At 52.1% G+C, this 203255-nt stretch overlaps 4 protein-coding genes across 11 annotated transcripts; all 4 read right to left on the reverse strand.

Annotated features, from left to right (window-relative positions):
- Positions 1-25411: 25411 nt before the first annotated feature.
- CCDC42 (coiled-coil domain containing 42) lies at positions 25412-36858 on the reverse strand. Of its 2 annotated transcripts, none has more exons than XM_078437765.2 (7): positions 36456-36854; positions 36069-36174; positions 35693-35797; positions 34012-34209; positions 29047-29268; positions 28803-28961; positions 25412-25695 (listed from the first exon to the last, which is right to left on the reverse strand). In XM_078437765.2, the coding sequence occupies exons 1-7, from the start codon at positions 36536-36538 to the stop codon at positions 25618-25620; spliced, it is 951 nt and encodes a 316-aa protein (XP_078293891.1). In that variant the 5' UTR covers positions 36539-36854; the 3' UTR covers positions 25412-25617. The 2 variants fall into 2 exon arrangements, with proteins under 2 accessions (XP_078293891.1, XP_078293892.2); XM_078437766.2 differs by lacking the exon at positions 25412-25695 and adding an exon at positions 25702-26225 and having other exon boundaries at positions 36456-36858.
- Positions 36859-59507: 22649 nt separating this feature from the next.
- On the reverse strand, positions 59508-61638 carry MFSD6L (major facilitator superfamily domain containing 6 like). The gene has a single exon (XM_060647297.3). It carries the CDS (start codon positions 61338-61340, stop codon positions 59577-59579), a length of 1764 nt encoding a protein of 587 aa, XP_060503280.3. The 5' UTR covers positions 61341-61638; the 3' UTR covers positions 59508-59576.
- A 524-nt stretch (positions 61639-62162) lies between these two features.
- Positions 62163-120996, reverse strand: PIK3R6 (phosphoinositide-3-kinase regulatory subunit 6). Of its 3 annotated transcripts, XM_060647293.3 has the most exons (21): positions 119530-120996; positions 118748-118893; positions 102455-102562; positions 93240-93323; positions 92725-92816; positions 92041-92109; positions 91047-91179; positions 90241-90310; positions 88853-89036; positions 86099-86264; positions 85721-85807; positions 83988-84411; positions 83613-83691; positions 82793-82915; positions 79829-79939; positions 77921-78008; positions 77572-77642; positions 76994-77084; positions 75276-75391; positions 64815-64927; positions 62163-64239 (listed from the first exon to the last, which is right to left on the reverse strand). In XM_060647293.3, exons 3-21 carry the CDS (start codon positions 102465-102467, stop codon positions 64086-64088), a joined length of 2268 nt encoding a protein of 755 aa, XP_060503276.3. In that variant the 5' UTR covers positions 102468-102562; positions 118748-118893; positions 119530-120996; the 3' UTR covers positions 62163-64085. The 3 variants fall into 3 exon arrangements, with proteins under 3 accessions (XP_060503276.3, XP_078293890.2, XP_060503279.3); XM_078437764.2 differs by lacking the exon at positions 119530-120996 and having other exon boundaries at positions 118748-118939; XM_060647296.3 differs by lacking the exons at positions 93240-93323; positions 102455-102562; positions 118748-118893; positions 119530-120996 and having other exon boundaries at positions 91047-91213; positions 92725-92815.
- A 4108-nt stretch (positions 120997-125104) lies between these two features.
- On the reverse strand, positions 125105-198630 carry PIK3R5 (phosphoinositide-3-kinase regulatory subunit 5). Of its 5 annotated transcripts, none has more exons than XM_078437762.2 (19): positions 198474-198630; positions 151714-151829; positions 149911-150011; positions 147857-147925; positions 146867-147005; positions 138874-138943; positions 136261-136435; positions 135690-135843; positions 135045-135128; positions 134061-134775; positions 133795-133945; positions 133414-133521; positions 133068-133196; positions 132819-132912; positions 132639-132715; positions 130375-130468; positions 130218-130300; positions 129682-129794; positions 125105-129566 (listed from the first exon to the last, which is right to left on the reverse strand). In XM_078437762.2, exons 2-19 carry the CDS (start codon positions 151814-151816, stop codon positions 129419-129421), a joined length of 2607 nt encoding a protein of 868 aa, XP_078293888.1. In that variant the 5' UTR covers positions 151817-151829; positions 198474-198630; the 3' UTR covers positions 125105-129418. The 5 variants fall into 5 exon arrangements, with proteins under 5 accessions (XP_078293888.1, XP_078293889.1, XP_078293885.1 ...); XM_078437763.2 differs by lacking the exon at positions 198474-198630 and adding an exon at positions 197577-197964 and having other exon boundaries at positions 133068-133193; XM_078437759.2 differs by lacking the exon at positions 198474-198630 and adding an exon at positions 197577-197963.
- Between the last annotated feature and the right edge of the window lie 4625 nt (positions 198631-203255).

Here is a 203255-nt window from a genome sequence, read left to right on the forward strand (position 1 = left end):
GAAACAGAACACAGATTATTTTATCTGAAGGAATTACGGTTGGTTTTGTTGGATGTGATGATGGTATGATGGTTGTGTTAAAAACAAAACAAAACAAAACAAAGTCCTTATCTGCTAGAGATAAAAACTGACGTATTAATGGGTGAAATAATATATCTGAAATTCCCTTTAAATATTCCAGGAAAAAAAACCAAAACAAACAACCCGCATGTGAGGGGGTCATCAGGCAAGAGCTCGAGTGTTGCTAAGTGTTGAAACAGGGTGGTTGGTATGAGGGGGTTCTCTGTACTGTCTTCTCTGCTTTTGTCCATGTTTGAAAATTCCAAAGGGGCACCTGGGTGGCTCGGCCGGTGAAGCATCTGACTCTCCTTCTCTGCTCGGGTCACGATCTCGCGGCTCGAGGGTTCACCACAGGGAAGAAAGGCAAGAACCCTGGGAGGTCTGGCCTCCATGAAACGGGAACAGGTTTGTTGTTGTTGTTGTTGTTGTTGTTTTAAAGTTTGTTTTTATTTATTTTGAGAAAGATACAGAGAGCCAGTGGGGCAGGGGCAGAAAAGAGAGAGAGAGAGAGAGAGAGAGAGAGAGAGAGAGAATCGCAAGCAGGCTCCACGCTGTCAGCCCAGAGCCCGAGGTGGGGCTCGAACCCACGAACCGTGAGACCGTGACCTGAGCTGAAATCGAGTCAGATGCTTAACCGACAGAGCCCCCCGGGCGCCCCAAAACTTGGTTTTCTTGATTTTTAACGTAAGTGTTGTTGTGTGTGTGTGCATGCCTCATAGAGACGATGAGAGGGGAGGGTGCTGGTTTCACAGCCGGACCGTTCGAACACCCTGACGAAGGTCCCGCTGTGGCGGCTCACCCCACGTTCCGGCCAAGCCCTTCAGCGACCATCATCGGCCTCTTGAACTCCTGTCTGTCACGTCTAAGTCCACTCAGTCAAGACCATTCCTCCGACCTCCCTCCCTGGGCCCCTTGGCTTTTCCTGGAATAGCCCGTTCTAGTTACCACCCCCCAGACTGCCGCTACCTTCACCCCCTCCTGACATGAAGCTCACCGCCAACCCTCCCCCAACCTAAATTCCTCCTCCTTCCGATTTTGCTCAAAAGAAGGTAGAGGGGCACCTGGGGTGGGGGGGGCTCGGTCAGTGGAGTGTCTGACTCTTGATCTCCGCGCAGGTCATGCTCTCGCGGTTTGTGGGTTCGAGCCCCGCCTCGGGCTCTGGGCTCACAGCGTGGAGCCTGCTTGGGATTCTGTCTTTCCCTCTCTCTCTGCCCCTAACCCACTCACATTCTGTCTCTGTCTCTCTCAAAAATAAATAAACATTAAAAAAAAACACAACAACTCAGAGGCAGGCTTTGAGACCCACTTGTCTCGGAGGGCATCTCTCTGCACGGCCTCATCAAGCACTCTCCCAGAACTGGTCTTGCCTGGGTTGGCCTTGACATCCCCCCAAAGACGGCCAGGAATAAGTCTGGTGGGTGCCCACCAATCGTGGTTTATAGGCACGCATGCTCTGGAATTGTATTCCAGTTCCCGCATGCGGTTAGTGACCTTGGCCAAGGGACTTAGCTTCTCTGGGCCCCAATTCTCTCATCTTTAAAGTGGGCAGGGTAGCAGAAGCAAGTGAAATAACACGTCTTCAGCACCCAGCATCGTCGTTGTCCAGTTATGTCCCTACTGCGTAAATGATCTCACTGGTCTTTGTAAAACTCCTCCCATCCCTCTTCCTGTCCCTCTTCCCCTCTTGTGTCCCCTCCCACCCCCTCTCCTCCTTCCTCCCCTCCCACCTCCTCTCCACCTTCTCTCTCCTCCTCTCCTTCCTCTCCTCCCTCCTCCTCTCCCTGCTCTCTCTCCTCCTCTGGGATAATCAGCAGCCTTTTTTGAGAAAAACCCAACTATGGGGTCAGTGGTGGAAGAGACTGGGGTTTTAAGAAACTGGGAGGGTCGAGAAATGGGCTCTGGTGATTTAGGGAAGAGACGGGCGGGAGTCAGGATTCTTACTCCCAGGCTGGGGCTCGTCCTTCCTGACCAGCTAGGTCCCGTCTGCCTCCTGGTCAGTGGCTTTGCTTGGGGGACCTAAGGCTGGCCCGGCCCGCGATCAGGAGCTGGGGGTGGGGGGGCTCGTGCCCCAGGAAGTGCCAGCTTGCTTTGTGGCACGCACACATCAGGTCACCAGGACAGCTTGGGGAAACAGATATATATCAGATCACACGCCAGAGACCTACCCCAGACCATTACGTCACAAGGCATCGGGCCTGGACACCCACGGTTTATAAAAGTTGCCTCCGGTTTCTCACATGCAGAAGGCAGTGCATATATCCTGGAACAACACGTCCCTGGGATTTAGAGCGAATTTAAAGACGGGGGTCACCAAAGCCACACTTCACCCAGAGTGCATGTGCTCTGAAGCTGGTCTCTTCACACTGGGGGCTCGGCCACTCCTGCGAACACCCTCAAACGTGCACCCACCACTCAAGAGCTGGTCTAACCTTGATCTGTCTGTCTTTGCTTTAGGCTTTTAGGCTTGGGTCCCCACCTGTGACGCGAGCCTGGTGCCCCGGAGGAGATCCGGGCTGGAGGTGCGAACCTCAGAAATCCAGAGACCTCAGGCTGGATGGAGAAAGTGAAGTCCTGACACTGGCTTTGGGGGAATCCCAGTATTTATTTATTTGGGTCTCTTGGAATTTCGGGGATTGGCTTCCTGTGCTGGCCTTAAAGCGACCTTCAGGTCCCTAGGAGGGCTGGAGTGCCACTTCCTGCTTGGTCAGACAGTCTGGGGGGGGGGGGGGACCAGCCTCCAACATCTGGCAAGGGCAGGCTCTGGCAGCTGGGGGGGGTTGTGTCCACACTTTGAAGCCTGCCCAGCCTTGGGTTCCTCTACACCTGGCCAGCCTCACCTGGGTTGGAGGGGTGGGGAGTGGCAGGGGTGGGGGGTGAACGAGGAGAGTCAGCAGAGGGGGGCCCCTCTGCGGTGGCGGTGGCTGCGTGAGAAAGACTTCAGGGGGCTAGGAGGGAAGAAGGCGAGAGGAGGCGGGGAGGGTCACAGGATCAAGGAAGGGAAATGGCCCGCGGCTCTCTTCCCCCCACATTCCTGCCGGGATTTTTTTTCAGTTCCCTTGGTTATAGAATAGCAATTAGCAAATTCAGTAAAAAGAGCCAGAAATGGAGATTGTTTGCGCATTTGGGGGCCAACATGCATTAGTGAAGGAATGTGACCAGAACTATATATAACCCCTCTCTTGGCCCACCCACCTGTCCGGCCCAGTGAGCGATGGTCTGTTTGTTCTGAGCTGCTATGTAGCTCATTTCGCTCTGGGAGCCCACCATCTGGGCCCGAGCCTCGCTGCCAGTAGCGTTTGGTGACCATATATGGCAAAATGATATATGTGATAAAAAGAAGCCAAATTCTCCAGTTGCGTCAGCCCCCAGAGCATGCGGCCTGCCTGGCTCGAACCCCTCGCAGCCGGGCTCCGGGACTCCTGCCCCCACCCCTTGCTCCGGAAACCCCAGGGGCCCAGCGATTGGCTGGGGGAGCGGGGCGGGGGCTCGGGAGGCCCCGCCCCGCTCGCCCAGGCCGGGGTTGGGGGGGGGGGGGGCCGACTTCCCCCGGGAGTTTGGGGTGGGATTGAGGACGGTTAGGGGAGGCTCCGAGCTGCAGTGCGTTTGATCCTGGCCCCAAACCAGCAAGTTTTGAATTTAGGAGTGATAAACCCACGTTCTTTCGAAAGCAGCCGGGGGGAGGGGGGGGGGAGGGAGGGGGGGGAGGGAGAGGGTGCCGGTGTGTATGTGGGTAGCGGGGTGGGGGGCACAGTCCCCCTGCATCTCCAAGGATATAATGAACCCTCATTCCTCAGACATCCCTACGGTGGCCTTGACCTTAACACACCAGGAGAAAGTTTAGGCTAGACTGTTTAGTGGGGGGAAAGAAAAGAAAAGAAAAAAAAATTATATATATATATTTATATATATATTATATATATTTATAAACATTATAAATTTATAAATATTATAAATATTAATTATAAAATATAAATATTTATAGATATATATTATATATTTATATATTATATATAATATATATATAATGTATATATAAATTTTTTTTTTACCCTCTCCAATTCTTTCTAATCCCAGTGCCCTGTCCCCAGCAGCCAAACCCCACAGCTACGTTCACCCCCTGTGCCCTGAGTTCCCACTCTGGGCCAGGTGCTGTTCTGGATGTTGGGGGGGGGGGGACGGTCACCAGCACAGGCGATAGCCTGGCCCTCCAGCAGCGCGCCCCCCCGCCCCCCCACCCACCCCCCCCCCCGGACCTAGCCATTGCTGTAGGGGACACCCAGCCCAGACTCAGGGGCTCAAGGAGGGTCCTGGAGGAGGTGACACACAGCAGAGCCTTAAAGGACAAGCAGTAATTTGCCTAATAGTGGCTGGGGATTGGGAACAGAAATTCCAGGCTTAGGGGCAAGAGCTGGGGGAGTGTGGGGTGATGTGAGGCAGGGGGTGGGCAGGGGCCAGAGCAGGGAGGCCCCTTCCGGCCCCAGCCTCCTGTGGCATCTGAGCCCATCTCCCCCGCAACACGGGCACATACCCGCACACCGGCTTCCGGCACGCGCACGCACACAGGCATACGCGCAGAGACGCGCGCGCCTGCCCTCCCACTGCCCGTGACACAAATAAGGAAATTTAGCAGAAGGGAAGAAGAGGACATTGGAGTCCAAATGAGGACGGGAGAGAAGGCAGGCCTGGGGGAGGCGCTCTGCCAGGAAACGGGGCGTGTGGGCGGGAAGGCCAGGAGTCGTTGGAAGGGGGTGGACGTTCCAGCAGGCTCTGGGCTCCCCCTTTGGAGAAGGCACAGACAGGGAGGGAGACAGCTGGTCAGCAGAGGTGGGGTGGGGGACCCGAGCGGAGGCCAGTAGCTCGATCTCCTGACACTGACGGTTCAGCTCAGGACGTGTGTGTCTGTGTGTGGGCACCTGCTTTGGGACGGCCACCGCTCCTGGCCCTGAGGACTGTGGCCCCTCCTTCAGCTCCACTTCTCTGAGCTACCGCAGAGGCAGGGGGTCCCCGAGGAGCTGCTCTGGTGTGGCCCTGCAGGAAAATTGGGGCTGGGGGCCTTGGCTGGCACCCTCGGGGGTGCATACATTGACGAGAAGTGTCCCTGGGCATCCTAGAAAGCACGAGAGCCCGTCCTGAGGGGTGAGTCTCATCACCGAACATGCCTTCAGAGACCTGTGTCCACTGAGCATTCGGAGAGGAGAATAAGACTTTAGGGTATGGTTCGATCGGTGCTTCCTCCAGGAAGCCGCCCAGGGCTGTGCAGTGGGAAACGCCCAGCAGGAACAAGGGGCAAAGCGCGATGCCTCTTACGACCCCGACTGGAAGTCGCACGTGATCACTTCCACTGTATTCTGTTGGCCTCAGCAAGTCACCTTGATAGGATATGGGAGGGGACTGCACCAGGGGCATGGTTACCAGCCAGTGAGGATCTTTAAGGGCCATCTTAGAGGCTGGTCACTAAGTCTGGGATAACTCGTTATGCAGCCATAGATAAGCAAACGGGATGCCCTTGAAAGGGTACTTGGGCCCAGGGTGACAGGCAGATAAGGTTGGGTGGGACGAAACTCTGGGTCTCTATAATTAGGCAGGATTCTTTCCATCACCAGAGGAAGAAAATTCACTTCGAAATGAAGTTTCGAGAGAACTCTATGGACTCACGTTGCAGAAGAGCCCAGAGACGTAGTCGTGGTTTCAGGAATAGCTGAAACTGAGATTTTGTGACAAGACGCACGATGGACTGCCGTCGGGGGGGTGGGGTGGGGGGGGGTTGGGCGCGCACAGACAGAGGTATGCGGTGGAAGGAGGGGTCAGTCCTAGAGAGGATGACGGGTTCTCAGAAGTTCGCGGCGCTACTCTCTCCGTCGTCATCCGCGTGTTCAAGCGTCTATCATGAAAGTGAAAAGGGGCAGCAAGAAATCAGAGAGGGCACGCTTCCTACAAGGGCGTCACTTTCTCGATCCGTCTCTCTTGCTTGGCACGCATATGATCGACCGCACTCAGCTGCACGTCACAGCCCTCAAAGCCCAGAGAGGTTCTCTGCATCGAGCTGCCCCCCAGAGACGTATCTGGACGCACACGCCCCCTTTCCCCAAAGTCCCCAAGACGTTCCCGGTGACAAACCCTACCCAACAGCCCTCTTCCTGATATGGGAAGTCCGTTCCCCCCTGGCCCCCATATCTGTCACGTCTATCGGTCCAAACCGAGGGCACCTGCCTCGCCAAAGAGGTTGGGACAGAGTCTGAGGACGGGGATGACATCTGTCTTCTTGACTCTTCTGCCTGCAATGCTCAGGACCAGGCTTGGCCCATGGCACATACTCCATAAATATCTGTTGGACGGATGCATGAAATATTTTCAAGAAAAAGGGGGTTGTGAGGCTCCAGAGGGTCCGGAACTGGAAGTCAGAATGGAACTGGAAGGGCTTCCAGAACTGGAAGCCACCCCAGGGACCACCAAGACTCCGCTGCAGACTTTCCCCCTCCCGCCGCTGCCCTGCTCTGTTCCCTCCTTTCCACTGCCTCTCCCCTGCTTCCTCTGCTGGCTTGTCTCCATCGCACGGCGCCTCCCTCCTCGTTCTGCCACCCCCCGTTTCCAGGTCCCGCCTTCTAGGAACCTCGCGTTGTCCCTGACCGCCTTCTCTTGTGCATTTCAGCCCTTGCCGTCAACATCTGACCGTTCTCTAGCTTCTCCCACCGAAAGAGCACACGAGTTGTCTCTACACACACATCGTTCCCCTCTAGGTAGACGCCTTCTTCCCCTCCCCGCCAGCGTCTTCAAAGGGTGTCCGAACATATTCCGCGCTCCTGTCTCCGCCTCACGCTCAGTTCTTACCCCTTCCACTCTGGCTGCCTCCTCTGTCGCTCCACTGACATACTGGTGACGTCTGGTGACATCCTCATTGTTCTCACCCTCGTCTTACGTGACCCCTGGGTCACATCGGACGCAGTTGGCCCATCTCATCACGAACACATCCGGTCCCAACCCCACCCCTGGTTACCCCATCTCGGCCTCTGTCACGGGCTCATCCCCTCTCTCAGGGTGGTGGCATTTCTTAAGGCCAGGTCCCAGGGTCCCCGTGTTGTCCACTCTGTCCTCTCTCACTGGGCGAGTCACTCGCATTGGGTTATTTAGGCTCTTCTGTCACTATGTATAGGGCTGTGGCTCCTAAGAGAGTCACTGTCCCTTCTCCCTGGCTGAGCACATGTGAGGACTTCCCCATCTCCTTGGGACATGGTCATGAACATGAGCACAAGTGAAATAGGTCATTTCAGGGCAGAAGCTTTACGAATCGGTATGCAATTCAGCATGTCTCCTTTCTCTGCCATGATCCTAGTGAAAGCAGGCATCAAGATGGGTGTTTCATCAACCTGATCCTTGAGTGTCTATGACAAGCACAGCCTTCCTGATGACCTATTTCTGGATAGGTAGCATAGGAAGAAATAAATCTTATTGAACTGAGATATGGAGACCTGGATTCTGTCCATCCATCCATCCATCCATCCATCCATCCATCCATCCATCTATCCATCCATCTATCCATCCATCCTTCCATCCATCCATCCATCCATCCATCCATCCATCTATCTACTTATAATCTCTTTGTTGTTTTGGTGTCAGGGTATTGCTGGCCTCATAAAATAAATTCAGAAGGGGTGCTTGGGTGGCTCAGTCGGTTGAGCGTCCGACTTTGGCTCAGGTCAGGATCTCACAGTTCACCGGTTCGAGCCCCGCATTAGACTCACTGCTATCTCCCTCTCTCTGCTCCTGCCCCCCCCCCAAAATAAATAAACATGAAAGGAAATAAAAATAAATCAGGAAGTGTTCCCTCCTATTCCTTTTTTTTTTTTTTTCTTGACAGATTGTGTAAGTTTGGTGTTATTTCTTCCTTAAATATTTGAGAGAATTCACCAGTAAAACTATCCGGGCTTGAAGTTGTTCTTTGTTTCTGTTTGTTTGTGGGAAGGGTTTTGATCATGAATTCAATTTCTTCGATAGATAAAACTATATGGATTTTCAATTTCATCTTGTATCAGTTTTGAGGGATTGTAAATTGTTGTTTTTTAAATTTTTTTTTAATGTTTATTTATTTTGAGGGAGAGAGAGAGAGCATGAACAGAGGAGGTTCAGAGTGAGAGGTAGACACAGAATGCGGAGCAGGCTCCAGGCTCTGAGCTGTCGGCACAGAGCCCGACGTGGGGCTCAAACCCACAAACCGCGAGATCTCCTCCTATCTCTCTCCTTGATCCATCTAGTTAGGAATTTACCAATTTTCTTGATATTTTCAATGGATCAACTTTTGGCTTTGTTAATTTTCTTTTCATCTGTTTTCTTTTTTTTAATTCTTTTTTTAATGTTTATTTTTGAGAGAGAGACAGAGAGAGAGCAAGAGAGAGCAGGGGAGGGACAGAGAGAGGAGACACAGAATCCGAAGCAGGCTCCAGGCTCTGAGCTGTCAGCCCAGAGCCCGACGCGGGGCTCGAACCCATGGACCACGACATCATGACCCGAGTTGAAGTTGGACACTTAACCAACCGAGCCGCCCAGGCGCCCCTGTTCATCTGTTTCCTATGTCACAAATATTTGCTCTTATCATTATTTGCTTCCTTCCTTCTACTTACTGTGGGTTGACTTTGCTTTTCATCAAATCCTCTAGCTTTTTGAAGTAGAATCTCAGACTACTGATTTTATATCTTTCTTCTTCTTTTTTTAATAAAGCCAAGTGTGTTCCCTTAAGCACCCCTTGAGCTCTCTACTACAAATTTTGATGGACTATCTTTCCATGTATCACTCAGCTCAAAATATTTATTTTCTTATGTTCCTTGTCTTAAACACAAGACAACAGGCTCCATCCAAACTGAGCCGTTTATGCTAAGCCCCGCGTCCCCGAACCAAGATTCAACTTTTTTAAAGAATTTTTTTAAAGTTTCCTTATTTATTTTGAGAGAGGGACAGAGTGCAAGTGGGGAAGGGGCAGAGAGAGAGAGAGAGAGAGAGAAAGAGAGAGAATCCCAAGCAGGCTCCACACTGTCAGCACAGAGCCCGACGCGGGGCTCGAACTCATGAACCGTGGGATCGTGACCCGAGCCGACGTCAGACGCTTAACCGACGGAGCCACACCCAGGTGCCCCCCAAGATTCAACTTAATTCCAGTCTCGGCTCTCCCAGAAATGGAATCTTGGGCCAGTCAGCCAAGAACCACCTAATCAGCACCGATGGTCATCTGCCTGGTAGATCCCAGCCATCCATTAAACGAAAGTGACCTGGTAATAACCAACCCACTTTTTATTTATTTACTTTTTGCCAGTACAGAACTTCCTTTTGCCTGCGCTCCTCTGCGTATAAAAGTCTTTCATTTTGTACAGCAACTCAGAGCTCCTTTCTCTCTGCTAGATGGGACGCTGCTGGATTCATGAACTGTTGACTGCAGCCAACGAGACCTTCCAGATTTACTCCGTTGAATTCTGTTGTTCACCAAGAGGCAGATCCCCAAGTGATGTGAAGGGGGCAGGGAGGGGTGGGGAGCCTCTAAGTGGGGAGAGGGAAGGATGAGCTTCAGATTACACTACAGCCTTGAGAGCGTCCCCGCCGGCAGGTGGCCCTGCCACGGTGTCCCCCCCTGTGCTCCCTCCTTGGTTAGCAGCTGCCTGGGGAGGGAGCACTCGGTATGAACACTGAGGCTGAAGGTGTGGCAGCTGGGGGCCACCAGCCAAGTACGTCCCTCGCAAGAGGGCCTCTGGAAGGGACAGGCGAGTGGTTCCCCTCCGTGGCCACACGGCTCCCTACGCTAGATCATGTTCCTCTGAAACGTACCGTCACAGAACCCTGTCCTTTCCCTTCAGAGGACTTACTTTGGCTGCAACGACACCACTCGGGAGCATTATTTTTAAGGCGTGTCTCTCCCAGAGAACAATAGATTCTTTTGCCACCGTGTCTCCCAGGCAGGGCGTTGTGTTCCCTCAGTGAACGAGGGGCTGGTGATCCAGACTTTCCGAATGCCCTAGGAGCATTCTGGCCACCCGGGGGTGATGCTGGGGAGGGCAGTGGAGCGGTACGCATCTGGGTGCACGGTGGATGTTTCTAGAATGGGCATCTTTGAACCTCCACAAGTCTTTGTGTGTCTTTCTCCTTTGTGACCTCCACCTGACCGGCCCCAGAGACTGGTTCCGGTCGTGAGGAGCAGCGGAGATGTCTGTGAGTCCCCGTCCCCGTCACAGCTGTGAACCTTTACACCTGACTCTACATATGCCTAACGTGTCCCCTTACTCTCTCCTCTCCTTCCCGCCAGACCCGCCCTTTGTTCTGTTTCCTCTGAGATGTTTCAGCCGGGACAAAGGCAGCCTCTCAGGGCCCGTAACTTCTTTCTGGAACGTACTAACATGGGGAGAAAAATAGAGCGTCGTGTTAGGCACGTGGCCTCTAGATTCAGATCCCAACTCCTTCACGTGCGAGTCTCTCTGAGATGCCTTTTCTCATCTGTAGAATGGAAATAGCACAATGGCAAAACCACAGTGCTATGAAGGGTAAGCAAAATGTCTGTGACTCTGTACTCAAGGCACCTTAGCCTTAAAGGCTCTGAGAAGTCCTGCAGCAAAGCAACCTCGCTTTCCCCAAACGTATCGGACAACAGGTTGACGAAGGCCAAGTGCATTTGCGATCCTGGTGTTCCGCGGAGAGCAATTCGGGAAACCCTGCTCTAGAAGGTTAGGACGGACCTTCAGAACGACTGCAGATGGGATCCAGATGGGCCTGGTCTCCTGCAGAATTGTTCTGGGTTGATTTTGGAGGGTTATGCCTCTGGATTTCCTCGAGGGGTGCTGGAACTCGGTATGTGACATCACTGCTGCTCTCAGGGATGCGTGGATGGCATTCTGTGATGCTCCTCTCTTTAATTATTAAAGGACCATTTCTTGGGTAAAAATGGTCACGCTCGTAGAGGCATGGAAGTTTTTTTTTTTAAGTTTATTTGAGAGAGAGCAAATGTGAGCAGGGGAGGGGGGAGAGAAGGGGGAGAGAGAGGGGGAGAGAGAGGGAGAATCCGAAGCAGACTCCTCGCAATGCCAGTGTGGAGCTCAGTGTGGGGCTTGATCTCACGGACCGTGAGATCATGACCTGAGCCGACGAAATCAAGAGCCCGCTGCTTAACCCACCGAGCCACCCAGGCGCCCCGCAGGCACGGGCCGTTTCAAGCGGGGCGCACCGTGGGGGTGGAGGCCCACCCATCCCACTCTTCGTTTTAGACTAGGAGGGACTAGGAGGTTCTTAGCTCCTTCTCCCAGCCTGGGCACGTGGAAGGAGGCGACAGAAAGGCTGCTGGCTGGAGGTCGGGGGTTAATCGGCCTGAGTCCAGACGGCAAGCAGCTGGCCGAGGCACAAACCAAGGACGGCTTCCTCCCCTTCCCGGCGATTGCAGAGATGAGAAGACAGGGCAGGAACTTGCCACAGATGGAAGAGAGACCAGAGGAATTTGGGAGGCGCCCAAGGGGCCCAGCTCGGAGATAGTGAGGGCGACACGTTTTCTGCTCGGAGAGAACGTTCTTTACTCGAAGAGCAGGCACCAGGTCCGACCCGGGTAGCCTGGTGAGGCTCTGGCTGAGGCTTCTTGGCCACGACCTATCATACCCGTTCCCGTTTCTAAGACAACCGGAGAACCAAATAGGAAGAACGTGAATGGCGATAAGAAGTGGCTGTTGCAGGCTGGGCCGAGCCAGACGAGTCGAGCTCAAAGATCAGAAGTTTTGAGGCCAGTTCTAAATTTAGAGCCCGATTTTGGAGGGAGCCAAAATGCACTCTCTGTGCACAAAGTGTGTCAGGAGAATAGAAAATACAGATCCCAGGGAGCGACCGGTACAGAGGGGGGTGGGGAACCCCCTTTCAGCCAACGATGCTGAGAATGAGATCAACCAGGCTCCTTCCCTTTTTTTTTTTTTTTAAAGTCAGTATCTTTTCAAAGTGAGAGCTTTGCAAGCCCTGTGTATCCCACCCCCTCTTGTCTCTTCCCTGCTGCTTTGAAAAAGTTTTATTTAAATTTTCTTACACATGTATTCATTTTTGAGAGAGAGAGAGCGAGCGAGTCGGGGAGGGGCAGAGAGAGAGAGAGGGAGACACAGAATCTGAAGCGGGCTCCAGGCTCCGAGCTGCCAGCACGGAAGGGTACCCTGTCACCCCCCGGGGCGGGTTCTTTCTGTTGACTCAAGCCGAGTCACCCCCTCATTGGACAGCGCACTGGACCGACAGCCATGCCAGGCTGGTGCCACGTGTCCCACACTGAGGTCAACGGAGCCCCGACTTCCCGGCTTCCCACCACGAACGCTCCCACTGCACTTGAATGCATTAGGGGTCGTGACACCTGGACCCCGGGCCCCCCCCCCTCCGCTTACACTTTCACCCACGGGCCTCTCACCCTCTGCCTTTGCCGGTGGCTTTGCTAGGACATCCCGGAGCATTGACCTCTCGGAGTCACGATTTCCTCACCTGTTAAATGCCAAGTTGCAGGGTTAGGTGGGATCCACCCCGGATGTCTCCTGCATACACACCCGCCCCTCTCTTCCCTCCTGTGCTCTCCGGGTCAGATCAGAGAGCATCACTCCGGCAGTGTCCCAGTGTCCCCAGGGCACGGTCCTGGACAAGTCCTTCCGCTCCGGACCTTCTCGCAGCTTCCCACTGCCTACACGGTCAAGTCCAGACAGCTTAGCCTGGCACTCAAGGTCATCCGCGGCCTAGCGTTTTTGCCTCATTCTCGTCAAGCGGCGACCTGAACGGTTACGCTCCAGGCTCCGTCGTATGCGAAGCTTCTCCACGCTTCTGCACGTCTCACCTGCACCCCGCTGACCGCCCACAGCCTGCTTATTAGCGGTAGGACGTCGAGCAAGTTACTTAAACCCCACGTTGGCGTAAGATTGTTTCCAAAGACGACCAGAGCAATCCCTTCCATCCCGCGTGTCTTTTGCCACGTGACTTTGCCGCTCCTGGCCTGTCGACCGAATCCCTTCCCCTCGAACCCGGGCTGGCTCTGCGCCAGTCGCTGACCAGCGTTGTGAATGTGGCGGACGCGATGCCGTGTCACCCAGTGGAGCAGAGATGAGCTGTCCCCGCTGAGCCCTGAGTTCCTGACCCGCCGAATAAACAGTAAGATACAACGGTTGCTGTGCGAAGCCATTACATTTCGGACGGGAGGGGACTGCTGTGCGGCAACAGGCAAGCGAAATCAGTCTCCTGACCCGCAAAATGGGGGCGTCGAGGGTTTCCTGCCTCACAGAGGGCAGGGAGGACTAAACAGGTCAGTCTGGGTAAAGCCCTTAGAACAGGGTCAGCGGGACGGAAGCGTTCAGTGAACATTAGCTCCTCGTGACCTGCAGTACCTTGCTTAGCTCTTTCTTGTCCGTCCCCAAGCCCCTCGGGCATATAGTAGGTGCCCAGCAAACACAGCCGAATATCGAATGTCCCCTCCTTCACGAAGCCAGCTCCGATCTCTTTCCACCAGAGGGAGATGACCCTCCCTCCCCAGCCTCCGGTGACGTAGATTACATTCGGCCCCAGCTCTGGCCACTGCTTTCCGACGGGGACCGTGAGCTCCTTGAAGGCAACGCCTTGCCCGTAATACACGCGCAATGAATACTTGTTGGATGAATGAAAAATGGGAACAATCCATCCGCCCTATCAGCCTACCTGGGCTTAATGGAACTCGAAAGGAGATCAATAAACAGGTGTTTGGGCGTCTCTGTGCTGCCTCGGGAGGAACCTCTCTCTGCTGCTTCTGTCTTCTGGTCCCACCCGTGTGACCTTTATCCTTTAGGGCAGGAGAGAAGGCAGCACAGGATTCTTGACGGAAGTCTCCCCATTTCCTGCCCTAATTGCTGGCTGACCTCCCAGGTGGCAGAAGAATGGGGTGTGATGTCACAGACCTGGGAAGAAACTGGCGGCCTCCCCAGGTCCCCTCCCGTTGTTGGCGGACGCCTGAATTTCCACCACTCGGTGGAAAAACAGTTGATTCCTAAACCATGATTCAATCACACATCAGTTTAATATCTCTAAGCCTTGCCTGGTCCACAGCGGCCGTCAAGTAGGGAAGAATGCTGGATTCCATCTGGCTCAGAGATCTTTAGCTTTAGAAATGACCTGACTAATCTTTTTTTATTTTTATTTCTTTGTTGTTAAAGACATTTTTTTAATGTTAATTTTTGAGAGAGAGAGAGAGAGAGAGAGAGAGAGACAGAGCACGAGTGGGGGAGGAGCAGAGAGAGAGGGAGACCCAGAGTCAGACGCAGGCTCCAGGCCCTGAGCTGTCAGCACCGAGCCCGACGTGGGGCCCGAACTCACGAACCCCGAGATCATGACCTGAGCTGAAACCAAGAGTTGGATGCTTAACCGACTGAGCCACCCAGGCACCTCTGGATTTAGAATTTTAAACTGAGAATTTCTTAAACTTATACATAGTATTGGAACATTTCTGACAACTCAAATTTATTGATTTGAGTTTAATTTATTGGGTGAATAATGTAAATTTAAATGCTTGGAAAGATTTTGTCTTGTCACACCATTAAAGTACATAAGAGGAAACCGAACACAATAGATGTTTGCCTGCAATTTAAAATGTTTACGGGAGCCTAACTTGGTCACTGGAATCAAACGTTCAAACTCCTTTTAGAAGTGAGAGTTAAAATATGTTGGACATAAATAGAATGAGATTTGTAAGCCGGAGCTTAAGGAAGAGAGCTAGATGTTTTGAACTGTAATTTCAGTAAATTAAATACGAATTTTAAAAGTCAGCTAAACCTCTGAATCATCTTTGTCCAGAAAATGAGATTTACGGTAAAACCCTCCTGGCAGGATTATTAAGAGGATTACATTAGAGACACCAGGTTTAAAGGGTTTGGCATCATGACTGTTACACGGGGTGTATTTATTATGACATGCCACTGATTATTAGTACTATTAACTCTTTTTTTAAATGTGTATTTATTTGGGGGGGGGGGGCGGAGGGGCAGAGAGAGAAGGAGACACAGAATCTGGAGCAGGCTCCAGGTTCCGAGCGCAGAGCCCGACGTGGGGCTTGAACTCACAAACTGTGGGATCATGACCTGAGCTGAAGTTAGAGGCTTAACGGACTGAGCCACTCATGCGCCCCTATTAACTCTTTCTTAAAGGGGAGTATAAAAATGTTCCGGGGTAAGAGGGATGTTCTGAGATACAGGATGTGAGGCAGAACATCGTGGTGTCAGGGATAAGAGTCCAGCAAATACCGTCATCCCTCAGTCCCTCTCTGGCTAGCAGGACTCGCCCTCATCCTGTCCGGGTCTCCCCGAAATGTGGCCAAGTTCTTCAGCAGAGATGGCGCGTGGCCCATTATCATTACACCACCCAAGGTCCCCTTTGCCAGAGCCGGTGGGAGGCACATCTCTAGGCTCGCGCCCAGCCTGCAACCAGCCGCTGATGTTTGCTCCAGGCGCCGTTCTAGGCGGTAGAACGTTGCAGAGAACACAGACCACAGCCCTTGACCTCCCAGGGCTCCCATGCTAATAGGGGAGACACATACTATTCAGAATCGAAGAGGTTCCAAGAGGATACTTTGTGTAGAAACATCTACAGGGCAAGGGGATGGGAGAGCCAGGGGGTGGGTGGGGGGGACTGAAGTTCAAGAACGGGTAGTCATGGTCAACCCCCTAGAGGAGGAGCCATCTGAGCCAAGACTTGAAGGAGATGAGAGCAAATTGGACACACAGGGAACAGCCAACGCACCTTGGTGGTGCCTCGTGGCCTCTGTGAGGACTTTGTCTTTTGCTCTAAATGACGCCGGGAGCCATTGGGATAGTTGGAGAAATTCATCAACCGTATATTAGATATTAACCCATATCGAATTCATGGGTGCGATAATTCCTATTTTTAGTGTATGTGCTGCCGTGGCAAGTACAAGGGGTGTCATAAATCCTAATAAACTGAAATAAAATTATCCAGTGTTACTGTTCTTAGAAAAACACGCTAAAGTATCTGGGCCCAAAGGGTCACGATGTCCGCAACCTGTTTTCAAGTGAGTAGGAAAAAAAAAGAAAAAGAAAACTACTTCTTTGTCATAATTATCTGCGGTAGGTCTAGGTAATACGTTACCTCAGACTTAGGGGCGTAAAAGAATATCACACATATTTTATGAGGGATTCGCGGATCACCACTGTTCATTTTTCACTTCGTTACTGTCTTACAAAGTTATTTTTGTCCTGGAACGTTAAGCGAGCTCTGATCACGCTCCAGCTACTGCGTTCAGAATCGTGGAGATGCGAAGGTCAACACAGATCCTTCCGTGAAAGAATATACCTTTCATTCGTTTGATTCACCCCCCCCCCCCAAACACTTAATGAGTACCTACTATGTACCAGGCACGGCTGCCGACAATGTGCACACACCTCTGAATATGCCAAAACCTATTCCTGCTCTCGTGGAACTTAAATTACACTGTAGCTAGCTAAAAACCATGAACAAAGAGCAAAGTTAAGTAGTCATAGGTGGTATAAAAGAGTATATGGGATTTGGATAGTAGAGAGTGATGGGGTGGCTGCTTTAGACTGGCTGTCAGCCAAGAAAGGGCTGAGAAAGGGAGATCACGACAAAAGAAAAACAAAAAAACCAAACCCCAATAATATGATTTCTGAGGATCCGAAATCTAGAGCAGCTTAACTGCGTGATTCTGGCCCCGGGTATATCATGAAGGGTAGTCAAGATATTGACCAAGGCTACAGGCATCTGATGGCTCATCTGAGGTAGAAGGACCCACTTCCGAGATCTACTCACATGGTTATTGGTGGGGGAGGACTTTGTTCCCCGTGTAGACTTCTCCACCAGGGTCGCTTGAGTGTCCTTGTGACATGGCAGCTGGCTTCTCCACAGACTGAATGGAACCGAGAGAGAGAGAAAGGATGAAACCACAGTGCTTTTTATGACCTACTCTTGGATGGCAGAAACCCTTACTCCCGCCATATTCCTTTCTTCCCAAGCGAGATGGGAAGCCCAGCCCACACTCAAGGGGAAGGGAATTAGCTCCACCTCTTTGTAGAGCAGAGTATCAAAGCCTACTCTTTGCAAGTGCTATACAAGCTTTGTATCTATAATGATTATTAGAAGCAGTATTTTAAATTCTGCTGGTACCTCCCATGAGGAGGGGCACTGTGTGGACCATCCACTAACCAGTCCTCAGCTTGCTCTCTCTCTCTAAGAGGCAGAGGGGATCCTGGAGGGCACATGAAGGAAAAAATTGTGGGGAAGGAGAAAAGGATGGGCCAAAACTTGGCATAAATACCACCCTTACCCTCTGTCTTCATCACTCCTGCTGTGTCTCAAGAAGGAAGAGGCCACTAGGAGTTACCTTCACGTTTTCAGCGATTCCTTCCCCCAGCAGGGCTGGGGCAGCATGGGGAGGTGGGTGCTCACTGTCTCCAGCATCCCCTCTCTGGTGCCTCAGACCCACACTTGGAGGGGACTGCAGGCACTCAACATGCATATGATGGCAACGATGCTGGAAGTTCTCACCCTTGCTATTTGTTGACGCGGCTGAATCTTCCCATCTGTGTGTTCACTCCTGACGCTCGCTCGTTAGTGAAGGACCACAGTGTTGATGGAAACAGGCATCCTGGTCCCAAACTCCAGGCTCCTCTGGAGCAGAGTGAAACAGAATGATGGCTCGTGAATTCTTTCAATCACTGGAATCACAATGACAGTAAATATTCCAGACTTCCTACGTCCCAGGTACGTAATACGATATACATACATTAATTGATTTATGTCAATTATGGCATAGCATAATTGCATATGTCATAGCACAGCATAGCATAGGTTGTCATAGCAATCCTATGAGCTGCTTGCGAGGCTCTCCATTTTACAGATGGGGAAACAGAGGCACGGAGAGATTAAGAAACATGCTCGAGGTCATGGCGCTCAGAGTTTATGAGTCTGCATTTAAAACCACGATGCTAGATTGCCTCTTAAAAATTGCATCCTTTTAAAAAAATTTTTTAAATGTTTATTTTTGAAAGAGGTTCAGAATGCAAACAGGGGAGGGGCAGAGAGAGAGGGAGACACAGAATCCGAAGCAGGCTCCAGGCTCGGAGCTGTCAGCACAGAGCCCGACGCGGGGCTCGAACTCACGGACCGTGAGATCATGACCTGAGCCGAAGTCGGACACTTAACCGACTGAGCCACCCAGGCACCCCCAAAATTGCATCCTTAACGTTGTAAGTAATAAAAATTCAAGCAGGAGATGGAACTTAAATAGTATATAAATAATCGAGAGTTAAGATTTGGGAACCCAGAGATCCCAGGTAACGTGCAATGCTAAGCAGGCAGGAGCCTTCAAAATACTGAAGCCAAGAGTTTCCAACTGGATTCTGAAGAGCCTCAGGCTTCCTGAGGCGTCTCAGGAGCTGCTGTCGGGAGCCGGGAAGATCTGTGGACCCTCCGCACCCCGGTCCACCCACAACACCCCACTTGGATCTGTCGCATTATTGTTCCCGTGCAAGTCCTTGGGATTCTCTCTCCCTCTCTCTCTCTGCCCCTCCCCTGCTCCTGCTCTGTCTCTGTCTCAAAAATAAAAACATTAAAAAATTTTAAGTTAAAAACAATTATCCCTTAGTAACATGGTCTCCTGCGGCCACTCGAGCCACCTATTTTTTTTTTTTTTAAGTGTATTTATTTATTTAGACAGAGAGTGAGTGAGCGCATGAGCAGGGGAGGGACAGAGAGAGAGGGAGAGAGAATCCCAAGCAGCCTCCGTGCTGTCAGCACAGAGCTCTATGTGGGCTGGATCTCATGGACCGTGAGCTCATGACCTGACGGAGCCACCCGGGCCCCCCTGGGCCCCCTCCTTTCGTGCCCCATCCAGTTCATTCTACACACTCGGGAGGTAGAGCCATCTTTTCCGAGGGCAAATCCGACCATGCTCTTCCCCAGCTTAAATCTGACATGCTGTGTAGACCACACACAGAAGTGCAGGTCTGGCGTGCGCTGAGACGAGTGTGAGCCGTCACCCTGGGCCGGGCGCCCTGCCTGCCATCAAATGGTGAGGACCCCGTGCCCACCTGACGAAGCTCGGATCTCACCAGACTTGCCTTCCCGGCACAGGACAGAGATGGTTTGTGAGTTTTGTTTTTGTTTTTCAGGTTTAAAGACCTACTCCTTTTCTCCTTGCCCAAACCTCATTCCCCAGATCCTAGATTGGGTGCCAAACTGGGTTTCTGAGCCTGTCACTCTAGAACAAAAAACAAGCAAACTTCTGCTCAGAGCGCAGTCTTTGGCCTCGTATTCTTTATTGTGTTTCTTTAATAAGACCCTCTACGTGCCCTTCAGGCTAGAATAAAACACAAGATCCTTGGAAAGACCTCCCCACCAGCCCCAGCGCGATCCCACCCTGCCTGTCTTCTGTCCTCGCTGTCTCTGGTCCAGCGACCCCAGCCCTTCCAGACCCAGGGTGTCCCCACGTTGTGTTAGGACAACCTTCTTCTCCTTGTTCCTCCTCCTCCTCACCGTCGTGTGACTAACCACTGGTTTAATGTCTCTCCCAACAGACCATAAGCTCCAAGAGGTAGAACCCACATCAGTTGTTTCCCCATCTGTCCCCTTCACTTCTGTCTGGGATTGGCACATAGGAGGCACTCAATGTCACCACTGTTGATTGACAGAAGCCCAGGTGTGAGGGGGGAGGTGGGTGGGAGCAGGGATGCTGCCTGGGGTGGCTGTGAAGTGAAGTATGGGTAGGGGAGGGTGGCTTCCGGGTCCCTAACTCACAGTCCAGCCTCCTTCCTTGGATTCTGGATGGCACATAATTGGGCATCTCATTCGTTGATCTCCAACTGTGTCTTGGGCCATTGTTTCACCAAATTCTGGGTTTTCTTCTGACTCTTCCTGGCCAGCTGGCCTTCCTTTTTGCTAATTTTCCATTACTCCTTGATACGAAAGCACTCCCGGTATCTCAAGATGCAGTAGCTCCCAATAGTTTAGCCCTTCCTAGAAAGGTTAAACAGAGTTCCTGCATGGAACCAGCAATTTGTCTCCCAGGAACGTAACCCAGGAGAGATGGAAACCGATGTCCCCAGAAAACCTTGCACAAGAATGTTCCCAGCAGCACTATTCACAAAGCCAAAAAGGAGAAACAATCCCAATGTCTGTCAACTGTTGGCTGGATATGAAAACGTGCTGTGTCTATACAATGGAATATCATTCATCCATAAAAAGGAGTGATGTACCGACCCATCCTATAGCGTGGACGAACCTTGAACACATTATACTAAGTAAATGAAGCAAAAGGCAATAGAGTGACTCCACTTATACGAAAGGCCCAGAATAAGGCCCCCGGGTGGCTCCGTCGGTCGAGCATCCGACTCTTGATTTCAGCTCGGGTCTTCATCTCACGGTTCGTGAGATCCAGCCCCGTGCCGGGCTCTGCGCTGACAGTGTGCAGCCTCCTTGGGATTCTCTCTCTCCCTCTCTCTGCCCCTCATCCACTCTCAAAATAAACATTTTCAGAAAATGCCAAGAATAGGAGATCCAGAGAGTAGATTAGTAGTTCCTGAGTGCTGGGGGTTTGAGAGAAAATGGGAAAGATTGCTGACGGCTATGGAGGTTTTTTGGGGGGTGCAGTGATGAAGAGGTTCTGAAATTGTGTCGATGGCTCCACGACTGGAGCCACTGAAATGTATATGTTCAGTGAATGAGTTCTATGGTATAGGAATTCTATCTCAATAAAACTGTTAATTAAAAGAAAAAAAAAGTACTTCCTAGTCTTGTTAAGATTCTTGGGAGAATCTACCGAAAGGTAGGGAATTTCTCCTGCCCTCCCCATCCCTCACTCATGAAAAATCCATACATGCGTGTATGTAAAAGTTTCATGAAATGTCAGGAGATTCCCAGACTGACTCAAGTCCATTCGTTGACCCCCCCCCCCCAAGAAGGCAATAAGCCCCAGAGGAACCCCAAAGCTATCACTAGCACATAAATGGGAGGTCAGGTCCACATCTGAAAGGGTTCCTGCCCTCCGTGCCTCGTCTGGGCCTTCGACATCCCGCCTTGTCACAGTCCCTCTTGTTCTGAGGTCTTTTCTTGATTAGTGCGGAAGACAAAGTTTTAACACGGCTGCTAAGACCATCACCCCCTGGTGTAACTGCCATGTTACGTGGCAAGGGGGAGATGATCTGGATGCGCTTAACCTAATATCATGAGCCCTTTACTTTTTTTTAATGTTTATTTTTGAGAGAGAGAGAGACAGACAGAATTCGAATTGACCGACTGAGCCACCGGGGTGCCCCTCACGAGTCCTATAAAAGCAGAGTTTCTCTGGTTGGGATCAGAAGAGGAAGCCAGAGGGATGGAAAGCAGGACAATGACTCCGCTGCTGGCTCCAAAGATAGAGGACATGGCATAGGACAAGGAATGTGGGCAGCCTCTTGTCAGAGAGCCAGCAACCAGCAAGGAAATGTGGACCTCAGGCTCCCGGCTGCACAGTTATTCTGCCAATAACCCGAACGGGCTCGGAAGTGGGTTGTTCCCTAGACTGTCCAGGAAAGAGCTTGGCCCAACCGACATTGTGACAACAGTCCTGAGGGCAGAACCCGGTGCGTCCTCGGACTCCTGGTCTACCTGTGAGATCACTAGTGTATGTTGGTCTAAGGCTCCCGGTCTGTGCACAGATTGCTGGCTTTCGCTCCGTTGGCTGTTTCTGGATCCAGCCCATGGCCCTGTGCCCTCGATCACTCCTGGTCTACATGGGGAGCGGTCTCAATGTCAAAATGTTAAATTTTCAAAGGGGGAGGGGCACCTGGGTGGCTGAGTCAGCGAAGCCTCCGACATCGGCTCAGGTCATGATCTCAAGGGTCATGAGTTTGAGCCCCACATCGGGCTCTGTGCTGACAGCTCAGAGTCTGGAGCCTGCTTTAGATTCTGTCTGTCTGTCTCTCTCTCAAAAGTAAATAAACATTAAAAAAAAAAAAAAAAGTTTCAGGGGCGCCTGGGTGGCGCAGTCGGTTAAGCGTCCTACTTCAGCCAGGTCACGATCTCGCGGTCTGTGAGTTCGAGCCCCGCGTCAGGCTCTGGGCTGATGGCTCGGAGCCTGGAGACTGTTTCCGATTCTGTGTCTCCCTCTCTCTCTGCCCCTCCCCCGTTCATGCTCTGTCTCTCTCTGTCCCAAAAATAAATAAAAAACGTTGAAAAAAAAAAAAAGTTTCAAAAGGGGAAAGCACGTGGGAACATCAGGCCATTGGAGGGGAGTTTCCCAGGCCAGAGTCGGGGAGCTTGCTCAGGTACCTGAGTGATCCACCCACAGCTGGCTTGAAATAAGAAGGTTCCAGAGCCCCTCCAGCCCCCTCCCCCTTTTCCGGCTGGAAGAGCTAACAGGCTCCATGGGGATCGGGGTGTTGTAGCATTGAGAGGAAGTCTGTGAAGGTCTCCCCTCCTCTTGCCTCCCTTTACCCAGAAAACACGGGGAGCCCTGCTTCCTGCCTTGGCTGATGAGAACCACTCATTTCTGGAACCAATCCGTTCTTTCTGCTTTAACAAGCTGGTGTCTTTTCTGGTTGGGAGCGCTCTAATCAGGCCCTTTACTCCAGCTTTTCCTTGGAAGGTGATCTCATGCATCTGGGAGCCCAGCTCTCCCCTAATCGGGCAGGCCTTGGACTTCCTTCTGGGGGTCCAGGGCCCAGGGCAGCCGGTGCCGAGGGGCTGGGGGAGGGGGGAGGGCCTGTCCCCGGCTGCCCCAGGCGCTCTTCAGTGAGAGAGTCCTTGTGAGGATCCCTGGGCTTTTCTACATGTGCTCTGCCCCCTTCTGTGGGCTTGGGAAGGAGTTTGCGGGTTTGTGGCTTTGCTCGTAATCAAGAAATCTGCCTAGACCCACAGAATTTCTTCTCCCCGGCCGGGGCTGGGCCCGTTTGGAAACCTGAAAAGTGCAGTAGTGTTGGAGTGATTTGTACACACATGTGCACACACGTGCGGGGGAGGTAAACCTGAGCATGTTCAATTAAGCAGGAAACTGGACAGTCCAAAGATGAGGAGCAGGGGGGAGGGAGGGGAGGGGGAGAAAGACGGGGAGGGAAGGGGAAATGGGAGGAGGGGAGAGGGGAGGGGAGAGGGGAGGGGAGAGGGGAGGGGAGAGGGGAGGGGAGAGGGGAGGGGAGAGGGGAGGGGAGGGGAGAGGGGAGGGGAGAGGGGAGGGGAGAGGGGAGGGGAGAGGGGAGGGGAGAGGGGAGGGGAGAGGGGAGGGGAGAGGGAGGGAGGAGAGAGAGAGGGAGGGAGGAGAGAGGGAGGGAGGAGAGAGGGAGGGAGGAGAGAGGGAGGGAGGAGAGAGGGAGGGGGAATGGGAAAGGTAGGGTGGAGGGGAAGAGGAAGAGAGGGGAAGGGGGTTGGGGCAGGGCTGAGGGGGTCCTAGGCCACCCAGGACCTGGGTTCAGTCCTTGCCGGCTGGTTGTCTCAACCCCCACCTCACAGACACAGGGTTTTGGGGGAACTGTGGGTCCCACACCCTCTCCCGCCTCCCCGGACACAGCCCAGGAGGCTCAGAGGTTCGGGGAAGTTGGGTTAGAGGCACGGCCTCTGCCCACAGACCCGTTCCGGGAGGGCCCTTGACGCCCATGTCCCTCCAGTAAGAGACTGGACCCTTTCCCTCCGAGCACCACCCCCAGAACTGGCCACCCTGGGTTTTCCAGATGGCCTCTCCCCCCGCCCCTCCCACGGAGAAGTCCCTTTGGCCGGGGCCACGTGACACGGAGGGGATGGCCGTGTGGGCGCTTGGGGCCCCGGGGCAGCAGGAGCTCCCGGAGCCACTCTCCCTGGGTGTCTCTGGGGAGGGGGCCTGGGGGTCCCAGAGAGACTCCGTGGGAGGCCTGGGGGAGCAGAAGTGAAGCTCGGCAGTCGGCCCCCCTTCCCCGGGCCCCCCTCCTCCGGCTCCTGGGCTCGGTCCCTGGGCCAGGTGTGCGTGCTCGGCTCCCCCAGGCGGGATGCGGCTTCTGTCCGTCCTCACGGACTCCGGCTTGTGCGTGTGGATTCGGACTCACCCTCCCCGTCTCTTCCCCGGCTGCCTCCCGCTGTGGGCTCCGAGCCCCAGCGTCAGCTTTGTACAGGCCACTGACACCTGCCTGACGTCAAATCCCTGTACTGTAGCCCTTTACACACATCCGTGAGCATCCTCCGGGGGCTCTAGGCTCTGCTCGCACCCCGACTGGCACAGGCCGGATCCCCGGTACTGTTACGCGGGAGGAGCCGGAAGGAGCCCAGGTCCTTGAAAGCGGCTCCCGGCACAGCAGCGGCCCTCAATCAACCGGAGCGGGCAACCGAATCACCTGGCGGGCTTATTAAACCCCCTCCGTGGCTGGGTCCCGCCCCCCGGAGTTGCTGATTTTCGGGTCTGGGGGCGGGGCCCGAGTATTTGCATTTCTAGTAAGTTCCCAGGTGCTGCTGGTTCTGCGGGTCTGGGGAGCGTGCCTTGAGAACCACCTGGCCGATGCAGAGGGTGATTCCAAAGCCGGGGCTGGCCGGGGCCTCCCGCAGGACCCCAGCGGAGAGGAGGCTGCCGAAGTGTTGACAGTTGGGGATCCCAGCGTCCCCCCCATCACCTTGTTCAGTCCTGTTCTGCTACCCGCTTCGGAGGGGAAGCCATCGGTGTTCTGGCTTTCTGAGAGGCGCCAGGCTGAGCTGAGCACCTGCCCGGGGCAGGCAGACCGAATGTGAATGGTGACCTTGTCCCTGAGCAAGCGTGCTGTCCCGTAGGACGGGGACGGTGGTGCCACACGGGGTTTTCACCCGGATGATGTGCGCCAAGTCTAGGCTCCGTAAACGCTCTCTTTGTCTGGTCTCGGACCTGCCCTGATGGTTTTGAGTTTGGGGCCCCGAGTGCAAGACTTTGCATTGGTCCGCATTTAGTTCAGTTTTTGCTGGTTTTCAACTCTCATTCCAGCCCGCTAAGACGCGTCCTCGGGCAGCCTGCCTGCGATACCCACGTTAGTGCTGCTGGTACCACACTGCGTGTTGTGGGTCCTCAGGGGGAGCAGGGCAGGGCTCGTTCCCTGGGTTGGGGAGGGTTCCAGACTCCCCACCTGTTGAACTCCCACTCGGGAAGCTGCCTCCATAGTTTCTAGTGAGTCTTTGCACCCCGGTTAGAAACACCGACTTCAAAAAAAGAATCTTTTCTTTGAAGTGATAGGGGAAAGAAGGGTCCTACGTTCTCACCCTGTGCTGGTCTAGTTTCGTGTGCAAGTCCAAAGCCTAGGAGCTGCCAGACCTGAGATTCGTTTTCTGGTCCCTGGGCAGCCTAAGTGGCCAGCTTCAAGAGGGGGTGTCTTTCTCCCCTCGGTGGACCCTCTTCCCTCCTGAATAAACCAAAAAGAGACAGAGCTTAGGAACAAACGTCTTACAGGATTTAATGTTTTCGGGGATGGGAGGGACTGAGGCCTTAAGGGGTAAATGGTGGGGTGCTCGCCAGCAGGAAGGCATTGGGGTCCCAGAGGGCTAGACGGAGCTGACTGGGTGGGCCACAAGCTCACCAGGGCCTTATGCTCTCTCAGTCTCTGTCTCAGAACATTCTGGAACCACCGGTGCTCCTTAAACCCGGACTTGCTGTTGTTCCTTCCTCCTCACCTCTGTCCAGATGTCTGACAGATCCTGGATAAACTGTTGGATCTAACAAGGCAAGGGGACCGGGGCTCAGCCCAGCCAGCGGCAGGCCACCCCACCCCCAAACGGAGCACGGCCGGGCAGAGCTTGTAAGGAGTCACTGTCTCCCTGTGACTGATTTCTCGGGGCCACTTTCCCTTATTTGACAATTATTCTAGTTGAAGCTTCAGGCTTGGCAGACTAGAAGGCACAAACAGGGAACTCCTGGAGGCACACACGGTGAAAGTACGAAGTCCAGCTGACCGTCTGGGGAGGGCAGGGGCTAGGGGATGCCGGAGCAGACCCTGGTACTAGAAGCCTCCGGCGGGCAGAGGCCAGCAGCGTGGGGGGAGACGGCTCTCCACAAGTGAACAGCCTTCACGGTGGGCGTTTGCTCGGAACCCAGAACTGACGCCCCTTATGATCATCTTGAGTCATCGACGGAAGCTTGAGTTCTATTCGCAAGCTTCTGTTTCAAGGCGTGCGACGTGGGCACCTGGCCTCCTCACGCGGCCCTGGGGAAATCGGTTCATCTTTCTGGTAGTCAGCTTCTTCATCTTTAAGAAGGGAAGGGGGAGAACAGGTTGGCCTAGATGGCCTCTACCATCTCAGTTCTAAAGTCTCTCCTTTTCGGGGCGCCTGGGTGGCTCAGTCGGTTAAGTGTCCAACTTCGGCTCCGGTCATGATCTCATGGTTTGTGGGTTCAAGCCCTGTGTCGGGCTCTGTGCTGACAGCTCAGAGCCTGGAGCCTGTTTTGGATTCTGTGTCTCCCTCTCTCTCTGCCCCTCCCTCTCTCTCTGTCTCTCTCTCAAGAATAAACAAACGTTAAAAATAAAATCGAATTAAATGTCTCCTTTTCAAGGATGTTCCTGGGGATGGGACCACACGGACCGTCCAAAACTCTCAACAGCCCCGTTCCCCTCCCCATACGGTTACTATTGCAGATACAATTCCTGTTTTGCAAACGAGGAAACAGAGTCACTGAAGGAAAGTAACTTCCCCAAGATCACGGAGAAGACAAGTGCAGCACTCCTCCAACTATGTTCTTATCATAAGCGATCACACTCCGCCCCCCAAGAGGGTTCTGTGGTCAAGTAAACTTTGGAAATGTTATCTGCTTGGAGAGGCTGGGGCAGAGCCCCAGCAAAGTCCTGTGTGTCACGACCTTTTTCTTTTTCTTTTTTTTTTTAATGTTTATTTATTTTTGAGACAGACAGAGACAGAGCATGAACGGGGGAGGGGCAGAGAGAGAGGGAGACACAGAATCGGAAACAGGCTCCAGGCTCTGAGCCATCAGCCCAGAGCCCGACGTGGGGCTGGAACTCACGGACCGCGAGATCGTGACCTGAGCCGAAGTCGGACGCTTAACCGACTGAGCCACCCAGGCGCCCCTAAGCTCCTTTTTCAATAACACTAAGACATCATTTGTCTTTGTCTCTCTTATTCGCTCACGAGCGAACAGTGGCTTTTACCAGAGCGGGACGTTTCTGTGACATAGGCTGTCACAACAAGACGAATGCTGAAGCTGAAGGGAGAACCCACCTGTCCTCCAGGAAGCCAGACATTAAGTGGATTTGCAGAAATGTTCCTTGTCCCACAGAGCGTTCTTTTGGAAATGTGCTTTGCGTCAGGAACGCCATTTACGTTAACATGCTTCTTGTTGTCCTTGAATAATGAATTAAGGATTTTTAATTTTTCTGTTTGAATGTCTCCTACGGTAAATATCAGCAGCTATAACCCATACAAACAAAAGCTCTTTGAGGGTCTTCAACAAATGTGAAGGGTGCACAAGCCTCCTGCTCGCAGAAAATTTGAGAATTGTGGCTTCGGGAGCAAGCTTTCTTACAAACTGCCTTCGAAGTCTTTGAACTGTCGATAATTCTGTTCTATGTGCTCTGAGCTGCAGGCTGATTCTCCGGGTTGAGGAAATAAATCCCTCCTCCTGGCTGGTCAGCGGGGTGAAATCTTTAGATTTCACGGGTTTTACTTTGTTGTTGTTGTTAAATAGGGGAGATGCCTTCTGGCCCATTGCTTTCGTTGGCTTGGATTTGATATTCATTCACCAAACGCTTATTGAGCGCCTACTGTGTGCCAGGCACTGTATTAGACACCGAGATACAGCAAATGACTAAACAAACACAGAGTCCAGTCTTGAGGAGCTTTCTGTTATTTGACAGCAGCACTCAAGGCTTTTGCCAAAGGAACAAATAATTAGTCATGGTTCTGTGCATCTGACAGGAAGTATGGCTAACCCGTCTTCTGGTACAGAGCTCCCCAAAGTGCGGGATATCTGTGCCTTTGGTGGGAAGTGAGATGATTCTGGGGCGCCTGGGTGGCTCAGTCGGTGAAGCGTCCGACTTCGGCTCAGGTCCTGATCTCGCGGTTCGTGGGTTCGGGCCCCGCATCGGGCTCTGTGCTGATGGCTCGGAGCCCGGAGCCTGCTTCGGATCCTGTGTCCCCCTCTCTCTCTGCCCCTCCCCGGCTCACGCTCTGTCTCTCTCTCTCAAAAATAAATACACGTTAAAAAAAAAATTTACGGAAGGGAGACGATTTGGGGTGGCACATGGACACAGCATCACACGGCTTTGAAGCATAGTGAGAAAGTTATTTCCTTTCCAATTTCCTTTTAGTTACTTCAAAGAGAAAAATCTCAGGGTGCCCCTAATAAGACAGACACCAACACTTTCCTAGACGTGCTGACTCCCCCCACCCCCAATTTCCTCTTTTCCCAAAGCGTGGGCCCCAGGCACGGAGCTTTCAGCACGTCTCTAGAATCTAAGAAGACTGTTTTTGCACCAGCGATGAATTCAATCGTGGGTCCCTGCTGGGGCCCGCGTTCACTGGGGCCAAAAGGGTCTCAGCGCTAACGCCGTGGTTCTCAAAGCGTGGAAGCCAGACCAGCACCATCACCTGGGAACCTGCTGAAAAATGAAAATCCCTGGGTTCTCATTTCGGACCCACCGAGTCAGAGACTCTGGAGGCGGTGACCAGTAGTACCCCCCCTGACCTGGTGACTCTGATCCTGTTAAATTTGAGAACCACTGCTCTGTGGGGTTCATTCTTCCACTGGACCAATGGACAGCCATCTTAGCTCAGTCGGGGCAGCTGGCCAGGGCACCTGCACCCCCTCTTACCATGTCCAGCTGTTTGTGGGTGTCATCCAGGGACACGGAAGGGGTCTCCTTCAGCTGCTTGCTCACGATCTGGAAGAGGTTCAGTGCCGCCATCTTGATGGTGCCAAGCAAGAGGGTCTTCTTGGCGGCCGTGTTCTGGATGTGTGCCCAGCGAGATTCCTGGGGAGGCGACGGGGCCGGGACGTGAGCAGGTGTGTGCGTGTGTGTCCCTTGCTCACCCAGAAGCCCCCACCCCCGCGCTCACCCAGACGATGACGTCACTGTGGGCTCGGTCAAAGCGCATCTGCAGACGCGCCAGCTCGTTGTTGTGCTGCAGGATCTCGTCGTCCTTCTCCTCCATGTAGCGTGCCAGCCGTGCCCTGGCGCGCTCGATCTTCTCCTGGCCCTCCTGTGCCGACTGCATGAGGTCGTGGTGCATGCTTATCAGCGTCTTGTAGCGTGAAATCACCTCGTGGATCTCCTCGAACTGCAGAGGGGGCTCCCATCACGGCACGGCCGCCCCCCAGGCCCGCCTGCCAGGTCCCTGGCTGGATGCCTCAGTCTAGTGGGGAGACCCTCGGCCAAGGGCAAAGGGCAGAGGCCGTGAGGAGTCCCCCCGCTGGCCCTCCTGGGTTGGTATGGGCCATGGGACAGGTGTCGGGGGCACGTGCAATCGGGAGCTAAGGTCCTCGGTCTGCATGTTGCAATCACTGGGAGCTTTACATTTTTTTAAATGTTTATTTTATTTTTGAGAGAGAGGGATAGAGAGAGACAGAGTGCAAGCAGGGGAGGGGTAGAGAGAGAGAGGGAGAGAGAGAGAATACCAACCGGCCTCCACACTGTCAGCACAGAGCCTGACGTGGGGCTGGAACTCACGAACCGTGAGATCTCAACCTGAGCCGAAATCAAGAGTCGGAGGCTTAACGGGCTGAGCCACCCAGGCTCCCTTCCACCAAGATGTTCGTTTTAATAAACACAAGGGGGTCTGAGGGGGTCCCTGGCACCCGAATTTTGCACAAAGGTCCCCCAGCTGGATTCTAGAGGACCTGGTGGCTGGGGCTTGGGGGGGGGGGGGGGCGGGGAAATGCATTTTGAGATGTCTCCCAAGGCAGTAATGACCGTATCCAACAAGAATGTACCCAGAACCATTTGTAAGCCAGGCCGGATGCTAAGCACTAGGCCCGGAGCAGGAGATAAGAAAGGCAGACCCTGCTCTTGGGAAGCCTGAAACTCGGGGTGGTACAGAGTGAGGACAGACAGACAGGGAAAGAGTTACAACTCCGAGTGATAAGCCCTATCTAGGACTGGAGGATGGGGCCGGCCAAAGACTGTAGGGTAGTATCTTCAGCCCAAGGCTCTCTGGTATTTGTTCACACTTGCTGAGGTCCGCCTCCAGCTGGGGGCTGGAGAGGGCACCGGTGGGGCGGGTGGCCTGCCGGGCTCGGCTGTCCCCTCCAGCACGGTGCCGGGCCGTGACATTCTGACCCCACCCTGCAGACCACGGGCAGCAGAACAGAAGCCCTGTGGCCCTCTCTCCGTAGAAGGTGGCGTGGGCACCCGATCCGGGATGCCAACTCACCTCCCCAGGGGTTTATCGGAGTGGGCCTTCCGGCTGCCCAGGGGACATGCCCTGAGCGCCTTCTCCATCTCGTGACATTCCCAGCGACAGACTGGCGTTCCGGGAAGTGCCCTGTTGGCCTTTCCATCAGCATGCCCCTGTGGGGGAGGGACCACCCAACCCGGCATTAGAGGAGGCGGGGACAGCCAGCAAAGGTTTCCTGGGGTGGCCAAAGTGAGGCCAGAGGTATGAACATAGCCGGCCAGGTGGGGGCAGGTGGGGGAAGGCGAGGACAGGTAAGGGAGCAGCCAGCCCAACGATGACAGGGGAGGGGCGGGGGTGTGTGGCAGGTTTAGGACGAATAGCCTGGGTTCAAGATGGGGACGGAGAGGTCCACCTGCAGGAAGTAAAAAAAAAGAAGTGCCCCGTGAACCCGGAAGAGGAGAGTGGACTTCCTCCATTCAAGGATTCTAAGAAGCAGAGAGAGAACGTTACGTCTGCATTTCCGGAAGTTCCCCGAGTCCACGACCCAAGAGCACATGACAGTTAAGTTGAACGGAGCTCCCAAGGGTACTCAGTGCTGATGTCAAAGGGACTGGGGTGCCCACCTGCAGAGGCTCCCGCTGTTCAAGGATGGGACGCTCTGGGGGCACCTGGGTGGCTCAGTCGGTTAAGCGTCCCACTCTGGATTTCGGCTCAGGTCGTGATCTCGAGGTTCGTGGGTTCAAGCCCCGCCCGCGTCGGGCTCTGTGGTGACAGTGTGGAGCCTGCTTGGGATTCTCTCTCTCTCTCTCTCTCTCTCTCTCTCTCTCTTTCTCTGCCCCTCCCCCAATAAACAAATAAACTTAAAAAATAAACAAGTAAAGACAGGACATTGAAACATCAGCCAAAGTGAGCGCAAAGGATCACAGCACACCAAATGTGTCAACAACCCACGAATTCGTAACGATACCGACAACATTACAGGTCACTTTTGGAAGCTGCCAGAGAATCCGTTCATTAAGGTGAAAACTGGAATATAGAGTCCGGCACTTAACAAGCCTTTCCCTTAGGACTCACGAGGTCATCAAAGGTAGCTGACGAAAGGAAGAGCCCGTCTATGATATCTTTCTCCCGGTGGTAGTTTTCTCACTAATACGTGAAGAAGGGAAGACAGAACATTTCCAGCTCCTTCCAGAACAGAACCACCCCCTTATGGTTCAGTAGCTGCCCGCCCACTATCAGAGAAACCAGAATTGTGGATTCTATCACCAAGGATTCACTTGTGCCTCTTTTTAAATATATCAGCAGGATCATACGTATGTTCTCTTTTCTGTTCGGCTTTTAAAAAAAATTTTTAAAAATATTTATTTATTTTTGAAAAAGAGAGAGAGACAGAGCGTGACTAAGGGAGGGTCAGAGAGAGAGGGAGACACAGAATCCGAAGCAGGCTCCAGGCTCCGAGCTGTCAGCACAGAGCCCGACGCGGGGCTGAATTCACAGACCGCCAGATCATGACCTGAGCCAAAGTCGGACACTCAACTGACTGAGCCACCCAGGTGCCCCAGTTTGGATTCTTTTGATCAGCAGAATCATGTATGTGACACTTGAAAAACAAACATCCCAACCAAATGCCGTGTGGGGACCTTGTTTGGACCATGATTGGAACGAACCAATTGTACAAAAAGCACGTGTGCAACAGTTGGGGAAATTTCAATGTTGACTGGGTATTTAATATTAAGGAGTTACTGTCACATTTTTACGAGGTGTGACAATGGCATTTCCCTTATCTTGGAGAGTCACATATTGAAATTCTTAGAGGCTAAAAAAAATATCATTTGCTTCAAAATGGCGGAGGTGGGAAGAAGGTATGGGGGATGATAGGATGAGTTCATAATTGTTGGACTTATGTGGTGACTAACGGGCATTCAGTAGACTATTTTTGTATACGTTTGGAATTTTCCATAATTGAAAAGATTAGGGTTTTTAATTTTTTATTTATTTTTACATTTTTCTAAATGTTTATTTTTGAGAGAGAGAGAGAGAGAGCGAGCAGGGGAAGGGCAGAGAGGGAGGGAGACACAGAATCCAAAGCAGGCTTCCGGCTCTGAGCTGTCAGCACAGAGCCCGACGTGGGGCTCAAACTCACAAACTGCGAGATTAAGACCCGAGCCGAAGTCACTTAACCAATGGAGCCACCCAGGCGCCCTTATTTTTACATTTTTTAATGTGTATTTATTTTTGAGAGACTGAGAGAGACAGAGCGCAAGCAGGGGAAGGAGCAGAGAGAGAGAGAGGCAGACACAGAATCGGAAACAGGCTCCAGACTCAGAGCCATCGGCACAGAGCCTGACTTGCGGCTCGAACTGTGAGATCATGACCTGAGCTGAAGTCGGATGCTGGACCAACTGAGCCCCCTGGATCTTTGGATACGTAATACGTCACCAAAATAATAAAAGCAGGCATGAGAATGAGCAGTTTAAAAATCCGGATACTGGTTACCTCCGCAAAGAGGGGAAGAAGGATGGGGCTTGGAAGGAGGGGGGGGGGCTCCCAAGGGCTTTCAATTAAAGACAGGGTTTTATTTAAGGAAACAGAACTGGGGGGGAATATTAAGATTTGCAAAGCTATGATGCCTACTTGGGTGCTATATTTCTCTGTACTTTCAGTATGCTTAGAATATTTTGGAAGACATAACGGAAGAAGGAAACAAGAACGGAAGAAGGAAAAAGAAAGAAAGAGGGGCAGGGGGGTCACGCTGGCTGTAGAAAGAGGGACAGGCTGGTGACCAGGAGTAAGGCTGTGTTGAACTCCTCTGGATGAGGGATTGAGGTACCTTGGGGGTCTGGATGGGGAAGGGACAGGGGCCAGATTCCAGAAATATTTCAGAGGCAGGATAGGCCAGATCTGCTGATTGATGGCTGCAGGGAGGAGGGGGGGAGGGGAAGGGGGGAGGATAAGTCCTATCTTATCATTTATCTGCTGCTTTGATATGTGGTCTTCCCTCACTAGCCCCCCCCTCCCCCCCTCCCCCGGGGACGAACTGAACCATTTACTACACAATGGATCCACCTTAGAATGGAGGGCGTAACACAGATCTGGGCCTCACGCACAGATAAATTAGTTCTACAAGGAAGCTGCTGGAACTTTAAAAAGCGGAGCATCCTTTGCCTCCCGGCTCTGCCCTCAGGACCCGGATCCACAACCCCCACGGAGGACACACTTCAGGACTGGCTCCCTCTGGGGAGGGGGCCCTGCCTGCTGCTGTCACCAGGGGGGCGTGGGGAGACCGGTGGCCTGGGAGGCATCCGTGGGAGGCCTTGAGGGGGGCAGGGATGCCCAGGGAGAAAAGTGGAGGACCACTGAAGGAAGGGGCTGGGCGGAGGAGCCCGGGAGGAGGCTGAGGAGGAAGGCCCAGAGGCGGGAGGAAAGTAGGAGACAGGAGGGGAGCCCCTGTTCGAGGAGGAGGTCGGGGAGCCCCGTGCAGGCCGGTAGTGGCCTCTGTAGCTCTGTGCTGGGTTTGGCCTCTGCTACCTTCTCCCCCTCGTCTCCACCGCCTCTCGGGTCTACAAAACGCACCCGGGGGCGAGGGCAGGGAGGGTTGGGCCCAGGCCACATCCGGCCGCAGGCAAAGCTTATCACACACACACACACACACACACCCCTCCCCAGCCGCTCCCGCCCCCCCCTCACCTCCGAGTGCTCCACCACCTTCTCCAGGTACTTGTTGAAGACGCAGAATTCCTGCATCCTGGTGCTCAGCCGCTGGTGCTGCAGCCGCAGGGCCCCCATCTCCTGCTTGACCTTGGCCAGCTCGCGCACCCGCTGCCTCTTCAGCTCGCGCTCCTTGTTGGCTTTCTTCAGGGCGCGGATCCGTTTCTGGTCGTTCTCCTGGGGGGGGGGGCGGGACGGGAAGAGGGGAGGTGGCACCTGTCACACTCTGACGCTGCCCTCCCCCCCGCGAGGCCCTCGCCCCTCTCTTGGAAACGCTGGGGGTCCAAGCCTAGGGGGCTGGGGTAGGAGGCAGGCCGGGCGGGGCCAGAGCGCACTCCCATAGCTGGCACTGAGGCCCAGGAGGTGGTGCCCTGAAAGACAGACACGAGGCTCAGCTCTGGCCATCGGGCTGACCCCACTTCTCCTTCATCCCGCAAAGTCCTCCCCCCCACCAGAGATCAGGGGCCACACCCACCCCTCCCAGTGCCCCCATGTGGCTCCTTTCCCTCCTCGGGGGCTCCCGGGATTCCACACGGATGGAAGGTGTTTGGAAGCAGGTGAAGGCACGCGTGACATTTGCCCTGTGCCCCCGGGAGCCCCCCAGAGGATCAAGGGTCCCCTAAACCAGCGGCTCTCAAGTCCAGCTGCGTATCACAATCCCCTGGGGAGCTTTTTATTTTATTTTCATATTTTTTTCATGTTTATTTTGTTTTGAGACAGAGAGAGCACAAGCGGGGAAGGGGCAGAGAGAGAGAGGGAGACACAGAATCAGAAGCAGGCTCCAGGCTCGGAGCTGTCAGCCCAGAGCCCAACGCGGGGCTTGAACTCACAAACCACGGGATCATGAGCTGAGCCAAAGTTAACCAACTCAGCTGCCCAGGATCCCCCTCGTCCCCCCGGGGTTGCAAGCAAACAGACACCCAGGGGTCCATATTTGTAACAATTTTTTTTTTTTAGGATTCCCAAGCTGTGGAGCGTCTGGCAGCCATTTGGAGGACCTCTCACCCCCAAATCTCCTGCCGCCCCAACCACACGCCACTAGCTTTTCTCTGGCCACTGGGAAGGACTGGACCCCTGGAGGATACACGCAGGCCGCCAGCTTCTTTCCCACCTGGATTACGCACAGAGCAAGACTGGAAATGCTTAAGAGCAGGGGTCCCCCGTGGGATCACCCCTGGGAGCTGGGCCAGGCCCCTCAGGGCCCCGTTCGTGCTGGCTGGAGCTGGTCTGGACAAATCCGGATGGTTAAATCCTCCTCTGAGGACGGATGGAGAGGAATTGGATTGTGATGCCTGGGCCTGGTCCTTCAACCAACCCCTGCCTGGTCTTTCAGTACAAGGACGGAGGGGTGGCTGAGTGGCGGGGAATAAAACTCTGCCTGGTTCCCCTTTGTGTCCCCATGTGCCTCACCCTGACCGCGGCACACTCGTTTGTTCCTCATCATCCACCCATCCATCCATCCATCCATTCATTCATTCGTTCACTGGAGACACTGTGTGCACCAGGGAAACAGGAAATTACGAACAGTATTGAGGACGCGAAGGGAGAAGCCCCAGGCGTCGCTGAGCCGCGAAGAGACTTTCAACCGGGGTGACGAGTGGGCAAGAGCAAGGAGGAGGAGGCCAGTTTGCGAGGGTGGGTTCCCCCCGGCCCCTCACACCTGGATGAACTGCTCGAACTTCTGGATGTGAGCCTTCAGCTGGGCCTCCTTGGTACCCAGCTCCTCCCAACGCAGATTCAGGGTTTCCATCCGGCGCCGAAACGTCTTGGGGGTTGGGGAGGGCAGAGAGGTCAGGAGGGCCCCTCCCCCCGCCCCGCCCCTCCCTCCCGGGCGCCTCTGTCCCCAGGCCTGCCCGGTTCGGAGCGCAGGGTCCCGGGACCCTGCTCCCCTCGAGGCTCAGGTCCTTCCTCTCTCCTCCCTGGGAACACAGAAGCTTCGCCGGGACTCCCAGCTCTGGCCGCCCACACAGAGGAGGACTGTCCCGGGGCTCTGAGCCCCGGGGCCCTTCCTGCCCTCCGTGCCTCCAGTCCCCCACCTCCTTCTTCTGCTCCATAGCAATGTGCATGATCTTGGCCTCTTTCTTCTTCTCCAGGAACCGGATGGATGGGGACTCCGACTGCTCCTCAATGTTGGGGAACTTCCTGCCCAAGACACGGGCAAGACAGGCCGGTGGGTTCCGAGCGCCTGGGGCGGGCCGGGGCTGGCGGTAACCCGTGGGCACGGAGGGGGAAGGGGGTCCTGTCCCCCACGGGAGTGAAAGGGACGGTGTGTTGAGAGGGGACAGGGCTGTGTTGGCGCCTGGGAAGCACGCTGGGGCAGGGCGATGAGGATTGGGGGGGGGGGGGGGGGAGGGGCGCAGGGTTGTAGGAAGTGGAGGGGACGGGCTGGGAGGTGGGGCGTGGGGGGTGTGGGGGGCACTCACTGCAGCAGCTGTAGTAGCCTCTCCCCATACTGTAGCCGGAAGTACTCGGCCAGCTCGTCCTCCTCCATGATGCCCAGGCTCATGCTGGTGTGACCCGATGGGCCAGGCGGCCGGATCCTCGCAGTGAACCGGTGGCTGGGGGTGGCTGGGGGGGGGGGGGGGGGCGGTAGCTGGGCTCTTGCTTCTCCCTTCCTCCTGCTTGTCAGGGTCCCCCGGAGGGTGGGTGTCCGAGACCCGGGAAAGACGGCTGGACACCTGCGGTGGGCAGCTCAGGATGATGTATTGGGAAGTGAAGGGAGATCTGGTTACCTAGCAACGGATCTCCTGGTTCTGTGGACCACCCACTGGAACTCAGGCTTTGCTCTCTGACCCTTGTCCCCCCTGACCCCAGTCTTGCTGGAATCCCACCCCCCTGCTCCTGCATTTACCCCCCAGGAGCTTGGGGAAGAAGTTAGGACTGAATAGATGCTGGTGTCCAGGCCTGGGAGGGAGGGTCTGGGTGGCCATGGCCCAAGAGGGGGTTTTGGTAGAGGGGTGTCCTTGGGGGTTCAGGTGTGTGTGTGAGAGAGAGAGAGAGTGAGGGGGGGTGAGGGAGGGACTGGAGCTGGGACAAATGGCCCAGAAGAAAAGGAGGCAGGGGTGGGGGCCTGCAGGAGGGTGGGAGGAGGCCCGAGCTTGAGAACCAAGTGGTGGGCGAGGGAGGGATGCGCGTGGGGATAGGCGGGGAGCCTGGGGACCAAGGAGGCCCACTGGGGGGTGGGGGAGGTGAGGAGGCGGGCGCCGAGGAGTCCGGGGCGGGGTGGGGGTGGGGGGCGACGGCGGCGACCTCGAGTCGTTGCTGCGGGACACGGTTCCCGGTTCCGCACTGTCCCCTGTGCTCCCCGCCGGCGCCTGCAGCGGACTCGGCCCCTCCGGGTCTGGGGACGGGGGTCCCTCCAGGGAAGGGCGGCGCCCCCCAGTGGGCGAGCCCTCCCCGCGGCACTGCCGGTCCTCTGGTGCCCCCTGCTGGCCGCCTGACGCCGCACCTTTTCCGGCTCCCCAGCGCCCTTGGCGCTGACCGCTGGGGGTGGGGGTGGGGGGCGGGGCGGGGATGAGGGGGAACACGACGGCACCCCCACCCCCACCAGCCTCTCAGCCAATACGGGTTCTCACCGGGAGCGCCCCCAAAGAAACAGGCCCACAGCAGGATGACAAGAGCGCCAGTAAGGACGCGACGCTTCGCAAAAGGGGACGCTTCTCTCTTTGTTTATTCCTAGAGCCAGCACGGTCTTCGTTTGGGGTTTACCCTCTTTGCCCCTCCTCGAGGGCTGCCTGTTTCTCGAGTCACCTGTTTGCCCTGGTATATGGGCACGTGCCTGGTTGCATCTATGGCATCAGGTGGCCCAGGGCCAGGTCGGCGCCTACAGGCAGCTGCTAAGGCATCCTCTCCTGCGCGTGCACCCCGCCTGTCTGGGAGCCCTTTTGGTTGCTTCCTCTGTACCTCGCACGGGAATCTTCCTCTCCACTACCCATCCCTCTTTGGGCTCCCCCTGCCCTCCCAGGGGCCTTGGGGAAGATGCAGGGCTGTCTGGGATTCACAGATTCCTTGCCTGGGTGAGCCCAGCTTCCCCTCCCCCCCCTGCGCCCAGCCCTCGTCCCTCTTGATGTTTGCCTTTGAGGCATCTGGCAGGATCTCCTGTTGGCTTTAGGTTGTCGGAAAACAATCAGGCATTTCTGTGTTTTTGGTCAGTTCCCATCCTCCCTCTGAGACAATTAACTGCTTGAAAAGGAGAGGAGGAAAATATCAGGAGAAAAAAAAAAAAAAGATCTAGGTTAATGTCTTAAAAAATGTTATCCCGCCAGGCAGAACAGCATAGTGCTGGGTGCACAATCAAGCTCTGGATGGGAAGAAAACACTTTTTGTCTACCTTGTATTCCATTCCATATGTGTCTTAGGTTCCCTATAAGTGGAATCACAGGGGCGAATTGTATTAAATATGTTTCAAAACGGTTGTTACAGAAGAACTTGTATGGGTCAAGTATATTTTTGTTAGTTGCTGTAATAAACAATGGCTTAACAAGGTCCAACTTTGCCCAGTGCTCCACCCCCCCCCCCCCCCCCCCCCCCCCGGTGAGATGATCCTGTGTCTTTTATCTTTCGCTCTGTGAATACGGTGTCTCACACAGATTGATTTTCACATGTTCGACCTACCTTGCATCCCCAGGGATCAATCCCACTTGGTCTTGGGGGACCCTGTTTTTGAAGAGTTGTTGAATTCAGTTTGCTAGTATTTTATGTAGGACTTTGACATCTGTGTGCATCAGAGACACTGGCCTGTAGTGTTCTTGTGGTGTCTTTGCCCGACTTTGGTATCTGCGTGATGCTGGCCTCATAAAATGAGTTTGGAAGTGTTCCCTTGCCTTCTATTTTTTTGGAAGAGTTTGAGATGGTTTGGTAGTTCTTTGAATATTTGGTAGAATTCAACCGTGAAACCATGAGGGTCTTGGGCTTTTCTTTCCAATTTTCCACTTTCAGCTGCTTTTGGGGAGGGGTGCTTTTCCCGGATGCTCCCCCCCCCCCCCCCCCCCCCCAGTCTCCGTCCTCTCTCCGCCCACAAAATGGGTTCCCTACCTTTCGGGGCTTCTCGTTCCCCAAGTTCAGCTCTTCGTGTCGCGTACCTGCTGAATTCTGTGGTTCAGGTTGTGCAGATTGTTGTGTTAATCTTCCAATAGGTTTTCTAGGTGTGTAGGATGGTTCAGTGTTGGTCTGGCTGTATTTCATGGACGCAAGACACACGAAAAGCCTCCATGCTGTGTTGCCATCTTGGCTCCTCCCTTGGGCTTTTCTTTGTTTGGAGGTTTTTATTTATTTATTTAGAGAGAAAAGGTGTGAACAGAGCAGGGGCAGAGAGAGAGGGAGAGAGAGAATCCCAAGGAGGCTCTGTGTTGTCAGCGCAGAGCCTGATACCGGGCTGGATCCCACGAACTGGGAGATCATGACCCGAGCTAAAACCCAGAGTCGGATGCGTAAGGGACTGAAGCACCCAGGCACCCCGTGTCTATTTTTTGTTGAGTCACTCTTGGTAAGTTGTATGTTTCGAGCAATTTATCCATTTCTGGGCTATCCAGTTTAGATACATGTAATTGTTCATAATAGGCCATTATCTTTTTTATTTTTTTAAAAAATTTTTTAATGTTTATTTATTTTCGAGAGAGAGAGAGAGCAGAGAGACAGGGAGACAGAATCTGAAGCAGGCTCCAGGCTCTGAGCTGTCAGCACAGAGCCTGACACGGGGCTCGAACTCACAGACCACGAGACCACGACCTGAGCCAAAGTCGGAGGCTCAACCGACTTTACAGTTACAGATGGCCATTCAACTTAAATGTAAAAGTAAGAGACGTAGCAGGATATCCAGTGAAGGCGGCATGGCTCTGTTTTCTGCGTCTGCCAGAATGTAGCCTTGATTCGGTGAGATGCGTAAGCCACACGTAAGTCTCCAGACACTCTGTAAGTTTAAGTTCTGACCAGAAGCATTTGGAGCCTTCATTTCCCCGCATCCTCACCAACACCGTATATTACCAATCTTTGAATTGTTTGCCAGTCGGGTGAAAATGATACTCCGTTGTTGTTTTAAATTAATTTCCTCTAATTTTTGGTGAGGCTATGCACCTTCTCATACACAGAGCCATTTCTCCTTCTGTGTGTTTCTTATTTGCATTTGATGCACATGGTTGTGTTGTATTTTCATTGGCTTATAGGACATACTCTATGTGTAAAATTTCAGATATATTGACTATATAGGCTGTATCAACTCTGGATAGCGATCTTACATCTTGGATGCTCTTTTCCACCGATCCTAATATTTTCGAGTCAGTTGGATTGGCATTCGATAAAACAAGAGGCAGGGAAGGCAACGAAGGGCCCAGCTGGCCAACGGCTAGTAACCCAAGCTGACTTACAAATCACCAGGAGAATGAGCTCTACCTTCTTAGAAGCAGAGACGGCACCAAACAGGAGAAGAGGGGACAACCCTGTGCCCCCATCACACGAGGTACAAGATGTGCAGTCCCCAAGAACGTTTTGAGCGCTTAGGCTCGGGGCGGACCCTTTTATTAACAAGCCTAAGTCCACCCCTTTGTGAGTTCATTCGTTGGCGTTGCACAGACTCTTCCCAAACTTCCGTGAGACCTTACTTGCCTCCTCGGCACGCGGTTTATGGTATCAGGGACGCCGGGAGGGGTCCTGTGATGGAACCAGGCTGGAGTGGGACCCACCCAGCTTGAATAACCGGGTTCTTGGCTCAACCACTCTGGTGGGTACAGAAACCTCAACCTTCTGTAGTCTTCTCCTCCTCCTTGTCATCTTGTTTATGTCTCTCAGTCTCTCCTCTGAATTCGTTGACTTTGGTCATTCAACATCTACTGACTATACACAGTCAATTCCCTCCTGCCATACAATAGCTTCCTCTTAGGACCAATACTGCCCAACGTATATATGCAAATATTTTTTTCCCAGCTTATTGGTTGTTTTTTAATGTGCTGGGGGTTTTTTATCATAGAAATTTAAAACATTTATCGAGCCAAATCTGTCGATCATTTATTTTGGCAGGGGGTGGGGAGGGCTTTGATCTTTTGTTTAAAAAAGTCTTTCAGGGGCGGCTGGGTGGCTCAGTCGGTTGAGCATCCGACTTCGGCCCAGGTGATGATCTCATGGTTCCTGAGTTCGAGCCCCGCGTCGGGCTCTGACAGCTCGGAGCCTGGAGCCTGCTTCGGATTCTGTGTCTCCTGCTCTCTCTGCCCCTCCCCGACTTGTGCTCTTGTCTCTCTCTCAAAAATAAATAAACATGAAAAAAAATTTTTAAAATTAAAAAAGTACATTTATTTAAAAAAAAGTCTTCCAAACTCAAAATTATAAGTGTATGCCAACCCATTTACTTTTAGAATTATGCTCATTTTAAAATGTTGCTTTGGGGGGGACACCTGCGTGGCTCAATCAGTTGAGTGTCTGACTCTTGATTTTGGCTCAGGTCGTGATCCCAGGGTTGTGGGATCGAGCCCCGTGTTGGGCTCTGTGCTGAGTGTGGAGCCTACTTGAGGTTCTCTCTCTCCCTCTGCCCCTCTCCCCCGCTAAAATTTAAAAAAAATAATAAAATGAAATGTTATTTTTAACCGTGGTAAGCATGCATCACATAAAATTGACCATCTTGGGGTGCCTGGGTGGCGCAGTCGGTTAAGCATCCAACTTTGGCTCAGGTCATGATCTCACCGTTCACGAGTTCAAGCCCCGCATCGGGCTCTGAGCTGTCAGCACAGCTGCTTGAGATTCTGGAGCCTGTTTCAGATTCTGTGTCTCCCTCTCTCTCTGCCTCTGCCCCACTCATGCTCTCTTTCTCTCTCTCAAACATAAATAAAACATTAAAAAAGTCTTTTTGAATTTTTCAAAAATATTGACCATTGTAACCATTTTTAAGTATACCGTTTAGGATTGCGAAGTATATTCATATTATGGAGGTACCAACCTCCAGAACATCTTCATCTTGCAGAACTGAAACTCTGTACCTATTAATCAACATCTCCCCAGTTCCCCCTCCTCCCCAGTCCCTGGCAACCACTAGTCTACTTTCTGTTTCCATGCATTTGACGACTCTAGGGGCCTCAGATAACTGGAATTATACAGCATTGTCCTTTTGTCATTGGCTTATTTCAGTCAGCATAATATCCTCAAGGTTCATTTGTATTGGAGCATGTGACAGGATTTCCTTCCTTTTCAGGACCAATGATACTCCATTGTATACATACACCACACTTGATGTCTCCATTCATCTGTTGAGAGACCCTTGACGTGGGTCCACCTTTTGCCAGTTGCGAACGAGGCTGCTATGAACACGGTAGTGCAGATACCTCTTTGAGAACCCGCTTTCAGTTCTTCTGGGTACATATCCAGAAATGGGGTCGCTGGGTCATATGGCAATTCGGTTTCCAATATTTTGAGGAAGCACCGTACTCTTTTCCATATCGGCCCCACCATGTTACATGTCTACCAGCAACGCACAAGGGTTCCAATTTCTGCGCATCCTCGCCAACTCCTGTTATTTCTGGTTTTTCGATAGTAGCCACCCTGACGGGCTGTGAGGTGATATCTCCTTGTGAAATTATATCATCTGTTAATTAGAGGAGTAATACACGAGTATATTCTTGTTAGACATCATTCCGATGCTATTGATACAGCTGGAGCCCAATCTATCCACCATCCAACCTCGTTTCCCAGAGGGACCATGCACTCAATGAAGACTTATGTTGAGTACCTGTGATGTGGCTGATGCTCTTCTAGGTGGGGGGGGGGGGGGGATAGAGCAGTGAACAATAAAAAGTCCCCACTGTGACAGTGGTTGAGGCAGGAAGCAGGGAATAAACGGACTCTAGTGATGACATCTGGGGCTGTTGTCTTCAGGGCACTTCCGTTGCTACCACCATGGGTGACCGTGGGTGAGGAGGAGGGGTGAGGAGGTGGGACAAAGGAACCAGTCAGTGCCCACAGACCCAGCCACGCCCCATAAAAACTCCCCCAGTGGGTTGTCTATCCTCCAGGCCCTGTGGACACAGAACCCAGGGTCTAGGAGCGTTTCAAGAGCTTGAACAATGCTTGAAGCCAGGAAATGATTATTGGCTCTAAAGTACAAAAAGGAAGCCACGAAATAAAGAAAAAAATGTTTAATTAAAAGCATACAAATGTAATATTCCAACTTCATGGGTTTTTGACTTCAGCATCCATAAGCATTTCACACATTTGAAAGTAATCTGTGCCTCTGATTTTCTCACTTCTCAAGAATGTCCAATTATGCACAGATTTTTGGAGAAAAATCAAAGCAAATTGCGAACTAAATCGGTTACTCGTTGACAATTGCCGAAGGGAAATTGTAAAGATCTTCTCACTTCCCCCCTCCTCCAAATTGTGTTTAGTGTTGACGGGAGTGCGTTTTAATTTGTTTGCTATGGCGGGGTTTAGGCCTTAATTGTTTTGTTCCTTGTAGGGTTGGGTTTCTAAAGAAGGGGGGGGGGGAGGTTTCGCTTCACAGACTTGTGCAAGGCAGCGGCCTCGCGGAACCCAGGAGAGATTCTGTTACTCTCTTTTGGCAGTTTCTGAGGCTGAGCGTGACGGGCACCAACAGTGGAGGTTTCAAGTGAGTCTTGCAGAGAGCTTCTGCCTCTCACTGGCTAGTCACCAGCCAACCCTGATCTTGGAGCCCAGCCCCAAACCTCAGCCTGCTCCATGGCTTGTCCTTGAAATAGTAAATGACTCCCTGCTGTGTTCTGATGCCCAATTTCCCAACGCTTGTGTTTCTGAGAACAGAATCCCCACTGGTCCAAACCAACAGCCCTGCTTGGCAGTAACTGAAATCGGCCCTTCCCTTCTGACCTTGATGTTCTAGGACTGTGGCCCTCTCCCTGCAGCGGGATGCCGGCCGATGCTCTTGGTCCGTCTGTGGGAGCTTCCCCAGTGACCTTGTCACCTAGGAGACACCTACCTCAGTAGGAAGAAGGTTCTCGTGCTGGGATCCAAGTTATGCCAATCATTTTATTATCCTCCTTGCTGGGACCTGTTCATCAAGGACACTTAGCTTTACTTCAAACAAGAATTTCAGTCGTCTTCATGGGGCGCCTGGGTGGCTCAGTCGGTTAAGCGGCCGACTTCGGCTCAGGTCGTGATCTCGCGGTCCGTGAGTTCGAGCCCCGCGTCGGGCTCTGTGCTGACAGCTCAGAGCCTGGAGCCTGTTTCAGATTCTGTGTCTCCCTCTCTCTGACCCTCCCCCATTCATGCTCTGTCTCTCTCTGTCTCAAAAATAAATAAACGTTAAAAAAAAATTAAAAAAAAAAAAAGAATTTCAGTCGTCTTCAAACGTCAAACTTGGTTTTCAAGAGGTAAAATAATTGCCTTTGAATACATACATATGTAATAAGAGCATAAAGAACTATGGGGAATGGTAGTCAACAAATTCAGTTACTACCTCTTGGTGCTGATGAGGGAGGGTTACTAGAAATTGGTGGAGAATAACATTTTAGATTGCGCACTGGGGACACAGTGTTCGTTGTATTATTCCGGGTACTTTTGTTGTGTCAGAAATATGTAATAATAATTTTTACAAATTTTTAATGTTTATTTTTGAGTGAGAGAGAGAGAGAGAGAGAGAGAGAGCACCAGCTGGGGAGGAGCAGAGAAAGAGGGAGACACAGAGTCAGAAGCAGGCTCCAGGCTCTGAGCTGCCAGCACAGAGCCCAACACGGGGCTCAGACTCATCGTGACCTGAGCCGGAGTCAGACGCTTAACCGACTGAGCCACCTGGGCGCCCCTTTAATAATAAATTGGAAAGGAAATGCTTTTTCTTCTGCTCCCATGGTGGTTAATGGTGTTTGTTATTCTCAACACTTGGTTCTCCTCTTAACCTCCTTTCTGATCACTGATTTCCCCTTTCTCTTGTGAACCTCTGCCAGCGTCCTCCCTCTTCCCCTTGTTCCTTGAAACGTGATTGACGTTCCAGCCTCCAAACTTGACATCCTCTCTTGCTAATAATGCTCTCGTTGGGTGTTCCCCCATTACGCCTCTTTACCTCCTTGGAAACTGCGTAGTCTTAAAATACCGATGTCTCTTACCTGCCGCCTCTTCATTTACTGCACAGAATCACAGAATGTTAGGCTAGAACCACTTGAGATCATCTGTTCCAAACTTCTCATCATGTAGAAGAAAAAAAGAAAAAAAGGACACTTGGAGATTTCCATTCACTTTCAGCAACAGTAAAGCCAGGATTCCAAATGAGGCTGACTTCACGTTTCCCGTAAGATTGAAAACCAGGAGAAGGTCTTTTCTCCTGGCCCTGGAAATGCTGTTGAGGTGGGAGGGAGGCTGAAGCTTCCCTAAACTGAACACAAAAACTAAGAGGAAAATATTTATAATTGCACCAAAAAGAATAAAATACCTAGGAATAAACTTAGCCAAGGAGGTAAAAGACTTGTATTCCGAAAACTTAAAACATTGCTGAAAGAAGTTGAAGATAACATAAACAAATGGAAGAATTAGGTTAGAAGAATTAATATTGTTAAGATGTCGACACGACCCGAAGTAAGCTACAGATTCAGCGCAATCCCTCTCAAAATGCCAACAACATTTTTCACAGAACTAGAACATATAAGACTAAAATTTGTATAAAACTACAGAAGACCCCAAATAGCCAAACCAATCTTGAGAAAGAAAAACAAAGCTGGGGGTATCACAATCTTAGATTTTAAGATCTACTACAAGGCTGTAGTAATCAAAAAGTATGATCCTGGCACAAAAGTAGACACATTAATCAATAGAACAGAATAGAGAGCCCACAAATAAAACCACACATATATAGCCAATTAATCTATGACAAAGGAGGGAAGAATACACAAGGGGGAAAAGATAGTCTTTTCAGTAAATGGTGCTGGAAAAACTGGGCAGCTGCATGCAAAAGTATGAAACCGGACCACTTTCTTGCAATAAGAAAGTGGTCTCTGACATTGGCCATAGCAACATTTTTTAGAGATATGTCTCCCAGAGCAAGGGAAACAAAATAAAAAAGGAACTATTGTGACCATATCAAAAATAAAAAGATTTTTCACAGCAAAGGAAACCATTAGTAAAACAAAAAAGGCAACCTACTGAATGGGAGATGATATTTGCAAATGATATACCAATACCCCAATAAGGATATACATACCCCAATAAGGGGTTAATATTCCAAATATATAAAGAACTTATACAACTCAACCCCCCAAAAAAACCCCAATATAATTAAAAAATGGGTAGAGGACCCATAAAGACTTTTTTTTTCCCAAAGAAGACATACAAATGGCCAACAGATACATGAAAAGATGTCCAACATCATTGATCACCAGCAAAATGAAAATCAAAACCACAATGAGATATTACCTTGCAGGTACCAGAATGGCTAAAATAAAAAAGACAAATTATAAGCATTGGCGAGGATGTGGAGAATAAAGCAACACTCATGCACTGTTGGTGGGAATGTAAATTAGTGCAGCCACCGTGGAAAACAGTATGAAGCTTCCTCAAAAAATTAAAAAGAGAACTACCATATGATCTGACCATTCCATTACTGGGTATTTGCCTAAGGAAAATGAAAACACTAGGGGCACTTGGGTGGCTCAGTCGGTTAAGTATCTGACTTCAGCTCAGGTCACAATCTCACGGTTCATGAGTTCAAGCCCCACATGGGACTCTGGGCTGATAGCTTAGAGCCTGGAGCCTGTTTCAGATTCTGTGTCTTCCTCTCTCTCTGCCCCTCCCCTGCTTGTGCTCTCTCTCTCTCAAAGATAAGTAATAAACATTAAACAATTAAAAACAAAAAGGAAAACACTAATACAATAACACTAATTTGAGGGGCACCTGGCTGGCTCAGTTGGAAGAGCCTGCAAGTCGATCTTGGGGTCATGAGTTTGAGCCCCATGTTTGGTGTAGAGATTACTTAAATAAATGAATATTAAAAAAAAAATATATATATATATATATATAAACAACCCCCCTAAACCCCACTAATTCAAAAAGATATATGCACCCCCTATGATTATTACAGCATTATTTATAATTATTTATAAGAACCAAGATATGGAAGCAACCTAAGTGTTCATTGGTAGATGAATGGATAAAGAAGGTGTAAGATTATGTATATGTGTGTGTGTGTGTGTGTGTGTGTGTGTGTGTGTATAATGAGATCATGCCATTTGTGACAATGTGGATGGATCTAGAGGGTATTAGGCTAAGTGAAATAGGTCAGACAGAAAAAGACAAATACCTTAGGATTTCAATCTTATGTAGAATCCAAAAAAAAAAAAAAAAAAACCCAACACAACAAATGAATAAGCAAACAAATAAAAAAACCCAGAATCAGACCTATAAGTACAGAGAGCAAACTGACAGTTGCCAGAGGGGAGGTTGAGGAGATGGGCAAATTGGGTGAGTGGGAGATACAGGCTTCCAATGATGGAAGAATGAAGTCACAAAGGTAAGAGGGACAACGTAGGCATATAGTCGGTGGTATTGTCATAGCGTTGTATGGTGGCAGATGTAGCTACGCTTGTGAGCACAATATAACACATAAACTTGTCAAATCACTGTATTGTACACCTGAAACTCAAGTCACAGTGTGTGTCAACACTATTCAAATTTAAAAAAAAGTAAATAAAAAATAAAGAGGAGATTAGGGTAAAATAAAGTCATTAAGGTGGGTCCTAGTTGAGGATGATGGTGTTCTTGTAAGACAGGATATCAGGACCCAGGTGTGCATAGAGGGGAGACCAAGGGAAGATTCAGGGAGAAGAAGTCTACCTGCAAACCACGAAAAGATGATTCAGAAGAAACCAACTCTGCCAACACCTTGAACTCAGACGTTATTGCAAATTTCTGTTGTTTAAGCCAAACAGCAACAAAGCAAAAATCTGAGAGGAAAACCCTAGGGAGGCACAAAGTGATCGGGTGTCTCTATCTCTATATATCTCTCTCTCTCTTTGTCTCTTTCGGCAGTCTAGAGCAGAAGAGAGCTGATACCTAGAATAGAGGTCATAGCCTTTCATTTCTCCTCCTCACATTGCGGTGGGGACATTGCTGCATAGAGAGAACTGGCCTCTTTGTGATGTTGAGTCTACCCACCAAAAAACACGGTATGCTTTTTCATTTGTTCCAGTCTTTTTTTTCCTTTTGTCCCTTCAACAGAGTTTTAAAGTTTTCTTTATATGGGTCTTGTATTTGTAAATGTATTCTCCTATATTCTATTATTTTGTTGTTGAAAGAGAAAATTCTAAAAGCTTCCCAAGAAAAAACAGATCACCTACAAGAAACAATACACGTGTTGACATCACACTTCTTAACATCAAACTGGATGCAAGATAACAATGGAGGGATATTTTCAAAGGACTTAAGAACTTTTTTGGGGGTGCCAGGTGGCTCAGTTGGTTGAGGGTCTGACTCCTGATTTTGACTCAGATCATGATCTCATGGTTCATGAGTTCAAGGCCCACATTGGGCTCTGTACTGGCGGTGTGGAGCCTGCTTGGAATTCTCTCTCTCCTTCTCTCTCTGCCCCTCCCCTATTCCTGCTCTCTCTCTCTCCCAAAATAAATAAACTTTGAAAAAAAAAAGTACTTTTCAAATCCTAGAATTATTTTATGCATTTTAGCTGTTATTAAACGTGGCCATGAACTAAAGATATTGTCAGGCACATATATCCTCAAGGGGTTTACCACTTCAAGACCTTCTTTGCTTTTTTTTTAAGTTTATTTGTTTATTTTAGTAATCTCCACACCCAATGTGGGGCTTGAACTCACAACTGCGAGATCAAGAGTCACATGCTCCTCTAACTGAGCCAGTCAGGGGCCCCAAGACTTTCTTCGAAACCATTTAACAAATTATTTTCTTAGTGGCTTCCCTGGGGATTATAATTAGCACTTTAATTGAAAACAATCCAGTTTGTATTGATAATAATTTAATTTCAATAGTCGACAAAACTTTTGCTCCAGTATACCTCCAATCCCTAACTCTTTCTTTATGCTATTATTGTCATGAAAATTACATCTGTATACATCATAAGCCAATCAATAAAGTTTTATAATTATTGCTTTATGCAGTTGTTTTTAAATGAGATGGAAGAAAAGAGTTATAACAAAAATACATTGGTATTATCTTCTATCATTATGTATATAATTACCTTTACTAGTGCTTTTTATTTCTTCACATGTATTCAAGTTACTGTCTAATGCCCCTTCATTTCAGCCTTAAGGACTCCCTTCAGTATATCTGAGCAGATCTTCTAGTGATGAGTTCTCTATATTTGTTTGTCTGGAAATATCTTAAGGAGAGTTTTGCTAGGTATAGAATTCTTGACTGATGGTCTTTTCTTTTAACACTTCAAAGATATCATTCCACGGCCTTCTGCCTCCATGATTTCTGATAAGAAGTCAGCTGTTAATCTTTTTGAGGTTCTCTTGTACATGAGGAACGGTTTCCCTTTTGCTGCTTTCAAGATTCTTTTTCTTGGTCTTTGACTTTCATCAGTTGGACTGTGATGTGTCTAGGTGTGGATCTATTTGAATTATTTTACTTGGAGTTTGTTAAGCTTCCTGGATGTGTACAATTAATTGTTTTCATCAGATTTGGGATGTTTTTAGTCATTATTTTTTCAACCATTCTTTATTTCCTTTATGCTTCTCTTCTTCTGGGACTCACATTAGGTGCATGTTGCTGTACTTGATAGTATCTTACAGGTGTCTCTGAGGCTCTGTTCATTTTTCTTTTTTCACTCTTTTCCTTAGACTGGACAATCTCTATTAACTTATCTTCAAGTTTGCGGATTCTTTCTTCAGACAGCCCAAATTTGCTATTAAGTCCCTTTAGCGAATTTTTCATTTCAATAATTGTGCTTTTCAACTCCAGAATTTCTCTTTAAATTTTTTTTTTTGTAATTGTGTTGTTGTTGCTGTTAATATTCTCTATTGGTAAGACACCATTGTCATACTTTCCTTTGATTCTTAAGGCATGGTATCCTTTAGTTTTTTAAAACATATTTATAATAGCTGATTTAAAGTGTCTACTAAATGAAACATCTGTGCCTCCTTGGTGATATTTTCAGTTGGCTATTTATTTTCCTGTTCCTTTGCATAGCTTGTAAATTTTTGCCTACAATTAGACATTTAGAATAATATATGGTAACAACTTGAAATCAGATTCCCTCTCCCAAGGTTTGTTGTTGTTGCTGGGCTTGTTATTGTTTTTCTTGTGGCTGCCTTTTTGTTTAGTGAATTTCCTGAATGAATTCTGTTGATTCTATATTCCTTGCAGCGTGCAGGCCTTTATTTATTTATTTTCTTAAAGTTCTTATTTTTAAGTCTGGTTTTTGGGGGTTCACTCTTGGTTCAGTATCATTTAGTGGTGAGCCAATGATCCGTCTGAAGATTTCCCTGAATGCCTTGTCTATATGTATCCTGCCCTTTGACAAGGAGAGCTGTGTCCGAAGGAACACATCAAACTTCAGGCAGTTTACAAAACAGCTTTAGCTCTCATATCTTGGGTGCACAGGGCCTGAAAGTCCACCAGAGATGAGTGACTGGGACCTTCTTCTTTCTGAGGTCTTTCCCAAGCATGCACTCTGTGCAACCTTCTAGACCCCCAAGAACATGTTGGAGCTTTTCAAAGTTCTCAGTGGTTTTCTAGTTGTCCAGAACTTACTTTTAAACTGTTGTTGGTGTTGGCCAGACTCTTGATTCCTCTAACCAAAATCACAACCTTTGGCAGCTGATGTATTGCCAGAAGATTGCTCTTGGTTTTGGTAGTGCCCTAGGGATAGTTTTTATTTCCCCCCTGAGCTGAGCTGGGGGTCAAATCAAAGAACCACAGCACCTTGGCAATGAAGGTTTCCCAGGTAGCTGCTAAAGTGGACTAAATGTTGACTGTGCTCTAGGGATGGGGCTTTTAACAGAACTCCAAAAGAGTCAGTCTTCTCCGTTAGCTTTGAGACTGTTGACTTTTCATGGCTACTGGGCCACCAAGCTGGGGAGGGAGAAAGGATAAGAATAACCCCAAGTTGAAGTGTGACAGGCACCACTGCCTTACTGAAGTTCAGTAATTTCTCTTGGATAGATGATTCCCAGTTCATTTGGTGGCTTTGGTACCTTTCCAGAATGCTGAGATGATTGATTTTAGTTGTTTTGTTAGTATTTTTGTTGTTTTTATGGGAGAGTGGTTTGCCAAGGTCCTCACTTTACCATTCCAGAAGTCAATCTCCCTTGAAAGCATTTTCGTTTATTTATTTTTATTATCTTTATTTTTATTTTTTATTTTTAGAGAAAGAGTGTGAGCAGGGGAGAGGAACAGAGGGGAGGAGATAGAGATAGGGAGAGGGAGAGGGAGAGGGAGGGAGGAAGGGAGGGAGGGAGGGAGGGAGGGAGGGGGAGAGAGGGAGAGAGGGAGAGAGGGAGAGAGAGAGAGAGAGAGAGAGAGAGAGAGAGAGAGAGAGGGAATGAATCCCAAGTACGCTCCATGCTTGGCGTGGAGCCTGATGCAAGGCTCAATCCTACAACCCTGGGACCATGACCTGAGCTGAAATCAAGAGTAGGATGCCCAATTGCCTGAGCCATCCAGGCACCCCTTGAAAGTATTTTTAAAAGAGAAGTATTTCTGCAAGATGAGGAATGAACGCAGGACAAAGCAATGAGGTATACAAAGTAAAGGAGGGAACATAACTTAGAAAAGTATAATGTTACTTAAATTGGCAATGTGTCCCTCCTGAAAAAAAATGTGTATATTACAGACAACTTAGAAGTAATGCCCTAGATCAGAACCATGGCTGGGAAAAGGGATCTGGGATCTGGTGGGAGTTAGGAAAGACTGGAGGGTGATGGAACCTGTCCTGTTTAAGGAAACATCTAGAGCTGTCAAGGTTAAGAAACCGACAGGGGAAAGGATAAATATAAGTAAGGGTCAAGGGTTAACTAGAGGAAAAAATATATATAACATAGTATTTTCTACAGAATAATTTTATCTTGTCAATAGGAAACAAAAAAATCCAAACTTTCCAAACTTTCCTATTGAAGAAAGGAAATTTTGAACTATTGCGAATATGAAAAGGAGTAGAAAGGAAGTACAATAAATAGAAAACACAAAGCGAGACAGCAGAAATATGCCCTAAAATAAAGTTAATAGATACAATTGAGGATGAGTCAAACTCACAGATCAGAACACAGAGAATTTCTGAGTAGATATAAGAACAAGATACAATAATGTATTGTTAGCAAGGATCATGTAAACAAAACTGGAAAGCCAAGGTTAAAAAAATCCTGGCACATTAAGAAAAGAACTTAACTCCAACCAGGGTAGCAATTTTAACATCAGAAGGAAAAAAAAAATTTAGGGTGAAAATAAGGGACACATGGGGACTCCAGGGTGGCTCAGTTGGTTGAGTGTCTGCTTCGACTCAGGTCATGATCTCGCGGTTTGTGAGTTCGAGCCCTCACTGTGCGGAAGATATTGTCAGCATGGAGCCTGCTTTGGATCCTATGTCCCCCTCCTCTCTCTGGCCCTCTCCCACTTGTGCTTTCTCTCTCTCTCTCGAAAATTAAAAAAAAAAAAAAACATTTTAAAAAAGAGGGGCACTGGGTGGCTCAGTTGGTTAACTATCCAACTTCAGGTCATGATCTCACAGTTCGTGACTTTGAGCCCTGCATTGGGCTCTGCGCTGACAGCTCCGAGCCTGGAGCCTGCTTCACATTCTGTGTCTCCCTCTCTCTCTGCCCCTCCCCTGAGTGCACTCTGTCTGTCTGTCTTTCTCTCAGAAATAAATATTTAAAAAATATTTTTAAAAAGAAGGGACAAATGGAGAGGTAATATACTAATAAGGAATAATAAATCCAAATGAAATAACAAACAGAAGCATATATACCTCCATCAATGTAGCCTTAAAATATATAAAGCAATAAATAGCTAACATGGGGAAATGGATACATCAATAATTATATTTGGAGGTCTTAGCACACCTTTCAGAATATGATACAGCAAGCAGACCCAAAATAAGCATGATAGAACATTTGACTAATACAATTAATAATCTTGAGCTAAAACACACACACACACGCACACACACACACCCCTCTCTTTATACCTAACAAACAAAAAAAATCTGCATATATTACAAAGTATGACCTTGGTTTCATTTTCCAACCCTAACGGAATAAATTTACAATTTAGTAAAAATAGAACATTTACAAATCCCATATTCCTAGGAAAAAATGAAAACTGCCTTTAGGCTGAAGGGGAAATGACAAGGGAAATCGTGAAATACTTAGAACTAAATTACGATGTCAAAGTTTGTGCTGAGTTGCAATGTCAACATTTGTGCTAAAGCCATACCTAAGGGAAATTAAAATTTTTGACATTTATCGGAAAACAAGAAATACGGAGAACAAAAGAGGTGAGTGTGTAACTCAAGGCGGCAAAAGGCAGCAGAGCAAACCTACAGAGATAAGAAGAAAGGAAGCAACAAAGCTAATGGCAGTAATGAAAGGAGAGAACATAAACAATGGAGAAAATTAGCAAAACCTAAAGCAGGTCCTTTGAAAAGTCTAAACAAATTTCTGATAAGAGTAGCTAAGCAAAAAGCACTGTGCTCAGCTAAGTATGGCTTGTTCATGCTCGTCAACTTATGGTTGCCAGACAGTTGTTTCTACTCTAAGGAAAGAAGAGGAGGAGGTGGAGCCTACAGAAGAGGAGGAGCCTAAAGAGGAGGTGGAGCCCATAAAGGAGGTGGAGCCTATAGGGAGTGGAGCCCCTGGAGGAGGTGGAGCCTATAGAGGGGTGGAGCCTATAGAGGGGGTGGAGCCTATTGAGGAGGTAGAACCTACAGAAGAGGAGGAGCCCCTAGAGGAGGTGGAGCCTATTGAGGAGGCGGAGCCTATTGAGGAGGTGGAGCCTACAGAGGAGGCGGATCCTATGCCCAGGAAAGCAAAGACTTGCCCAGACATCCCGTGCAGATTTCCACCTGCAAGGGAATCTGGGAAGGTAAGCGTTTCACTTGAACACAGCTGCTGCCAGGAACACGGTTTGGATGGAGGAGAGAGAGGAATGGGCGGTGAGTAGGCAAACTGCAGTCACTTGAAAACTTTGGTAAAATGATACAGGAAAACATAAAATGGCATATGAGCTAATAGAGAACCGTATCAACGCTCGTTTATAGGAAAACTTGTTCTCCTGACTGCTGGCTACAGTTCTACCATTTGTTGCCCAGACAAGTCTTATCTTATACAAGTTGTTCCATAAAATGGAAAATATAAAAGGTGAGGCTGGGATGACCATAAGGACAAAACTGGCCAAGAAAAGTGAAAGAGAAGAAAAGCAAAGGGAACATTAATGCAAAAGTCTTAAAATATTGGTCAGCCAAATCCAAGACTGTATTTAAAAAAAAAAAAACATAATTTCTCAGGATCAAATAGGGCTCATCTAAGAGTTCATGGGTTAGTTAAGAGTGTCTGGCTCTTGGTTTGGGCTCAGGTCATGATCTCATGGTTTGTGAGTTCAAGCCCCGCATCGGGCCCTGTGCTGACAGCATGGAGTCTGTTTGGGATTCTCTCTCCCTTCCTCTCTCTGCACCTCCTTTGCTCACTCTCTCTGTCTCTCTCAAAATAAATAAATCAGCCAAAAAAAAATAATTCATGGTTAGTTAAAAATCAAGAGTATTTTGATGTAAAATTCACCACACAAATGGACTAGAGATGAAAAAAATCACATGACCTTCTCAGGAGATGCAGGAAATTCTTGATAAAGTTTGTGATGAAAATGTTACAAACACCAGGAAGAAGAGGGAAGTTGTTTTTTTTTTTTAACTTAGTAAAACCTTCAGTAAATATCATACTTAAAACTTTAGACGCATTTTTTTTCAAGATGCAAACATGGTTCCTTTCCCATTACTGTCCAATATGGTATTAGAAGTCCTTGCTTCTAAGTCCACACACTTCCTGCCTAGACAGTTGCAATGGTCTGTCCAAAACAGACAGCCCAGACCCCAAAAGCTCCCCCAACTCAGACCCACTGTTCACAATGCAACTGACAAGAGAGGGTCAAAAACTTTCAGCGCACCCCCCGTGGCTGGTAAAACCTTCCTAGAAAGAGCATGATGTCCAGAGAAAGGACCATGGGATTTGCCGTGGTTGGATCCGCACTCACTCCATGCTTCACCATCTAATAGTCCTGATGCCAGGCAGCTAAATCAGCTAACCTCTCCCAGCCTCGGTTTCCCCTGCTGTGAAATGGGCATTAGTGTTGTGAGAATTACAAGCATTACCATGTGCAGAGAGAGCCCAGAGAGAGAAGGCACAGTTCCCTTAGGTAGGCATTCAGGGCATCCACAATCTGGATCCCACCCATATCTCCAACCTTATTTTCCATGACTCTTCATGCAAAATCCACCTGGATTCCCGTCGCGTCCCTGCCTCCGATCCTTGCTCCCCGGCAGGGAATAAACTCTCCACTTCTCTGAGCCAGCATCGAGATTGAGAGGGCGGCTCAAACAGACCTAGCTTTGAACTCTCGCCTTTCGGAACCTTAGTTAACTTCACCTGTAAAATGAGTTAATGCTCTGACTCAACGGGAAAATCTCTGCTGAGCTCTTAGCACAGATTCTCAGGACACTTGCCAGTCTGGGGGTGGGAGCCCAGATTTGTCCCTGAGCACCCCCTCGGCTGCGTTGAAAAGGTCACACAGAAAACTACCAACGTTGGTATTTTCCAAAGCATCTTCCGGGAAATACTAGTTCTGTAAGATATTGATTGGCATTACCTGGAAGAAGGTTGCGATACCACGTGGGTAAGGGGAGTTACAGGCCCGACAGAGCGAAACGAGTTTGTTGACTACAGGGCTCTATGGAGCCTTGATTGCTAATATGTATTGTGAGTTTCTAAAGGGTGATACTAATTTCCATCATTTTCCCAACTAGGTAGCTACAGAATGCTTTTGAATGCTCACCCGGGCCCCCACACTAGGATTACGTGTTCTGCAAAACTCGCTTGGAACATAATGGTCGAAGTAAGCCTGAGCGTAAAGGTTAATGGCTCATTCAATATTTGCTTTCCTCTTTGATGGAAACAGGATACGTTAGAAGTCAGTGGCTGTGGTAGCCATAAGTCTGGGAGCTAAGAATTTCATTTTCTGTTGGCTTTAGGAAGCTTCACTGGCCTACTGGAGAGTTGGTCCTTCCTTTGGTGTGCCTCACGCCGTGAGGGTGTGGGTCACCTTCGGGGTGACTCATGCCTGCTTCATGGTCCCCACGAGGGTTCCTTCTGAGTGGCCCCAGCACTCAACTATCCCATCTGCCCCAGACTTCCGAAGTACCACTTGAACTTCTCACTTGGTATCCTATCCAACGTGTCCTACCTTGCTCTGCTCGTGCACGTGTGTTCTGTTAGACCTTCTGGCTGGCCTTGTCCCTGGTTCCTGGGAGGTAGACTTAAGTCCTTGGAATTTTCCTGGTTATAGTCGTGTCTGTTCCTCATGACGGGCTGCTCAGAAACCACCTGTGTTTATGCTAACGGGGTGCATCAGGATAGGGGCAGGCCATGCCAGAAAGACCAACCACGTGGTTAGGAGTTTGGGGCTTTGGGCTATATGAAGTCAGCCTGACTTCTGGGGACGAGAGGAGAACTGAAGACCGAGATTCAAGGAATCATACCTCCGTAAAGAAGCCCCAGTAAAAACCATAGATGGGGCTTGGGGAAGGACGTGACCCTCCATGTTAGGAGCCTTCCAGAACTCACCCCATACATCTTCTCTTCTGAATGATTCTGAGTTGCGTTCTTTGGCTATAAGACTGTAATCATGAAGTATGGCACTTGGTCCTGAGTTCCAAGAATCGTTCTAGTGAAATATTGAACGTGGCGGGGGGGTGGTGGGAAGCCCCAAATTTGCAGCCAGTTGGTCGGAAGTGAGGGTGGCCTTGGGGGGGTCTGAAGTGAATTGGGGGCAGCGGTGTGCCCTTAACCGGTGAAATTTGGCCTAACTTGGGGGAAGCTGGTGTCAAAAGTCTCTGCAATGGTGCTGAGTGGAAGATGTTAGACGTAAAATAATGCATCCCATAGTCTTTAAAAATGCAAACCGGGGGCGCCTGGGTGGCTCAGTCGGTTGAGCGAGTGTCCGACTTTGGCTCAAGCTGTGATCTCGGGGCTCCTAGGTTCAAGCCCCGTGCCGGGCTCTGTGCTGGCAGCTCAGAGCCTGGAGCCTGTTGTGGATTCTGTGTCTCCTTCTCTCTCTGCCCCTCCCCTGCTCACTCTCTCAAAAATTAATAAACATTAAAAAAAATTAAAAGTGCCATTACCAGTTCATTGAAAAAAATCAAAAACACAAACCAATATAGAGTGACGGAAAACAGCTCAGTGGCTATTTAGGACCAGGATGGAGGAAATTTTGGGGGTGATGGATATGCTCTCTTGAATGTGGTGATGGTTTCATAGGTGTATATGCATATATGCATATATGTCAACATGTATCAAATTGTACCATTTAAATGTATGCATTTAATTATATGTAAATAATACTTTAATAAAGCTAATTAAAAAAAAAGTTCAGCATAGTCCTCACCTGTCATGACCCTCTCCAGAACCTTCCATGGTTTACCCAAGTGTACAGAATCCAGACCTTCTGTGACCCGGCCCTAAGATATCTTCCCAGCCTTGCCTGTCAGCACCGCACTACACAAACGATATTATTTCTTGCCATTCCCCCCCAAGTAGACCCCATGCGTTTGCCACCTCGGTCACTTTGTCTGTTCCCTCTGCCTAGAATGCCCTTCCCTGAGTTACCACCCTCCCCGTGTAATCTTTTAGATCCTTAATAAACCATCACATCACTCAGCCTCCTCCTCTCCTCTTTTCTCTTCCTTCTTTCTTCAGGCTAAGCCACACTTAACTAACTTAACTCCTTTCTTAAGCCAGGTCCTGGTTCCTCACCTTTTGTTTACATTAGGGAGAACAAACCCGTGTTTGTATTTTGGTATTACTGTGTGTTCTGTCTACGGAGTAAGTTCCGTCTACTGCCCAGATTTCAAGTGATAGCTGCCTTCAATCTTCACATTGAATTTCCCTTCCCCCCCCTTTTTTTTAATTTTTAAAATGTTTTTATTTATTTTTGAGACAGAGACAGAGCATGAGCAGGGGAGGGGCAGAGAGAGAGAGAGGGAGACACAGAATCCGAAAAAGGCTCCAGGCTCTGAGCCATCAGCACAGGGCCGGACGCGGGGCCCGAACTCACGGACTGTGAGATCATGACCTGAGCTGAAGCCGGACGCCCAACCGACTGAGCCACCCAGGTGCCCCAGGCAGAGGTAACTTTTTGCTGGTTATTGATACCCTAAAGCTTTTTAGGGAAAATTTTAAGAGAATAAATTCCCTGGAACCATGTGCGACCCAGTGAACCTTCATGTGTTTCCCCCCTTCTCCAGCTATGAGACTTTTTTTTTTTTTTTTTGCATTTGTAAAATGAGACGCTTCTAAATCTGATATCCCGCACTTACCTGATTATATAAGGTGGAAGAATTGGTCTCTGGCGTCTGGCTTCTGGAATAAGGGGCCCTATCCTGGGGGGTTGGGAGGGTTTGAGAAGGTACCCCATCTAGTGGCCACCCACGGGCCCAGCGTGGACCACCCGTGGCACCCTCACCCTACGGGGCTGCCGCACCTGTTTCCACCTGCCAACAATCTCCGTGGACTCTCGCGAGGTGCGGCATGTAAGATAGGCGTCCCAAGACGTGACATTGCCCTTGCTCTGATGGAAGTCTGGAAGGCAATTCTAGGGATCCTACCCCTGGGGACACACACGTTTGAGAGTAAGGATGAAAACGGACTAACCTGCGTCCGCTCTCCCCCAGCACATGTTACGTTTCCCATCACCTCCCCTTATCGGAAACCTAAGTGCCTGGCTGTGAGCGTGGGCACCTGTGTCTGGATGCGGACTTCTGTTTTTTGTTCTCATTCTTACCTGCTCTTACCGCCCTCCCCGAATAATCTTCTAGATCCTTAAACCATCACATCACTCAGCCTCTGTGTGGACGCAGGCTCGTGCTTTCCGGACCCACGGGAACACACGTGACTCACAAAAGCCAGCAGCCCCCCCCCCGCCAACTGAATCCTGCGGGTCCCCTTAGCTCTTCCTGGCACCTGCCAGTTTGAGCACGCCAGTGTGGCTGAAATCAATGGCACTGGGGTCAGTACCAGTAAAGCTCTTTGCTAACCTTACACACCAAAATACAATGAATAAGTGAACACTAAGGGCACATTTTTGTGAGGTTTTTTTTTTTTTTTTTTTTTTTTTAAGCAAATGTATTCTTCCTCCATTATTTCAAAAAAGATTGAACAGCCAAAAGTTAAATCTCCCCTTACCACAAAAGTAAAGAGAATCATGCATCCAGGCGATCTGATGGGACTTCTGCACACACACTCGTTTTCCCTCTCCAGGCGCCCTGCAGCCCCAGGACCTTGTCCTCGGCAGGTGAGTTTTGTCCACACACCCCCCCCCCCGGCCCCCCAGCCTTGGGCACCTTCCCCGATCAGGGCATCGTGACCTGCCTCTCAGTCCTCCTAGCCTGAATGCTCCTCCCTCATGGCCTTCACGAGCCAGTCCCGTTCCGTCCCCTGCTCAGAGTCGCTCGTGTCGCTGGCCTCCACGACCAGCAGTTTTGAGTAGTTGATTCTCTGCTCCTGGGGCAGTGTCCACTGGACGGACAGGAACAGGGCCAGCCAGAGCAACAGGCCCACGCAGCAGGCCTGGTACAGAACGGCCAGGCTGAAGGACATCACCACGAAGCCCCCCGCAAAGCTGCCCAGGCTGGACCCGCCCCCGTAAAAGTGGCCTTGGAACATGGCACTCAGGGGCCTCTCCATTCCGGGAGAGGCCAGGTGCTCGACCGAGGCCTTCACCGCCCACCCCAGAGCCCCGCTGCTGATGGCGCTCAAGGTCTGAGCGGGGAGGACGGACCACCAGTTCCAGAGGAAGGCGTAGTAGAGTAGCTGCCCCGCCAGGCAGCCCAGCCCCAGCCCCACGGTGCCCACCCTGGTCAGTTTCCTAAGCAACGTCGCTCTGAACGGATGGACCACAATCTCCCCCAGCCAGCCCAGCGCCACCGAGAAACCCATGACCAGCTCGCTGCTCCCGCGGTCCTTCATGTGCCAGAACAGAAAGTTCTGTACCGTGCTGGTGGCGGCTCCTATCAGGAAGACAGTGAGGGCCAGGAGGGTGAGGCGGGGGTCGCCGGCCACCAGAGACAGCGCCTTGACGGTTTTGTAGCTGGGCTCCCGCCGCCTGCACGTGGGGACGGGAAAGGCGATGCTCACCAGTAAAGCCAGCGTGCTGACCAGTGAGTAGCCGTAGAAGTGCAACACACCCCGGGGGCCATTTGTCACCAGGGAGCATTCCAGCCGTCCCGCCAAGGCTGCGATGCCACAGGCCCCCGTGGACATGCCCAGCAGCCTCCAGATCCACAGGCTTCTGTAGCGGTCGGCGGCGTCCACACAGTCTAGGTACTCATAAAGGCTGTCGTCTGCCACCTGCTCCAGAGGGGCGGTCAGCAGCTCCCAGAACACCATGGACCCCAGGGAGAGGAAGAAGGTCCACCGCAGCCCTTCCGAGGACAGGCCAAGGGCCCGGGCGTGGCCCTCGGCTGCCGACCAGTTGGCTGGGCTTCCCAGCGCTGTACCTCCAGCAAGCAAAGGGAGGGCGGTCCCGCCCACCTTAAAAGCCCCTTGCCGAGAGGGAGCTTTCACCCCCGAAGTGACAGGATGGACAGCTAGGGACGTGGTCCTGGCTCCCTCCACGGAGCCCACGGCGTGGCCAGGAGGATGACCGGACGGCTCGTGGACACTTCCCGCGGGTCCTTTCCCCACGCCAGAGGCCTCCACGGTCCGAGGACTGCTCTTGGATGCGGGGCTGGGCGCCCCCGGCGGCTGGTTCGAGGCGAAGGTCCCGGTCAGCGCGGCCCCCGGTGGCGGCGCGGTGGGGGTGGCGCCGTCGCTGGCGTTACAGGAACCCGACCGCAGATCTTTGTCCAGCGGCGGCACGAGGACCAGCAGCAGGCTGGCCCCCGCCGAGCCGAGCAGCGAGCCCATCAGAAGCACCCTCCTCTTCTGGTAGCTTTTGGCCAGGAAGGCACAGAAGGGACCCCAGAAGGCTGCGATCAGGTGCTTGGTCCCCATCAGGATGCCCACCCAGGGCGCGGCCAGGCCCAGCTGCCTCAGGTAGAGGGTCAGGAACGGAGTCACGCAGGCGTCCCGGACCCCGCACACCAGGTGGAAGAGCCTGGCCACCCCCAGAGCCCGGCTGACGTCCCACTGGGGGTTGGCGCTCATGGCTGCCCGGCTCCGTCAGTCCCGGGCAGGCGGGGGGCGGAGCTGGGCGCGGGGCGGGCGCGGGGTCACGGCCATGGGCCGGGAGCGGGGCGCGGGGCGCGGGGCGAGCGGGGAGCCCCCTCCGGCCTCGGGCGGCGCCGCGGTCACCGGGTCAACGGCCGCCGCGCCCACCCACCCCCTCCACGTCCGGCCGCCGCCCCGGAAGTAGCCCCGCCCCCTGACGCCGCACCTGGGGGGCGGGGCCGGCGCACCTGCGCGCCGCACCTGCCGGGCCCGCAGCTCCCCCGGCCGTGCGCGCGCGAGCGAGGGTGGCGGCCGGTGGCCGGCCCCGGGTCCCCCGAGAACCTGAGTCAGTTCTCTGAGTCGCTTCAGGCGAGGAAAACTGGGGGCCGGTGGGGGGGGGGGGCGGGGAGCGGGGATGCGATTCACGATAGGACCTACCTGTTACCCTCAGGGACCGTCCCTGTCCACCCTCACTGACAAATCCCACCCGCTCCGCAGACTCGCGCTCCCCTCCCCTGCTTTATTTTTCTCCGCAGCACGCATCACCACCCAGCGCACTACCGGTTTCTATTTCGCGTGTTTCTCTCGTTTCTTGTCTGGGTCCATCAGAGGCAGGACTCCAGGAAGGCAGCTATTTTCGTCCCCAGGGCATAGAGCTGTTTCCTTGGATGCCAGCTGCCCCCGGGGGACAGACACTATTGGTGACACGGGTCTCTTCAGTGGGGACAACCCCCAGAGAGCAGGGCTGGGTCTTGGGGTAGCCCCCTGCCCCCCACCCAGGCAGCCGTCCCGGGCCCTGGAACAGTATGTACTTAGTGGTTAGTTTCAGTCCACATCTCAGGGAGCTCAGTTGTCCAATTTGAGGGCACACCTCCCAGAGGCGGTGAGCTAACATTTGGGGCAGCAAATACAAACAGGTCAACAATCTTAGATCAACAGAAGTGTTTTCATTAATTGGCCTGATAGATACTGGCAGCATTTCACTGATGACATTGCTGGTGTCTGAGTCCCATGGACTGGTTACCATTTTGCTGGAGGCCTTTCGTCTCTGGACAAGCATTTATAAGAATCTAGAGAGTCAGGTTGTCCGGCCCTTTGAAATGGTGTTGTGGGCTTTACTCCCAAGTGGTCCGATGTCCACCTACTGATTCGGTGACCCTTTCATGCAAGGTTTGCTCAGAGCACCTAATTTGGCTGGGGTGGGGGTTGAGGGGGGTGGCGATTTGCCCACACAGGTCAGAATGTGTAGGGGACTTTGGTCTATGACTTGCTTTCATTGTGAGCTGGTAGATTCTTGCAGGAGGGGCCCAGAGACCTCACCCAATTCGAACAGCTGGTAAACTCGCAAATGTTTACTTAAAGATCCTAGTAACTGCGAATGCCAGAACTGATACAAATCAGCTGATACAAGTCAGCATCCGTCAGGCCAACAGCAGGACAATAAATGTAGCCACCTCCAGGTAAACCCACTCAAATCCAGTGATGTCGGTCATTTCTGGTTTGAAACCCCCTCGGTCTCAGGCTTGCCCCTAATCCCTCTCTCCCCGGGTTCTGCAGGGGGGCAACTACAGTGGAAGATCTCACATCCATCCACTCCTTGGTCTTCATCGATCCAGAGCTGGAAGGCACTCTGCCAAGCTGGTGTCCCTTGGTCCCAGCTGCCTAGACCCCCAGGCAGCCCCTCTTGCAAGGGGTCTCGCAGACTTGCCCCCCACTGCTGGGGCGATGAGGCCAAAAGGAAAGTGCCTCCCTCTCTACTCTTGGATCCCCTCCTCCCACCATCCCCTGGGGCCCTGCCCAGGCAAGAGAGATGACCTCAAGTCCATGCTTTTATGTTTTCTCTGTTACTTTTCTTCCCACCCTACACCTAGTCCCGAGGGTGAAGAAACTGGTCTGTGTCACCGAACTTCCCTATTTTACATCTGGATACACGTTTTAGAACTCAGGGCGCCTGGGTGGCTCAGTCGGTTAAGCGTCCGACTTCTGCTCAGGTCACGATCTTGTGGTTTGTCAGTTCGAGCCCCACATGGGGCTCTGTGCTGAGCTCAGAGCCCGGAGCCTGCTTGGGATTGTGTGTCTCTCTCTGCTCCTCCCCTGCTCATGCTCCCTCTCTCTAAAATATAAACAGTGAAAAGATTTTTTTTTGAATCCAGAGGTCGCTAGGTATTAGATAAAAGCAAACGTACTTTAGTGTGTTTATTGGAACTGACGATTTCCTCTCACTCGGGAGAGACACCTGCCTGGGAATGCAGGACGAGGAGGTGGCTGGAAGGAAGAAAAGGAACAGACTCTCGGAAGGGAGAGGCTGCAATTATCTTTGCCTGCTTCCCATCCCCCACTCTCTCCCCCCCCCCCCCCCCAGGCCACAGGGCCCTGGCCGACGTAGCATCTCACTGGGGGCGGTTTAAGGGCCGAGGGGGGATCTTGAGCCACACAAGTGGGAATTGAAGATCAGTGGAGGCGTGGACATTTGTGCACGGAGCCGGGTCTTGCTTGCGTGTGTGCAGCTTTGCTGGGACCTTCCTGGGGCCTGTGTGTGGGCCCTGCTCCATCACCTGCCTCGGCCCAGTAAGCGCCTTATGCACCCGTCACTCGCTGGCTCCTACTCACAGCCAGAAGCCACCCAGGGCAGCCAGGCCTCGTCCCGGCGGCCAGTGTGAGTGTTTGGAGGCTGGTGGGGTAGTGTATCCGTACTCTTGGGCCTGGGCTCTCAGACTCGGCGCTTCTGCTGCCCCTGCGGGCTCACTGGACGATGCCGGAGAACGTGTTGATGGGCATTAGAAGGGGCTTGGGCTTGGCTTTGGTCCCTTCCACCTCCTGCCCGTGTGAACCGAGCTGTGACGCCTCGGACTTGTGGGCCCCGGAACATGGCTCTGGGCAGGGAGAGACCTCGAATCTGTGGGTGGAGAGAGGCCAGCTCAGGAGACCCATCTCTGGGGTCAAATCTTCCCCGGGGGGGTTTTGAAGGTAGTCCCTCTATTATAGATTATACAGAGGAGGCCCCATGGAGAGAGGAGGGAGTCAGGACAAGGAAAGAGCATCCTGGGCGGGGTGGGGGTGGGGTGGACACCGAGAGAGGAGGCGTGCCTGCGCAGTCACTCGGTGTATGCCTTCCTTACCCAAATACACTGCCCCAGGGGAAACCTCTAAGCAGCCCCAGGTTAACCTTTATGGGAGGGACTGTGCCAACACGGGGTCAGATCTGTGGCCGCGGGGCCGAGTGTATGTAGAGGAATCTCCGGAAACTTAAATAGCAGGGGCTGGCCAGAGTCAGCCATTCATTAGTTCTTCTCCCTGGATTCATAGGAAGTCACAGGGCAGTGGCCTAAGTCCATCCCACCAGGGACACCTGCCCGGCCACAGGGTCTGCCTGCGACAGGTGTCCCGGGCTAGAGGCAGGAGATAGGAGGGGCCGGCTGCCGCTCACGTGTGCCCCGTGGGGCATGCAGGGGTGGCGAGGCCCGGCCTCACCTGACCACGTCCTTGAACGTTCGCCGACTGTCCTTGTCCAGGAGCAGCGTCAGGAGCCTCTGGTCCTGGCTCTGGATCTGGATGTTGGCCGTCCGGAAGGTGTTTGTCACCATCTGCAAACAAAGAGAGCTCGTGTGAGTGTCACCTTCGTGACAGATGGCCTTGCCAACACCTCCTACCCTCTCCGGTGTCTTTGTTCGGTGCACGGGATCCCCAACTCTCTTCCTGCAAGTGACTTGGAGCAGTGACAGTATTCTGCAGAAGCTGTGTCTGGGCTGCCCCGGCCCCCCGGTGTCTCGTCATTTCTGCAGTTGTCCTAAATTTCGACAACCTAGATCTTGCCAAGTTATCAAGCTACCTGAGACCTCCATAGAACGGGCGTGTATATTACATGTGCAATTTTGGCGGGTGGGGGTGGGGTGGGGAATATTTCAGGGATTTTAGGAGTCCTGACCGCTGTCCTCAGAGTTGGATTACATACAAAATGATTTCCCTGGGGCAGAGATAGAGGGTCTAGGAAGCGGCCACCTACCCTCATGACGCAGACCAGCCCTGTATCTGTTTGCACCATGGAACTGTCTAGGGACCAGGCACAGGTGGGAAGGCATCTATTGCCTGCACAGGAAACCTGGGGCAAAGGGCTTCCTGCCTTCTATGCTCCAAAGCCCTGCGTGGCTTCTCTAGAAAGTACCCAGGACCAAAGGAAAGCAGCCAGCAGGCTCTAATCCCCTGACCCGAGGGGCTGCCCAGAGGGAGGGGACCTCTCGGGAGAGGATTGGGAGCGTCTTGCGTTCCAGGTGGGGCCTTCAGAGGGACTTTCCGGGTGGCTGACCCACTCTACATGCAGACAGCAGCTTTGGGGGGCTTGTCCCCCCCTCCAACATTCTGGACCTCTAGAGTTCATCTTGCTCAAGAACTCTCAACCCTGGAAATCACCTTTCCAAAACAAAATTAGAGATTCCTACTGACGTGGTCTGGACTTGAGCCCAGGCACAGGCATCTTTAACAAACTCCCTTTTGCAGGCAGGATGGGGACCACGGAGCTAATCCAGCTTTTCCCTGTGTTAGAGCAGAGGTACAAGCAGCAGCCGAAACTGGGTGGGGGTGGGGGTGGGGGTGGGGGTGGGGGTGGGGAGTCAGGCACGTCTGGGCATTTCGGCCGAACATTCATCGGAGTGGGGGTAGGACACTGACCAGGATGCTAGTTGGACAACCATGAGCATTGGGATGTCATCCGTGGCCTTCCAGAAGTATCTGGAGAGACTGCAGGGAGGCTAAATTCCTGCGTGGGCTGGGGGTGAGGAAAGCCAGATGCATTACGATGGCTTAGGGGACCCCGCTTGAACTGACCCCAGCTGGTGAGGGAGAAGACTGAGGTCTGGAGGGATTGACTGTGACCTTCTGAAGCTTTCACAGTAGTAGGCGTGGGAACCAGCTCCCTGACTCCCCACTCAGTGCTCTTTCTCTGCGTCAGGCTGTTCTAGGTATCTCCCAGCAGGATCTGGGCCTGCCTGACCTTGCCCCCCAGATAGCCAGCGGCGGTCTCCGGGCTTCCTTCCACCTGCCTGCCGTGCACACAGAGGCCTTCATTTCCCCCTTGTGGTCTGCGTGCCTCCCCACACCCGACCCTGCCTGGCTTTGGCCCTGTGACGACCACGAGGGTTTTGGATTTCATTCTATGGATGCGGCCCTGGAGGTCAGTTGAAAGGGCGAGACTCCTATTGCAAAAGGTCTCAGCCTCAGCTCGTTAGGGGCTGAGCAAAATGCTGCTATTCACGGTTCACTGTCAGGGGCTTCCTGCCTCCCATGCCCCCAAAGCCCCAATTCTACCATTCCTGCCTTATTTCCCACCGCTTTCCTCTATCAAACTTCCCAGCCAGCCCAATGAGTCTCATTGCTGCCCCTTAAACTCACCAATCCAGCCACAGTGCCCTTGCCCTGCTGTTCTCCAAGCGGAGAACACCCTCACTCCAGCTCACCGCGAAGCTCCCCCACCACGCGGTGTTCGTCTAGCCGTTCGTGCAGAACACCTAACTGACCGGCCTGGGTTCCAAGAGCAAAGCAAAGCACCTGGCGCTTCCTCCAGAAAGTCAGTGCGGGGATAAAAGGAAACACGAAGGGGTGGTAAGTTTAGAGTCTCAAAAAGCCTACAGGCAGGTTGTTTCAAGAGGTCATGAGACATAGGAACTGTTAGGGGTGGCTGGGTGGCTCAGTCGGTTAAGTGTGGGACTTCCGATTTCAGCTCAGGTCATGATGTCACTGTTTGTGAGTCCAAACCCCGAGTGGGGCTCTGCACTGACAGCTCAGAGCCTGCTTGGGATTCTCTCTCTCTGTTCCTCCCTCGCCTGCTCTCTCTTAAAAAAACAAAAAACAAAACAAACAAACAAAAAAAAACCTTAGGGAACAGACTTGGGAAGAGGAAATACAGGAGGGTAAACAGGGACACCTTGCAGCCTACTTGAGGCTTAGGTACAGAGCTGTCCAATAGGAAAGAGGTGTCCCCTCAGCACACGTGACCTCTCAGCCAATCAGAGCTCTCCTACGGTAGACCTGTTGGCGCAGAGAAAATGCGCGCATGCGGGTTAGGGATGAGGTCCTGGAGAGGCGGGACGGACTAGCGGGCTCAGCAGAGAGCACCTACCGGGGGGCCAGACAGCTCGCACTGAGTGCTGGGGAGGATGGTGAGGACCGGGACCAGGGCACTCACAGTCCATCGCTGTACAGCGATCATGCCCCTTACAGTGTTGCCCATGCCCCCATGGCTGTGACCCCAGGGACGTGTGGGCGCAGAGAGGGGCACCTAGCTTACCCAGGAGTGGGGGGGGGGGAGGGGTGAGCGTCAGGGAGGGCCTCCTGGGGGAGAGGACCCCTGAGTTTCCTTTTGAAGGAGAAATACGAGCCATGGAAAGAGGACGGGGAAGAGAAAGGTAGGAACAGGTGTCGGACCAGGCACGGCGCACGAGCAGGACACAGAGGTGTGTCTGGCAGAGGTGTGTCTGCAGGGACTTTCTCATGTGCTGTTTGGCAAAGGGTCCGCAGACACAGGCCAGAGTTGCTTATGGAGCCGAAGGCAGCCATGCTACGCAACACTGAAGAACTTTCCTGCCCTTCAGTCATACAGCCTGGGAAATGACAGAGGGGTTTTAAGCATAGGCAGGTCCGAGTTTTATTTTATTGATTTCTTTTAAGTTTATTTCTTTATCTTGAGAGAGAGAGAGAGAGAGAGAGAGAGCGAGCGCATGAGCAGGGGAGGGGCAGAGAGAGAGGGAGAGAGAGCATCCCCAAGCAGGGTCCGTGCTGTCAGCTCAGAGCCCCACTTGGGGCTTGAACTCACAACGGTGAGGCGATGATCGGAGCTAAAATCAAAGAGTTGGTGGCTTAACCAACTGAGCCACCCAGGTGCCCCTGGTTTAGAAATACCGCTCAGGCGGAGATGTGGAGGTGGACTTAAGGAGCATTGCAGTGGCATCAGCTAGGAGGCTACTGTGTTTGTCCTGCAAAAGGGGATGGTGGAGGTCTGGACCGAGGGTGACCAAACCCGTCCTGGTGTGCCAGGGCTCTCCGGGAGTTAGCACAGAAGGCCGTGCACCCGGGAAGCAGTCCTGAGTCCCGGGCAAATTCGCGTGGTTTGTCCACCTAAGTGGCTCCAAAGGAGGGAGATGAGGAGAAGGAGAAAGTTCGAGAAGTGTTAAGAGAGAAAACTAGCAGGACACGGGAAAGCGAGGGAGACGAGGCATCTGAGGGGACGTCCAGAATCCTGGCAGAGGTGATGGGTTAATGACGGTACCATTAAATGAGAGGCTGGCCATAGCGGGGAGAAATAACATGAAAATCATTCTTAGCACATATACAGCTCTTTCTTGGTCCCACACTCTTCTGAGAGCTTTACATGTGACCATCATTCCTTCCCCACAACAACTGGGTAAGGTCTATTTTATGTTATTATTATATTATCTACTCTTATTATTACCTATCTATTATAGTATCTATAATCTATTATCAATACTATTATTATCGTCCCCATTTACAGATGATGAGATTGAGACATAGGCAGCCTGATTAACTTGCCTGAAGTCACATAGCTGGTAAATGGCAGAACCGAGTTCTGCACCCAAGCAGCCTTGGTCCGACTCTGGAGAGCTCTTAGCCAAAGTCCTGACTTTGTTTTTGTTTTTGTTTTATTTTTTTTAATGTTTATTTATTTTTTGACAGAGAGAGAGACAGAGCATGACCGGGGGAGGTCAGAGAGAGAGGGAGACACAGAATCCGAAGCAGGTTCCAGGCTCTGAGCTGTCAGCCCAGAGCCCGACGCGGGGCTCGAACTCACGGACCGCGAGGTCAAGACCTGAGCCAAAGTCGGATGCTCAACCAACTGAGCCACCCAGGCGCCCCCTGGCTTTGGTTTTGAATATCTTGTGTTTGGGGAGTTGTGGGACATCCAGTTCATGCTGAGTTGAGTGCAGGGTTGGACACTCAGGGCGTGACTATCAGAACAGGAGATACAGATTTGGGAGTCCTTAACACATCGGACTCAAACCACACATGTGGGTTAGCTAGTCCAGGGAATGAGAAAAGAAGTGGGCCATTGATGGAAGTTGAGAACAGTAGCTATTTAAGAAACTGGTTTAGGAAAAAGAGCCCAGGGAAAGAGGCCAAAAAGTCACAGTCAGATATGTAGAACTTTGAGAAAGTGGTGTCTCCAAACTCACAGATTTAGGGAATTTAAAGACTCGGAGAACAGGGCATCAGTTCTGGTGGTGGAACTCATTAAAAATTGATCAAAGTGGGGGGCAACTGGGTGGCTCAGTTGGTTGAGCGCCCGACTCGTGGTTTCGGCTCAGGTCGTGATCACAGTGGTTCATGGGTTCCAGCCCCACGTTGAGCTCTGCGCTGATATGTGGAGTCTTCTTAGGATTCTCTCTCTCTCTGCCTCTCCCCTGCTCATGCTCTCTCTTTCTCTTTCTCTCCTCTCCAATAAATAAATTAAGTAGTTAATTTAAATAATTGATCAAAGGAATAAAAACCTAGAAAAATTGCCTATGACAGTGTTGGAAGCCAGCTTTATTGGCATATCAACATATAAGTGGGACTTTAAATATATATTTTTTCAATTTAAAGGTAATCATGACAGAAAAAATAGCATATATAGCTTGCAAATTGTCAGAGGGGGAAATAAGCTAACAGAGCTTAAGTCCCTCCCTCCCCCCAAACAGCAAAAGCATTACAAAAATCAGAAAGCACAACATAAGACAGCAGAAAAAGATCAAATAGTGCGTAAAATTAGTGTTGATGGATTAAACTATATATTGGTAAAAAGCACAGACTTTCAGACTGAGTCAGAACAAAATCCAACTGTATGCTATTTACAAGAGGCATATCTAAAATAAAATAAAAATGTTTTAAAAGTGAAGGATGGGGCGCCTGGATGGCTCAGTCCATTAAGCATCCAGCTCTAGATTTTGGCTCAGGTCATGATCTCACGCATGGGTTCGAGCCCCACATCAGGCTCTGTGCTGACAGTGTGGAGGTTGCTTGGGATCCTCTCTCTCCTTCTCTCTCTACCCCTCCTCTGCTCACTCTCTTGTGCTCTCAAAGTAAACAAGTAAACTTTAAAAAATTTTTTTAAATAAAGGGATGAGGATTTCTGATTTCAAAATGGCAGAGTGTATATTTTCTTGTTCCTTTCCTCTTATAATTTGCCTCAAAACAAGGAGCTGCAGAATGTCCATCGATGGATGAATGGATAAAGAAGATGTGGTATATACATACAATGGAATATTACTTGGTGATCAAAAAGAATGAAATCTTGCCATTTGCAACTACATGGGTGTAACTAGAGGGTATTATGCTAAGTGAAATCAGTCAGTCAGAGAAAGACAAATATCATAGGACTTCACTCCTATTTTGTGATAAGACACAAAACAGATGAACATAAGGGAAGGGAAGCAAAAATAATATAAAGACAAGGAGGGGGACAAAACATAAGAGACTCTTACATACAGAGAACAAACTGAGGGTTGCTGGTGGAGTTGTGGGCGGGGGGATGGGCTAAATGGGGGAGGAGCATTAGGGAAGACACTTGTTGGGATGAGCACTGAATGTTATACATAGAGGGTAAATCACTGGATTCTACTTCTGAAATCATTATAGCACTACATGCTAACTTGGATGTCAGTTAACAAACAAACAAACAAACAAACAGGTGTGTTTTTCATGAAACTAGAAGGCACCCGAAGCCCTAAAGCATGACATTTGAGGACAGAGGGAGGAAGGTCCAACACAAGGATCAAAACTCTGGAAAGCTTCTGAACAGGAGGCCGCATATCCCTCAGATAGTGGTGATGAGATAGAGCCTGAATAAAGGGAACGCACTGGAAGTTCTACAAGGAAGGATGCTTAACCGACTGAGCCACCCAGGTGCCCCTAGATGATGTCTTTTAAAGATCCACAATAACGGGGCGCCTGGATGGCTCAGTCGGTTGAGCGTCCGGCTTCAGCTCAGGTCATGATCTCACGGTTTGTGAGTTCGAGCCCCGCATCGGGCTCTGTGCTGACAGCTCAGAGCCTGGAACCTGCTTCTGGTTCTGTGTCTCCCTCTCTCTCTGCTCCTCCCCCACTCATGCTCTGTCTCTCTCTTTCAAAAATAAATAAAAACATTAAAAAAAATTTAAAGATCCACAATAATGAATGAAAACGATTCCACCAAGGCATATGCTTGTGATATTCCAGAACCTTTGATGAAATGAAGCCTCAGAAGCTTCTAGAAAGGGAGAGAAAGGAACAGCACAAGAAGTTATCATATTTTTCAGCAGCAGTGCCAGAAACTAGAACATTCAGGTTTGAACAAACTGAGATCCCATTGACAAAATCAAAGCCATACTGGGAATGTGGACCAACCTTCCCTATTTTGGATAGATGAAGTAGACAAAAAAAAATGTTTAATTGCGGATTAGAGTAATATGGTGTGTCTGACCTAATAATTCTATGCCATATTTTGCATTCTGTAGACAAAAAAACACACGTGTCTCTCTTCAGTTATCACAGGATATTTAAAAATTGATCATGGACCGGGCAGTGAGGCTAATGCCATAAATTCTAAAGTTGAAGTTGTGTGGGTCAGGTGCTTTGGTTGTCTCGGGGGAATTTAGTAATCTCAGGAATCAAGGGGCTTGGGTGTCAATAGCCATGGGCGTGGGGGACAACCATGGGCTCATATGAGGCAGGGATTGGGAACTAAGATCCGCCCCCCCCCTCCCACCCAAGGACTCTTGAACACTATGCTCTCAGCAAAACACTCTATTAGAAAAAAAAAATTTGCAGCCTGTGCTATGAATGAGGAGGACAAATATTCCCTGGGAATTCTTAGCCACAAGTCTGTCCTTAGGTGGATCTGGGGTCTGGGAATTTCTGAGCCAAGAAATTAACTCAAAATATGGGCTTGGGCTGATACTATCCCGGGGGCCCGTGGCTAAGGCAAATACAGAATTTCTCTAGAAGGTCGCGTTTTCCACCGAGATTTCCCACAGACAAAGCCCCAACAGGTAGGAAACACGCCTGGAAAACATACCTCCAGTTGAGGAAACATACAAAGAATTAAGCTGCCACGGGGTTCAGTGGACCCAGTAAACGCAGGGATTAAACTCCCGATAAGTACAGATAAGGTAATTATATACATCAGACTATAAAGTGAAAATCTTTAAAATGAGCAAAGAAAAAAATAAAATGAGCAAAGAAACATAAGAAGGAAAAAAACTGTATTATTAAAGGAATAAGCATGTCATTTTGATTCTTATTTTTTTAATGTTTATTTATTTTGAAAAAGAGGGTGGGAAAGGGTAAGGGCAGAGAGAGAGGGAGAGAGAGAGGATCTGTGCTAACAGCAGAGAGCCTGATGTGGGGCTTGACCCCACGAACTGTAAGATCATGACCTGAGCTGAAGTCAGACACTTAACTGACTGAGCCACCCAGACGCCCCTCATTTTCATTGATTCTCTCCCCACCCGCATGTTTTAACATCTCTGAAATGAGGAACTATTTTGCAACCCAGGTAAATAAGAAAGCATTGCTTGTACTTCAGGAAGCATTGTCTCCTTCTGAGCGGTGTGTACAATTATGGTCTCTTTTTAACTTGATGAAACATAATGTTTGAAAAAGAATCAGGTGCCTTTAATGTGTGATCATAGCAGGGGCAGAAATCATCAAAGGAAAGTAACTGGTAGCTTTTGCTTCATCAAAATATAAATCTATTTTAGGTAAAAAACAAAGAAACAAACCCATAACACCAAAAGACAAACTTGAGAAAAAAATATTTCTTAAAACACGTGACAAGGGCATTTGGTGGCTCGGTCAGTGAAGCACCCGACTCCTGTCCGCTCAGGTCTTGACCTCATGGTTTGTGAGATCGACCCCTGCATCAGGCTCCGCACTGTCAGCTTGGGATTCTCTCTCTCCTTCTCTCTGCCCCTCCCTTGCTCGCTCTCTCTCTCTCTCTCTCTCTCAAAATAAATAAACATTTACAAAAATATGACATAAGGGGTTAATAGTCTTGTATCATAAAATAGAGACCACAATAGTAACATCACATGAGAACATAAACAGAAAATACACAAATGAAGAAATAGAAATTATCACTGTGTAGAAGAAACTCTTCAACTTAATTGGTAATCAAAGACACACAAATGGAAATAATGAAAATCCTGACAAATTTACAAGGAGGAAAAAATTAGTCCACGTGTTAATTGTACAACAAAATTGACCCTCTCAAACATCAAAAGGAGGGCAATACATCAAAATATATCAAAAGTCCTAACATATGGATGCCATTTGACTGAGTGAGCTCACTTTTAGACATTTTTTAAAAAGGTTTAACTGTGATTTTTAGTACCTATTTATCCCTATGCATGTTCCTTGTGGTATTGCTTACAATTATTATAATTATATAATAACTAATAATTATTGTTTATAATACGGAAACATGAGAACTCACCTAAATGTATTATAAGCAATCAGTTAAATAACCACACGGACCTATATAGCCATCATAGGAGAAATATCGACCGTAACATATTTAGTGACATGAACAAGATCTCGCCCAGGCAGACTCACAAAGCCTTAGTATATTTTGGAATAGAAACGTCAAGTTTTTACTCCGTACTTTGATAGTATGTAGCGATCAATTAACTTAAAGACATACAGAAAACCGGCTGGGTGCTTGCACCTCGAAATAGTAACAGCCATTCCTTTCTAGAAAATGGGACTAGAAGTAGATTTGCTTCTTTGTGGGGTGTTTTGTTTTTTGTTTGCTTGTTTGTTTTTTGCATTTCCCCCAAATCACTGAACTTTTCTTTACAGGTTAAAACATTACTTTTTTTTTTTTTTAAAGTTTATTGATTTATTTTGAGAGAGAGAGAGAGAGAGAGAGAGAGCAAGCAGGGGAGAGGGTAGAGAGAGGGAGACAGAGAATCCCAAGCAGGCTCCCCACTGTCAGCACAGAGCCCGACGCGGGATCTCAAACCCTGAGATCAGGACCTGAGCCGAAGTCTGACGCTTCACGGACTGAGCCCCTCAGGCGCCCCTAAAACGTTATGTTTAAAGGGGAAGATAAACATTGAGGGCCAGAAAGACAGCTTTGGTCTCAGCGACCACGGAGGCGACTTTGCCACAGTGGGGAGGGTGTTACCCAGATGATAGCGGGGAGGAGAGTTTTTGGCGGGAGACTGAAAACTAGGATGGAAAAGACCAGAGCACGTCTCCAGGCCACGAGGGAGGAGCGGGAGAGAAGGTCCACGCTGGAGAAAAGGAACTAGCATAGATGAATAGCGAATAAAAGCCCAGAAGACAGGCAAGAGAAGGGCGTTGGGCTACGAGGGCAGGGGTCTGCTCCCACGGACGCAGGATTTATTCCAGAAGCACTCAGCCACTGAGCATACGGACTGAGTAGCGACTTGATGCCTGGGAGCGGAGCGGGGCTGAGAACAGGGTTCAGGTGTAATCCTGGGATCCACAGCCCAACTGAGTGGGGAAGTGAAGTCCAGAGAGGCCACGGGACGGGGGAGAGTGGGTGGGTGCTGGGTCTCTATCAATAAGGGAGTCCAAATCAATAAGTATCAATCAGGGCAAAGGGCAGCGGTCGGGGCGATGAGGTTAAGGAGCCGGCTCGATGTGGTTCAAGGTTGGGCTGTTGCCGCTTAGGAGTCTGGCTGCTGGGGAGCGCTCGGGAGGCCAGACCTGGGCCCGTCCTCGGTCCTTCAAGGGCCAGCGGAGGGGGGGCCTTGACTCTCCCCGGGCCTCAGTTATACCAGCCGGTGCTCCCCGGTACTCCACACACCAGGGGAGAGCAAATTCTCTCCAAGGGGAAGACCCGGTCCGACAGCAAAGGTTCAGAAGCCATCTCCCCTTCTCTGAACACCCCGGCCCGGGCCACCTACCTCTTTCGAGTATCCCGTGCTGCCCAGTACTTACAGAGAAGGACCTTCCCGCCAAGTTGGAGGACTTGATGACCTCCGTCACGCTGACGTTCAGGCACGTGTGGTCTGTCACGGGAACAGCAGGTGGCGGGGCGGGGGCGGGCCCAGAAACTGGGGGGAATAAGATGGGAAGCAGGTGGCTGTAACGGGCCCCCCAACTTCCTGACTATGCCTTGGTCCCAACCGCGTTTCAGTTCCTTCCTGAACATCCACTGCCTTTCCCTGGGGGACCCACAGGGTATCCTCTGTCACGGCAGCCACCTCCCCATGCCTTTCTGCACCCCCTCCCGCACCCCTTTTCCGTGGAAGAAGGTGCGGTGGACCCTTCTTGAAGCCCCCTGGCACGCGATCAATGGGAGGAGCGCAAGTTAGCGTGGGGGTGGGCGGGTGGGGGGATGCTGGTGAAGGAAATGAGGGAAATACAACTTAACAATTAGAGCGAACACGATAGTTTTCTAGACGCACATGAATGAGGACTTCATCTTCACTTGAGAAATGAAAGAACCGGTAGAGAGGTCACGAGGAACTCGCCCAAGGTCACACAGATGGTAAATGGCAAAGCCGGACCTTGAGGCCAGCCCCCATCCTGACCCAGAATCTGTGCTCTTGACCCACCATGACCACCTCTCGGCTAAGAGCTATCCCCAGGGTCACATGTCTCCCTTGCGGTGTTAAGGGTGCACGAGTGGGGGGCGCCTGGGGGGCTCTGTCGGTTGAGCGTCCAACTTCAGCTCAGGTCATGATCTCACAGTTCGTGAGTTGGAGCCCGGCATCGGGCTCTGTGCTGACGGCTCGGAGCCTGGAGCCTGCTTCGGATTCTGTGTCTCCCTCTCCCTCTCTCTCTGCCCCTCCCCTGCTCACACTCTGTCTCTGTCTCTTTCTCAAAAATAAACTAAACATTAAAGAAAAAAAAAAATGCACAAATACAGGCGGTCTTGCTGGGTCCCCTGCTTCCTTTGCCTGGAAGCCAGCACCCGGACGGCCTGGGTGTGAATCCGGGCTCTGACCGGACGTGACCTGGCCTCCAGCATTTCTCTGCCTTCAGTTACGTCTCCGGTAAAAAGCGGCTGGTATTAATAATGCCGATCTCACAGGATTCGGAGAGTCGATGTGTTTGACACAGAACACTGCCCGGCCTCTGATCAATGGGTTCCGTGACGTCCTCACTCACATCACCGAACTTTCCCTTCTTCCAGAAGACCAGGGGGCTAACGGAACAGCTCACGATTATCCTTCACTATCGGCATTTACATTGGTATCTTTTTAACATCTCTATTTTAGATTTGGAGTGTTAGATAAGCTATCTTATTATCTATTAGATACATAGCTATTATTAGGTAATTAGCTAGAATTAGAGAGTTTGGGCCCGGTGGTGCCTTTGGTGAACTGGGGATTACCTGCCCCCGGTGGAGTGACATTCAGAAGAAAACATCTCCAGACGCAACAGAGGCAGGAGGGCGGCAGGACCCCCTCCGTGTGGCCCCTCTGCCTTCCAGCTGCAGGGCAGGACCGAGGCCAATGCTGTCGCACGTCCCCCCGATGGTGAGGGCAGATACCATGCCGCACCCGGGCACCCGGTGCTCAGCCCTGCACGACCTCAGGATTGGGTGGGAGGCCCGATTCCTCTGGGTCACCTCATCTGCCGTCACTCACCCCTTTTTCCTTCTCCCCCCACCCATCCCCTTCTCGTGCCTTCTCTCTCCAGCTCCTTACCTTCAGTGTCACTGGCTGCAAAGGTCTTCAGGACCAGCCCAGTGGCCCGCAGGGAAACGGCGACCTCTTGGGCCCGGTGGCTGAGCAGGGCCTGGAGAGGGGATGCGGGCACCAAGGGGGTCCTCAGAACATCCTTGTCCCCCCGGGCACCCTCGTGTCAACAGTCCTGCTTCCCACCCCTGCCCTGACTGAGATTCTTGTCCGTGTCACCAATGTCCAAGGCGGGGCTGGCGGGGAGAGGCTGAGAGCACTCTTGGCCCCAGGGAGCACGGTCAGCCTCCCAGGCCCGAAGGGACACGTCTCCCATGCCATCAGTTCAAGCATCTGGTCAGCTAGGGAGGAAGGCATCCTCGAGCAACAGGACAGGCCCCTTGTCCCTTAAATCACGTGGCCTCCTCGGCTGCGTGCCAGGCCGGTGGTAATCCGCTCATCCCTGCAAAACTCTCCAAAGGCTGGGGAAACTCGGGCAGGAGGTTCTGGCTCTGTCTGCTCCCGCCAGCCTGTCCCTGATGCCTGCTTCCAACCCTGTGCCTCCCACCTCCTCCTGAGCAGCCCCCCGCCCCCCACGAACCACTCACCTTCTGGTAGCAAATGTTGAGCTCAGCCCCTGGGCCCTCGGCTGCGCCCCTCCTCCTGGGTGAAAAGCCATCTGAGGGAGGAGGAGGGAAGAGGCTGAATCGGGTAGGAGGCTCCTGCCCCTCCCGCCTCACCCAGGCCGAGCGGAGCTGCTGAATTGTGACAGCATCTCTCCTTGGATGGAAAGGAAGCATCTCGAGGGTTCTAGTCCGGGCAAGCTTGGAGGAGCCAAGGGCACCCCAGTATTTGGTGGAGTTGGGGGGGGGCATTAGGTGAGAGGCGGGAGAACATTCCAGAAACAGGGCTTGGCCGGAGATGCATCAGTGAGCTCTGGGAAGGGAGGATGCTCACCTTTGGGGGGCTTGGTGTCTTGAATCTTCACCTTGAGCTCAGTGAGAAAAATGTCCTCTGCAGGGTGTTGGCTCAGGTCCCTGAAGATCTGGAGGGAGGGAGGAGGTGTGGACGGTTGGAGAGCTTCTGGAAGGAAGCAGGGCCGGGGCCCCCACCGTCCAGGCAGTGACTTCCCCGACCTGCCTGTCCACAGGTGTCCAGTGATGTAATATATTTACAAATAGGGGAGGCCGCTGGTATCGGAACCCGAGCCGTCCTCGACGGTCTGCAACCACGAGGGTCTAACGCGGAAGGAACAGGGCACACAATTCACACAGGGGCGGGGCCGTGTGAGAAAATCTCTTGTGGACGCCAGAAGGGCCAGAGAGGGGGACCCCATTCCTGACTTGCAAGGCGAGACCAGCCAGGACGGAAGGGCTCGAGGGAGCTGAGCCATTCTGGGTTGGGGCTGGAAATCTGGGGCTGGAGGGGGGTCCCTGGGACCCTGATGGGTCAAGACAGGAAGCAGACCCTGCCACCGTCACAAACACAGGAAAAAACAGGACCGTGTGCGGGCCCCATCCCGACATTTCTCCAATCAAAGGATTACTCAGAACTAAGAACGATCCAGATGCCCAACCACAGAACCACTCCCGGCCTCCTGACAGCTTCTGAGCCAGGGCACAGTTCTGCTTTGGGGGCTTCTCCCCCAAATCACCTGACTTGAGCCCAAAGCCACGTTATAAGTGCCTTCTAACAGCCTCTGCCCACGGTTGTCCATGCTGTGCACTGCTCCACGCTGCCGGCCTGGCCAGAACCAGCAAACCCAGGTCTGCTCCAGGGGCCTCTGGCCAAAGGGCAGCGACGGGATGCCTAACCTTTCAATTTATTTGCGCGGCTGAGATGTTTACTCCCTTTACCAGCCTGAGAGGTTTACTCCCATCTGTTTGTTTGACTTGGGTTGTTTCGTTTTGCCTTTTGGAAACCAGCGACAGGAGCTAATTGCCTCATTTAGGCCAAAAAGGGGGAAGGTCATGAAGAAAATTTCCACCACGGGATGCAGAGTGAGGGACGAGAATCCGGAAGGAGAGAGGAAGCAGCAGAGGCAGCCTCCCGAAATCTCAGGTTGAGGGGGATGGTCCCGGAGGAGGCGGGAACAGACTGGAAGGGCATGCATCATGGGGTTTTGCCTGAACTGGTGGGGGGGGGGGGCTTCATGTCTGCTGGGGAGGTGTGCATGCATGTGTAGGCATGGACAGAAGCTTTGGGGACACCTAATGGTCTCCACTTTCCCCCCAGCGGAGTGGGTGGCCAAGCCACTTGCTGAGAGTGAGGATTCAAGGAAAGCAGGGAAGGCGGGAACAGCCACTGCGGCAGGGAAAGGAGCAGGCTGGACACCGTGGGTGTGTCTGTGTCCGTGTCCGGCCAGAGGGCTTCGGCTTATTTTTTAGCAGGTGCTCAGGGGCCCCGAGCTTAGCAAGAGCTGAGGCGCACTTCAGAGCTGCCCTGGGCTCGGGTTTTGCTGGGAGGGGAGACAGAGGGGAATCGAGGACGCAGGGGCGGAGGGGTGGGGGGGAGAAGGGGAGGGGCCTTGCAGGGGCGGCAGTGTGTGATCAGAGACTGGACAGTGAGCCTTGAGGATTTCTGAGATGAAGCGATTGCTGGTGAGAACTTTCGCAGCAGCCCTATCGCCAGGCCTCCGTGGGGTCAAGGCCTAAAGCATCTTTCCACGCGAAGATGTACTTCTGCTCAGGCCGGATGCCTGTGAAGTTAATGATCATCCGATTCGTCCAAAGATTGGAAAGACATGGTTAGCAACCAGGAGCGTCTGGGTGGGTCTGTGACGTGTGCCCTGCTAACCCGTGTCTCCCCAGAGCCGGAGTGTTTTGGCGGTGGGGTCCCGGGGGGCGGGGGGAGGGCCACACTTACCTTGACCGTGTAGATCTGGAAGTAGATGGGTTGGGTGCCCATGCGAAGGTAGTAGGTGATGACATCCAGGATGAAGGGGTCCACGGTCCGGGATGTGTCCAGGGAGGGAGGCTGTGAGGGGGGCAGGGGAGGCCTTCAGCCGCCACCCTCCGGGCTATGGTGGGAGGTGCTGTTTTCGGAACGGAGAAACTCTAAGGCTCCCATGTCCCCTCCGTGAGGCACTAAACCCAACTGGTCCCTCAACGCAGTCCAGGCCCTGCTGACCGCCTGATGTCTACTCCTCAGGCAAATACACCTGTCCAGGGTCCCGGCCCCCCAGGGCCTCCGATGCATTCCACTTTGCACAAAGACACAGGGGGCGCCTCTAGCTGGAAGGGAAGGAGCTGGACGCTTGGGGTAAGGACCAGATGCTTGAGAACATAGCCAATGATCACAGGGGCTGAACTGAGTTCCAGGTTTGGATTAGGCGTTCACTGGCCAGGTGACCTTGGGCCCGAGAGGCGAGGTGATTTGCTGTCTCCTTTACCTCTTGTTGTATTCAAGTATTATATCATTATCTATCAATCGATTGATCTGTCTATCGATCTATCTATCTCTCACACTGTTTCCAGTCTCTTCATGTGGAAACTGCGTTTGGACTAAGTGTGGGGGCCATACAAACTGATAATTATTAGGGCAAAGCAAGCAGGGGGAACCCTGATTTCTACATGTGTCCTGGCATGGGGGCGGGGGAAAAGGTACCAACCAAAGAGCAGAAGTGAAACTCGCATCAGATGTTCCTCCCCTAATAGCCTCCAAGTCTTATTTATTTATTAAAAAAATGTTTTAATGTTTATTTATTTCTGAGAGAGAGAGAGAGAGAGGGAGAGACAAAGCATAAGCAGGGGAGGGGAAGAGAGAGAGGGAGACGCAGAATCGGAAGCAGGCTCCAGGCTCCGAGCTGTCAGCACAGAGCCCGACGCGGGGCTTGAACTCACAAGCCGTGAGATCATGACCTGAGCCAAAATCAAGAGTCAGATGCTCAACCGACTGAGCCACCCAGGCGCCCCTGATAGCCTCCAAGTTTTGAGGAAAAGGTATTTCAATACTTGGCTAACCAGTCTTCTGTGTATGCACAAAGACACTTTTCAGGTCAGCAATAATTCAGGAAACAGGCCCCCCCCTACATTTTTATTAGAAGGTATAAGAAAGAACCCCAATCAATCAGGCAATAAAATGACACAAAGATCTCAGTGAAGTGTCAACTTAGAATATAAGGTACTTATGAGTATTTGGGGGGGCTCAGTCAGTTAAGTGTCAAACTTCAGCTCAGGTCATGCTCTCGCAGTTCGTGGGTTCGAGCCCCGTGTCGGGCTCTGTGCTGACGGCTCGGAGCCTGGAGCCTGCTTCGGATTCTGTGTCTCCCTCTCTCTCTGACCCTCCCCCGTTCATGCTCTGTCTCTCTCTGTCTCACAAATAAATAAAAACGTTAAAAAAAATTAAAAAAAAAACTTGACAAAATTCTAATATTTATCTGGAAACAGATATAGTCTAAAACATTTTCCGGAAGAAGAGTAATGAAGTCGGTTTATCCTGCCTGCTATTAAAATATGAAAGTACCAATGTGTCCGGAAATGAATGGATCAACAAGAAAGAATAAAAATTTAGTAAATGAGAAAAGTGGCATTTCAGACTGATGGGGCAAGATGGCTTGTGCTACAAATAGCTTTAGGACAACGGGCTACACATTTGGAAAAAAGAAATTCACCTGCTTCACACAAAGCACTGAAACCAGTCGCAGGCACGTTAATTTAAATGTGAAAACCGAGGCATTAAAAGACTTACAGTAAATTATCAGGGAATATTTATCTACTCTTGGATGTAATTTAATCAGCAGAGGAGAACCTTCAAAGCAGGACTCCAAAGGCAGGTCTCTCAAAGGATAAAAGTTCTGAGTGTGACATAAAAATATTAAACTTCTGGGGGCGCCTGGGGGGCTCAGTCGGTGGAGCGCCCGCCTCCTGGTTTCGGCTCAGGTCATATCTCACGGTTTGTGAGTTCGAGCCTCGCGTCGGGCTCTGTGCTGACAGCTCGGAGCCTGGAGCCTGCTTCGCGTTCTGTGTCTCACTCTCTCTCTGCCCCTCTCCTGCTCAAGCTCTCTCTGTCTCTCAGAAATAAATAAACATTAAAAAAATTAATCAAGAAAAAAAAAGAAAAAATATATCAAACTTTTGTAAGTCAGAAAACACTGCTGATGAAATTCACAGGCAAATAACAGAGTGGAAAAAAACGTCGGCAACACCAGACGGCTAAAAGGTTAAGATTCTCTTAGTAGTAGGGGCACCTGCCTGGCTCACTCAGTGCGTAGAGCCAGCGACCCTTAATCTCAGGGTTGTGAGTTCAAGCCCCACATTGGGGGGTGGGGTGGAGTTTACTTGAAAAAAAAAAAAAAAGAGATTCTCTTAATATATGAAGATCTTTTCAAGTCACTGGAAGATGAACTCACGAGCCGTCTACCTGGAATCAAGCTGTCCAGTTCCGGGTGGGAGTCCACCTCTTCTCTTCTTACTTTGGACAAGTTCCCTAATCTCGTGCCTCAGTAGTTTTGTCTGTAAAGTGGGCAGATGGCTACACTCGCACCTGCCGACAAGAGTGCCTACTTGGTAGGGCCGTGGAGTGCGAGTGCCCTTGAACAGCGCCTGGCACCTGTAAGTGCTCAGGAAACACGGGCTATTACACTCATGGAGAGGCCGTCCCAGGAAGCACCGTGGCCTACACACTAAGGAAAGAATGTTTTGCTCGATGGTCTGCCCGGTGTTCCACCCAAAGCAGATGCCTGGGGGAATTTCGACCACCAGCTTCCATGTTTCCTTCTGGCCTCATCCCACCCCGGGGGGGGGGGGGCGCCCTGGGGTTGACCCTTGAGGTCAAGGGTCAAGGGTAACATCTGAAATGCCCCCCCTCCCACCCTCGCTGCCCCCTTACCATCTCTGCCAGCTTGTGGATGGCCGGGCACAGTGTGTTCACGGTGCTCTCATACCACGGGTCTGCGCGGCCCAGGAATGTGGCCAGCTCTCTGAGCTCCGAATGTCTGCATGATGCCTGTTTCTGGGGACAAGGGGACGGGGCAGACCCATCAGGCCGGGTCTCTGGCCAGAGGGTCCCCTCCGCAAACTGGCCTCGGGATTACGGTCCGATCACTGAACCTCTTGGGGCCTCGGTTTCTCTGCCATGTGAAGCCTATTGGGTCTTATACGTCAGATGAAGCTGGTAAACCCTTAACTGAGGACCGCTTGCTGGGGACATTGAACGATGATCTTCAGCCTTGGAAGCAGAGAGACAAATACTGCTTGGAATTGAATGCTCCCCACTAAGCAAGCAGAGCGGGGCAATCGAATAATCGAAAAGCCGCCAAGGCGAGTCTGGCCCCCAATAGATCAAAGGGCTCCCACTGCCCGAAACTTCTTTTCATGGGATCCCAGGAAGCATGCTGTGCGTGCGTGTGAGCCCCTGTTTGAGGAGAGGCTTGCAATAAATTCCACCAGGAAAGCAAAACAAAACTCAGCACTGGGCAGGCTGCCCCCCCCCCCCCCCCCCGGGGACACTGAGCCTCCGGGGCCTGCATCTGTGGCTTCCGAGACACAGACCCACAAGGGCTCCCCCAGCCCCGCATCCTAAGGAAGGGTGATCCTAGTCCCTGGGGCCAGGGATGGGGCTAAAGCGTGCCCCCTGCCCAGCCCCTGAGGCAGGGGACGCCCCTCCCACGTCCTCCCCGACGTGCCTCCCCCCTCCCCTGCCCAGCCACCTCGGGTGCCAGCACGGGGATGTAGTACAGCTGTAGACTGAGCCTGGGGGTGAGGCAGCACTTCTGGGTCTCTCGTTTCCTAGCAAAGAGGGCGGAACACAGGGGTCAGGGCAGGGGTTTGCGCTTCCAACGGTTCCACATCCTGGTTCTGCTCTGTATTCTCTCTTGCCTGTGAGCGACCTACTCAATCTCTCGGCACCCGTTTTCTCATCTGCAGAATGGGCGCAGTGTGGTGACGAGGACTGCTGGGCTCGCCAGGACGTAAAGCGCCGAGCTGGTGAGCGCAGTGCCCCCTGGCGGCGGCGGCGAGCTGGGTCTGACGCAGCCCCGCCCCCCCCCCCCCCCCGCCCCGCCCCGCCCCCCTCCGGGCCCTACCTGAGGCAGTGGTAGGCCTGGGCCAGGCGCCCCAGCATCCTGTCGTCCCCCAGCACCAGCACCCTGGCCGTGTGAAGCCGCGACACACCAGGCAGTAGCTCCCCGTCCCCACTGGGCCTGCCCGTCCTGCGGTGTAGACCCGGGGGCCCGTCCCAGCACGCGGGCATCAAGACGTCCGGGAGCCGCACCCGCTTCTTGACGCCGCCTTTGCGCTGCAGCCTGGCGCGCTCCATCTCGGGGCTGCCGGGTAGGGGCAGCTCGTCAGCCCCCGGAGGAAGGTCCCGCTCGATGCCGCTGTCGGTGGACAGCATGGACACCCGGGCCAGCTCCCGGTCCGGCCAGAGGCCCTGCAGGTCCAAGGCCTCCAAGTCAGCGCTGAGGCACAGCTGGGATCGCGGGCGCAGGAAGAGCACCAGTTCCTTCCCTGGGATGCGGGGAGCGGGGAGCAGAGGTCAGAGGAGGCAGGCAGGGCCTCACCCCTGCAAGGCCTGGGCTCCCGTGTTTCTCAAACACCGTTCAGCTGGACAGAAGCCCCATAAGATGCCCCGCGAAGGAACAAAGGTCCTGCGGTGAACAGAGATGGCGAAGCCCGCGTATTCCTGACACCTCGTGTTGAGTACATGTACTCAAGGCTCTGAGAAGTCCTGCAGTAGTCAGCTACACTCGGTACCTTCCCCTTCGCTGACCCTGGAGCCCTCTTTATTAGCTTCCTCCTAACCTCTTACTGTCTGTGGCTTCCCCTGGGACACAGAGAGCAGACCCTGCCTACTCCAGGAAAGACTTCTAGGCTTTTCTTTCTTTCTTTCCTTCTTTCTTTTGAGAAATGTTTTTTTTATTTTTATTATTTTTTTAAATGTTTATTTATTTTTGACAGAGAGAGAGAGACAGAGCATGAGCAGGGGAGGGGAAGAGAGAGAGGGAGACACAGAATCTGAGGCAGGCTCCAGGCTCTGAGCCGTCAGCACAGAGCCCCACGCGGGGCTCGAACTCACAAACGGTGAGATCATGATCTGAGCTGCAGTCTGACGCTTAACCGCTGAGCCACCCAGATACCCCTAGGCTTTTCTAATCTACTTTCATTTTATTACCCGTGAGGAAACTGAGGCCCAGAGAGAACACAGAGTCAGTCTAGGATGACCCAGCCCATGCAAGGAGGGACTTGGGCCTAGTTCACCAGCCAGCACTTCCCCCCACCCCCCACCCCCACCTCTCTTGAGAAGAGCCAGGGACAGTGTGAGGGGAAGGCCAGTGTGGACAGAAGTGTGAGGCAAGCAGACCTCTCTGGAAAGACCCCTCCAGCTCCTGGAACTGTAACTTTTGTGTGACTGCCTCCTTCTTGGGGACATTCATTGTCTGTCGGCATCAGCTTGGGCATGTGGCACTTTCTAGGTGAGGCCAGTGGCTAAGGCACCGAGCTCTTCTGGCATAGAGAAAATGCGTTCCTCCAGACGTGCAGAACAGCTCAGGGAGCAAGGCGCACACACGTGAACACACACACACACAGATGTGCACACACACGCAAGGACATAAATAGATACACGTGATACACGCAGTCACGCAGACACAGACCTATAGGCCCATGAAAGCACAGTTGCGCGCACACACACAAACACAGACACGCGAATGCACACACACACAGTGAGAAACACACACACACACACACACACACACACACACACACACACACACTCATTTCCCTTCAGCTCTGCACGGAGGAGGTGTGAGGCACTTACAGAGCTGTTCTTCATCCGTCCACAGGTGGAAGGTGATGTGGGGGCTGGGCAGAGGGATGTTTGGCTGCGGGGACTGCAGGGGGTCACCTGAAAGAAGGGGGGGGGGCGGGCTGTGGGATTCTCCTCTGCCCTCCCCTGCGGCTCCTGGAGGGCCCGGGGGGCGTGCAGAGACCCTCTCTCCCCCATATGGCCCCGTCCAGGCTTCCTCTCTGCCTGCTTAGCCCGGGACCGTCCAAGTTCCCCGGGCGGCCCTCGGTCCCCAGGCCCCCCAGGAGCCGCGCAGGCCCGCCCGCCTCAGCCACGCGCGGCAGGTGCAGCGCTGCTCTCCGGCGCCCCCCTGCGGGCCCTCGCCGGGCCTCGCCGCCCCCGCCCGCTTACCGCCGCAGCGCCCCCTGGCGGCCGCCGCCGGCCCCAGCAGCGAGCAGTAAATCTCCTCCAGCCTCTCCAGGTGTCCCTCCCGGCTCGGGCTGGGCTCGCTGGCCATCTGCTCCACGGCTGCCACCACGGCGTGGAAATAGCGCTCCAGGGCCTGGCGAGGGCTGGCCTGTCGGGGAGGGGCGCCAGAGCCTGGGTCCCGGCCCAGCCCCCCCCCTCCTCCCCCCTCCGCCCCCCCCCACCCCGGGCTCCGAGGTTGCCCGATGCTGCCCACACCTGAGCGTCCTCTCTGTCCCCCACACGGGGCTGCCCCGCAACGGCTGGACCCCAGAGGGGCAGGGAGGGCCGCCCTTGGGTCAGTGTTCTGCCCCTGCCTGGATGTAAACTCCAGGAAGGCAGTCTGTTTACAGCGGCATCCGCAGCGCCTAGAACACGCCCTGGCACATGGTGGGTGCTCCCTAAATAGTTGCTGTATGATTATTTTCTCGCCCTTGTTCTTTCAATCAGCTCACTTTGGTTCCCAGCTATTTCAGAAGGACAATTTATGTTGGTAATCTATATAAAAAGGCTAGAGTCACACGTCCCACTTAGAAAAATAACCAAGAGGAATATAATCATCACAAACCACTATTTTTAAATGCCAGCCTGCCAAGGCTTTATGGCTTGAAGCTTGCCTTCTCTTTTTAAAAAGAGAAGTTAGGGGTGCCCGGGGGGCTCAGTCGGTTTAAGCCTCCAACTTCAGCTCAGGTCATGATCTCGCAGCTTGTGGGTTCGAGCCCCGCGTCAGGCTCTGTGCTGACAGCTCAGAGCCTGGACCCTGCTTCCAGTTCTGTGTCTCCCTCTCTTTCTGCCCCTCCCCTCCTCACATTCTGTCTCTCTCTCCCTCTTGAAAATAAATAAACTTAAAAAAAAGAAAAAGGGAAGTGAGTGTTAAAGAAGTTAGGGGTAGCACACCAAGCTGAGCCTTTCTCCTTAATGGGAATGGATGGGAACAGGTTTTGAAAGCTTCTCACTGGGCAATCCCATGCTCTTCAGCTCCTCCCTCCCGTGGGGCAGATCTGAAACCCTGAGAAGAGCCCTGCATGATGTTTTCTGTCTTCCCTCACCGCCCCCCCCCCCCCCGCCCCGGCACCAGCCAATCCCATCCCACAGCTCAGCAGGTGCAGGGCTCCAATGAGTCCACAGGCCGACACACCAGGGCTTGTTTTCGTCTCTGGTCTGTGCTGGAGGGGGGTCTGCTGAGCGGGATCCTAACTTCCTGATTAAGGGAGGTAGGGTCATTCTGGGTGGCTAGGGCTCCAATAAACACTTGTGGAGCGAACAGATAATGCAACGAGAAGATGACCGAATCAGAGTTAGAAGGGGCCATCGAGTCCATTTCATCTCGTTGCTTAATTTATAAATACACTAATATTTATTGAGCACCCACGACATGCCAGACCCTGTTCTAGATGCTGGGATACAGCTGTGAACAAAACAGATAAAAATTCCTGTTCCCAGGGAGTTTATATTATAGTGTATGTCTCTCTCTCCACCCCCCCCCCCCAATGATACTAAACAAGAGAAGTAAAATTTATAGTACGATAAATTGCAGAGAAGAAGGATGTGAAATTGGGGGCAGGGGCTGACATTTTAGATAATGTGATCAGGGAAGTCTCACCGACAGGTGACTTTTGAGTAAAGTCCTAAAGGAAGTGAGAGAGCGAGCCATGTGGATATCGGAGAGAATGGTCCAAGCATCGGAAACGGCATGTGCAAAGGCCCTGGGGTGTAAGCATGCCTGGCATATTTGAGGGACAATAGGGAGACCTATGTAGCTGGAGCAGAGAGGAAGAGAGGGAAAGTACAGAAGATGCAATCAGATGGAATCAGAGAGGAAGCGAGGAGGTGGGACAGATCTCGAGGGCCTTGTAGGCCATTGTGAGGTCTTTGGCTTTGAGTCCATGCGCAACAGTGTGATAAATGCTATGGTGGCTCCCCGGATTCCCACCTTCAAGACTGAGGCACTCATTAGCCCCCGCTGCTGGGAGCATTAGCAACCGTCAGCTGTCAGCTGAGTCCCTTTCCATAGTCAGCCTCCGGCAAAAAAAATATGCCACTCTCCACGGTCATGTCCCTTCCTGAGGACCGTCCACATCCAATAATTAATAGGTGCGGGAGTATCAAGGCCCGGCCTCTCACCCTAATTCGGGACAACTGTATACAGACTTTGGTATCTCCTGCTAAAAAGGGGTGGTGGGGCAGTGGGGCCGGGAGGCGGTGGAACATAAGTTTGAGGTCGGAGAGATCTGGGTTCAAATCCTGACCCAGTCACTTTGTACCTGTGTGACCACGGGCAGGTTATCAACCTCTCTGTGCCCCAGTTTTAATGATTATACCCATTCACAATGTTGTTGACACGTGGTGAGCCTTTTTAAAATGTGATACATGTAAAAGTGTCTAGCGCCGTGCCTGGGACATCACAGACATTGAGTCAACAGCACCTATCCGGGTTATCGTCGTCTGTATTATTAAGGAAATAGACCAAAACGTTGATTGGGAATACATCTGGGTGGGCGGGTGTGAGCGATTTTTCTTTCCTCTTTCGGCGGGCGTGCATTCCCGCCCCGGATTTTCCTTAATGAGTTCGTACTGCTTCCGCATTGAGGGGGCAAGGGTGGTCTGAACCGGGGAGAAGGAGAGCAGACGGGGAGGAGAGCTGGCGTGTGCGTGCAGGGCCCCGGGCGCAGCCGAGGAGGGCTGGGGCGGGGCGGTTACCTGCAGCTTCCTCTGCAGAGCGCCTGCGTGGCAGGCGTCCCCCAGGGCGGCCTGCAGGGCGTGGGCGACCACGTGGCGCATGCAGGCCTCGGGCGTCTGCTGCACCTGCGCCGCCTCGAGCTCCAGCAGCAGCGCGCTGCACACGGACGGGGACACCAGCTCGGGGTCGACGAAGAGGAATGCTCTGAGGGCAGAGGTGGGGGGGGGGGAGGGTTGCTGCAGAGGATGGCTGCGGCGGGGAGAGCGCCTGGAAGGGCAGCGTGGAGCCCTGCAGCCCCCGAGTATTTTGTTCCTCCAAAAACGGGAGCCTCGGATTCCAAAGTCTATGGGGGTTGGGGCGCCTGGGTGGCTCAGTCGGTTGAGGGTCAGACTCTTGATGTCGGCTCAGGTCATGATCTCGCGGTTGGTGGGGTGGCGCCCCGCCTCGGGCTCCGCGCTGACGGCTTGGGATTCTCTCTCTCTCCCTCTCTCTCTCCGCTGCCCTCTCTCAAAAATAAATAAACTTAAAAAAAAGTCTCTGGGGGGACAGCAATAGGGAGGAGTGGGGACTGTGGCAAATCAGAGAGCAGGCAGGAACAGCTGGCCCCCGTTGGGTGCCCCCTAGTCTCGCGACCAGGCAAGTCCCAAGCTAAATCCTGTCCCCCACCCCCTCAGCTCTGTGGTCCACTGATGACATCGCCCTCCAGGAGGGACCCTAATTCCTTCCTGCCCAAGCGGACTCTGGACCCTGAGTGAGCCCCACCTCCTCCCATCACCCCATCATGCCAGCACCTGCCCTCCCTCCAGCCCCTGCTCTCCTTCCTGGCTCCCGGCTCCTCTGGGTCTCTCCACCTCATCTCCCTGCACCCCCCATGAACACAGCCTCAAGCCACCCCTTCCAGGGCCGGGTCAGCAAGGGCACCCCCAACTTCACCGGCCCCTCTTCCCCACACCAACAGCAGACATTTCCTCAATCTTATCCGAAGGGCCAGGCACACACAGACGAAAGCCCCAGATTTCACGGTGTGACTGTGGCCTGGACCGTAAGCAGCCGGGAGCCACCTCTGGCCGGCTGGCTGGCCGGCTGATGCTGCATCATGGCCAAGGGCGGGACGGAGGTGGAACGACAGAACTCCAGACCGGCCCAGTGCTCGTATCACCTTCTGCATGTGAGCGGGAGGGCTCTGAGCCAGCCCCAGAGGACAGACCCACCACCCTGCTTCCTGTGATCTCCAGAGAAGGCAGGCCCCGCCCACCCTTGCAAATACACTCCGCCCCGGGACAAATGCCATGGACAGGAAACTCTGCTGGGGTTCCTCCCCACCCAGCCTTGTCCCCCTCAGTGAGCAGTCATGGCGTCCCAACACCTGGAGGGGACGGAAGCCAGCACGCTGTCAGGGGTCACTCACCTCTCCTGGTAGGGGTACAGCTCACTCGTCAGGTTCTGCTCGGCAATGACCAGCCTTTGGTACAGGGTCCCTGCAAAGCAGACCGCATCAGCCAACCGGCTTCTGGTCTCTGACCCCCATTTCGCACCCTCCACAGAAGGTGCTGGGACTTTTGAGCTCCAGGAACCTCGGAGGAAAAGCAAGACGGTGGATGGAGCTGCACTGCAGCTCTTATCTGAGACGGCTCTCACCTGGGACAGGTCTCACCTGGGACAGCTCCTACCTGGGACAGGTCTCACCTGGGACAGCTCCTACCTGGGACAGGTCTCACCTGGGACAGCTGCTACCTGGGACAGGTCTCACCTGGGACAGACCTCACCTGGGACAGGTCCTACCTGGGACAGGTCTCACTTGGGACAGCTCCTACCTGGGACAGCTCTTACCTGGGACAGGCCTCACCTGGGACAGCTCCTACCTGGGACAGGTCTCACCTGGGACAGCTCCTACCTGGGACAGGTCTCACCTGGGACAGACCTCACCTGGGACAGGTCCTACCTGGGACAGTTCTCACCTGGGACAGCTCCTACCTGGGACAGCTCTTACCTGGGACAGGCCTCACCTGGGACAGCTCCTACCTGGGACAGGTCTCATCTGGGACAGGTCCTACCTGGGACAGCTCCTACCTGGGACAGGTCTCACCTGGGACAGCTCCTACCTGGGACAGTTCTCACCCGGGACAGCTCCTACCTGGGACAGCTCTCACCTGGGACAGCTCCTACCTGGGACAGTTCTCACCCGGGACAGCTCCTACCTGGGACAGCTCTCACCTGGGACAGCGGTCTCCGTTTTCAGCCTTATGGCGCAGTCCAAGGCGACCGTGCAGTAGGGGGCGGGCAGGGTTAGCAACCTTGTGCAAAAGGTGTAGGTTCTCTGGTAGAGCTCCTCCGTGATGCCCGTGGCCTGGGTGGGAGGGAGGAGTTGGGTGCCCAGAGCCCTAGGTCACAAAGGGTGCTGGGTGGGTGGGAGGGTGGGGTGGAGAGGAGGAAAGGCAGGTCTGACAGCCAGACCTGGGCTCACACCTCCCTCGCAGACGTACACCCTTAGTCTCTTCACCCGGCACCTGAAAGACACCTCTCGGACACCCCACTCAAACTCGCCCCAAAGGGGATCCATCTCACCCTGTCCTGCCAGCAAATCCACTCCCCTCCCCTCCCCTCTGCTTGTCCGGGCAGCACATTCCTGCTGGGCTCTAGGCTGAAAACTTGGAGTCTCGTCTCCAGCCTGCCGGGCGCGATATCCCGCAGGCATGACGCTCCCAGTGCAGTGGCCACGGGGCTCCGCTTCCTCCTGCGCCTTCTGCCTTGGCCCGAGCCCAGCCCCCTCCTGCCCCTGGATCCCGGCAGCCCCCGAACTGTTCTCTCTGCCCCTCATCTCCCTCGCTGCCCTCTCCCACCCCCTGCGACTGTACACAGCTCCTGATCGCTGTTGTCCAGACATTTTCTCGGTGGCTTGTCCCTTTCCTAAGCAGGGATCAGTGATGGCCCCCGGGGCGCGTGGGAACAATCCCGAGGACCCCATTCCGGCATTCGAGGCTCTCATGCCTCCCGCGCACTGCTTTCCCAACTTCCTCCCCAGTAGCCCGCTTTGTGTATTAGGGACAGGGCACCGCGAGTGTGGAGAAGACGGTTTGGGGCAGGCCACCCAAGAGTTCTCCTAGGCGCGCCCAGGCAGAGACTGCGTGTCTCCTGCGGGAGAGGACAGTGTCTGGCCCTGCCACGTGTGGGTTGCCACGACCGCCCTGACCCTCGGCGTCACGCTCACCTTAGTGAGCACATACATTAGCGTGTGCAGCAAGGGGATGATCGCATGCCGGATGTCCTCGCTCTCTGCCTGGAAAACAGGAGATCGCAGGGCATTTACTGGTCTGCGGGCCCGGGGGAGGGGGCATGGGGAGGTGTGGAGGGTCACTTTCGGCGGTCCAAGAACGGTTTTGAAAACGTCATCCTAAGGGAAGGAGGGGAGCCCCGGAGGCGGGGCTTGCCCTGCGCCTGGGGGCGGGGGTGGGAAGTGCCAGGCCCCGCCCCCCCCCCCCCCCCCACTCTTCCCCTTGCAACGCAGGAGAGAGCCAGAGTGGATATTATTTTTTTATTCAATGTTAATAAAAAATCACGTCAAAAAAAAAAAAAAAAGAAAGAAAAGGTCATAAGAAATAGGCATTTATGTTTATCGATATTCTGTCTCTCTGCCAGTGGGGGCTTTTCCATTCACGGTCCTGGGGGAACAGGCTAAGTCAAGTGAAGTAATGAGAGTCAGGATCAAGAAAATCTCACTGACAGAAGCGTGCGGGAGGGAGACACGGCTGGTAAACGTCATGCTGGCGGTCCACAAGTGACCGGAGTCTGGGGGACGCGGCTCTGATGGCCCCGAGGCCCCAGCTGGCTGGGTCTCTCTCTCCCTCTCCCTCTCTCCTACCCCCGCCCGCCTCCCCGAAGCCCCAGAACTCACCTTCTCCAGTTCTCTGAGCAGAATGCGGACCAGAGCCGGACTCTTTCCAGGATCTCGCTCCACCTTCTTATGCAGGGACCATCTCCACATGCCTGGCCGGGAGAAAGGGGAGCCCGGCACACGTAGATGGGGCAGGGGGCTCTTAGCGGGGGACCCCCGGAGCGGGACCCTGTGCCCTGGAGCCCCAGACCGTGACTCTGAGCAGCCACGAGTCTGACCCCTCAGCTGGGCATCTGGCTCTGGGGCCACATGGCTGGACTTCTCACCCGTGGAATCCTGCTCTGCTGATATTTGAGGACAGGGGGCTCTCGGGGCGGAAAGGCAGGCAGAGGGACACTAGGGGGACACAGGTGTATGCCTGTGGCTTAGGGACCGGCGATGTTTGTAGGTCTGCGCCCGGGGCCACGTTTCTGGGAGTCTGGCGGGCGCAGAGGGTCGAGGGGAATTTGGTTCGCCAGGGGGGTTGGGAAGGTGGTTGGGAGAGATCGTGGCAGAGGCCGCCTGCTGGCTTTTACCTTGGTTGCTCTGCAGGGCCGGGGCCTGGGCGCCGAGCTCCCGGAGCACGGCCTGCACACTCCGTTGGAGATCCAGCTCAGCATCTGGGCGGCAGGGGCGGGCGAGCATTGAGGCCAGGAGCTTTGGGGCCCCCGGCGTCCCCCTCCCCCCCACCCCTGCACTCCCTGAGACCGTCTTCAGCCCCCCTTCTCCAAGCCCCGAGAGGTGCCCCAAAGTGGCCAGCTCAGAGCAGACAGCGGGCACACGGGCCCGAAACACAGCCTTCCAGTCACCATCTCCGTGTGCTCTGTAAAACCAGAGTGCTGTCAGTGTGCCCCCGGCGGTACGCGGGATGGTTTTATAGGGCCCTCAGATGGTCCTAAAACAATCGAATCACTAGGCTGTTATTTTAATGTGTGCTCGAAAAAAAAATTTTTTAATGTTTATTTCTTTATTTTGAGAGACAGAGAAAGCGAGCGAGCAGGGGAGGGGCAGAGAGAGAGAGAGAGAGAGAGGAGAGAGAGAGAACCCCAAGCAGGCCAGCGCAGAGCCCGACATGGGGCTCGAACCCACAAACCACGAGATCATGACCGGAGCCGGAATCGAGACTCAGACTCTCAACCGACCGAGACACCCAGGCGCCCCTGAAAAACAGTATTTCTAAGGCGTTCCTCAATCGATACATGAAGTGAAAATTTAAAGCCAACCGAAAGAAACGGGTCAGATAAATGCTGGGGCAGGAGGTGACCGTGCCCCTGATCAAGGGAACTCGGGCTCTAAGTCGCCTTCCCCACCCCCAACCCCCATCTTGGCCCCGGTCCTGCCTTCCGCCTGCCTGTGGACTGGTTTTAGCAGAACCCTCTCAGCAGGAACCTGCACCCTCGGTGTCTCCTCCCAGGGATCTCCCATCCGCTGGCCCCCTCGCCGTCCACTGGCTACAACCCCCCAGCCGTCTGTCTCTTTGGGGGCCGAGCCCCTGTTGAAATGGCCTCAGATCCAGTCCTCACCATCTGAACAAGTGAGGTTCACTGGTAACGGGGAGGAGGCCCCTGGCCCATCTCCCACTACGGGGAGGTTAGCTGGGCTCTGTCCGGGCAGCCCGTCGCCTGCTGTGGGGCCACGACGGGGAGCCGTGGGCCCTCACAGTCTCCTCCTCGGACACTGGGGCCCTTTTCCGTGCCTGACTTCCACGCAGGGGTCCCCCAGCCGCCCAGCTGAGCCCTTCTCTTTCTCCTTCCCTCGGATCCAGATGTCGGTCCGCACCCTCTCCCTTTCCTGCCCCCGAGGTGTGCCCCCCACCTCGGTCCCCGCGTGGCCACCCTGCTTCTCGAAGGCTCGGGGCTAACACAGGAAGCCCGAGAGATGCTCTCCACACCACAGATCCCTCTTTACCACCAGCTCCCGACAAGAGATCGAATTTACAGGCAAGCGTGTGCGTTCTTGGGTTCTCGGACGCTGCAAACCACACGCGTGTCTGGGGTTCCTCTTTTGCTTGCTTGTCAGGAAACTTACAGTCAGACTGGGGCCCAGCGTCACAAATCAGCTCATCTCAGGGGTCAGGGACCTCTCCTCCCTCATCCTCTTCCTGATCTTGGTTTACCTCCTACTTAACATAGATCTTAATTGCCTCAAGTGCCTTGGGAAGCAAGCAGGATCGAGATCACAATTTTCAGAAACCAGCGGGTTGCAGTTCAGGAGTTAGAATGGGGTTAGCCGAGGACCCGGGGTGAGCCGGGGCTTGGGGACCGGCCCCTCCAAGGCTCTGGTGTGAGCTCTGTTAAGTCGGCCACCTGGCTTCTCCAAAACCCTCACCTTCTACCTGCCTCTCCCCTGTCGCCCTGGGGCACATTGAGGCCCGTTCTGGAGCCTTCCCCGAGGCTGAGAACGGGCACTGGCTGTTACACCCCACGTCTGGCCACCCAGCCACCCTGCTGGGCACTGAAGCATCCCCCCACACTGGCCAGGATCACGAAGCCTGGCACAAGGGCTGGCCGCAAGCTGTCTTCCCATCTACCTGTCTCCACCTTGCATGAAGATTTAAGGAGTCAGTGCAGGCTGAGTTATGAAAACATTATGTTATGTCTACTTTCTTCTTTCCTCCTTCCTTCCTCCTCCTTCTCCACCCGCCTCACCAAGGACCACACAGGCTGGGAACCGTGAACGCGGTGATCTCCCCCCTGCCCCCTCACTCAAAGGGCAGTCAAGCCTTTGTCTTCTGAGCCCTGGGTTCCTCCGCTTTGCAAAGGGAGTTCAGCTTTTATGTTTCAGAGAAAAAATAGAGAAGTTGCCAGTAGCCCCAGGAGACAACCCCAAATAAAGTGTGTTTTCGAAAGTCTGGGCAGCCAGAACAAACTCTCGGGCTTTGGTCCACATCTGGTTTGCAGACGTGTTTTGTTTGGGCTTGCAGAGTGTCTCGAAAGGAAAGAAGAAAAAGGAATCAGCTGCCAACATTGACAAATCAGGAGATTTTGCATAAAAGTTGGGTTTCTGGCATCTCTTGAAAGTCCATTGACATCAGGCACACATTATCCTCACATGGGGGCAGTCGATGGGGCACAGCTCTTCTGGTTCCTCACAGTGCCTCCCCTCCTGGTTTCCCCCATCCACACCCTCTACCCGGCCCCTGAGTTTGAGACCCCTGTCAAGGGGACTGAGACGATGAGCTGGATTATCTCAGAGGGGTGGGGGTGAAGGCTGATGCTTTTAGTTCTAGAGGAGAGTGATAACCCAAAGGGAAGCAGAGAGGCTAGAGTCCCCTGGATTTGGAGAGCCCAGACCAGGGCCAGCTGGGACACAGCTCACCGGGGGTGGCAAAGATCTCGGCTCAAGGCAGGTGAGCACGAACCTCTGACCTTGAGGGCCACTGCTGTGGTCTCCTGGGTCACCTTTGCCAGCACTCAAGAATGTCCCCAAAGGAACCCCCTCTCTCCCTATGCACCATGCAAGCCTAGCCAACCTGTCCAGGGGGCTGCAGCTACAGAGGACTGAAGACCACGGACTTTTCCATCATGAAGACTTTGTAACCCCTGGGCTTACAAGATCACAGAGAGGGGGAACCACCCCCAAGTGAATGACATTGGAATTTGTACTGGCCGTGGCAAAGGAGAGCTTGAAGCTGGATTTGATTGCATGAAGCAAAAGAAAGAAATGGAGTATTTCTTGTGCCTCAAGCGTCTCAAGGTTGTTCATATACGACATGCACTTCTACCATCATTCTTGACTCAGAACGGCCAATAAATAAATAAACATTCCTAATTATTATCCTCCCCTCCATCCAGGAATGTGGGATGTTGTCACGTTACTATTAATATCTGACATTTGTTTTTTTAAATTTTTTTTAACGTTTATTTATTTTTGAGACAGAGAGAGACAGAGCATGAACAGGGGAGGGGTAGAGAGAGAGGGAGACACAGAATCAGAAGCAGGCTCCAGGCTCTGAGCTGTCAGCACAGAGCCCGACGCGGGGCTTGAACTCACGGATGGTGAGATCATGACCTGAGCTGAAGTTGGACGCTTAACCAACCAAGCCACCCAGGCGCCCCAATATCTGACATTTAAATAGCACTTGAAAGGAATACACACAGAAAGTCGTACGCAGGCATGGCAAGACAATGTCATGTGTTCATCAAACCAATCTCACGTTTGTCGTGGGTAGACGGGAAGACTACATTTCCCAGACCCCCCTGCAGTCATGGGAGCCATGTGCTGAGTCCTGTCCAATGGAATACGGTAGACACAACATGTGACACATTCACGCCCGGTCCTAAAATCCTCTGCACTAGCCTCCACCTCTCTCTTCCCATTCCGTGGTGACCTTGGAAGACATGTTCAAGATGGCGGCACCACAAGAAGGAGGGAGAACTCAGTCCCCGGAAGACTGGAGCCCACGCTGGATGGCGGTGTGCGAAATAAGCATTTGTTGTGCTAATCCACTGACATTGGGGTTATTTGTTACGGCGGCTAGCATTCTCTGACTGACCCATGTACTTGCAGAACATTTTCTGGCATATTACCTCATTGAATTCTCAGCAGAGCCCTGGGGATTTGCCCTACAAATACTCTTCTCTCTGTTTTTTAGATTCCAGGTCGAGAGCTCTTACCCTTGCCCCATATTGCCTCTCCAAGCACAGAGGTCAGGCCCAGAGGGATCGGAGAGGCTCTCATCCCATTTTACAGATGGGAAAATGAGGCTCTGAGGGGAGAGGTGATTTACATAAGGCCACAGAAATGCGGGAACAGAGCTTTCTCTTTGGCAAAACCTCTTCTTCTAAAGCTGCACTCTTACATGTGTCCATCCACCTGCTTACTCAGAAAAGGGAGAGGAGGAAATTCCCAGGTGAGATTATGAACATATGTCTTATCTATGAGTGTCTGGGCTTTGAGTGCTGAAAATCAATATGCTGGATAAAGTCGCCCGCACAAAGATTCCCAGCTCTCAGGCCAGGGTAGGTGTTATGAGCCAATAGGGAGGGATGGAGAAGTAGGGTTTCGGGGTCCTGACCACAGTAGGACCCCCTTAGCTCAAGGTCCACTCTTCAATTTCTGGCCATTCCAGCCTTCTGTGATCCCAGACAGAATCACATCTCTCCCAAACGCTTCATAGAATGTTTTCCTTTTCCCCCCTTCCTAATCTTGGCTTCACAGGAGAATCACTCAGAAAGCTTTAAAAAACACTAATGTACAGGGCGCCGGGGTGGCTCAGTGGGTTGAGCGTCTGACTCTTGATCTCATGTTTCATGAGATCAAGTCACACGTTGGGCTCTGTGCTGACTGTATGGAGACTGATTGGGATTCTCTCTCTTCCTCTCTCTCTCTCTGCTCCTCCCCTGCTCTCTCTTTCTCTCTCTCTACTCCTCCCCTGTGCGTGTGCTCTCTCTCTCTCAAAATAAAATAAAATAAACTTTAAAAAACCTCACTAATATACAGCTCACCCGAAACCAATTTAAATCAGATATTAGAGTATGAGAACTAATGTTTGTTTGTTTGTTTTCTAATAGCTCTCCGGGACAGTCTAATGTATCATCAGGATGTGAATTACTGTCTTAAGTGATAAGCTTAGAGTTCTGGGTAATTGACCTGTTAGTCAAGAAAGGAGTCAAGTGCAAAAATGCTCAGGCTTCCCAGAGGACAATCATCCTTGCATTAAGAACGAAGGTCACAGGGTCAGAATGGCTCCTTCCTGGCTGTCACGGTGGCAGAAGGAGGTGCAAAGGAAATAATTGGAGAAAGTTGAAAGTTGTCATTGTTTGTTAGCTTGTTTTGCAATAGGTGTGGTGTCTGTTCAGAAATGTAACTGTGGTGGGGCGGGGGGGGCGCCTGGAAGGCTCAGTCTGTTAAGCGTCCGACTTCAGCTCAGGTCATGAGCTCACGGTCCGTGAGTTCGAGCCCCGCGTCGGGCTCTGTGCTGATGGCTCAGAGCCTGGAGCCTGTTTTCGATTCTGTGTCTCCCTCTCTCTCTGCCCCTCCCCCACTCATGCTCTGTCTCTCTGTCTCTCTCTCAAAAATAAATAAACATTAAAAAAATAAAAAATAAAAAGGGAAGAAACATAACCCTGGGAGCTGGGCAGTAGACATCAGTGCTCGAGGTCCAGCCATGACATGAAGAAAATCTTCCAAGATTTTTCCAAGCAGACCAGTCTTTGTCTTCTGCAAGTTACCCCACACCTACTTGTCATGGTTAATTTTATGTGTCAACTTGACTAGGGCCACAGGGGCCCAGATATCTGGTCGAACATTCTTCTGAGTGTCTCTACGAGGGTGTTTTTGGATGAGGCAAACATTTAAATCAGTAGACTGAGTCGGCAGGTGGCTCTCCCTAACGTGGGTGGGCCTCGTCCAATCAGTAGAAGGCCTGAATAGAACAAAAGCCTGACACCCTCCACCCGCCCCCAAACAACCTTCATGGTAACGTGAATAAATCTTTATAACAAATATGATAAATCTCCTTATAATAAATATATATCATAACTCTCATAATAAATATAATAAATCTTATAATAAATCTCATGCTAGAGGTGCCTGGGTGGCTCAGTGGGTTAAGCATCTGACTCTGGATTTCGGCTCAGGTCGTGATCTCATGGTTCGTGGGACTGAGCCCCGTGGCGGGTTCTGTACTGACAGCATGGAGCCTGCTTGGGACTCTCTCTCTCTCTCTCTCTCTCTGTCCGTCTCCCCTCTCTAAACAAATAAATAAATAGATAGATAGATAGATAGATAGATAAATGTTAAAAAAATAAATCTCATCCCATATATGTGTGTATATCCTACGGGGGCTGTTTCTGTGGAGAAAACCTCGCTAACACAGCCACAGAGGACCACGGCATCCATCCGCATCAGGAGGAGTGGACATGTCCCTCCAGACAAAAGGGTGACAGGCAACCTCAGGTCAGTTGGGACACACAAAATTATCACCCAAGAGGTTGAATTTGCGACTCTCAAGGGACATTTCCCTCCAACTAGGGCGATGGAAAGAATTGCCCTATTCTGCTTTCTGGGCATCAGCCGCCAGAATCAGCACCCCCTCCCTGGACGGAGAGGGAGAATGCACCAACAGACTCTTTCTGGTCCCCTCTCTTTGAAAACTAACCCCAGGGCCCATTACTTTACGCCGGGTGAGCCATAAAACAGTCGAGGACAGCACAGGTCACCTGTGGCCCTGTTCAGACGGGGGACTCCTAAGGCAGGTTAGTTCTGTGCAGGGGAATGTCACTTAGCAGCTTGTTTTCCATTTCAGAGGGTGACTTTTCCCCCACCTTGAGCCCGGAGCTGGGGTCCGTTCTCCCAGATCCCACGAGTCCCCGCACGCTGACCACGTGGACCTCGCGGACCGGCCTCCCAACCGGGGACTCAGGACTCGCCTGAAAAGCCCCGGTGCTCCCACAGCTCCGTCTCGACACCTCAGCTTACCGAAATCTGCCCTCAGCACCCAGACGCACCATTGGCTGGAGTCATGTGGCTCCCGCTTCTCTTTTATGCCCATGCCCGGGGCCCCCTGACCCCCACGTGGAACAAGGGCTCAGGTCGTTCAAAAATGGTTTGCATCCTTGTCCCTGTTTGCAGGGATGGCCAAATGACAGTAACTCGGGCGCCTCGGAGCGTTGCCTTTTGCATGCCTCTAAAGAAATACCTTCCTTTGGGGCGTCTGGGTGGCTCAGTGGGTTAAGTGGCCGACTTCGGCTCAGGTCACGATCTCGGGGTCCGTGAGTTCGAGCCCCGCGTCGGGCTCTGTGCTGACAGCTCAGAGCCTGGAGCCTGCTTCCAATTCTGTGTCTCCCTCTCTCTGACCCTCCCCCATTCATACTCTGTCCTCTCTCTGTCTGAAAAAAAAATAAATAAAAACGTTAAAAAAAATTAAAAAAAAAAAAAAAAAAAAAGAAATACCTTCCTTTTCAGGGGCCCCTCTTCTGAACGCTAGGATGAGAGAACCCCTTAGGGCTACAGGAAGGTGGGGCAAGTTCTAGGCATCTGTAATTTGGGAAGACAGCCGGGACAACTTCAGTTCTGATCGTGATGGCAAGACGCCCCTGGGGAGCTCCCGGGGCCAGCATCCTAGTTGGGGGATGTTTTCTTTCCCCCATTTGATTCGGGGGCGGCCATCGGTCACATCTTCGGTGGAGGCTGCCGGGGGTCTCGCCCGCCCGGCAGCCCTCTCTGCTCATTGTAGTCTAGGCGCCCTGCTTTGCCTTGGCCTGGAGCAGACACAAAACCAAGCTGGCCAGTGGACTCTCTCTCCCTCTGGGTGAGCCCCGCGCAGGTGATGGCCAGCAGGCAGGAACGCGTGAAGGGCACTCTTTGTGTTTGGGAAAACATGCGTTTCTACTGCTTGTATGCAAAGGAACTTCCCTGGCACACCTCTCTTCCTAACACGCAGCATGGCGTGCATCTAATGTTCTACGTAAAGCCAGCGCAAAGTAAGTTGGTTTTGAAATGTTGAGATTTTTCGGGGCGCCTGCGTGGCTCAGTCGTTTGAGCGTCCGACCTCGGCTCAGGTCATGATCTCACAGCTCGGGAGTTTGAGCCCCGCATCGGGCTCCGGGCTGACAGCTCAGAGCCTGGAGCCTGCTTCTGCTTCTGTGTCTCCTTCTCTCTCTGCCCCTGACCCACTCGCACTCTGTCTCTGTCTCTCTCAAAAATAGGTGAACATTTAAAAAAATTTTTTTAAAAAGTAATATTGAGATTTTCACACTGCTGGCCCCCACTCTGCCATCCTCTGGACCGGGCAAACCCCAGCTGGTGAAAGATAACCCGGAATATCGCAACACAGGGATTTGCGGGCTTGCCTGATTCAGCCCGAGCCTCTTCCGGCTGTGGGAGGCTCTGACGGTGACGGGGTGTGGAAAGGATGCGTGTCTTAGGGATAATAACGACCCGTGGAGCTTCACTTGCCTTGGCTGTGCCTTCCCCTTCCCTGGGATAGGGGTCTTCCGGGGCATTAGCGTCTAAGCCTCGTGAGAAGTGCTCTGTGACTTCCTGGGTGACCATTAGGGGATCCGCATCTTGAGGGAAAGGTCATCCCTCGTCCCAGGTTGACAAAGTGTGAAGAGCGTGGGCTTTGCCATGAGCTAGACCTTGGTTCTGATATTAGCTGTGCAGCTTTGAGTAAATGACCTAACCTCTCTGAGCCTCTGTTCCCCTTTTCCATAAAACAGGGACAAGGGCATTGATATTGTCCCACACAGAACCCTTCTGACGACTGCCCCGGGGAAATCCACAGCGAAATCGTTAAGGGCACGGCGCTGGAGCTCGTCTGCTGGGGTCAAGTCCCAGTTTGACTGTACAAAGCTACGTGGCCTTGGGAGCAATACCTGTCCCCGGCCGGGCCTCACTTTCTCTTTCTGTAAAATGGGGGCAGCGATAACATCTATCTCAGGGGGCCTTTATGAGGACTCCGTGAGTTGATACTTGTCAAGGGCTTTTATCACGACTTGATAGATTGTAACCGCTACCGAGGCGTTTGGTAAATGAACCCAAGCGTCTGGCGATAGATCTTGGCTATTGTCATTCTCCTCCTCAGGGTCCAGCTCAGTGACCTGCAAGGAGCCGGGGCTCGTACAAGGGCGTGGAGGTCCGCTTCTCAAGATCTTCTCGCACTGGGGCGGCTGACATGGGGGTCTGAGATGACAGCCCCAGGGGGGCACTGTCACCTGCCAGGGAGGCCTTCCCCTGCGAGGCAGCCGGACGCACTCGACCCCTCTCTCCCCTCCCCCTCCCCCCCCCCCAACCCGGCCATACTGACCTGAGCTCTCCATGGGAGCCCGGGGTACGTGTGAAGAGGATGTGGTCGTCTCAGCAGCAGAGTGGAAAGTGAGGTGGTTGTTTTTCCGCACAGACGTGGTTCTGCAAACTAAGAGGCAGTTAGCGTAAGTGGTTGAAAGGTTACAGAAAGTGCGTCTGGGGGAATGGAGGGGCTCCTGGGGGACCCAGGCTCCCAGCACGTCGGAGGAAAGGCTACATTTATTTCAGAAATTCCTCTGCAGTGCTGGCTCTGAGCCTGGCACTCTTCTAAACACTGAAAAATGACCAACGTTTAAACATTTGCATTGACCTTAGGAGGTGGGTACTATTTTCTCTCCCTTCTACAGGCAGGGACGTTGAAGCACAGTGAGGTTAAGTAACTATGGAAGGTTTGGGCGCCTGGGTGGCTCAGTTGGTTAATTATCCGACTTCTGCTCAGGTCGCGACCTCACAGTTCATGAGTTTGAGCCCCACATCGGGCCCTCTGCTGTCAGCACAGAGCCCGCTTTGGGTCCTCTGTCTCCCTCTCTCTCTGCCCCTCCCCAGCTAGCACTCTCTTTCTCTCTCTCTCTCTAAAAAAAAAAAAAAAGACTATAGAAGGTCAAATAGCTTTACCAGCTCAGTAAAGGACTGAGCACTGCACTCAGACTATCTGGTTCGAGCCTGTGCCCTCAGTCACGGCCCCCGCCCGCCCCACCGTGACCGCAGTGGGAGACCCCCCCCCCCAAACCCTGCTTCCCAGAGCAACAAACTCCACAACTAAGTGAACTCCACAATAAATGAATGAAAACATACCTGGGAAAGCTAATTTGGAGACACAGAACAATAAGTAAATATTAGGAATGGTAAAGGCCATATATATACAATGAAATAAAATTATAATGCACTCTGAATAATTTTAGCCTACTGATAATCACAGAATGAGTATTAAAACGTGTTCTACCATTGGCAATGTTTAGAAAGAAAACACACATACATATCATATATCATGATGTATATCATATACATATATCATACATGTATATGATGTATACATATATCATATATATATATATATATATATATATATATATATGTAGCAAAACAAAATTCTGAACCCTATATATCACACCTGGTTTTCTAGGAAAATAAAAATGACACAAAAGACTCCAGAAGAATTAGGAAAACTACTTATGTTAGTGATCAGTGAGCAAATAAAGAAAGTTGTCAAAGAACCAGTTCTTAAAAAGTGCTATATGTCTCAGATGGTTCCTCTGATAAGTTCTCTCAAACCAGCAAAGAAAAATGTTATGCTATTACAACTGTTTGAAAGCATAGAGAAAGAAGGAAAGAGTCTCTGAAAAAGCCAAGTTATCCCTGATAACAAAATCTAATAAAGATAGTTTAAAAAGTAGACGAAGCACTCCACACCCACTGGGATAGGTGTTTAGGGGTGCCTGGATGTGGGTGGCTCAGTCGGTTAAGCGTCAGACTTCGGCTCAGGTCATGATCTCGCAGTCCGTGAGTTCGAGCCCCGCGTCGGGCTCTGTGCTGACAGCTCAGAGCCTGGAGCCTGCTTGGGATCCTGTGTCTCCCTCTCTCTCTGCCCTTCCTCCACTCACGCTGTCTCTCAAAAATAAACATTATAAAAAAAGAAAATAACTGATACTATCAAGTGTCAGTAAGGACGTGAAGAAATTAGAGCCCTGATGCACTGCAGGTTGGAATTCAAAATAGTACAGCTGTGGTAGAAAACAGTACAGTGATTCCTCAAAAAGTTAAACACAGATTTACCATACGCCCCACAAATTCCACTTCTAGGTAAATACCCAAAAGAATTGAAAATAGGGATTGTAACAGATACTTGCACACCAATGTTCATAGCAGCATCATTCAAAATAGCCAAAAATTGGATACACTTCAAATGTCCGTCAACAGGTGACCGGGTAAACAAAATGTAGTCTATCCATACAATGGAAAATTATTCAACCTTAAAATATCATCCTTGAAATATCATCCTAGGCGCAATAAGTCAGGCCAAAAGGACAAATATTATATGATTCTGTTTACATGAGGCACCCACAATAGGGAAATCTACAGAGACAGAAAGTGTAACGGAGGTTATTAGGAGCTATGGGGAAGGAGGAACAGGGAATTATTATTCAATGGGTACAGAGTATCTGTTTGGGATGTTGAAAAAGTTCTGGAAATGGACAGTGGTCATTGTACAACATTGTGAATGTACTTAATGACACTGAATTGTACACTTTAAAATGGTTAAAATGGAAAATTTTATGGTATGTATATTTTACTACAACAAACAGATATCAAAAATATAAAATAAATATTGCTAATGAATTCAATGAATTCAAATTATAATGTATTCTGAATAATTCTAACCTAGAAAGGAATATTAAAATGTGATTACATATCGGCAACAATTAGAAAAGATTAAACCTTGGCAATGATTGGAAAAGATAAAAATATCAACTCTTGATGAGGATGTGGAAAAATTTTGCTCTGCCGTAGGGAGTTGGTGAGAATGGAAATTGGTATAGCTTCTCTGGAGGGTAGCTGGCCAATAAGTGTCAAAATTCAAAATGTGCACACTCTTTGCCTAAGCCACTCCACCACTAGGCATTTATCCTAAGGAAATAACTGGGTGAGTGAATAAGGATTGTGTACAACAATGGTCATTGAAACATTGTTTATAAGGGAGAAAAAGAGAAGAAACTTAGAGGCCGGACTACAGAGTATCAATTAAGCAAATTAAAGTAATCTGTGCAATGGAATACAGAGCAGACATAAAAATGATGATGTATATCTACATTTACTTACTTGAAAAGATTCTCAGAAGTATCCATTTAATTTTTTTTCATGTTTATTTATTTATTTTTGAGAGAATCCCAAGCAGGCTCCGAGCCGTCAGCACAGAGCCTGACGCGGGGGCTCAATCTTACAAACCATGAGATCATGACCTGAGTCAAAATCAAGAGTCAGATGCTCCACTGACTGAGCCACCCAGGGGCCCCTGGAAGTATTTGTTTTAAACACCAGGTAACAAAACAGTTAACACATTCCTAACACATTAATTTTAAAAAGAAGACTTCTAAATTTGCTCAGATGTATGGTAAAAAGTCAAGAAAAAGTAAACGTCAAAATATGACATTGGAGGTCCTCGTTCTGGTTAAACACGGAGTAAATACACTCCACTGTAACTCTCGAACTCAATACAAGTAAAAACTCTGAATAGTATGCGTGCGATCGCTATCTGAGGATTCTGAAAGGTAAACGGTAGCAGGCAGAATGGGGAAGAAAACCAGCACTTGAAGCAAGAATGATCTGGCAATGAGTTTCCTGCACTCCCCCCACCCTCCCCATTATACACTGGCCTAGACACAAAGGCATCCTAAAACTCACAAGTGCACACTTAGGGCAGACAGAAAGAGCTGGAAGGAAGCCTCCCTTCCTGCTGTGAGGAGCAAAGAAAGGGTCCCCAAAGGATTGGAGAGATGGGGGAATTTACTTTTTCTTTTGCATTTTGTTCTGCTGTGATAGCCCCCAGGAAATCTTGAAATAGCAGTAGCAGCAGCAGTGAGGGGCATGCAGATACCTAAAATTCTGAAAAAGGGAAATTATTCCCTCTGACTAGAGGAACTATAGTTCCAAGGGCATGGGAAGAATCCTTAATACTTTTATTCCCCCCTCTATCACAGGAACAAAACCCAGAAATAACAAACAGAAGATAAATAATAAAATGGTAGACATGAATAAAAATATATCAATAGTAATATTAGATGTAAATGGTCTAAACACACCAATTAAAAGACAGAGATTATCTGGGGGCGCCTTGGTGGCTCAGTTGGTTAAGTGTTTGACTTCGGTTCAGGTCATGATTTCACGGTTTGTGAGTTCGAGCCCCGTGTCAGGCTCTGTGCTGACAGCTCAGAGCCTGGAGCCTGCTTCAGATTCTGTGTCTCCCTCTCTCTCTGCCCCTCTCCCGTTCACTCTCTGTCTCTCTCTCAAAAAATAAACATTAAAATTTTTTTAAAAATTAAAAAATAAAAGACAGAGATTGTCAGCATTTAAAAAGAAACAGAAAACAGGGGCTCCTGGGTGGCTTAGTCAGTTAAGCCTCCAACTTCAGCTCAGGTCATGATCTCATGGTTCGTGGGTTCGAGCCCCACATCAGGCTCTGTGCTGACAGCTCAGAGACTGGAGTCTACTTTGGATTCTGTGTCTCCCTCTCTTCTCTCTCTGTCTCTCCCTTGCTATCTCTGTCTCAAAAATAAATAAAATAAAGTAAATAATAATAAATAATAAATAAATAAAAATAAAATTAAAAAAAGGAAACAACTCTATGCTGTTTGCAAAGTTCACTTCAAATATAATGTCATAGGTAAGTTAAAAGCAAAAGAATACAAAAAATACTACCTGACTATTAATGAAAAGAACACTGAAGTAGCTGAATTAATATGAGACAAAGTCGATTTCAGAGCAAGGAAAATCATAATGATAAAAGAAACATAATGATAAAAGGGTCAGTTCATGAAGAAGATATAACAATGCTAAATATGTTTGCACCTAAAAACAGGGCTTCAAAATACATAAAGGAAAAACTAATAAAACTAAAGGATAAGTAGGCAAATCCACAATTAGTGGGAGATGTTAACAATCCTTTCTCAGTAATTGATAGCACAAGCACGTGGAAAATCAGGAAGGACACAGAATGAGCAAATAATACTATCAACCAACTGAATATAACCAGCATTTATAGAACAGTATACACAACAATAGCAGAATATGAATTCCTTTCAAGTGCATGTGAAATATTCACCCAGATAGACAATACCCTTGGTCATTAAACAAACCTTAACAACTTGAAAATAATTGAATTATATAAAGTAAGTTTGCTGATCATAATGAAATTAAACTTGAAATCACTAACATGAAGATAACTAGAAAATATCTAAATATTGATATATTAAACAACACATTTCTAAATAACCCATATTCCTCCCCCCCCAAAATATGTGGGACTACTATGCAACTCATTTTAGGAGTCTAGTGCTCTCCTGATATCAGAACCAGACAAAGATAGCACAAGAAATGGAAACAGACCAATATCCTTATAAACATATATGAAGAAAATTCTCAACAAAATATTAGTACACTGAGACTAGCAATATATAAAAAGAATAATAGATAACAACCTGATGGGGTTTGTCCCAGGAAGGCAAGACTGATTCATTATTTGAAAATCAATCAGTGTAATATACTATATTAAAGGTTAAAAAAAGAATAACCATATGCTTCTGTTAATTGATGCAGTAAAAACATTTGACAAATCTTAACATTTATGATGAAAACTTAAGAGTAAATTAGGAATTTAAGGGAACTTCCTTAATCTGACAAAGAGCCTTTAACCAAAAAACCCCACAGCAAACATACGTAATAGTAAAAAAAAAAAAAGTGAATGTTTTCCGTGAAAGGTTAGGAAAAGGCAAGGACACTCTCACCACTTCTATTCGACAAATCAACACAATACTGGAAGTCAGTGTAATAAGACAAAGGAAAAAGAAAAGGAAGTAGAAGAAGGTAGGAAAAGAGGTATACAGATTGGAAAGGAAGAGATAAAACTATTTGCAAACAATACGGCCCTACTCACAGGTAACAGGTGTACAAAGAACACCCCTAAGAATCTACACGGAAATCTCCTAGAACTAATAAGTGAGTTTGCCAGGATCACAGGATATAATGTCAGCATACAACCTCAGGCAATGTATGTATACTAAAAACAATTAGAAACCAAAATGTGAACCACAATGCCATTTAAAATAGCTCCCAAAGGGGCGCCTGGGTGGCTCAGTCGGTTAAGCGTCCGACTTCAGCTCAGGTCACGATCTCGCGGTCCGTGAGTTCGAGCCCCGCGTCGGGCTCTGGGCTGATGGCTCGGAGCCTGGAGCCTGCTTTCGATTCTGTGTCTCCCTTTCTCTCTGCCCCTCCCCCATTCATGCTCTGTCTCTCTCTGTCTCAAAAATAAATAAACGTTAAAAAAAATAAAATAAAATAAAATAAAATAGCTCCCAAAGGAAAAAAAAAAAAAAAAGAGAGAGAGAGAAATACTTAGGTATAAAGCTAACAAAACACAAATAGGATCTGTATGGTGAAAATCACAAAATGCTGAAGAAAGAAATTGAAGAACACTGAAAATAAATACAGACACACACAGTTTATCATGTGGAACATCCAGTAGAGTTGAGATGTCCATTCTCCCCAATTGATTTTTAGATTTAATGTAATTCCAATAAAAATACCATATTTCTTAAAAACAAAATCTTTAATGTTTATTTATTTTTGAAAGAAACAGCGCAAGTGGGGGAGGGGCAGAGAGAGAGGGAGACACAGAATCCAAAGCAGACTCCAGGCTCTGAGCTGTCAGCAGAGAGCCCGACGCGGGGCTCGAACCCACGAACCATGAGATCATGACCCAAGCTGAAACCAAGAGTCAGACGCTCAGCTGACTAAGCCACCTCCACGCCACTCAGCAGATTTCTTTTGTAGATAGAAGATAAGCAGATTCTAAAATTTATAAAGAACTGAACTAGCCAAACAATTTTGAGAAAAAAAAGTTTGAGGACTCATCTCTCTATTTTAAGAAGTACTATAAAGTTATAAGTGAGGGAGTAGACACAGATGGAAGGAACAGAATCGAGCCTCCAGAAATAGACCCACATAAAAAGAGCCAGTTGATTTTTTACAAAGTTGCAAAGCCAAGTCAACGGGGGAAGGCTAAGTCTTTTCTTTTTTTTTTAATTTTTTTTTTCAACGTTTTTTATTTATTTTTGGGACAGAGAGAGACAGAGCATGAACGGGGGAGGGGCAGAGAGAGAGGGAGACACAGAATCGGAAACAGGCTCCAGGCTCCGAGCCATCAGCCCAGAGCCCGACGCGGGGCTCGAACTCACGGACCGCGAGATCGTGACCTGAGCTGAAGTCGGACGCCTAACCGACTGCGCCACCCAGGCGCCCCAAGCTAAGTCTTTTCAACAAATGATCTGGAACAATTGATCATCAATAGGCAAAAAAAAAAAAAAAAAAAAAAAAAAAAAGGGTATCTCAACTTAAATCTCACAACTCAAACCAAGGTAAACTCAAAATGTTTCACAGATCTGAATGTAAAAGGCAAAACTATAAAGGTTCAGAAGAAAACATAGGGAGAAGTCTTTGTACCCTTGGGTTAGAGAGAATTCTGAGATATGATACCAAAAGCATGATCCATAAAGGAAAAAACTGATAAACTGGACTTGGCCAAAATTAAAAACGTTGGCTTTGCGAAAAGGGCCTTTAAGAAAATGAGAAGACAAAGTATACAGTTGGAGAAGATGTTTTCAGATCGCGTATCTGACAAAGAATTTGTATCCAGGATGTATAAAGAACTCTCAAACCTCGACAGTAGGAAAACAAATGATACCCCCGAAAGGGAAAAATATTTAAACAGACAGTTCATCCAAAAAGTTATGGCGATGGCAAGAAAACACAACAAAACAACACAAAAATCATGTTACTAGTCATCAGGGAACGCAGATTAAAACTGGGAGACACGAACATACACCATTGGAATGGCTACAATTTAGTCACAGGCAATACAAAGCGCTGGAGAATAGGGGCGCCCGGGGAGGGGGGGGCTCAGTCGGTTGAGCGTCCAACTTCAGCTCAGGTCATGCTCTCCGGGTCCGTGAGTTCGAGCCCCCCGTCGGGCTCTGTGCTGACAGCTCGGAGCCTGGAGCTGCTTCCGATTCTGTGTCTCCCTCTCTCTCTCTGCCCCTCCCCTGCTCGTGCTCTGTCTTTCTCTCTTTCTCAAAGGTCAATAAACGTTAAATTTTTTTTTTAATTAAAAAAAGACATTCGTTTTGATACACAAGTGCTTTGGATTACAAGCGTGTTTCCAGAACGAGCTATGCTCGCAAACCAAGGTTTTACCGTACTATCGTTGACTTTATTGGTATTACGTAACAGCTGGTGCACAGGAGTGAGCTAACGTACACACACGTTGTGATCCCTAACGAGACAAACGGTCCCCCGTGAGCCCGCCACCCAACTCGGGAAGACCTGCTATCACATTGCCCTGCGCGTAACGCAAAAGCAGGGTAACGACAAAATGGTAAGACTCCTAAAATAATTGCTCCTCTGGCCTGTCCCTTCCTGGGTGCCCGTGTGACCCATCCCTGACTGCTCTGACTTCAGCCTCCTTTGTGGGATAGGTGCCCAAAAGTGCCAAAAACGTCCAGCTCTTTCGTGCCAACGTTTTGATAAAGGCTGGATGTGTCGACCAGTCATGTCGTTCGTTCTTTCTGAAGATGGTCTGTGGCATGTTTTTGTGGGTGACAGGAGACGTCGCAGTCTGAAGGGAATGTGAAATATCAGACCTGAAGATCCAGTCGTGAATCTAAGCGTGTGGCTGATCCCGGGGTGCCTGCAGTCTGGGGAGGGGGTGGCGGAGCTGGGGTGGCCTGAGGCGCTGCCCGGTGGGGGACGGGGCGGACCCTGCCCCCAAAGCCACTGATGCAGGGAAGCCGAGGGAGGCTTCCCAAGTGGGACCCGGGGAGCTGGATTCCCAGGTCGCCCTCTGGTAGTGGTGAAAACTGACCATGATGACCTCTGCCCCAACCCACCGGGTCCAAGCTACCGTCACCGCTTGCTGAGATTGTGGCCATGCCCCCCAAAAGTCCCCGTGCTTCCCCGCTGTCCCCTACAACCCAGTCCTTGACTGAAGCCCTCCAGTGGCATCTCTTAGATCTTAGAACACCCCACACTCCTCGCCCTGCCTAAATCTGGCCTCATCTGGCCCCCGTGCACCTCTCCACCTTTATCTCTCCCCCCTCTCCCTCTGGCTTACCCGGCTCTCACTTCGTGGCTCATTAGGTTCCTCGCACCTGCCAGACCCAGGCCTACCTCAGGGCCTTTGCACACCTCTGCCTAGAACGCCTTTCCCCACAGCTAGGTACTTCTCAATATTCAGGTCTCCCTAAAAAAAATTTTTTTTTAACATTTATTCACTTTTGAGAGACAGAGCGTGAGCGGGGGAGGGCAGAGAGAGAGAGGGAGACACAGAATCCGAAGCAAGGCTCCAGGCTCCGAGCCGTCAGCACGGAGCCCGACGCGGGGCTCGACCCCACGAACCGTGAGATCGTGACCTGAGCTGAAATCAGACGCTCAACCGACGGAGCCCCCCAGGCGCCCCTAGATCTCATTTTAAATGTCACCTCCTTAGAGAGGGAGGTCGCTCTATCTAAACTAAACTCCTCTCCCCTCCCCAGGCAATACTCCAGCACGCTCTCATTTCATTCACAGCATTTATCGGTATCAGGCGTCTTCCCATGTAATGATTAATTTTCTCGGCTACTCGTTGGAATGTGCCGCCGTATCTATCCCCTGCCGCAGGCCCAGCACCTCCGGGCCGTGCTGGCACCCGGGAGACAAGGCATCAATATTTTGGAGAGCAAAGGTGAGGTATCGTGCCAAAAGTCACATGGCTAATGAATGATGAAACCAGGACTAGAGCCGAGATCTCAGCTGGGGGTGTGAGGTCACGGGCCACCCCCCCCTTACACTCTCCACCCCTTCCCCCCCACCCCCACCCCTCGCAGGACACCTGCTGCCCCAGGGAAGATAGAATGAACACACAGACAAGCTTCTGTCCAGGTGGCGTCAGCGGGGAAGGAATACTGGGCAGCCTGGAAGGAAAAGACATCCCAGAGATAGAGACGAAAAGGGGGTATGTGTGTCTCAGGACTCACGGTGCGAAGCCGGGGCTATTCTGGGCTGACTTTTAATGGAAAATGAACTTGGAAGAAGCGTGACCAATGGGTGCCAGAAAACCGCCTTACCCATTTTCCTATTCGCTCATTTGCTGACTCATTCACCACACATTTATTTGGGACTTATATGTCCTCCTGCAGGCGCTGGAGAGGCTTTGTGCCTCTGTAATGGATTTCCTGTCCTTTGGGGGCTGTTGACCATAGTGGGGGGGGGGGGGAGCCCTCAGGGGACAGGCAACCAGACAGGAAATGGAAATATGCAGAACCCGGGTCATTCTCAAAATGCATCAACATCGCCTTTGTCTCCACTTGGGCCGACATGCATTTCCTAGGGAATGAGGCTTGCCCCTTTTAGCCCCCAAACATGCCTCTGAAGGTTTTCTAGATGCATCTCACGGGAGCTCATTGCATATGGTCACACGGTGGAGATTTCGGGAGCTATCGGCGGACGACAGAAGCCTCCACCCCGTCCTGAATGGCTCATACTTTCTGACTCCTCAGATATGATGCTGTCTCAGCACTGGGGGCTGTTCTTTGCTCCTAGTGGGTGAGTGGGGGCTGTTATCCCGCCCACCAGCCCACTGGGCTTTGGGTAATTTACCCCGCCCAGGGAGGGCGAGCGTTTCCAATTCATCTTTAATTTTTTTAGTGTTTATTTATTTTTGAGAGAGAGACAGACAGCGTGCTAAGGGGTGTGTGGGGGGCACAGAGAGAGTGGGAGACACAGAATCCGAAGCAGGCTCCAGGCTCTGAGCTGTCAGCACAGAGCCCGACGTGGGGCTTGAACCCACCAACTGTGAGATCATGCCCTGAGCCAAAGTCGGACGCTTAACCGACAGAGCCACCCAGGTGCCCCAATGATGTTTCTTTCGAATTCCCAGCAAAGGGTCCCCTGTGTTGGCAGCAACCTGTCCCAGCCCTCTGCACCCTTCCAGAAGGCTGGGACACCACACATAAGCACAGGCGATGGTTTTGGAGGTAAAACACAAAAACAAAGCCTGAGAAACAGATCTAGGAACAGAGAGTGAAGCTTCCAACCACAGACATGGAACCTCCATTTGGGCTGCTCAGAGGCCCTCTTGGCTGTCTTCCTAGTTCCTGGCAGGGTCTGGAGTGATGGCATTGCTGAGCAAATCAAGGAGCATCTATGGAACACCCACGTGTCCTGCCCAGGCAACAGCAATTGGACAAGGGCCGGGGAGTTCAGAGATGAAGGAAGGAGACGAGGTCCTTGCCCATCAGACCGTGGGGCCCCGCCACTCTGTGACTTCTTAAGGACAGCAGTGTGGCCCTGGCCACCACACTCCTGGCCCACCACCAGCACACTGACGCCCTCACGGACCCATATTCACAACACGCCTGACAACGAACCCATTTCACAGATTCGCACTGGGGCCCTGGAGGCATGCCCTGCCTACTATATCAATACAATTCACCTTTCAATTAAAAACCACGCTGATGGTAAATCCAAAAGGTACAAACCGCTCTCCAGTGAAAAACAAACATCCTCACTCCTCCTCTGGGCCACCGGCTCCTCTCACCCGCTCCCCAGGAGAAACCATAGCTCTAGAAAATTTGCATCTGTGGCCAACTTTTTCAAAAAAAGGCTGTATTTCACATAAAAATCGAGACTCTCAGCTTTACATAGAGGCAGAGCCCAAGCGGGAGAGGGGCAGAGAGAGGGAGACTCAGAATCCGAAGCAGGCTCCAGGCCCTGAGGCGTCAGCACAGAGCCCGACGCGGGGCTTGAGCCCACGAACCATGCAATCGTGACCTGAGCCGAGGTCGGACGCTTAACCGACGGAGCCACCCAGGCACCCCTTGAGATGCCCAGCTTTTACGTAAAAGGAATAACTTGGAGATCTGGCCACAGCCAGCCCACAGTTCTTCAGGGCAGCTACTCATGGGTGTCAAATGGCTGCTGTCCCCGTGCAGAGGGCCAGGGCCCTCCCCCCACCCCCTCCGCCGTGCCCGTGAGGTTGTCTGGGGCATCATTCGTGCCCCTGCCTGGCCCCTGGAGGTGGGCAGTGAGCAATCCCCCAGCTTTCCTGTGGCTCCAGTCCTAACGCTCCAAGAGGAGTTATTACGTGAGCTGGGCACCGGGGTTGCCCACAGTGCCCCTGTGAGTCAGTCAACAAACATCCACGGTGCCAAGCACCATACATTACATCCTGTTTCCTTTAGTGCTGGGTCCCCTTTACCTGACGCTGCTTCTACCAATAGGAAGCCCTTGCTAAATATCCTTGAATGACAGACCATCAAGGCACTCGTAGGACAGTGTCACCGTCCCCAACCTCTCTCAGGCTAGGGAGCAGAGACTAGTCTGTGGGGACCGGCTGGTTGGACAAGGGTACAGGAAATGAAGATGATGCTTAGGATGCTGGCCAAAGAGACCCAGGCTCAGCACCCTGAAACCAGTGGGAAGGGGGACCCAGGCTCAGCGCCCTGAAACCAGTGGGAGGGGGGACCCAGGCTCAGCGCCCTGAAACCAGTGGGAGGGGGGACCCAGGCTCAGCGCCCCGAAACCAGTGGGAGGGGGGACCCAGGCTCAGCGCCCCGAAACCAGTGGGAGGGGGGACCCAGGCTCAGCGCCCCGAAACCAGTGGGAGGGGGGACCCAGGCTCAGCGCCCTGAAACCAGTGGGAGGGGGGACCCAGGCTCAGCGCCCTGAAACCAGTGGGAGGGGGGACCCAGGCTCAGCGCCCTGAAACCAGTGGGAGGGGGGACCCAGGCTCAGCGCCCTGAAACCAGTGGGAAGGGGGACCCAGGCTCAGTGCCCTGAAACCAGTGGGAGGGGGGACCCAGGCTCAGCGCCCTGAAACCAGTGGGAAGGGGGACCCAGGCTCAGCGCCCTGAAACCAGTCAGGAAGATTCCCAGCAGCTGGCGTGGGCAGCATGGAAAGCGGCCGAGGGGTGGATCCCAACCACCTGGGAGGAGCCTCCCCACCCCATCCCTGCAGGCCCTCTCACCCTGCCCTGCACACAGCGTTCATTCATTTCATTCATTATTTCTTTTGCTCCGTCGTTATGGAGATCAGCAGCGTGCCAGATACCGTCCTACAGACACAAGGTAAGAAAGCCAGGCCTTCAACGGGAGACCCAATAAACGGGTGCATTCATTTGGTCACTCATTCATTCGTTCATCCCCTTCTGTACATTAGACCCAGTTCCAGGTCCTGGGGATTTGGCAATAATTTAAGATAGACAAAAACACCTGCTGTCATAAAGGCTACAATCTAATGGGCGTGCAGGGAGTGTGCAGGGGGACACCCAGGAAACTCGCAAACTAAGCTGTATATTAGCTGATGGCCACTGCTGTGAGGATAAGGCCGGGAAGAGGGGGGGATGTGCGGTTCCAGAGCTGGGGGGGACTGATTTCTACAAGGTTGATCGGAGAGGTCTCACTGAGGAGGTGACTTCTGGGTAGAAGAAACCTGGGTGCGGGGAGGGGGGAGGATGGATGGGAGCGAGTGGGGCCATATCTGCCCAAGACAGGGTCCAGGTGAAGGGATAAGCCAGGCCAGGTGCCGAGGTGCAGGGACAGTGTGGCCACAGCGTGGCGGGAAGGGGACGGCGGGAGGGGGCTGGGAGGCAATCCTTCACGGGCGTGTTTTTGTGCACACGCCTTGTGAGCCTTTGTGCCGGGTCATCCGAGAAGGTACGTATCGTGCACAGCCTGGGAGGACCGTGGCAGTGTCTCCCTGCTGGGGACACGGAGCAGATTTACTTGCCGTCCAGCACAGTAGCAGCAATGTCCCCTTTCCGGGCAGAACTGGCACTTTGCCTGCTGCCCGCTGTGAAAGCCGGGGTTCCCTAAGGTCAGGGCTCCTTGGCTGATGGTGCACAGCACCCCCTTCCATGCTGCCCCCCTGGGACTTGGGGGACGAGGGGGACCCATCAACCTGACGCTCATGTGCTTGTGGGGCCACAAGTAATCGAGGCCTTCGCCTCAGACCCCAGAGTCTCCCATTTCCTGCTGGTGACAGCACGACAGGCTGACTTAAACAGTTACGAGGAGGGTGAAATCTTGGACGCTTCACGGGGCTCGGCGACGTAGGGACAAGATCAGAGGCAAAGAAGGAATGAATGGGTGAATGGATGAATGGATGAATGAATGAATGAATGAATGAACGAATGGCGTGGGATTCAGAGCGTACTCGTCCTTAAACGTAGAACTTCAGCAATAAACCGTCCCCAGGCCAGGTGCAGACACACAGCTGGTCACTACCATGGGGTAAAAACACGTCTGGGGACCAACCACAGAACCGCAGAGGTGGCCACAGGGATGTCAGCGGGACCCTGTTTCCTGCCGCTGTTACTGCTCGAGACTGGTGCCAGGCAAGCAGGGGGAGACTTCCAGGAACAGGCCCGGCTGGGGGGTCAGTGTTCCCAGCAGTGAAGATCCCGGCTGCTGACCTGCCTACCCCTGCGCCCCAACCCCGCCCTGCGGGCTCCTCGTCCAGACCATTTGCACAGAACCCTCCATCCAGCCCTCCCTACGGCCATCCCTTCGGGCTTAAAGGCCAAGAACAAAGACAGAGTTTCCGAAGGTCGCAGCTCTGCCCCCACCTGTCGTCAGCCCCCCCCCCCCCCCAACTCTGGCACAGGGACAAGCGACCCCCTCCCTCTGCCACTGACCCACTTCCCCCTCCTCCTGCCGGCGCTGACTCACAAACCCCTGAGTTTTGGGGGCAGATGCTATTTCCAGTGTTCTGACCTTTTCTATCCAAGGAGACAGTCACACTTGCCCGGCTCTTTGGTTTAGAGCATGTGATTCGTGGGCTCCCAGTAGGAATGCCGAGCTCTGAGGGGACCCCTCGACCCTCAACCCTCATCCTACGAGGCCCACTCGGGCTGTCCAGGTTCCCGAGGCGCCGGGGACATGGGGGCCCTGCGCTCTGCTGTTCCCTGGGGATGGGGCAGGCCTGCTTCCCTTGCTGTGTCTGCCACTGGCCGGGGAGGAAACACCTGGATGTGAGAGAGACAGTCTGGAGGAGGCGGGGAGGAGAGCATTGTTCTGGCGGGGGCGGGGCAGGGAGCCCGGGAGGAGTCTGACGGGGCGTGGGTGTAGACCAGGAAACCCCTGGGGACCAGATTCACGCCCACCATGTCGGCCAAGAAGCAGGTCCTGGTGAGGGGCTATGTGGCAGTGTGGCCGGGCTGGTGGCACTTGGTGCCAGACTGCCTGGATCCCAGTCCTCTCTCTGGCTGTCACAACTTGGGCTGCCTGCTTAGAACCTTTGTGCCTCAGTTTCCCTGTCTTTAGAGGAGAGCTAGGCATAGCACCTGCCTCGTCGGATTACTGCAAGGACAAAATGAGATGATCCTCGGGGCGCCCGGGGGGCTCGGTCGGTGGAGCATCCGACTCTTGGTTTCGGCTCAGGTCATGATCTCGCGGTTCGTGAGTTCAAGCCCCGCGGAGGGCTCTGGGCTGACAGCTCAGAGCCTGGAGCCTGCTTCACATTCTGCGTCTCCCTCTCTCTCTGCCCCTTCCCTGCTCATGCTGTGTCTCTCTCTCTCTCAAAATAAATAAATAAACATTTAAAAACTGACCCTCTATGAACTCTTCTCTTCAGCAGCCAAATGGACTCACCAGCTGTGTTTCCCCGTAAAACCCCCTGCTTTGCACCTGCTCTCCTGCTATGGGTTTGCACACTTTGTTCTCAAACGGGATGCCTGCTGCCTCACCTCTGCACACAGACCCTCCCTGGCCCTCAGGGCTCGGGTGCGGCCTCCTGTAAAGCCCCCTGGAGCCCCTGCCCCGAGGTCACCTGCGTACGTGCCTCCATTTGCCTCGGGACCTTGCGCACTTTGCTTTCTGTTGGTCACTTACTTGTGCTGCGTCTTAAGACCCCACCAGCTGGCCAACTTCTTGAGCACCGGGACCTGGCCTTGCTCGGCCTCTGGCCCCGACTGCACAGCTAGAAGGCGCTCGATCGTGCGTGTGGACAGAAGCAACCGGACCAGCATGATCGTCACCTGGCTCCCCAGGAGGGACAGACACATGATGTCCCAGAAGGGGTGTAGACGGGACCAGAAGGCCGACTCGGGGCCCAGTGCCTTGCTCACCTGCCCTGTTGTCTTTGGCAAGACGCCGCATCTCTCTGAGCTATAAAACGGGCATGAAAATACGTATCCGGCCCACCTCTGACGGCACACGAGAATCTGGTGGGACGATGCATGTGCTTTCCTGCCCTGGGCGTGTGTAACGAGTTATAATATTGATACTTACAGGATCCAGAGAAGAAAGGAGGGGTCCCCTCGCCGGGTCCTGGGTGAAAGGATCTTAACTTGGGAGAGTGATCCTGGGGGCCACCGCCTCTGGTAAGCCTTCTCAGCAAGGCTGGGCCTCACGTACAGAAGAGCCAGGGGCGTCTCGGCCCCTCCAGGGCTCCCTGCCTTCCTCCTCCTTCCTTCTGGCCCCTCCACCTGCTCTGCCCGGATCTGCCTCTCCCGGCTTCCTCCCTGGACACCTTACCCCAGCCAGCACCTACCTTAGCTCGGCTGGAGCTCGGTTCCCTAAGTCTTTCTGCCGACTGGCTCCCCCCCCGTCTGTGCAGGGAGGCTGCCGGCCCCAGAGAACCCGATGGCTCAGAGGGGCTCCAACGGGTGTCTCTGGTCCCCGCTGCAGCCTACAGATCTGCAGAGAAAGGCCCAGTGTGGCACAGGCCCGACTCTGTCCCTCCTCTTCCTTCCCCTTCCCCGTGGCCCTCAAAGCTCCTCCCAGAACACATCCTGCTGCGAGGCTGCTTTCTGCAGAAGCTTTGTGGTCCCTCGCGGTCACTGGAGGCTCTTCCTTTCGATGGGGCAGGAGGGGAAGCCTCCATAGAGTCCCCCTGTGGTGCTGACTGGGCTGTGATGCCGGGGACCCTGAGCTCCCTCCAGAGCTCCATACACGCCAGCTGCCATCGACGCCCGGAGGACTGGCAGCCAGAGGGCCACCTAACACTTTCAGTTCAAGGTGCATGAACTGAGCCTTCCTCCCCCGCCCCCACCAAGCCCACCTGTCTGCTCCTCACCTCAGAATCAGAAACTTGGGGGGGGGGCATCCTCAACGCCTCCCTCTCTCTCCCCTGTTCCATCTAAATGCAACCAAGTCCCACGTCATAAACTGTCCCCTTTTCCCGCCCCCACGACTGCCACCATCGCCCTCCTCCCGAGTGACCGTAGAAGCCTGATCCACAACCGCATCACAGCCAAGAGCCCCTCTCTGATGCTGAAACACAAATCGGATCACATTACGCCCGCAGTACAGCCTTCAATGGCTCCCTGTTACCTTTAGGAGAAAGGCCAGACTCCACCTCGCGATTTGCACGGCTCCTCTTGACCCGGTGGCTCCTTGATCCCCAAGCCCAGGCTGTGACCCCTCCCAGGAGTCCTGATCGCTGGCAGTTCTGTGATGGTCCAGGTGGCCCCTGGGCTCCAGGCCTGCACGTGTGCTGTGGGCTCCCCTTCTGTCCTCCTCCTGGCTCCAGCAGAGAAGAGGAAAAACGTACGTCAGAGAGGAAGGAGGAAAGTGGGGTGCCTGGCAGCTGGGAAAGGAGACGGGGTCCAGGACATGGTGGTCAGCGGTGTCAAAGACTGCGGAGAGGACGCGGATGAAGGGAGCGACAAAAGCAGCTGCTGGCCTGGGCACTTAGGAGAGAGCAGCGTGGGGGAGCGGATCACCTCCAAGGTGTGGACTTGTTGGCTGGCCCGTCGTAGTCTTTCTTTTTCTCACAATTTGAAGCCAAGCAGTATTTTGGGACATCCACACATTTCTAGACCTTCGAAAAGCTCACAGATGCTCTGCTATCATCTGGTTTGGCCTAATGGTAAATGTCTCTGGAGAGAGACAGATCGCAGACAGCATGGCCTGAACGCCTGGATCCAGCCGTGCCTGCAACCCTCATGCCTAGAGCTACTGCTGATTGTTGGACTATGCGATCCAATAAATTCTCCCTCCTCTCCTTTTTGAGTAAGACTGTTCGACCTGGATTCTGTTACTCGGGTTCCTCCTTTGCGGCCAAAGAAGTCACTGATATTTTTTCTGCAAGGGTTTGCATGGCCTCTGCTCCATCACCCTAACTTTGCAGAAGAGCGCATTTGAAAAACAACAGCAACACCAAAAAAGAGCCCAGACGTTTCGATCATCTACTCCACGACTCAATCTTCCTGCCCTGTCTATTGTTTTTCTGCACCCCCTCTTGTGACTGGAGTGATAGTCTATCTCCTATCTTTGTATTTGAGTTCTTAGGTCATGTGTCTGCCCCATCTGTCTACCCTTCCCCCACAAGTTCTGGGGAAGCAGAGGCTAGGTCTTATGCATTATCCTACCCATCACGGGATAAGAGAGTGTGAAGAGAATGTTTGGCTCATTGAATACAACAAATGGATGGATGGATGGATGGATGGATGGATGGATGGATAGATGGATGAGTGGATGGATGTTGGATGGGGGATGCATAAGGGAAATGGGTAAGTCCAGGACAGGATAAAGGACCAGGGACTCTGCCCCTGCAGGTCTGGTATTCAGCAGCAGCCAGGCAGTGTGGTGGCCACAGTGGGCAGCCTCCTCGCCTTATCAGCTTTGGCTTAACTGAATCGGAAATCACAAGTCGACGTTGTGGCTGGCTGCACCCTCCTCTTTCAACAGCTGCTGTCTCGGCAGCCACCCTGGGTGTGGCAGCCACGGGTTGCTTGGTGACCGTGGACGGCTCCAGAGCTGTCCCCTGCAAGGATGGGCTGAGGCTTCTTCATGGGTCATGGACATCCAGGAACAGGAAAGAAGGAAGAGAAGGGAGAGACGAAAGACTGAGGGTTGCTAGCTGCCCCCTGAACCATCCATCCCCAAGGCAGGGGCGGGGTGGGAGGGGACTGCCCCTTTGATCCCAGGGATGCCTTGCCTCTTAGGGGGGGGATTCTGCTTTCCAGGTGCTGAGGCCAGGCTTCCCATCTGCACCAATGTCCCCGGAAGAGCCCTTCCAGTCCCTTCTGTCCAGGCAAACACTTCCTGTTATTTTCCCACCCATTACTAAGCAGCCAAGACTTTTACACAAATTAAAATTTTAACCCGTAAACAAATTCAGAGCAATCCTCCTGACACTGTGGCAGCAGAGGCACCGGCCCCGGGATCAGGGCGCCCTGGAGGACCAAGGGTATTGGAGTCAGGTGAGATCATTGGCTTCGGACGCAAGAAGCCCAGGTCACTGGTGCCCTCGCCCCACCTTCCGGGGGAATGGTCTCGGGAGCCTCCGGCAGCAAATGCAGAATTCACCCATCTTGCCCTTTTCTTTCTTTTTTTAAATTTTTTTAACGTTTATTTATTTTTGAGACAGAGAGAGCCAGAGCATGAACGGGGGAGGGGCAGAGAGAGAGGGAGACACAGAATCCGAAGCAGGCTCCAGGCTCTGAGCTGTCAGCACAGAGCCCGACGCGGGGCTTGAACTCACGGACCGTGAGATCATGACCTGAGCTGAAGTCGGATGCTTAACCGACTGAGCCACCCAGGCGCCCCAACATCTTGCCCTTTTCTAAGGAATCCACCCACAGAAAATCCTAATGAGCGAAGTAAATCTCACTGAGGATCACAGGGGCGGGGTGGGGGGAGATAGGAGAGGCATGTACGTTACACGTCTCTTAGCAAACGATTGAAAAAACCTCTGTGGATATTTCTGTCGTCCAGACACCCTTTGTCCACACCAAGCCGCCGGACTGGTGGGCCGGGGTGGGATCAGAAGGGCTCTTCTGCTTTCTCCTCTCTCCCCAAGTGACTCTGAGTCAGAGTCATGCATTGCTGGTTTCTCCGGCCCAGACTTTTTCCACAAAGGGAAGTCCTCTCAGGATCCTATTCGGAGAGGGGTGTCTGGGTGGCTCAGCTGGTTAAGCGTCCGGCTCTTGATTTCGGCTCAGGTCGTGATCTCACGGTTTGTGGGTTTGAGCCCTGCATCAGGCTCTGTGCGCGCTCTCTCTCTCTCTCTCTCTCTCTCTCTCTCTCTTTCCGCCTCCCCCATCCCCCCGACTCGTGCTTTCTCTCAAAAATAGATAAACATTAAAAAAAAAAAAAAAAAAGGAAGTGCTTTCAGAGCACTTCCAACCCCACGTGTTTTACAAACACATCTAACCTCACGTATACAGCCACTTCAGGAGCTAGCGCGATTCAGGAGAGAGCTCACCTAAGTGGTCGGGAGGGCGCTTGAGCCAGGGGGAGCCCAGTCCAGCTCCAGGGAGCACTGTGGGCCGAGTCAACTGGAAGCCTGGCCCACGGTCCTCGCCTTCCATCCCTCCTCAAGGAAGACCCAGGCATCGGCGTGGCTGGTACCCACTTGACGGGCACCTCTGCTTCTAGTGGATTCCCTCCAGCCCTCACGGCCACAGCCCCGGGAAACAGGGACTGCGGGACGACCTCGTGCTCTGAAGGAGTGGTCCGCCGAGCCTGGTCCCTGAACCAGCAGCATCGGTATCCCCTGGGAGCTTGTGAGCACCTGGTAGCATCTGCTGTGGGTGCAGAGAGGGAGGAAGAATCAGGAAGAATCAGGGGGAGTTAGGATAGTGGGGGGACGGTTAGTAGAAAAAGAGCTCCGGCCCCCCCCCCCCTTCCCAGTATCCTTTCCCTCTCCACCCGGTGATAATCGCTGTTGAAGGCCTGGGGTGATTGCACAAACCGATTTTCCACTGGCTTTGTTTACTTGGAGATCATGAGAGGTGTGGACCCAAGGATCAGCCGCTTTCTTTTCTTAAATTTAAGTGTCTGTATTTTCTGGCCCCAGTAACATATTGACATGGGTCAACATTCAGAGAAAAACCTGCCCACTCCCTCTCGGGAAAGCCATTTGGGGAAGAAAACTTCCCTCCCCAGGATTCTCTTGGCAGGTGCACCGGTCGCCCCTCCCAGACTCCTCTGCGGCGGGGGGAGGGGCAGGGAGACCCTGCCGTGGGGGCGGGGCCTGCTCTCCACGCTCCTCCCCTCCCCTGTTCTCCGGTGGGGGCTGGAGGAGCCTAGCTGGGGAGCAGGTCTGCAAGCTCCCCGGAACGTGAGGGGGGCGGCGTGGAGCCTCTTGAATGGATGAGATACTTAGCACAGTCGCCGTGTCTTCTCGCAAAAGAATTCCCACTAGGAACGGGGACTGGCTGGCAGGTCGAGAAAGCTGGGGGCGTCAAGAAGGCTGGGGGTGACCAGGATCGTTGAGAAAACTCGAAGACTCCCTTCATTACTCATGCAAACTGCCTGGCACCCACGGGCGCACCCGTACTCGCACCCGGGCGCACAGATACACCCCAACATGGGGACCTGGCTGGGCTCTGTTGTAACATTGCTGTAGCTGCACGGGCCCCTTCTCCTGCCTGGGTCTCAGTTTCCTCCTCTGTAACCGAGGGATTGCAGCGCGCATTTGCAAGGTCCTTGCCAGCTTCCTCACCGCCCCTCCGCCCCCCAACGACCCCCCAACAATCCTGGTGGGGTAGGGCTGCTCCCTCCTCTCCCTCCCCTCCCAACTCTCCCTCTCCAGAGGTCTCTGAGGACCCCCTTGAGACAGCCCTTTGGCCTGGAGTGCATTCACATAAGGCCTCCCTTCTGACTGCCTCCCCCTCCCTGAGCAGGGGAAGGCACAGACTGGCCCGGGGCCCCGCCCACCTGCTCAGACCTCAGCTTCCCTCTCCTGCTCCCCCACCCCACCCACCCCTATTGGGGGGGGGGGGTGGTGGTGGTGCCTGCAGACCGTGGCTTCCATGTTGAAAGCGCCAGAGCTCCTCCAAAATTCCATTACAATGAAGCCAACCCTCTGGGATATCTGCCTAAACTTAATTTTTCTGGGCCTCAGACATGAGTGGCTTGGGGGAGTAGCATAGCTTAGCGGTTAAGAGCAGGGACTCTGGGGCCCGTGGACGTGGGCTTGAAGCCTGGCTTCCCCTTTCCCGGGTCTCTGTGACCTTGGGCAAGTTCCTTAACTTCTCTGTCTCAGTTTCTTCCTCTGTAAAATGGATATAATAGTACCCGCCTCATGGAGCTGTTGGGAGACAGAAGCTTGGTAACAGAAGCATGTAGGGGTGCCTGAGTGGCTCAATCCGTTAAGCGTCTGCCTTTCGGCTCAGGTCATGATCTCGCAGTTTGGGAGTTTGAGCCCCGCGTCTGGCTCTGTGCTGACAGCTCGGAGCCTGGAGCCTGCTTCAGATTCTGTCTCTCTCTCTCTCTCTGCCCCTCCCCCACTTGCTCTCTCTCTCTCCCCCTTAAAAATAAATATTAAAAAAATATTTAAAAAAAAAAGTGTTTGCTGATACCTCCCTTTGTGCTCACTTGACATCCAGTGGCGATTTCCGGGCCAGATTGCAATGACCACGAGGCTGGGCCTTCCTGCCCTAAATTTCTGCGAGTCCCCTGAACAGGCACTGTTTCTTCCCACTCGCCCTGTGCCAGAGGCACACGTGTGGTCACAGTCGCCTTTCCAGGGACCACACACTCAGGGCTGCTGGGTGTTATGGACTGAATGTTTGTGTCCACCCAAAATTCGTGTGTTGACCCTCCAACGTGACAGTCATCAGGAGGTGGCACAGGTAGGGGACAGTCTGGCACCTGCCTGTCTCTGCCCCCAGAGGGATGGGGAGGACACCCTCTTCCAGGAGAGCTGGCTTCCTTTACCCTGATTTTACTGGGGGGGGGGAGGTTGAGGCCATAGAGGCATTCAGAGATGGGAAGGGAGAGAGAAGCCCCCAGTACTGGACCCCAGAGCTCTCTGTCTTTCAGTAATAAATAAATGTTAAAAAATTAAAAAAAACACACACAAAAAAACTAAACTAAACTAAATGATCAAGCAATTGTGCTCCTTGGTGTTTACCCAAAGGAGCTGAAAACATATGTCCACACAAAAACCAGCACATAAATGTTTACATCAGCTTTATTCATAATTGCCAAACATTGGCATCAACCAAGATGTCCTCCAGACTGTGAGTAAAGAAATGAACTTGGGTACATCGATAAAATGGAATATTATTTGGCAACAAAAGGAAATGAGCTGTGAAGCCATGAAAAGACAAGGAGGAACCTAAATCCATATTGCTAAGTGAATGAAACCAATCTGAAAAGGCTGGTGACGGTATGGTTCCAACTATACGATATTCTGAAATATGTGTGAAGTATGGAGGCAGCAAAAAAAAATAACTGGTTGCCAGTCTAATTAAGAAAAGAATGGTTTGGCGGGCGCCTCGATGGCTCAGTTGGTTAAGTGTCCAACTCTTGGTTTCAGCTCTGGTCATGATCTGACCAGGTTTCGTGAGTTTGGACCCCGTGTCGGGCTCTGTGGTGGCAGCACGTTGCCTGCTTAGGATTCTCTCTCTCCCTCTCTCTATGCCCTTTTCCTACTTGCACTGTCTCTGTCTCTCAAAATAAATAAATAAACTTTAAAAATTTAAAAAAAAAAAAAAAGAATGGTTTCAATTTCCTTAACATATATTTGCCTACCTGGGAAATCCATTTCTTTCACAGTGGTATTTCTGAAAACCTTCTCCATCTTATCCAGATTGCCAAATTTATTGGTCAATGTATAGTATCCTTTCATTATATTTTTAGTGTGGATAGGATCTGTAGAGATGTCCTCTTTTTCACACGCGATATTGCTGATTTGTTCGCTAGAGCCTTATCCACTAGTACATTGCTTTTCTAATTCATAGATTTCCGCTTTTACACTTCCTTTTTCCTACTTCAGGATTTATACCTTTCTTTCTGTATCTTCTTGAGATGAAGATACTCCCTTTGGTTTCAATCATTTGAAATTTGATACTCTACTTGTGCTTGAAATAATCTGAGTTCTGTTGCTGGGCGGTATTCTATTTCAACAAGATCAAATGTGTTAATTGTGTTGTCCAGATCCTCTGTATCTCTATTCTTTCTTGTCTGTTTTTCTTAAGCCACTGAGAGAAGTGTGATAAAATCCTTCATTATGGTTGTGGAGGCATTAATTCCATCAATTTTTGCTTTACAGTTTACATTGATGTTATTGCATGCATACAGATTTATGATCATGATAACTTTGTTGGATTGATTTTTTGACCTTTATAAACTGTCCCTCTTCGTTATTTTTTAAAATGCTTCTTGCCTTAAAATCTTTGTCTGACATTAGAATAACAACACCCTTTTGATCTTTTGCTTTCAGACTTTGTGTTCGTATACTTAACATGTGTCTCTTGTGAGCAGCGTATAATTAAAAAAAAAACATTGAACAAGTCTAGATTGAATTTTTTCCAGCATTTTAAAGATGTCATTTCATTGTCTTCTGGCTTCCAATGTTTCTGTTGAGAAGGGAGCTGTTTGTTGATCCTTTGAAGATAAAATATACCCCCCCACTGCTGCCTTTGGTTGTCTTTAAGATTCTCACATTACCTTTTTCTTCCCCAGGAGTCTTACAATGAGGTGCCTGTGTGTTTCATGCATGTGTGTGTTTGGGTTTTGTTTGCTTTTTGATTTTTGAAAACTACACTCCAGGGGCACCTGGGTGGTTCAGGTGGTTAAGCACCCAACTTTGGCTCAGGTCACAATCTCACAAGTTCGTGGGTTCAAGCCCTGTGTCGGGCTCTGCCTTGACAGTGAGGAACCTGCTTGGGATCTCCCCTCTCCCTCTCTCTCCACTCACATTTTTCTCTCCCTCTCAAAATCAATAAACTTTAAAAAAAATTGAAAAACTAGAACTCCAGCCTTTATGGGAATTCACCAGTTCTTTCATTAACCTTTCTCTGTTTCTGGATCCAATCCAGGGTACCACATTGTATTTAGTGTTCAGGTTCCCTTTCTCCTTGCTCTAGGAGTTTCTCGGTCCTACCTTGTTTTCACGACCTCCTGGAAGGGTACTAGTCAGATTAGCCCATAGAGGAAGGTCCCACAGTCTGGGTTTGTCTGGTATTCTCCTCGCGATTAGAATGGGGCTATGGGACTTTGGAAAGAGTATCAGAAGTGAAGTCCCGGCCTCCAGATGGAGTGAGGGCTGCTGAGTTTATTGGGATCCCTGGGTTAATGGGTGTCGTGGATTTGGGCCGATTTGATTTGGGCAGCACAGACACCTCCCAGGCCGTTAGGGGAGCCCCACCTGGATCAAGAGATCCCTGGATGTCCCGTGGATGCATGTTGGGTGTGTTAGGCGTGTTTTATCGTTCGCAGTAGCTAGCTGGGGCAAACCTAGAGCATCTCATGGTTCCTTCTTCCTCCCTCCCCGGGGGTTAGGCTGCGAGCCTGATGCCTACGTATTCCTCCCAAATAACAGGTATCTTCCCACGACCAGCGATGAGCTCACCTCCTTCCTCTCAGCAGGACGATGAGGCTTCGACGGAACAGCGTCAGAGAAAATGACAGCACATTTTCTCCAGCTCCAAAAAGCTACGCGCAACAGCCCCCCAAGAAACCTGATCGTTGCTGCCTGTGAAGCGGTTTATGCGAACGAAGCAACTGGCAGTTAATCGTCGTGCGGCGAGATAACCACGGGTCATCGCGTACAAGACTAACCAAGTTTTATTCAAAAATAATATTAAACCGTCTTCATTCTTGGATATCTGTTTATCCTGTAGTAGAACTTGTTCATGCAACAACAAACTATCAAGGGTATACGGTCGGCTGCTCTCTGGAGCCTGGAACATGGACAGGTGGCTGGTTGGGGGCAGGTGGCGGGGGCGGGGGGGGGGACAGCTCTGTTCACTTCCATCAGGCTGTCTTGGCTGGTGTTTCAGGGGCTCCCGCAAGCCCACCAGCTTTGGAGCGGGTGAAGCAGGAGGAGGCAACGGAGGGGCTCTGGGCGGGATACAGTCACCTTCCTCCACCCCCACCGTCCAAATCCCGGTCCTCAGCCCTGCCCTCCACCCGATGACCCTAGCGCACACTTGCTTCCTTCCAAACCCCTCCGACCTGGCGGCTTTAACATATTTGGCTCTCGCGTTCCGCCACCCCCTCCCCCCCGCCCTGCCCCCAGCCAGGCTCTTGATCTACCCGCTCTGGGATCTCGCCCAGGCACCAGAACGGTGCCCGTGAACCTTCTGGGCTGCAAGACTCCGCACATAAGGTTCACCAGCCTGAGGAGTGACACGGGAGTGGGGGTCACGGGGTCCCATCTGGGAGAGAAGTCGGCAAAGGCTGGGGACTCCCGTGCCACCCTCCTCTTGTCCTCGCCAAGGTCGTTCCTCCTTCGGAGGGTAAAACTGACCCCTCCCCACCTCCTCAGACTTGGTCCTGCTTCAATGATGAATCAGAAAGGCTTGAATGAGGACTGTCCCAGGGGCCGTGAGAGTGTCCCAGCGCCACACAAGGGCAGTTGGCGCCTAAGGGTGAGGCTGCTGATCTTTCCTGAGCACTGGCCATGAGCCAGCCATGGGCCAGGCACCTTGCGGACAATTTCTTTTCAACCCCCGAAGGTCGAAGGTCGTAGAGCCGAGGAGGTGGAGGCTGGAAGAGGCTAATTAACTTCCTTCTGGTCATTCAGCTAGAAGGTAATTGAGCTGCTACTGAATCCGTGCCTGTCCTGTCCCCCCAGCTCTCAGACCCAGAAAGGGGCTCGCAAGAGAATGTCTTCTATGTCCTGACAGCAGGCAGGTAAAGGATTAGTGCTGTTTTTCAGAATACCCGCGGAATTTGCATGCGTGCATGTGTGTGTGCGTGTGTGTGTGTGTGTGTGTGTGAGAGAGAGAGAGAGAGAGAGAGAGAGAGAGAGAGAGAGAAGTGGGGGTGGGGTACTGAAGGTCTGGAAAGAAATTCTTATCCTTGTTTCTCCCACCTGAACCGCAGAGTAGAGAAGACTCTGAACCGCAGATACAAAGGCTTCCCCAAGTCTTTGACAAAGTGAGGGGGGGCCTGGCCAACGTTGGGAGAGGAGGCCTAAGCCACACCCCAGAGCACCAGAGGCTCAGATCTTTCCAGAAAGGATCCCAGACCACACTAGTGGCCGGCGCCTTTGGAGGTCAGCCCCTCCATCCCTCTCCTGTCTACGTGAGGGATCTGAGGGGCTGCGTGGCCAGCCGCGCCCTCCCTAATGCCTGTGTCCTTCCTAAACAGAGCCCCGAGGAAACCGCCAAGCCCCTGCCAGCCGCAGGGACCCACAGCAGGACCCAATGCAACAGAGGGCCGTTCAGTTCCCCACAGGGAGCGAGACCCTCACGGGCACCCCCCTTGCGTAGGGAGGGGCTCGGAGGAGGCTTCCCTGCTGCTGGTGAGGGCCCCGCTAGGGCAGAGCTCCGCTGAACGTCATGATTGGCAGGCAGAGGAGGGAGCAGAGGTCGGGCGCGGCCTGGGCCGGCTGGTCAGGGGTCCTCTGGGGTTGGGGGCGGAGGCCGCTCTTCTCCGGCTTGTAGCAGGGCGAGACCTCACACCTGTGGGGCAGGCGGGAGGTAAGGGCAGCCCCCACCCCCGCATCCCTGCAGCTCCTTCCGGGGTCCCAGGGGGTGGTGCAGAAGTGGGCCCCCTCCCTGGACGCCCCCTTCCTACCGGACCACACTCTGCACGATCTTCCTCTCGTCCTGGTCCAGACACACTGCGAAGGAGCAGCCGTTGGAGCCGATGATCTGTATCTTGTCCACTTTGATCTGTGACGTGCTGATCTGGAAGCAAGGCCCCCGTCAGCCCCGATCGCTGGCCGCCTCGAACTCCAGCCCTCAGCAGCTCTGTCCCTTGGGCCTGTCCCCAAGCCCGGCAGGCAGCAGCTCTCAGAGGCTGACGGCCTCCATCAGGCCCTGCCTCCTCCCCGGCCCCCACCCTCCCGGAGTCTGGAAGAAACAAGCCCCCCCCCCCCCCCCCCCCCCCCCCCGGACAAAGCCCACTGCCCCCCTCGGGAGGCCCAGGGTCCCTGACACGGGAGCCTTTGCACGCAGACACGTCCTCCCACAGGGCCCTCCTTCCTCCCCTGATACCCACGGAGTGCACACCCCAAACCGCACCCCATCCATTCGCGCATGCGCACATACTCAGGCACCTGCACACGCCGGGGCCGTGGCCGCAGGCCGCGAAGAGAGCGGTGCCCTTACCTGGTTGAAGCCCTTCTTGGACTTGGGGTTCTGCCTCTTCACCACTTCGGTCAGGTTTAGCGTCAGGGCCTCCATGCTGGAGTCTGAGGGGCAGGGGGCGGCTCAGGCCAGGCTCGGGGCCCCGCCCCGCCCCACCTGCACCCCGCCGCCCGCTCACCTAGCTCCTCCGGCTTCCGGCAGGCCTTGCTGAGGTTCACGGACGTGCACACCTTCTCCATGCTGCTCCAGCGGCTTCGGCCACTGATGGCCCCCTGGGAACACAGCGGGGCCGCACCCTCTCAGCCGGGGTCCCCCGGGCCCGCTACCTGCTCTCGGAAGAGGTGGCTCCAGACCCACCGGTGGCACGCGTTCACCCGAGTCTGCTAGCTCGTGCACCAAGAGCTGTCTGACCCCGTATAGACCTCGATGACTGCAGGAAGGAGCGTCGGATGCCCGGCCTGGTCCATGGATCGGAGGGCTCCAGAGCTCAGAGCATCTCAAAGTGACGGCTGAGCCCCAGGGGAGGAGGAGAGGGGCCCACGGGCATGAGGTCCCGGCCAGAGCCAGGCTGGAGCCCCCTCTTGGGGTCTGGACGTCTCTTTCACCGGGACCTCTGCATTGCCAGATGCAAGTGCGTTTCTCAGTCCTCGGCTCCCCTGACCTCATAGGAGTGTCTGGCTGTGCTCACTGCTGTCTGCACCCCCCGCCTCGCCCACCTGCCCCTGGCCGGGGCCTGTCTGCCTGCCACCACACGGCACGGGGCTCAGGGTGCCTCCTCCTGGCCCCCCACTCTCCGCCCCACTAGTCTCTCCAAGCACAAGCCTTCCGTGCTCCTTCCCCAAGGCCACCTACACACCCATCTCCCCCCTGCACCTGAGGCCAGGCCCATCCGTGCAACTGCACTTCTCACTTCCTCCTGTCTCTCAAGGGCACCCAAACTCGACCTGCCCCCAACTCACGGCCTCCCCGCACTGGACCTGGGCCGCTTCTGGTCCCGGAACACTGAGAGCCAGGAGTTTGGGCCTCCCGTTTTCTGATCCGCCCCTACGCCCTGCTGCTCACAGAACCCACCACCACCCCCATGCAGGCCACCCCCATTTCCCCCCCGGGACAACCAACTCCGGAGCCTCCTAACTGGCCTTCCCGCATCCCCTGCGGACCCCTCCAAACCGAGGGAGCTTCCAGACCTCAAATCTAATCATGGCACACATCCCCCAGCCCCACCCCCAACTTGAGCCCCTTCAAAGGGTGTCCACGGCTCTTGAGACAAGGACAAAAATCAAGGCCCTTGGTATTGTGGCCCTGCCAGCTCCTTTAGCCTCACCCATGCACCGTCTCTGCTCTGGCTCCTCTGGCCTGCCTCAGCGCCCTGTGATGACATGTTCCCTCTCACCACAGGACCTTTGCACATGCCGTTCTCTCTGCCTGGAGAGCATATCCCTCTCTTCTTAGCCTAATTAACTAACTTCTCTTTTTCTTTCCAGTACTGACTCCATGTCCCTTCTCAGGGAAGCCTTGTGTAGCCTTCCTGACCAGGTTGAATGATCCTCTTAAAGGTTCTCAGGGGACCATGAACCTCTCCTTCACCTGTCACAGTTGTAATTATGTATCATGTGGGATCATCTAAGCAATGTCTACCGCTCCCTCTAGACTGTGAGCACTTGATGACTCTTGGGAATCCCCCGGTCTGGGACATGGGAGGTATTCCCCAAACACCCAACATGCAGTGCTCCGTGAGTAGTCAGTCCTTCCTGCCCGCTTCCCTGGCCGCCACACGTAAGCGGCCTCAGCATCACTGCCCCATCAACCCTTTTACTGCCTTGTCACCCCTCACCGCTCTTTGATACTCTCCTGGCCATTTCTGTTGTTTCCTGTCTTGCTCCTCCAAGAAAGTCGCAGAGAAGGCCTAGCCTTCTCGGCTCACCACTGTCTCCCCTCCCCAGCAGAGCTCAGCATGAGTAGGGGCTAAATGAGTATCTTTCGAATGTCGAAAGGAAAGAAAGAAGGAAGGAAAGAGGGTGGGGGGGGGTGTCCCCACTTTGAGGTCAAGGTTCTCATGGCCTGTATCCCGGGTGTGATGCTCAGAGACCCATGCCACCCCTCCCACCTGCACCCCACAAATCCTATGGTTCCCTTCTGACACGGGTCCCAGCTCCCACACACCCTGCGGGGCACCCCAGCCCTGCAGACCCTGGGCTCTCCCTCTGGACACTGCACCCTTGCCCCTCTCACCCTCAGCCCTGCAGCTGGGAGCTGCTGAGCACATCTGGGGGGTGGGGGTGGGGGGTGGGGGGAGAGAACACTGGAGGGGAGAAGGATGTCCACTCCCTCCCCTTCTCCCAGCTGCAAGACTGGGGCCCAGGAACACAGGGGGCTGCCTCTGGGTGAGGCAGGGGCAGGAGCAGGCCCCAGAGGGACCCAGGCCCCCAGCACCGGCCTCACCTTGCTGTAAATAATCTGTAGTGTTAGAGGGATGGCCTCCCGGTCACCATCGATGCCCAGGCGCTTGCTGCCAGGACCTGTGACACACAGACAGACCGTCACTCCCTCTCATCTCGGGGGGGGGGGGGGGGGGGGCCCTCGCCGGCCCCGTGTCCCCCCTGGGGCCCAGGCGGCACTCACCCGAAGCCTTGATGGCACGTGTGGCGGCAGAGTGACCCAGCTCCAGGGAGTGGAGGAAGATCTCTGTCATCTTCTCCCCGGTGACGAAGGTCAGCTGCAGAGGGCGGGGGCGGCATCAGAGGGCAGCCCCCGCCCCTCTCTGCTCTAGGCCCCGGGCTGCTAGGGCAGGGGGCGGGGCGGGGGCGCCAGCGCCGAGGGGCGGGGCTCGGCGCCGAGGGGCGGGGCTCGGCGCCGAGGGGCGGGGCTCACCTCCGTCTGATAGACCTGCAGCAACACGGGCCGGGCGGCGAAACGGCAGTAGTAGAGCAGCATGTCCGCCAGGATGGGCAGCTGGGCAGAGGAGCCGTCCAGGGGCCGGGATTCAGCCTTCAGAGACTGCTGCGGGTGGGGGGCGGAGCCAGAGTGGCAGGTGGCCGGCAGGACACAGAATGCTGGGGGGGGGGGGGCACCCACAGCCCAGCCTTCCTCCCACCCTTCCCGCTCAATTCCAAGGACCTCCTGGTCCTCCCTGGAGGCTCCAGGCTGGATCCCCCCCTCAAACCAGGGGGCCTCCAGCAGGTGCCCCCACTCCCCCCGCCCCGCGGGGGCCACCGACCTGGCACAGGACCTCCGGCGGCAGGTGCATGAGACCCAGCACGTTGCGCTCGTACCAGGGGTCGAGCATGCCGAGGTAGTGGGAGATATCATTGGTGCTCTCCAGCTCCTGGGGGAGGGTCCAGGGTCAGTCCCTGCGCCACGGCCCTGCGCACCCCCCACGCCCTCCGCGGCCCCAAGCGGAGCCTCCCCGCAGCGGCCCTGAGAGAAGTCTAACAGCTTTTAGTCTACGTCACGCAGCGAAAGGCCGCCCCCAAGCGCAGGGCAGGGGCCACTCCTGGGAGCGAGGCTCGCGCAGAACGAGGTGCCCCTCGAGGCACAGGCGATGGATGGCACCCACTCTGCGCCCCCACGGGCGCGTGGCGCGGGGCTGGGGACGTACTGCAGGGCTGGGTTGCCTGGGGGAGTCCGCGGGGAGTGGGGGCGTCTGGCTCGCAGGGCTGGGGCAGGCGCCGGAGCCCCGCTTGACGGGCACGTAGAAGAACTGGAGTTTGAACAACCGCGTGAGGAGGGGGCGGTTGTTCTCCAGCCGCCTGGCAGAGGAAGAAGGTGGTAAGAAGCGGGGACCCTAAGGGCCCTAAGCCCGCAGCCCGGGCCCCCCCCCCCATCTCCCCGCCCCGGCGCCCGCACCCCCGCCCCCGCTCTCACCGCAGATTGCTGTAGGCCCGAGCCACCTTCCCCGAAATCCGATCGGAGCCGAAGACCACGACGCGGAGCGTGGACGCCTTGGGGTCCTCATCCCCGCTCAGGAAGGGGCGCCGGCGCTGGTGGCGGGAGGCGGGGGCCAGGAGCCAGCTGGGCAGCTGGGCGCTGAGCTTGGGCTGCGGCAGAGAGCGGGAGCGCTGGGGCCGGGAGGCCGGCGGCGGGGCCGCGCCGTCCAGGGGGCCGCAGAGGCTCCCCACCCGCCGCAGGGGCAGGGCTGCCTCCGCGCCGCCCTCCGCGCCCCGGGAGTCCCGCCGCAGCACCAGCTGGCTGGTGCTCTTGAACAGTTTATAGATCCTGTTGAACTTCTGCCCCGGCCGGCGGTGGAGCCGGCGCCCCTGGCCGCCAGGCCTCTTGGGCCACTCCGAGGAGGAGCTGTCCTCGCTGTCCTCCACGTAGCCGCTGTCCACGCCGTCCGAGAGGCCTGACACGAAGGAGGTCAGCAGCTGGCGGGGCAGGGTGGGCTCTGAGGCCTGGGACGAGGCAAGGGACAGGGTGGAGTCGTGGAAGACCGCGGAGCTGGTGGAGAGCAGGGAGTCCCTCTGGGCGCAACGCCCTTCTGTTTCCAAGTCGTCGTCGTCGTCGTCCTCCTCCTCCTCGTCCCCCAGGATCCCTGGCTGGAGCAGCTCCTGTTCTTGGAGCAGGATTTCCTGCAGGACGTCTGCAAGGGGAGGCACCGTCTGGGTGTCTGGGCCCTTGCAAGCCCTCTCGCACACCCTGGGGACGGGCGACAGGCTCAGGCCGACTGGCCCGGAGGAGAAGAGGGCGGAAGGGGGGTTAAAGGCCAGCCCGGGACTTCAGGGCTTCCCCCTGCTCTGCTCAGCTGACGGGGCCGGTGGGAGGCGGGTGCACAGACCCGGGAACAGGAAGCGCCCTGGCCGCTTTGGGGGACGGGAGTGGGCACCGCGAGGGCCCCAACCGGGGGCTCACCGAAGCTGTCCTGGTTCCAGTTGTAGGTGTGGCACCTGGCCACCGGGATGGGGATGGTGCAGAGTTTGCCAGGTTTGGCGGTGTCTGTAACAACAGGGGGACCCGTGGTGAGGGCTGGAAGGGTCTCAGACAAGACGCCAGCATGGGCCACACGAGACTCAGTGGGAAGCTGGGACACCTGGCTCGCAGCCCGAGGACCCTCCGTTCAAGCAGCCCAGGTAGGTGCCAGGCCTTTTTACAGGCTGTGTGGATGCGGCCAAGTCAGCCTCCGAGCCTCCCCTGACAGGGCCCGAACGGGAGCACAAGGGCACTGTCTCATCGGGTGTGGCTGACAGAAGACCGCGTCCCTTCTCCTGGAAGGGGCAGAGCTGCAGAAAGGATGTTTTCTAGGCTCCTTGGGGGCGAGGCGTGGTCTCCAAAGGGACCCGTGAGGACTGCATCCTTCTGCATGATCTCTGGTGGGAAAACGAAGCCGCCCGCCCCCAGGTAGCACTCTCTTTCTCTCTTGCCACGGCCGGCCAACCCTAACACCAGGGTAAAGACAGCCGGGGGTCCCCGAAGGACTGTGTGGAGCAGACCCACCGGCCGGCTGGGATGCTCACTTGGCCGTGGGGAAGACGCGCCCGGCTCTCCCAAGAGCCTCACCTAAGACACCAGGGAAGCCGGCTTTCTCTCCCACTGCCTGCAGCTTGGTCCTGAGCCACTGCCGGGCCTCGGCCGCGTCCCCGATGCTGGACGCCAGCTCCTGTGCCTCCGCGGTCTCCGTGAAGATGTCTTCCAGCTCGGCCAGGCTCTTGGACTGAAACCCCAGGGGCAGACGGGCTTGCTGCCGAACCGCGGCTCACCGGCCCCACTCCTCCAGGTCCCGGGGTCTCGCCGACGACAGCACCCACCGGTCTCCTCCCTGCCTCGTCACCCACCTGCACTCACAGCTGGCCAGGGAGCCGAGCCTCCTGCCCGGGGCCCCTCTTCTCGGGACACGGGCGCCAGAGAAAGGCCCAGACCAGGGCCAGAGCACCGCCAACTTGGGGGGGCGGGGAGTGCTAGTCCCGAGCTCGTCGCTGCGGCCCAGAGAGGGGAAGGGGCCGGGCTGGCCCGGGTGGGGGGAGGCCGGCGTACCCGGGAGACAGCAGCACCGGGACAGGGCCAGAGAGGGACTCTGCTCTGATGGGAGGGGAGTGATGCTAAATAAACCCCAGGGGCCCCGGGCACATACCTGCAGCCTGCAGTGCAGGCCTGGGAGGTCGCAGTGGGGCCCGAAGGTGGCCTGGAAGGCGTGAAGGAGCAGCGTGGTGTAGGCGCTGTGGGGCGAGTGGCCGGGTGCACTCAGCCTATTGGCCACGGCGAGGAACTCGGCCTGAACCTCCACCGGGTTCAACAACAGCACGGTGCTGGGGACACAGAGACGGGGCTGTGGGGAGGGCAGCACAGCCACGCACCTCACGTCTGGCGTCTGGCGGTCCTCAGAGCTCGCCTGGCAGGGCCTGCAGCCAGGAGCTGGGCCAGGGGCTCAAGGGTCCCAGTTCCGAGGGGAAAGCTTACGGTCTGCTTTTGATAGTTTGCAGCCAGTATTTTCAAAGACCCTTTGCAAGTGGAACTTCTTCTTGAACTTGGGAGAGCCACCTCCCAGGGTCTCACGGGGATGGGAGGGGAGCGTGTGCCCAGCCACCTGTGCGTGTCCCATCGCCGGACCCTGGGCTCTGAGCCGGCATTTACGTTTGCTGGTCATGGAAAATCTCAGCCACGCCCAGGCGAACCCCCAAGGTGTCAGTCACTCAGTTAACAGTTAACCGCAGGTGACTGCTCTCACGTCACCCGCACCAACCGCCCGCCGCTGCATTTTCTCCAAGTGTGTTGGAGCCATCCCGGTTGTCCCAGCTGTAGATGTTTCGGGATGGCCTGCCCGCACGGCTCCCGTCCTCACTGGCCTGCGCGGTGTTTAAACCCGGCGCAGAGAAGCAGGTGCCATCGGGACCGGGCTCTGCCAGAGTACCCATCGTGCAAGGGGGAAACTAATGTCGGTTTCTCTGTTTGTAAGGAGAAGGGGGCAGGCCTGCATGAGTGACTGGGCCACCCTCCTTCACTGAGTGCTTGATCACTCCTTCCAGAGACCCGTGCTGAGTCCTTGGTGTGCCGGACGGGACCAGCCGGGCACGCGCTCTCTCCGCCCGCTTGTTCCCTCCTGCCGACAGCGAGACCACCACTCTGTTCTAAGCTCCTCCTGCTAACCTCTTTGGGCCCCAGATCTGACAAATCCCTTTCTCCAGGGGCCGATGTGACACTTGGACATCATAGTATGCTTTACTTCCCACAATGCCCGGAGCTCAGTAAGTGCAGAGGGGCTGGTGATCAGCCCTGGGTAAGCGTTGTTTACTCACGACACGGAAGCATTTTTGTACCCTTTCTGCCTCTCCCAAAGCCTGCCTCGGGCTTGTTTTGTTTGTTTTTATTAGAAGGAACTCATAGGTGTTTGCTGTACGGTATGAATGTGCAGTGAGCCCCTGGCGCTGGGGGTGAGAGGGCCGGGGTCTCTGGGCTCTCGAGCATTCGGGTGAAACGGCAGCCACATGCTTGGCCGGCCGGGACCCATGAGTGGATAATGGAATCATTCTGGGAGGATCACAATCACAGCTGCCTTTTAAATAAAATAGAATAGACTGAGACACAGCCCATCCTAGGGGGTAGGGGTGAGTTTCACTTTTTAACATTTATTTATTTTTGAGACAGAGAGAGACAGAGCATGAACTGGGCAGGGGCAGAGAGAGAGGGAGACACAGAATCGGAAGCAGGCTCCAGGCTCTGAGCCATCAGCCCACAGCCTGACGTGGCACTCGAACTCACGGACCGCGAGATCGTGACCTGAGCTGAAGTCGGACGCTCAACCGACTGAGTCACCCAGGCGCCCCGTGAGTTTCACTTTTTAAAGCTTGTTTCAGTGTGTGTGTGTGTGTGCGTGTGTGTGTGTGTACAGCAGGCTTTCATATAAAATGCATTTTTTTAGGGGCACCCGGCTGGCTCAGTTGGTGGAGCACGGCACTCTTGATCTCAGGGTTGTGAGTTCGAGCCCCACGTTGGGTGTGGAGATGACTTAAAAAATAAATAAATAAATAAATAAATAAATAAATAAATAAATGCATTTTTTTTATGGTAGGTCCTAGTCAAAATGGTTTGGAAAATGCTATGCTATTTATTAATTTTTTTAAAAGTGTATTTATTTTGAGAGAGAGAGAGACAGAGACAGAATTCCAAGCAGGCTCCGTGCTGTCAGTGCAGAGCCCTACACGGGGCTCGAACTCTTGGAACCGTGAGATCATGACCTGAGCCGAGATCAAGAGTCAGACACTTTACCGACTGAGCCACCCAGGCGCCCCGGAAAATGCTATTTTAGTAACAGGTGGAAATACATCGTAGAAAGCTCGTGGGCTTTTGAGGAAGACCGAGGTTTAAATCCTGGCTCAGACACTCAATAGCTGTGTGACCTTCGGGAAGTCACTTGGCCTCTCTGACCTCCAGTTTCCTCATCTGAAAACGGGGGGTAGAGCGAGGTTATCCTTGCCCTGTACCTGGCATGATTGATGCGGGTGGTTTTTAATGTTTGTTTCGTTTTTAAGTCTCAGAGCCGTTTAGCAATCTGAGGAAAGCCTCTCAGCCCAGAGAAACAAACCTATGTACCAAATGTCACCAGCTATCCCAAGGGGTTCCTGGTCCTCTTGAAGGCTTTGCTGGTGGCTGGGGATTTGGGGGTGCAGTGATGGAGGGAAAGCCAGATGCATGGAGTGGGGGGGTGGCATGGGTGTGGGAATGTGGGACCCCCCTCGAGAGCACTCACACGGTAGAACTGCGGTGACTCCTGATGGACAGGCCCTGCTCGGCCCTCACCAGCCGCTGGTAGGAGATTCCTGTTGCCAAAACAAACGAGAGTGAGAGTCGGTAGGTTTATCGTGCCTCGCTGTGACCCCACCCTGGCCAATGAGGTCGGGGGCCTGGGGACGAGACTCAGGCCCCGTGCAGATCCGCTCCTCTGAGATGGTGGGCACAGGGCCCGAGGCTGCGAGGCGGCCGGCCTGCTGTCACCTAGGAGTTCTCTGGCCATCTGGAGGCACGGGGGCCCTCCCAAGCATGTGCGGGCCCCCAGCTGGGTCTCCAACGGCCCTCCGCGCCCCTGCCTGGCTTCCCACGGGCTCTTAGGACAGCTGGGTCTCCCTGACCCTGTCCCTCCCAGGCTGGGTCCTGTCCCTGCCCCTGGCCACAACACCCCCACCCCCAAGCCTTTCTCTCCAGCCTCATCTGCCTCGTCAGCCCAAAGTCTCTCCTTTTCTCCTGCGACCTGACCCAGGTCTGCGGCTGGAAAACAGAGCCTTGACAGTAAGGATTCGGTTGTGTATCCACCACGGTAAGGTTAAACAACACTGGCCCTCCTCACCGACAAGGGCACCAGAAGCAGGGGCTGGGATTCGGGGGGCAGGCAGCCTCAAGGGGGCCCCTGTCAGGGGGCAAGGCTACTCTGCGACTGGGTGTGGGCCGGGAGGAGGAAGGCAATCCCCCTGGATAGGTGCAAAGCCAAGACCGGGGCCAGAGACAGCTGTAAACAGAAAGGCCACAATTTTTGTTTCATCAGTGGTGGAAAATTACTAATTCATGCTATTCTAATTTAGGACCTAACTGTTTTGATTTGGGGCCTTTTGTTTGATGTTTCTCTTAGGTAACTGTCACATGTTCAGAGGTTGAAGTTATGCTTATTTTGATGGGAAAGTCCCTGAAACAGTGGCTACTGCCATCGGGACCTGGGACACCATCTGGTGGCCACTTGGGTGAGTGACAGAGGCCAGCTCCCCTCCTGGCCCCCTGCAGGCCCCCCAGTGAAATGCTGTAGTGGAGACATCACTTACCCCCCCCCCCCCGACCGTCCCCCCCCCCGCCCCAACCTCAGAACACACAGCCAAGTGAGGTCTCTTGACCCTTCCGTACACATTCCTTTTGCTATGGAAGAAAGCTCAAAGGCCTTGCCTGCACACAAGGAGCTCCTGAGCAAGCCCCACCTGGTTTCACGGAGTCACCGGGACGCAGGTCCTTGGTTCGTTCTACAGAGAGTCTGGAGGAACCCACGGAGATGCCTGCGGGATGGCCTCCAGCTCTGCAGGGCCACCAGGCCTGGGGGGAGTGAGGCGTGACCCTGCTGCCCCAGCCAGTGGTCCCCGCCCCCCGACAGGCCCAGTCCGGCTCCGCCGGGCCACTCTTACTAGTGGGTCACACATGGCGGGGACCTGTTCTCCCCAACACCCTTCCCTCTTCTTCACCAAAGGGCACAGGTTGATAGATCACATTTTTTGACCTCCCTTGCAGGTATGGGGTGGGGGCTTCTGGAAGACCCCATTTTGCAACCTCCCTTTCCTCATTTCTGTTAACTGGACCAGGGGACATGATGGCCACAGCTCCTGCCGTCATTAAACCAAGAAGTGACACCGAGGGCAGTGTTTCCTGCTAAGGATGGTGAAACAGAAAAAAGAAATGATTCTGGAATGCTCAGCCCTGTGCCAACCTTGGGCTGCCTTCCAGTGGGATTTTTTTTTTTAAATGTAAGAAAAAAAAAATAAAGCCCTTTGAGTTGCCACAACTATTATTCTGGGGTTTCTGTTTTGGGCAACCAGCTTACTTCTAACTCCTCACGCCCTGTGGTTTCTGGAACAGCTGCTCCCTCCTTTCCCAACATCTCTCCCCCGTGACTCTGTGATACAAGAAGTCTATCTTTGGCCATGATGTTGTCTTTCGGTTCCAGGATCCTATCCAGAGTCCCACACTGTATGTAACCTGGCCTCCTCTACCCTGTAATGGTTCCTCAGTTTCTCCTGGGACACCTATGCATTTGGGGTGAGATGTTCTGTGACTAAAACCCCCACCCACTAGTCAACGATGTTTGACTTTGCTTCAAGGAACCTATGCCTTTTATTCCATCATCAGAGACTTAAAAAAAGTATGAAATATAAATGTCTATGATCACTAAGATCCCAAGGGAGATTTACTGCCACTGAAGAATATTCAGAATTCACCTGCTACCAGGTGATGGGCAGAGGTGATCGAGCCCAGGTTTGTACCTGCTTTGATAGAAGGTCAAAGGCAGCAAGTAAAAAGCAAAGCAGCAGGGGAAATGGCCCAGGGAGGAAAGTGCTTACAAAACGGTGGCTGGGATGGGGCACCTGGGCGGCTCAGTCGGTTGAGCGTCCGACTTTGGCTCAGGTCATGATCTCATGGTCACAGGTTCAAGCCCCACATCGGGCTCTGTGCTGACAGCTCGGAGCCTAGAGCCTGCTTCTGATTCTGTGTCTCCCTCTCTCTCTGCCCCTCCCCTGCTCATGTGCTGTTTCTCTCTCAAAAGTAAATACACATTAAAAAAAAATGGCATCTGGGACAGCCCAGGATTTTCCAGTCACGCACAATGGTCTGCCTGTGCCTCTTGGCATAGAAATAGCTCTATGCAGATGTGAAAATACATTGCTGGCATCGAAGGATATGGTTTTGGGAATCAAACAGACATAGCTTCAAGGGAGTAGAGCTCTTGTCAGCTACGTGAGCGTAGGCAATGTCTGGAGTTCAGGTTCATCCTCTGGAAGGTGGGAATAATAGTAAATACCCAGGTCGGGGGGGAGGAGGTTCCTGAGGACAGATGAGACCAACCCAACCATCGCCATCATCATCATCACCATCGACAATGATGGTCCTACTTTTTTTTAGTGTTCATTTATTTTGAGAGAGAGAGAGAGTGTTCTTGAGCAGGGGAGGGGCAAAGAGAGAGGGAGAGAGAGAGAATTGCAAGCAGGCTCCGAGCTGTCTGTGCAGAGCCCGACACGGGGCTCGATCCCACGACCTGTGAGACCATGACCTGAGCCAAAACCAAGAATCAGACGCTGAACCGACTGAGCCTGAGCCGCCCGGGCGCCCCACGATCCTACTTTTGACCGGGAGGCTCAGAGAGCTCCCGTCACCTGTCCGAGGAAACCAGCTAGTAAGTGACAAAGCGTAGGTCATACCACAGCCCGCCCATGTTCCTCCTTCCCTCACACCCGACTTTACAGCAAGAAACATGAAACTTCTGAGTCTCCGTTTTCTCAGGTCTGACCTGGGAATAGTACCACTCTTCCCTGCACCCCCTAGGGCTGTGATCGGGGGAGGGGAGGTGCAGCCACCGAGGTCTGCGGGCTTTGAAGGCCGCACAGTGACTCACACATATGATGCCCCCTGTCGCCCCTCGGGATTACAGATACATTCTTTGCAGGCGAGCGGTGTGGTCTACACAGCTGGCGGGGGCTTGGAGTAAATATTTGACAAACATGTGGGCTGAATCCAAGGGGCTGCGGTGGGCAGGACCCGGTGGCACTGACGTGAGGTTTCCTGCCACCCCCAGAGTGGAGGCAGCCAGGCCACCCTATTGGGGTGGAGTCAGGAAGAAGGGGGAGGCCCGAAGGCTTGATAACCTGCCCACTTCCTCCACCACCCAGCCACATCAAAGCAGGATCGGCTGTTTCGCTCATCGCCATGGCAACTGGCTCCATACGGCTCCTTGGTGAAGGGCCCATGGTCCCCTGTCATCTGCGCCCCGTAACCTGATCAGGACCTGTCTCTCAAGGTACCACTGCCCCATCCTTACTGCCCCCAGCAACGTGAGATCCACGGAGGCCAGCATTCACCTTCAAATTGCTCTAAAGGGGGAGGCATTATTATACTCCCATTTTACAGATGAGGTTAAAAAAAAAAAAGAAAAGAAAAAAGCTCCTATAAATTAAAGAAATGTCTTGCCAAAGGCCTCACAGCTCGGTGGCCTCAGACCAAGTACTGGTGACTCTGCTGAGTGGTTCAGCCTCAGCTTCTCCCGTGGCCTCCACTCCAGCCTCCGCCCCACTGCCTCCCTCAGCTGGGGGCCGTGGGGGGGGGCGGATTGTGGGTGGGGGCACTCAGGAATCAGGCAACGACAGTCCCACAGGCCAAAACGAAAATCTCACTAAAGCACTTTCGAAGAAGCCCACTGAAGGGTCGTGCAGAGAAGGGTAATTTAGCTTAATTTACTCTTCGCTACTGATGAATCAGGCAGGGCTCAGGTTCTGGAAACGAGAGGCGAACCCGGGGACGTCAGATGAGGGAACTGACTTTTGTTCGGTAGAAAAGAGAACCCCGCAGGGTATGGCATTACCCTCCTCTATCATCTTAACTAATTTCGTATCTAATTTTGCAAACGTATTCTCGCTTCTATGAGGAACTTGTCTTCAAAACTTTATCTATCTATCTATCTATCTTATCTATCTATCTATCTAATTTGTCTATCTTATTTATTTATTTATCTATCTATCTTATTTATTTATTTATTTATTTATTTATTGATTGATTGATGAGAGGCAGAGAGAGAGAGAGCAGGGCAGATAGCACGGAGCCTGACGTGGGGCTCGAACTCACAAACTGTGAGATCAGGACCTGAGCCAAAATCAAGAGTTGGATGCTCTACCGACTGAGCCACCCAGGCGCCCCCTGTGAGCAACTCCCTCAATCAAGGGTCTCATACCATCCTTTAAAAAAGTTCTGCCATCTTGCTGGTTCCCTCAGTAATGAGCGCAATGTGTCTTCCACGAAGGCTTACTATACATTTGCACAGGTTAGGTTTTTGTTTTTTTTTTTTTAACTTGAAAATGACTCTCTGACATGAGAAAGAGTTCATGATTTCCTATTTTGGTTCTGCTTTCCCCGGAAGAGGACAAGTTGTGAGCCCAGGCGGCCTGGCATAAACTGCCTCTCCAGGCATCTGCCTTCTCTGCCATCACCAGGACATCGGAGGCGTCACACGGTCCCCGGGCACTGTTGAGGGCAAGGTGCTCAGCAGTGAGTGACTGGGGTTCCCAGGGTCCTCTTGCGTGGAGTCCAAGAACCCTCATTCCATCTCTGCCTCCAGTTCCTCCTCTGCCTGGCTCTGGTCCCCTAGGCGTAGAACCCCGCCGTCCCCAGCATCCGGCCTTCACCCTTCCCAGCCAGCCCTCCACGCCACCTCTGCTCGCTGGGCTGCCCAGAACACAGTCTCTGCTCAGCGGCGTCCCCAAAACATCTCAAGGCATAGCGTGCATTCAGGGGAGAAGAGTCAGCCGGTTCTACCTGAAATTGGGAAGCCGTCTTCCAGCGTGCAAGTGACACAGCCCTCCATCTCCCTTATCCATTTCAAAGTAAGAGTCACTTAGATCTTTGATTAGCGACTGAAGGCCCTGCCAAGGTGTTTGCATTTTAAATCCTTTCTGTCTAAATTAGAGAAGGGAAGAAAAGCTCAGCATTCTTGTTGAAGGAATTCTGGTCGTCGGCAAGACGCCCAGAAGCAATACAGATCTGTTGGTCTGGGGGAGCTGTTGGAAAGAAGGGAATGAAAGAGAATGACCCTAAACTGGCTTGTTCACTTAGGGTGCCTTGGAAAGTCAGATTGGCAAGCTGTCTATTCCTCGCGTGCCTGACTACCTTTCCTCGTACAGCACCTTCTCCTTGAGGCCTCCCTGATTTCTTCGTTCCTCCACCCAAGCCTCTGGCATGCGGCCAGGTCCCAGGAACAGGTGGGCTTTGGCGTTGGCCAAGCCTAACCAGTGCCTGCTCCGAGCCTTGGTAACCACAGACAGCTGACTGGTTGGGCAGGGAGGTCCGGTGATTGGCTGGCAGGAGACAGACAAGCTGATTGGTTGGGAGAAGACCGCCCAGCTGACTGGCTGGGAGAAGAGAGATACACTGATTGGTTAAGAAGACAGATAACCTGATGGGTTGGGGGAGGACAGCTCTGCTACTTGATTAGGAGGAGACAAATCAGATGATTCCAGAAAGAAGTCAGGAGTCCCTCCAAAGGAATTTACATACAAAGCTGCAGTCCTGAGCTTTCTAGGGTCCACGGATTGTTGGGGAATAAGACGTAGTACTCTTGTCCTGTGTGTGTTTAATGTGTATGAAAAGAATTAAATGCTGTGAGCCTTAAATAGGGCCTGATGCATTTTCTCTTAAAAGAAAAGAAAAAAACAAAAGTGGGATTATAACATACAGTTTTCAGGGGGCCAGCATTTTTACTCAACAAGTTACTCAACATCTTTCGCCCTGGGTAACTCTGTATCTACGTCTTTAGTGGCTGAATAGCTACATAAAAGCTTTGAATTTTATGCTCTCAAATCTGTCAGCCTTTTCTAATTTCTTTCCTTGGGGGCAGGCACGTTTGGCATCTATTCACTCTAGGTGGTCCATGTATGTAACCTAGTTTTCTTCTATGATATTCATGGTTTTGTTTTCCACACATCAACCTTTCATCTACCTGCAATTGATTTTATGTTTGAAATAGAATTATTACATTTTTCTGAGATAGAATTATAACTCGTTTTTAATAATAATATTTACTAAATGACTGATTTTATTCATCACTGGTTTCAGGATGCCGCTTTGTCATAGAACAAATCTTTCTATATTTAGCCTGTTTCTAGCCATTCTATGTTGTTCCGTTAACTTATCTATTCTTATACCAATAGTGCACTATTTTAATAATTTAAGCCTTATAGTTATAGTTGTAACAGACCTAGTAAATAGTCCATTCTTATACTGTTCAGAATACATAAATACATGATAAATGCAGGAATAAATGCTACCAGAGAGCATTTATTCTTTCACATAGATTTTACTTTGTTAAATCTTAAAAGATATTGTTGGTATTTCTTTTAATCACTGTTACATTTATTTCCACGACACCTGCTGTTACTACAATATTGATTCAATCTGGCAACATGTCTCTTAAATTACTTATCCTTCAGTTAAGTTTGTTTCTCTATGTAGGTTACTCAATCTCTCTTCTTTTGTATTTTTAGTTGCAATTATAAATTGTTTTCTTTTTTTCCCCCCTCAACTATGTTTTCTTACTGGTTAATGACATATGGAAAAGCTCTTAGCTACCTGTTTACTAGTTCGGACAGTTCTTTAGGTGATTCTCTTGGCCTTGACAGACAAGCAATTGTTTGATTTCTGCATAATTAAATTATCTTTCCGAAAGAGGAAATAGTCTTTATTTTTGCCTTTTTGCATAGGCAAAAATACTTGTAAGCACAAAGATGAAGGTTATCGACTTAAATGGAAATGCCTCTAGTATTTCGCTGCGGGCTGTTACCTTATTAAGAACACTTCCGTGTATTACTAGTTTCCGTGTATTAGAGGAGTTTTAAATATTAGGAACGAATGTCAAATTCTATCAGATGTTTTAGGGGCATCTACCGAGATGTTAATGTGACGTCAGTGTTTTGAGCGACTGCTGTTGATGAATTACTTTATCAGGCCACCTCACAGTAAATCTTACCAATTAGGTTTTCTCTTGCTCTGTAACCGTTTTCGAGGACCTCGTTTTCATGTCTATTATAGCACTTGCAATTTTGCGAGGATTCCTACTTACTTCTCAGACCCCATAGGTGAAAACTTAGCACGAGGCCCTTGTCCACACCTGTCAGGGCACCCATCAACCTGCCTGTTCCCGTCACCCCCCACTTCCCTGGCCAGGACCGAATCTATGCACACATCATTTCCCTATTTGATCCTGAGGCAAAGAGAACAAGCAAGGGCCTGTCGTCAGTATTGTGGGGGCTTCTCTGTCTGGCCTGGGCAGTCTCAGAGACCCTTTGGCAAAGCAGAGCACAGACAGAGACCACGTAGTGGGGTCTCCTGGCCTTGAACCCCGAAGGATTCCTCCTTGAGTCACCTCCTGTGTTCACTGCTCTCAGCCCTCCGATGCTGTGTGCACCAGGAAGGGGAGATCCCGGCCCTGTGCACCTGCCCCCCTCAACACTCACCTGGGGCCTTGAGTTCAGCATCAATGAAGGTGAGCAGCTCCTGGCAGATACTGCAGTAGGGAACAGGCCAGGTCAGGAAGCGGTGGTAGGTTCTGGCTGCTTTCAGAAGGAGATCTGAATCTGGCGGGAAGTGTGGTGTCTGGGATGGAAAGGGAGAGGCAAGCAGAGACGTCCGGGTAAGAGAGAGCTCACCGATATTCCAGAACATACCCTGCTCCTTTCTGATACGTTCCGCAGAAGGCACACTGCTCCTGGCAGCAGTGTGTCCAAGGACGAGGGCAGAAAGAACCAGAAGTTACCCACAGGGCGTGACTTACAAATGATAAAGGTGGCACCCAGAGGCACCTCTACTGTAAGGGCTGTGACTTTACCACACGTAATATCTAACGCACGAGAGCGCCCCTCTGAAAAGCTGTCACCTTGGGGGTCATCCTAAATGGTGCCGTTGCCGCAACTCATCTGGGGTAATGGTCTCCGATGCCTAAACTACCTTTCTTTCAATACTCTCGTTGAGGCAAACGTTTATGCTTTGCATGGATTGGTTCCATGTATGTACGGTCATCTGATGATGCCACCGGTCTGGTGAATACGGGATGATCACACCGGGGGACACGGACTCCTGGGGTACAGAATAAGGTGGACCTAAGATCTTTCAGCAGGATCTGTTTCCTGGCTCGTGAACAGGCTGTTGACAGCAGTCCCCTCCACGGGAGCTGGATATACCAGGCGCCATGGCATCTGCACAGACTTATGGAGGCCCTTCAAGATGGCCGCTCTGATGCCATCAGAGGCTTTGTATATTTAGCCTGTTTCTAGCCATTCAGGGAGTTATGGGGGCTGCTCTGATGCCAGAGGGTTGACACCCATTTCAAGGGCGTGGCTTGACAGATACCCTAAGTTGTCTCCGGAGGTGTGAGGGCTCTGTCCCCATGGAGACCATCCCTCCCTGTCCCCTCTCACTTCCCCAAGCTAGCCCGCCCCGGAACTTACGCAGAGAACAGTGGAGTAGAAAAGCAGAGCCAGGGGGGCGAGAAGGTCATAGGTGCCCTTCTCCTGGACCTGTGGACAGGACAGGAAAGCAGCGTGAGGCTCATCACAGGTGCAGAACAGAGCAGTGTTTCCTTTTTCTGCACTTTCTTTTTTTTCTTACGTGACAGGCAACGTAACCACAAGGAAACAATGGGGGAAATACAACTTAAAAAAAACCAAACACTCACAATATCCCCCCTCCAAATGAACGCAACCACAGCTAACGTGACAATGCTTATCCTAACACCATTTTTCTCTTTGTACTTGGAAATCATAGCGTGTATGTTTTTACTCCTAATGTTTTTACCCTATAATGTTATAAATGAATTTGTTTTGCTGCATCATCTCTAAGACCACCGTTCCCCCACCCCTGGTGCTCCTGGTTACACATTTCCTTTTCATTTGTGTGGTAAATCTTTTTTCAAATTTGTTGTGTGTCTTTTACTTGTATAGATTTTCTTCTGATGTCCTGATATTAGAAATGCTTATTTGTCTTTTACGGATTTTTGCTTTTGTGTGCAAACACCATGTAAAATTCATATTTCCTTCCTTTTTTGAAGCTTCATTTTCTTAAATTTAAATCTTCAATCCACTTAGAATACCGTATGCTGTATGGTATGTGCTAGGAATCTCACTCTGTATTTTTCCAAATGTTTGGTAAATGTTCGCTAAATCATTTAATAAACCTTACTGATGCAATTTTTTTGTATATTAAAATCTGTTTGTACCTTTGGATAATATCCATCTTTTTATTGCCTGTAATAATATTCCTTCTGATAGATCTCTGTAATTTATTATTTTGGACACACGACATTATTTTCTTGCTACCCTAAATACTTTTGCAATGAAAAACTTGGTGCACGTTACTTTTTCTGTAATTTGGATTATTTATGTAGGTTAGGGTTCAGGAAGTGGAGTCGATGGATCAAAGACTATAAACCTCGTTCTGACCTCTGAAACGTGTTGCCAAGTTGCTTTCCGAAAGGACTGTGCCAGTTACAATACCCTGCGTGTATGAAAGTACGAGTCTCACTATAGCCTTCCCCGCACTGCTTATTACAATTTTTGACCACACTACAGACCCATGTGATTTAGAATTCTTTGGTCCAAATGGTAAAGGTCTCGGCCCCTTCCGGAACTCGTGGGGGTTGAAGATGCAGAGAGGACCCCACCACCGTGCTGTGCCTGGTGGCCTCAGCAGGCTCAAGCAGAATTCTCCTTCTCTTGGCCCCGAACAGACCAGGTGCCTGATACACCTGCTCTGGGCCCCTTCTACAAAACCCTCCCCTCTTGTCACACGGTAGTAGATATTTGGGCTTATAAGTTAAACGCTCCAAAGGTGGCTTAGGCTCTTCTGAGTTGGTGTGCTTGTGGATCAGGGTATAACGGTACCCGATAAATGATGGTGCCAGAATTGGAACCTTGAGTGTCTTGGTAAGCCAAGACTTCCCAAGGGACAGCTTGAGAAAGTCACGTTTTCCAACACAGTTACGTATTTAAAACAAAAATGAAAAAAAAAAATTAAGCACAGAATTCTTTATAAAAGAGCCAGAATCCTCTTTAGGGACTCACAATTATTCTGGAACCCCAGCCCAGCTGAGCCCTTAAACACACTGCTGTTCTAAGTCATCAAAGCCTATTTCTTACGGACCGGCCGTGAGACAAGGTCTCAGTTTCCCTTTCTAGTCAGTTTTCTCCTCTGTGTCTGTTTTTACGGATCTTTTCGAGGAAAGGAATTCGGGAGAGCTTCCTCTCTCCTTTCTAGTCAACACTTGGACTTACAAGCCATGTCTGTCTTAAGAAGCAGCTTAATTAAACTCAGATCCGGGGCTCACGAGTCCTCGTCTTCCTGGTGAAAGGACCACAGCCCTTCCTAGAAGCCTTCAACTCACAAGCACCACTGGAACAGAAAGTTCCCAGCGCCTTTGCCAAGCCCCTCGGTGGGCCAGGCACCCCACAAGTGACACTCCGTGGGGGCCTTTCCCTTGACTCTTCAGCCCCAGGCCGGCCCTCACCTCTCGAGTCTTCTGCAAGATCTGCTCCAGGAGGATAAGGAAGTGGCCCGGATCCCTGCTGACCAGCTCCTGCAGGCTCCAGCAGTTGAGACACAGCCCGGCTGGAAAGGCAGAGAGAGACGCAGGTGTTCAGCTTACGTCTGGACAGAAGTGGGAATCCCCAGGGGCACCCCTGGGGTATTCCTTTCTAAAGAGTCTGAGAAAGCTCTGAATCAACAGTCAACTCTCTCCTTCCTCATCAAGACGCAATGACAAGCTTCTTATTCCTGCAGATAATGGCTCAAGAGACAGAGATGGGCTGGGATCCCCCTTAGGGGCCGTGAGTCTGCACCCCTTGCCTCTGGAGAGCTACGGTTCTTCCACCAACCCGGCTCCCCTGGTTTCCTATAGGGGGTGCCGGAGCATGCAAGGTGCAGGGAAGGAGGGCAGAGGCAGAGGGCGCTGGAAGAATAAGGGGAGGAGCCACAGCAAGCCCCGCCCCAGGAAGCAAGACCAAGGCTACCACAGCCCTGGGACTTCCCAGGACCGCCTGGCCACGGAGCCGAGGAAGGCGGAAGCTACATCCATCTACCTTTTGAAAGCTACAGTGAGCACTTGGTCATTCTGTAACTTCCCCAGATTTTTGCACTCTGTCAGGCTCCGTTTCCCCGCACTCGGCCAGGGTAAACCCCTAGAGATTAAAGGCGCTGTCCTAGAGGCCTGTGTGTGCACGCGCACACGGGCGCATGCGTGCAGTGGAGGGGAGAGGCGTAAGGGTGGAAACGGATCGACCACGAATTTCACGGAGCCCAAGCTCCGGGAGCCTTCATGTGCAGGGGGGGTCCTTCTAAGGTCGGGGAGGCCCAAACGGTGTTTTCGTGCGGACATCGGTTCTCAGAAAATTTGCAAAAGTCGGATCTTTTTTGTGTTCTTTTCCTTAATGATGTCGTCCCCCTACCTCAATTCTATACGCTTAGGCTTCGTCAACACCTGGGAAGGAAGTGAACAGGGAGCAAACTGCCATCTATGTGGCATCTATGTGGAACCTCAGGAAGAGGTTCCCGTGGTTGTTATTTCACGGACAAGGCAGGTGGAGTTGTGAGAGGTTCAGTGACTGGGGTGAGGTTATAGCAGCCAGTGAGAGGCAGTTTTAATACAGATCTGTTGAATTCCAAAGACAGAGGAAAGCCTCTCAAAGGCGGTGGCATTAGAGCTGAGACCTGGGTGAGAAGGAGCCAGCTACGGGCAGTTCTGAGGGAAGAGTTCCAGGCAGCAGGTGCAAAGGTCCTGAGGGAGGGAGGAACCAGGTGTGTTCAAGGAGCAGTGGATATCTATCTCATGGCGTAGTTAGCGAGGCAAGTGAGACACGAGACGTGAAAAATCTTAGAAGCACGAGAAATTATTACAGGCAGGCCCCGGTCTTCAGAGATACAATTGCCCCAGCCTGTATCTGGAAAGATCTAGAAACCAAGGGAACCATTCCGGGAAGAGCTATAGCCTAGCTGCTCTGTTGGAATCAGTAGTTGTATTTCTAAGCAGGTTTGATAGCTTCTTCAAGGTTGTACTTCGACACACGGGAAGAAAGCAAGATACGGTCCCGGGAGAAGGAATATGTTACAGGAGCACAGACAAACTGCCATATACCGAGGGCCTACTCTCCATCGGGTGCTGTGCCGAGCACCAGCCCACGGGAGGTCCAGCCCACGGGAGGTCCAGGGGCTCGGAACCACAACCTGCCGGCTTCTGTGAGCTGCCCAGTGCTCGCCATAGCCCCTGAGGCTTTCTCGGGCCCCGCGGACCCCACCCCTGCTCCCCCAGACCTACCTGACCAGGAGGTAGAACAGCGGCTGAGGCTGAGGCCATGCAGGCAGCGGTCCAGGGCATGCTGGATACGGTCCTCCGTGCACGTCGTGGCCCCTGGCTGCATCCTGAGTCATCGCCTGCATGGGGGGGGAGGGACAGACACCGGTCAGTCTGGAGAGCCCCAGGCTTAGGGAGCAAATGGCCTAGCAGAGCAGATGGCAGTCCACAGGCACTCCCAGCCCGGCCCGATCAGCCCTGCTGTGGCCCCAATGCCAAGGGCGCAGTATGGAGGCAGAGAGCCTACAGCTGTTGGAGCCCAACAGCACAGAGATGCAGGCTGCCAGGGGCGGGGAGCTGAGACGGAGGCCCGCCTGGCCCACGGGGCAGTGGCGAGCATCCCCACGAGTGCCCGGGAGCAGCCAGACCCCAGCGGGCAGGGGGCTCCTTGAGAAAAATCAGAATCTTAAAGCCACCGAGCAGGGGCTTTAAGAAAAGGCTGATTAGCAACAGGTGGGGAGCCACGAGAAGCGCCAAACGCTGAGAGCCTCAGCGGGGCCAGTGCGGCTTCTTGGCTAACGTGTGGGGGCTCCTGGGGCCCCGGGAAGCCACGGCAGGTGGTTTAGCACGGTGAATAAACCCGGTTTCTGGCAGCAACAGACTCGGACTCAGAGCGTGACTCTGCTGTTTAGCAGCGCACTTTAGGCAGACTTTTGTTACCTTTTCCCAACCTCAGTTTACTTCTCTGTAAAATGGGGATAACACGGCACTGACCCTGTAGGGCTGTCGGGAAGAATGCCACAGTGGATGTGCCAAGGAAGCTTTCGAGACACGAAGGCTATCCTGCTATAGCCTTGGCCAGACTCACACTCTCCCGTGTTCACCCCTCTCAGGGCGGACCCCGAGGCTGGCCCGTCAGGCCAGGTCCTGGAGGGAAGCCGAGGAAGCAGAGGTCCAGCTCTGTGGAACTGGGGACGGACCAGGAAACCACAAGCAGAAGCACAGAGCTCAGAGCTGAGCCATGCAAACGAGATGCAAAACTGTGAAGTCCTAACGCGGACCCGGCTGCGTGACCAGACCACTAGGTGCATGGAGGCCCCGCGTAGGCAAATAATCCCCCTACTGCCCCAGCCTGGGAGGAACCACACGCCGGCCGAAGGGAACACAGTCCCTTTGTGAGCTGTCCAGCGTCACCTCACCTCAGTGAGGTCCCCGGTGGGCCATGCACCATGGGGCTGTCTCCCTCTCTCTGCCCCTCCCCCGTTCATGCTCTGTCTCTCTCTGTCTCAAAAATAAACAAACGTTAAAAAATAAAAATTAAAAAAAAAACCCAAAAACAAGGATTGGTACTGGCATCAGGCCAAAGGGGGAGCCCACTCTGGGTCACTGGGAAGCCTCCCGGAAGGGACACTTAAACTGGATGAGGGAGCTAGGAGAGAAGTGAGGGGAAGAACATTCCAGAAAGAAGAGACAGCATCTGGGTGCAGGAAGGAGCCTGCCAAGGACTGAGACCCCAGAGCCGAGGGCCAGGTGCCACCACCTCCTGGCTGTTGAGGCAGCCGACTGAGTTCAGAAAAACTGCCACTCGTGACTCAGGACCATGGACACTGGGTGCTTCCGTTAGCAGCATCTGGAAGCCCAAAGTTGTCCCCGGGCCCTCCCAGGGCAACTTTCCCAGTCACCTTTGGGCCCTTTGTCTGCTGACTCCTCGACGGGTAGCCCAGGCAGTGGATCCACTGACACTGGGCCTGACCGGGCCGATTCCAGGTTGTCAGGCCCCTCCCTCGCCTCGATGTGCTGGTTCCCGGCGTGGATGTGCCTCCTGGGGACGAGTATTTGTCATACACCCTCAGCCTTCTACCTTCAGCCCCACTACAACACCCCGTCCAGCTCAGAGCTCTTCGGATTCAGAACTAACAGAACCTGCCGCAGGAGCCGGAAAATCAGGCACCTTCCAGAGGATGACTTTGGGGGCATGGCTGGCTGGCCCACATGTCCACAAGGGACCCTTTGCCCGAAGGATAATCTCTCCCCGTTAGCGCCAGGGTGGGTTCTTGGAGGGAGTTCAGAGGTCACCCCCCCTCACGCCCTTCATTCCACAAAAGGGGAAGCTGACACCCAGAGAGGGTAAGTAAGGGGCAGCCCGGGGGGCGGGAGCCAAAGCTGGAAGAACCAATGTGGATATCGACAGACCACGGCGTCAGGCGGGACTTCTGTGTTCCCGAATTGTGGGGACAAAAGGTGATCCATGACCTACCTGCTCCTGTAATAAGAGTCACAGCGAATGGCGGGGACGGCGCCCAGCCACCACCTTGGGGGCCTTGCCGGGAGGGGTCCGTCCAGAACTAACACAGCTGCCTACCTGCCCCTGCCAACACGGGAAGACTGAGGACACGAGGGGCTTATCCAGCATCCCAGACGGCTCTCCTTTGTCGCCCGGGGCCAAGGGCAGAGGGGCGTTAAGAGAATCCCTTATTCAGACTGGATGCTTGCCAGGTGGGGATGTGCTGTTGTGTTCTCCTGTGACCCTACTCGGCCAGCACACCTGCTCTCTGCGAGACCCGCCAGGGCTGAGAGAAGACGTGAGCTCCTTGGGGGTGGGGATAGGGAGGTACCAGCAACAAAAGCGGGACTTGAGCTGTTTTGTTGATCCTTGACTCTGGAGGGCTCCCACCGGGGTGAGGGCAACTTAGCGGTAAGAGGCTGATGGCTGGACCACCTTTGGGGGAGACTGGAGGGAGGGGGATGGAGAGATGGCTAATCTGTGGCCCAGAGAAGTCAGACAACTTGCCTAAGGTCACACAGTTAGGAGGTGGCAAAGCCAGGATGCGAACCCAGGGAGCCTGGCCTTGACCGCTAAAGTGCACCGCCCCCTCGGCGATGTCAGATGCCAGTCGCTGGAAGAAAAATAAACTCAGTTCATGTTTCTACACCCAGAAGTGAAGATTCTGTGAACTGTAACACGATCTTGCTTTAAGAAACCTACATTCCCGGGGTCCCTGGGTGGCTTAGTTGGTTAAGCGTCCGACTTCGGCTCAGGTCATGATCTCGCGGTCTGCGGGTTCGAGCCCCGCGTCGGGCTCTGTGCCGACAGCTCGGAGCCTGGAGCCTGCTTCCGATTCTGTGTCTCTCTCTCTGCCCCTCCGCCCCTCCCGCACTCACATTCTGTCTCTCTCTCAGAAGTAAATAAACATTAAAAAAAAAAAAAAAAAAAAGAAGCCTACATTTCCAGTTGCTGGGAATCTCGAGCCCACCATGTCTGTCTACACCAGCTGCTCACCCTCTGGAGAGGGGATCAGAACTCACAGAGGCACACTGTCCCTGTTCCGCTGAACTGGGGCTAGCGATCTCTAGCCTGGAGAAGGGCCGAACCACACCAACCGGGTTTAAAGTCCCCTCCGCCCAGTCCCTGCTGCAAGGGACAGCTGGGTTGTGTCACGAGGCAGGAATGAGTCACCCTGCCCTGTTGTGTCCCACTGTGACGATGCAAACACGAGATGTAAATGAACATTCTCGGCCAACGCTGCTTCTGCTGCACACACACCTACCCTCAGGGGTCGGCACCCCGTGTCCCCTCAGGGGTCGGCACCCCGTGTCCCGGGGCCCTCGCTGCACCCCTCCGACGCCTGCTGGCCCACGCCGCCTCCCTCCTCCAGGCCCCTGACACTCCCATCTCCTGGCCTCAGTGTCCCTGGCTGTTCACTGGAGGCCATCAAGGCCTTCTCCACGGGTGAGCCAGACGTCCCCAGAGGCATCTGGCAGATCTCCCGGTGTGCCTGTCTCCCTGGCACCCTGACGCCATCTAGGGCTTGCCCCAAGCTGCTCTAAGAGGCAGGACTTGCCCGGGGCACTGGGTGCTGGGGGTCAAGGGAGGTGTGAGCTCGGCCCGGGGATCCTCAGCCGAGTTGCCCTGGGGGTTGACCCAGCACACGGTGGCTGGCCACCTGGACCTTCAGCACACTCATTTCCGTCCGATGAGTCAGCCGTCAGCCGTTTCTTCTGACTTGTCCGCGGAACCCCAGTGGCTTTGGGGTGGAGATTAAGAGGGAGGAAGGTGGTACCCTCTCCCTCCCCAAGGACGATGCCTCTTTGTTTCAGAGACTTGGCAGGCAAGGCCTGGCTTCCCCTGGCACCTTGTTGAGAGGAGCATCTGTTGTGAAATTCCAGCTGCTGCCAGTAAAGGGAATGTCCGCTCACCCGCCAGAGGGGGTGGTGTTGAAACCTTCAACTACCATCTCCAAGTTCCTCTTCTGAGCCGGTAAGGGTGAGTCTCTACTGGGGACCCCGGATAGGACAGAGAAGCCTGGAGTTAGGGGGCGGTGACCTCAGAGGGCACAGAGGAAGAACTCATCTTCACATGCTGACCTGATCCGATGACGCAAGACACAGGTCATCTTCCCTCATGTGGGGGACCTAGTCAAAGGTCCTGCCTGGGTCCAACGTTCCTGGGGCAGCCCCCACACGGGGCAGGGAGGACGGCTTCTTTTCCCGGGGGATGCCTCAAACGGAGTGGAATAGCACAGGTGGCGGGCCTACGTCTCACTGGGAGACAGGCAGGCACCTCCAGGCACTGGTGGGCACCCCACACTGCTTCCCTGGTGTTCTGGAACATTCGAGGCCCATGCTTTGAAGTCTTAGTTCCACAGATGGGAATAAGAGAGGCACCAAGGCATGTGGTCCTGCACTGACCCCGCCCACTTCGGTCCTGGGTCTCTCCTCCCTCCTTCCCTTCCTCTCGATCCCTGGGGTTTGACCTCCCTTCTCTAGCCCCACTCTCCTCCACGTGACTGTTGAAGGCAGAATCTCTTCCGTGACCTAATTTTAAAACCTCCCGTCTCCAAAGCAGGAAGGATACACCTGAAACTAACAATACTGGGCTAAGAAAGGGTGAAAAGGAGAGGAGAATGAGATGGGGAGGGGGCATGAGGAAGTACTTTTAGGTACCACTTTGACTCTTAGAACCAGAGCGATAGTCCACATACGCCAAATTAAATAAATAACTCTAGTCAACTAGGATTGCAAGGGGGGGGCGGGTGGGGTGAAAAACACAAACAAAACAAATTAACCTGACTACATTATAAGTGAGTAACGTAACTGCATTGAAAGGGTGGGGGATGAAAGAATTAAACTGAGGAACGTTGGAAAATAGTATTTTGACTGGATGCTGTAAGGCTAAAGACAAAAAGAACTATGCACATAGTTTTCTAAGTATTCAATCTGTTTGTCGTAGGGACGTGTGTTTAAAACCCTGAGACTTCTTTTATGTGCATGCTGTGACTAAACAAATAAGTAAATCTATCATAGATAATGAGAGCCAGCTTCTCACAATTGGAGAAAGAAGTTACAAATAAGGAAGGAGGGAAATCTAGGGTGAGTCAATCTTACTGGACCGGAGTTGGAGAAATCGGCATGAACTTGTGGTTTTTAATGTATTAACACAGAGATACATACAGAAGTGAAAATGATGTGTGTATGTTTGCATTATTCGCATTACAGTGCATACATACTGACATACGGGTGTCTGGGTTAGCATCCGACTCTTGGGTTTCATCTCAGGTCATGATCTCACGATTCAGGAGATCGAGCCCCACACTGGGCTCTGTGCCGACAGCATGGAGCCTGCTTGGGATTCACTCTCTCCCTTGCTCCCTGTCTCTCTCTCTCTCTCTCTCTCTCTCTCATTCTCTCTCTCTCTCAAAATAAATAAATAAATAAACATTAAAAAAAGGAAAATGCATACATATATTTTCTAGCTCTGCTGAGAGAGCCAGGAAATGACATCCCAATAACAATGAGCACATCCAGTACCCAGGTCTTGGTTTCTAAATACCATTCTCCACTCAAAGGAACCAGGGCTCCTTAGAGAAATGGCCAATTCTAGGAGCTGGGCAGGAAATACACAAGATCAACCTGTTACATCTTACAGTGCCAGAATACAAGTCATTCCTTGAAAAAGGACGGGAGTGTCAGAAGGACACGGGAGCCAGCTCAAAGGAGCTTCCAACGGCCAAAGCCAGGGCAATTTGAACAACAAAATAAACAATGACAGTGTTGGATTACAATTCGTAGAATGAAATAAATACCCATGAGTGTATACTAATGTTATAAATAAGAGAATATGGAGGGGAAGGAACAGGTCCTCTTTACAAAAGAATTCCAATTAATGTGGATAGAGGGAGAGAAACGCAAAACCACCATTAGGCAAACACCACAGTAATAACTGCCCTCAGTACGGATGCTAAAATCCGTGGATGAAAATCTGAGAGGAGACAGGATATTTGCATAGTCTCAAAGTATCTCCTCTGAGAAATTAATTGATTGCAAGGGAAAAATAGTAATTTCACAGTGGAGAAACCCAGCCCTGCCTTAACCTCATGATCCAAGTTAACATTATCAATAATAAGACATATGAAGATCATGCATCCCCTGATACGATGCACTGAGAGGGACATAGGTCACTTCTGTGATTCTTACCAAAAATGCATACACACAATCGAGTCATGAGAAAAATACCATTCACAACCCAACTGAGAGAAATTCTGTAACATCACCGACTAGTACTCACCAGAATGTCAAGGTCATAAAAGATAAGGAAGCCAGAGGAACTGCCACAGATCGGAGGAAATTGAGGACACACAAAAACCAGACACAATGTGAGATCCTGGAAGGGACTCTGGAATTAAAAGACGATATTGCGGGGGCAGAGGGGGGGAATGGCTAAAATCCAAATGAGGCCCACAGTTTAGCGAACAGTATTGTACCAACGATCATTTCCAAGTTTTGGTAACTTCACCTTGTCATGTAAGTTGTTAACATTAGGGGAGGGGTGAAGGGTCTCCACGGTTCTAAGACCCTTTATGTAGTTACATAGCCTGACGGATCCTTTGAATATCCTTCCGGATGGTTATTCAATGCTTTGCTGTCCTTCATGATCTTGTTTGAAGTTGCTACTTCATGTGTAGACACACGTCCCAGTCATTGGTTGGTCGGCCAGCCCTCACCCCTGACTCAATGTTCCTAAGCTGGGGTGGAGAATCTCTGGGGCTCTTGGAGGACCGAAAGTCCTCAGAGAGGATGCATTTTGATGGCAATCCAGAAGTCAGTATATTTTGGACCACCTTGACATCACCTATGAGCGAATGTTGCCATAAAAATTTGATGTCCCGTTTGCATTTGTGTCTATCACCAATTTGGTGTCGCCTAAAAGGACAGGGCATGCCAGATGTGTTCTTGGGATCTACTAGAGTTCGAGGTTGAACCCAATGAGTTGATGGAAAATGTTTGGTAAGAGGAGAAAAATTTACCTGATCTGAAGAGAAACCAGAAGATAAATTAATGGAAAATATTTAGAGAAGTGCCTGGCACATAATAAGTGTTCAGCAATGGCTATCTATTAGCTGTCAGCATGCTTCCCTCACACAGACAATTCTATGGCCCAATTCCAGACAGCATTGAGATTGGGCCAAGAAATGAAACACCCCCTGCATGACTGTGATGCATGGTCGGGCTTGGAAAGTAACGTTTTCTGGTTTTCAAAGTCACACACATTCTAGACTATATGACTAGGAAAGCATCCTGGAGATGAGGTGGTGCAACCTTCCCATTCTACGGACGGGAAAACAGAGGCTCTGAGCAGTGAGGAGTCTCCCTCGGATCAGAAAGTGGCAAATCTATAGCTAAAATCTGAGCCTAGAACCCAGGAGAGTCATGACACCCTCTTGCTTCGGTGGGAATCCGCTTCTGCTGCCGATCTCTGAGTGACCTCAGCTCGTTTCCTCAAGGTTATTTTTGGAATCCTTTTGTCAATTTCTTTCAGAGTTATTGTGTAGGTATCGAACTCCTTCATGTGTCAACTCTGTGCACTTAGGTTTTCTGACAATACCATTCATCTTAATCAAGATTGGAAATTTTACTAGAAAAGATTTAGGCCTAGAATTTCTATGTGATTTAAAAAATTGTTTCTGAACCTGTGATTTTAGCCCCTTTCTTAATCTAAACGTTGTAAAATCAGGTTTTAAGATACGAACCTGGATTGGATTTATTTTAAATATTTTTATACTGTATCACCATTCTTTCAATAATCCTTTTTGGACATTTATAATAAATGTCATAACTAGGAAAATAGCAGTATTTTGGGGGGGGAGGCAGCAGCTTTAAGTGTGATTTACTTCATTGCTGTTTACTTTTTTTATTTCTTTGTTTTTATATCATATCATCTCTAGTTATGAGTTCTTTATTTTGATTCATTTCTTGTTCAGCTTGAGTACTTTGAGTAACTTCAGGATGAGTGTGTGGGTAAGGTAGTTTCTGAGACTTTAGATGTCACGGTCATTTCATTCATTGAGGCTCACAATGAATTCTACCTTTGCCAATTAAAGAGGTGGCATAATTCATAATCTTTTCGCCTTCAAAGTGTTTATAAACCCCCCAAATTATTGACTGTAAAAAATGGCTACAACAAAGAGAATTAGGTAAGGTGGTCTGGTACAAGTCAAGATAGAAATTAATATTGTTCAAGAAGATAAATAAAAAAAACAGAAACTGCATTAGGAAAAAGATCCCACCTATAGTCACAAGAAAAAAAAATGAGAGAGAATAGGCTTTACAAATATGCAAGATTTTAATGAAATAAAACTTTGAGGGGACACAAAAGGCGGCAAATAAACGTAAATGCATACCCTGTTATGAGACGGGACGATTCAATGTCAAAGAATTACTTCAAAATGGATCAGAGCCTCAATGTAAACAGCTTAAACTGTAAAAGTCTCAGAAGAAAACAAAGGAGAATGGCCTCATCATGCTGGATATGTCAATAATTTCTTGGATATGATAACAAAAGTACCAGGAACGAAATAAAAATAAAGTGGATGTACCTTAAAATCTAAAACTCTGTGCATTAAAGTCAACAGAGTGAAGAGGTAAACCTAGAGAATGGGAGAAAATATTTGCAAATCATATACCTGATAAGGAGTTATTATCCAGAATATATAAAGAACTCCTACAACTAACTCAGGAACAGCAACAACAACCACAACCACAAAAACATTTAACAATGGACAAAGGACTTGAAAAAACATTACTCCAAAGAAGACATACAAATAGCCAAGAGCACATGAAAAGATGTTCCACATCATCAATCAACGGGGAAATGCAAATCCAAACCACAACGAGACCCCACCTCACACCCATTAAGATGGCTATTGTAAACAAAACGAAACAAAATTGTTAGTGAGGAGAAATGGGGACACTGAGCCACCGTTGGCAGGGACGGGGCGGGGGGTGGGGTCGGGATGAGAAATGGTGCTGGTGATTTCTCGAAAAATTAAAAATAGAATTACCATATGAGCAGCAATCCCACTTCTTACATATATCCAAAAGAACTGAAAGCAGAGACTTGAACAGATGTTTGTACGGCCAAGTGCACAGCGGCGAAAAGGTAGGAGTAACCCAAGCGTCCGTCAACAGGTGAACGGACCCACAAAATATGGTCTAGGCCAAAATGGGATGTTAGTCAGCCTCAAAAAGGAAGGAAATCGTGCCACGTGCTCCAACGTGGATGAATCTTGAGGGCACTGGGCTAAGTGAAATAAGCCGTCACAAAAAGAAAACTGTACAATCCCACTCAGATGAGGTGCCCAGAGTAGTGAAATTCACAGAGACAGAAAGTTGAATGGCGGTTGTCAGGGGCTGGGGGAGGGGACACGGGTACGGAGTTTTAGTTCTGCAAGATGAAGCGTGCCATAGGATATTGCACAACAAGGTGGACGTGCTTAGCATTAGCAAACCACACACTTACGAGTGGTCACGATGGTAACCTTTCCTGACGTGCATCTCCTACCACAACGTTTAAAAAGGAGGAAAGAGGTAATCAACTGACATCTTCACAGTATTACATAGGGAGGTCAATTCTCTCTACCTTTTCGCCTAGAGAACAGGAAGGAAGGAGAGAGGGAAAGCGGGCAGGCAGACAGGTTGGCTATTACAGAGCAGCTGTTCTGCGTCCGAGACCGTGCTGGGCACTTCCACGTGATTGCCTAGTTTAATGGTCAAGATCACCCCATGACATAATCACAGTTATCCACGGTTTCTGCAGTTCAGGGAGAGTCGACCGTGTCTTTGCCCAAGTTCCTGTGGTCACAGTTCCTACAACCTGAGCCAGAGGTACATCCCAGGTGGCCGGACTCGCAAAGCCCACATTCTTTTCTATGCCACGTTCATAGGAAATCATCCCTACCATTTTCTGGACACTCGAAGGGCTGAGCATGTGGTTTTGCCTCTGTGTTATAATTTGAGGCTTCTCAGAGAAGGCATCTTGCACACAAATTGCCCGAATTCTTGCGGCCAGTGACTCATTCTCCACGGGTTAGGACTGCCCACTTCGTCTGTCCCTAGCCTACTTTTCAAGACTTAGGATTAGTGGAGGGGCGTGTAGCTAACACACGTGTCTACCACAGCAGCGGCAGGGGCGAGCAGATAACTGGAAGGACTCCAGGGCCAGGAAAGGGAAAACCTGAGAAATGGTAGGTGGTGATGGAGGCTGGAGGTGTGTGCAAGGAACAGGGAGGGAACAGGAAGGGAGTAGGGCTGGAGCAGACGTGCAGGAAAAGGGAGAACCATCAAGGAAACATAGATAAGCCTTGGCTGACTTCCCAACTTTGCCCGTGACCTTCTTTACCAAGGAAAGGGCACGGAAATGCTTGGGAAGACCAAAGGTACGATTAAGACCAAAAGGAAATAAGAGGAGGGAAGAAAAGGAGTCTTAGTGTCTTTGGTAACACGTGTGCAGCACTAACTCTATGCCAGACACTGCTCAGGGCTTGAAGCCCACGATCTCATTTATTCTGAACAATCTTGTGAAACTCTGAACTTACAAAGACGAGAAACATCCTGGTGGCTATATGACTTTCCCAAGGTCGCACAACTAGCCAGTAGCATAGGCAGGACTCATTTGAACTCATTTGAACCCAGTTCTATCTGACTCCTTTCTTTTTTTTTTTTTTAAATGTTTATTTATTTTTGAGAGAGAGAGAGAGACAGACAGAGTATGAGCAGGGGAGGGGCAGAGAGAGAGGGAGACACAGAATCCAAAGCAGGCACCAGGCTCTGAGCTGTCGGCACAGAGCCCGACGCGGGGCTCGAACTCACAGGCTGTGAGATGGTGATCTGAGCTGAAGTCGGATGCTTAACCGACTGAGCCACCCAGGTGCCCTTATCTGACTCCTTTCTACCCAGATAATCATCTAGAAGAATACAGAGAAGAAAACAGGATGCATGATGCTGTCTTTGCATATAATAGTTAGATAATAGCAGCCGACGCTAATTGAGGGCTTACTATGTGCTGGGCACTGTTCTAGGCTCTTTCTACGAATTGACTCATTGAATTCATATGAGGTAGATACGTTCTTGTCCCCATTTTACGGATGAAAGGAGGAAGGCATACAGCGCTCTCTCGGCTGGCAAAGGATGCGTGGTCTTTCTTGGCATCCCCCGAGCGACTCAGCTTCTTGGCACACTGAAGGGGACGCAAGAGATGGGCAACGAGAGAAAGAGTGTCGGAATTTGCCAAGGTATCCACTCCCAGGCTAACCTCTGGGCCCTTGGCGCCACAGACTTTCCATCCCGCCATCTGTCAAACGCAGAGCCTGCCTGGTTTGCCAGCAAATGCTCGCACGGTGACAAAGTGACAGATCCACAGGTAAATGGAAAAACGCAAGAGAAGGCCAATTACACGTGTCTTGGCAGCTTTCTGATTTCTCTGGGTGTGGCAAAACACGGTGGTCGTGACAAACCGCACTCGTTACGGGCTGCTCACTCTTGGCAGGATCCTTCCAGTTTGTAAGACGGAGCGAATGAACGTTTTATCGTCGGGGGCGAAAAGACTAGATGGGGCCCTGTGACTGCCTTTATCATTGGGATAGACTCAGCACACAGTGGTCTCACCTGTTCTCTCTTCCCTTGACGATGTTTTCCTCCCCCCCGGGTCCCCAGCCCCATCTTCTCTCCATTAACCCAACAGCAGGTGACTGCTCTCGGCCACTGGCACATCCACCTTCTTTAGTCTTCTTCTTCCCCCTCTTTTTAAACTCTTGCCAATTATATTAGAAGAATCTGTCACCTCCTCCCTTTCCATCCCATTCATGAATATGGCTTATTGGCACAAGAGAAACTTCTCTCACAAGAAAAGAAATCAACAAGGTTTGCGGACGGAACTGAAATCAGAAACTCGTCCCGATACTTGGCCAGGTGTGGTTTTTACAACTTTTTATGAAACAGACACTGATTTCAAGAGTCCAGTGAGCTGAGTCTAGAACTCTCTAGGACTCTAAGAGGCTATTTACTGACATTAGAGCAGCAGGCACAGACACAGCCTTTAACTAGTCTCTTTTTTTTAATGTTTATTTATTTCTGAGACAGAGAGACAGAGCATGAGTGGGGGAGGGGCAGAGAGAGAGGGAGACACAGAATCTGAAGCGGGTTCCAGGCTCCGAGCTGTCAGCACAGAGCCCGATGCGGGGCTCGAACCCATGAACTGTGACATCGTGACCTGAGCCGAAGTCGGTCGCTCAACCGACTGAGCCACCCGAGCGCCCCAAGTCTTTCTCTAGTCTTACTAAATACGCTCACGAAGACACAGGAAAAGGAAGACATATATACATAGCCCACACTGAAAACCAATATTTAATATGGTTTAATATGGTCTGGCACTGTGTCCAATTCAGATGGAAATGGATTGGGAAAACCCAGGCTTCAGCTCTGGCCAAAATCTCTATGGAAAGTGGGCAGGGCTTGTATCATGGCTAATTAAAGTTTGCCCCCCACCCCCACCAAGTGGATATGACCCCCTTCTGGAGGCTTGAATGCCTTCTGTCTTCTCCATTAATGAAGACTGGTGGGTCACGTTCACTGACGTGGGGAAGTATGGACAGGAGACGATTTGGGAGGAGAAAACCAGAGTCCCACTTTGCCCGTGTAATATCACATTTTGAGCATCCAGGGTTAAGAGGTGGGTCCACGAAGGATTAGCAAAAGGACGCTGGGAAGGTGAGACCCATGGAACCATGAAATAAGAGAATATGATGAAAGAGATATGAAGAGATGAAGAGATATGAGATATGAAGATATGAGATATGAGATATGAAGAGATGAAGAGATATGAGACCCATGGAACCATGAAATAAGAGAATATGATGAAACTCAAGAGTGGTTCAAACAGGGAGCAGCAGAATACGGCTGCAACATTCATAAAATCAGGACCGAAAAGTGGCCCCTGGACTTGGTGACATGGAGGTCTTGGCGACCTAGAATAAATACTGAGAGGGCAGGAAGACCCAAAGGAGTAGGATGAGGAGAGAAAAGGAGGTGAGAGAGAGACGACTCCTTTGAGAAGCTTTGCTTGCCTGAGTTTTAGGAGATGCCCCAGTATCCTTCCACTAAGTTCTTTTATTTTTTATTTACCTAGCACAAATTCCTTTCTGCCAAATATGACCAAAAGGACACTAAGATGCTTCCAATGATGAGTCTTAATGTCCTGTATCTACATCTAAAAAAAAATGAGATAGGGTTACCTGCCAAAGTGTTCACAGAGGTTATCTCTGAGGGGCAAGAGAGGTATCATTGTTTACTTTTTTCGAAAAACATTTTTATGATAACACATTGTTTTTAGACATTATTTTTTAATCACACAAAGAGTAGGTATTAAGTATATGAAAAAACAGACAGCGGTTCTGGCAAAGTAGAGTAGATGTTCCTCCTGCTAAGTAAAGCTACAAACTCTGGATATTATATACAAAACTAATATTTGAGACCCTGAAAGCAGAGAGAAGGGAGATGAGCTAAGGACCTTGAGAAAAAGAAGGGACATGGTGGTGGGTGCCCCGGGTCTTCTTGTTGCCTCCTGTATCCCAGCCTTGAACTCGAAGAACCCACAACCCGGAAACACCAATGGGTACAGACAGAAAAAGCCCCAAGAAGAGCCCGCTCTTTCCAGCCAAAGGACCAGGAGAGGGGCAGCCTAGAAAGACACAAAACTTTTAGATAAGAACCATTCTGCTTCCGCCAAACGTGACAGAAAGAAGTGTGGCACCACAGCCACTAGCAAAGGCCAAATGGGGAGGCTGAACTGCCTCTAGCCAGGCTCTAATGAGGTGCCCCACTCCTCCCTCAACCACCAGTGGCGTCTGAGAAAGCCAGACCTTTAATCTTCTCTGCCATCACAACCCCGCCTACGACCCCACAGTGTCAGTGAGGACCACCAGGGGTCCTGGACTTCCTGCCCCAGCAGACAGTCAAGAGTGCCCCCTCCACTCCCTTGACTGGGGCGGTGTCGGAGAAAGCCCAGTGGGAGAGCCAGGACTTTCGCTGCTGCCCAGGGGGATGAGGTCACTTCCTCCACCCCATGGTGTCAATGGAGCAATGGGCTCTCTTGTGCCTCCCAGGCAGGGAGAGGTCAATGGCAGCCAGAATTCCCACTCCACCCAGCAGTAACAAGGGCGCCTCTTTTTGTCCCTGGAAGCTGCGAGCAGAAACTTACGTCCTCACCTGGTAATAATGATGCAGTGCTCCCCGCTTTCAGGGAAGTGTTAGAGGAAGCCAGTGAAAACAGAGGTTTAAATAAGATCCAGAGCCTCATAAGTCTCATAATACCCACCATGCCAGGTTTCAGTGGAAAATAACTTGTCATACCAACAACAAGGAATGAAATGAAACGGATGACATAAACGAGTGAAAAAAGGCAATCGGTAGGTGCCAACGCTAAACCCACAGATGGTAAAATTATCTGACAAAGACTTTAAAAAAAATTTTTTTTTAACATTTATTTATTTTTGAGAGAGACAGAGACAGGGCATGAGCAGGGGAGGGACAGAGAGAGAGGGAGTCACAGAATCTGAAGGAGGCTCCACGCTCTGAGCTGTCAGCACAGAGCTCGACGCGGGGCTCGAACTCACGAGCCACAAGATCATGACCTGAGCCGAAGTCGGACACTTAACCGACTGAGCCACCCAGGCGTCCCATCTGACAAAGATTTTAAAGCAGCTTTGTTAAAAGTACTTCAATGGAAGGCGCATATGCACCCCAATGTTTATAACAGTGCTATTGACAATAGCCAAAGTATGGAAAGAGCCCAAATGTGCATCAATCGGTGAATGGATAAAGAAGATGTGGCGTATATATACAATGGGGTATTACTCGGCAATCAAAAAGAAGGAAATCTTGCCATTTGCAACTACGTGGATGGAACTGGAGGGTCTTATGCTAAGTGAAATTAGTCAGAGAAAGACAAAAATCATATGACTTCACTCATATGAGGACTTCAAGAGACGAAACAGATGACCCTAAGGGAAGGGAAACAAAAATAATATAAAAATAGGGAGGGGAACAAAACATAAGAGACTCTTAAATATGGAGAATAAACACAGAGTTACTGGAGGGGTTGTGGGAGGGGGGGATGGGCTAAATGAGGGAGGGACATTAAGGAATCTACTCCTGAAATCATTGTTGCACCATATGCTAACTAACTTGGATGTAAATTTAAAAAAATAAATTTAAAAGAAATTAAAAATAATTAAAAATAATAAAAAATACTTCAATGGACAATTATAAACAAATAAAAAGGAAGAACGTCTTGGCAAAGAAATAGAAGATATGAATACACAGTCATGGAAGTTCTAGAACTTTTGAAAGACAGAATAACTGAAATAAAATCCTCAGTGGATGGGTTCCACAGCAGGTGGAGGGGACAGAGGAAAAAAATCAATGAACTTGAGTCCAGAACAGTAACATTACCCAACCTGAACAACAGAGAGAAAACCAGCCAGAGAAAAATGAACAGAGAGCCTCAGGGACCTATGGTCCAACGTGCATGTCGTCTGGAGTCCCAGTGGCAGAGGGCAGAGATGGAAAAGTACTCAAATGGCAGAAAACTTGCAAATTTGGCAAAATACATAAAACTACAGATTCGAGGGGCGCCTGGGTGGCTCAGTCGGTTAAGCGTCTGACTTCGGCTCAGATCATGATCTCACGGTCCGTGAGTTCGAGCCCCGCGTCGGCTTCTGTGCTGACAGCTCAGGGCCTGAAGCCTGCTTCGGATTCTGTGTCTCCCTCTCTCTCTGCCTCTCCCCTGCTCATGCTGTCTCTCTCTGTCTCAAAAATAAATAAAAACAGGGGCGCCTGGGTGGCGCAGTCGGTTAAGCGTCCGACTTCGGCCAGGTCACGATCTCACGGTCCGTGAGTTCGAGCCCCGCGTCAGGCTCTGGGCTGATGGCTCGCAGCCTGAAGCCTGTTTCCGATTCTGTGTCTCCCTCTCTCTCTGCCCCTCCCCAGTTCATGCTCTGTCTCTCTCTGTCCCAAAAAAAAAAAAAAAACGTTGGAAAAAATAAATAAAAACATTTTTAAAAAATTAAAAAAAACCCAAAACTACAGATTCGAGAAGCTATGTGAACCCTAAACAGGATAAGGCCAAGAAATACGCACCAAAACACATCGTAGTCAAGCTTCTGGAAACTAGAGACAAGGAAAAAAGTCTTGAAAGCAGCAAGAGAGGAATAGCATTTTCTCTGAGAGGGAAAACATTCAAAGCACAGTGGATTTCTTGTCAGCAGTCACGAGAGCCAAAAGGAACGGAACGGCATTTTTTAAGTGCGCAACGAATGGCCAATCTGGAACCCCACATCCAGAGAAAATATGTTTCAGGAATGAAAAAGAAATTAAGACAACGGCATATTTACCCTAAAAGAATGGCTCATGGAAATTCTCTAAACAGAAAGAATATGATTTAAAAGAAAAAAGAGGGGGCTTCTGGGTGGCTCAGTCGCTTAAGTGTCCGACTTCGGCTCAGGTCATGATCTCGTGGTTCATGGATTTGAGCCCCATGTTGGACTCTGTGCTGACAGCTCGGAGCCTGGAGCTTCGGATTCTGGGTCTCCCTCTCTCTCTGCCCCTCCCTGACTCACACTGTCTTTGTCTCTCTCTCAAAAAAAGTGAATAAATATTAAAAAAAAATTTTTTTTTAAACATATCAGATGAAGTGGACTTCAGAGCAAAGAGAGTTACCAGGGACCGAAAGTGACATTACAGAATGACAAGAAGATCAAGCCACCAAGAAGACACAGCAATCCTAAATGTTTTCCCCCAAACAATGACACTGCAAACTATGTGAGGTAAAAACTGGTAAAACGGGAAGGAGAACTAGGCAAACCCATGATTATAACTGGAGATGTCAACCTTCTGTATCGTTTCTGAGCAACGATGCAGAATATCAGCAAGAACACAGAAAACTCAATAACACCATCAACCACTAGGATCTAATAACACTTACAGAACACCCCACCCAACGACAGCAAAACACATACACAGTCTTTTCAAGTACCCACGGGACATATACCAAGATAGATCATATATCCTGGGGCATAAGACCAACCTCAACACATGTTAGAGAACTGAAATCATACAGTGCGTGTTCTCTGACCACAATGGAATCAAACTAGAAAGCAAACAGAAAGATAACACGACAATCTCCAAACACTTAGAAACTAAACACACATCAAGGGGTGCCTGGGTGGCTCAGTCGGTTAAGCGTCTGACTCCAGCCGAAGTCATGATCTCACAGCCCGTGAGTTCGAGCCCCGTGTCGGGCTCTGTGCTGACAGCTCAGAGCCCGGAGCCTGCTTCAGATTCTGTGTGTGTGTGTCTCTCTCTCTCTCTGCCCCTCCCCTGCTCATGATCTGTCTCAATCTGTCTCAAAAATAAATAAAAACATTTAAAAAAAATTAAAAAAAAAAAAAAAGAAACGAAACACATATCTGAAGACTCCATTGGCCAGAGAGGAAGTCTCAGGGGAAATCCAAAAATACACTGAACAGAAAGAAAAGAAATAAACAACATATCAAAGGTGGTGGGACACAGCGAAAGCGATTCTGAGGGGGAAATTTATAGCATGAAACACACACTTTATTTATTTTTTAAGTTTACATATTTTGAGAGAGACAGAGATCATGTGAGTGGGGGAGGGGCAGAGAGAGAGAGAGAGAGAGAGAGAGAATCCAAAGCAGGCTCCGTGCTGTCAGCACAGAGCCTGATGTGGGGCTTGAACTCACAAAATCATGAGATCAAGACCTGAGCCGAAGCCAAGAGTCAGATGCTTAACTGACCGAGCCACCCAGGAGCCTGTATGAAATACACACTTTAGAGCTGGCACATGGCCCAGAGGTTTATACCCCTGGGCATTTATCCCAGAGAAATGAAAAGTTACGTTCATCCAAAAACCTGTACGTGAATGCTTATATAAACGGCTTTATCCATAATAGCCCCAACCTCGAAACAAGCCAGGTGTCCTTTGGTGGGTGAAGAGGTTAACAAACTATGGTACATCTACACCATGGAATACTATTCAGCAATAAAAAGGAAATAAGTGTTGATATACACCACACACTGGATGAAATCTCCAGAAGATTATGCTGAATTGAAAAGCCAATCCCCAAGGATCATCTACAGTACGACTCAATGTACGTAACATTTTTGAAATGACGAAAAGTATAGAGTGGCCACAGCCTGGGATAAGACGTTCACGATACACCTATCTGACAAATGAAATTGAAACAAATAGGAACAGATACTTCACAAAAGATAGGCAAAGGATCGATAAACACGTGAAAATACGCTCACCATCGCTGCTTATCAGGAAAATGGAGATCTGAAACCACGATGAGATTACGCTACACCAGAATAGCTAAAATTACCAAGATTAATTATAACAGGGGGGCCAGGAAACAGGAACCACCGTGCATTCTTGGCGCTATCGTCATAATGGTGCAACCACTTTGAAAACTGGTTCGGCAGCTTTGTAAGGTTAACAGACACCCACCAAGAAGTGACCCAAGAATGCCACTTGTTTACCCAAAATAAACGAGAATATCTATTGACAGAAAGACTCGTACAAAAATGTTCATGGCAGCTTTGTTTCTCATGGCCTCAGACCGGAAACAATCTGGTCCGTCCACAGGGGAAGGGGTAAACATAGGTGGGATATACTACTCAGTAATGCAAGAAACCAAAACACCACGTGCTGATACAAGCAACAATATGGACGAAGACCAAAAAACACGGTATGTCTACGAAGCTGGACGCAAAAAGTTGGATGCTCTAATGGCTGCCTTTACAAGAAGTTCTTAGAACGAACAGGCAAAACCGATCTATGGTACAGTAAATAAAAATGGCCGTTGCCTCTGGACGGTACGGGGAGAGCCAACCAGGAATGATCACGAGGAAACTTTCTGGGATGATGGAAAGATTCTCTAGCTTGAAAAGAGCACAGGCTAAATGGGTACACACATTTGTTGGTAACTCATCCCACTGTACAGTAAAATCTGTGTGCCCCACTGTATGAAAACCATACCTCAATAAAGATGTTCTTAAAGACTCATGTAATACAAACCAAATCTTTAGTTTCTCTTAGCCTGTCCATTTATCTGCACCCCATTTTCCTTTTTCAAACACACAGGCATTGGCCACCCATCTGGCCTGTGACACGTCCGGTCCTTTTCAATGCCTTGATATGCCCACATAATGCACCTAGAGTTGTCTCCCAAAAAGTGCATCTGATGGTCACTCCCTCCTTGCCCCTCAAAGCTAATGGCCTTTTCGTTGCCTTAGGACAAAGTTCAACCCCCAACCTGGATTGTAAGACCCTGAGGGGTCTGGGCCTTCCCTCCCTGGCTAGTCTTACACCCTCACGTTCCCTCTCTGCAATGAGTGTCTTTCTGCCTGTGCTCCCTCTGCCTGGAACATTTCCACCACCTTCCCCCGCTTCTGCCGTGGCTAATACGCATTCATCTGTCTTCGTTTATAAGGTCACTTCTTCAGGGAAGGCTTCCTGACTCCCAGGCTGGGTTGGGTGTCCCCCACTTCCCCAACACCTATGTTGTAACTGCTTCCCCTACCGGGCTTTTCAATGGCAACAATGGCTCATCCATTATACATATGGTTCTAACCCCGGCATCTGGTGTAGGGCCCAGGCAGATTCTCCCTGGACAGCTATGTGAGCGTGCAAATGCGCTCTGCAAACCAAAAGCCCCACCCAGACATGCGGCCACGATGTTGTGACCATACGAGCAATAGGGGATCTTCCTCAGGCTTTGGGGGAAATCACATCTGTCACCTCCCAGTGAGTCAGTCCTCGGAAGCATCGAACAGGTCATTCTGGGCCACCCACGGTGTGGCAGGCTATCTCAGAGACCTGCTTCCTCCTGCGTTTCCTCAGCCAGGGTCTGAAGGAAGAGATCGAGGTCAGAACCCAAGCTTTCCAGAAGCTGTTCCTATGGCCACAGAGCACAGGACAACGTATGGTGCTATTAGTATGTTTCTTTCTGTACGCTGTTCCCTCTCCTCACTAGTGAGGCAACCACCTCGGGGAAGGTTGGTGGCAGAAAGGAAAAAAGACCTCTGAGCTCCTGGACAGCTCCTGGCAGGAAGGCTGGACCTCAGAGCTGGATTTCAGCTGATGTAAGGAGAGTAAAGCAATGGTTATTTCCTTTTTCTTTTCATAAACTTTGATTTGTAGAGCGGTTGTAGGCTTAGAGAAAAGTTGATCAGAGAGTACAGAGTTGCCACATAGTCCCTCCGACCCCCTCATCTCTCCCGCCCACCATTTCCCCCCATTATGAACACCTTTCATCACTGTGGTACATTTGTTAAAACCGATGAACCCGTATTGGAACAACAGCATTAACCCAAGTCCACCGTTTATATGAGGGTTCCGTCTTGGTGTTATAGAGTTCTACAGTGTGATACAGTCACTAAAATAAAAAATGTCATGTGTGTACCATGACAGCGTCATAAAGAATAGTTTTACTGGCCTCCAGTTCCTCTGTGCTCTGTCTATTCATCCCTTCTCTTCTCTCCAACCCCCGGCAACCACTGGTCTTTTTTTACTGTCTCTACAGTCTTGCCTTTTCCAGAATGTCGCACAGTTGGCATTATGCATGAGTAGACTCATGTCTTCAGACTCGCTGCTTTCACTTAGTAATATGCATCGAAGGTCCCTCCCTGTTGTTTCCTGTCTTATTTCTTTCCGACACTAAATAATAGTCCCTTCTGTGGATGTACTATCGTTCGTTTATCCGCTCACCTGCTGAAGGGTATCTCGGCTGTTTCCAATTGTTGGCGAGTATGAATAACGGTGCTACAAACCACTTCACGGGCAGGTTTTCGTGTGGGAATAAGTTTTCAACTCGTTTTGGTCAATACCCAGAAGGCCAACTGTCAGATCATATGGCAAGACTTCTTAACTTTCCAAGAAACCGCCAGGCTAGTCTTCCAAAGTGGTTGCGCCATTTTGCTTTCCTACCAGCAATGAGTGTCCGAGTTCCTGTTGTTCCACATCCTCACCAGCATTTGGTGTTGTCAGTGTTTTGGATTTTAGCCATTCTAACACATGGATGGTGGTATCTCATTTTAACTTCCGATCTCCCTAGTGACGTATGATGGGGGCCATCTTTTTATATGCTTATTTGCCATGTGTGTATCTTCCTTGGTGAGCAGTGCAGAACTCACACCTATTTATTTTTAAAGTGAACTTTTCATTCAAGTATAACATCATGGACATACGTACACAGATCATCGGAGTGCAGTTTGATGGGCTTTCGCAAAGTGAGCCCACCCACAAAACCAGCACCTGGATCAAGAACCAGACTACCACCATTGGGGCGGGTGGGTGGTTCAGTCAGTTGAGCGTCCGACTTCAGCTCAGGTCATGATCTCATGGTCTGTGGGTTCGAGCCCCGTGTCGGGCTCTGTGCCGACAGCTCAGAGCCTGGATCCTGCTTCGGATTCTGTGTCTCCCTCTCTCTCTGCCCCTCCCCTGCTCATGCTCTCTCTCTCTAAAATAAATAAACATAAAAAAAAAAAAGCAGACCACTATCAGTATCCTTAGGGACCCCACCTCCACCCGTGGCTCCTCTGGTCACTACACCATTGCCTATTTTTTAATTGGGTTGTTTATTTTCTTATTGTTGAGTTTGAAGAATTCTTTGCATATTTTTGATACAAGTTCTTTATCAGAGAAACGCTTTGCAAAGACTTTCTTCCAGCCTATGGCTTGTCTTTTCATTCTCTTTACAATGTCTTTACCAGAGCAGAAGTTTTCATTTTAATTGATTCCAACTCCTCAAATTTTTCTTTCATCAATCACAGTTTTGATGTCACCTCTAAAGACTCAGGGGCGCCTAGGTGGCTCAGCAGGTTAAGCCTCCGACTTTGGCTCAGGTCATGATCTCACGGCTCGTGAGTTCCAGCCGTGCATCAGGCTCATTGCCAAATCCAAGGTCATCTGGCTTTTCTCCTATTATCTTCTAGGAGCTTCACAGTTTTGCATTTTACCTTTAGGTATATGATCTGTTTTGAATTAATTTTGTGAAAGGTTTAAGCTTAACATCTCAGTTCACTTTTTGCTGTGGATCCTGTGTGCCAGCACCACCTGTTAGAAAGGCTATCCATTTCTCCTTTGTTCTTTGTCACAGATCAGTTGATCGTATCTGTGCGGGCCTGTTTCTGGGCTCTCTATTCCATTCCATTAATCTATTTGTATATTCTCTCACCTATATCACATCGTTTTGATTACCATACCTGTATAGTCTTTTTTTTTTTTAATGTTTATTTATTTTTGAGAGAGACGGAGACAGAATGCGAGTGGGGAAGGGGCAGAGAGAGAGACACACAGAATCCGAAGCAGGCTCCAGGCTCCGAGCTGTCAGCACAGAGCCCGACATAGGGCTCAAAGTCGTGAATCACAAGATCATGACCTGGGTCAAAGTCAGATGCGTAACTGACTGAGCCACCCAGGCGCCCCTACAGCTTTATAGTAAGTCTTGAAGTCAGTTCTTCAACTTTGTTCTTTTTCTTCAACATTATGTTAGCTATTCTGATCTTTTTCCTTTCCATATAAACTTTAGAATCAATCTGTTGACACAGACAAAGTAATTTGCTGGGATTTTCATTGGAATGGCATAAAATCTACAGACCAAGTTGGGAAGAACTGCCATATTAACAGTATTGAGTCTGCCTATCCATGAACATGGAATATCTTTCAATTTATTTAGATCTTTGACTTCATTCACCAGGGTTTTGTAGTTTTCCTAATATAGATCCTGTACATACTTTATTAGATTTATTCCTGAGTATTTTTTTTTTTAGTGCTCATGTCAATGGTGTGTATTTTATTTCAAATTCCAATAGCTTATTGCTGGTATATAAAAAAACAACAGATTTCTTTGTATTAATCTTGTATCTTGCAATCTTCCTATAATCACTTATTAGGTTTTTTTTTTTTCAAACTGTCAATTCTTTAAGATTTTCTACACAGATAACCTGGAACATATTATAGAGAATTGATATCATTTGTTCTTTAAGTGTTTGGTAAATTCACCAGTGAAACCGTCTGGGCCTGGTGCTTTTAGTTTTGGAAAGGCATTATTTATTGATTAAATTTCTTTAATAGATACAGTTCTATTCCAATGGCCAATCCTTGTGTGACCTTTGGTAGATTGTGTCTTTCAGGAATTGGTGCATTTTGTCTAAGTTATCAAATTTGCGGGTATAGAGTTCTTCATAGCGTTCCTTTATTATCTTTTTAACGTCCACAGGATTGGTAGTGCTTTTAACTTTTTAAAATTCAGATATGATCCACATAACAGAAAATCCACCACTTTAAGGTACATACATCAGTGGGTTTTTTTTTTAATTTTTTAAATGTTTTTATTTTATTTTTGAGAGAGAGAGAGAGAGTGTGAGTAGGGGAGGGGCAGAACGAGAGAGAGACACAGAATCCGAGGCAGGCTCCAGGCTCTGAGTTGTCCACACAGAGCCCGATGTGGGGCTTGAACCCACGAACCATGAGATCATGACCTAAGCCGAAGTCGGTTGCTTAACTGACTGAACCACCCAGGGGCCCCCCGAGTGGTTTTTAACATACTCACTATGTTGTACATCCATGACCGTGATCTAAATCCAGAACATGTCCATCACTCCAGAAAGAAACCTCATACTTACTAGCAACTACTTCTCCCTCTCCTTATCATCTGGCAACCGCTAATCTACTCTCTGTTTCTATGAATTTCCTTTTTCTGGACATTTCATATAAATGGAATCACAATACATCATCTTTGGCATCTAGCTTTCTTCACTTAGTGTGTTTTCTAGGTTTATCCATGTTGTAGCATGTAAGGGTAGTTACTCCTTTTTATGGCTGAATGGTATTCCACAGTAGGGACATGTCATGGCTGTTTATTAAATACTTCAGTTTATGGACCAACATTCATATTGGATACCCGAAGGCGACCTGCTCCCAGCCCAGAGCAAAAGAAAAAGATGAGAGACATTTTCCAGGTAGGTAGTTTTCCCTTCTGCAGGAAGGCCAGAAAGAAATCAACCTAGCCTGGAGTCTCCTCTGTAATATAAAAGAATCCTGCTTGAAGCTTAAATAAACCATTGCCACCACCATTAGGTCCTTCCCATGATGGAGTCCCCTCTGCCCACCAGGCACCTGACCAGGCAGGCATGTGTGCATGCCTTCAAGGCAGACCTCCTTTTCCCTCCATTTGCACATATGGAAACTACGGCTGACAAATAAAGCCACTTTCTCAAAGTCTGCTGGAAGGATGCCAGCTCAGGTCCGCCCAACATCAAAGCCCTCCTCGGCTGTCATGTGACATGTCGAACTCTCTACCTGATTGCTCTAGCACTGGGAGTTCCTAACCTTTTCGTGCCCTAGACCCACTGGCAATCCGGAAAAGTCTACAGACCCCTCTTCAGAACGACGTTTCGAATGCACCAAACAAAACGCACGGGACTGCAAAGGAAACGAATTGCACCGAGTTGCAACGACCAATGTTTTGTGTGTGATAATCAGATTTGCGAAATGGTAATTTATGTTTTTCTCAACGCATTAAGTGACAAAATCCAGCCGTGGGTCGGAGGACCATCATCACCTGAAAGTAGCAAAAAGCATACATGACATCTGAGGGACTTCCAACGTGAACTGCAAAGTGATACGAACACATCTAACCCTCCTGGTGACCCCGTCCCAGGTGCTACCAATATGACTATGGCTTGTTGTCCACATTCGTAACGGAAAGAAACGCCGAACTTCAGTTAGAGGGGACTGAAAACAAAGATGATACCCGTTTCCCATCCAAGTCCTTGGACCCCTGGGCGAGAGTCTCTGCTCCCCAGAGGCTGTGGGACCCACAGGAAGAGAAATATGGGCCAAGGGAGCAGCGAGGTCCTGTCCCTCTCTGGGACCTGTTGTCATCTCTGGCTGGTCACCGTATCCAAGGGGGCCTGCCGTGGGGAGGGGTCACCCTCCTTGCTCACTCTCCTTTCCCGGTCTAGAGCTCCTCCAGTCCTCTCCTCTCCTGGGAACCTCCCTAGGTAGTGTTTCTGTTTTTCCTGCTGGTTCCCCTCTTATCTTGGTCTCCCCGAGCCTCTCTCAAGACAGTTGTGTTGAGTTGTCTCTCTCAAGACAGTTGAATGCCTTCTTAAAACAACACCCTAGAGAGGTCTGGGGAATTTCGAATCTCTCATTTCAGACTTCTTGTATGACTTCAGAAGGGCAGCCCCTGAGCACGGGTCCCTTGGGAGAGGGGGAAGCCCCGGCTGAACGTGTGCTACAGAAGCACTGAATGAAAACCCAGGGCCGGCCCGGCAAAGGGAGGGGGGGCATGGGGGCCCAGCGGTGCCCTGTGCAGAGAGCCGCCCGTCCTCCCTCCTCGTGGGTAGTGGAGAACGACGGGAGAAGCCACGTAACCTCCCTGAACCTCAGTTTCTTCACCCATAAAAGGGGAGATGGGCATCTTCACGGTGGCAGATCACGGGGTGGGGGCCGGACAACAGGGATGCTTGAGTGCACCCCCGAACCAACCGCCAGGCATGTTCAGAGTTGGCCCCTAACAAGACGAGTCCCAGGGAAAACTCACCAAGTGGCGAGCACCTGAGTGGTGCTGCTTTCTGGTGCTTTACTAAAGGCTCAGGGCACAAAATGGTCACAGCTCCCCCCGCCCCAAACCTCCTGCCTTTCTGAAACTCGGCCAGGGAGGGGATGTTTTGGGGCACAGCCAGAGCCCGGACGTACACCTCCTCACCCCCTTCCCTTTCCTCCTCTATAACCAAGGTGCCCTTGGAGGGCTCCCTCTTGTCTCAGCCCCGGTGTCTCCATGGAAAAAGGGACTTCTGAGGGCACTGCAGCTCCAGTCTGGGCCAAGAGGGATAAAGCATTTGACCTCCCAGCCACATCACCGCCCCCCACCCTTCGCCAGCCAAGAGCAGCGGCCTCAGCTGCAGTGGTCCGGGGCCCAGAGACCATTCTGCGTGCTGTCTGACCACGGTGATCGAGGTGGGGGGACCACAGGCAGGGGGAGGACAGGTGCACGGAAGGCCGACTCCACAGGAGCACATGCCCACAGTGACCTACATGTCAGCAAGACAGGGCACCTGTTTCCATGGTTCCCGAGACCTGCCGGCTCCCCACAGCAGGGACTGGGGGTGGGAGGGCAGGGGACAGAAGGCGGGAGGGAGTGACAGGGACAAGAGAGGATGGGCAGCGGAGGAGGAATGGTAAGCAGGGGGCTTGAAGGGCAGGGTTGCCTAGAAATACCCTTCAAGCGGCCTGGGCCTGATGAAAGACAGTCAAAAACAAAAACAGAAAAGCCAAAATGTACACCAGCAGCCCCAGGGTTTCCTGTTTTTCTAACAAATCACCAATGATTTCCAAGAAAAGCAAGCCGCGCTGCGCTCGGGCCCCGGGCACAGCCGCAGAATTTGCACATCTGGCCTGTGCTTCGAGAGCACCGCGTACCCCCCTGGCACAGGATGTGGCGGAGCCCGGGAGGTCTGCAGCTCCGGGGTGCACGGGGGCGCGGGCCAGGAGCGCCCCGGGGCCTTGCGGACCCTCCCGGGGTCACGTGGGTGGGCTGCCCCCAGCCCCGTCGATTTTGCGGCGCAGGGGCTCCAGGGAGACCCCGCGGGGCCAGCTTTCCCGAGAGGAGGGCGAGGCGCCCCGCGAGTCCTCGCAAGCGGCTCCCCCAACACACACAAGGTCCGGGGCGCTTTCCGAAGCCCCTGGAGGGATGCGCAGGCCCTGCGGCTGGGCTGAGGGTCCGTCTCCCCGGCCCATGACGCTCGCCCCTTCTCACCTCCCTCCCCCCCGGGGAAGCGCCCCCTGCCCCTGCTGACCCCAGCCCTCTTCCCTCCTCATCAGGAACCAGAGCCTCCTCAGGGACTCCTGCATGGCCCGAGGCCCCAGGACCTGAGCACCTGACCCCTTCCCTGCCAGCCCTTCCATCGAGGAGGGGGCGGGGGCAGGGGGGGGACCAAGGGTTTGCAGGCGCAGAAATGGAGCGACCTCGCTTCACCCATTCAGGCTGAGGGCAAGGCCCGCAGGGCCCCCCTGCTCCCCCTGCCCCCCCACCCCCGGGGGCGGGCAGAGTCGTGGATGGAAGGGAGGCAGAGCGATCGCCAGGCTAACACCAGGCACACAGGCGTATCTTTTGCTGAACCACCCGCAAGTGCGCTCCTGGTTGCACACACGATGAGTCACCACCAAACACTAGACTGAACTGTATCAAACAGCAGCGAGTATCTACTGAGCAAGAGGTTCAGTCCGCTACCTCAGCGTGCATCCCTTAACAGCAAGGGCATTCTTGGGGCGCCCGGGTGGCGCCCGACCCTGGCTCGGGGCACGATCTCGCGGTTCACGAGCTCGAGCCCGGCATCGGGGCTCTCTGCCGTCAGCAAGGGGCCCGCTTCGGACCCCCTGTCTGCCTCTCTCTCTGCCCCTCCCCTGCTTGTACTTTCTCGCTCTCAAAATAAACATTAAAAAAAACCAAACACAAACCAGGACATTCTCCGATCTGAAGACGCTATAATCACACTGAGCAAAAGAATAAGGATTGTGCAATGGTGTCTGCGGTGCCCCAGGGATGTCCACACTTTGCAGAACACCTGCTCTGTGCCTGACCGCCCACCATCCCCGTGCCTGGGGCTGGGGCTGGGGGCGGGGGCGGCTGGGGGACCACCCCACGCTGGGAGTTTTCTCTGGCCAGGCTGCAAAGCAAACGTGTGAAATTCCTCCGCAGCCCGGTGACCAACACACAATGAGAATTCTCTGGTTTATAGTCCAGTCCCCCGGCTGCGCACGTCTTCCCAGCCGAGGCCCCAGACACTGGACCATCCCCATCGGGCCCTGCCCAAAGTCCTGGCCCGCAGAATCCATGAGCAGGCCACTACGTGTTGGGGTAGCCTGTCACACGGCCATAGTGTCTGGAACATACATCATCCGGTAGGGCCCACACGGTCACAGGGACTGGGAGCCGCTGGACCACGTGGTCAGAAGAGCCCGGATGGAACAGCTGAAAAGCAAGCTGCTCAGAGACGGGTGCCATTCACCGGGCAACTGAGACCATCGCAAGCAATTCGGAGACGAAAAGGCCCTTGGAGAGGGCGTCCAACCTGAATTCATCTACTCAAATACAAACTCTTCGTATCAAGTGGATATGACCACAAGGTATTCTGCTGGATGCTGTGGAAGAAACAACCAGGACTAATATACCGCCCTTCATCCCAGATGCTGAGCTTTGCTGATGCCAGCATGGAAGGTGCCACGTTCTGGGGACTAGAATGACCACGGCAGCACATCAGGCATGCTCCTGCCTCAGGACCTTTGCACTCGCTGTTCTCTCTGCTGGGCGTGCTCTTCTCCCAGATGTCTGCTAGGTTCACTCCCTCGCCTCCTCCAGACTTAATGCTATATTCTCAATGAGGACTTCTGGAAAACCCCACCTTTAGCACATCCTGTTTTCTTTTTTCCACCTCTTACCACCAACTGACACACTGTTCATGTTACTTTTTTAATGTTTACTTATTATTTTTGAGAGAGAGAGAGCAAGTGGGGTGAGGCAGAGAGAGAGGGAGGCACGGAATCCGAAGCAGGCTCCAGGCTCCGAGCTGTCCGCACAGAGCCCAAAGCGGGGCTCAAACTCACAAACCGCGAGATCATGACCTGAGCCGAAGTCGATGCTTAACTGACCGAGCCCCCCAGGCGCCCCTGTTCATGTTACTTATTATTGGTCGCACTTACTGCCCGTCCTTTTCCTCCAGCTCCATTCGAATGTAAGGCCACAAGGCTGAATGAATGGATAATGAATGAAAGAGGGAACAAGAAAGGGAGTTCAAGGATGATAAAAGGAGACAGGCATAGGATTGCACACACCCAGCTCGACTGAGATACAGGTGCTGCTTTTCTCCTACGAATCATCAAACTGACCCACAGTGAGCCCTCGGGACGGTCGGCCCCTTGACCTGGACGGCGGCCGGGAAGCATCCCTGGGTTCAAATCAAGCCATCTGCCAAATCGTTGTTCCTCGGATCGACTCGCGTCTTAGAAAGTCAAGGAAGCAATGAGGAAAACTACTGTTTCACCTTGTGTCTTTAGTTCTGACCAAAAATTAAACAACAACAACAAAAATGTTTGTAAGACAGGAGCCGGAGAAACACGGGGAGAAAAAAAACGACCACGTCGCCCCAAAGTCTGGACTGATGGTGGGAGAAGGCAGTAGGCACACCCAGGCACACGTCTCGGATGTTAAGAAAGCAGATGTCTACGAGGTCAGGGATCAGAGAGCGGGGCTTAACATGAAAAGGGTAAACAGTGGAGCCAAGTCAGAGAGTCTCGCGAAGGAGGAAAGGGGGAGAACATGAAGCAAGTCAGGAAAGGAAGGCTTGAGAACAACCCGGAAGCCTTCACAAAGGGCTTGTGGAGTCATTTTCAGAACCCAAGCTGGAGATGAGGCTAGACACTCAGGGCAGACAGAGCTATCATCACAGATGCTCCAGAGAAGGCAGAACTGTTCCACAGCTATTTCCTCCGACTTTCTTCTCAAAGAGAATGGGCATCGTCCTGGAAAGTATGGATTAAAGAGGATTGAGGGGCGCCTGGGGGGCTCAGTCGGTTGAGTGTCCGACTTCAGCTCAGGTCAGAATCTCAGGGTTCGTGGGTTCAAGCCCCGCATCGGGCTCTGTGCTGATGTCTCGGGACCCGGAACCTGCTTCAGATTCTGTGTCTCCCTCTCTCTCTGCCCCTCCTCCTGTTTGCCCTCTCTCTTTCAAAAATAAATAAATTAAAAAAAAAAAATAAGTACGGGCTCCTGGGTGGGCTCAGTTAGTTAAGCATCCGACTTCTGCTCAGGTCATGATCTCATGGTTTGGGAGTTTGAGCCCCGCGTCGGGCTCTGTGCTGACAGCTGGGAGCCTGGAGCCTGCTTCCCAGTCTGTGTCTCCCTCTCTCTCTGCCCCTCCCCCTGCTTTCCCTCTGTCTCTGTCTCTGTCTCTCTCTCTCAAAAATAAATAAACATTAAAAAAATTTTAAAGAGGATTCATTTAATCAACACAAGCACATTTGGGGGAGGGTGGTCCAGAAATCTCCAGAAGCTCAGGGTCAGAGGGGAAGATGGGCTTCTGAGAGGTCACTACGCACAGCAGCAAAATCATCACTACCAATGACAAACACGAGACAGAGATCACTAGAAAAACACGCAAAAGACCTGAATAAATCCTTCGTGAAGGAGGCTCTCCAAATGGCCAATAAACATGAAAAGGTGCTCAATTAAAAAACAATTTTTTTAACATTTTATTTATTTTTGAGAGACACAGCCTGAGCAGAGCAGGGGCAGAGAAAGAGGGAGACACAGAATCCGAAGCGGGCTCCAGGCTCCGAGCTGTCAGCACAGAGCCCGACGCGGGGCTCGAACCCACGAACCGCGAGATCGCGACCTGAGCCGAAGTCGGATGCTCAACCGACAGAGCCACCCGGGCGCCCCAGAGGTGCTCAGTTTTGTTAGACAGAAGGGAAATGCAAATTCAAACCACGACCCACCCACCAGGACGGCCAAAATGGAAAACACAGAAAACCCTGTTCGTGAGGACGTGAAGCACCTTGAACCCTCGCGACTGCAGGTGCGCTCGAGCGCAACCCGGTACGGTCGTTTTCCAAGTGGAAAACCGTTTAGCAGTACCCACTAAAGTGCAACCCGTGCGTGCCCCGCGACACAGCAATCCCACTCCCGGATGCACACTCAAAGGACACGCGCCACAGAGTCCGGAGCAGCGCCTTTCAAACTAGACCCTACCCAGCGAGTGAGGCGTCATCCCGGGGGAGGTGAATAAGGGCAAGGCACAATAAAAACCTGGAGGAGGAAGAAGGTCAACTAGCAGCACTTGCCCAAGAGGGTAACTCCACACCAGAATTTTCAGCCTTGGGATTCAGAAGATCCCACCAACAAGGGGGCGGGGGGGGGGGGGGGAGACCGGGGGAGAAAGGACCACCACCGAGGGAACAGGGTTCTGGAGTCAAATAGAGAGTTTGCTGCTTAAAACGAGCTGAAGATTGCAGATGCCGATAAATACAGCTCAGAGTCATAAGGAAACCTGAGTCCGTCAAAGGGAACCGCGGCTAATTGCCTTTGAAGAACTGGAGAAAATGAAAGACAGACATGGGAAAGATGGAGAGTGAGACAGACAGACCAAGGCAGAGACGGACGCTAGAAAACGCCGTCCCAGTTTTAGAGACGAGCAAAGTCGTAGACTCTTGGAAGCCACAGCCTCTGAGCCGGGCAGCCCCCATGCCATTAAGGCAGTTTGGGGGTACTCAGGGAAGGACCCAGCGACCATCGGGGGCTAGAATGGCTTCACGAACAGAAGACATGAAAACGCACAGAAGTGGCGTATCTGGGTTTGAGCGAGTCCTGTGAGAGCCTCATGACAATGTGGAAAAGCACAAACTGTGGGTGACACAGACGGGTGGATTCAGCCCTGGCTCCATGACTGTCCCCAAAAGGGCCTTGAGGGTCTTTATCTGCAGGGACGGCTCTCTTAAAATGCCAGAGAGCTCGGTCTTTGGCCCTTCAAAGCATGTCATTTTTTAAAAATTACTTTTTTAGGGGCGCCTGGGTGGCTCAATGGGTTAAGCATCTGACTTCGGCTCAAGTCGTGACCTCACGGTCTGTGGGTTTGAGCCCCACGTCGGGCTCTGGGCCGACAGCCCAAAGCCTGGAGCCTGTTTCGGATTCTATGTCTCCCTCTCTCTCTGCCCCTCCCCCCCACTTGCTCTCCCAAGCAGGCTCTGCACTGTCAGCGCAGAGCCTGATGCAGGGATTGATCTCCCAAACCATGAGATCACGACCTGAGCCGAAAGCTAGGACGATCAACCAACTGAGCCACACAGGCGTCCCCAAAGCATGCTATTTTAAAAACTGTGGTGTAATGTGAATAGCATAAAATGTATCGTTTTAATCATTTTAAAATATGCAGCTCAGTGGCATTAAGAACATTCACAACATTCACGTTGTCCCACAGCCACTACCGCCTCCTGTCTCCAGATCTTTATCCTCCCGAGCTGAAGCTCCATACCCATGAAACAAACGCTCAGTCCTCATTCCCCTCTTCCTATTCCCCAGCCCCTGTAGTCCCTACCCTTCCTGCCGTTTCTATGAGTCTGATGACTCTAGGAACCTCATATACGTGGAATCATACTGGATGTGTCCCTTGTGACTGGCTCATTTCACTTAACATGAAGTCTTTAAGGTTCATTCTGTCGTGACATGTCAGAATTTTACTCCTTTTTCAAGCCAAATAATATTCCACTGCATGCATATGCCGCATTTCTTCTGCCCGTTCATCCGTAGGTAGACATTATTGATTCCACCTTTTGATAGAGAATGCCATTTTTTATGAACGGTTTCCAACAGAGCTCAGAAGGCATGTGAGCCGCACGACGGAAGGGATAAGGCACCTTTATGTGACAGTGTCGATTCAGAAAGATCTCAAACCGATAGAGTTCAAACACGGATGAGACTCCTGACTGTCCTCCTACAATTCTCCTTTCTTCTATAATAACACGATGTTCAGAAATTTCAGATTACATTTCTCAGGATTCTCTTGTTAGCCCAGCGTGGCCATGCGGCTACATTCTGGCCCGTGGAATAGAAGTAAATGTTGATGAGTACAATTTCCGAGGCATGCCTTCTTTCTCTTTCCTCCTCCTGCTAGCTGGAATGCAGATATGATGGCAATTGCCAGAGCAGCCATTTTGCACCATGAGATGAGAGCCACATGTGGAGAGAGAAATAAACCCCTCTTATCTACACCACCGCCCTGCTGTGCTTCTCTGATACAACAACAGGCAGACCAATATACTAACTGTTTCCATCAATACTGAATTGTCGAAGAAGCAACATTAGATTTTGGGAGTGGGTGGGGGTGGGGGCTGTTACTACATCATTTAGATACAGCTGGTAGGATGTTCCCCCAATTTGTGGAGCATGGTTTATGAACTGACCTGAAACGGAGACCGCAAAGCATACCTCCAAATTCCCTTACAAGGAGACACATCATAAAAGCTGGAGTCATCCTCCCAGAGAAGAGATGTACATCTTCTATATGGCGTGCCCGCCTCTGGGTACCCCACTTTGGGGGAGCGACAGCAGGGGCTGAATTCTTTAAATTAATTATCCAGACATTCTTCGGAGCAAACGGGGTTGGCCAGCTAGTACGGAAGCAATTCAAGTGGAGTGGGCACGGTTTTGATAAACGTTATTAGAGATAATCTCTCGCTGGTTGCGTCGACGGCAGAGTGCAAATGCAGTATGGGCATTACAAAACCGTCCCTCCCAAACCGTTTCATGAACAGCGATGTCTCCAAGGCAAAGCTATGAAGACAATAAAATGATCGGTGACCGCCAGGGGTGGGGGGCAGGGGAAAGGGAGAAATAAACAAGAGCACAGAGGAATTCTAGAGCATTCAAAATGCTCTGCGTAATATTATAATGATCGACGCAGGTCATTACACATTTGCCGAAAACTCACAGAATGTGCAACGCCAGCAGCGAACCCTAAGGTAAACTATGCATCTGGGGCGGTGATGATATGTCAATACAGGTTCATCCTTGGTTAAAAATGTTCCATTCTGGCGGGTGGTGTTCAGAACGGGGGAGGCTATGCATGGGGTCGGGGGTATATGGGAAAACTCTGTACCTTCCTCCCAATTTTGTTGCAACCTTAAAACTGCTTTAAGGAATTAAGTCTCTTTTGAGAGAGAGAGAGAGAGAGAGAGAGAGAGAGAGAGAGAGAGAGCAGGGAAGAGGGGCGAGAGCAAGAGAGAGAATCCCAAGCAGGCTCCACACTCAATGTGAAGCCGGACCCGGGGCTCGATCCCGTGACCCTGGGCTCATGCTCTAAGCCGAAACCAAGAGCCGGACGCTCAACCGCCTGAGCCGCCCAGGCGCCCCGTGAAGTCTTTACTAAAAATAATAATAATAATAATTGTGTTGCCATCTCCGTCCACGGAGCGGGTCGCAGGAGTGACAGCGGGAAGGAATCTCTTATCTTCAAACTCACTGAATGGGGAGGGGGAGGGGCAACACCCGAGGCGGACTGAACCGCGGCCCCCACCCCATCCCTTCCACACTCTCCATATGGCAGTATTGATGGGGACCCAGCAGCACAGAGCCGTGGCCCAAGGAAGGGCATTCTCCATGCCTCTCGGGACAGTGGCTGGACCGTGACAGCATGCGGCCTCGGGCAGGGGGCAGGACGACAGGGGAATGGGGCGCTGCTGGCCCCTCCTTCTTCATCCATGGCCTCCAGTACACGGCCATGTGGCCTTGAGGGCTCACTTCTGCCAATTCCCACGGGTCCCCCGGGTGCCGTGTTTTTCCACCTGACTCGGGTACCTTCTAGAAGCCCAAACGGCTCGCATGCCGTGGGCCTGAGCTCCTTAGCCTCACTAGTTCAGAAATGTGTGTCTAGATTCTAGATGCCATCCAAGGCTAGTCCGTCCCAACCCAAGCCCACGTCTGCCTCTCTACACTAGGAGGTTTGATGACCGACTTCTTTAAAGGCGCCTAGATTTCCCCCCCTCCTTTCACATCTTACGGCACCTTACATGCAAACAAACCACTGTTAGGGCACTCTGACCCGCGGGCTCGTGTGTGGATGCCACGGGAGTCCTCTGCACCTGTGCCCTGTGGCTGGGCAGCTCGCGTCATGCGACCTCTCTCTGATGGCTTCAGAGGGCCAGCTCACCACAGAAAACAGCCTCGGGGCAAGAGAAGTCAGGTGGCGATGGTGAGCCCCACGCCTGGGCCCCCCGCTTGCTGCGGAGGGGAAGCTACAGGATTCCCGTCCTCGGGGCCACCAGAGCCTGGGGCACTTTACCCGTCCGGACGGTCGTGTTGGGTCACAGAGATAGTAAGGGGCCCTGGACACAGGCGCGCACTCTCCCGTGGGGGCCATGGCGGTGGCCCCAGGCTGGCGGGGGGTGGGGGGGACCCCAGGGCTGCCACAACTGTCTGAGGAGGCGGGAGGCCAGTGTCAGCCTCCTTGGCCCATTTTTCAGGTGGTCACAGAGAGGGCTCCACCTTCGATGAATCAGGACAGGAGGGTTCTGGCTCCTGGGGCATCTTCCTCACTGCTGTCCTCCCCCTAGAAGGTCCCCTTTCCTCTCCAAAGCATTACTCCCGCTCGAAGGGGAAAAAAGGAAGAAAAAAGACCCTCGTCCTTGCTTACCCTGACCCGTCACCCTGCTTGTGAGTGACAACAAGTGACAGAAGGGAGTCGCCCGTCACTCTGAAGGTTCCCATTAGACTACCAGAGCCACATTCGTGAATGTGCAAGTTAACAACGCTTACTGGTGATACTTTACTTTCTCCCAGTTTAAAAACTTGACTTCTCGGGGCGCCTGGGCGGCTCTGTCGGCTGAACATCCGACTTCGGCTCAGGCCATGATCTCGCGGTTCGTGAGTTCGAGCCCCGCGTCGGGCTTCCTGCCGCCAGCCTGTCAAGGCAGAGCCTGCTTCGGATCCACTGTCCCCCTCTCCGTGCCCCTCCCCTGCTTGCCCTCTCCCCAAAATAAAATATTAAAAAAAACTCCAAAACCTGACTTCTACACTTCCCTCGGCCTCCTCCAGGGTCAGCAGGGCCAGGCATCCTTGGGGATGTTTAAAGAATCCCCAGAAAAACTCCAGGCATCTCTCTGCCTCCCTCCCCGGGAAAGCAGGGCTCCGGATTGCCCCACAGCCCGCCGCACAGCCAGGACAGGCATCCCCTCTGCCTAGTAAACGTGTAAACATCGTGTTGCAAACACACACTTACTTCCTCAGGCCCCTGTTGCGGGGGGGGGAGGCGGCGGCTCCCCAGGGCCTCCCCACTGTCAGACTTACTTCTGACTGACCTGGAGGGTGAGCAGAGGGCTCCCAGGGGGTGGGGTCTGGGCACGTGGAGTTGGCCAGGGGCTCCTGGGGCCTGAAGGGGCCCAAAGGGAGACGCGTGCCTTGTCCCATAACAAAGACAAGGCCACAGGGTTTTTTTTTTTTTTCCTTTTTAATGTGTTATTTATTTATTTATTTATTTATTTTAAGACTGAGAGAGAGCGTGAGTGGGGGAGAGGCAGAGAGAGGAAGAGCAGAAGGCAGGCCGTGGCCCGGAGGCCTGCGGGCGGGCGTAAAAGGTGACGACAGCTGAGTGGCCTGGCACAGAGAACGCTGGGGAAGCGAGAGGGGCCAGCCGCACCATGGCACTGGCTGGACAGCGGAGAACAGGAAGGTGGCGGGGGAGGCCCAGGGGTGGTGACTCCAAGGTTTCAAGTCTAGGAGTGTATTGTCACCAGAGCCACGAATGGGGAAGTCTGTAGAGGAAGCCTGCTTTGTGGGCGAGGCGCTGGGCTCTGAACAGGGGCTGAGGTGCGAACAGAGCCAACGGGCCCGCATGGGCTTCGACACGAAGGTGAGGGAGGTAAACGCACCCGAGGGGTGGCCAGAAGGGGAGGCGCAGGCGGCGGAGAAGGAGATCCAGGTGAGCCTCTGTGGGCTTTGCGGGGGGACGGCCCAGCTTTGGGATTTGTCTCCTCGAGGCCACTGAACTTCTTAAGTTCAAATGACGTGCTCAGAACAACCAATCTGTCTACGACCCGTCGGACACGGCCACTGTGATTTGGAGAACTGCAGACTTGGGACCGGAGCATCTTCGGTCTCCATTCTCACGGCAGTCGCGTCTACGTGTGACACGTACTTCTCTTGAATGCTTCCCTGGACGGGGAACTCATGACCACAAGGTCACCCGTTCCATGGTTGATGTGTTCTGAATTTGCCTTTGTTGCATCACATGCTACAGAGCCTCCAAAGAGAGACGTTGGGTAGGAGGGGAACACTGGGTTTATCACTGCAAAGCTGCCAGCGACCTTGGAGGAAGCCAGCCTACGGAGGAGACTGGGTGGAGGGCGACAGCACAGTGCCACTGTAGTCCAAAGGATTTGCAGCCGCTTGGAGCCCTGCCATGAAATGGGCACCGTGACGAAGGAAGAACTCCCACAAGTCCCGTGTCGGAGGGCGGACTGGGGAAAACGCACAGGCTGTCGGAGTCTCACAGCCCGTTTGATCCAGAAGGGAACAGGCTCAGACCCGTGGACAGAGGCCGGAACGGGGAGGGGTCATCTCCTCCCCCCACCCTGGGGTACGAACATCACGCCATAGTCCCCCGCCCCCACCTCCCCTCCCCCCGTGTTCTCCTAAGCACAATCACAGACCAAGGAAAACTCTTGACTTTTCGTTTTCTCAGAATGAAACTCCCAAGATGTCAGCACAGAAGTGAATGCAAAACTCACAGGCCTGTGAAACACGGGCCCCGAAAAACCCCCCACGCGAGGGGCCATCACTCCCCAGGCCAACCCGGAGACTGGGCGGGCTGGCCCCAAGAGCGCATCTGGGTCAGCCGCGCAGGAACGTGATCCTCGCGGTGGGACCCGATGTGTGTGTGACACCGGGTGTCAGAAGAAGTCCAAGAACACAAGATACCGCCAAAAGCTCAGGCTCCAGCTCGGGATGTGGCCGAGGATCCCGGGCTCCCGCGGTGGCTCCGGGGTCTCCTACCGTGGCAGGCTACACTCTCCTGACCACCGAAGCGCCCCTGCTCCGGGGGAAGAGCTGGGAGGCAGGGCTGTGGGGTTTGCGGAGGAACTGTCCAGCTTTGGGATTTGTCTACTCGAGGCCACTGAACTTCTTAAATTCAAATGACGTTCTCAGAACGACCAATCTGTCTACAACCCGTCGGACACGGCTACTGTGATTTGGAGAACTGCAGACTTGGGAACGGAGCATCCTCGGTCTCCATTCTCACGGCAATCGCGTCTACGTATGACATGTATTTCCCTTGAATGCTTCCCCTGATGGGGAACTCATTATCACAAGACCACCTGTTCCATGGTTGATATGTTCTGAATTTGTCTAAGATCTTCCTTGTCACAAGCTGAGGTCTCCTTAGGTCCCTCTTTCTCCTTCCTGGAGTATGACCCCCCCCCCCCCCCGCCCCAAGCAGGTAGTCTCCACCTTCTCCAAAAAACACCGCCCTCCAAACATCTGAAGACAGACATTACTTCTCCCTTGTGTCTTCTTCTTGGAGGAAAACTTCCGGGCTTCTTTTCTCATTTTGTATTACATCATCACCACCTCTGGCGACCTTTCTCTGTGTGTGAATTCGTTATATCAGCATCCTCGCCGGACTAGAGCAGCTCCGTGTGGAAACAGGCCATCCCGTAGCCAAAGGGCACGGAAAGCAAGGACTCATGGGAATTAGTGGCAGCCTGGCGGAGGCCAAGAATCAAAGGGGACTCCAAGGCTCCAGCTGGGGACACTGAGGCAGCAGGTCTATGCCTGGAAGGTTGGGGAAGGGACAAGAGGGGAGGAAGGCCTGGGGGCCAGGAAGCCAGGAATGAGCAGCAGAGGAACTAAAAACCAGAGCCTTTCTCCCGACTTTCTCCCTTCTTCTCCCTTTCTCCCGACTTTCCGGGAGCAGATCACTCCCTTGCTCCCAGGTGGGGTCCCAGGGCACAGGAGAAGACGAAACGCCTCCAGGGTATCGCCAGTGCGTTAAAACCCCGACAATACCAGGACAGAAAAGGAAAGTGCAGGCCAGCCTTACTTGCGAGTATGGATGCAAAAAGTCCAAAAGAGAATCCTAGCAGGTCAGACCTAGCACTGTATTAAAAGAAAAAACCACCTCGGCCAACTGGAGTTCGTTCCAGAAGTGCAGGGAGGGCTCAAGCTAAGGATATGATGTGTCATACAAATCTAAGGCCAAGCAAAAGGATACAAGGATCTCCTGGTAGATGCTTAAAGAAGTATTTGGCAGGGGCGCTTGGGTGGCTCAGTCATTAAGCATCCGACTTCGGCTCAGGTCATGACCTCACGGTTCGTGGGTTCGAGCCCAGTGTCGGGGTCTGCACTGACCGCTCAGAGCCTGGAGCCTGTTTCCGATTCTGTGTCTCCCTCTCTCTCTGCCCCTCCCTCACTTGGACTCTCTCTCTCTCTCAAAAATGAATAAACTTTAAAAAAAATTTAAAAAGAGAAGTATTTGGCAGACGTAACTTCCATTCATGCTTTTAAAAATCCTTAGCAAAATGAGGAACCGGAGAAAACCCCCTTCCCACGTGGCACTTGATGGGGACCACGTATCACAGAGACCAAGCCCCCGGCTCATTCCCGTCCTTTGAAGCTCGAGACGCTGGGAGCATCTGTGGTAACGAAACAGCCGTGGAGGGAACATCAGAGCTTCTTATAAGGACACCATGAGCAAAAGTAATACTTTTGTTCGCAGATGGTCTTGAATTTCATCGTCTCGAAGATGGCTTGAATTCAAGACTTGATGAGACATTCAGAAAGTGATAAGCATGGCTGGGGCTCAGTGAACGGTCAGGGAGCTCACCCTCCCACCCCTCACCCTGCACGGGCCACCTTGACACCTCACCAGTGAGTCACCGGTGACCTCCCGTGCAGTTTGCAAGTTTCAATCATCGGTCACCCCCCCCCCCCCCCGCTGGCCTCTAGCCACGGCTGACTCCCCGTGTGCAGCGATGCTGGGGGGTTACCCCAAGAAATCGGCGGAAAGAAAGTCCTGCTTTTGAGAACAGGGGTGAATACCCTGGCTTTGCTGGTGAACTGCAGAGCTCTGAGAACACCCTGACCTTTTACGCAGAACTCTGGAAGAGAGGGGGAGAGAAACCGTGCGTGTGTGTGTGTGTGTGTGTGTGTGTGTGTGTGAGTGACAATTCTCCTGCCAACGGTCAAAATGACCAAGCCATTCAGGAACAAACGCGCAGACCCCAAACGCCTGTGCAGGCTTTGTGGTTCTGGGAAGACGAGTTTGGATGGGGAAGAAGGGTGCGGAGAGTGAACGGATGGCAGAGAATCAGGGGTTCCTAACCCTGTAAGTGAGCAGGTTTGGAGAGGGGCGGAGCGGAGGCCCGGCGGACAGCGTGCTTGTTTTCCAAGCGTGGAGGCTTCCTCTGCCGCGGATGCAGAGGACTCTTGCAGGAGCCCCCGGGGACATCCGCGAAGCATGCTCCCCGCTGATGACCGGTGCCCAAGGAAAAGGGAAGCGCCAGTAATAGAACTGATGGCCTTCACGTCCTTGAGCCGGACTCGGAGTCTGGGGCGGGGTCAAGGGAGGAAGAGATAGGGCTGAGGGCTTGAGGCCCTGGTCCACGCCAGACCTTGGGCGGGGTGCCTGACAGCAGGTGCCTCACCGATGCCCCCAAGGAGAGGAGCCCTCGCAGCCCTCAGGATGGTTAAAAGGAACGCCTGCAGGGCTCAGTCGGTTAAGCATCCAACTTCGGCTCAGGTCACGATCTCGCGGTCCGCGAGTTCGAGCCCCGCGTCGGGCTCTGTGCTGATGTCTCGGAGCCTGGAGCCTGCTTCGGAGTCTGTGCCTCCCTCTCTCTCTGCCTCTCCCCCACTTGCGCTCTGTCTCTCTCTCAAAAGTGAATAAAATGTTAAAAAAAAAAAAAAGGAACACCCAAGAGGATGCACCCAGGAGCACTTAGCATGCATCCACTAACATTAGGTACTACTGTTCTCAGCATCCCTCTTTCCATCTTGTATCTCTCAAGTGTCAACGAGAAAATGACATCATTAGGGAAACCTTGCCTTCACCCCCCAAGTGTGTGGATCAACCTTGATGTAATCTCACAGCCCCCCCCCCCACCCCCATTCTCACCATTGCGATTACACGATGTGTGTGTCTAGTGTCTTGCCCGCCAGACTAATTTCACAGGCGCAAGAACACTGTGTTGTTCAGGGGTCCCCAGAGCCCGGCGCTTTGCCACAGCTGTGTCTCATTTATCCAGAAGGCACTGGACTGAAAAGCCCCATCATCCAGAGCCCCACCGCCCGTCTGGAGGCCCTGTGGTTGGCCACAGTTCATGCCCCAAAAGTCACGCCCTAGAGGGTATGAACTTCACACCCACAAGCATATCCAAGCTGCCACTGGGGCCTGGTCATCTCAGAGAGTCAGCTTAGCCCTGGCGCGTTCTAGCAGCGTGGCCTTGGTCCTCCGTGTCTGCATCCATAACGTTCGGATCGTAGTTTTTGCTACCTCGGAGTGCGGCCGTGAAGGACCAAAGGACGTGAAATACTCAGTCCAGCGCCCAACACCGCGAACGTGCAGCGGAAGGAGACAGGAGCCAAGAGCAAGATGAGCGAGAAGGGGCAGACACGTTGTCCCGAGCGGAGCCAAGGTAGGAAAGGGAGGGGCAGGTGGAACCAGCTGACGAGTCCCAGGAAATCATCTGACACTGGGAGGACACGCACGGACTGACCCAAGGTCACATGCCTAGCAGTGGAGGAGGAGGCGGGCAGACACAAGGCCAGTCGACTCCATGGGGGGCAGGTCAGGAGCCACCCTCGGCCCTCACACCCCAGCCCCGCCCCAACAAGGAAACCACACAGAGTCATTTGCCTAGGTCAATAACAGCACCGACGAGACTCGGGAGGACACGAAAATGAAAAGCACACCCCACCCTCCTGCCCCCCTACACCCTCTGGCGAGCGGGCAACTCCCACTGTCGGGTGTGTGTGGATTTCTTGCCTGTGACATCCCGGGGAGTGAGTTCCACGGTGACAGCTGAACAGCCACGCTGAGCACAGGGGGCTCAGGCGAGCCAGCCCATGAGCTACTGGTCAGACCCCGTGGGCCAGAGTGGTCAGTGCTCCGTCAGGAGGCGCCCGAGGTGCAGGAGGGGGGGACTGGAGGTGGGGCCAGTGCTGCGGGGCGAGGCGGGGGTGGGGAAAGGCTTCCAAGATGATGAGGTCTGAACGCGGAGGCGAAGGAGTCATAGTCCACTGGGCAGTAGAGGAAGCAAAGAAGGGTAATGTGGCGAGAAGGACTAGCACGTGCAAAGGTACAGAGGTCTGCCTGAGCTTCAGGACATAAAGCGGCAGGGTGGGCCGGAGCTGGCTGGCGGGAGGCCTGGCTACCATGCCAAGTGGTATGAGCCTTCTCCGGGGGGTGGGGGGGAGGGGGCAACGGCCGCTCTGAAGGGTTCGCAGTTAAAAATCTTGCTCAGGTTCGTCACCTTACGTGACCATGGCCGCAGGAGAAAGTCTGGGCCGGGAGCTGGGGAAGCCCGGAGGCTGGGGTCTCCCATTGAGGCCAAACTCTAGAGCCCAAAGCCTAGAACCCCAACTGGTAGACCCACCGGACCCAAGAAGGGCCCAGCGTCTGCCCGGTGCCACCACCAGTCACCCCCTGCTTCCGATTCCTCAGCCCCCACCCTCCTCCTGGGTGCACTTGTCACAGCTGTGTCTCGCTTATCCAGAAGGCACTGGACCGAAAAGCCCCATCATCCAGAGCCCCACCGCCCGTCTGGAGGCCCTGTGGTTGGCCACAGTTCATGCCCCAAAAGTCACGCCCTAGAGGGTATGAACTTCACACCCACAAGCATATCCAAGCTGCCACTGGGGCCTGGTCATCTCAGAGAGTCAGCTTAGCCCTGGCGCGTTCTAGCAGCGTGGCCTTGGTCCTCCGTGTCTGCATCCATAACGTTCGGATCGTAGTTTTTGCTACCTCGGAGTGCGGCCGTGAAGGACCAAAGGACGTGAAATACTCAGTCCAGCACCCAACACCGCGAACGTGCAGCGGAAGGAGACAGGAGCCAAGAGCAAGATGAGCGAGAAGGGGCAGACACGTTGTCCCGAGCGGAGCCAAGGTAGGAAAGGGAGGGGCAGGTGGAACGAGATGATGATTCCCAAGACGTTATTACACAGCGTTCGATGTACTATATGTATGAAAGCGAGCCACACAAGGGACAAGGATTTCCTCTACAGGTGGGTACAGTGAAAAGTTTTGGTGTCCATGAGGTCAAGCTACTGGAAAAATCCACGCAGATTCACTCAGGGGAATGACATAATTCTGTGCGTACCTGGGTATTTCTACAGCATTCCCCCAACCCAAATCTGTAAAACATACATTGCATTTAACAGGATCTAAGATGACTTCAACGGTTTTTTAAAATTATTATTATTATTATTATTTATTAAAAAAAATTTTTTTTTAACGTTTATTTATTTTTGAGACAGAGAGAGACAGAGCATGAACAGGGGAGGGGCAGAGAGAGGGAGACACAGAATCAGAAGCAGGCTCCAGGCTCTGAGCCATCAGCCCAGAGCCCGACGTGGGGCTCGAACTCACGGACCGTGAGATCGTGACCTGAGCTGAAGTCGGACGCTTAACCGACTGAGCCACCCAGGCACCCCTATTATTATTATTATTTAGAGAGAGCACGAGCAGGAGAGAGGGGCAGAGGGAGAGAGAGAGAATCCCAAGCAGGCTCCACACTCAGTGCAGAGCCCGACACGGGGCTCGATCCCACCACCCCGGGATCATGACCTGAGCCGAAATCAAGAGTTGGACGCTCAACCGACCGAGCCACCCAGGCGCCCCTAAGATGCCCTCAATCGTAAGGTGAGCTGTTATTTTGCGTGCCACTAAGAGAGAAATATTGCTGTCGGCTATGATGGTACGATGCCACAGACGGTAAGACGGATGTTGATTTCCAAGCTGTTAAAACGTGAACATATATAGTTACGTCTTCAAATCAATGGGATATCCTCATAGGTCATATATGTTTGCTGTGGGGATGTCTCATCTGCAGAAATAAAGTGCAACCTCTCCTTTGTTCCCTTGCACACATCTATACCAGAGGCTCAAAAAGCAAACTGACCACCTCTCTCCCCTCCAACCCCGAGTGATGGCCCATCACCATCTTGCCCCTCCAGAAGCTTCCTCTCTTAAGGAGCTGATCCAGAGGCTTTCAGCCCACCCACAGCTGAGCCAAACAAGACTTCTGGTTCACAGGGATCCCGCTGGGGTGAGCCTCTTGGAACGAGGGCAGAGTCAGAAAGGCTCAAATACTCAGCTGAACCCAAGCTGGGGCCCCCAGGCTGTCCGGGCCACGCTGGCTCTCCTCCTCCGACACTCCTCAGCCAGGAGGCCCACGATCCATGTGTGTGGTCTTAGCATCATTATCCCTCCAGGACCCCCAAACGTGCTTTTCATGCGGTCCCCCCACTCGGCTTCCCCTGATTATTCTTGAAAGAGACAACCAGAGCTGCACAGGAGGGAGGAAGGAGAGGCAGAGATGGGGAGAGAGCATGACCACGCCTCACTTAAGCTGGAGGTCAGGGGGGAGGGGGTGTCTTAAGACCCCACAGTCCTGGCGGCTTATGCTCCAAAAAGCAAGGAACGGTATCCTGAAGCAGGAAGAGAGAGCCTGACTATCTGAAACCTTCTTCTTTTGTCTTCCTGGACCCACACCGCGGCAGGGCAGGCTGGGGAAGGAGGTAAGCCTCTGATCCCCTCGCTCCTTGCTGCAGATAAATACCCAGGAAGCAGCTTCCGAGCACGGCTACTCTCCTCACGCTTTTCTCATCTATTTCCCCCCAGCCCCGTGAGGTCGCTATTAGAGCCCATTTTAGAGACAGGACAACCAGTCTGGGAGAGGGGTGGTAAGATACTCCGGGTCGCACAGCAGGGCCTGGCCGGCAACTCAGGTCTCCCTTCCACATCACACGGGGCTCTCAAGCAATGGCTCCAGAGGCATCCTTCAAGGAGCTTGCTCAAATTTTAGAAAAAGACAGATTCCAGACCTGCCCCCAGCGGACCCCCCCCCCCCCGCCCCCCAAAGCTGGGGCTGGGGCCTGGGGCAGGTGTGCTTTAACAAGTTCTGGGAACCCGGGCCCTTACCAGGTGGTCTAGGCCAGGAGCAAGAGGGCGGATCAGAAGTTGCAGCGAGGAGCGAAGGGAGGAAGCGAAGGGCAGCCCAGAAGGGGCCTTCCGGGCCCGGCCGACCTGGCCTACTTTTAGCCCTCATTTCGCCAAACCTCCTCTCGGCGCAGAGGCTTGTTAAACTCTTCATACCACATCCTGCTGCTTTCAACTCGCCTTCCTTCTTCCCTCCGAACCATCTCCTTCCTCCTCCTGACCCGAACCTCTCGCCGATGTACCCGGAGCCCTGGGATGGGCCGGCACGCGCGCGCACGCGCACACACACCTGCACGCACGCACCCGCGGAGCCACGCAGGGACACCGGGTGTAAACACGGCTCCTGCCAGCGCGCCGACGGGCGGTGCTCTAGAAGAGCGGCCGGCGCCCGGGCACCTCCGCGACCCCCCGGGTCCTGACGGCGGTGCCCGCATTCACCGCGACAGTCCCCAGGCGGAGAGGCGCGCGGGCTCCGCGACCCCCTCCTCGCGCCGGCCCGCGACGGAGGCAGGAGGCCGCGGCCACACGCACCGCCCCGGCCTTCCGCAGTGGCTACCCGGCCGACGCACCCCACGCCGGGACGCCCCTTCTGTCTCCGGGATTACCGGGGCGGCAGGTGCGCGGACGCCGTGCCCACGGAGAGACACCCGACTGCCCAGCCCGCCCGCCGCCGCCGCCGCCGCCGCGGCCCGAGCGCACGGCTCCCCGACGGTGCGCGGGCCGCCCCCTCTCGCGCCCTCGCCGCCCGGCCGGCCACGCACCTGCAGTCCCCGCCGGGCGCCGAGCCCCTCTCCAGCGGCGACTCCCCGCGGCTCGCGTGCGGTCGGGACCACGGCGCCGGGCAGCAGCCGCGCGGCGAGTCCCAGCATCAGCCCCAGCAGCGCTCCGACGGCGGGGCGGGCCGGGGGCGGGGCCACTCCGGGGGGGGCGGGGCGGGGCGCCCAGCCGGCCTCTAGCGCCCCCTGGCGGCCGGGCGGGCGAGGGGCCGGCGGGCCCAAGCAGCCTGAGTCCCCTCCTGACCCCGCGCAACGCGCAGGAGCCGCGGTGCCAGCGACGCGCGCGTCTGCCCTGGAAGGGACAGGCCCCGCGGGCGGGCGGCCACGGCCGGAGGGGCACCCCCCGAGGGCCCGCGATCCCCCGGGAGGCAGGTGCGGCCGGTCCCGGGGAGCGGAAGCGGGCCTCGGCCCTGCAGGAGGGGTGGGCGGAGCAGGAGGGGAGGGCTTGGGGTGGGGGCTTCGGGGAAGGAGGAGAAAAGGGAAGCTCCGAAGAGCTGCTTCCTTCTCTCGCTGCGACCCAGCGCCCCACTTCCTCCTGCTACTTCTATTTTCTCTGGGTGCTCTTAACCTTTAAAATGCCTGCACCTCTGGTGCGCAGACGGGCGCCCGGACCCTCCCCCCCGGGCCTCCCCCTCTTCTGCGAGAAGGCAGGCTTTCTGCCCCGCACCTCCAGTCTCCGGGCTGACCCCCCGCCCCCTTTCCTTCGCCAGTGGCTGTCACTTCGGCCATTTCTCAGCCCATGAAGTGGGGAGGGGTCGTCTCCGGAGTCAAGGCCCTCTTTTTGCCTCCTCCCTTTTCCCCCTAGACGACGCTGGTAGGAAAAACGCATCGCGGAATCCCGGGAGTCACTGCACTTCCCCGTGCCTCAGTTTCCCCACTTACAAAATGAGGGTAGGAACGTTGGCTACGGTGCAGGCCGTCCTGGCGAGGAAAGAATGAGCCCTTCGTTTCGGAATTGACAAAGGGCAAGGCTGAAATTCCCACTTCCACTATTGAATGGGACTCTGTGTCACAATAGCTGTTAAAGGCGTTTGAAATTGGCCACAAGCTCGTACGTTGCTGTTGGTCCAAAGCCACAACCCTACCTGAGGCTTTGAGAGACGCGAACACACCAATGACTTTTGTTTTCCTGACTCCCTAAATACCAAGAAAAAGCAACTTCCCCAAAGACATGGAAACAGAAAGTACCCTTGGGCGAACACGGAGGTCGGGTTCCAGAAAGGCGCTCAGAACCTGTCTGGTAGTTCTATGTCTCATCCTCCATCCCAACCCCCTCATACCACCTAGTCAGTCTCTCTCTCTCTCTCTCTCTCTCTCTCTCTCTCTCTCTCTCACACACACACACACACACACACAGGAACCAGAACCAGGAAAGACAGAGAGGACATGCTTGGAGTCATATGACTTGATAAGGGTGGGCGTCTTGATAAGGGTGGGCGAGGACTCTGGTTTCCCCAATCCCTGCTTTTTCCCCCACCACCAAACAGGAGAAGGGGGAATATGGAGACATCCCAGAGGTGGCTGGGGGTGTGTGGGGGGGGGGGGGCAGGATGGCTTGGAACTGCTCTGGAATCAGGAACCGAGTAGTAAGAATGACACGATGTATGCCACATTGACATGGTGAACTGTGAGATCACTCTGAAAGACTAGAGAAGTTAGGGCATCCCTGACTTGGCCCATGTCCTTGGTATTCCTAAAACTGAAGGTGGAAAGCTGAAGCAGGGTAGCCTGTGAGAGTTCACTGCCAGGGAGCTGAGCATCCCGTGAGGACCACTTAGTCCCTTCCTGCCTCCCCCCTGGCTCTCCTGTTATCCCACCCCTCCCGAGCTCCACCTGTGTCTCCCTGTGCCCAAAGGGCAAGCCACTGACCCGGAGATCTGATCAACACCTGACACCTATTGGCCAGAACTTAGAACTACACCTTCCCACCCTCTTGCGCTGTTGGTGGGAATGCAAACTGGTGCAGCCGCTCTGGAAAACTGTGGAGGCTCCTCAAAACATTAAAAATAGATCTACCCTCTGACCCAGCAATAGCACTGCTAGGAATTTACCCAAGGGATACTGGAGTGCTGATGCACAGGGGCACTTGTACCCCAATGTTTAGAGCAGCATTTCAACAATAGCCAAATTATGGAAAGAGCCCAAATGTCCATCAACTGGTGAATGGATAAAGAAGATGTGGTTTATATCTACAACGGAACACTACTTGGCAACGAGAAAGAATGAAACCTTGCCGTTTGCAGCAACGTGGATGGAACTGGAGGGTATTATGCTAAGTGAAATAAGTCAGTCAGAGAGAGACAGATGTATGTTTTCACGCATATGTGGAATTTGAGAACCTTAACGGAGGACCATGGGGGAAGGGAACGGGAAAAAAGTAATTTCAGACAGAGAGAGAGGCAAACCAAAAGAGACTCTTAAATACAGAGAAAAAACTGAGGGTTGATGGGGGGGGGCAGGAGATGGGGAAAATGGGTGATGGGCATGGAGGAGGTCACTTGTTGGGATGAGCACTGGGTGTTGTATGTAAGCGATGAATCATGGGAATCTATTCCCCAAACCAAGAGCGCACTGTATATAAGCTGCACGTTAGCTGACTTGACAATAAATTATGTTTGGAAAAAAAAAGAAAAAAAGAACTATACTTCCCCAAAGCAGCTGGTAAGACTCAAGGTGTCCCTGTCACTCACGAGGCACCTGGTTAGGTACGACTTTGTACCGCTCTTTGTTGTAGCCCCATTAAAAAAATATATGTCTGTCTGTAATCTCTCCCCTTCTTCTTGCTGCCTTCCGCTTTCAAAGAGTCTACCGCTGTCTCTTTTTACATCTATCCCCAGTGCTCTGAAAAAAATCACCAAGGAAACATTAAAAGTGAGTAAGTAAATAAGCTAATGGAGAAGAAACAATGCTTCCTTAACAGGGAGAATCCCAATGACTAAATGTAGCAGGAATGATGGAATTAGAAAATCACCACGTGGCAGACCTCACAGTAATGATTTTTGCGGGCAAGAATCATCAATGCACTCCCAGCACGGTGGGCAAAGGTGTGATGATGAGTGGGTTATTTGCTTCGGCTTAAAATAGCTCCCCACGAGACACCTGTTAGCTACAAAGGAAAGAGCAGTAATTTGAAGCAGAGAAAGCAGGGAGCCTCTACCTTAACCAAGTGAGAAATCCTGACAGTATCGTTGCAAGGCGTAGCAACATCATTTACCTCTTGATTTGATGCGCTGAGAAAAAACACATCATTTCCGCGGCATTCTGGTCAAAGATGCCTTACCTCAATCTAACCGTGAGAAAACAGACTAACCCAAATTGAGGGACATTCTACAAAATCTTCAACAGCGTAAAGGTCAGGAAACAGAAGATTGAGGGACTCACAGATCATCACACAACAATGAAATGAAATGAGGAGGGCGCGTGGGTGGTTCAGTCGGGGTAAGCATCCGACTCTTGGTTTGGGCTCAGGTCATGATCTCACGCATTGGTGAGTTCGAGCCCCTGCACACGTGGGGCTCCACACTGACCGTGCAGAGTCTGCTTGGGATTCTCTCTCTCTGTCTCTCTCTGTCTCTCCCCTGCTCTCTCTCTCTCTCTCTCTCTCAAAATAAATAAACTTTAAAAAAATACAGTGAGGGATTCTGGATGGAATCCTGGACCAGAAAAAAAGGACAGTAGTGGGACAACTGGCAACATTTGAATAAAGTCTGTAGATTGATTAATAGTACTGTATCAATATTAATTTCCTGATTTTAATAATCATACTGTATCATGTTCTTGACTAATATTTGGGGAAACTGGGTGAAAGTTTTATGGGAACTCGATGGTGGCAACTTTTTCTTGTCATTCAAAAATCCTATCAATATATAAACTTAAAAAAGCAAAAAAAAGAAACGTTGCAAATCTTACACACTTTGAAAAAACTTCCCCTTTCATTTTCCCTGTTCTTAAAGCTTAAAAAGGAAACTCTAGACCACTCTTCTCCATGATACAGATGTAAGAATCCGAAAGAAACAGCAAAGTGTAGTCAGCCTTTAATGAAAACAGTAATATGCCACAACAGAGTAGGGTTCGTTCGGGAAATGCCAACATCCTTGAGGAACCCAAGGGATTCAGACACATTTGATGCCTCAGGTGGACTGGTTTGCCAACAAGCATCTCTGGTCTGCCAAGAGGGGTTTGTGGGTGGCCCCGGGGAAGAGTGGACTCCAGGGAAAGTTCCAGAAGGTCAACATAGGAGAAGCTGAGTGTCTGTTGGATTGGCCGCCATTTTAAAATTGAGATCAGACATTTTGGGAGCAGCTGGTGGAGGTGGAGGCAACCTTCACCCCCGACTCCTTCCAAGACTGTCCTTTGGTGTTGCCACCGACGGGAGTGTGGCCGCTGTACCCGGTCAGCCTCGTGGGGACGTAGCATCTGAACCTTATGGGGAAAGAGTCTCAGGCAGAAGCAAAGGGTCTGTTTCCATTAGGGTCTTCCAACCTAATGGGGGAGCTAGATGGGAGGGACTGGGGAGAAGCATTCTAGAAAGGCAGCTTGGAAGGGAGCTAGAAGACTAGCACAGGGGACTGAAACTCGAGTGTCTTCGAGAGCCAAGAGCTCAAACTTATGGACAGAACCGGTGAGGGGTTCATTTACTATCCAAGGGCATTTCCTAACAGCCTTGTTTATACTCCATGCCTCCTGAAACTAACCCAGTGGACAGTTCATTCCTTTCGCCCAGTTTGGTAATTCCTTCCCCCCCCCCCCCCCACACACACACACAAAGTATCCTTCTTACGGTTTCTTTCCCCAGGGGCATCTCACGCTGTCTTCTCCCAACAGGCACACTTTGCGTGCTAAACCTATAGGAATATTCTTTGCTTCCCTTTTTCCCACATTTGCTAGAGACGTGATTGCAAGAAACATTTCACTCTCTCCTAATTCCGTTATAAGAAGAAGAATTGCATAAATACAAAACCTGGCAACTGACCCTTGACCTTGATGTCTGGGCAACAATAGGCTGTAGAGAAAACAGGGTGTGGAAAGCATGCGAATAAGACCACTAGGGGCGCCTGGGTGGCTCAGTCGGTTAGGTGTCCCACTCTTGGTCTCTGCTCAGGTCGTGATCTTGAAGTTCATGGGTTTGAGCCTCGTATTGGGCTCCATGCTGGCAGCACGGAACCTGCCTGGGATTCTCTCTCTCTCCCTCTCTCTCTGTCCCCTCCTCCCCCTCCCTCACTCTTTCAAAATAAATAAACTTAAAAAAAAAAAAAAGAATGCTAAAGGACCTCTCCTCCCCCACCCCCCTGGGCAGTCATAGCCCACTGTGGCCATGTGGGAATACAGGACCAGTGTGGTTAGATTTTTTTTTATGTTTTTATTTACTTTAAGACAGAGAGAGACAGAGCACGAGCAGGGGAGGAGCAGAGAGAGAGGGAGACACAGAATCTGAAGCGGGCTCCAGACTCTGAGCTGTCAGCACAGAGCCCGACGTGGGGCTCAAACTCACAGACTGTGACATCATGACCTGAGCTGAAGTCGGACGCTCAACCGACTGAGCCACCCAGGCGCCCCAGATTTTATAATTTTTAAAGAGAAATCTGAAATCGGAATGATTAATCTAAAATCTCTTGATTTTTTAAGTGCTGGAAGCTAATCCAAAACAGTGTTTTTGTTTAATGG

This window comes from Panthera onca, chromosome E1 (genome assembly GCF_046562875.1).
Source record: "Panthera onca isolate mPanOnc1 chromosome E1, mPanOnc1 haplotype 2, whole genome shotgun sequence".
In the NCBI taxonomy this organism is placed as follows: domain Eukaryota; kingdom Metazoa; phylum Chordata; class Mammalia; order Carnivora; family Felidae; genus Panthera; species Panthera onca.

What these genes read in the sequence shown, in the direction of transcription:
- CCDC42 (XM_078437766.2), bottom strand. Translation starts at nt 36,538, where the DNA reads ATGAGCCTGGGCATCATGGAGGAGGACGAGCTGGCCGAGTACTTCCGG. An exon ending in CTATGGAGCAGAAGAAGGAG is followed by an intron (nt 35,798 to 36,068) that starts GTGGGGGACTGG and finishes CCAACCCCCAAG; the next exon opens with ACGTTTCGGCGCCGGATGGA. An exon ending in AGTTCGAGCAGTTCATCCAG is followed by an intron (nt 34,210 to 35,692) that starts GTGTGAGGGGCC and finishes CCCCCCCCCCAG; the next exon opens with GAGAACGACCAGAAACGGAT.
- MFSD6L (XM_060647297.3), bottom strand. Translation starts at nt 61,340, where the DNA reads ATGAGCGCCAACCCCCAGTGGGACGTCAGCCGGGCTCTGGGGGTGGCC.
- PIK3R6 (XM_060647293.3), bottom strand. An exon ending in GACGGATGAAGAACAGCTCT is followed by an intron (nt 84,412 to 85,720) that starts GTAAGTGCCTCA and finishes CCCGCATCCCAG; the next exon opens with GGAAGGAACTGGTGCTCTTC. An exon ending in TCCAGATCTACACGGTCAAG is followed by an intron (nt 78,009 to 79,828) that starts GTAAGTGTGGCC and finishes CCCTCCCTCCAG; the next exon opens with ATCTTCAGGGACCTGAGCCA.
- PIK3R5 (XM_078437762.2), bottom strand. Translation starts at nt 151,816, where the DNA reads ATGCAGCCAGGGGCCACGACGTGCACGGAGGACCGTATCCAGCATGCC. An exon ending in CGGCTTCCCTGGTGTCTTAG is followed by an intron (nt 135,129 to 135,689) that starts GTGAGGCTCTTG and finishes CTGTTGTTACAG; the next exon opens with ACACCGCCAAACCTGGCAAA. An exon ending in ACGTGCCATCAAGGCTTCGG is followed by an intron (nt 132,716 to 132,818) that starts GTGAGTGCCGCC and finishes TGTGTGTCACAG; the next exon opens with GTCCTGGCAGCAAGCGCCTG.